Source organism: Sphaerodactylus townsendi, linkage group LG07, assembly GCF_021028975.2.
Source record: "Sphaerodactylus townsendi isolate TG3544 linkage group LG07, MPM_Stown_v2.3, whole genome shotgun sequence".
In the NCBI taxonomy this organism is placed as follows: domain Eukaryota; kingdom Metazoa; phylum Chordata; class Lepidosauria; order Squamata; family Sphaerodactylidae; genus Sphaerodactylus; species Sphaerodactylus townsendi.
In genome coordinates, this window is record NC_059431.1 from 111,548,659 (window position 1) to 111,837,016 (window position 288,358).

The following is a 288,358-nucleotide window of genomic DNA, read 5'->3' on the forward strand; positions in this document are numbered from 1 at the left end:
GATGATCATGTGGAATCTTTTGCATCCAAACTGTGGTGCTATAACATTTTTTGTTGTTGTTAATGTGAGCAAGGGCTTGTTAGCACTTGATTTGGAAGCCTTCTTGCAGCTGCTAAATCCTACAGAATTGTTATCTACTGACAGAGTTACTGCTTCTTTCACATCAAAACGTTTCCACACAGGTTTCTGATTAGTGGCAACTCCTGTTGTTTTGAAGCTACCGGTATTTGTTTGGTCCCTAGTACAACATCAACATTAACAACCTTTATTGGCATAACAGTGCACTTCCGTACACAATAGGTTCATTCAGGCCAGACAAAGGAGGAGAAAGAAAAAAGGAAACAAGAAAAATAAAAAGGAAGGAGAAGAAGGAGATGTCAGTCAAGTTTACTCTTAGGACTCTGAATTATAAATAAGTCAAGAAATGTGGCTACTGAATCAGTTACATCACTGCTGGTGTTGTCTAATAAGAACACGATCTTCTGCGAATTGGAAGCATGCTCTTTTTTAGCCAACGGTGATAGCAGTTTTGTTTTAAGTGCAGTATAAAGGGGGCATGGATATGTACTATGGTCCCTAGTAAAACACAACATAGTGAGCTGGTAAATTGTCCAAATGCTGTTGTTGCTAGACAAAATGACTATTCCTAGAAGCCTTTGTAAATCAGCCTTGAGGCATTTCATGTTGGGTACCTATTTAAATTGTATCAAGTCTGAACTCTTCTTTAAGAACATAAGAACAAGCCAGCTGGATCAGACCAGAGTCCATCTAGTCCAGCTCTCTGCTACTCGCAGTGGCCCACCAGGTGCCTTTGGGAGCTCACATGCAGGATGTGAAAGCAATGGCCTTCTGCGGCTGTTGCTCCCGAGCACCTGGTCTGCTAAGGCATTTGCCATCTCAGATCAAAGAGGATCAAGATTGGTAGCCATAAATCGACTTCTCCTCCATAAATCTGTCCAGCCCCTTTTAAAGCTATCCAGGTTAGTGGCCATCACCACCTCCTGTGGCAGCATATTCCAAACACCAAATCACAAGTTGCGTGAAGAAGTGTTTCCTTTTATTAGTCCTAATTCTTCCCCCCAGCATTTTCAATCTATGTCCCCTAGTTCTAGTATTGTGAGAAAGAGAGAAACATTTCTCTCTGTCAACATTTTCTACCCCATGCATAATTTTATAGACTTCAATCATATCTCCCCTCAGACATCTCCTCTCCAAACTAAAGAGTCCCAAATGCTGCAGCCTCTCATAAGGAAGGTGCTCCAGTCCCTCAATCATCCTCGTTGCCCTTCTCTGCACTTTTTCTGTTTCTTCAATATCCTTTTCGAGATGTGGCGACCAGAACTGAACACAGTACTCCAAGTGCGGTCGCTTTGGCTTAGGTACTTCTTAGGTCTTTTATTCATGTAATGCATTTTATGCCCGTTTCCTAACCAGGAATCTAAGGAAAGATGTCACCCCAAAACCATTCAGTATCATGGAAATGAATTAGAGGACTTTTATTTCTGACCCCGCATATTTACAATTTTGAATACATTTTACGGTTCTTTTATTGTCAGCTATGTAGAACTCGCAGACTTTCATCTTGAGTCCTTCCTTATCTTTATACCATCAGGATCCAAACGACAGCCTTTACTTTTTTTTAGCAATATTCAATATTACTAAGAAAATTAAAGGCTGTAGTTTGGGCTAATAATTCTCCTGCTTTCCCCAGACCTTTAGCTTGAGTTGCCGTTTGTTAAAAGCATGATTTGGACTTTGTAGAGCAAGGGAAAGGAGATGAGAATTGCTAAAATAAGGAACACGCTTGTTGTGTGGAATTATACGTTTGGCAGTTTGCTGGCAGCAAAAAAAAAAAAAAGCTTATCAGAGCGACCACTTGTCTGTGTTTTTCTCCAACGGTGACAGAACACAGATTAATGACATTTAAAGAAAGAATAGTTCAGAACTGAAACCCCCAAAGAGGCCCCAACGATTCTTGAGCCCTGCTAAAAGTCATTAACTCAAATTATTCTTATGACTATTTCTCTCCGGCTTCATGCTGTGTGTTTTCAGGAATATAGTAATTTTAAAACTGATTTCCATTCTTTAACTGCACTCTGCACTCTGCATGTGGAATATTATTTATTCATTTACGGTGAGGTAAAAAAAATTGACTCATTTAACTCTTCCTTCCCCCTTTCCGAATTACTCTGATCTTACTGCTATTAAGCCCAAAGGGGCAAAATGCAGATAGCAAACCACCTTTATTGTTTCTCCAGCAAGGGAACCACTGCAGCATCTTGGGAACGGGGTGCATCTGAAAGAACCATAGCAAAGGAACCAAGCAGGGCAAAAAGGTTAAACACCGACCCTTTCCGCACAAGTCGCCAAGAAACATTTCCAAAACATTTTCAATGTCTCCTTTGCAATGTATATCTGCCCTCACCCTCTCAAAATGATTCCTGGCTGCCATTATATGACCCCCCCCCCCACCTTAAGATCTGTGTTAAGTTGATGCTTCTATGCTTCACAGTCTCATACTGCATTTTACACTCCTTGTGTATGCAATACTTCAAAGACTGACCCCCCCCCCCAAAAAACCAACAGAACAAACAGAAATGTTGTAAAAAAACAGATGAGGGGGGAATTGAGTGAGCTCAGAAAATGGCTCTGAAGATGAAGTTCAGGGAAGCAGAGAAGTGGAAAACATAATCAATAGATCTCACAGCAACTGAGGGTGTTTTCAAAATGTTTCAGCTACCCCATTCACAATAAACACAAGCTACCATTGCAGCTACCCAACAATAAACACAAGATCAAATGTGAGATTCTACAGCAGTGTTTTCCAACCTTTTCGACATCATGGTACCCTTGACCTCACTCTTCATATCTCACGGTACCCCTGCCGCCACCCTCCACCTTCCCCTCCCAGTTCCCCCACTTGCCACCCCCCACCTTCCCCTCCCAGGGTGAAGGGAAGCACGGGGGTTGGGGGCATGGTAAGTGGCTGCTGACCTTGCGGCCCTGCCCCCTGGGCCAGCTCCATATCCTTGTTGGTGCCGGTAGCATTGCCGTGGTACCCCTGGGGACATGCTCACGGCACCCCAGGGTACCATGGAACCCTGGTTGGGAATCGCTGGTCTACAGTGTGATCCTCTGTCAATCTGATCTCCATAGGCTTCGGCTGAAGCAAGCCTGCATCGGTTTGCGCTGTAAGCAGTGGTGGGATTCAAATAATTTAACAACGGGTTGTTTACAAGCACCATTTTAACAACCGGTTCCGCCGAAATGGTGAGAACCGGCTGAATCCCACCACTGGCTGTAAGCAATCAATTAAGCGAAGCCAGGGGGCAAACAAGGCAAACAGCAGCTGAGACGGGTTGTAAAGGCTGATTTTAAAAGCTGATTTTAAATGTTGAAAGGCTGTTTGACATTCGTTAGACCAGGAAAGGGGGGCCCCGGGCTTGGCAGCCTGTGGGTCTTTACCCTTAGTGCGTAAGAGGTCTGTGAGTGGGAGAGTCAGTTCAGCGAATTGGGTCATCTAGCTGCCAACTGCCCGAAAAAACAGAAGCCAACCGCTCCGGCCGCACGCACCCCATCTGCCAAGCCACCACGCAAATCCGGGCGCTAGCGGCCTCGTCTAAGGCGGTTACCGAAGGCGACCCAGAGGAGGGGGAAGCAGCTGTTTGCCTCTCTTCAGCCCCCATGGATATGGGTTCGACTCCAGATGCGGTGAGTGAAGGCAGCGCTCCCATTACGATTCAGCGATTCTGGCCAACCCCGCTAAGCACACTCGTATTATAGCCTCAGCCCTTGTAGATTCTGGGTGCTCCCATTGTTTAATGCGGCCCCAGGTGGCGGAGGAACTTGGACTAGACCGAGTCCCCCTGGCTAAGCCCATACCGTTCACCCAAATGGGCGGCAGCCCTCTCGGGGGCGAAGGACCGGCCCAGTTCAAAACGCAACCGGTCCTCCTCCGCTGCGCTGACCATTGGGAGAAAATTAGTTTTATTCTGGCGCCGGTGGCCAAACACTCCATAGTCCTGGGCATGCCATGGTTGTTGTTGCATGAACCAAAATTCATTTTGGAAAGAAAGGATCCTTAGAATTCACTGACCCTCCTGCGGAGAACACATGAATTAATAGGTGGGGAAAAGCGCTCTTACCTCCTCATGACATACCCTGAAAGCTTCATCCAGCGATGCGACGCTCCTAATTGCTCTCCGATTCTACCCGGCATTCCACAGGAAACTTACAAAGATTTAGCCAGAGTATTTCAGGAGCAAGAATGCGATCAATTGCCACCCCATACGAGACACTGACTGCAAAATGGATTATTACAGCCAGGGGCTCAACTGCTAAGGGTAGAATCTACGCATGAGTCCCCAATGAGGAGAAGGAACTTCGTGCCTTCTTAAGACAAGAACTTCTTGCTTTCGCCCGGGTTCCATCACGACCCGGGCGCTACCAAAGAGAAACACCCACACACATGCTGCTCCTGTATTGTTTGTTAAAAAAAAAGGATGGGTCTTTAAAGGACTCTGCCTGCGGAGTTACGGCGAGGACTCAATCGCGGTTTCCCTGTCCAATAAATACCCTTTGCCCATTAATCAAAGGATAGCACTTTTAGATGCATTGGGCAAGGGACGCATTTTTTTACTAAGTTGGACTTAAGAGAAACTTACTACAGGGTCAGGATTAGCGAGGAAGGCTATGAACATTTGACTGCATTTAACACAAAATTTGGACAGTATGAATACTTAATAATGCCATTCGGGTTAAGTCGGGGCCCCGGGCTTTTATGGCCCACTTATCAGCAGAAAGTTCTCCATGATTTATTATACAAGGGAGTAGTGGTGTACTTAGATGATGTTTTAATTTATTCCACCAAACCATGGAGGACGCATGAAGCCTTGGTTTGGGAACATGGCAAGCAGCTGCTCAACAACTCCCTCTTTGCCAAACTTTCTAAATGTGTTGTTTCCACCAAACCTCCTACTCGACTAATTCCTTTGGGTTTACCGGATCTCTTCGAGGGGCTAAAAATGCGGATCCTGTAAGATTGAAGCAGTCCTCAATGGCCTGCCCTACCAATCCGGAAGAACTCCAATGCTTTCCTAGGGTTTGCTAATTTCCCTGCTCCGGGACTTTATACCCCAATTAAGCTGAACCTGACTCTCCCACTCCACAGACCTCTTACGCACTAAGGGTAAAGATCCACTGGCTGCCAAGCCGGGGGCCCCCTTTTCCTGGTCTAAAGAGAGTGTCAGACAGCCTTTCAACATTTAAAAATCAGCTTTTACTACCGAACCTATCCTAAAACACCCTGACCTGTTAGATCTTCCTTTTGTGGTTCCGTGGATGCCTCGGACAAAGCGCTTGGTGCAGCCCTGTGTTGCAGAGAAATAAAGATGATAGGCCTGGTTCCGTGTGCTTATTTATCAAAGAAATTCTCGGTGCTGAGCTCCCAACTGGACTGTAGGGGATAAAGAGACTGCGGCCATCAAAGTAGCACTCTCCACTTGAAGCCACTGGCTCGGAGGGGCTAAACTTACCCCTTTCAGGGATTTTGGTCGGATCACCAAGAACTTGGCCGCCCTTTCCACCCCCCCCTCAAGATGTCCGCCAAAACAACTCCGTTGCGGGCCGACGTTTCTTTTCTCGTTTCTCTTTCACTGTCCATTTTTTCCCGGAAAAACCAATAAACTGGCTGATGTGCTCTAGCGCCTGCCGAGGGGAGGGGTGGAGCTGCCTTACCGGGGATATCCAGCACTGTTCTCTCCACTTGCCCCCCCTCCCAATTAGGGCTGGCTGTCACTTTCGATCTCAGAGCGTCCACTCCTCCTTCTCCACCCATTCCCAGCCTGGTCTCTCCTCGCTTCCCTCACCGAGGAACTTCGAGGAGGCGGGGCTGCGTGAGCCACCAGCGCAGGAAGGTGGCTCCCAATTACGGCTGGAGGATGGTGTTTGGGGGCGGGGGGATTGTTGGTACGATGCCTCCCCCCCTCCGTAAAGCAGAGTTCTCGAGGCCTGTCATGATGCCCGCTCGGCTCGCGGACATTTTGGCTTCCTTAAGGCGCTGCATTTTGGCCATGGCCCGTCAATTTTGCAGTGGCGTAGCGATCGCGCAAAGACATTGAGACATATATCAAAGGTTGCTCTGTTTGTCGCGGGAAGCCAAATCCGTTCCGGGAAAACCCCATGGTCTGTTGGAAGGCCTCTCCGGTGGCCTCCGCCCCTGGGAAGTCATCTCCCATGGATTTTTATTCGCGGATTTTGCCAGAAAGTCACGGCAATGCGGTCTTGTGGAGTGGTGGTGGACTTATTTTTCGCTAAACAAGCCCATTTCATCCCATGTTGCTTCCATCCCCTCGGCTCCTGAAGTTGGCCCGGCGATCTGTTGTTCATTCAGCATATTTATACGTCCTACACTCCGCCCCACCCGTTAAGGTGGTCTCCGACCCAGCTTGGGCCCCAATTCATTTCAAAGTTCTGGAAAGCTTTTCCCTGGGCCGACTGTTGGGGGGGCCCGCACACCGGCAATTCACGCCCTACCCGCACGTTCAAAGCGGCCCGGTGAGTCGGGGAGAGAACCAACAGAACCCTGGAGCAGTATTTCACGTTTATTTGCACCAACTATCACCAAGAGACAACTGGAGTGCGGAGTTAATTTCCGTTTGCAGAATCGCCTATAATAATGCGGTTCATAGCAGTACAAAAAAAAAACCGCCATACGAAATTGTCTGACAGTGCGATCCTTCCCTCCGTTGCGCAACTACCTGCGGGCGGCCGTTGAATCCTCCGGAGTTCCAACTTAGTGGATTTCATCTCTGGCGAGGGGTGGAAGCGGTCCAGACACGCCATACCCACAGCAGGCTAAAGACTCCCAAAACTTCAAAGCGGATAAAGCGCGGCTTTCCGGATTTCCCTTTACGTGTGAAGCCTGGGTGTATTGTTGTCTACCAAAATCTCAGAGGCGATTACACATAAATTTTCAAAGGAAAACTGGGCAAAAGATTAGCATTGGGACCTTTTAAGATTACTAAAGTGATTAATGATGTCACCGCCCGATTGAGACTTGCCTAATTCTCTAAGTAATATCCCATCACTGTCTTTCATTCTAGTTTGCTCCAAAGGAGGCTCCCGTTTCCGATGCCTGCTTACGCGACCAGCCGGAGAGACCCCCGCCGACTATAATTGATGGCCACCAAAGCATTATTCTGAGAATTGGCCGCCATCCTGGACTCTCCGTTTGTCATAAGCGGCTTGCAATATTTAGTCCTCTTGGGTGGGATATTCCTCTGGGTATAATCAATGGGTCTATTCCGAAAATATTGACGCCCCTGCCCTCATTTCTGCTTTCCACCGCACCTTTCCGCACAAACCTGGGGGGGAGAGGTTTTTCTTAAGGGAGGCAGAGTGTAAAGGATTCAATGGTGTTGATGTTCAGGGCAGCCGCCTGGCCTTGACTGAATTCCATAACCCGGGCGATGGGGCCAGCATCTGCGGCGGAGACTCTGGCGGAGACCTTATCTCTGCAAGAGAGATGAGAACTCTCCGTTCCCATGGGAATCCGGGAGGGGGGATGGGATGGACAGAGTTATAACCTGTGCTTCTGGCGGGAGACTTTATTCCTGCCACGTCGTGTACGTGAGCTTTCTAGGATGTCTGAATAAACGGTCTTTTACACCAAAAAGCCTTTTATTTCTGCTTCTATGGAATTCCTTACACGGGTCTTCCAAACTGTAGGGGGAATGAGACTCGGGTACGGGGATGTCGCAAACTTGTTGGTGTTTGCAAGTGTGTGTCACAACTCAGTCACGCAAAGGTTTGTCATGTGCAAACAGGATGCTGAGATGATATTGTAATGAGCTGATCCATTGATTAGCTATTGATCAGTCAGATAGCCATTGCTTGCATGCCAGTGAGCACATAACATCAGATTTACTCTAAGAACATAAGAACAAGCCAGCTGGATCAGACCAGAGTCCATCTAGTCCAGCTCTCTGCTACTCGCAGTGGCCCACCAGGTGTCTTTGGGAGCTCACATGTAGGATGTGAACGCAATGGCCTTCTGCGGCTGTTGCTCCCGATCACCTGATCTGTTAAGGCATTTGCAATCTCAGATCAAAGAGGACCAAGATTGGTAGCCATAAATTGACTTCTCCTCCATAAATCTGTCCAAGCCCCTTTTAAAGCTATCCAGGTTAGTGGCCATCACCACCTCCTGTGGCAGCATATTCCAAACACCAATCACACGCTGTGTGAAGAAGTTCAAGTTTCCTTTTATTAGTCCTAATTCTTCCCCCCAGCATTTTCAATGGATGCCCCCTGGTTCTAGTATTGTGAGAAAGAGAGAAAAATTTCTCTCTGTCAACATTTTCTACCCCATGCATAATTTTATAGACTTCAATCATATCCCCTCAGGCGCCATTCTCCTCTCCAAACTAAAGAAGAGTCCCAAACGCATGCAGTTTTCTCCTCATAGGGAAGGTGCTCCAGTCCCTCAATCATCCACCGTTGCCCTTCTGCTACACTTTTCCACCTATCTCTTCAAAGCATCCTTTTTGAGATGTGGCGACCAGAACTGAACACAGCACTCCAAGTGCAGTTTGCACCGATTAGCTTTATATAAGGGCATGACAATCCTTTACCAGTTTTATTATCAATTCGCTTTCCTAATTATCCCAGCATAGGTTTGCCTTTTCACAGCTGCCATGCATTGAGTTGACATTCCCATGGAACTATCCAACTAAGAACGGCTAAATCCCTTTCCTGGTCTGTGACTGATAGCGCACTGACCCTTGCTTAGCATGTATGTAGAAGTTTGGATTTTTTGCCCCTATGTGCATCACTTTACATTTAGCTACATTGAACTGCATTTGGCATTTCTTAGCCCACTCACCCTAATTTATCAAGGTCCGCAGGGAGCTCTTTGCAAATGCCTTTGTGGTTCTCCTGCCACCCTACATAATTGAGTATCATCTGCAGAAGCTTGGCCCACCACACTCACCCACCCCTACTTCCAGGTCATTTTATGAATACCGGGTTAAAAGGCACTTGCTGGTCCCAAAACGGCAGTTCTTGGGGACACCACTCCTTACATCTCTCCATTGTGAGAACTTCCCATTTATACCCACCCTTTGTTTCCCTGTTCCTCAACCAGTTTTTAATCCATAGGAGGACTTCCCCTCTTATTCCTTCATTGCTGAGTTTTCTCAACAGTCTCTGGTGAGGAACTTTGTCAAAAGCCTTTTGGAAATCCAAGTAGACAATGTCCACCGGTTCACCCCTGTCCACATGCCTGTTTACACCCTCAAAGAACTCTAGTAAGTTTGTAAGACAGGACTTGCCTCTACAAAAGCCATGCTGACTCTTCCTCAGCAGGTCTTGCTTTTCTACATGTTTAATAATTTTATCTTTTATTTATTTATTTTATTTATTTATTGGTTCCACTTTTATACCGCCCTCCCCCAAAGGGCTCAGGGCGGTTTACATCACAATAAAAGCGGATAACAGGATAAAATACTAAAAATTCATAACAGTTAAAAGCAGCGTTCCTAATTCATACTCAGTTAAAACAGATGGCGTTCAGCCGTACTCACTCAGCTCCCTTAAGAGGGGAACCGGATCTTAGTTGTTAATGGGCACCACTATCAGCAGCCCGGCCTCCCCAAAAGGCCGGCCGGAATAACTTCAGTCTTACAGGCCCTGCCCGGAACTCATGTAGGTCCCGCAGAGTCTCGGACAGTTTGAGGGACTGAGCATTCCACCAGGCAGGGGCCAGGGGCCGTAAAAGCCCTGGCGTGGTGGAGGCCAACCGCATCATAAGGGAGGGGGCAGGGGATCTCCAGTAAAGGTCAGCCTCTGCCCGGTAGCCTTAGAGACCGGCGTGGGACATATGGGGCCATGGCGGTCCTGAGGTGCGAGGGTCCCAGACCGCGTAAAGACCTTAAAGAGTTAACACCAATACCTTGAAGAGCGATTGAGGAGATTCCAACCGGAAGCCAGTGCAGACGGTGCAGCACGGGCGTGATGTGATCTCTAGAGGCACCGCCCGTGAGCAAACAAGCCGCCGCATGCTGGACCAGTTTCAATTTCCGGATCAGCCTCAAGGGTAGGCCCGCGTAGAGCGAGTTGCAATAGTCTAATCTGGAGGTGACCGTTGCATGAATCACTGTGGCCAGGTCTGCCTGGGAGAGGAATAGATTCTACTAATTGATACTAATCTATCTACTAATGATAGATTCTACTAATTTACCAGGAACAGATGTCAAACTGACTGGCCTGTAATTTCCCGGGTCCCCCCTAGACCCTTTCTTAAAGATTGGTGTGACATTGGCCATCTTCCAGTCTTCAGGGATGGAGCCTGATTTCAGGGATAAGTTGCCTATTAAAGTGAGAACATCAGCAATTTCATGCTTGAGCTCTTTAATTTGGTATCATCTGCAAAATCGACTCTCATTTTACTGCTACGTTGTGGGTTTTCCGGGCTGCGTGGCCGTGGTCTGGTGAAAGCCGCCGGACAATACATATAACTTGCTTGGGTTCACAGAAGAGCGAACAGAGCAGAGCACATGGAGCAGAGAGAGCAGAGGGCTGTGCAGTCCAGCCGTGGCCTTAAGTGCACAGTTAGTTCTGGAAACATGTGACAGAGCAGTAGAGCATCTATTTGTTTTATTTTCCATGTCACCCTCCTCCCTTCCAAATTCAGTGCAACCTTTTGCATCAAGCCACTCCAAGCCTCTGTGGCTGCCCTCTTCTTCCACTGGACGCTGCTTCCGCCTCTCTGCTAAATAGTACCTCTTGGAACCGAAGACCTGCCCGAGAGCATCCCTGCTCCTTCCACCTGTAGGGATGCGGATCCCTTCCCCTTGAGGATGCATCTGCCTCCAGGTGGGCAGGGAGGAAGGGCGGCAGGGCCAGGGCGGGTGGGGGCCGAGGGGCGAAGGGGTGGCGCCCGAGTTCCTTCCTGCCCGCCCGGCAGCAGCCATGAGGTCCCTGCCTGGCCCGCGGCGCGCTCCTGGGCTGGCTGCAGCTCTCCTCCTGCTCTTGCTGGCGCCCCCTTTGCCCTCCCGCGCGCCGGAGGAGGAGAGGAAGGAGCGGGGTAAGCGCCGCGCGGGAGGCCCACCTCGCAGGGAGGGTTTGGCGCCGCTTTGAGGAGGCCGGTCGGTGGCAAGCGGGGCTCAGTCGCGCCATGACGCATAACGTGGGTTGGTGCTGCCTGCGGGGAGAGCCAGTTGGGACGGTTTGCCTGGAGCGCAAGGTCCCGCTCTGTGTGTGTGTGTGTGTGTGTGTGTGTGTGTGTTTGTGTGTGTGTGTGAAGTCATTATTGGACGTTGTGTTGCGTGGTTGCCCCGTAGTAAGCATTTGCAAATGGATTTCCCTGCTCTCTGCGTGTGGCCCCTGTGTGACGTTGTGCTGCGTGGTTGCCCTGTAGTAAACGCTTGCAAATGGATTTCCCTGCTCGCTCTCTCTCTCTCTCTCTCTCTCTCTCTGTAAAGTCACTGTTGGATGTTTTGCTGCATGTAGTAAATATTTGTAAATGGATTTTCCTGCTGTTTTTGTATGTGTGTGTGTGTGATCACTATTTGACGTTGTGGTGCGTGGTTTCCCCCGTAGTAAACGTTTGCAAATGGATTTCCCTGCTGTGTGTGTGTGAAGTCACTGTTGGAAGTTTTGCTGCATGGTTGGCCTGTAGTAAATATTTGTAAATGGATTTTCCTGCTGTGTGTGTGTGTGTGTGTGAGAGAGAGAGATCACTATTTGACGTTGTGGGGCATGGTTTCCCGTAGTAAACGTTTGCAAATGGGCTTCCCTGCTGTGTGTGTGTGTGTGAGTGTGTGTGTGTGTGAAGTCACTGTTGGAAGTTTTGCTGCATGGTTGGCCTGTAGTAAATATTTGTAAATGGATTTTCCTACTGTTTTTGTATCTGTGTGTGTGTGTAATCATTATTTGACGTTGTGGTGCGTGGTTTCCCGTAGTAATCGTTTGCAAATGGATTTCCCTGTTGTGTGTTTGTGTGTGAAGTCACTATTGGAAGTTTTGCTGTTTGGTTGGCCTGTAGTAAATATTTGTAAATGGATTTTCCTGCTGTGTGTGTGTAATCACTATTGGACGTTGTGGGGCATGGTTTCCCCGTGGTAAACGTTTGCAAATGGATTTCCCTGCTGTGTTTCTGTGAGTGTGTGTATGTGAAGTCACTATAGGACATCGTGCTGCCTGGTTGCCCTGTAGTAAATGTTTACAAATAGATTTTCCCTTGTGGACAAGACAATTCAGCTGGTGATCTAAGCGAGGCTGACACAATATCCAGCCTTCAGCCTTGGAAACGATGTTTAATACAAGTTTTAAGCCCTGGATCTGCTGAGATATTTATATTATAATGCCGCAATATTATAATAAAGGTGAAATATTAGGTAGCGTCTTTAGGCCTGGGCAGAGTGCGTGCCCCTAACGTGTGTACACCCTGCCTGCAACATTCGTCTGGTATGGGAGGGAAGGAGGAAGGGTCTCAACCAACAGAAGACCCCTTCCGCACATGCAGAATAATCCACTTTCAATCCACTTTCACAATTGTTTGCTAGTGAATCTTGCTATTCTGCACAGTAAAATCCAGCTGCAAAGTGTGTTGAAAGTGGATTGAAAGTGCATTATTCTGCATGTGCGGAAGGGGCTGTAAAGAGCCTGAAAACTGTTGTTTTGTCTACACTTTTGGAATAGGAAGGAAAATAACTTGGGGCCTGTTGCGAGCTCATAGGCCAGGGGTCGGGAACCTGCGGCTTGCGAGCCGCAAACGGCTCTTTAGAGCCTGTGGTGCGGCTCCACGCCCCTTCCTGGGCAGCGTGGGATTCCGCCCCCTTCCCCCGCGCAGAGACTGCCGCCGTGCCGCCGTCCCGACGGGGGGAGAGAAGAAAGCGGCCTCCCCGCCGCCGCCGCCGCCGCCCCCAGAGAAGAAAGCGGCCTCCGCGCCGCCGCCACCCCCCCAGAGAAGAAAGCGGCTCCGCGCCACCGCCCCCCCAAGAGAAAAAAGCGGCCTCCGTGCTGCCGCCCCCCGGGGAGAGAGAAGAAAGCGGCCTCCGCGCCGCCACCGCCCCCCCAGGGGGGAAGAGAAAAAAGCGGCCTCCGCGCCGCCCCCCCCCAGGGGGGAAGAGAAGAAAGTGGCCTCCGCGCCACCGCTGCCCCCCCCAAAGAGAAAAAAGCCAGCACCAGCCGTTCGCCGCCCAAAAATCCCGGAAACAGCTCAGCCCTGGAGTTGGCAACGCAGGGGATTTTTTGACAGGTCGAAGAAGGGAGGGGGAAGGAGCCGCAACAGCGGTGAAAGTGAAACCACAGCCGAAGCAGCAACAGAAGCAGCAGAGTCGAAACAACAGCCTCCGCTGCCTCCCCCCCAGAGAAAAAAGCGGCCTCCGCGCCTCCGTCCGCCCCCCCACAGAGGCGGGGGGGGAAAGAAGGAAGTGGAATCCCCCCCCCCCAGGGTGCGGCTCCATGAATTTTCTTTTCCGGGGAAAATGGGCCCAAATGGCTCTTTGAGTCAAAAAGGTTCCCGACCCCTGTCATAGGCAAACTACCTTAAGGGTTGCTGGGAGGATAAATCAGAGAATCTCCTTGGAAAAAGAGGTGGTGACCTCAAAATATTTTCTCTTGACAACAACCCTTTGAGGTAGGCTGAGCTGACAGGGAATGATTGACCCAAAGTCCCTCAGTAAGTGTCATGGCAAGGGGTGTTTTGTTTGATCCAGGGTCTCCTAATTTTGAACCCACTACACCATGCTGCCTTGGTTTTGTCATTTCTAGAGCCTAGGTACCTTATTGAAAGTTAGATCTACAACAATTGCTCCTTGCAGTTTCACAATTTACCAATGTTCTTTAACAGTTTTTAGGCAAGAAGGTGGGGGGCAGTTTTGTTTCCCTTTTTAGGTTACTGTGTTTCGCACGCTTTTAATGTTTGCTTTTAATATATCATTCTGAGTAGCAAAAGCTGGTTAAAGCACGCTAAGAAGTAAGCAAGCTGTGTTTTGTGTTATCTTGGCCACGTGCCTTGTAAGATCTGTTATGCAGCCATTTCGTAATATAGATTTCTCCTTCCCCTTTCACTCTTTTCTCTGTGCCGGTCTATTTCTTGATATAATTCTGCAGTTTTTCCCAAGAGGTACACATCTTTCTGTCTGCCATCATCTCTCTCAATATTGTGGACTCCTGGGAACATCTCCACAAGTTACCTTTGTTAAACAACGCTCTGTTGTTTTTATGTCTGAAAGTTCTATTAATTCATAAAATTCAGGCAGTTTGGCAGATAATCCACTTGCCAAAGAAATATAATTTGGCCATTTTCCAAGAGGGGGGGATGCAATTTTAAATGACTAATTCACAGTCTTTTGGGCACAGGCATACTTTTTATTATTTCATAGCTCTCGTTTAAACTGTATATCAAAAATTCAGAAATCTGTGCATTGTCATTTGTTGACAATCTGCGGCATATTAACAAAATCAAAGTTCCCAAATGTCATTATTGTGTTTTGAAGTACTGGCATGTTATATGAGCATGCACAATTAGTAAGAACAAGTCAACGGCTACATCTGTCTAATTCCGAAATTTACAAAGTGTGATTGTTAGACAAATAAAGGTTTGTCCAAACAGACAGTTGGTTTCATGAAGTACGGTAGCTTTTATTGCAATAAGAAGCAGAGGCGCTCCAATAAACATTGTGTGTCTCCAGGGAGAAAGAACAAAAGCAATCCTTCTTATACATTTTCCTACAACCTAGAAATTCGAGGCTCATACCGATTGGTTGCTCCATATAATGTGAAATAAGTTTCTAACTAAACAATTTATTGTAAATAGACAAAGAACACAGACCCGGTTCACTGCAAAGAGCTTATCTATTTTGGCTTGATAAACACCAGACGTTTGCAGCATGTACTTGCAAAGAAAGCATTTTTAACTACTAACTCTGGCCTTTGACCCTGGCTTTTCTGCCTTACAATCTAAAATAGATGCTGTTATTTCTTTGTCCAAACAGGCCATACTATTTGTCCCACAAATGTAGCAAACACTTGGGGAAGCAATACCTTAGAATTTCTACCTGGATCACAAAGTTGTTGCTGTGATGGGGGAATATGCTGCCTTTCATTAATGTATCATACAAAAAATCATCAGATGTCTATGTAACAAATATTTGAGAAATGTATGAGAAATACTGGAGAAAGCAGTACCAGTTGAAATTCTGCCTGAGTACATCAGAAAAGATCCAGGCAAAATGTAGCACTGTGGAACCCAACTTATAACTGAGTATAATAAGTCAGACATGTAGAGCTGATCTTAAGGCACGCCTTAATTTAGAATTTCTTCTCTTTTTAGAGCACACGAGAGTTTTTTTTAACCAACTCAGAAGCTTCAGTGAAGTTTTATGTGTCCTAACTCTTCATTTTAAACTGAAGATTTTTTGATCCAGTTTCAGTATACGGACACCTCTCTTTTAAACTTATTCAAAATATATTGATAGATGGATTTCCTCTGCTAACTACCTGGCATCATCTTAATTTATTAGGTTACATACATAGTCCAAATGTTAACATTTATTTAAAATACCAGATAATTTTCTTCAGTCAAGATCTCTTTCCAAACATCTTGAAACTTGCCCAGTATTTTGTAATATTCTTTGTTCATGCTGTTCCAAAAAGCTTGGTGTAGTGGTTAAGAGCAGGTGGATTCTAATCTGGAGAACCAGGTTTGATTCTCCACTCTTCCCACTGAGTGGCGGAGGCTTATCTGGTGAACCAGATTTGTTTCCGGACTCCTACATCCCTGCTGGGTGACCTTGGGCTAGTCACAGTTCTTCGGAACTCTCTCAGCCCCACCTAACTTACAAAGTGTCTGTTGTGGGGAGAGGAAGGGAAAGGAGCTTATAAGCTATTTTGAGTCTCCTCACAGGACAGAAAGGTGGGGTATAAATCCAAATCTTCTTCTTCTTCTTGTATTATTTTTATTTTTCAGTTGACAGAGGTTCTGTATCATTAACAGTTGCTTAAATAGACAGAAGTGCTGCAGGTGTGGCTTTTTCTAGCATGGAAATGTGATGAGGGAAGCCATCTTGCAATTTTGGCCAAATGTTCAAGTCTCAGGGTCTCTACTGCTGGAAAATCGGTGCCATCCAGAGGTGGGATCCAGCAGGTTCTCACAGGTTCCCGAGAGTAGGTTACTAATTATTTGTGTGTGCCGAGAGGGGGTTACTAATTGGTGATTTTGCCACGTGATTTTTGCCCTAGTTACACCCCTCCTCCGCTCCTCAGCAGTAGCGTGCAGAAGTTGAAGCAATCTAGCAGGAGGTGCACCAGTGTGCGTGGCAGCCTGCGACTGCGTGCATTCCTTTCCCACCCAAGGACCGGCGCAGCGGCTATGTCCTTGCCACAGCCCTGCTCAGCAATGCCCCGCCCCCAAAATGCCCGGCCATGCCCCCATCGTGCCCCACCCAGCCCAATTGGCGCTACGCCACTGTTTCAATCCCACCCCCATGGGAACCTGTTACTAAAATTTTTGGATCCCACCACTGGTGCCATCCCAGTGTCCATGGATGTATAAAAATATCCCTTTGCTTTAAAGAACCAGTGGGGCTTTGCTTTGTTCCTTCCATGTAACAGCTAGCTCTGAAATCAACAGTTCCTCTGATAATAGTACACATTTCCCTACGGAGGCCCATTTTGCACTTTGGGAACCGTAACTTAATTAGTCAAAATGCGCACTTTCAGTGTATCGTATAGTATACCTTTCACCTCAGATCAACTAATAGTAATCTATACATTTTCTTAAGCACCTATTTGAACATTCCTTGGTGTTTCACCCCCTGCTCTACGCCACTTCCTCTGTACGCCCCTGGCAAGTGTCAGTTGTATTTTGAAATCCGAGATATTGATCCTAATTATTATAAGCAGGGGACACACACGGACTTACTGAGGGCATCTCGTTTTCTTCTATCCCTTCTCTGAAAGCCTCCATACTCTCATCCCTTGTTATTACTTCCTTCTGTTCTTCTTATCCATCAGCTAACCAGTCTTGAACTGTACCCCCCGGTTCTCCAGCTTCCATCCTTTCCTCTCTGGCAGCCTGCTCCTCGGGAGAATCTGGCACAGTTGTGCGATGCCAGATGTTAGACTGGGTTGGGTTGTGTGGTGCCAGCCATACTGGATCCAGTTGCACGGTGAGGACCTGCAAGGCAAGTTAAGTGCTTTCTTTTGCATCCTCCTCCCCATGTTATTTCCTCATCCTTTCACCCCAGAAGCACCTGTTGTCAGGATGGTCCCTTTCCGGTGATCAGGGAAGGGGACTCATGCCTTTGCTATCAGGTGCCAGCCTGTCTTCCCCCCTTCTCCCGGATTGGGCCTGATAGCCAGGCTGGGCTGGCATTCGCCTAGGTGTGAAGTAGTTCCTGCCCTTTTTACTCCCATCGCTGTGTTGTAATGTTCCTACTCTCCCTTTTGTTATCTTGACGCAGCCGTGGTTCCTTCGGCCCGGCGGGGGGTCGTGGGCACCGCGGATTAAAGATCCAGCCCGAGCTATGTTCCGCAGAAATCGTCTATGTCTTGTTATGCTTTGGTTATCCAATAAAGTCTACAGTTTGAAAACTACAGTTGCTTTATTTTGGGACTGAAGGCTTACACCTGTATCCTCACCTTCCCTGCTCTCTTTCTGAAGCATGTAATTGTGTAGTGGCAAGTTGTTGAGTCATTGCCACCCGGCCTGGCACTGAGGAATCCTCCTTCTGAGGAGCTGTCCCTCAAAGGCCAAAGTAGCTCTGGAAAGGATCCTGTCTCTTCTGTGTTTTACTGACAGAAATGAACACTTGAATGCTGGCAGTAATGTTGCAATTGCTTAACAGATGCTGAGGAAACTCATTTCTTAAAGTAACAGATGCTCCTTTTATAATTTGAGTGGGTTGACCCTCAGTAAGTTTTTTTAATTTAAAGATTTCATATTTTTTGCAAATCCTTCTCTCAGGTTCATAGAAAGATATGTCTTGTCTAGCCATATCCCCAATCTCCAGATGTAAGTATCCACAGATGGAGCCATGCTGAGAATTGATGGTTACTTGCGAAGTGCCTGAAAGCTCTGATAGAAAGGAGAGGGATAGAGAGGCCCAGTCATTTTTCCAGCTCCAGTCCCTACCTTCCCTATTGCAATGTGGACCCCCAATGCTGGAATTAGCTTTCCCCATAGGAATGAATGCTCGGACTGCAGTCACGCAAGAGCACCCTTGGGATATAGTAGTTACAAAAAAGCAAAATAAACAAAGGCAGCAGAAATGTTTATTTTTCTGTGAGAAAACTTGGGCTTGTGGTAAAATGGAAAGTAATTTGATAAGTTATTTATGACACTCATATCTCATTTTTACTGTGATAGCGAAAGTCATCGGTTAATGACGTTCAGATAAAAATAAACATTTTGTCTCCTATGACAGCAAACCACAGAACAGGCCTAACATTTTTCCAGTAAAACATAAGTTTCTTGCTGTAAGTTTTTTTCTGCACAAATTTTATGGAAATGAATGGGCCTGGGTCTGCTATGATGAGGATGCTACTCATAGCTGGACCTTGCTGAATGTAAAAAAACTGGCATATCCCAAGAAGTTTCCCAAAGACTTTTGCCTGCTGTTCTGGTTTTCCATTTTCGGGAAGCAATTTTTAAAAATGTGTGGGTGCTTATAAAGTGTCATCAAATTGCAGTCAACTTATGGTAACCCCATAGGGCAGACCTGGGCATTATACGGCCCGTGGGCCACATCCGGCCCACTGGATGACCCTGACTGGCCCCCCTGCCTTGCTGGGGAGCAAGGCGCCTTTGAAAGCCCCACAGAAGCCGACAACCAAGGCAACCGGCTTCTGCGGGGCTTTTAAAAGCACCAGTCGATGAAAAAAGTAGGTCAAGGGACTTAAGTCTCCCCACTTGCTTGATTGTCACAGTGGACAACTATGCAGGTAGTGTTGTTTGCAGAACTGTTGCCACTGATTCCAAGTTGATCTGTGCACCTGTTTGTCACTTATCAGCCCCTATTTTGCAGAATTGAGTTCAGCCTTTTGGCCCGGGCCTCCACAATATTTTCTGTTTCTTATGCGGCCCCATGGAAAAAATAATTGCCCACCCCTGCCATAGGGTTTTCAAGGTAAGAGTCTAGCAGGGGTAGTTTGCCATTGCCTTCCTCTGCACAAAAAAACCCCTTACATTCTTTGGCTGTCTCCCATCTAGTTTCTAACCAGGCCCAATCCTGTTTAGCTTCTGATGAGATCAGGTTAGCCTTGGCCATCCAGGTGAGGGCTTTTTTTAAGCACAAGAGAGCATTAAAAATGTGATTTCTTCATCAGCAGTACGAAATGGTATAGTGTGTTCTGCCATCTTAGTTGACGATAGAATATAAAGACCAGGTTGAACATTTGCACAGAGTAAGTTCTTGGCAGCATGTACCTCACAGGAACAAATTGGCTGTTTAGCTGACAGGGAAAGTTCCCACAGGCCCATTGCGGCTGACAGCCAAGACCAAGCAAGAGAAAGCCTCCGTAACTTTGTGAGCTCTGCAGGGGCCACTCTGTGGCACCTACCCTAAATCCATGCTGACCAAGAAGATCTGGCTTATGGTTCTTTAAAGCAAACCCAAATTCCCTCTTCTCAAGAGCAGCAGCAGCAAGCCTTTGTTGGCATAGACAACAGTACAACAATAGTAAAAAAACTGATTAAAAAGACATACGATACAGGAAATAAATGTTAAGTGCAGGGAAAACTACTGGTATTTAGTAATTTCCAGGAGAAAGTCTGCCACTATCTTTGGGCCTTTCCCCACTCTCGTCGTTCCCCTCTATGCTGCGCGAGCAGCGTGCAGCATCCCAGGCGTGCGCCCGGCCGTCCCCATGACCCCGCGCTCTGCGCAGGGCCATCAAAAGGCGTCGTTAAGAAGAGCGGCTGGGATGCTGCGCGCTGAGGGGGGTGACAGCAGCAGCTTCGGGGGCGGCTGCGCTGTCGCCGCCCCTCTCAGTGGGGAGTGCCGAGGGACCCCGCACTACTCTCCTTGAGTAGCGCGGGGCTTAAGGTAAGTGGGGAAAGGCCCATACAAAGAGAAGGATTAGGATTGTCCAGCACGTAGTGTAATCTAAATAAATCAGGGAGATCGGGTAAATGTAAAACCCTCTTCTCAACTACGTTGGGGACACTGGTAGATATGCTACTACCACCTTCTCCCTTTCCCCCCCAACTTTGGTGCTCTTGGATCCTGGTTGCAGTTGAATGGTAGCAAGCACCAAGGCTAGTTGAGTCATTCAAGTTGGGTGGTATCAAGTCACCAAAGGTTGCTGCCAGGTCTAGGGTTGCCAGCCTCCAGGTGAGTCCTGGAGATCCCCTAGAATTGCAACTGAACTCTACATGACAGAGAAAATGGCTGCTTTGGAGGGTGGACTCTATGTAATCCTACCCAGCTGAGGCCTTTCCCCCCTCCCTAAACCCAGTGCTCCTCAGACTTCACCACAAAATCTCCAGGAATTTTCCATCCTGGAGCTGGCAAGTGAGTCCTGCCCCCATGATGTCTTCCTTCAGAGGCCAAAACTAGACCTTGAAAGGGCTCTTCCCTCTGTTCCCCTTGCTTTTACTGACAGATCCTAGCCTTCGAATGCTGTGATTGGCTAGAAACAGCCACAGATGGAATCTGTTGCTTAAAGCTACAGGCATTCCTTTTATCATTTTGGGGTTTTTTAAATACTGTCCAATGTATTTTTTTATTTTAGATTTCACATTTTTCTGAAAACCTAGGACTCTTTTCAGATTTATAGAAAGATCTGTCTTGCCCATTCACAGCTCCAGTCACCAGATTTAAGTATCCACAGATTTGTCTGGCTTTGCTGTCAGAATGTAAGGTTTGCTGAAGATGCTGAGGCAACGTCATCACAGGCTTAAAAAAAGAGAGGTTTTTTTGGTAACTGTAACTATTTATGGCTGAACTGTAGCTGAAAAGATAGCATATAGGCAATCAAAAAAGCTAATTACATTTCACAGATGCTTCGTGCTTTTTGTTCATTCATTGAGAAAATGCATTCAAAATATGCATAGAAAAGGATAAGAGCAAAACCCAGTGAGTTGTTTTATATGTGTCCAAGACAGGTTTTATTTGCATAGCAGACTCCTTGTGCTGTACACAATTTTTAAAAAGTCCCTTAACTTTAAAGCATAGGTTGCTCTGAATTTATTTTCATCATGCACGATAAAGGGAAATTGGGAGCTCCACAGTCATTTTTAGGACAGTAGGAGCCAACCTTTTTGTATTTCTTGTTCTTTGGGGTGGGTTTGCCTCTGATCATCCTCCTTCCAAAGGCCCATCATATATCATGTGGTATGTGTGATTATACATTTCCGTTATTAGTATGTCATGCCTTTTTCAAGGATTTTGAATTCTATTTTGGAGTAAATATTAATTCAGCAAAACAGTAATAAAATGCATTGCGTGTAATTGCAGCATAAATAAAACTGGAAAAAGTAACACTATTCTTTTTTTTTAACAACAACCTTTATTAGGCATTTAAAATAGACTCTAGAGCATTACCAGACATTTATGAAGTACAAATCAAGAGTACATTCAAAACGCAGACAGAAAGACTGTACATAGCAGTATACATTACTTAGAAAGTTCTGTCACTTGTAAAAGAAATTTTGCTACTTTTTCCAAGAGCATGACATCTGTATTGTTTAACACAGACCTGGGCATTATATGGCCCGTGGGCCACATCCGGCCCGCCGGATGACCCTGACTGGCCCGTATGAGTCACAAATAGTAAAGAATGTTAACATTTTGTCTACCATTGTTTTGAGAAATTTGTGTGAATAAATTACATTTTTTGGAAGGCAACCTCACTTTTTCATTGCATAACTTTAACATATACTAGTCTTGCCCGCTTGTCAAAACAATGCTATTTACTGCTTTTTTATATAAAGAAATACAATAAATATTATGCAGAATTGAGTTCAGCCTTTTGGCCCGGCCTCCACAATATTTTCTGTTTCTTATGCGGCCCCATGGAAAAAATAATTGCCCACCCCTGGTTTAACAGAAGCTCCACAACAGAACTGTAACTGTAATCTTTTGCCTTTAACACTACTCTTTATCCAGGTTTTTAATTTAAGTGTTCTATCTTTTTAACATTTTCATGTTCTGTTTCTAGCCCGAGAGTTCATCTGTAGATATAATGTTAAGTCTGCTTGATACGTGTGTACATGGCTTAGTTGATTTTTTAAAAAAATTATTGTTATGCGTTTTACTTTGTCAACCTCCACAAGCAGGCATCTGGAGAGGGAAACAGATACATTTTCTGAACGAATTTAATACATACAAAATGATGTGTTGGCTGGTTTTATTCAGCAAAGACTGGGCCTTGCAAATAATTTACATTAGTTATTAATCCACAAAGATACGGTACGGGTCACTTGTTCACAAGTGTCCATTTGTCATAGAGCAACAGCTTGGAAAAAGAAAAAAATCCAATTTCAATCCAATTTTCATACAAGATCAGAATGACCCAACTCATCATTGCTTCACTCCTATACAATCATTTAACTGATGCTCTTTGGATTCCTTTAATCTTAGATAACCTTGATCCTTACTTTTGTGAAAGCGTAGCAAAATATCTTTAAAAGATTATAGACGCAACTCTAGATGGATACTAAGCATTAGATTGCTATCATCATAACAACAACAATGTTGGTTACATCAACTATTTGCTACTGGTATACAGTGCCTACCTCTGCCAGTAACCTGTGGGTTCATGGTCATCCAAAGTCAAATAACCTGTGGGTGATTTATAGAGAGATGTCGTAGTTTTGTTATCGATTGCCAGATGGTGTGACAATTGAAGGCTGTGGCAACCTATTGGAGTCAGATCAATTGTTCACCCATTTTCTTGTCCCTATCCCTTGTTCTTGTGTTTGAGCTGCACCCCAACAAACTCTATGTGGTTTTATAGTGGAGTGTTGATACTGTATGTTGTTGTGATGCCTGGGTTCTGTTGGTGGGTCTTCAGTCTGGTCTGTGGAGAGGTGTATGGGAATGGCACTTTTGATGAGTTCATTTGGACTACACTATTGATAAGACTCTGAATGTTTGTTGTATTTATCTGTCTTTTATGGGCAATTGTTTTATTGTAATTTGGAATGCCAATAAAGGCTTGTCTATGTCTGTGTCAAAATAGGCAGACCTTATAGATTTTTGTCTAACACTTGGGACAGGCTGGTTAAAGAAAAAACACAGCTACACTATTGAAGGGAACCCCATTAATAGTAATACATTCTTAACAGTGCCATTCAAAAAGAATTATACTGTTCTAAGCTAGAGTTGCCAGCTTCAGGTTGGGAAGCACCTGGTGATTTTGGAGGCGGAGCCTGTGGGGGGCGGGGTTTGAGGAGGGGAGGGACTTCAGTCGGGTATAATGCCATAGAAGCTACCTTCCAAAGCTGTGTGTCCAGGTAAACGGATCTTTATCAGCTGGAGATCAGATTAAGCCGGTTGATTTCACAGGAGTTTGAAGCAAGCCACATTTAGTATTTGGAGAGGAGACCACCAAGGAAGTCCAGGATTGCAATGGCAAACCATCTTTGAATGTCTCTTGCCTTGAAAACCCTGTGACATAGGTGTCAAACTCATGGCCCTCCAGATGTTATGGACTACTATGCCCATCATCCATTGCCAGCATCATGCTGGCAGGGGATGATGGGAACTGTAGTCCATAACATCTGGAGGGCCGTGATTTTCACACCTGTGCCCTATGAGATCACCATGAGTTTGCTGGCTGGATTGTAGGTTGAATCTAGAATTCTTACTGTCCAATGCTAGCCAATTTCCACACTTTAATGTATAGTATGTTATACTGTATTTACACTATATTAAACTGCATTTTACAGGTGCCGCTGGTGATTTCCTTCCCAGCGTGTGTACCTCTTGCCATGCCGATGCCACGTGTCAGCAACAAGATGGCAAATATGCCTGCATCTGCAATTATGGATTTGTGGGTAACGGAAGGACCCATTGTCAAGGTCAGTGAAAACTCACAGACCAGTGTGTGCTTTGTAGTATTTGACCCAGCTAGACAGTAATTGACCTAAGTGATGAGTTTTCAATGTGTCACCAGATAAAGATGAATGCCAGATCGGGACCAGTGAGATTTGTGGAGAGCACGCTTCATGCCATAATACCCACGGAAGTTTTTACTGCATTTGCCTTGAAGGCTACAAAGCATCCAACAACAACAGTGTATTTATCCCTAATGATGGCACACATTGTGTAGGTAAGCAAAGCAAGTAGAATACATTAGTACTGTTTTCCTTGACATTTCTGGGTTGTTGTTTTTTTAAAAAAATGTAGAATACATGCCTAGTTTGGTTTCCATCTGTTTCTTACTTTATATTTTGGTCCCCAGTAGTAATAATCACTGGCCTCAATTTATCCATGTCCTTTGGGCCCATTGGTACACTTGTGCCTGATATTTTCTTAGCAAAAAAGATGGAAGCAGCAGTCAGGAAAAGATTGAAACCCTTCTTCCACTTATTTCTCCAGGAAGAAGAAGAAGAAGAGTTTGGATTTATATCCCCCCTTTCTCTCCTGTAGGAGACTCAAAGGGGCTTACAATCTCCTTGCCCTTCGCCCCTCACAACAAACACCCTGTGAGGTAGGTGGGGCTGAGAGAGCTCTGAGAAACTGTGGCTAGCCCAAGGTCACCCAGCTGGCAGGTGCAGGAGTGTACAGGCTAATCTGAATTCCCCAGATAAGCCTCCACAGCTCAGGCGGCAGAGCTGGGAATCAAACCCGGTTCCTCCACAAGCTCTTAACCTCCTACGCCACTAAAGCAATTTAAGAGCTTGTCGGCTGTTCTGAGTGCAGGCAAGCCCAACAGAAAAACAGGATTTGTGGTATATTCCTCATGGGGTGAACCCAATTTTATCCCAAAAGACACGCAGCATGTGCAAACTGGAACTCTAGTTCAACCATTAGCCTGGCTTTTTCTCACAGGCTTGATGTGGGCTGACCATATGAAAAATAAGTGCTTTATGAATGCAAAACGGATTTTTAAAAAGTGCAAATAGGTGTTGATGGATCATTTGGTGACATCACAAGTAGCCAAAGAGTCATCATTATGCATAGCCAGTTTTTTCCCTTAGCAGTCAGTTCTGAGAGACTGAACACAAAAAGATTACTTTCAGATTAGTGTGTCGCTATGTATAAACCTCCCTCAACTGCGGTGCGTTGTCCTCCATTATGTGCCTGTGTCTTGCAAAATGACCTTCACATGAACTATGTGTGTCTGTTCATTCGATGTATGCGAGAAGAAGAAGAAGAAGAAGAGTTTGGATTTATATCCCCCCTTTCTCTCCTGCAGGAGACTCAAAGGGGCTTACAATCTCCTTGCCCTTCCCCCCTCACAACAAACACCCTGTGAGGTAGGTGGGGCTGAGAGAACTCCGAGAAGCTGTGACTAGCCCAAGGTCACCCAGCTGGCGTGTGTGGGAGTGCACAGGCTAATCTGAATTCCCCAGATAAGCCTCCACAGCTCAAGCGGCAGAGCTGGGAATCAAACCCAGTTCCTCCAGATTAGATACACGAGCTCTTAACCTCCTACGCCACTGCTGCAATGACAGGAGTCTTTGGTAGACGTTGAATAGGAAGCTAATTTTTTTATTGATTGTGTGATGCCCTTCCACAGCCCTGTTCACTGGCTTGCCCTCGGCTTCCAAATGAAGAACAAATGCCTCTGTCCTTAACTTGAATGCTGAATTTGTGCTGCCCCTGTCTTTCTGCCTTTATTTCCTGCTGTGTCCCTGCATGTGATTTTCATTCCTCTATCATTACCATTAGCAGTTATCTGCTCCCTTTCTATGGGCCTTTCCCCACTTCAAAAATGGAAGGTCATCTAAACAGCGTCCGTTTGACTCCGCTGCTCTCGAGCACGGAAACTTGCTCCCCACAGCAGTTTGCTCTTACCTAAATAACGCGGCGTCAGAATTGCAGCATTCCCCATGACCCCGCGCATTTGGCAGCGATCGGGAGGGCGGGTCTCTGCTGGGATTGGCTCGCTCCTTGCGCGCTCGAAAATTTGCGGAACTTCCTGGTTGTTTGCTCGTACGGAATTGCTGAGAAGACATGCAGACAAGTTCAGTTTCACGCTCGCCTGCCGAAGTTCCCCACACCCCCGCGCTCGGCGTGTGGCTTTTCAAAAAGGTGCTCTTCTACCAGGACCTAAAATGATGCGCGCTGAGGGGGTGGGAGAGCGGCAGAATCGGGGTGGCTGCGTTGTCACCGCTGGTGCGGTGGGGAGCACTGCCGAACCCCGGGTCATTTGCCCTGAATAGCACGCAACAAATGGTGAGTGGGGAAAGGCCCTATTTTGCCATCCTTTTTGCCTGAAACTCCTGAAAACACCTAGGCAGTGCTCCTTTTATTTTTTTCAAAACTCAACTCTTATCGAGTCTTCGGCTTAATCCCATAGTTTTTGCTCACTTCCCTGTAGAAATGAAGTAGTTATAACTTCATTTGCTCCCCGACCTCTTACAATGACCGCTCTCATACCTCCCTTTGAGGTCTCTTTCACTGTTCAAATTTAGATTATGATCTTCTTAGGACAGTGACTTTCCTTTTTGGTGTATGTTAGTCTGTGAACATGGCTGCAACAAGTAGTAATAGTGTTAGAAATCGAGGGGAGGCCTCATACTGACTGTGTATAAGTACAATAATAATTATAATAGTGTCGCAAATATTCCTTCTTGTAAATACCATAGACTATGTAATATTTCATATAGTGCTTTTAGTACTCTTATTATAGATTATGGATTATGCAACATTTGAATAGTGCTTCTAGTACTCTTTTGTCTCTCTATATATATACTATGGTAATGGTACCTTGAAACTGATGTACCCTGATCTTGTACTACTGGTCGCTGACTGTAAATAAAATGACTTATGTACTAAAGTAATAATAGTAACCAATGCTCTATAGAAGGATAACCACAATTGTATTGGGCATTACAGATATTGATGAATGCGAGGCTTCGGACATCTGTGGCCTTGGAGGACTGTGTGTGAACATTGTGGGAAGCTATAAGTGCAGCTGTGCTGAAGGATACCGGACAAAAAATGGAGCCAAAACATTTCATCCACCTACAGATAGAATCTCATGTGAAGGTGAAAGATTGGAGTTTTGAATCAGTAAATCTCTTTCCTTTTACACAGAGATATCAGAAGAATGATACAGGACTCTTCTGCCCAGTTATTTTTTAAGTAATAAACTTATTCTTGATTTTCAGTGTTCTGGCTAATAAATGTAGCAAAGAGACTAGAGTTATTTTATTTTCGGATACTTCAATTTAAAAAGAGCAGGTATGAACCCCTGGGTTGCTGCTTCTGATTGAAGTAAAATAACATGGGGATTATGTGATACTAGCAGATGACTTTAACCTGTAGAACAGGATATGACTGTTCAAATCTTGTTCTAGGGGAAGGCAGGTGCTCTGCTTGAGGGAGAAGTGCTGTCGTTCATAGGTAGAAAAGATGCTTAGTTTGCACAGTCTTAATAGCTAAGCAATTCTCAACTGGCCCTTAAGTAGAGTCCCTGATGGAGGCGCCATTTGTGATCCAGGGCAATTAATACCTGTTTCTTGTCATTTCTAGGGTCTTGCTGCTTGAAATGGCAAACGGTTAATTGAAAGTGCCATTTGTGCCATTTTAAGTGGCGGGCTGGAGACCATCACGAGCGGATACAAGGGGGAGGGGGGGTATAGCAGACCTGTATCGTGTTTCCCCGAAAATAAGACAGTGTCTTATATTAATTTTTGCTCCCAAAGATGTGCTATGTCTTATTTTCAGGGGATGTCTTATTTTTCCGCTCCACAGCTGCATGCTCTGGTGTTCTGTTCGACGGGCATGCTTCCAAACAAAAACCTGGCTACGTCTTACTTTCGGGGGATGCCTTATATTTTGCACTTCAGCAAAACCTTGACTACGTCTTATTTTCAGGGGATGTCTTATATTCGGGGAAACAGGGTAGTACAGCCATAGCCTCTATTGTTCCTTGCTATGCTTCTTAAGCTGTCAGCTTTCATGTATGTGAAGCACCATCACAGGAACACAGCAAGATGAACAAAATACAATGAAGGGCTGGTAAAAATGATAACCAAAATAAAACAAGATGCGGGGCAGCGACTGCAACAGCATAATTCTGGCATGGTTATTTACAATGATTATTTACAGCTAAATAAGCAGTTGGGTTCATCTCCTTGTCTCATGTTAGGAACCAGGTGGGTTTTAATGACGCAGGCCAGGTAGAATCCCTTTTCAGAAGTGAATCGTAACATCCTTTTTCATCTTTAACCACAGGATCCTGGGAAGACTATTTTATTAAAACTGATGCATTTTGCAGAGTCAGACCTGCTTAGTTTTCATTTATTTATTTAATTTATACCCTACTCCTGTGGTGGCGAACCTTTGGCACTCCAGATGTTATGGATTCATATCAGTTTCGCCAGCAATTCCATTGGCCATGCTGGCAGGGGCTGATGGGAATTGTAGTCCATAACATCTGGAGTGCCAAAGGTTCGCCACCACTGCTACTCTCTTCACTGTAGTGGGCTCAGAGTTGCTATTCCATCATTAGAATACTTCATGGGTCTTCACACCATGAGGGCATGCTGACTACTTGTTTAATCCACTTCCCGTCCACTTTCAATACACGTGGCAGCTGGATTTTAGTGTACAGAATAGCAAAATCCACTTGCAAAAAATTGGGAAAGTGGATTGAAAGTGCATTACTCTGTAGGTGCGGAAGGGCCTTTGCAGTGGTGGGATTCAAATAATTAAACAACCGGTTCCGGTAGCGGGATTCAAATAATTTCACAACCGGTGGCTTACAAGCTCCATTTTAACCACCGGTTCTGCCAAAGGGGTGCGAACTTGCTGAATCCCACCACTGGGCCTTTGTGTTGCAGTGGTTTTCCAAAGAAGAGTATAAGTCAGTGATGGCGAACCTATGGCACGGGTGCCAGAGGTGGCACTCAGAGCCCTCTCTGTGGGCCTTAATGCGAGAGTACCCCCCCGACCCACATCTAGGCTGGCCACATTAGCCACTGGCCTCGGGATATTAGCATCGCAAACCTAAGACCTAGTTTTGGGAAAAGTAGATGCAGGTGACCCTGTTAAGCTGCTGGTTAAACTCCCACTGATTTTCATGCAAAGAACTAAAGCATGATCCTTTACCTGGGAGTAAGCTTCGGTTGCTGGGCAATGGGGCTTGCTTCTGAGATAAACCACCTCCCAGGGTCATGATTCACCCGTTGGAAGATACAGCACGGTTGTCAAAGCACAGTTAAGCTTCAAAGCAAAGCCATCGACGTATCCACTCAAAAGCTTTACTCCTGACACGAGATGCCAAATCATTTTTCTAAACGCAAACCTCAGTATTCAGGTTAAATTACCATGTTGGAACTTTGTGATGTCAAGTAGGTGGGGTTTTGGGTTTGCAGTTTAAAATTTTCGGTCCCCAAAAGGGATTCTCCTACTCAGGTAGTGCCAAGTTCACTAGCTTATAGATAACATGTAGAGGAGCTGTGGTTCAGTGGAAGAACCTCAGCTTAGCATGCGGAAGGTCCCAAGTGCTGAATGAACTGAGTCCTTTCTCTAAAAGAAAACAGGCTTGCCGTTGTAATGTCTTTTTGCCCGTTTCCCATTGCTGCAGTTCTGGATTGCGGAATTCCACCTTCTTTTCCAAACACATCTTTGGCCCTTGTGAACAAAACAACCTATGGAAACAAAGTCGAATATACTTGTCTGCCGGGGTACAGCATTGAAAGCGGAAACTGGACTTCAGTTTGTAACTCCAAAGGACGATGGGAAGGAAGCAACCTAGTGTGCAAAGGTAAAGAGAATACAGACGATGGGTGTTCATTTTCCTCCTGGTATAGATTTTGTGTTGGAGCTACTGGTATGTGGGGAGGGGCTTATATCATCTGTTTGACCAGTGGCAGCCGGGGGACTAAAGAAACATGAGTGTGTAACATTGGAAAAAGTGAAACCTTTCTCAAGCATCTCGAAAATAGTCCAATGTGATGCAGTGGTTAAGAGTGGCAGACTCTAATGTGGAGAACCAGGAGCAGCAGTGGCGTAGGAAGGCCAAGAGTCAGGTGTATCTAATCTGGAGGGAACTGGCCATTCCTCCGGGCTCTGTCAGCTTCTGAAGCTGTGGGAGAGAAACTTATCTGGGGAATTCAGATTAGCCTGTACTCTTCTACAAATGCCAGCTGGGTGACCTTGGGCTAGTCACAGCTTCTCGGAGCTCTCTCAGCCCCACCCTATTCAACGTCTACCAAAGACTCCTGTCATTGCAGCAGTGGCGTAGGAGGTTAAGAGCTCGTGTATCTAATCTTGGAGGAACTGGGTTTGGAATTCTCCGCTCTGTCAGCCTCTGAAACCGTGGAGGCTTATCTGGGAATTCAGATTAGCCTGTACACTCCCACACACGCCAGCTGGGTGTCCTTAGGCTAGTCACAGCTTCTCAAGAGTTCTCTCAGCCCCAACTCCACCTCACAGGGTGTTTGCTAGAGGCCAGGGGAAGGGCAAGGAGATTGTAAGCCCTTGCTGAGTCTCCTGCAGGAGAGAAAAGGGGGATATAAATCCAAACTCTTCTTCTTCTTCTTAATTCCTCACTCCTCCAGGTGAAGCCTGCTGTCTGACCTTGGCCAGTCACAATTCTCTCAAAACTCTCTCAGCCCCACCTACCTCATAAGGTGTCTGTTGTGAAGAGAGGAAGGGGAGGAGTATGCAGACTGCTCTGAGACTCCTTAAAGATAGAGAAAAACAGGGTATAAAATTCAACTCTTCTAATTCAAAGCTTATTTGAACTCTCACCCCCTCCAATCCAGGAGACATGTATTGCCTTGTGTGTGTCCTACTTCATAAGAACATAAGAGCAAGCCTGCTGGATCAGACCAGAGTCCATCTAGTCCAGCACTCTGCTACTCAAGAGGCCCACCAGGTGCCCTTTTGCCCCAGGAGCTCACATGCAGGATGTGAAAGCAATGGTCTTCTGCTGCTGCTTTTTTCGCTGCCTTCCGAAAGCACACTGGTCTGCTAAGGCATTTTCATAATCTGAGATCAAGGAGGATCAAGATTGGTAGCCAGAGATCGACTTCTCCTCCATAAATCTGTCCAAGCCCCTTTTAAAGCTATCCCAGGTTAGTGGCCATCACCACCTCCGGTGGCAGCATGTTCCAAACACCAATCACACGTTGCGTGAAGAAGTGTTTCAATATAATTATGATTCATTTGTATGAATTTATTACATTTTATCCTATTCCTTTCAAGAAGCTCAGTGAAGCATATGCAGCCCTGGCTCGGTCTCTTTTAAAATATATTATTTATATTTTATTACATATAAAATATGCAGTTTCCATACCACTCATACTACAATAACCAATGCTCATCTCTATAAATACCACATTTTCCTTCTGCTAAAATCCTCCCTATCCATAAACACTTTCCCCATCTCTTTATATAATTGGAAAAATAGGCATAAATAGGAATAAATGAATGTTGTGCAAGGAAAGGGAACTGAAAACGAGACAGCAGAAATGGGAAGAAAAGCAAAAAGACAGAGAGGAGAACCATTAAAGCCAGTGGTGTATTTGTGTTTGCAGTGGCGTAGTGGTTAAGAGCAGGTGTACTCTAATCTGGAGGAACCGGGTTTGATTCCCCGCTCTGCTGCTTGAGCTGTAGAGGCTTACCTGGGGAATTCAGATTAGCTTGTGCACTCCACACCACACACCAACTGACCCTTTGGCTAGATCACAGCCTCTTCCTGAGCTCTCTCAGGCCCCACCCACTTCTCCACAGGTAGAGCAAGTGAGGGAAGGGAAAGGGAGTTTGTAAGCTCCTTCGAAGTCTCCTGCAGGAGAGAAAGGGCGATATGAATCCAACTCTTCTTCTTTGCCTTATGGCGCACTCTTTGTAAATTTTGCGGAAGGGACAGTCCCTATGTACAATTGTTCCAGTCCAAGACTATTGTTCTCATAGGATTACTCTATTAGTTTTGTTGAAAGTCTTTAAGATGTGGTAATATTGTAAAATGGCAAGTTTTGGAGTTGTTATTTTTTAAATGGTTGAGGAGCCAACTGCACACTGATTCTTTTTTTTTAAAGCAAGTTGGACATGGATTTAGTGATAGTAAACCAATGAAATAAGAATGGTCATTTTTAGATTTCGCCTAATTTGGAGAAGGGATGAAGACAGTGACTTTAACTCCATATATATTTATAGATCACACTTCTCACTGAGACTCAAAGCAAATCACACAGTATATGTAAATATAATGAATAGGATCAGACATCTAATAAGTATGCTATTTTATCCCCACAGGAATGTGGGGTGTCTCGAAACTGTAATGATTGTGCTGTACAGAGCTAAAGATTTGGGGTGTGTCTAAAGGAAAGAATGTCCTTTTTATTCTTAAAGGGCCAAATGATTAATATCCATAAATTATATTTCCCTTTCAGTGAAGGATATAAAGCAATATTAAACTCTGTGCACTGCAAGTTACAGCCAAAGTAGAACACTGAACCGATTACAGAAGGGCTCCAGTATCTTGGAGTAGTTTTGCTTCATGTTTATTGATTTTAGGAACAGGCACAATGCAGAAGTTTTCTTGTAGTTCATGGGATGATCAACTCTGCCAAAAAAAAAATCTTGCTATTTGTGGTATCATTCCTCTGGCTATCCCTCTCCATTGTTAAACATTGAAGGTCCGTTCCAACATTTTCCATTTATTTTATGGGTATCTATTGTAATGGACATATTGGACTGGTTCCTAGCACTCTGTTCAGTTTTCTTGCATTCAAGAGCTTCTTCCACCAGTGGAAGAGTCTTTTGCATTGAAATAAGGCTCATTGGGCTGGCCACGCTGGCAGGGGCTGATGGGAATTGTAGTCCATGAACATCTGGAGAGCCGCAGGTTGCAGACCCCTGATGGAGGAATGTTATTGTGTACATAAATCCTATCCAGATTATTTAATATCCTCTTTGGTGGATCTGAACAGATTTAAATTTCAATATTTGAAAGGAGGTTGCTGCTTCAAATGTAGGAAGTGAATATGAGAAGGGACTTGATGAAAATTATTTTATCTCCTTATTAAAACTGGTGAAGTGACTTTGCTCATCCACACTGGTATCTTTCTGTCTTCCTCTAGAAATTGGTTGTGGAGAACCATTGCAGCTTCCAAATACAGACATTGTCTGGGATAACACGATGACTTTAGGCAGCATAGCATACTATAAATGCAAGAAAGGATTCCAATCTGTTGGAGAACGCAATTTTTCACAATGTACAGTATCTCGAAAGTGGGAAAACATTACTTTTGAATGCAAAGGTAAATATGTTATTTTTACATCTTCCATTGAAATATTTATTATTTATGCATTACCGTAGCCTATAAATAATGTTTCTTTCCTGAATATTCCAAAAATAATTATTTCTTGTCGTAAAAAATAATTGATTTCTGTTCTTAATTAAAAATCATATTTTTTAAAAAAATCATACTTAAAGTCACATTTTTAATGCACTCTTTCTCCAGAGAGCCCAAGACAGTATATATGGCTCTGTCATCTTCTGTTTTATCTTCATAACCATTGTTTAAGGCCGATTATGCTGAGAGATGATTAATCACCTACGGTTTCAGGGGAAGCTGGGATCTGAACTGAGGATTTCCTAGCCCTAATCTGAAACCATTATTCCTGCTGGTTCCACAGGATATGTGTTGTTGTAGGGCTGAGCACGCTGCACTTTGCCAGCTGGGTACTGGGTCCAGAAAATGGCGCTTTGACACTGCAAAACACTGGCTTCAGGCCGAGCCCCAGGGCTACCCTCATGAGTAAGCCCCCGCTGCTTACTCGCCAAGCAGCCCCTCCTCCTTTCCAGCAGCTGTCTCTGGATTCTTTACTCCAGGTTGTCTAGGTTACATTTCGTAGTTGAATTTATGACTTTCTAAGGGGCAATTCCTCCAAAGATTGCTCAAAGGGGAAAGCAATCTTTAAGCTAATGTTTGGAGAATTTTAATAAAAGTTTTCTTCATAGAGGCTGGCTGCTCAGGAAGTCGAGCCTCGTGGGCCTCGCCGAGGGAGGGCCGGACTGGAGTGGATGAGGGGGATGAAGCGGTGCAGGGTGGGGGGGGTAGACAGGAGCCTGCTAGGCGCCCCACAGGCATGCCCCCAGCATCATGGGTGGCCCACATCACCACAGGCCAGTGATGGTGAGCCTTTTAGAAAATGAGTGCCAGGAGAGAGCAAAGGGAAACTGCATCCGGGGCACGCGTGCACCCCCATCCCTGCCATGCCCCTGTCCCCCCCAGCCCTGGAATGCCCCCGGAAACCCCAAACATCACTACCACACCTCAAGCTTATACCGGTAGTTCAAAACAAACCTAGGTCCCAAAAATCTTAGGCGGCTGTGTGGATCCCCTCAGTAGGAAAAAAAGGCTTGTCACAATGGGTAAAGAGAACTAGCTTCTCTAACCAGGATTCTCCATGAGAGAATGGAAGGGGGAAATGCAAGCCAAGCTTGACCATGCTCAGCATTGTTGGTTAGAAGTGAACTCAGTGTCTGAATAGTTAATTAAGCTACACCTTCAAGAAGTTTAGTATCTCATCCATTCAAAGGACTGGTTCTCAATTACGTTTTCTATTTAGGTATGGAAACAGAGGATATAGCTGCAGAGGGCTCTTGGCAGACAAAAGTAGTTTTCAGTACATTCCTTTTGAGATCCTTGATGAGGAAGCCCAGTTCTTCTCATATTGCTGGCTCGACACACAAGCACATGAGGTTGCCTTATATCAGTGGAGTTGAGCACTCTTATATCTCCAGATGTTAGTGGACTGTTATTCTCATCAGCCCCCCCGCCAGCAAGGCCAATTGGCCATGCTGGCAGAGGCTGATGGGAATTGTAGTCCATAACATCTGGAGTGCCAAAGGTTCGCCACCATGGCCTTATATTGATTCAGGTCATTGTTCTCTCAAGATCAGTCTTGTCCAGGGGTGTAGCTGGGCCCCCACGTGACCCGCATCCATGCGCCCGGTGAGTCGCTCCCCCCGCCCCAGCCCCTTGGGAGCTTCGCCACTGGTCTTGCCCACCTAGTCTTGCCCTGTGTGGCTGTTTTGTGTGTATAAACAAAAAAATTGTAGACTGTTATGGTCCAGATAGATACTTCAGGCTTTCCCATGGGATTTGACTTAGCTGGATTTTTTTTGCCTTTACTCCCGTTCAGTCGTAGTTTGCTTTATAATTAACCACCTGTAATTACATTAATTTACTTTTTTGTAAATTATGATACCTTCCAGTACTGCTGCCCTCTGGTGAAATCTCTTCCTTCAATTTAGCTGTTGAGTACGGCCTTTATGGAGGATTAAAAGAACCAGGAGTGGATGAAGTGACAACATGGCCGCCCACGTCCTCCAAGGGTGAGTTACTCTTCCCCACCCCCAACAAATTTTAAGTAAAAAGATATTGAGATGCCACATGGTGGAAATGGCTGCAGCTCTTTCACTTTTTATCTGGCTCAGTTTCATATGGCTGTCAATTAGTGAAAGAATTATACAGCTGATTAATCACCCTCTTTTTAATCAATTTGATGAATTAAAATCTGCACAGCACCAGAATCTCAGTGTTAAGTACAATTTTGAGATAACTTGGAAATAATAAACAGAAGCAATCACTCATGCTTAGAACGAATACTTTAAATGCTTTAAATGTCTATATTATAGTACAGCACAGTCAAAATGTCTCAAAAATAACCAAGTGTTTCAGTTTCAAGAGTTAAAACCTTCTTCATGGATTCCAGTTAGCCCCTGCAGATTAATGATCTAGGAATTCTCATCCCACAGCTAATGTTTATAACGGTTTATAGCCCAGTTTATGATACTTATGGTTTCATATAATGGGTATTTTGGGGTGGGATTGTTTGCTTCTTTGGGATTCCAGTAAGAGGGGAAGTCAGGTTATAGTTGTTATGGAGCAAACAGTATAAATCACAAGCATTCCATTCCTGAAGGCATACATGCTGAGTGGTCCACACTAATCCACAATGTTGACTTATAACCAATGAAAAGGCAAAACGGCATTACGGAGTTGCTAGTGGAGCGTTGCTTAAGTTCTGGCTGTACTTTGCAAAATAACATAATGCTTATTTTGAAAGCACAGTTTTCAGCTCAGTACTCGATCCAACCGTCAGAATCACTTTCATTCTAAATCAATTGAGCATTAATGTATCTTACCAATCTTCTGAACCCGCGAGTATAGGATGAAAGCCCTCCTGCAGCACTACCTTGCTAACTCCGAGAGGGCTTCTTATAATCTTCCTATGGGAACCAGGCATAAAAGAGCCAAGAATAATGATTGGCCACTTGCCATGGGTGACAGGATGGGTGGCATGGTGTACAATCTGATGCTAACAAATGTATTTTTGAATAAAGTTTTTAAATCATGTTTTGAACTAGATTGTGGACACCCTCCTTTAATACCTAATTCTGAAGTGAAATGGGATAAGACCTCTCGGCTGGGAAGCGTTGTGGAATACAAATGCAGTAAAGGTTTTTATGCCTCCAATCCGAAAACCTTTTCTCACTGTACCCATAATGGATCGTGGGAAATCCTGGATCTAACATGTAAAAGTAAGCATATGATGAAATATGTAAAACAAAATAAGGGGTATGTTTTGTGCTTAGTCTGTGGTATTATTCACAGTTCTTCTCACTTTGGTTGATTTCCCACTGGAAAAATGAAAGTGGATTCAAACTGGTTTGGTTTGATTCGGGACCTTTTCAGCGCGGGTTCATGGTCCCCACTGCAGCCAAACGACCCCTGCTCCAGGCAACACAGCAGCCAGGTTGAATTCCCCACTGTTTGTGGATCTGCCGTGAGATCCACTCAGGGGCTTCCTGATTGGCTGCTGCGTTGTGCTGGGGCGGGATTTTTTAATTTTTTGCACTTCAATCCATCGCTGCATGGAGCATCGCCTTAGAAGAACTGGCATGCAATGCCCCGTTTCTGTGCTGCTTTGTCTCCTTGTATCCACGTGGATACAAGGTGTAGCGTTCCTTTATGTTGCAGAAAATCAGAAAATCATACTAAACACTGATTTTTGGGACTTTTCTATTTCTAGAATTACTAGAATTTCTAGAGTTACAGCTCAGTCAAGGGAGAGGGCCAAAAAGGCATTGGGGAGTGATGGGGGTTGCACCGATGTCTTTGCCCCCTTACTTGTTAGCAGAGAGGGCAAAGACTCTGGGGGCCACTGTAGAGCTACACGGGCATCCAAGTGGACGCTAGTGTGGGGGAAGGATGGGGAAGGGCATTCCCGGGGGTGGAGCCAACTTTAGTTGGCATCCACCCAGGCTTTAGAGCCAGGGATACCACAGGCCGGGGCTTGGACTTATCCTAAGACTTTCCAGATAGCCAGGGGTTTTCCCCTCTTTGCTGCCTCTCTGCACTTCCTGGCATTCCTCTGGAGGTGCTGCAGCCATACTGTCCCTGACCACTACAGCCCTGTGGATTGGGCTGCCCAGCTTCCCTTAGAATCATAGAGTTTGAAGAGACTCCAAGGGCCATCAAGTCCGACCCCCTGCAACGCAGAAACACATAATCAAAGCCCTTGTCGAGTGTGGAAAGTGTCGAGTTTTGTCCACAGTGCTTGTATAAGGATTTTAACAGATTTAACTTGCATTTTTGTCTCCAAATTGGCAGGCTGTTCATTCTCCTAAGTCTGCCTTTCCCGATGGAAAAGGGCCATCGTCGCAGTGTGGCAGTAAGGAATGATTACAGCATTTCCCCTAAGCTGCTCTCATAATTAGAAAGGCATTTTAAGGAAGAGTTCAATATTCTCATGTTTCATAGTTATGTTTGCAGTTCTCTTTAGTGGCCCCAGAGGTCCCGTTCACTGGACAAATGTTCAAGTTTCTGTATCTGTAATGGAAGGTTGCCTTTATATAAATACAGATTAATATAAAAGGTCTCGGTAATTCAGTTTTTGGAAAACTTATTATGCCTCACAGAACCAGTTGTGGCCATGAATCTAACATTTTTTTTTTCCTGATGAGATGAACATCAGACAAGAGGAAGTCTTAATTAAATTACTTCGCAAAAGAAAAAGTCAATAAAACCTCCCTGGGTGGAAGAATGTGACTAAGGAGCTAAAGAGAGTATTGAGTGTAGAGTCTTCTGTGAGGCTTCCTTTCCAAGTAATAACAATTTCTGGTGCGATACTATCAAGTAGCTTGAAGAATACTATCAGCTTGTGCTACATGAGATGTAAGGGAAAGGCAACACATGTACCTCATATTTAGATAAAATCAGCTCCTGTTAGCCATGATAGCTCTTCCTCCAAAACAGCCTGTTAATAAACATCACTGGAGCACCCTGTTGCCTGTGAGACCTGCTCATGGGTCTCCAGAAGCAGTTGTGTTACCCAGGGTGGAGACACAGTCTCTCAGTAATGTGGGGAATATTAGCTTAGAGCAGACCTGCTTATGTAATGCGCTGTGAGAGGCCTAGGTAAAAAAAAAAGCGAATCTTTGGAGTTTCCTCACTTTACCCTGATCTCCCTATGCCGGGCGCTGCTCTTATAAAAGCGACATCCCAGTGCTGCTTCATGTTCTCACATGACCCCGCCAGCTCTGTGCGCGGGTCATCATGCTTTGCAAGAGCTTGCATGGGGATGCTAATGCGTCACTGAGGGGTGCTTGACCAGCCACGGCAGCTGCTCGGGCGTTGCGCTTGTTGCCGCCCATTCAGGGGAGTGCGCCGGGACTGACATCCGGCTCCCCTCAAGTAGCCATGGCAGGGGCTGATGGGAATTGTAGTCCATAACATCTGGCGTGCCAAAGGTTCGCCACCACTACTTTAGGGGATGGCTGGGCAGGCTCTGAGAGGTGTCATAACAGCCTTTGGAAGGTCTCTGGGTGGATGTTTGAAAACAATGCAGTGCACTGTAAGGTGATCAAAATAACTTAGTTACAAAAGGGAGTGGCTGGGTTAAAATAGTCAGGGGAGGGAATGACACCAGGAGTCTTGTGTATGAAATGAGTATTCATTCGGCAGGGCTACAGCTTCATATTGAGAACACGTTCTTCCTTAGCTGTGAAGCTGAAAATATGCTGGCATGACAAGGAGGCTGAAAGCATGAGAGCCGGAAAAACAATTATTTTAGGCTGACCTGGCTATTAAATGAGCTTCCCATCTCTGCAACGCCAGCATCATTCTTTAGGCTGGCATGTGGGCAGGGGTACCTGTGTAAGCATTCCCCCCACCCACTATGCCAGGATGGTATGACAACAGCTGGTTGACCAGTCTTATCAAAAAGATGCTAGATTAGATGGACATTCAGTCTGACCCAGTAGGACTCTTGTTCTTACGTTCATTCTGCTCCTTGGATTCCAACCTACGTCCTTTGGTAACCTAATCCCATTTCCGCTCTGTGTTGCTTACTTTGATTTTCTGAAAGTCCCTTTATTTGCCCTTTCAGGTAGCTAGAAACACATTAGAAAGATGGGTAGTGGAATAATAATAATTGCATTTAAAAACTGTACCGTATAAAATAACGATGCATAGGAAAGTTCTAATTTTTCATGGACCATGAAAAATGGTAGAGCCAGTATCTTGCTTATCCGCAGCGGAAGGCACTGACGATTCGAGTCCCACGCCTCTTTATTTGCTGCAGCTCTTTCCAGCACCTCGAAAGATCGTTCATGCAAAATCCATGCAGAGGAACAGCAGGGTCAGGAAGGTGGAGGAAGGGTCAGGGAGGTGGAGAAAGGAGGAGCAAGGGGGAGAAAATGCCCCCTCCTCTGTGGAGCAGGAAGGAAGCACTGTTTCCTCTCCTTACCCCTCCTCGCTGCAGCCTCCTCAAACTGTGAGACTGTTCCTTGCTACAGGGCCCACAACTAGAGAAATTGTCTTTCTGGAGGTCAAAAAGAACAGCAGCCATGAAAAGACCATGGGACAACCACATCTTCTGTGCAAAGGGTGGTAGGAGACCTCCAGAGGTGGGATCCAGCAGGTTCTCACCAGTTCCCGAGAGTGGGTTACTAATTATTTGTGTGTGCCGAGAGGGGGTTACTAATTGGGTCCGCTTTTCCATCTCCATGCCCTCGCCTCCCCGAGAGGCAAACTGCCTTTGAACGTGAAGGTTCCATGTAGCAATTGCGACTAATAATGTAACTCCCTGAACTGGGTTAATCCCTTTCAGGTACTGCAATTCATTGATTCTCAGCCTTTCATATCTTTTTTTATCTCACCAGTCTCTATCAAAGAACCTGTGTGTTTCACCATTGCTGTGTTCAGATTTGTGAGTTGGGGCATTTTCTATAATGTGATGATGATTTAGAAATGACGTGGTTCAAAAAAAATTTTGGGGGGTCGTGGTGGGGTGGCTGCCCATGGGGGGGTATCCAACTCTGTGGTTTTGCCCAGGAGACTCCAGGCTTTGTTCTAGTTTTCGCCTCTGCCCCCTTTGCTGAGGGGGGGCTGGCGAGGGAACCTGTTACTAAAATTTTTGGATCCCACCACTGGAGACCTCCCCGGTGTAAATAAAACAAGTAAAAAACATAAAAGCAAGAAATTTTTTAAAAAAACACGTGCATGTCATTACACTCTGCAAACCCGAGAGAAATCAAACTTGCCAAACTGGCCTTGCATAACACGTTCTTTATCGTAGAACTCCCATGGTTTAAAAAACACACAGCCTTTGTCCCACCTTTGACTCTGGTGAAAGAGGTTTTGCAAGACTGCTGTGTCAAAATAAGCAGTAAGATGAGTAAGCAAGCCGGGAACAATGAAGCTTCTTTCTGAGTTCTCTCAGCACTGTGAGAGAAGAGGGGGGAAAATCCTCTGTTTGTAGCCTCAAAGCTGGCTTCGCTTCCCCTGCCTCTCTTATGCCAGAGACTGGTATCTGTCTGATGACCCCAGGCATTGAATTTAAGTGTTCTCAAATCCAGTAGGTCATGTTGTGTACCAGCGAGTAAATTCCTGTGCTGTTTTTGCGCACTGCTGCTGTCACAACCTGGAAGCCGATGGTGTGTCTTTTCAAAATATGAGGACGTGGAGAAAATTATCATCAGTGATTGTGTCATATGTTGCTTCACAGTAAAATGAGCAATGAGTAAAGGACAGTTTAGAAAATAGGTCGCTGAAGTATTGTCGAAGGCTTTCACAGCTGGAATCAGCTGGCTGCTGAGGGTTCTCCGGGCTGTGTGGTCATGGTCTTGTAGTTTTTGCTCCTGACGTTTTGCCCACTTCAGCCTTCAGAGGCATCTCATGGTGAGACACAGCCTGAAAAATCTACAGTAGCCATACCGCTGAAGTTCGGATTCGTAAGACTGGTGCAGCTGGGTAATTAGTCACCTCTGGAGATGAATGGGATTAGTTTGGGCCAGTTAATACCTTTAGTTTCAGTCTCCCTCTCCCTCTCCCTCCCCCCCCACTCTCTCTCTCTCTCTCTCACACACACACACACACACACCAATTCCTCAAGACCAGGGGTCCCCAAACTTTTAAACAGGGGGCCAGTTCACTGTCCCTCAGACTGTTGGAGGGCCGGACTAAAAAAACTATGAACAAATTCCTATGCACAAACGCATTGTAAAATGTTTGATTTCACCTTTCACGCCTTCTGTCATGTGGTCTATTTTGTTTTTTGAACAGTGACCAAAAGTATGTCAAAGTACAGGGTGGAGCTCCAACTCTTGTTGGGGAGGCTGTGGAATACCTTTCCCGGTAAAAAAAAAAAGCGGAACTTCCCCAAGGAAGCATTCCATCTAACCCAGGATCAGGTATCTTCCTGGGTTCTTTCCTCCCTAGCCAGCCATGAAATATTCGGTTGCCTATCCTGGCTGGATGCCAATGGGAGTGAGGCGGAACAGACAAGCCTGAGAGCAAACAACATGGAGTAGCCGAGAGGGAAGGGCTGAGCAGGGCGCTGCTTTCACATGTAAAGGGTTTTCCAACTCTGGGCCAGATTGAATTCACTTGGAGATTTGGGGGGTGCCATCATAGCAACTGCAAACAACAGCCAAGTAGCCAGTTCCTCCTGTCCCTGCAGCCCCCCACTGCACATGAATGAGCTTTCATCACAAGCCGCGCCATGCTCTGAAGGCCGGATAAATGCAGCTGCTTCAGGGGGCCCACATTTTGGACCTCCCCGGTCAGACGTGGACTTGGGGACCCCTGCTCAAGACTATAGAATAAACATCTGTTCATGATCTGGATTCAGCTGGATTCAGATTAGGTGTCAAAAGCCAACTTCTGCATGGGGTGTATGTGTGAAAAGTGTTTGCTGTTTACTGTCGCTGAAAATCTGGTGAACTGTGTGAGACCCACGTGTGGTTTACAGAACAGCATGGGGATGTGGAATGTTACAGTGAAGCCAAATCTCATCAGATTCTGGAAGCTACACAGAGATGGTCCTTGGATGGCAGAACCCCAAATATCACTTTATAGAGGAAGGCAAATGCTTAATCGCCTGCCTTGAAACCCAAGGAGTCACCTTTGGTTGCTGCTACTTGACCTCACTTTACTGCACACATTGGCCCTTTTCCCCACTTTCTCTCCCAGAATTGTAGATTGCAAATGCCTTAGCATACTCAGGTGCTCGGGAGCAGCAGAAGCCCAGAAGAGCCATTGCTTTCCACATCCTGTGGCATGGGAGACTCCCAAAGGCACCTGGTGTGGGCCACCATGCAGTAGCAGAGAGCTGGACTAGATGGACTCTGGTTTGATCCAGCAGGCTCTTTCTTATGTTGTATATTCAAAAACAAGTCCACTGAGTTTGGCGGCACCCTCTCCCAAGAAGATGTGCATAAGCTCCCATAGTAATACATAGGATTGTGTTGCGAGTCACTAGCTACAGATGTGATGAGAGACAAGGCCGCCCACAGCTAGCAGAGAACTTATGTACCGTGAAAAGAAGGGAGGCTTTTGATCTGGTCTCATTCAACCTCAAGTCATCTGATAATGTGTTTAATTGCTTGGAGAGAACCACAGGTTGGATGCCTGTCTTCAGAGAACCTTGCTTCTCCGATCAAAGAGACTTTGCTTCCACCATGATAAATGTGGGTCTAGATTTTTATCCATCTTTCTTGTTCAGCTTTGTGTGTATGTGTGTTTACAATATAAGTTAATAATTGTGGGATTTCTAACCTAAAATGTCAAACTTTCACAGAGGAAGAGTTTCCTCCCGCTGCATTGAAAGCCGCAGCAAATTTTAGTTTAGTTTAGACACACTTTTAAGAAGAAGGAGAAGAAGGAGGAGGAGGAGGAGGAGGAGACTCAAAGGGGCTTACAAATCCTTGCCCCTTCCCCCCCCCCCCCCCCCACAACAAAGCCACCTCTGTGAGTGTTAGGTGGAGGGCTAGAGGAGGCTCTCGAGAAGCTGTGGCTAGCCCAAGGTCACCTAGCTGAGCGCTTGTATGGGAGTGCACAGGCTAATCTGAATTCCCCAGACAAACGCTCTCCACAGCTCAGGGCGGTGAGCTGGGAATCAAACCCGGTTCCTCCAGATTAGATACACGAGCTCTTAACCTCCTACGCCACTGCTGCTCACCCTATGATTAATCTTTCTTTCTTTCTTTCTTTCTTTCTTTCTTTCTTTCTTTCTTTCTTTCTTTCTTTTCTTTCTTTCTTTCTTTTCTTTCTTTTCTCTTTCTTTTCTTTCTTTTCTTTCTTTCTTTCTTTCTTTCTTTCTTTCTTTCTTTCTTTCTTGCTTGCTTGCTTGCTTGCTTGCTTGCTTGCTTGCTTGCTTGCTTGCTTGCTTGCTTGCTTGCTTGCTTGCTTGCTTGCTTGCAGTGTTACTGTTGGAACTCCATTTTGGCCTGATAGCTTCCTGTTGGATTTTTTAGACCAAAAAAAAAAAAAAAAAGCAGTAAATCCTTGCCCTTCCCCCCCCCACAACAAACACCCTGTGAGGTAGGTGGGGCTGAGAGAGCTCCGAGAAGCTGTGGCTAGCCCAAGGTCACCCAGCTGGCGCTTGTGGGAGTGCACAGGCTAATCTGAATTCCCCAGAGACAAGAGCACTCCCACAGCTCGGAGAGGCGGACAGGAGCTGGGACCAAAACCCGGTTCCTCCAGATTAGATACACGAGCTCCTTAACCTTATCCAGCGCCTCATCACTGCTGCTTCACCCTATGATTATTAATCTTTTCTTCTTTTCTTTTCTTTCTTTTCTTTCTTTCTTTCTTTCTTTCTTTCTTTCTTTCTTTCTTTCTTTCTTTCTTTCTTTCTTTCTTTCTTTCTTTCTTTCTTTCTTTCTTTCTTTCTTTCTTTCTTTCTTTCTTTCTTTCTTTCTTTCTTGCTTGCTTGCTTGCTTGCTTGCTTGCTTGCTTGCTTGCTTGCTTGCTTGCTTGCTTGCTTGCTTGCTTGCTTGCAGTGTTACTGTTGGAACTCCATTTTGGCCTGATAGCTTCCTGTTGGATTTTTTAGGACCAAAAAAAAAAAGCAGTAAATCATTAGCTCAGTCCTTGTTTCTTCTTCTTGCACTGAGACTGTTTCTTGTAGAGAGAATTTTGAAGAAGGGGAGGTGGTTGGCAGGTTTAAACTGCTTCCTCTAGGTAACCGGACTGGGCTGTTCTGACTTTAATAGCTGCGTATAGAAAGAGTAACTCCAGTAAATAGCTCTCCTTCTGTAGCCGTGTTTCAGAGGAAGGCAGGGAGGCACCTGTCGAAATTCTCCCTTGGGTACAACTGTTGAAACCCTATTACTAACACCCAAGGTGAAGTTTTCAACTCTGAAACCACATTTACATCAGTAACAAAATAAGCATGTCTTTTCCCAAAGAAGAGGGATGAAAATGCTTGGAGAAGGAAGTCAGGCTTGCAAAATTAACGAAGTGGTGTCCTCCTGGATAAATGTTTGGTTTATTTGATGATTTTTAAAAATGTAAAAGATTCTTCTGGTTTGTTTAGACAAACATGGAATTACCAGTTAAACCCCCTTAAGTCGTGTTAGAAATGATGGGTTGGATGGGATGTTTCTAAACTAAATATAGATGTAAGCTGTCGAGCCAGGTGAAAAATGAAGGTGTTTGTTTTGAGGGTGTTTTCCTAGGTCAGATGAATTTCCAGGCTAGAATTCTGCATCCCTTTTGTAACAGCTGTTATTCTTTGTGTATCACTGTGCACTGTTTTGAAGTATTTCCTCAGCTGTCTTGGTATCTTACCACTTCTCCACATACTGTTCTCAGCTCTTTACCGTCTGTAGCTTTTTTCTTTCCGCTGTCCTGCTTTCTCCCTATTTGTCTTTCAGGGATCTTTGAGGGTTTTCTTTTCCAAAACAGTTTTGAGCTCAAAGTTTCGAACAGACAGACAGTGGCACCCAGTGGCTTTCTTTAATAACAGCATGCACGAGGAGAATATAATGGTGATGGCAGAAATCAATATAGGCGAAGAGAAATGAGGGAGGATTAGGAACTAGGAGCCATTGGCACAGCGGTGATGCAACTAGGTCATAGGTTCAGTTCCTGCCCCCCCCAGTTCAAAAGATCGGATGGTATGCTCTGCTTCACATAAACATGTCAGTTGTCAGTTAAGGTGCAGCAGTTGAGGAAATTGTATGCTTCCGCATTAGAATATAGTCCCAAATGAACATGAGAATTATCATTTATTTGTACGTGTTGCCTTTTGTCAAAACCATTATTTTGAGCACTGTTGAACATGGTACTTTGATACAGGTGCATTTATACCAAAAGGTATTTCTACTTTCAAACGGATGCAGGAAGCAGGGCGAGGGAGGCACTCGGAGACAATATGAAGTTAAGCATTTCCAGTGTTTGCAGTTAAGCATTTTCAGTGTTTCTCCATCTAGCCAACCAGATTGAATGATGCAAGATCATCTCCTTTTGACCTCTAGGGGGAGGGGGTGGGAGAGGTGGTGAAAGGAATTATGCGTTATCTATAGCCATCGGTTTATTATTTGTTAGGCATTGGAGTTTTATTGTTTTTAATATTTGTATTGCTATTTTAATGATTGTATATAATTTTATGTTGTGACCTGCCCTGAGCTTAGCGGGGATAGGGCGGGGCATTAAGGAAGGAAAGAAGGAAGGAAGGAGGGAAGGAGGGAAGGAAGGAAGGAAGGAAGGAAGGAAGGAAGGAAGGAAGGAAGGAAGGAAGGAAGGAAGGAAGGAAGGAAGGAAGGAAGGAAGGAAGGAAGGAATGGGACCCAGGTGAGGCATTCTACAACAAAGAAGGTCCAGCATACTTTGTTCTGTGGTGGAAGAATATACAATCTACTAACATCTTTATGTGAAACAGAGTATAGCTGATATGAAAGACCTCTAGCTGAGACCCTAGAGAGCCACTGTCAGTTAAGACTAGGCAATACAGGCTTCAGCTGGCCAAAGTCCTGACTCCACATAAGGCAGTTGGATGTGTGTTCATAAATGTACAAGCCACAAAGGTGGGGTTATATACATCACTGCAGAGCCCTGTAAAGCAGAGGCGTAGCTACAAGGGGGACAGGGGGGTGCGTGTTGCACTGGGCGCATGCCTGGGGAGCAGCAAAAATTTCAGGTTTGTTTTTTGTATTTTTTAGTGTTTTTCAGTTTTTGACCTGCAGGGGATGCAGTTTTAGGCTAGCAGCACCAAAAATTTCAAGGGAGCTTTCTCAGTGGGAACTCTCCTGATGATACCCATTCAAGTTAGGTGAGGTTTGTCCAGGGGGGTCCAACGTTATGGGACTCCCCAAAGGGAGTGCCCCTATCAAGCCCAATGGGGAGCTTTCAATAGGAGATGGGGGCTACACCTTTGAGAGGCCATAACTTTGGTCCCTTTGAACCAAACTTCATCAAACCTGGCTGGTGTCATCAGGGTAGTCTCCTAAAGATGCCCTGAAATTCTGATGCTGCTAGCCTAACAATCACCATGCTCCCTGAAGGGCGGTAAAACTGAAAACAACCAAAAATACTCTAAAAACACACAAACCTACTTTCAACGCAGCTCCCTGCATATAAGATTCCTTGTTAATTTCGCCAAATACACATGGTTGAAAACGGTTTTTGGTTGAAAAAAAGGACACCTTGTGTGCATAGCAGGGCTCCATGCAAGCGCTGAAGTCTGTGTGTCAAGAAGAGATTGTGGAATTGAGCCATTTTGTTTATGTCGCAATAGCAACAGGGAAGAGGTTGTATAATTGTTTTGGGAGGTGAAAGCTTTTTTTTTAAAGGGCAGGAGCGCCTTAAAGTTAAGCATTTCCAGTGTTCGCTTTGCAAAGTTTTGGTAATTTGCCTTTCTTGAATTCATTTACTCACAATGACCTTAGATGAAGAATAAAGTAAATCTGATCTTGACAATGTCTGGTTGCTGAGAAGGTGATTTTCAAGCTTTCCCAGTATTCAAGAAATCATCTTAACCATTTAAATGGTCTGCCACATTTTTTGAAGCACCGGTTTCTCTCTGTCTATAGCAACAATATGTACATTTAAGTCTGATCATGGGTTGTAGCAGAGCGCAGCTACGGGGACCAGGCACGTTGCACTGGCGATGCCTGGGGCAGCAAAATGTCAGGTTTTGACCTGGCAGGGTGCAGTTTTAGGCTAGCAGCACCAAAATTTCAGGGAGTTTTCGGGGGATGATACCACCCAAGTTAGGTGAGGTTTGGGATACTGAACAGCAAGAAGGAACCAACTCTCCTCTTTCAGAGCACCAAATGGCTAGAAATACGCTGGCCATGTATTGTTTGAAATAACGTTTTGTTTTGTTGCAGAAATGCTGCCATTTATTGATTTTGAAGTGAACGATTCCTGTTTGACATGGAGGAGGAATTATGGAAGTGAGGGTGTGAATGAAACCTACCGAGTGAGTAAGACCTGGGGTTTGGGCTGGGCTTACTGTACGTGTAAGAGATCGTTTGTAAAATGCTGTCAAATTCAAAGGAGTCTGTAGGCCTGCTTTCCAGATAAAATTAGGAATCCATACTCCCCATCAGTTCTACCAGCATGGCCAATTGGCCATGCTGACAGAGGCTGATGGGAATTGTAGTTCCTGAACATCTGGAGAGCCGCTGGTTCCCTACCCCTGGTCTAAATCCACTTGACTTGAATGGCCAAAGTTACTTAGAAATGGCACAAAACAAGCCCCAGTTAGGAACCTTTGCAGTAAACGTAGAGATTGATTATTATTTCTTGTGTACAGAAGATAGAGACTTCTGTTTAATTAGACTGGGGTAGAGCTCAGGAGACCAGTTCAAGTACGGTTTCCAACCTCCAAGTGAGGCCTGGAGATCTCTTGGAACCACAACCGATCTCCGGATGACACAGGTCAGTTCCCCAGCAGAAACAGGCTGCTTTGGAGGGGGGGCCTCTATGGCATTATACCTTTCTGAGTGCCCCCCCCCCCCAACCTTCCCCAGGCTCCTGGGATTTCCCAACATGGCATGACAACCTAACTTAGGCAGATCGTCTCTAAATCATATTTATACTGGAGTTAGCAAGCCTTTATTGGCATAGACAACAGTACAACAATAATAAAAAACGGATTAAAAAGCATATACAATACAGGAAATAAATGTTAGGTCGAAGGAAATCTACTGGCATTTAGTAATTTCCAGGAGAAAGTCTGCCACTATCATACAGAGAGAAGGATCAGGATTGTCCAACAAGTAGTGTAATCTAATTAAATCAGGGAGATGGGGTAAATGTAAAGGAGTAAGATTCACATACTTGGATCTGATTTCCTTGAATCTGAGACAGTGTAGTAATTAGTGGGCCAGAGATTCAACTGAGCCATTGTTACATGGGCACAATCTTTTAGCCTTCTCTTGCTTATTAAATCTGCCATGTAACAAGGCAGAAGGCATAACATTAAAATTATACTGGAGTTGATATATCTCCCATCTCAAATTATTCTGAGAGCGTATTCAGCCACAAACCTGTTTAGGCATATATTATCAGAGAGATATTCCAAACCTTAAAAAGCAAACTTTTAGAACAGGAATACCATATCTTATTGGGGCAAGCAAATAAATCATGAACCCCAACAGAGATGGATTATTACAAGGGTCAGATGCAATATTTTCCCATTTGCCATTACAAAGGGTCGCTATTATCTATCCCTCTCCAGGATCGGGTTTATCCACACAATAAAAACCAAGTGGGGACCCTTGCTTACATTATACTCAACTGTCCAAAATACGTGGGTATTAGAAATTTCTATCCTTGGCTGGCCCTAGACCAGTGGTGGCGAACCTTTGGCACTCCAGATGTTATGGACAAGAATTCCCATCAACTCCTGCCAGCATGGCCAATTGGCCAATTGGCCATGCTGGCGGGGGCTGATAGGAATTGTAGTCCATAACATCTGGAGTGCCAAAGGTTCGCCACCACGGCCCTAGACAAATCTGAAAGAGACTCTGACAATTCTGTTGTGAGGCTTCTGTTAAACAATGCAGATGTCATGCTCTTGGAAAAAGTAGTAAAATTTCTTTTACAAGTGACGGAACTTTCTAAGTATAGTTTTTTTTGTCTGGGTTTTGGTCATATTCTTGCTTTGTACATTACAAATGTCTGGCAATGATCTAGAGCTTATTTTATATGCCTAATAAAGGTGGTTGTTATATACTCCTTTAACTATGAATGTTCCTTCTATGAATTATAGGAGTTGTAGTTTGTTGACATTGCTATAAATTCTTTCTCATATCTTGCAAAGCTGGTCCTCAAAATTTCCTAGGGAAAAGGAAATAAACTGTTTAGTCTGTGTTGTAGCTCTGCCATGAACTCTTAGCACCAAAAGCTGACTTTTAATTTTGATTACAGCTTACCATGAGGGTTCTAGGGAGTGAATCTAAGAAAACGGCCAGTGATGTGAAGATTAACCTAACCACAGCTGAAGAGGCTGTAAAGATGTGTCTGCCATTTGAACCACATACAAACTACAGTATAAAAATCGAAGTGGACTCCAGCAATTTGGTTTCAAGGTTCTCGTTACTAAATCCAGTAACTGGTAAGTTCTGTAGATCTGGAAAATGTCACTATAAATGACTAATGATTTATGAGATTTAAATGGAATGTTTCTGGTTCTGAGAACACCTAACATAGAATCCCATTGGCTGGAATCACACTGTGTTTTCCAGAGAGAAGCTGCCCGGGGGAGGGAAGGAAGGAAACCCAAAGACAGAGGGGCAAATAAAGGTAGGTTGGTTCCAAAATTCCAGAGTGAACATGGCAGATTGCTTAAGGATCTGCCTGGAAGCCCAGCAAGAAAGTTCAGAACCCCCGTGGATGCAGAGCTCTCTTGCAGAGCAGGGGGCTGCCAGAAATACCAGGGGCCTTTCCCCACTTACCTTAATCCCCCCCTATGCCGCGTGCTACTCTCAGTGCGCGGCATCCCTGGCGCGCGCCCGGGCATCCTCACGACCCCACGCTCTGCGTGGGGTCATCGCAAGGCGGCGTTTAAAAGAGCTCCAGGGATGCCGCGCGCTGAGGGGGTGCGACAGCGGCAGCGGCGGGGCAGCTGCGCTGTCGCCGCCCCTGTCATGGGGAGTGCCGGGGGACCCTGCGCTACTTTCGGAGAGTAGCGTGGGGCTTAAGGTAAGTGGGGAAAGGCCCCAGGTCCCTGAAGGACTCAGACTTGGGCGTCTGTGTCCCACACTCCTGACTCCCAGGTGTGCGTGAGTGCGGGGGAGCGGGCACTAACGGCTGTTCAGTGTCCCTCTGTCAAGAAAATGGGATTGCTGTGTTCAGTTTTGGGAAATCTGCCCTGGATGAGCCACTTTGGGACATCTGTTGTCAGTATCATTAATTATTCATACCCCACAATGCCTTGCCTCGGGCTACAGATCTGATCTAGCCAGCGAGCCTGCTGCCGCTTTGTGGGCTGCCTGCAAGTCCCGGTGGCCCTTGCCAAGACTCCCGGGAGAAAGCCAAGTGGCTTCGGATTCCCTCAGCAATGTTCATGTCCTAGCACTGCAGATGGGGCTAAGGCTCTCCACGATCCTCATGAAGTTTCTCCTAGTCATGCAGAAGTTCATGAGCCATTCCTCATTGTCCCCAAAAGCCATGACACGGTTGTCGCGCTAGTCCCTGCTCCTGTGTGGATAAACTCAACAAAGAGGATGCTGGGGAGGGGGGTCGGGTCACCAGAGCTAACCATGCCTGCCTGAAATGTTCCCTCACTCCCATCTTTTCTTGGTAGTGGGCAAACAGGGCAAGGGCCCTGTGCATTAGGCTGAGGAGTCGCGCTGAGGAGTTGGATTAGGCCTGGAGAGACCCAAGTTTAAATCTGTGTGGCCGTGAAACTCAACGGGTAATCTTGAGCCAGTCACTCTCTGTCAGTCTAATCTAGGCTGACCAAACGTCTCGCTTTTGGCAGGACAGTCCCGCCTTAAAACAATTTGTCCCACGTCCCGCGGGTTTTTTCAAGTGTCCCGGTTTTTGGAAAGCTGCCGCACTGCCTTCTGGGGCGCAAGGGAGTGCGGCAGCCTCCTGCGTGCGGCCGCAGGAGCGCACTGCCTTCTGGGAAACGGGAGCGCCCCAGAAGTCAGTGCGCTCCTGCGGGAAACGGGAGCGGGCGGGAAACGGGAGCGCCCCAGAAGTCAGTGCGCTCCTGCGGCTGCACGCGCGGCTGCCCACCCGTCCCGGTTCACAAAGGTGACCATCTGGTCACCTTAGTCTAACAGGGATGTTGTGATAAATTGGAGGAGAAGCACACATGATGCCCAGTGTTTCTTTGAGGAAGGGTGGGATGAAAATATAATAAATTAAATAAAACGTGTAGAAGTCTTTTCGACATTGTGGACTATGAACAACCCTGGAGGCTGTGGCAGCCGTGCTGTTAAAGGTATGTATAGATCTGCTTTTTCTGCATTTGTTTTGTTGTGGTTGTACAGGTGACTGCTTACGAAGAAGACTTGAGTGTTTTAAGAATCTTGTAGCAATTTCGTGTGTCTGTATTTTTCTTGCAGCAATTATTATACAATCTACACTATTAATTATGTCAGTTTTTGTGTCCCTTATCACTGTTGTGACTTTTCTTAAATAATCCTGAGAACTGCACTCTGGGGAGGCAGAGAAATGTTTCTTAGAGATTGCTAACTCTTCTCTGAGAAAACTACACTTTCTCATGGAGGAGTGTTTGTTAAATCAGTTGACATCTTTAGTGTGGGTTTACTCTATAAAATTTCCCACAGGAATTATTTCCTGATGGCTGTCTTAAACATTCCCCATGACTAAAAATGGTAATAGATGACATGGGCTTGAGAAAACAATCTGTATTCTGGAGCTGTGTAAATGTCTTTCTTATACTGGAGCCAAACCTACAGTCTCTGTTGACAGAAAATATATACTGCAGGACTGAAATTGTTCTCCAGTTAAAACTACATGGGTTTAAATTTTCTTTAAAGATCAAGCATTGATTTGATCGAATGAGTTGTCTTCCTGCCAGCATTATTTACTACAGCTTCCGCTATTGAAAGTGTAAGCGACCCACTATGACACTCTCAGATAAAGGGAGGGAAAAAAAATCAAAAGGATTACTTGCAAAACAAAAAAGCCTGGAATAATTTTTTTGCCTGTTACTTAAAACTCAGTAAGTTTGACACCAGGCTAGTTTCTGTGGTCAAGGATGCCTTAGCAGAGAAATCCTTGCCTTCTAGTATTTATCCAACTAATTTTAGAAGGCAGAGTACACAGAGCAAGATTTCTGATCATTCTTGTAGTTATGGCTGTGAAGCTTCCAATACCAATAGACTGAGTTGGTGCAATGACTCAGAATGCTGCGCTGGTCAGGGAACTAAACAGTTTGCAGCCCCCTCCCCTCCCTTGCATGCCACCCTCTCCCTTCCCTCCCCTCCCCTTTCCTTGCATGCCACCCTCCCCTTCCCCTCCCTCTGCTAGGGTGGGTGGGTCATGTCCAGATGCCAGGGCCCCTCCCCCTCGCTTGCATGCCTCCCCTCCCTCTCCCTCTGCTAGGGTGGGTGGGCCATGGTTGGTGGTGATAAACACTTTGAAATTCAGGAAATTTTGGACTCTTGCTTGTATCGCAAACACTTGTAGTATTTGGTTTCATGGGAGGGATTTGAACCAGCATGAGGAGGCAGGCTAGGGTTACAATGCAGTCAACCGCACCTTTGCATGGCAAGTTCCACCCAAACCCTTACTGATGGTTCCCCACCCTGGGACATGGACACGAGGGAAGGCAAAGTTGTCAGTTTGTGTGGGATTGCAGATTTGTCTTTTCCCTTTTCGTTAGTACAGCCCCCTGACCAGCATGGCTGATGGGATTTGGCATGTGCCAGTCACACAATCCAGTAATGAAGGAGTTAATTGTTGCATGCTAATTAGTTAGTGAGGTCAGAAGTCAGTGACCAGGTAATTGATACCTATTGGTTGGGTCGGCTACATGCAGGTCTGCACGTAGGCTTTAGATATATCTTCTTTGTGTTGCACTCTGCACGTGGTCAGTTCAGGTCAGTTCACTCTATCCATAGCTTAGTAGCCATGTAATAGTCTAAGGCAGCAAGCTGGCTGTTGGTGCTAGCTAGTAAGAAAGATGTTTATTGTTTTTCTTCCAAGTTTCCCTTCCCTGTCGTAAGTAAACTTTATTTCAGTAAAGCAACTGGTCTCTGCCTCATTATTGCATTAACTCTGCTAATTAAGTATTTGTCCACACGACAATGGCTGTTGTGGAACTTGGCCCCATGACCCCAGGAATCTACTTTCACAGAGTCTGGAAAGACTTCTGGGGAGAGAGAAACATGATGGAGATCTGCAATTCTTGCATCTGCAGATCACTGGATCCAATCCAAGGATTGTTACTTGGACTCAGAAACAGTCTTTGCAATCATAGCATTAAAGAGATAATAAATTTTGATGCCACTATTAAGAATTATTGAGTTTCGTTTTACCGTCATTGAAAACATGAAGTTGTTCAACAGTGGTGTCACCATGTAAATGGTATGTCATACTGCAAACAAATTAAGCCCATAACATAAATTCTTGAAAATATGTTGTGTGTCTCCATGATATACATAGGAATAATCTTGTATACTAATAGTGGTCAGCCGAATTTGAGGATACTTAAAAACAGAGGGACAGATAAATGTAGCTTGGCTGCTGGCTGGGATGGAGAGAAGGAAGCAAGGAAAGAAAAGAGGCTATGGGGGCCTTCAGGAAAGGGAAAGAGGAAATAGTGGTGTTTCTCCCTCCTTTTTTTTCACTGCAAGGGGGGGGAGGGCGCTGCTTCACAGCGCCTGTCTGTTGGGGGAGGGGGGCAGAGTGGCGAGGTGGGAAAATTGGCCCCATTTATGCTCTGGATGAGTTTTGCAAGCCACTGGAAGCCTCCAGAGCAACAAAGGGGCATTTCAAAAGGACCTCAACCTTTGCGGTTCTGGAAATTTGTGGAGCAAAGCCATTGCCGTGGAGCGGCTCTGTGGCATAAACGTGGCAGCCACGCTGCAGCACTGGGAGCTGTGCAAAACTCCTGATTGCATTACCGTATATACCCGCGTATAAGCTGAGTTCTTCAGCCCTGTTTTAAGGCTGAAAAATGCCCCCTCGGCTTATACACGAGTCCTGGCTCTTCAGGCCTCTGCCGAGGCTGGGGGCGTGGCCTGGACGACCTGCCTGCAGCTGCACAAGCCACTTGTTGCTGCCTTCCTCAGTGGGTGAAGGGGAACCCTAGCTGGCTGGGCTTCCTCAACCCCGGGAGGCAGAGGTAGCTCCTTATTTGGGCAGTGACTCCCCCTGATGTCATTGCCCAAATAAGGAGCTCCCTCGACTTCCTGGTTGCCTGGACTTCCTCAAACCCAGCGGGGAGGTAGAGGGAGCTCCTTATTTGGGCAATGACATCAGGGGGAGTCACTGCCCAAATAAGGAGCTACCTCTGCCTCCGGCTTCCCACCTTCCGCTTATACATGAGTTTATACCATAGGGCATTCCCCATTCGGCATGCAAAATCAGCCATTATCACCAAGTACAAAAAATTGTAGACTGTTATGGTCCAGATAAATCAGGCTTTCTCATGGGATTTGACTTAGCGGGATTTTTTCGCTTTTACTCCTGTTCAGCCATAGTTTGTTTTATAACTAACCACCTGTGATTACATTAATGTACTTTTTAAATGAATTATGATACCTTCCAGGACTGCTTCCCTCTGGTAAAATTTATCTTCCTTCATTTTAGCTGTTGAGAGTCGGCCTTATGGAGGATTAAAAGAACCAGGAGTGGGTGAAGTGACAACAATGCCCCCCGCATCTTCCAAGGGTGAGTTACTGTTTCCCACCCCCAACAAATTTTAAGTAAATAGATATTGAGATGCCACATGGTAGTAATGGTGGCAGCTCTTGTACTTTTTATCTGGCTTGGTTTCATATGGCTGTCAATTAGTGAAAGAATTATACAGCTGATTAATCGAATACCTGGAAATACCTGGAAGTTTGGAGTAGTGGAGGTTGAGAAGGGGGGGAAGGGTATAATACCATAGACCCCAACTTCCAAAGCAGCTGTTTCCTCCAGGAGAACCAGGGTTGCCAACTTCCAGGTGGAGACTGCAGATCATCTAGAATTACAACTGCTTTCCAGGTGAAGGAGATCAGTTCTAGATTGTCATATAATAATCTTAATCTACACAGTTCAGAAAACATCTTCAGTGAGGAAAAAGAAAAGAAACTCACGAGTTGCTTTGAAGTTCTCTGTAATTTGCAGTGGGAAGAACTGTTTTGTTCCGGAATTTTTCCATGCCCTGTTTCTGATTTCTACCTCTTCAAGAGTAGCAGTGGCGTAGTGGCTAAGAGCAGTGGCTAAGAGCAGGTGCACTCTTATCTGGAGGAACCAGGTTTGATTCCCCGCTCTGCCGCTTGAGCTGTGGAGGCTTATCTGGGGAATTCAGATTAGCCTGTGCACTCCCACACACGTCAGCTGGGTGACCTTGGGCTAGTCACAGCTTCTTGGAGCTCTCTCAGCCCCACCCACCTCACAGGGTGTTTGTTGTGAGGGGGGAAGGGCAAGGAGATTGTAAGCCCCTTTGAGTCTCCTACAGGAGAGAAAGGGGGGATATAAATCCAAACTCCTCCTCCTCCTCCTCCTCCTCCTCCTCCTCCTCCTCCTCTTCTTCTTCTTCTTCTTCTTCTTGAGTGACTCTGAAAAGGAGCCCTTGGGGGAATAATGAGTGGTAAAGACATGGAAAAGGGGGCAGGGATGGTGCCCTTTGGCAGGAAGGAAGTGAGCAGGAAACGATATAGGCTGATTACCAAAGCTGGCTCTGCCTCGCCTTTTCCCACTCTGGTGCAAAAGTCACGCCAGAAGTGCTCTTACTTTCCATGGGGAAAGCAAGAAGCACAGGCAGGGCAAGAGGAAGCACATCAGGATGAGAAATCTTGCCCTGATGTGCTTCATCTCTTGGTACACTGTGAGGCCTCTTCCGTACGTGCAGAATAATCCACTCTCAATCCACTTTCACCATTGTTTGCAAGTGGATTTTGCTTTTCCGCACAGTAAAATCCAGCTGCGAAGTGGATTGAAAGTGCCTTATTCTGCAAGTGTGGAAAGGGCCTAAGAGAGGAAGCACATTGGGACAAGATTTTTTGCCTGCTGTGCTTGTGATCCTGGTGCATGCTAGGGAGAAAGCATGTTGGGACAAGATTTCTCGACACGCTGCCCTGTGGGTAATTGGCCATAGTCCTGATACTAGATTCCGACAGGAACTCTGGTATTGTGGCTTCTGCAGTTTTGTAAGGTAGCGGCCTGAAGGAGGCCAGAATCTTAGTGGTGGGCCTGAATTTCACATATTGATATGAACCAACCAATAGTTATTTGGCTGCCAATGTCTGTTTTGTATTTATTAGTGTTGTATAACTCACTTCAGTTAACAGCATCTCCACATTGAATAGTTAGTTAGTTAGTTAGTTAGTTAGTTAGTTAGTTAGTTAGTTAGTTATTAATTGATTGATTGATTGATTAATTAACTATATTTTTAGACCGCCCTCTCCAGTAGGCTCAGGGCGGTGTGCATCATAATTAAAACATACAATAAAATATAAAACAGTAGTTCCATCTGTAATTTAAAACAATCACATGGCGACAGTTCCCTCCCCCCAACCCCATCCACAGGGGGCCTGGATGACATGGCTATCCCGGCTGGCCAAAAGCCTGGCAGAACAGGTCCGTTTTACAGGCCCTGCGGAAACTTTGAAGGTCTCCTTAGGGAGCCTGTTCCACCAGGTAGGGGCCCTGGCCCTTGTAGAGGCCAGCCGGATCAGTTTTGGACCGGGGATTTCCAGCAGACGCTCCTCCGAGGAGCGGAGGGCCCTAGCTGGGCAATGTTGATATGCAGTCTGTGATTATTTTGCTCCGGTGTCTTCCCTCTGTTCTATTTTCCCAGAAAAACCAGCTGTATTTGGAAACATCTCCACATTTAATGTCACCTGTATTAAATGGCAGAGGAAATTAGGAAGAACACTGTCTGAGAAAACCTATGTGGTGAGTAAGAGTACCCTTTTGGAGTGCATGGAAAGTACTGGAATCAGCCTGTTTCTTTTTAATTGTTGATATTAGTAGAAGTATTGTTGCTTGTGACATGTTCATTCGTTCCGTTTTTGCACGTGGTGTGATGTTTCAATAACCCAAATGTACTCTACCCCTTCATACCCGATGGGATGAGAGAATATCACATTTATGGATGGCTCCTCTCTACCAGTCATTCTACAAATAGAAGACAAATGAAGCTTGCCATTGGTCAGAACTAGAACCTTGTCCCTGAATGTGTTAGTGTTTTGTTTGCAGACAACATTTTATGTGGAAGAGTATTGGAATCAGTTTTCCCTCTCCTGAAACCTGAAGTGGTTGAGTCCATTTTACCACCTCTTTCTAATTTCTGCTGCATGTATTCACTCAGCCTTAGAAGCCAGGACTTCAGTTCATTGTATGCCAGTGATGGCGAACCTATGGCACGGGTGCCAGAGGTGGAACTCGGAGCCCTTTCTGTGGGCACACACGCAGAGTTCGTCATGTGGGGGGCAGAAAATTACCCTCCCACACACACACACACATACACCTAGGCTGGCCTGGGCCATTGAGCACGACGTGTGCGCACCGTGATGAACAGGGAGGACTCGGCTGGCGGGCCTGGTGCCTGTGCTCTGGGTGGCTGCTGCCCAAGGGGGGGGGGGCGCAGAGGAGGCAGAGATGCTGGAGAGGCACAGAGCGGTGTGTGTAGGACTTGCCGGAGGCTAGAGCAGACTGGCCCTTGCTTGAGCAGGTGGGGTGGAGGAAGAGGGAGCCAACCAGTTTTCTCTAAACTAAAACCTCAGCATTCAGGTTAAATTGCCGGGTTGGCACTTTGCGATAAATATGTGGGGTTTGGGTTGCAATTTGGGCACTCGGTCTCAAAAAGGTTCGCCATCATTGTTGTATGCAGATACAGTAAAAGTCATGTACGCTGCTTTTGTTCGGTTTAAATGAAGAGAAGTTAAATGAGTGAATATGTGTGAAACAGTGAAAAATTTAAGTCACAGCCTTGTGCGTGCCTGATTGCAGCTCCGTGTGCGGGGTCACCGCTGGTATCAGAAGGAATTCCTTCATTCTGTGACTCTTGATTTTGCTGAGAATTCGGGAACTCCAGCGCTGTGCCTTAATTTACACCCAGGCAGCAATTATACCGTTAACATTTCCACAGCAAATTTGGATCATAATGTCACAGTCTACATAACGACCCCAATAACTGGTAAGCCATTTCTCTGTTTTTTTGTTTCCTCTCTTTCATAACAGAGCTAAAGTTCAGGGTGTAAGAAGCAATGAAGTGATTTAGGCTTTCTTTGCTGTTACGACTGTAGTTCATCGGTGTCCAACTCTGGTGCTTCAGATGTTCGTGGACTTCAGTTCCCATCAGCCCCTGCTGGCATGGCCAACTGGCCATGCCAACAGGAGCTGATGGGAATTGAAGTCCATGAACATCTGAAGCGCTGGAGTTGGACACCTCTGCTGTAGTCCATTGGGAAGCCCCTTCCTTCGGTATCACGTTATAACCCCAAATGATAGTTTATGGGAGGGAACTTAAAAACGTAACCCTGCCACCAGGGGCGTAATGCCCATTGGGCAAGGTGGGCATCTGCCCAGGGCACCACCTTGTGGGGGGCATCAAAACACAGGGTTCGTTTTTGGGTATTTTTAGTGGTTTTCCATTTTTGGCCTGCAGGGGGCGCAGTTTTTAGGCTAGTGGCACCAAAATTTCAGCGTATCATCAGGAGACTGTTCTTATGCTACCCCCCCAAGGTTGCTGAGGTTTGGTTCAGGGAGTCCAAAGTTATGGACTTCCAAAAGGGGTGCCCCATCCCCCATTGTTTCCAATGGGATCTAATAGGAGATGGGGGCTACAGTTTTGAGGGTCCATAACTTTGGCCCCCCTGAACCAAACTGCACCAAACCTGGGGTGTATCATTAGGGCAGTCTCCTGATGAGACCATGAAAGTTTTAAGACTGTGCCTTCAGAAATGTGCCCCTGTAGCCTGCAGAACCCTCTAATTGACAGCAATGCAGAAAACTCAATGCAGAACAAAGATTCTTGGGCAAATTTCTGGGATGTTCCTGCAGGGGGTGCATTTTTGGACGTATCAGCACCAAAATATCTGGAGACTGTCATGATGGCACCCCCCCCCCCCCCGTTGCTGTCAATGGGGGGGGGGGGAGGGCATCCAACTCAGGTTTTGCCCAAGGCTACAGTTTGCCTCGTTACGCCCCTGCCTGCCACTGTAAAAGCAAACTGACAAAACCTAGAATGTGAATGAATTTTATTGCAGTAGAGCCATTTATGGTTCGTACTGTAGTGAAATTAGAGGTAATACTGAATTTAGGCTTTATTCAAATACTTACCTTAACACTGACTTACAGAGTGGCCTTTGGCAAGTGACTTACTGCAGTTCTTTCAGCCCCACCTACCTCACAGGGTGTTTGTTGTGAGGGGGGAAGGGCAAGGAGATTGTAAGCCCCTTTGAGTCTCCTGCAGGAGAGAAAGGGGGGATATAAATCCAAACCTCCTCCTCCTCCTCCTCCTCCTCCTCCTCCTCCTCCTCCTCCTCCTCCTCCTCCTCCTCCTCCTTCTTCTTCTTCTTCTTCTTCTTCTTCTTCTTCTTCTTCTTCTTCTTCTTCTTCTTCTTCTTCTTCTTCTTCTTCTTCTTCTTCTTCTTCTTCTTCTTCAGTCCAAATACTTTAAAGTTCAGCAAACTGAATGAGGGCCATGAGATCTAATTGCTACAAACTCCAGTGAAATCGAAAGGAGCGAAGGAGAAAAATGATGCAAAACATTTGACATGGATCTTAAACCCCCTTCTGCTCGTAGAAGGTACTTCTGGTCCCAGAAGAGGGTCGTTAATGCCAATTTTGCCCCCTTTCACTATAGCCAATAGCACAGTTTATCCCCACAAAATTCCTGGAGGTTTTCTGACCCAAGGGGGCACAGTTGTGTGCGCGCTGGGGGTGAAAACAGAAGACAGCAAGGGTGGGTATATCAGCCATTACACAACACAGTTCCATTCATGCTGCATAGGATCCAAACAGGGCAAGTTATGAACTAGGGATAAATAACAAAAAAAAAATTCCCCTAACATGAAAAACCTCTACATATTTCACATTCACTGAAGGGAAAAGTGTGCTAGCTAAAGATGCCCTAATGTTAACCTAGTAGACTATTGAGGGAGCCCTTATTTTACATATTCCCTCCCCCAGTCTGTAATCATCCACTAGGTGAAGCTGTTGAACTTCAGCAAAGAAATTGTTTCAGTATCCTCAGCATTTTTCCTTAAGGAAGAAACAACATGATTTTTGCAGTCCCTTGAAAACGTAACCATTGTAGTACTTTTTCTCCTTCGCGGAACAGCTGAGGTGAAAACACTAAAAAACGTTGACTGATGGTTTGTGTTCTTGCCAGCTTTTGTTACTACAAAACACATTAAAATTCCTTTTGCAAAGATAACTCAACAAGGAGGTTGTGGTTATTTATTTTATTTAAAACATTTATATCGTGCCTTCTATGCAATCAGAAGCACCAAGACAATGAACAGTTAAAACAGCGTAATAACATATATCACAAAACCAATTAAAAAGCAGAACTAAAATAGAAGAGGAAGAAGAGGAAGAGGAAGAGGAGGAGGAGTTTGGATTTATATTCCCCATTTCTCCCCTCAGGAGACTCAAAGGGGCTGACAATCTCCTTGCCTCTCCCCCCTCACAACAAACACCCTGTGAGGTAGGTGGGGCTGAGAGAGCTCCGAGAAGCTGTGACTAGCCCAAGGTCACCCAGCTGGCGTATGTGGGAGTGCACAGGCTAATCTGAATTCCCCAGCTAAGCCTCCACAGCTCAAGCGGCAGAGCTGGGAATCAAACCCGGTTCCTCCAGATTAGATACATGAGCTCTTAACCTCCTTCGCCACTGCTGCTCCGTACGTAATACGTAAATAAGCAGTAGATAGCAAATTCAAACATGAGGCAGGGAAGAAGGGGTCATGATCAGAAGAGGGGATCACAAGAGGGCGTGATAGAAGGAGACAAATGGATTGTCCTGGGAAGGAAGTTCCATAATTTTGGCTTCATGATTGAGAAGGCCTTCTCTTGGGTTGCTAGTTCTATTGGTTCAGCCTCAGATACAGAAGGGTACTTAAAGCAGGACCTCAGAAGATAGCTGTTGCAGTTGGGTAGGTTCATATGAGAACAGGTATTCCTTAAAGTATGCTGGTCTCAAACCATCTAACAGCTTGAAATGGTCCTGGAAACTGACTGGGAGCCAGTGTAGATGGACCGAGATTGAAGTCATATGAATCCTATGACCATGCTCTTCTGTGTGCCAATTTTTGATCATGTAGAGCAGGGGTCGGGAACCCGCGGCTCGCGAGCCGCATGCGGCTCTTCCGCCGCTGTTCTGCGGCTCCATCAGCCGAGCTGTGGGGCCCCTCTTCTCCCGCCCTCCCCAGGAAAGCAGTGGCGGGCTATGATGTTCCCCGGGCGGCCGCAGCCCGGCCGAGTCAGCTTTCAGGCACCTCTTCACCCATGCCCTGTAAAGCGAGCAGGGCGGGCGATCACTCGCCGACGGCAGCCGGGCAAGCGCCTGAAAGCCGACCGAGCACCTCTACGCCTGCCCTGCAGGCGGGTGTGTGTGTGTGAGCGGCCGGAGGGGGGGCGCGAGCGAGCAAGTGGGCGGGGGAGCGGAGGGGGGGCGTGCCAGCGAGTGGGGGGGTGAGGGGGGGTGAGCCAAATGGCTCTTTGAGGGGAAAAGGTTCCCGACCCCTGATGTAGAGTGACCAACTAAACAATTCACCCACCTGTTACATTGTAGTACAAGCCTGCACCATTTCTGATGACATTTCTCCCTGTGAGCCGTACATTATAGCCTACAAAATTTATTATAATCTGCACCATTTTTGGAACCCCAGACTGGCAGCACAACCAACTGTGTGTTGAGTACCAAGGTACTCCGCAGGCTACATTTGATTTAATGAAGTGGCTCTCACACCACATCTAGGAGTGCCACGTTCATAATCATAATGACTAGTGGATGCCAACCAGTGGTGAGATCCAAAAATTTTAGTAACAGGTTCCCATGGTGGTGGGATTCAAACTGGCGTAGCGCCAATGGGGCAGGGCACGACGGGGGCATGGCCGGGCATTCTGGGGGCGGGGCATTCCTGGGCGGGGCTGTGGCAAGGACGCAGCCGCTGTGCTGGTCCTTGGGTGGGAAACGAATGCACGCAGGCGCAGGCTGCCACGCACGCCGGTGCACCTCCTGCTACACTGCCTCAAGTTCTGCACGCTACTGCTGAGAGGAGGGGCGTAACTAAGGCAAAAATCACGTGGCAAAATCACCAATTAGTAACCCCCTCTCAGCACACACAAATAATTAGTAACGTACTCTTGAGAACCTGTGAGAACCTGCTGGATCCCACCTCTGATGCCAACCCCTTTCTTCCCATCTCTGCTTCTTGTCTTCTTCCATTCACTGTCCTGTCTTCCCTCAGTCTCCCATATGTCCTCCCTTCCCTCAGTCTCCCAGATGTCCTCCCAAAATGTTTATTTCCTAAAATTAAAAGGTGCACAGTTGACATTTGAAAAAGCTATGTGTATCCCACAAAGCCATAGAGCGAGTACTGCTGGTTTAGTGAGTCTCAGTGAGAAAGGTAGACTGAATACAAAAAATAAATCAATAAACACTCTGCTGATTTTGCTTCCAAATGTATGGACTACCTCTTTGTGTTTCCCCTGTCCACTCCATACTTAAAGTACTGAATGCTTCACCAGTTTTTTAACCAGAATGAAATATTGTGTCGTGAAAAAGAAGAAGAGTTGGTTTTTATATCTTGCTTTTCTCAACCTTTAAGGAATCTCTAAGTGACTTACAATTCCCTTCCCTTCCTCTCCCCACAACAGATATGTTGTGAAGTAGATGGGCTGAGAGAGTTCTGAGAGAACTGTGACTGTGCAAGTTCACCCAGCAGGCTTCATATGTAGGAGTGGAGAAGCAAACCTGGTTAATCAGATTATAGGCCACCGCTTATGTGGAGGAATGGGGAATCAAACCCAGTTCTCCAGAGTTCACTGCTCTTAACCACTACACTGTGCTGGCAAATAACATGTCTAACTCCATGGGCGTTTTCCCACTTACCTTAAGCCGCGCGCTACTCTCCTCAAGTCGTGCAGGGTCCCCCAGCACTCCCCACTACAGGGGCGGCGACAACGCAGCTGCCCCAACGCTGCCGCTGTCCCGCCCCCTCAGCGCGCGTCATTCCTGGCGCCTTTTGAAACGTCGTGGGGAAGCCCGAGCGCCTGGCAGAAATGGCGCGCGCTGGGAGATATAAGTGCCATGAGCAAACCTTTGGACCAAGGTAAGTGGGGAAACGCCCAAAGTTAAAATAAATGCATGTTGTAAAGCTGCCATAGCCATTTTTTTTTGTAAAAAGTCACTTTGTAGTTAAAGCAACACTGTTCTTGTAGAAGGCAGTTTTTTGTGAAAAGCACCAAGAGGGAAGGGTTAAGCATGCACACACAAAAACATAGTCAGTCCTCAATTGAACCCTCCTACCCCCCTGTTTTTGCTTTCAAAAAAAATCCTCCCTCAGAAATCAGAGTTCTTAAAAAACATATATTTTGCCCTTAAGCACTGATTACACAGTGGCCTAAAAGATGTGAAAGAATTTCTGAAGTGGTACTTAATGGGAAGAAAAAAAAGCAATCCGTTGTGACTGGGATGTGTCTGATTCGTTTAGATCTCTTTAGATTCTGTGCACGCTTCCGAACATATTTCCTGTTTTGTAAGTGACCTCTGAGAAAAAGTCATATAAGTTGAAGTAGCGCTTTTATTTATTTTCTTTGAACATGAATATAAAATGGGCCTGTAAAGAGCTGCCAAATGGCTTCCGGCATGGAAAAATTGCCTTGAGGTAGTCGGGCAGGCAAGCTTCGGATGACAGGGAGATAATTTTTTTTACATCTTTATTTGGTATTTCATTGCGCAATAGATGACTAATAGAGAGCAAAGCAGGGCAAGTAAAACATTATAGGATAGAACATAAGAAGAAGAAGAGTTTGGATTTATATCCCCCCCTTTCTGTCCTGTAGGAGACTTAAAGGGGCTTACAATCTCCTTGCCCTTCCCCCCTCACAACAAACACCCTGTGAGGTGGGTGGGGCTGAGAGAGCTCCGAGAAGCTGTGACTAACCCAAGGTCACCCAGCTGGAGTGTGTTGGAGTGCACAGGCTAATCTGAATTCCCCAGATAAGCCTCCACAGCTCAAGCGGCACAGTGGGGAATCAAACCTGGTTCCTCCAGATTAGAATGCACCTGCTCTTAACCACTACGCCACTGCTGCTCCTCCATGCCACTAGCAGAAGGTACCATGCCACTAGTAGAAAATACCATGCTGCTCTTCCATGCCACTAGTAAGGTACCATGCCACTAGTAGAAGAGTTTTCCTCCAATACAGTGGTCCTTTCTCTGGGGTAAGAAGACTGCCTCCAGCAAAAGAGATTCAGAAGGCTGTAATGAGAGAAATGAGGTGAGGAATTTGACTTCCTCTAGCACAGTTTTTCCCACACTGCTCATGACCCTATAAGGCATTAAAAGTAATTTCTTATACAACAACAACAACAACAACAACGAACTACAAAGACTCTGGCACAAACCAGTAAAGGTGGTCCCAGTGGTGATCGGCACACTGGGTGCAGTGCCTAAAGACCTTGGACGGCACTTAAAAACAATCGGCGCTGACAAAATCACCATATGTCAGTTGCAAAAGGCCACGCTACTTGGATCTGCATGCATTATTCGTCGATACATCACACAGTCCTAGATGCTTGGGAAGTGTCCGACGTGTGATGTAATACAAAATCCAGCATATTGATCTTGTTTGCTTTGTATAACTGTTTTTGTATCAATAATAATAATGATGATGATGGTGATGATGATGATGATGATGATGATGATGATAGTGATGTCTGTCTTACCTTTTAGATCCACAGTCCCCAGAAGTGGAATTCATATCAGGAGAAGGTTCTTCACCAGTGTTCACCCTTAGGAAGGCAGAAGAAACGAATGGACCTATCAGGTCCCTGGATTTTCTGTTGCATATGATCGACATGTCAGGCATATCTGATATTTATACCTGGATGTTGGGGGGGGGGGGTTGTGCTTCCAAATTCCATGATAAATCAAGGGATTTAATTTCTAGCACATGTAGAAATTTGGGTTTGGGTTGCTTATTTACTCCTCAATCTTAAAAACCCAGTCATGTCCTAAGCTTGGTATTTTGTGTTACTTAGTCAAAACCTTGCTCCTAATTGGTTAACCCGGGAAGATACAAAAGGGAATCCTTCCTAGTTCCACACTTGCAATCATTAATCTGGATCGGAGTCTCCTTTCCTCCGTAAGCAAGCAATCTATCTGGTTGTGAATACAATAGGGTGGTTAAAAGGTATAAAGGAGCATTTAGCCTGCGGAATGCATCTTTGGCCTAGCGTCCACTAAAGCATGACAAAAAGACACTGGCTTAAAATATGCGTGGTATGCCAACTGTCATGCAATTTCATCAATCAGCTACCTGTTAATCATCTGAAATGCAGGGGAAGGAAACCTAGTGCCAAGATAATGCAGTCCGTTCATGGATGAGGCAAGCCAAAATTGGCACTCCCCTTAGAAACTAGGCCAAAGATGCATGACTAGGTTCAACCCCCCCATTACATGTCCAAAGCTCCGCCCCCCATTTGTGATTGGGAGGGGTATTTTTAAAGTGTTTTTTCGGTTTTTGGCCTGCAGGGGGCGCGGTTTTAGGCTAGCAGCACCAAAATTTCAAGGAGTTTTTGGGAGATGCTCCTGATGATACCACTCAAGTTTGGTGAGGTTTGGTTCAGGGGGTCCAAAGTTATGGACTCCCAAAGGGGGTACCCTCATCCCCCATTGTTTCCAATGGGAGCTAATAGGAGATGGGGGCTACACCTTTGAGGGTCCATAATTTTGGACCCCCTGAACCAAACTTCACCAAACCTGGGTGGTATCATCAGAAGAGTCTCCTAAAGATACCCTGAAAGTTTGGTGCTGCTAGCTTAACAATTGCACCCCTGACAGCAGGCACTCCCCAAATTTCCCCAGATTCTCCTTTTAAATCCACCCCCTTCGGCAATAATTTAAAGGGAGAATCTGAGGTTCCCAGTTTAAACATTGAAAGTGATGCTGTTTCAGGGTGGGGGATAATCCACCCCAAAACAGCATCATTTTCAATGTTGTTTTAACTGGGGACCGCAGATTCTCCCTATAAGGTGGATTTAAACTGAGATTCTGGGCTCCCTAGTTTAAACATCATTGAAAGTGATGCTGTTTGGGGGTGGATTCCAGCATGGGGCAGAGGGGTGCACGCAAAACTCAGATTTTGCTCTGGGCTCCATTTTCCCTAGCTACGCCTCTGCCCGGAGGGGAGGGCAGAAGGGACTGCCGGCTGCCTGTTGGGAGTCCAGCCGGTGGGGGGGTGGGGGGCGGAGCAGGGGAGTCTGCTGTTCCTGGCCTCGGAGAGCTGCTTTTATAAGCACTGAAGCCGGGGGAAGGGCTTGGGGAGGCGTGGCCACGCCCCCATGGGCAGGGGGTGGCGTGGCCCCGCCCACCAACCCCCGCCATAAAAAATCTATACCTATGTCAGTGGTACACAACAGGTTCAACCCGCTCAGTACAAAGTCTTCACATTTGTTGGGGTATAGCATAAAGTCTTTGTATCACTTTTGCAATGGGATTTTTTTTGTCTCCTAAATGTACAGTGGGTCTTTTCTGTTTGTGAGCACAACACACAAGGAGACGGGGCCGTAACATGGTCCATGGAGCTGCTGTTGTAAAAGTCATGTTCTGTGGCTATGCAGAACAGAGCCAGTAGTGACTTTGTGGGGTGGTTTTGAAGATGCAAAAACTGGAATCGGACACAGCCACTTCTCCCTTTGTGCTGTGCTCGCAAACAGGAAAGAACTGGTGTGCATCTGAGAGGCACGAACGTCCCATTGCCAGTGTGCTACAAAGTCCTCATGTTGCCCGCCAGCAAACACCCAGAGACTGATTGCATTTTCCTTGGGTTCCAATATATGCCTCTCTTCTAATATGTGGCATTTTTTTAATGTATGGCCTTCTTCTAATAGCAGTCGTTTTGGAAGTAATAATGAATGAAATAAAAACGAATGATGTTCTAACATCCCTGACTCTTTTGCAAATCACCCAATTCTAATTATCTAAGCAGCACAACTCCGCATCTAATGAGGTTAACGGTACAAATGCACAGTTAAGCTAGAGTTTCTGAATGTGGTTCAATAATTTGAGATTTCATGTTATTTTGTTTCATGGGCTGTAATATATAATTCGCTGAGGCCAGCAATGGGGAACTTTTAAACGCAACAACACTCTGAAGGGAATCAGTGCCAAACATCCAGCAGCAGTTGAATATAAATTATGTTTGACGCTGATGTTTTTCCGTCTCATTCTAGTTCTTACCAGGTGATCGTCGTTCCTTGGAGCCCACGATGCAACTTTAATTGTTATTCCTTGACTACCCTAACTTACTTCAGTAATGGGGTTGACTCTGATGGGTACGTGGCAGCTGAATTCCCAGCCAAGTTCCTTCCTGACAACGGATCTGTCTTTGCTCTTGGAGATAGATGTTACTATGGGAAATTTTACAATGCTCCCTTGAAACCAGGAAAAGATTACTGCATTATACTGATGACCATCAGTGAATGGGATGAGGTAGGACCTCTTTTTTTGTTTCTTGGCTTAAACAATGGTAATATATTAAAACACAATCTATATAGGCGTATTCTCAAATCAATATTATGTAGTGCCGTGGTGGCGAACCTTTGGCACTCCAGATGTTATGGACTACAATTCCCATCAGCCCCTTCCAGCATGGCCAATTGGCCATTCTGGCAGGGGCTGATGGGAATTGTAGTCCATAACATCTGGAGTGCCAAAGGTTCGCCACCACTTTGTAGTGCAAGAAGCTCTAAGCTTTCAGTCTGCATGAACCACTCTGGGTGAAAACTGATGTAATGTGATGAAGAAGGAAGGCAACTCTGAGGCCGCTTCCGCACATGCAGAATAATGCACTTTCAATTCACTTTCAATCCACTTTGCAGCTGGATTTTACTGTGCAGAATAGCAAAATCCACTTGCAAACAATTGTGAAGGTGGATTTGAAGTGCATTATTCTGCATGTGCGGAGAGAGCACCCATCCTTTTTGGTATTGAACTCTCAGAGACTAGCTTGGTATCTGAGATGTCACCCCAAACCGTTTTCTATTATACATGCTTGGAGAAGTTTGATCTTTTTAAAAAGGGGGTTAAACATTAACAAACTGGAGGTATACCGATGCAGTTTGCAAAGCTTTAAATTTTTTTTAAAGGTAGTCATCCTTCTTAGATCTTGGGAGATGTCTTACTCGGATTCCATTCATTCACCTGCATGTCTGTCATTCAAGCTGCAAAGTTAAGAGAAATCTGCTTCATTCAATGGTGGAGGAGACCTGTGTATTTTGTTTTTTGTATTCTGACTTCATATCTCAACTAAGACCCCTTCTGCATGTGCAGAATAATGCACTTTCAATCCACTTTCAATCTACTTTGCAGCTGGATTTTACTGTGTGAAAATGCAAAATCCACTTGCAAACAGTTGTGAAGGTGGATTGAAAGTGCATTGTTCTGCATGTGCGGAAGGGGACAAAGAGAAGCATAACTGTAAAATAATTTAAAAGCTGTCATTTACATTTTTGTGTGTTTTTAAAAGCTGCTATGCATTAAGAGTGTTAACCTGAACCTGAACTGTCTTTTTGAAATGAATACAGTAGGTAACTTTCACCTCACTGGAATGCTTTGGGTTTTCTGGGTTGTATGGCTGTGTTCCAGTAGTATTTTCTCCTGACGTTTTGCCTGCATCTGTGGCTGGCATCTTCAGAGGATCACGCCAGTCACAGATACAGGTGAATGTCAGGTAGTGATTCTGGCCGTGAAAGCCTTCGACACTACATTTTTACCTCATTGTTAATTCCAAAACCAGCCCAAGATTAATGGTTGGATCCAGAGGAAGAGGTGATTCCTGTCTCTTCTCCAGAGAGGCAGGAACTAGAATTCTTTTTCTTTCTGTTTCCTGTGGTGATTCGCCGATTCTCTCTCAGTTCTTTTCCTGCTTATAGGGGAGCAGACATCTTATGCCTGTGCTGGCTGGCCTTTTTTACTTTTATTCATCAATTTCACTTCTCATTTCTACCTCTCTACTTCTCAAAACCATACCCTGATTTTTCCCATTCTCCCCCCCCACCACCACCACCTTTTGCTCCTCCTGAGGGCACCTAGGAAAGGAAAAGAGAACGAGAGTTTTTCACTCAGATGGAGAGACAATTTCTGCATGAGCCACCCATCTCAAGACAGCTTCCTTTCAGAGGAGGACACGGACACACTGTTTGTCCTGGAGGGAACTGAGGCAGTAATTCTGGCAGGCACAATCCTCAGGGCTGCCCCAGTCAATGCTGCAGACTCCCAACCACTATCTCAGGGGATACTGGGGAAACGTGTGAAGACTGATTATGTTCCCCAAATGGCAGTTCTAGTTCTTTCCTTTGAATTTGCTTCCTTCACTCCAAGATGACTGTTGTTTCAGTTTTTCAAAGACTTCAGCCTGCATTTATTGCTGCAGATTCTGCGTTGGGGAAGGAAAGGCTACGAGATAGATAATTGACACAACAGATGGGCTCTGACTCCACTTGCCCCTCCCCCTGTATTGTTTGCCCCTAGTATCATCCTTGTAATGCCTCCTAACTCTCTTTTGGATTGCTCCTGAGATTCACTCTTGTATTTTGAATCCCTTGGTACTCTGTAGCCCTAGGGTGAAAATGTCCATGGTTTCACACTGTAAGTTGATAATTTGTTGTTTTTGAAAGCTCTGTTGGGGTACTGTGATGGGCTGGTTCACAAACAATATGTAGGTATCATCGTTTCCTTTCTGCTCCGCTTGTTGGTTTCAGTCAGAGAAATCCCAACATTAATTTTGAGACTGGTACGTGTACTCTTTTCTGTAGTTGCCAGTTCTTGTCTTTCTATTTGTTTTAAGTAGGTTACTGTTGTGTGCCAACACATTATTGCTTTAATTAACTAGCAGGGTGACAAACAAACTCTTAAAGTACCTATGTGATCATGTCTAATTTTTTCTTGATCTTTGATTCACGTTGCAGTCTTGAGAGTTGCACCCTCCTAACTCACTTGGAATCAGTGGGCTTAGAAAGGCTTAATGGTGTTTAGGATTACAAAAAAAAAGTTTGTATATGCTGGATGGCATGCATTAGTAATCTGTAAGGGGAAAATGACACAGATTGTAAACTGTGGCTAGTTGGACACATGTAGCAGTCTGAAAAGTGAAGAATAACAGTTCACTAAAGCATAGCTGTTGCTGCAGCATTAAGACCAGGTGACTGTAAATGTCAGAATTCAAGGAGAAGATACTAGTGGAGAACATACACATTCCTAATTGTTCAAGGAAGCATAAACAGGGAACAACTTGAGCTGCATGGGTGTTCAAAATGTGTTGTGTGAAGTCTGACCTGGCAGAGGCGTACCTGGGCCAAACTGCTCCCGGTGCGCATTCTATATTTTCCGCTTCATCGGCACTTCCCCTGAAGTGATTCTTCAAGACCCTTTAAAGATTCCTTTTCTCTTTTCTTGAAAGCCTTTTGATGCTGCAGTTGTAGTCTGTTCATTGCAAAAATGGCCTGATGGGAACTATACTTCCCAGGAGACCTTGTGAGCCCCAAGGTCTCCTGAGAACTGTAGTTCCTCAGGCCGTTTTTACTGCAAACAGGCCTTTTGCAGCCTGAAAAAGTTCAAGAAAAAGGAAAGGAACTAAGGTAAGTGTGGGAAGGGGGGTTGGGGGAGCGCCATGGGGGGACACCGCGGGGGGCGGAGGAAAGGGGGAGGGGTCTGGGGGCGATTTTCTGCACCCCAGGCATGTGCCCGGTGCACGGCACACACACCTGTCCCCTTGTAGCTCCGTCATTGCGACCTCGGTGTTTCATTGTACCCCAAATCATTGGATTCTCCAATTCATTCCTCTATTTAACTTGTTCCTTATTTTCTAAGTCTGGATCCAGAATGGTATGTGTCTAGTTCCATGTGTTCAAAATCCCTTGGTCTTGAACTCCAGTTCCACCATGCCACATGACAAACTTGAAAACAAGGGAAGTTCCAAAAACAACTTGTGATACGTCCTGGTGGTCTAGCATTCAAATCACAAACGGAAAAATTCTGTTGGACATACCAGACCTTTTTGCCTTTTGGTCCGGGGACTGAAATTCAGTCACAGTTCCTCTTTGTGGAAAAGAATAGATAGTGTGACTGTACACTTCCTCCCATCAAAAGACTTTTTCCAATTTAAGTGCCCCAAACAGTTTTTGAACAAGGAGCCCACTGTGTTCTTTATTTGCAATAGGCTGCATTAGTTCCCCAAATAAACATTTCAAAAACACGAGCCACGTTTTAGAATAGTAGCTGGCAAACAGAACAGTTTGTAAGATAAGAGTTCGCCCTCCACCCAAATATAACTCCTTCTGGCTGAACTACTTGTTTTCCAGATGATTCTGGGGGGTGAAATGCTTTCTGCAAATAAAACCAGTGATGCGTATGGTTTTTCTTTGCTACAGGGAGATTTCTTTAGATGTGTGGTCTAAATGCAGTGGTAGCGCATGTATTGCTGTGAGTTAAAACAGAATGTAGGCAATTGTAGTAGCTCAACATTTCTAGTGGTTTTATTTGTTCACTGACATGAGACGCTCCAAACTCTATTTTCTCCGAACGATATTAGCCAGTGTAGATGACATAAGAGACCCTAATTTTAATAATTTTGCACTGTCCTATTCAGAAGCTTATAGGAAATTAGAAGGTCAACTATTGCATAGAGAGTTCTCTACCCTAATCACTGCAGCCAAGAAAATGTGCTCCCCCCTGTATTTTTCTCTCCCATTTGAACGGGGCCACTTGGCACACTACCTGTATTGCTTAATAAACCCTGTTCAAAGGAGAGCCATAATTCTCGCCAGGTTTAATGTTATGCCTTCTGCCTTGTTACATGGCAGATTTAATAAGCAAGAAAAGTGCTGAAAAAAGGATTGTGCCCATGTGTGTAATCTAATGGCTCAGTTGGAATCTCTCTTGCCCACCACCACTTACTTCACTGTCTCAGGATTCAAGGAAATCAGATCCAAGTATGTGAATTTCACTCCTTTACATTTACCCCATCTCCCTGATTTAATTAGATTACACTACTTGTTGGACAACCCTGATCCTTCTCTCTGTATGATAGTGGCAGACTTTCTCCTGGAAATTACTAAATGCCAGTAGATTTCCTTCGTCCTAACATGTATATCCTGTATTGTATATGCTTTTTAATCCGTTCTTTATTATTGTTGTACTGCTGCCTATGCCAATAAAGGCTTGCTTCTGCTTCAGTGTAGATGACATAAGAGACCCTAATTTTAATAATTTTGCACTTTTTGATATTTTCAGAACCAGTGCACATTTATGCGAAGTGCGGCATAAGCTTCTTCCTCCCCTGTAGTTTTGCCAATGAAAAATTAACTTCCTCCGTGCTTCCTTCCCGTTTCCTGCATCTTATTTCCAGCTATGGTTAATTCTGCTGAAACCTTTTATTTCCTTTAAAGAAAACAAAATCAAGTCAAGTTACTAGCTGAAATGAAAATTTAAATATTTTTGCCAGGGTCAGGTTGGTTGGATCCCGAGTTTCCCAACTAGAAAGTGAGAAACTTCCTGTTCACCGAAGGACGATTCCCCGCTTAGCAGAAGGATAATTGCAATCATTTTGAAGTTCTTGAAAGAAGAAGAGGAGGAGTTTGGATTTATATCCCCCCTTTCTGTCCTGTAGGAGACTCAAAGGGGCTTACAATCCCCCCTTGCCCTTCCCCCCTCACAACAAACACCCTGTGAGGTGGGTGGGGCTGAGAGAGCTCCGAGAAGCTGTGACTAGCCCAAGGTCACCCAGCTGACGTGTGTGGGAGTGCACAGGCTAATCTGAATTCCTCAGATAGGCCTCCACAGCTCAAGCGGCAGAGCTGGGAATCAAACCCAGTTCCTCCAGATCAGAGTGCACCTGCTCTTAGCCACTACGCCACTGCTGCTCCTAGGAAGATCTTTTTGCTACCTTCCTGAAAAGTATGGATGTTTGCAATGATCTGGGTCCAAAGATTGGCATAATTATTTCTGGGGATCCACAGGAGTTTCTAAATGTGTTCTTTTTCAGTAGTTTTCTATGCATATCAAGTTCCCTTTGACAGTTAGGAAAATTCCCAGAACAATTGCTGATGTGCCAAGCAGTCTGACATTTCAAAGGAAACAACTTTGAGAAAGGAAAAAAATGGAACCTCTTGGGTGCAGGTGAAGTTAGCAGCTCTTTGGATCCTCTCACTATACTTAGCAATGTGTATCTTTGGCATTTTCAGGTCATACCAGTGGAAGCTGAGATCATGTACCTTCTAACAATTTTCATATGATTTTTTTTTCTCAAGAAAGGAAAGAGGAAGGGCACCTGTCTTTTTCTTTCTGTTGAAAGCAAATAACAGTGTAGTCATACCAGGAGAAACTGAGACCTTGAATCTTCTAACAATTTTAATATGAGCATTTAATATGAAGAAAGGAAAAAAAGATTGGCGCGTGTGTTTGTTTTTCTGTTGAGAGCAAATAACAGTGTAGTGGAGGATTGGTATTGATTGGAGAAACAGTGAAGCACAAAGAGTTAAGTTTACTTTGAAGCCCCAAGCCAAATCAGGTCTCCCTGCTGCTTCGAAGAACGTTCGCAAAACACTGGTACAATCTGGTCACGGATCTCTGTGTGTCTGTTTTAACCTTTGAATCAGCTGTGAAGGAGAAACAGGCTGTGGCTCAACCTGTTGAATAAATGGGATTTGAGCTGCTATTTAGAAGTTGCAACAAAATACAGATGGTCACAATAATATTTCCTGTGTGGAAACATTTCTCTGAGGACAAATTTACCTAGTGCGGAACTGTGATCTGATTTATTATTATTTTCATTTAAAGTAATGGAATGTGTATTTTGGCTTGAGGTGCTACGCTGTGTGGGCTGTACCACTTTTCATTTCAGGTTGGAAGCTTGCATGATGGAATGCCCCTTGACTCAAAAGTTCCCTCCACCGCAAAAAACCAAGTCGCAGGGATAAGGGTTCTAATCTAGCTTTCTCCCTGGCATACTGGTTTTCTGTGTGCAAGGATTTCTTTTGTATGATGGCATATTCAGTCTATTAGGAAAACAATGCTGCAAATTGTTTATTTTTTGTTTCTTAGGTCAGAAGACAATCCTGCATACCCTGGGCCCAAATTAAAGGTATGTGGATTCCCCGCCCTCCCAATTTATTGAAAAATTGACATTGCTAGCTATATCTTACTGTAAAATTAATAGAAAGTGTGGATTTTAATTGATTCTTATGTTGCATTGCAAAAGAGGCAGAAAATGTGATGAATGGGGAAAAAAACAAAGAATTCGGAAACTACAGCCATGCTTATGATGGCAATGTAGCTAATGTGTTTGGGTTACTTAAGCAGCACTTTTGGGGCCTTGCTGTATGGTAAATGTGATGCAAGCCCCAGCTGAATTTTCTGTCACATGTGCCATCGAGGGACTCACCCAACAAACTAGCCTATCACCTGGTACAACTCCAAGGACATTTCGCACATGCAGAATAATGCACTTTCAATCCACTTCCTCAATTGTTTGCAAGTGGATTTTGCTAATTTGCACAGTAAAATCCAGCTGCAAAGTGCTTTGAAAGTGGATTGAAAGTGCATTATTCTGCATGTGTGAAAGTGCCCCAAGTGTTGCAGAAAGGTAGAAGGGGATTCTTCCAGCCCACAGTTTTCCTAGCAGAACCAGCTGCCATGGGGCCATGTTTGCCTCAGTGGCGTACCTGAGCTGTGGAGGCTTATCTGGGGAATTCAGATTAGCCTGTACACTCCCACACACGCCAGCTGGGTGACCTTGGGCTAGTCACAGCTTCTTGGAGCTCTCTCAGCCTCACCTACCTCACAGGGTGTTTGTTGTGAGGGGGGAAGGGCAAGGAGATTGTTAGCCACCTTGAGTCTCCTGCAGGAGAGAAAGGGAGGATATAAATCCAAACTCTTCTTCTTCTTCTTCTTTCTTGGACTCTTTGGCCCCTTCCGCACACGCAAAATAATGCGTTTTCAAACCACTTTCACAACTGTTTGCAGGTGGATTTTGCTGTTCCGCACAGCTTCAAAGAGCACTGAAAGCAGTTTGAAAGTGCACTATTCTGCATGTGCGGAATGAGCCAAGTAGGCTGGGATCCCAAGAAAGGGAAAAACAGCACCCCCCCTTTGGCTGTTCTGCTAGGGAAAATGGCGTGCAAGAAACCCTTTCTCCCTACTCTCAGCATGTGGAGCCACACCAAATAATGGAGCAGTTTGTAAAGTCAGTTCCCTGATGGTGTGTGTGACTCCGAGTTGGGTCATGGGATTGCTGACTCGGCTTCTGTCACAACTGTCATATCACTATGTATTACAAAAGAGACTTTCGGTTGTTACAAAATGCTTAGTCATGCTCAGTGGGACTTTCTCTCATACAGCTACTTCCAACCTGATGCCTTATCACAAATGGCTTTTAAAACTTCCTTCATGTTCAGTAGCTGTTGTCCAAAGATAATTGCTGATTGAGAAACACAAGCCATAAACCTCCCCAAGTATGAAAATGCTTGTGTTGCTCTTTGGGTGTGTGGGGAAAAAAACCTTGATTTTATAGACCGGCATTTCTGAAGATCTAATTACACAATGCACGTCCCCATGGGTTAGGTTTATTTATCCTCACAATGGCCCTGTGATGTCCCAGTAGGCTAAGATGTGTGTGTGTGTAACTGTCCAAAGATCATCCAGCAAGATCCCATAAGCAGAGTGGGAATTTGAATCTACGGGCCTTTCCCCACTCACCGTTTGCTGTGCGCTACTCTTGCCATGTAGCGCGTGGTCCAGCGGCACTCCCCACTACAGGGGCGGCAACAACGCAGCTGCCCCAACTCTGCTGCTCTCGCGCCCCCTCAGTGCGCGTCATTTCTGGCGCTGCTGAAAACAGTGGGGAAGCCGGGGAACACAATCCCCGCGCTGAAAAGGTCCACGCCGGATGAAACCGATGTCATTTTTAAAAGTGGGGAAACGGCCTACGTCTCCCATATTCTAGTCCAACACTCTAATCATACCACCACAGTTGCCAAGTATGGGTCTGTTTCCAGCCACACAGTTGAAATATTGTAAGTGCCCTCAGATTTTCCTGAGATGGGCAGTAACCCACTGAGCTCACCTTTTTTGTCCTTCAGTTCAGTGGACCCTCAAGAAGAACCTAATTAGAGCCAGTAGCAAATGGGAGAAATTTAAAAAATTGTCACCCCCTTCTATGAAAAAGTTCGCCCCTTGAGCTTTCTTAATGTGGATGGATTTGGGCCATGGTCAAGGAATCCCGCGTTTGTCAAACACACAATGATCCAAGGAGAGGAGGCTTCAGTTTCTCCCCTGCACCATTTTCAGTACTTGAAACTGCGCCAACACATTATGGCCCTTTCTGCACTGGCCAATAACAGCGCCCTAGGGATGGCAAAAACGCCGTCCCTAGGGAGCTGTTTGCATGGGGGGCGCAGCTGCATCGCAGCCGCGCCGCCCTCACTCTCCCCCAACGGCGCGAAGCCGCTGTTTCCCAACCTTGCTCCCCAAGCGAGGTTTTTGGGAAACAGCGGCTTTCAACTGCTGCCGTGCGAACGGCAGCAGCTGGAAGGTGCCATTTCCCCCCCTTTCCCAAACGCCTTACCGTGTCCTCCGGCCTCTGGCGCATCGCACAGGCCAGGGGACACGCCCCCCCTGCCCTGCGACTTCCGAGCTGGGGACATGGTAAAGCGTTTGGGGAAGGCGCAGCCTGTGTGGAGGATGCGCCATCTTCCCCACCGCAACCGGGACTGTTTGTGCGAACGGTCCCGGGGGGGGTTGGGTCAGCGTCATGTACGCCGACCCAACCCCCAGCGTGGCCGTGCAGTGAGGCAAACAGTGGCTCCCCTGGGCTGCTTCAAGTGTGGAAAACTGCGGGGAGGGTTAACTGTGGCAGCACAGCCTTCTCTTTGCATGATGGTTCTGATAGAAATTTAGCCTCTATGTGTCTGGGAAGCATTGACCTCCCAGAACATATCTGTCAATCTGGCCCCATGATCTATCCAGAGAAAGTGTATTATGTCATTGGGTCGGGGGTCAAAGTGAGGTCCACATTTTTTTTAAAGCACGGAATGTAAAGCCTTCTCAACAAAACTTTATCAGTTTTCTGGGAATGGGGGCACGGACTGTAAACCTCGACAGAAGGAGGTGGAATCAGCTCTCCCCTCTTTGGAAGTTGCTGCCATTCTGGTGATTTCCTCACTGGCGATTAATCCTGAGTTAGTCACCCGAAATATCCAGGTTCCCTCAAGATCTCCCCACTGCCGAACCGCGGAACACAGATCAGTCCTGTTTCTGGCGCTCCCCCCTTATCACGGAATTTTCCTGGACCTGCTTGTATATGCACCTTTTGGGGGGGAAAACACTCCAATGGGAGCTAATAGGAGATGGGGGCTACACATTTGAGGGTCCATAACTTTGGCCCCCATGAACCAAACTTCACCAAACCTGGGCGGTATCACCACGAGAGTCTCTTACTAATACCACCCAGGTTTTGTGAAGTTTGGTCCAAGGAGTCCAAAGCTATGGACTCCCAAAGGGGGTGCCCCCATCCCCCATTGTTTCCAATGGGACCCAATAGGAGATGGGGGCTACACATTTGAGGGTCTATAACGTTGGCCCCCATGAATCAAACTTCAGCAAACCTGGGTGGTATCATCAGGAGGGTCTTCTAAAGATACTCTGAAATTTTGGTGCTGATAGCTTAATGATTGCACCCCTGACAGCAGGCACCGACCCCCCAAGGGGCAGGTCTAGATGTCTTCACTAGAAACATGCTGCAGTGAGGATGTTGGAACCTGGATGAAAAGGTGCCGATTCTTTTGAAACTTGGTTGTATCTAGATTGAATTTTCAGTGGGAATTCGGCCTCTCAGAGCCGAATGAAACATGACAGTGTCTGCAGGTTCGATCCCTTAAGATCTCGGAAGCTAAGCAGAGTCGGTATTTGGAAGGGAGACCGCGAAGGAAGAATCTGCAGAGGAAGGCAATGGCAGGCCCCCTCTGCTTCTCCCTTGCCTTGAATGCCCTTTGCTGGAGTTGCCATAAGTCCACTTTACGCATACTGACAGAGCCAAAGCATTTTAGGCAAGGCACTGAAAAGAGCGCTTATAATGTAGCATGTCCCCTGTTACTATTGCATGCAATCATTACTTCCTGACAAAGGCTTCTTCCTAGAGACACAGGCAGTGGAAAGAAAGCACACACTACATCAGTGTTTCCCAACCTTTTCAAGGTCAGGGTACCCTTGACCTCACTCTTTATATCTCACGGTACCCCTGCCGCCACCCTCCACCTTCCCCTCCCATTGCCCCTGCTTGCCACACACCCCACCTTCCCCTCCCAGGGTGAAGGGAAGCACTGGGGGTGGGGGTGGCTGCTGACCTTGTGGCAGGCCCTGCCCCATGGGCCAGCTCCATGTCCTTGCTGGCGCCGGTGGGAGACACCACAAAAATGAGGGGAGGTAGTGTTGCCGCGGTACCCCTGGGACATGCTCACGGCACCCCAGGGTACCAGGGAACCCTGGTTGAGAATGGCTGCACTACATCTATCTGCATTGCATCTTGCAGCTCTGCTTTTTGGGTGTTTGAGAAAAACCACAATTTCAGCCATCTTTTCATGTTATCATCTGTCATCCCTCATTACTGCAAATAGGCATCATCAGCAAGCTCAGCCTCACTTCCAAATCCGGGAGCTCAGTGCTTATGTTAAACTCTGGGTTCCACGCCGATAGCATTTGTTATTATTGTTCTTTTAAAATAAATAGTGCTATATTTTGCCTTGGGAGAGATTTGCACGTGTTTGTCCAGAAGTATATTGTAATTTTGTCCTGATTAGCTTTTTGCTTAGATTTCAGTCTGGATGTTTTATTACCAGTTTGTTTCTCTAACGTACATTATAGTGTTCGACAATACTAGCTGTCCATCTGTTGCAAGACAGAGAAGAAGAAGAAGAAGAGTTTGGATTTATATCCCCCCTTTCTCTCCTGTAGGAGACTCAAAGGGGCTCACAATCTCCTTGCCCTTCCCCCCTCACAACAAACACCCTGTGAGGTAGGTGGGGCTGAGAGAGCTCCGAGAAGCTGTGACTAGCCCAAGGTCACCCAGCTGGCATGTGTGGGAGTGCACAGGCTAATCTGAATTCCCCAGATAAGCCTCCACAGCTCAAGTGGCAGTGCTGGGAATCAAACCCGGTTCCTCCAGATTAGATACACGAGCTCTTAACCTCCTATGCCACAGAGCTATTTACTTACTGTGCCCCCCCGCCCCCCCCCCCCCACCACCACTCCATTAGACCACTCACTGTCAGTAACAAGTACTCTGGAAAGAATGCTGGGACTGTTTTCCTGTCTGGAGCAAATCTAGTATGAAGCCTGTCATTGGTGGATTATAATGTGGAATTTGCTGCCAGACGATGCAGTGATAGCGGCAGGCATAAATAGCTTTAAAAAGGGATTAGACAGATTTATGGATAGGTCCGTCAGTGGCTACTAGCCATGGTGACTGTAGGGAATCTCCATAGGCAGTAAGCCTCTGAACACAAGTGCCTGGAGGCAACACCACGAGAAGAGTCAGAGTAACTGGCTGGCCACTGTGTGAGAAAGGATGCTAGTATAGATGGGCCACTGGTCTGATCCAGCAAGATTCTTATGTTCTTAAAACCCTGTGGTCACCTCCTCCTCGTTCATCGGAGGAGGACCTCTGGGTGTTCTTTGGCCCTAAAGCTATCAGGCTGGCCTCTACAAGGGCCAGGGCTTTTACAGCCCTGGCCCCCACCTGGTGGAACAGGCTTCCGAGGGAGATCAGGGCCCTGCGGGACTTACAGAGTTTCTGCAGGGCCTGTAAGACTGACCTGTTCCCCCAGGCATTTGGCCAGCCTGGTTAAATACATCGCTGCCATTTCATCTGGCCTCCTGTGGACATAAAGGTGCGGAGGGGGAGGGATGAAACGCCATCTGACGATATATGGTTCCTGTTTTTATTATGGCTAATTAGTTGTTTTATGTTATGTTTTAAGCTGTTTTTATACTGTTGTTACTGTTTATTACTGTTGTCTACCCCCTGAGCCCCTAGGGGGAGGGCGGTTTAGAAATCCAATGAATGAATGAATGAATGAATGAATGAAATTCAAGTCCCCCCTCGCCATGGAGAGTGTTAAGGTTCTTCAGTTGGTTAAAAACTATGGGGTAGGGAGATTAATATCAACTCACCTTGCAGTTAAGGACATACCTACACATTAAAACAGCAAATATTTGTCCTAAATGCATATACCACATAGTATATGCACATATTGGGGTTTACCTGTGCTGATGGGGGTATACCTAGATGGCTCTAAAAGGGCAAATAGCTGAACACTGGGGCCATTTCAGATGCGGGGGAGGCATAAGCTCCCTGCTCCCTGTCTGTAGCAGTCCTGATCCAAATCAGGCCCATGCATGCTTGGGAATTAACTTCTCAGCATACATCTGATCGCACACACCTAGTGAAAATTAAGTTGTATCCTCACTGTGATCTCAGGAGTTGCTTTTGGGGGTCACATAGGGCTGTAACAGGAGGAGGGAGGCAGATCCAGCTCGTTAATTTCTTTAATAAGTCACTGGCTGTTTGTTGCCTGGTCAGTTCCACCCGCTGCCTGATGAAGCAATAAATCCACATTTTGAGTTTTGCCACAGTGTTTTAATTTCACATGTCTTCAGACAGTGAATCTCAAGGCTGAGTGAAATCATTTGGTAGCTGTCCACTTGAGTTATTCAGTTCTTATTCCTCTTTCAGATGTATCTTCCAAGCCACAACATGTGACGGCTGTTATGTTAGGGTCAGTTGCTGCTCTTTGCTCCATCCTGTTGCTATCCCTGTTCGCAGCACGGTACGTAATGCTGACTGTTAACTCCAGACATTTTCATCTTGTTGGGTCTTTACAAAAGAGGGAGCGGTATGATAAACTTGGCAGGCAGCTATGGAACTCAGGGCATTCACGAGTGCTTCACCTACAGCTTGAGTCCAGCTTGCCACTTCTGTTACAGACATGTCTACCCACAAGTTGAATGCTGCTTCATTGAACAGCATCCCATGATTTCTGCTGGCTCTCAATCTGGTCCCGCCCTTTGTCTCGCAAGAGAACAGTCCGTCTTCATTAAAGGAACAAAGATACATTTGCGTCATCCTCCACCTTAGTGAAAATGGTTGCAATCATTTTATAAAGGGGTGCTGGTGATTGGCAACGTGGTGGGGAGACACGTTGGTGACGTTATTGATGCTGTCCAGTAGCCACCCCTCAGAGGGGGTTCAAGTTGACTGTGCTGAACATGTCCAGAAGAATGGTTGCTGTCAAACAACATATGGTTGATAGCAATGGCACTCTTGAAAATTATTTATTTCTTCAACTTGGTGGGAGCTCCTGTTTGAGAGAGGTGAAAGAGAAGCAGTATTTTATTTTCATGGATAAGAATGTTTAAAGCGTTTCTGAAGACTTAAACATGTCTTCACATAACTCTGTTAATGTCCTCATTGTATCACAGTGATTCAAACCATGGAACATATATTGGTAGGGTGTTGTGTGGTTTCCGGGCTGTATGGCCGTGTTCTAGCAGCGTTCTCTCCTGACGTTTTGCCTGCATCTGTGGCCGGCATCTTCAGAGGATCATATACAACATCAAGTGGATCCTACCGTTTCTTCCCCTTTTGGGGTTAGAGGGAACTGATAGCAGATGCCATTCTTGTTTTAATGCTAATTTTAATGCTGCTTTAAGACGAGATAGGGTTTATATTTTAATTATTAGAGCCTGTATTTATTGAAATTGTGGTTTTAAATTGTTATTGTGCTCTATCTATATGTGTTCACCGCCCTGAGCCCTCCGGGGGAGGGTGGTCTATAAACCCAATCAATCAATCAATCAATCAATCAATCAATCAATCAATCAATCAATCAATCAATCAATCAATCAATCAATCAATCAATCAATCAATCAATGCTGCTAGAACACGGCCATACAGCCTGGAAACCACACAACACCCTAGTGATTCTGGCCGTGAAAGGCTTCGACAATACATTGAACATATATTGCTCGACTGCCCCAAATACGAGGGATCTAGGACCAGACTTTTTGCTCTTTGTCCTGTAATCTTTAATGAATACTCTGCTGTGGGGAAGATTACGTTTCTACTAAACAATTCCGCCTCTGAGATTTTAACTTTTGTGGCTAGGTTCCTTGTAGAAACTTTGGAATTATTACCTGTGATGGTTCTCATGTATGGGATACTTGTTTGGACAATGTTGGCTGTTATATGGATTCTATTCCTAATAAAGGTTGATATATATATATACATACACAAGTATGCAAAATCCCCTACCTGTGCCACATCTTTATATGTTCCCAAATGAGGAAATTGGTGGTTGCTGGCTCCATTTCCAATCTGTCCCTCACATCTTGCTTGAGAAGCAAATGCATTGATGTTGCTTGTAAATTATGGACAACTCGTCAGTTTATGCTGTTCATTGGTTTTTGAAATAGCGTAAGAGTGAGACAGCTTTGTTGAGACTGGGAAGAAAGAGGATTATTTGTTATTTTTGAAAAAATATTTTAATTAGATTCTCATGATCCAAATTCCAAAGCAGACTTTCCAATAGTGGCATTGTGCTTTTAATGTTAATTGGCCAGAACAGCAATCCCTGTTTCCTTCTGACAAGCAACGTAATTTAAAACCTCCAGGTGGGTTTTTGCTTGCATTAATACATTTTAAGGATTGTGTTCGTTTTTCTTTTAAAAGTGGTTTAGTTAACACTATCCCAGACAAATTTCAGAAGGTAGCCAGGTCAATCTGTTGTGTCCAAAACAATGAATAGTTGTGGTTTCCTAGATGAACCTATTTATTGTAGCATATACGCTTACCTCCTCAAAAGCTTCTTGGTAAAATAGTGGAATAAACATTTCCTAAACGAATTAAATTTTCAGGGCCAAAGCCTGCCTTACATATCATACATATTTGACATTCAGTGCAGTTGCTTCTGATCCACCAAACCTTATATTATAATAAACTAGTCAGTCTTTATGGCAGGGTTTAACAAATCCCAAGCATCAGGGTGCCGTGGTGTCTAGAAATTTCATTGTGGCATATAGTATTTCTGTCAGTAATTTATTGCAGTTGCTTCATGTTGACTCTTGATAGGAGTACTGAGGTTAGCTTACTGTTGTGTTAATAACCAAGGTTGCCCTGTGCACCACAACACTTTTATTGTACCTTTAAAAAATGACAAGTGGCTGTGAAGGGTTTAAGGCAGTGCTTTCCAACCTTTTTGACATCACGGTACCCTTGACCTCACTCTTCATATCTCACGGTACCCCCTACCATCCTCCCCCCACCTTCCCCTCCCAGTTCCCCTGCTTGCCACCCCCCCACCTTCCCCTCCCAGGGTGAAGAAGAACACGGGGGGGGGGGGAGTTGCTGCTGACCTTGTGGCAGGCCCTGCCCCCTGGACCAGCTCCATATCCTTGCTGGTGCCGGCGGGAGACACCGCAAAAATGAGGGGGGCCGGTAGCATTGCCGCGGTACCCCCAGGACATGCTCACGGTACACCAGGGTACCACGGAACCCTGGCTGGGAATCGCTGGTTTATACTCTGCTTCACACAAAGATAATAGTTCAGTCAGTTGAGGTGCAGCAGGTGAGAAAGTTGTATGCTTCCCCGTTAGAATATATGAGAAGCCTCATTCATTTTTATGCCCTGCCGTTGTCTGAACCACCATTTTGTGCATTATTAAACATGGTACTTTGATACAAGAGCATTTATGCCAAAATGCTTTTTTTTAACTTTCAAAATGATTGGGGGAGCAAGGCTAGGTAGGGACTAGGACCCAGGTGGAGCATTCTGCAACAAAGAAGATCCAGCATGCTTTGTTCTGTGGTGGAGAAATATACAATCCACGATAATCTTTATATGGAACAGAGTATAGGTTATGTCAGTGGTGGCGAACCTATGGCATGGGTGCTGGAGGTGGCACTCAGAGCTCTTTCTGTGGGCACACATGCACAGAGTTCGTCATGTGGGAGATCACCCCCCCACACACACACACATCTAGGCTGGCCTGGTCACGATCCTTTACCTGGGAGTAAGCTCAGTTGCTGGCAATAGGGCTTGCTTCTGAGTAGACCCTCCTAGGGTCATGATTCACCCATTTGAAGAGTTGCATGGTTGCTTCACCAAGCTTACTCCTGAGTAACACGCGCCTTGGAGCCAACCGTTTTTTCTAAATGAAAACCTCAGTATTCAGGTTAAATGGCCGTGTTGGCACTTTGCGACAAATAAGTGGGTTTTGGGTCGCAATTTGGGCACTCGGTCTCGAAAAGGTTCACCATCACTGGGTTATGTAGAAGCAATAATTAGAAAGGAAAGTCATTAAAATATAGAATATTACAATAGAAAAATCCCAAAGACTGAAAATTAAGGCCTGCTCTAAGGTACCAAAAGACTATTTGATGAATAAACATAACTGTGGTTCAAGGCAGGACAAGGTTTAGTAGAGAAGATAAACAGGTTTCTCCCAGGCTTCCATCCCTCATCCCTGCCCCCAACAGGCAGCTGGGCCGGGCCCACCCTGCAACCACCCCAATTATAGATATATGCTGAACCCTTGAAAGTCCATTCACAGGTTTTTTTTGGGGGGGGGGGGTCTCTTTTTCAATGGAATGATTTGTAAATATACCTTGTGTTTTTCTTATTTGATTCAAATTTTAGCAAGGCCTGTTGATGCCTATTTGCAGGAACCCTTTGCAACGACACTTTTATTGATGTGGTGTTATTTTATAGAATCTACCCCTAGACCAGTGATGACGAACCTTTTCAAGACCGAGTGCCCAAATTGCAACCCCAAACCCACTTATTTATCGCAAAGTGCCAACACGGCAATTTAACCTGAATACTGAGGTTTTCGTTTAGGAAAAACGGTTGGCTCCAAAGCATGCGTTACTCAGGAGTAAGCTTGGTGAAGCAACCGTGCAACGCTTCAAATGGGTGAATCACGATCCTAGGAGGGTTTACTCAGAAGCAAGCCCCATTGCCAGCAACCGAGCTTACTCCCAGGTAAAGGATCATGCCCAGGTCAGCCTAGGTGTGTGTGTGCAGGGGGGTTGATTTTCCACCCCCCTCCCACATGATGAACTCTGTGCGTGAGTGCCCATGGAGAGGTCTCTGAGTGCCACCTCTGGCACCCGTGCTATAGGTTCACCACCACTGCCCTAGAAGCAACTCTCCAATAAACTGTGGGGTTTATTCCGCTGCAGCCTCCTGAGCTCCTGAAATGTTGGTTCAGGAGGAGGGGTCAGCAGATCTTTGGTATAGCATGGCGGCAAAGGGCAGATCTGCAATGGATGGGAGGTATTAGCAGGTGGGCTTGCCCCCATCCCAGCATGCAGAAATGCCATTCTGTGGGAGGAACTGCACGGCTGCACGGCTGGAGGGTTTGAAATTGGGATTGCGGATGCCATCTTATACATTAATTTATCTATTATAGTCAGTTTCTATTTTACCACTGCTTTTAAAAGTTTTAGTTGTTTTTAACTGTACCTGATGGTCATTATAGCAGCGCCGGACAGAGTCGTCTAGGATTTTAGGGTAGGGAATTGCAGCTCTCCATACCAGGAATTATCAAAGTTTTATCAAGCCCCTACCAGCATGGCCAATTGGCCATGCTGGTAGGGGCTGATGGGAATTGTAGTTCCTGAACATCTGGAGAGCTGTAGGTTCCCTACCCCTGCCCTAGGGGATGGGGCGGTCTAGAAATCTGAAAATAAATAAATAAAAATAAATAAATAAATGTACCCCCATGGACACTGTCCACAGCTTTTGGGGCAGAGAGGTTATAGCTTTGCCTTTCAGCGTTATGGTATTTAAGTTGTAACTGGATTTCCCTCCTGTTTTCTACCACCTTCCCATAACTCTGTCTCTTATCTGTACAGCGCAGCGTCTCAGGCCGCCCTAGCTGAAAAGATGTTGTCTGACGAAGTGCGACTTTTATCTACCACCAGGCAGACTGTTAGGTTACCTTCTCCAGTGACTCAGACTTTCTCCCATGTCTGACGTATACATCGACCAGTCGCTTGGAAGACAGAGAAGACACGGGAGGTCTGGACTGTCCAAGTTCATCCAGGCTGCAGAGCGAGCAAGTCGATCCGGAAAATGTCAGCTACTTCCTTCATAGCTGGGAGGCGAATGATGTATTTTTATTTCCTCATTTCTCTTTCTTTCATTCCTAAACAGTCCTGGGTAAAACAGGTGGATACAGCAGGTTTTCCGTTAGAAATTCCATTAGGTCCAAAAATCAGAAAGTCCTGTTGTTTCCTATGTGGCTGGTTAGCGAAGGTAGAAAACGGGATAATTCTCCCAGTTCGGCTGTTTTAAAAACATGTTTTAGAAATATGGTAAAGTTCCTTGTTTAAGGAAAGTATCCTTCTTTTGATTTCTAGAAACAAAATTAAGTATTTGAAAGTACTAAGTATTTGACAATTAGAGGAGAAGTAGTTTCTGTTGGCAGTAGATGATCCAGCAGGGATCCAGCAGGTTCTCACAGGTTCCCGAGAGTAGGTTACTAATTATTTGCGTGTGCCAAGAGGGGGTTACTAATTGGTGATTTTGCCATTGGTTAGCGTGGATTTTTTTGCCTTCCAGTTCTAAAGCCCCTCCTCTCCAGCAGTAGCACGCCAAGAACTCTGAAGCTGTGTCTCGGAAGCAGGAGGTGCACCCGGCATCTGCGTGGCAGCCTGCGCCCGCGTGCATTACCGTTTCCCGCCTATGGATCTCGGCACAGTGAGTGGTTTGTCCTTGCCAGCCAGCCCCGCCCAGGAATGCTCCTGCCACTTGGAAATGCCCGGCCACGCCATGCCCCGCCCCAGCCTGTTCTGACATTAGGCTGCTACGCCACAGTTTGAATCCCACCACCATGGGAACCTGTTACTAAAATTTTTGGATCCCACCACTGGTCCCAAGGCTGGAGTAAGCAAGGTCTGGGTTATACCACAGCACTCATACAGCACTTCAGAACGCAGACCATGAGGGTAAATAGCCTTTCTGTCATACAGAGGACTATTTCACAGTCAAAATAATTGAGAATTTATTCTGATTGGCAAGAAAACATTCCATGTAATACCTTTTGCTAGGGCAGACCCAATGCCAATGTACAACATCTGGTCCAATGAAGACTTGTGGGGTACACAAAAGCTTGCACGCTATTATTGTTTATTTTTCTGATGTTGTATAATCCCAAGGCAATTGCATTATTTTAACTTTCTAGGAGTCTTTTGCTGTTATTCAACTGTTGCTATTACCTTTGAAACCTGCTGACTGTAATGATATTTTCTAATCCATTAATACAAAATGTACAAGTACACCCATAAACTGAATGTGATAATAGTGTGTACTACGCAGTGGCGTAGGAGGTTAAGAGCTCGTGTATCTAATCTGGAGGAACCGGGTTTGATTCCCAGCTTTGACACCTGAGCTGTGGAGGCTTATCTGGGGAATTCAGATTAGCCTGTACACTCCCACACATGCCAGCTGGGTGACCTTGGGCTAGTCACAGCTTCTCGGAGCTCTCTCAGCCTCACCTACCTCACAGGGTGTTTGTTGTGAGCGGGGAAGGGCAAGGAGATTGTAAGCCCCTTTGAGTCTCCTACAGGAGAGAAAGGGGGGATATAAATCCAAATTCTTCTTCTCTTCTACATGGATATTATGACTGTACTTTTGGATTGCCCATCTAAGGAACTGAACCTTGAGGTTATTTTTATGTAACTGTATATTTTATTGTATGTACTTGTGTAACAGCAGAAAGTACATCAGATCTGTATATAGGTATTTTGTGGACGAAATGTTGTAGAAACTTTTAAGTACTGGTCTTCGACTGCAATAATAAAATTCATTCATTCACCCATAAACTAGTATTCTTCAGCCCATGTAGCATCTATTTGCTTGCAAGCATAGGTCATTGGTGTCATGCAACAGGATGTGGGGGAACCAAAGTTATGGTGTCTCTGGTCACAAGACCAGGACAGTGGGCAGCAGATCAAGAGAATTGGGAAGAGGAGCCACAAGCTGAACAATGGCGGTGTACTTTTGTGAGGAACAAACCTGAGTCAGAGTCACAGAGGAATTCTCTCCAGTTCAGCCAGCTGTGGTGCCCTTGATTCCTCCACATACATAGCAGATAACAAAAAAAGCACAGCTCTAGAGGAGTCTATGACTCAACAGGTGTACCCATGGAACCATCTGATAGTCCTCACCTAGGAGCTGAAGACCACTGCCATAAATTGTTGTGTTTTGGAGCAGTTGGTCATGGAGCTGACTAAAGGGGAGGCATACCAAGACTTGGGCCCTTTCCGCACGGGCCGTATACAGCGCCCTAGGGACAGCAAAAACGCTGTCACTAGGGAGCTGTTCGCATGGGGGGGTGCAGCTGCTTTGCAACCGCACCGCCCTCGCTCCTCCCCAGTGGCGCGAAGCCGCCATTTTCCCACCTCGCTCCCCAAGCGAGGTTTTTGGAAAACGGCAGCTTCCAGCTGCAGCCGTGCGAATGGTAGCGGCTGGAAGGCGCCATCCATCCCCTCTTTCCCGATTGACGTATCTTCCCTGCGACCTTCCGGCGCGTCGCCGAGGCCTGGGAACACGTCCCCCTGCCCTTTGACTCCGGAGTGGTCGCGCAGGGCAGGGGGACGTGTCCCCTGGCCTTGGCGACGCGCCGGATGGTCGCAGGGAAGATACGTCGATCGGGCGACGGCGCTACGCGGCGCCATCTTTCTTGTCGTTACCGGGACTGTTCGCACAAACGGTCCCGGGGGGGGGGGGGGTTGGGTCGGCGTCATGTACACCGACCCAACCCCCAGCATGGCCATGCGGAAGTGGCCTTGGTCTCAAGTTCTGGTGGGAGTTGTGCTGTTGGACCAAATGGGAAGAGTGATCACAGTGCTATTCAGTTCAGCTTGTCTGTGAGCTGAAAGTTAACCCCCCTCCCCGCAAATCCCAGACCACTACAAAAGAGAAAGCTTCTTAAAAATTAAATTAGTTGAGAAGAAGGTGAATGTGCGGGTAAAGAGGGTCAAATTCCTTCGAGGAGCTTTGAGATTATTTCAGTCCATAATAACCAAAGGTCAGAGAGGAGGTATGCCACATCTAAGAGAATGCCAGTGTGGTTAACAAAAAAAATCAAGCAAGTCATGCAAAGCTAATTTTTTTTTAAGTAGAAGATTGGCCAGAAAAGGAAAACAAAGAGGCACAGATTCTGGAGAAAAGGAAATTAAGGAGACAATGAATGAGAATTATTTAAATCCATCACAAATTGATTAGAGAGGTCAGAATATCTTGTATGGGGAAGGAGAGCCCGGCAAGATATGACATCTATGATTCAGGTAGGGGTTCAAAAGCAGCTCCATCACATGAGAAGTAGGTTTAAGCACTTCATCTGCCAAATATTGTGACACTATGGCCCTTTCTGCACAATACAAATAAAATGTTTTGAGGCAGGAAAATAAAACATTCCCTGCAAGATTTCAGCATGGTTTCCCTCCAAAATGTTATGAAAACCCTTCCTTTCCACCTCAAAACATTTTATTTGGAAACGGTAGGCCCTTTCAGCACAACCCAAATAAAACGTGTTGAGGATGGGAAATAAAATATTTCCAGCAAGAGTTCAGCACAGATTTTCCCCAAAACGTTTTGAAGACCCTTTCTTTCACCTTCAAAATGTTTTATTTTGAGATGTTTCAGCCTCAAAACATTTTATTTGGAAATGGAAGGCCCTTTCTGCACAACACAAATAAAACGATTTGAGGCAGGAAAATTAAAAAAATTCATGCAAGAGTTCTGGAAGTTTTTTGTTTTCCACCCACAAAATGCTTAAATTGTATTGTGCAGAAACGGCCTACCATTTCCAAATGAAACGTTTTGAGGTTGAAAGAAAGGTTTTGAAAAGTTTTGTGTGGAACTCTTGCAGGAAATGTTTTTTACCTGCTTCAGAACCTTTTGTTTGTATTGTGCAGAGAGGGACTGTAGTTTCCAAATAAAATAATTCTGGGGCTGAAAAAAGGGTTTTCAAAACATTTTGGGGGGAAACCGTGTGGAACTCTTGCCAGAATTTTTTTTTATTTTCCTGCCTCAAAACATTCTATTTGGGTTGTACAGAAAGGGCCTACTATTTCCAAACAAACTTTCTTGAGGCTAAAAGAAAGCGCTATCAAAATTTTTTGTGGGGAAACTGGAACTCTTGCAGGAAAAAAATTATTTTTCTTCATCAAAAACTTGTATTTTTATTGCACAGAACGGGCCTACTGTTTCCAAATAAAACATTTTGAGACTTAAAGACATGGTTTTGAAAAAGTTTTGGGGAAACTGTGCAGAACTCTTACCAGAATTGTTTTATTTTCCTGCCTCAAAACATTTTATTTGGGTTTTGCAGAAATTGTCTACCATTTCCAAATATGACAATTTGAGGCTGAAAGAAGTATTTTCAAAATGTACTTGTCAGGAGACCTGTTATTATGGGGATTTTGCTATTGCTGCTGTATGCTGGGGGTGGTAGAATGGGTTAAATGCATTTCTAACTGACTTTCAACTGTCTTCTGTATGATGTTATACTGTACCAGGTGCTGCTCAAGGTCAGTGCCTGGTCATCTCTACTGTTATCTCTTTCACAGTTCCTTTTGGGCGCGCTTTCCCAGGATGGGAGGTGCAAGCTACTTTAACTACTGGGGTTTGCGCGGGCAAACCTCAGTTCTGGCATGAGCAGAGAAGATCCTTGATACTCAATAAATTACTGTTCTTATACATGAGTTTGTTTCAGTTTTTGGGATTCTGAAAACCATGTGGTCTGAAAACCAAGGGGAAAAAACATGTGGAACTCTTGCAGAAAATGTTTTATTTTCCTGCCTCAAAACATTTTATTTGTGTTGGGCAGAAAGGGCGTACTGTTCCCAAATAAAATAATTTGAGGCTGAAACATCTTGAAATAAATCTTTGTCTAAACAGGTTTAAAAAAAAATCCATTCGCAGCTATAAGCCAAAATGGTTGAGTCTGAAATGACACCCAAAAATCTGTTAGCAACCGGCTGCTTAAATTTATTATAAGGGCAGTTTGAAAGGAGCCCATGTGACATTTTCCATGCTGTGGGTTTACTGTTATATTGAAACTATTATTTGGACTAGTCAGAATGTATATGGAGCTCAGCATGACCTCTGTGTAAAACTGCTAACCTAATAACCCAAGAAATCCTCCACCTAATTGCTCGAAATTTTGATGCAGCCTTTTTATTATTACTTGACTGGCAGCATTATTTTTGGCATCCTAAAATATAACCTCGTAGCAAAAGCCAAGCTGCAATTGAAAGTGACATGAGAGAAGTCGTGTTCGCAGCTTCCGGCTATCAAAATGTCTTTCCCCAAAACTATAGATGAAAGAACCTGTCTTATGGAGAATCTCGAACATATTTCTTTTGAAAATTTGCCCTTGGTATAAAAGCAACGTCCTACTGCCAACTTCAAAATGAGAACTTCTTGCTGAAGCTTTGCTTATCAAGAACAGAACATCCTGCAACTTTTATAACAAGGTCACTCTTATTCTCAAAGGAATTTTCAGTTTCTGTTCTTAAGATATTTTCAGATATTAGAAAAGCTCCAGGGGCTTTCAGCTGTGCTTACCACAGAATATGTGTTAGCTTCTGTTTGGACCAGCTCAGTGTTTCTTAGCACCTCAGTTTGAAGATGGAATCACCCAACCAAGTTCAACCATCAAAGTATGGTTCTCTGCTGCCTCCTGTTGTGGAACCCATTCAGTACATTTAGACCAGTGTTTCCCAACCTTTTCGAGGTCAGGGTACCCTTGACATCACTCTTCATATCTCACGGTACCCCTGCCGCCACCCTCCACCTTCCCCTCCCATTGCCCCTGCTTCCCAGGGTGAAGGGAAGCACTGGGGGTGGGGGTGGTTGCTGACCTTGTGGCAGGCCCTGCCCCATGGGCCAGCTCCATGTCCTTGCTGGCGCCGGTGGGAGACACCACAAAAATGAGAGGGGGGCGGCGGTAGTGTTGCCGTGGTACCCCTGGGACATGCTCACAGCACCCCAGGGTACCAGGGAACCCTGGTTGAGAATGGCTGATTTAGACTATCACACCTGGAGGATGGGTGGAATCCAGTGCAGCATTACTGCTGGTACAAGCATTTTCACTCCTCAGGAGCATAAGTTTTATACCTCCTCCCACCCACATCAGTCTGAAATGCTCTCCAAAATCCTGCTCCTAGTTAGGAGGAGGCTATCAGGAACAGGGTTTGGGAGAAGCTCTGTGAACGTCGTGCACAATGGGTGGAATTCCTGTAGAAATGCTTCACTGGATCCAGTCTGTAGTGTCACGCTCAGAGAAAGCTGAAGTGAACTATACCAGCCTCATTGGGCAGAAAGCTTAAGAACATAAGAACTAGCCTGCTGGATCAGACCAGAGTCCATCTAGTCCAGCACTCTGCTACCCGCAGTGGCCTACCAGGTGCCTTTGGGAGGGAGCTCACATGCAGGAGGTGAAAGCAATGGCCTTCTGCTGCTGCTGCTGCTCCTGAGCACCTGGTCTGCATTTGCAACCTCAGATCAAGAAGGATTCAGATTTGGGTGCTGTGTGGTTTCCGGGCTGTATGGCCGTGTTCTAGCAGCATTCTCTCCTGACGTTTCGCCTGCATCTGTGGCTGGCATCTTCAGAGGATCTGATGTTGGAAAAGCAAGTGGAGTATATATCTGTCCAGGGTGTGTGGGGAGTGTCCAGGGTGGGTGGGGAAACCTTGTCTGTGAGTAACAAAGGCGGCAACCAGGTCAATAGTTGAGGGCATCTGAATAGAAGTTATGAGAAACAATGAAGACCTATAGCCTGGGGTAGCCCTGTAAAATTGTCCTACATATAGGGAGACCACTCAAACGCCAGTAGCGCACAGACACGATATCAAAGAACCACGAAAGGCACTCCGCAGACTATTTCAGCCAGAAAAAATCAGCCCAATAGCAGAACACATGATAAAACCAACCTGGACATAGAATATTATTTGAAAAAAAAAACAGAAATTCTGGACCACTCTGAAAGCCACTACGTCAGACTACACAGAGAAGCAATTGAAAATCCATAGCAAGCCATACATGGACAATTTTAACAGGGAAGGGAAGAGAAACTCTGAAAATGAAATAACAGAGCAGCTTGCCAGTGTTGCTTGAAAAAAATACTAGGGTCAAGACTGTGTCAAACCAGCTCCACACAAACACAGTGGGATGACCATAGACAAAAGAAACAGGAAGGCCAGGATACTTCTATTCAGATGCTCCCACCAGTGACCTTGCCTATCTACAGGGTTACTCCCAGGAGCTGCCTGAAAGTCTTCATTGTTTCTCATACTTCTATTCAGATGCCCTCAACTATTGACCTGGTTGCCGCCTTTGTTACTCACAGACAAGGTTTCCCCACCCACCCTGGACACTCCCCACACACCCTGGACAGATATATACTCCACTTGCTTTTCCAACATCAGATCCTCTGAAGATGCCAGCCACAGATGCAGGCGAAACGTCAGGAGAGAATGCTGCTAGAACACGGCCATACAGCCCGGAAACCACACAGCACCCAAGTGATTCCGGCCGTGAAAGCCTTCGACAATACAAGGATTCAGATTGGTAGCCATAGATCGACTTCCCCATAAATCTGTCCAAGCCCTTTTTAAAGCTATCCAGGTTAGTGGCCATCACCACCTCCTGTGGCAGCATATTCCAAACACCACGTTGCGTGAAGAAGTGTTTCCTTTTATTAGTCCTAATTCTTCCCCCCAGCATTTTCAATGAATGCCCCCTGGTTCTTAATTGAAGCAGTGGGAACAATGTCAAGCAGTACAGTTGTAGGCTCTGTCCTACCCTTCCATCAATTTGCTGATACCTTGAAACATCTATTTTCCAATGCCTTAATCAGAAGTACTTGTTGTGACCTGTAGTCATAAATAGCCAACGCATGTTAAGTTCTCCATATAATTGAGCTGCTGGTGGAGAGGCGGAGAAGATTTTAAATATTTAAATTGCAAAAGTGACGTGGTAATTCATTCTCTCAATCCAACCACAAAAGCTCAATTTCAGATGTAGTGCTGACTATCTGATTTTGGTGTGGGACAGAAGCGAGGTGGTTATGGAGGATTATGGTCAAGTTCTGGAGTTGATGACGAGTTGGCTTTCATAATCTGCATTTTTCTACCTTTAAGGAGTCTCAAAGCAGATTTAAATAGCCTTTCCATCACCTCTCCACAACAGACACTTTGTGAATTAGATGGGGCTGAGAGTGTTCTGAGAGAAGTGTGGCTTGCCCAAGGTCACCCAGGGCTTCTTGTGGACATGTAGGGGAAACAATCTGGTTTACCAGATTAGAGTCCACTGCTGACGTAGAGAAATACGGGATCAAACAGGGTCTCTAGATTAGAGTCCGCCACTGTTAACCACTCCATCACATTAGTTCTCAATGTCTGTTTCCGCACAGCCAAAATATCCCAAGGTGAGAAAGAAAAATATCCCCGTGCAGCCGAGACTTCCACACGGTTCCCGGTGCTAACGCGGGCCTGCCCCGATGTTGCCCTGCGATATTTACCTTAGCCCAGTTTTTTCAAAAATCGTCAGTTTGGAGGTTCTTTTAAAAAATCCCGGTGTGACCCTGCTTGTGCCTGCTACTGTGCAAAAACCCATTGGGGGCAGGACCGGTTTATTTTTCCCACCCAGCCACCTGATCTCCCCACCTGACGTTCATTCAAGCAGCCACTCAAAAACAACAGACAATCAGAACACAGGACACCAGGCACGCTCAGAGGTGCATGCAGCTGCCACTCAAAAGCAACAGCCAATCAGAATGCAGGACACTGGGCACTCTCAGATCTGCTTCCGAAGTAAATATAGAAGTCCTGACTAGTGCGGAGCAAACTAGAGCGTTTCCTCCCAGTCCTAACTCTGCTGCTGGGTAGAAGCGGGGAGCTGTGTGGAAGAAGAAACAGGGATAAATTAGATGCAGTATGTAAGACCCTGGTTCAAGCCCAGTATAACTGTGCCGTGCGGAAATGGCCAATGTCCCTGTTTCCATATGGAAGTTTTTTAAAAAGCGGATGTGGGTACTTCCACACAACTCAACATTACTTAAAAGATTATAAGAATGTTAAACTATGTTGATATTCTGCATTAGTTCAAAGTGCTTAAAACACAGTGTGGTTAGTTGTGAGAGGGGAAGGGCAAGGAGATTGTAAGCCCCTTTGAGTCTCCTGCAGGAGAGAAAGAGGGGATATAAATCCAAACTCCTCCTCCTCCTCCTCCTCCTCTTCCTCCTTCTTAAGAGCAGTTAAGTAGTGGCTAAGAGCAGTGGAGTCTAATCTGGAGAACCAGGTATGATTTCCCACTCCTCCACATGAGCAGCGGACTCTTATCTGATGAACCAGGTTTTTTCCCCACTCCCACATTCCTCTTGGGTGACCCTGGGCTAGTTACAGTTCTCTCAGAACTCTCTCAGCCCCACTTACCTCACAAGGTGTCTGTTATGGGGAGAGGAAGGGAAAGGAAATTGTAAGCCTCACAAGAGAAAAAAGGCAGGATATAAATCCAAACGTTCCTTCTTTATTATTAAATATCTTATGGCTCATCAGATAATTCTGAAATTTAAAGTTGCAGGTTTCATCACTGTGGGGAAATTGTAAGAACACATTAACAGCATTGCTGGTATATAAATATAACGATCTTAGAGGCTTCTTAAAGCACCCTTAATGCTTGGATTGCACAAAACTGGAATTAGTTGTTGCTCCTTTGTGTTTGATTTATAAGCTATAAACCACAAAAGCCAGATGCAAGTAAATATTAATTTCTTAAAATATGAAGAATAAAGAAATATCCTTTGAGATTACTTACTATAAATTGTATTGCACGATATATTTAAAAAATCAAGACAGCGCCATCCTGAACACATTTCAGACACCATAAAACTTTATCATATTTATTGTGCCCTACACATTTTTTGTATTACATAAAGAAGAAGAGTTTGGATTTATACCCCACCTTTCTCTCAAGGTGGCTTACAAGTTCCTTTCCTTTCCTCTCTCCACAACAGATACCTTGTGAGGTAGGTGGGGCTGAGAGAGTTCTGAGAAAATTGTGACTAGCCCAGCAGGAATGTAGGAGTGTGGAAACACATGTGGTTCATTAGATAAGCCTCTGCCACTCAGGTGAAGGAGTGGGGAATCAAACCCGATTCTCCAGATTAGAATCCACCTGCTCTTAACCACTACACCACGCTGGTTTCCAACAATTCTGGCCATCATTTTATGATTCCACGCTCTTCCTTTTTTGTTTGTAGAAGCAAGAATCCACTATGCAGAGAACAACTTGGGTGAAAATTAGCAACTATTAAATATATGTTTTACTTAGAGTTGGCAACATTAGTTGCTAAGCATTGCAGTAAGATTGGCTGCGCAGAGCCCACGTGACAAATGCCTTTTGTTTTCCAAAGACTACAAGATGGCATGTTTCACAGTAATGAACAATTGATCCCTCAGGAACTTGTGCACACAACTCCACTTGGCAGGTTGCTTTTACTAAGAGCTGCAGTAGCTTCTTTCGTAGCTGATTAAGCAGAAGGGCAGGAGGAGGAGGAGGCCTCTTTAAAAAAAAATTTTTTTTACAGCTTGTTATTCAGCACTGCTTCGCTCATACAACCAAACCATGATTCATCCACATTTTGGGGTTTTTGGGGGATACTTCCCAGTTTCTGTAGTAATAGCCTATGTCAGCTGCATGTGTAACCTCAGCTTGTGAGTTCTGTGGGGCAGTACTTGGAAGGAGTTGCAAAGAAACTAAACGTAAAACAAAATGGTTTACTTTCGTAACAAATAACACTTTTAACATTTAACACATTACAGTCCTGTTAAGTTGCCTTTTCAAGTCCGTATATTTACAATCTACTGATATTGCCAAGTCCAGTTCTTCTTTGCAAGTGGGTTGGCTCCTGAAGACTCTGGGCGATTCCGCACACGAGTAAAATAGGTTCGACCCAGTTCCCTGAGAAGGTACTGACCTAGGTCGAAGCCGTTGTTGTTCCCCACTGCAACCAGCTTGATCCCAGCTCGGAGGGCGGAATCATCCTGTGCCTCTTCGCCGCTCCATTCCAATTGGCTACTGTTCTACGGCCATGTTCCGTCTATCCCCACACACGTTATAAAAAAAAACTGCGACAGGAATGGAGGGACGAAGGTGGCATTTTTTGATCGGCCAGCTGTACGCATGCTCGAAACACTCCGCTGTGATTGGCTGAATGGGGGACTCCTGGCACCAGAGATTCCGCACGTTACTGGAATCGAGCTGAGTTCGAGCGTGGTTCCCTGAAAAAGTTCCCAACTGGAGTCGGAAATTTGACCGTTACACGGGGCGAAGCTGGTACAAAACCACGTTGATCCCAGTGGTTGTGCGGAGTACTTAGGTCGAACGCAGCTCGAACTTAGGTCGATGACGCAAGTGCGGAATCGACCTCCAAGGGCTTGATGAACAGGATTCAACATGATGAAGGTTTCCGGGAGAACTCTCACCCCTTACAACCACAAAAACCCTTAACAAGGTGTTAAAAGCTTATAGAAATCAAGGTCCGAGTCTGGTAGCCTTGTCTCCTCCAAACTACATGAGCTCTGCAGCCTCCTGCTGCTTTGAGTCTCCACCCCTTTCGGGTCAACCCATTCTGAGCATGGGGGTTACACATTCAATAGTTGATTTGGGGGAGATATAGGGACACTCATGCTGAGAGCCTGCGTGGCCTAGTGGTTAAGAGCAGGTGGTTTCTTATCTGGAGAACCAGGTTTGATTTCCTACTCCTCCACCTGAGTGGCAGAGACTTATCTGGTGAACCAGATATATTTCCGCACACGTATATCCCTGCTGGGTGACCTTGGGCTAGTCATAGTTCTTTGGAACTCTCTCAGCCCCACCTGCCTCATAAGGTGTCTGTTGTAGGGAGAGGAAGGGAAAGGAGCTTGTAAGCCACTCTGTCTCCTTGCAGGAGAGAAAGGTGAGGTATAAATCTAAACTCCTTCTCTTGGTGAGTGCAACTTAAGAAAATGCCTTGAAACAGGGCCATCTTAACACACAGGCATGCTGGGCAGTTGCCCAGGGACCCCACAAGTATAGGGGCCCCAGCAGTGGCATAAGAGGTTAAGAGCTCGTGTATCGAATCTGGAGGAACCGGGTTTGATTCCCAGCTCTGCTGCCTGAGCTGTGTAGGCTTATCTGGGGAATTCAGATTAGCCTGTGCACTCCCACATACGCCAGCTGGGTGACCTTGGGCTAGTCACAGCTTCTCGGAGTTCTCTCAGCCCCACCTACCTCACAGGGTGTTGGTTGTGAGGGGGGAAGGGCAAGGAAATTGTAAGCCCCTTTGAGTCTCCTGCAGGAGAGAAAGGGGGGATATAAATCCAAACTCCTCCTCCTCCTCCTCCTCCTCCTCCTCTTCTTCTTCTTCTTCTTCTTCTTCTTCTTCTTCTTCTTCTTCTTTGTATGTTGTGACTTGATGATAATAAATAAATACTATACTAAACTAAATATTTGTTATTGGAAAATGTATGAACATCTGGCTAATGTATATCACAAAAAAACCTTGATTATGGTGACCTTTTAAATAAATGTGAGCATTTCACGCACTGCATGATTCTTGATGAAAATTAGAAGACTCTCCCTGTATGTTTGTGTTGAACACTTAACTAATAATAAACAATCCATAGTAATTTTACATTGAGACGTCTCCATCCGCATGGTTTACCAATTGAGTGTCATTTATATGGTGAAGTTTTTGCATTTTTCAAGGCTCATGTTATAGTGTTCAAACATTTGTGTTGATCAATCTTTGCCATACAACATGTTTTTTAATGTTTACATACTGGTTTTGTTAGAAGTACCAATAAATATATGTTTAATTTTATTGACTGTTTAATTTTTTTATTCCTGTGAGTGGCTGTGTACATAAGCACATAAGAAAGCCTGCTGGATCAGACCAGAGTCCACCTAGTCCAGCACTCTGCTACTCGCAGTGGCCCACCAGGTGCCTTTGGGAGCTCACATGCAGGAGGTGACAGCAATGGCCTTCTGTTGCTGCTGCTCCCAAGCACCTGATCTACTAAGGTATAGGTGTCAAACTCGCGGCCCTCCAGATGTTATGGACTACAGCTCCCATCATCCCCTGCTGCATCATGCTGGCAGGGGATGGTGGGAACTGTAGTCCATAACATCTGGAGGGCCGCGAGTTTGACACCTGTGTGCTAAGGCATTTACAACCTCAGATCAAGAAGGATTAAGATTGATAGCCAGAGATCGACTTCTCCTCCATAAATCTGTCCAAGCCCCTTACAAGCCAAATTCTGGTAAGCTACGGCCATCACCACTCTCCTGTGGCAGCACATATTCAAAACTGTGACCAAGTCACACGCGTTAGCGTGAAGAAGTGTTTCCTTTGATTAGTCCCAATTCTCCCCAGCATCTTCAAGGCAGGCAGGCAGGTGGCAGGTAGGCATGCATGTCATGCAGGTAGGCAGGCAGGCACTTGGCAGGCAGTGGTAGGTAGGTAGGTAGGTAGGTAGGTAGGTAGGTAGGTAGGTAGGTAGGTAGTGTAGGGTTAGGGTTAGGGTTAGGGTTAGGGTTAGGGTTAGGGTTAGGGTTAGGGTTAGGGGTAGTGTAGGTAGGGGCCCCAGAGCTCTGTTTTGCCCAGGGCCTTATAATGCCTTTAAGATGGCCTTGCTTTTAAAACCCCTTGCTGGGGTTGCCGTAAATCAGATGTGACCTGGTAGCATTTTACGTACACAAGGTTAAGGGGAAGACTGACTGAACTAACAACTGCAATGTTTTAGACAGCTCAGCTGCCATTTCAAGTGTTGCCTCTCTTTACTGTTTTGGTAGACAGCCAGCAACATTTTTATAAAATGCTTACACACTGGAAGCAGGCAATTGAAGTTTGTCGAATAGCACAATATATTTGCTGATTGGTATAGTATTACATTGATCGACGACGGTTACTAATGAGCCAGAAGTACCAAATCATTATAAAGCTTTCTCCGTGCCAAATGTGACATTTGTGGGGGGTAGGGTTGGCTGGAAAAGTGTAGCGCACAGACACAAAAGCTGTACTTGTGATGCAAATGACCGGCTGTTTAGGGGAAATGTTCATCCGTGTTTTAGTACTTAACTCCAAAAGCTGGAAGTTTACAGAGATGTGCTTTTAGAGGGGAAGGAATCTGTGCTGTGTACTAGCCAGGAAGCCTTCATGCACCTAACTAGATTTTAAGGGTGTGTGCGTGTGTGTGTGTGTGTGTGTGTGTGACCTGCATGCCCCCCAACATTTATCCTGTAATCCTTAGTTAACCAAGATGATTGGCACGACAAGATTGCACACAACATTTCCTCCGTCTCTTCTTTCCCACTGAATCAGCAGCCACTGAAGCAGAGCAAGAAGAGGCAATCTTGAATTCAAGGATGTAATGTCACATGCTTTGTTCAGTGCAACGGTTATCAAGGAAACACAGGAGGGACATGTGTTTCCTTGATAATGCTTAACGCTTATAAAAGATATGCAAAGTTCTGTCAGCATCTGAGCATTCCCTGTAATTTATTGTTTGGTCCCTGCACGGGAAAGCATTCAAATAATACTGCTGCTTGTTTTTAATGTCTCTTCTTGCAAAACACCAAGAATGCAAATGTGCAAAAAGGTAACTGATCAACAAACACAATACATTGTTCGTTTATCTTGGGCCTGGGATGTTTTGGGATACAAATTTTGTGAGTTTGGATAAGGCTCTTGCTGGGTTTTTCTCTCAATAAATGGTAAAATACAGTAAAGAAGGTAACCTTGGCCACACCATTAAAATGAACAGTGTGATGTTGATACATATATAGTGTGACCAGACGTCCCACTTTTGGTGGGACAGTCCCTCTTTTAAGCAATTTGTCCCGCGTCCCGCTGGGTTTTTAAAATCTCCCGATTTTTGGAAGGCTACCGCACTGCCTTCTGGGGCGCTCCCCTTTTCCCACCCTGTCACGGGGCGGGAAACAGGGGAGTGCCCCAGAAGGCAGTGCGGCAGTCTCCCACGCTGCTGCACTGCCTTCTGGGGCGCTCCTGTTTCCCGCCCTGCCACAGGGCGAGAAAACAGGGAGCGCCCCAAAAGCCAGTGCGCTCCTGCGGCCGCATGTGTGTGTCCTGGTTTAAAAAGGTAAAAATCTGGTCGCATTATACATATACAACTAAGAAGCTGCAGCTTATACTTTTAAACTTAGTATAGTTTTCATGTTGATGGGGAGGGAGGGGGAATGAAAAGAGAACATGCTTGAGAATTTCCTGATTCATCACAGTCGTCTATTCTGTAGTTGGTGGTCTAACCTTGCCCCCTGTATTTGCTGGCCAGATCTTGAAGCAAGTTGACCAGAACTGAAGCACGCAATGTTGTTATGCCTGTCATTGGGAGATACCAAACGATAAGACCTTCCAAACAACAAGGACTTTAAGCAGATATGATTGTTATCTCAAAAAGATATTAGAACTTGCTGTGTCTTTATCTTGCTTGTTGTTGAAACGTGTTGGAATGTTTACTACAGGAAGAGAGTTTTTAAAAGTTGTATTAAGATGGTTTTATTCCACAAATAAAAAATACGAAGGAGAAATTCCACAAATAAAAAAATATAAGGAGGAAATATGTAACCATTCACCTTCACCCCTGAAATATTTTCTACTCCTAATCTTTAACCTAAACCAGAAAATTGTAACAGTCATCAAGTATTGGCAGCCGCCCTCCCCCGCCATGACCAAAGGCCACCCTCCCACTACAACCAAAGAACTATTTTTTTGCACCAGGTCATATCAAAGCCATCATTGCATTATAGAACATGTCCCAACTCACAAATCTGGTTGCTGATTGAGCTAAGGTTTTTGTACTTTTAAAGTTACTGTTGAGACCATGTTGTTTTTGTTGACCCTCTTTCCCACTTACAGAGCTAGTTTACTGTTTTTCTTTGAAATAAATATTCAAAAACATTTAATCTACTGAAGCCTCAATTAATGTAATTTTATTGGTATCTATTTTCATTTTTGAAATTTACCAGTAGCTGCTGCATTTCCCATCCTCAACTTATACGTAAGTCAATAAGTTTTCCCAGTTTTTTGTGGTAAAATATGGTCCCTCGACTTATATGCGGGTCGACTTATACATGAGTATATATGGTACTTTGAGAGACACGGAATTATAAAATTATATGCTAAAAGCTATACCAAATTAAAGACAGATCTTTTTCAAGTGGAATCAAGTATGCAACACTTACATCGCATATATGTATCTGCATAATTTTTTTTAACTATATGGCTTATGCATAATATATAAAAACTACTAATTAAAACTTTGCAGGTTCAACTGTTCAAGTTTCATGGCTGGATGTATTCTAGCATTTATGAGATTATTTTGTAAACTCTGCAGATTCTGAATCTCCAAAGTTTCTGCTGCCTGTGTGCTGTTTGCATAATACAGTTTTATAGTGCTAAACCGTTACCTAGAAAGGGATTATTTTCATATTCAATGCATTAAAGATCTTGTGGAAATGCAATTCACAGATATCATACCGTGCTTATGTTGGAAGATAACAGGTAAAATGTCTTCTGATTAGCCACAAAGCTCCGATTAGCCCCTTCGTGAGGCAAAAGCCTCTCTACAAAACTGAGTCATATTTTCTTTTCTTTTCAAACTTACCTGTGCAATTTTCAGATAGGCATGCATGATCTCTTCTGCACTCCCTAGCACAGTGATGGTGAACCTTTTTAAGACCGAGTGCCCAAATTGCAACCCAAACCCCAGTTATTTATCTCAAAGTGCCAACCCGGCAATTTAACCTGAATGCTGAGGTTTTAGTTTAGAGAAAACCGGTTGGCTCCCTCTTCCTCTGCCCCACCCACTCGAGCAGGGGCCAGCCTGCTCTAGCCTCCAGCAGGTCCTGCATACACTGCTCTGTGCCTCTCTAGCATCTCTGCCTCCTCTGCCCCCCCCCCCCCGGGCAGCAGCCATGTGGAACACAGGCACCAGGCCCGCCAGCCGAGTCCTCCCTGCTCACCGTGGTGCGCGCATGTCATGCTTAGTGGCCCAGACCAGCCTAGATGTGTGTGTGCATGGGGGGGGGGGGTGATTTTCCACCCCCCCCACGACGAACTCTGTGTGTGCGTGCCCACAGAGAGGGCTCTGAGTGCCACCTCTGGCACCCATGCCATAGGTTCGCCATCACTGCCCTAGCATGATCTCTTCTGCACTCCCCCCCCCCTTCATGAGGCAAAGCCAATGAGGAGAAGGCTCATTTGCATGCAGGCTCTGAGGATGCTGGGGGACAGTTTGCGGACAATATCTTTTTGGAGGGGCAGAAAGGGATGAGGGCAAATTACAAAATAGTGATTTGTAGATGCCCTGAGGATGCTGGGAAACTGGGTAAAATGAAATTGAGACTCACTTGAAAGATTTGCTGTGGAGACATAAATATCAAGCTGAGTGAGGTTTTTTATAGAGAGAGAGAGACAGAGGGAGCGAGGGCAGGCAGGGAGCGAGGGGAGGCAGGCGGGGAGAGGAGCGATTGAGTGATTTTGCGCCCCCCCCACATGACTCCCAAGTGGGCACCCAGGACATTTGTCCCCAGATGTCCCTGTGGGAGCTTTGCCACTGGTCAGATGTGTGATGGAAGATTCATGCCCTCCAGACACATGTTATTTATGTGGCTGCCTATAGTTTTTGGGATAGAGCCAATAGTGGCTTTGTGAGGTCATTAGAGAGGACAAAAATGGCATGAGAGGGAATGTAGAAACTGCTTTTCCCCCACATGCTGCAAATGCAAGCAGAAAGGGGCTGGTATTCACCTAGGCCAGGGGTAGGGAACCTTTAACACTCAAAGAGCCATTTGGACCCGTTTTCCACGGGAAAAGAAAACACTTGGAGCCGCAAATAATTTTTGACATTTAAAATAAAGATAACACTATATATATATGTATTGTCGAAGGCTTTCACGGCCGGAATCACTGGGGTGCTGTGTGGTTTCCGGGCTGTATGGCCGTGTTCTAGCAGCATTCTCTCCTGACGTTTTGCCTGCATCTGTGGCTGGCATGATCCTCTGAAGATGCCAGCCAGAGATGCAGGCGAAACGTCAGGAGAGAATGCTGCTAGAACACGGCCATACAGCCCGGAAACCACACAGCACCCCAACACTATATATATTGGGGTTTTTTTTACCTTTTACTCCGCTCATTCTGAGAAGTGCATGGATGCGCCCGCCCTGCTGCCTGCAGGGCGGGCAAGGATGAAGCCGGTGGCTTGGCCTCGCAGGCCGCCGGGAAAGCGCCCGCCCCGCTCCAACAGGGCGGGCGAGAGGGGAAGCCCGCGGCACGGCCCAGTCGACCGTGGACAGTTGGTGCGCCCGCCCTGATGCCTGCAGGGCGAGCAAGGATGGGGCCGGCAGCTCAGCTCGTGGAGCCACAGTGCAAGGGCAGAAGAGCCTATTGAACATCTGATAAAAATACTTTGTGTCAACCCTAGCAAATCTGAGGACTTTGTAGTGTGATGATTGGTCCTTAAGATTCATGTCCCCCCCGTTATTATTTCCATATTGAGTCTCTTCCTTGAAGAGAAAAGGAAGTTTTGTTTTCTCATGGAATTGAAAATGTAAAGAATAACATTTTTCTTCCTTCCGAAATCATGCCTCTCAGGTGGTGCCTTCAATTACCCAGTGAACAACATCTTTTGTTAACTGAGGAGGGCAGGAGTAGTGTGCGATGCTGGCCACCAGCTGGTCATGAGCTGGCAAATTGTTGTCTGAGTCATAATAATAAAGGATTTGTGGCTAAAAGCGCAGTAGGAAATATCAGGCTGCACCAGATGCATTTGCAATCCACTTGGAAACAAAAGGCTGTCCTAGTGATTTGTCGTCACATGGTTAACATCACAGGAAAGAGCCCATAGGAGAGAGAAAGAAGTATCTTGTCCCGTGGGCCAAGAGCTTTCCTCTTACCATCCTGGCTCATACCAAAGTGTGGAAGGGGCATTTCATTGAAAGAACGCAGCAGGCCTGTAACACCCCACAATTCAAACTGCTGAAGCTAATTCCGAGAAACATACACCCGCTCATTCTAAACAGTGTGAGAGCAGCATTGGCTCAGAGTCTTAGGAGCAGCAGAGTCTTAGGAGCAGCAGTGGCGTAGGAGGTTAAGAGCTCGTGTATCTAATCTGGAGGAACCGGGTTTGATTCCCCGCTCTGCCGCTTGAGCTGTGGAGGCTTATCTGGGGAATTCAGATTAGCCTGTACATTCCCACACACACCAGCTGGGTGACCTTGAGCTAGTCACAGCTTTTCGGAGCTCTCTCAGCCCCACCCACCTCACAGGGTGTTCGTTGTGAGGGGGGAAGGGCAAGGAGATTGTAAGCCCCTTTGAGTCTCCTGCAGGAGAGAAAGGGGGGATATAAATCCAAACTCTTCTTCTTCTTCTACCTCACAGGGTGTTTGTTGTGAGGGGGGGGGGAGGGAAAGGAGATTGTCAGCCCCTTTGAGTCTCCTTGCAGGTGAGAAAGGGGGGCTATAAATCCAAACTCCTCCTCTTCCTCTTCTTCTTCTTCTCCAAAAGGAGTGGTCAGTCAAGTATCCTTCCCCACTTGCTCTATCTTTATTCATTTTAATTTTTTACGTATTTACAAGTCATCAAAAGGCGCCGTTTTGAGGAGCGCCAGGAATGACGCGCGCTGAGGGGGCGCGAGAGCAGCAGCGTCGGGGCGGCTGCGTTGTCGCCGCCTCTGTAGTGGGGAGTGCCGTGGGACCCCGCACTACTTGGGGAGAGTAGCGTGCAGCAGATGGTAAGTGGGGAAACGACCTTACTTAGCTTGGCTGATCCCTCTCACTGAACATTCCTCTGAGAAGAAAGCAATTTATTCTGGAAGCTATTTCAAACAGATAGTCTTTAACAATGCTATTTGGTGCTTCCAAAGTGAGGGCATGTACTATCTGTGCATGGCTGATTGGTTTGTTTGTTCGTTCGTTTAATGTGCTGCCCCTCCCCTTTCAGGCTGAGGGTGGTGCCCAAGATCCATAAAAATATTCATATAAAACAATGCATTATAAACATCCAATAAAAGCATAGCTGCCAAGATTGCGTTTATGTTCCAGATCAGTTTCAGCAGTTCAGCAAGATCCCCATACCAAACTGAGGGAATCTTGATTAATGTTGGTGGAGGTGGCCTAGATTTTAAGCATAGCTACCCCAACCACATGCCTGGTAGAACAACTCCATCTTACAGGCCCTGCAGAACTGAATTAAGTTCTGCTGGCTCCTGGGCTCCTCAGACACAGCATTTCTCCAGGATGGGAATAGGGCCAAAAAAAATCCCCTGGCCTGGTTGAGGCAAGCTGGATTTCCTTGATCACCAGAAGATTGGAACATTCTTTGGGGGACATACAAGGGGCCTTTCCCCACTTACCTTAAGCCCCGCGCTACTCTCCTCAAGTAGCGCGGGGTCCCACTGCGCTCCCCATGACAGGGGCGGTGACAGCGCAGCCGCCCCGACGCTGCCACTGTCATGCCCCCTCAGCACGCGGCATCCGTGGCGCTGGAGAAAACGGCGCCTTTTGATGACCCCGCGCAGAGCACTGGGGCGTGGGGATGCCCGGGCGCGCGTGAGTGGGGAAACGCCTAAGGAGGTCTCTAGACCTCTTGGCAATCTCACCATTGTAAGTACAGTTAGCAAGCCATTCCGACACTCTACTGGCCAGAAGGGGTTATCTTAAAAGAGCATTATATATTTTTCTATCTTTTTTTTAATAGTTAATCTTTATTAGTTTTTATAACACTACAACATCTAACACAAGGGAAATCAAAAGTGAACCAGTCACTCTTACACATTCCACAAAGGAGTACACTACATAAGACTACACTGACTTCCTGGCCATTCCCACTGTTAATCTTATCTCAGGGCGTTTCCCCACTTACCTTTGCTGCCCTTTGCTGCGTGCTACTCTCAGCGTGCGGCATCTCTGGCGTGCGCCTGGGCGTCCCCACGACCCCGCACTCTGCGCGGGGTCATCAAAAGGCGCCGTTTCGAGGAGCGCCAGGAATGCCGCACGCTGAGGGGGCGTGAGAGCGGCAGCGTCGGGGCGGCTGTGTTGTCACCGCCCCTGTAGTGGGGAGTACCGGGGGACCCCGCGCTACTTGAGGAGAGTAGCGTGGGGCTTAAGGTAAGTGGGGAAAGGGCCTATAATTGTATTACCTTTTTAATCTACATCAACACCAACAAGCTGACATTCTATATTTTTTCTAATTAATTTCTCAATATCTCAGAAAAGTAAAAAGAAAACCCAAACTTATCTCCCTAACTTGATTCCCAAAACTGAAGGCTGCTTAAACTGTCATAATCCCTCACTGATCCTCCCCACAAGACTGACTGAACTCACTATCTACATTCTTTTTCAACTATTAAAAGAGGGTTACACACAGCGTCACAAGATCCCTCTGGCGCTGATAAGTGTGCCTCAGTGACTGAGGGAGATGGTTACAGTTCTACTGTTGAGACTCTTAGCTGTGTGTATTTGTTAACAATTTTGTCCAGCAATTGATGACTGAAATAAAAGATATTAAGAAAAAATTAACAATTCGGTCCCATTTTATTCCAACATTATGCCTTTGTGCAGAAATTTTCTGTTTGGCAAGCTTCGTGGTTTTTCAGGATTGATGAATCAAATAATGGCTGTTTGTTGTTGTGTTGTTCAATGATCAATTCTGTTTTTCCTCTGAGACACTTTAATTCCATTTTTGGCCCATTCTGGGGTATTGATGAAGGCATCAACTGAATCTGATTTAAATTCCATAGTCATTGGCCCCTTGGTAATATCATTTGATTTTTTAAAAAGGGATCACGTCATTCCATTAAAAATTTCTGCCATATCTAGAGTATATGCTATAGATCCTAAGTGTCAAACTCGTGGCCCTCCAGATGTTATGGACTACAGTTCCCATCATCCCCTGCCAGCATCATGCTGGCAGGGGATGATGGGAACTGTAGTCTATAACATCTGGAGGGCCGCGAGTTTGACACCTGTGCTATAGATTTTAACAGTGTGCAGATACACTATGTGCAATTTTGTAAAAAAAGTGAAGAGCAGAGTTCTTCTTTGATTACTTAATACATACCTAGAGTTGCCAGTTCAGGGTTGGAAAATCCCTGAAAATTTGGATTCTGGAATATCCCCAGGCTGCACCTGGAGAGTGGTAACCTTAAATCTACCACACTCTACTATAGAGACTGCAGATAGCCACTCAGTTCCAGCTGTTGGTTCCAACTTTAATAACTGTAGGAAGACTATTTTTTTTAATATGGCATAGTCAGGAGTTCCATTTTAAGCATCATTTAGCAGTCAAGTTGAATCTACAGATATCCTTTAGCAGTCAAGTTGAATCTACAGAAACTACAGATATCCTGTGAAATTAGCTGTGACCTGGGTAGTCCAAGCTAGCCTGATCTGATCAGATCTTGAAAGCTAAGTACAACAAGAAGAGAAGAGTTTGGATTTTATACCCCACTTTTCTCAACCAAAAGGAGTCTCAAAGTGGCTAACAAACTCCTTCCCTTCCTCTCCCCACAACAGACACCTTGTGAGGTAGGAGGGGCTTAGAGAGTTCTCGGAGAACTGTGACTAACCCAAGGTCACCCAGTGGGAATGCAGAAGTGGGGAAACAAATTTGGTCCACCAGATAAGAATGCACTGCTCATGTGGAGGAGTGGGGAATCAAACCTGGCTCTCCAGATTAGAGTCCTACACTACACTATGCAGAGATAGGCAATGGCAAAACACCTTCATTCGTCCCTTGCCTTGAACACTCTATGGGATCACCATGGCAACTTGACAGGGTTCCTACTGCACAGTGAAAACTGAAGGCTGAAGCCCTGGCCCCTTCTGCACATGCAGAATAATACGTTTTCAAACCACTTTCACAACTGTTTGCAAGTGGATTTTGCTATTCCGCACAGCTTCAAAGAGCATTGAAAGCAGTTTGAAAGTGCATTATTCTGCATGTGTGGAAGGAGCCCCTGACTCAAGGATTTAGGTCTTGAGGTAAGCAACTGGAATCCTCATTTAACTTTTTATACCACCTATTTAGATAACTTATTTCAAAATCAGTTTGAACTGGAACTGGCTAATCTCATTAACAAGACCTTTCTCCATTTGATTCCCATGGAGTCTATTGAAAAGATATGTTTTCATGATTCTAAAAACAGATAAAAGAAATTAGGTGTGTACTTTACAAAGACGAGAAGAAAAAAAATGGCACAGTGGGAAAATAACTTTTATTTCACCCGAAGATCATTATGCATTTTGCATGCAGCTTCACTAGGAGATCTGCAGCAGTATATATATATATATACACAGAAATAAAACTTTCAATACCAAGGATAACAATTGCACAAAATTAAAAATCAAGGACAAACAATTTCCTTAAAAATATGAACTGTGCAACGTTAATATTATTTTACATAAGCCATACAATGGGATCCAGATGGTTGTTTTTAGTTCCAAGATCTGACATTTTTTCTTCACATTCCTGGGGAAATTCCTGTGGCCCTTCTTTCTGCTCTGGCTATCATGAGAATGTAATGTTTTAACTTCAAAAGTTTTCAACAAAAGTCCCTTCTTTCTTGTCTGGATTTGTGTCAAACCATTGAAACGGCTCTCAACAATACTTAGTACAGTGGAGTGAGTTTTTCTGGGGTTTATTAGCATGTGACATACACACACACACGCATTCCTAGGTTTTAAAACATTACTTCGAAAGATTTGAAAGTCACACTGGGATATTTGGGACAGTCCCCCTCTTTAAAGGTCTCTTGACTGTGCTTAAAAGCATTCCAGTCAGAAGGAAATGCAGAGATTAAAGGGAAAGTATGAGGATAAAGGGGGGGAAAGGTTTTAAACAGATTCGTAGAAGGCCATATTGTATTTTTGCAGGTTTGATAATGTCTGCAGACAAGTTCACTAACAGTTCTTATTGGTAATCCATTCTGTGATAGGAATGCCTCCATTCTTTTCTAGTGAGGATCTTGTGCCTACTTTGACGTGGACACTTGAGGTCCCACATTCTTTGGTAAGGAGATGGGGGCTACCCTTTTGAGGGTCCATAACTTTGGACCCCCTGAACCAAACTGCACCAAACCTTGGTGGTGCCATCATGCCAGTCTCCAGATGATACCCTGAAATTTTGATGATGATATGTCCAAGAATGCACCCCCTACAAGAACATCCCGAAATTTGCCCAAGAATCTTTGTTCTGCATTGAGTTTTCTGCATTGCTGTCAATGGGGGTTGCAGGCTGGGGGGGGGGCACATTTTTGAAGGCACAGTCTCACAACTTTCAGGGTCTCATCAGGAGACTGCCCTAATGATTCCCCCCAGGTTTGGTGCAGTTTGGTTCAGGGGGGCCAAAGTTATGGATCCTCGAAACTGTAGCCCCCATCTCCTATTAGCTCCCATTGGAAACAATGGGGGATAGGGGCACCCCTTTTGGGAGTCCATAACTTTGGACTCCCTGAACCAAACATCACCAAACTTGGGGGGTAGCATAAGGACAGTCTCCTGATGATACGCTGAAATTTTGGTGTTGCTAGCACCCCTGCAGGCCAAAAATGGAAAACCACTAAAAATACCCAAAAACGAACCCAGCATTTTGATGCCCCCCACAAGGTGATGCCCTGGGCAGCTGCCCACCTTGCCCAATGGGCATTACGCCAGTGATAACACTCTTGCCACTGAGAACATTGCAAGAAAATAGAATTCATATATTTCACGTGTATCTTATCGTATTTAGGGAATACAAAAAGAGAGTGGTCAAGTGTTTCAACTGTAACCAAATTGCAAGAACAAACCTTTTTAGAGCATTCCATATTCTTAAATCTCCCATCCAAAAGAGCTGATGGCAACACATTATATCTTGCAGTAGCCCAAGCTGTCCTCTGGGTGGGATTAATCAGCAGACTAAGATATGCTGCCATAATTCCACGCTCGCATGGGATTAATAATGTAGTTGGGGAACAGGTTGTCTTGGCTGCAAGAGTCAAGTTATAAAAGTCAAGATCCAAGAGCCCGTTCCTAACTAGTCTGAAGGCTTCAGCATTTGTGAGCATAAAGAGCGATTCCAAGGGGAAACCAACAACTTCAACCTGATGAAACCAGTAGATGAGGGCCGGAATAAAAATTAGCCAGTTCAGTAGGATGAACAGGTGTGTTAGAAGAAGAAGAAGAAGAAGAAGAAGAAGAAGAAGAAGAAGAAGAAGAAGAGGAGGAGGAGGAGGAGGAGGAGGAGGAGGAGGAGGAGGAGTTTGGATTTATATCCCCCCTTTCTCTCCTGTAGGAGACTCAAGGGGGTTTACAATCTCCTTGCCCTTCCCCCCCTCACAAAAAACACCCTGTGAGGTAGGTGGGGCTGAGAGAGCTCCGAAAAGCTGTGACTAGCCTAAGGTCACCCAGCTGGCGCTTGTGGGAGTGCACAGGCTAATCTGAATTCCGCAGATAAGCCTCCACAGTTCAGGCGGCAGAGCGGGGAATCAAACCCGGTTCCTCCAGATTAGAATGCACCTGCTCTTAACCACTACACCACTGCTGCTCCTTAGAGCAAGTACCTAAATGCTGTTGAGCATGGTCATTTCCAGTGAGAGCATGCACAGAGCAGTCGCTCTGTCCTTGTATGTTTCTCATGGGAAGCACTATAGCAACAACAGAAAAAAAAACAATTCAGCAGCAACTACGGATGTACTTTCAGTGGTCCTATTGTTGTTACTTTTGGGGCCAAAAGGAACAGACTGTCAGACAAGAGGTGTTTATAACCCTCTGAGATAAACTCCCTTTCACTAGTCTCAGAAATCACAATGGAAAAGGAGTCAGAGAGAAGATGATAGGCTTTTGACCCTAAATACCGATGAAGGGATAACTGGAAGGGAGTCTCACTGAACAAAATTGGGCTTACATCTAATTCGTCCTGCTTAAGATTGTTCCATAAGTATTGTTCCAAGACACTGAATCCTACCTCCCCCAGTTTCAAGAAGAAGAAGAAGAAGAAGAAGAAGAAGAAGAAGAAGAAGAAGAAGAAGAAGAAGAAGAAGAAGAAGAAGAGGAGGAGGAGGAGGAGTTTGGATTTATATCCCCCCTTTCTCTGCTGCAGGAGACTCAAAGGGGCTTACAATCTCCTTGCTGTTCCCCCTTCACAACAAACACCGTGTGAGGTAGGTGGGGCTGAGAGAGCTCCGAGAAGCTGTGACTAGCCCAAGGTCACCCAAGGTTGAACTTTCTCCAATGAGGAAGGCATTATAACAGAGAGGGGAGAGCAACCCCACAGAACTGGGAGCTCAGCTCACCCCCCCTTGTCAAGAAGCTTCCCCAGCTGACAGAACTTCTGCTTGCCAATCTCCAGGTCTGCCCTGAAAGTTGGAACTCAGACCTACAAAGACACCAACCCTGTAAGGTAGGCTAGTGATAATTAGGGTAGCGTGGTACGGGGTCGTTAATGATTTATTTAACAGAGAGTGCAGCACAGGAACAGGTACTTTGTAAATCCAAATGATCTCAATAAGAGGAGTCTGTGAGGAAAGATCTATGAAGGGCATCGCTTAATAAGAGCATTTTATTTCATTCCACAAATGAAAACCTGCCGGAAATCTGCCATCCCCACCACTTATTGAATTCTTCAGATTTCTTTTAAAGTGCTACCTTTTAATTAAAATCTTCAAGATGACTCACAGTGACAGTACAACACCAATATAAACATCATCATGCCAATAAAACATAAGACAGTAGAAACTTAAACAGCAAAATATTGAAATCCAAGAAAAGATCCTAATTTTGAAACATCAATCTTCAATGGATGCTTAGAAGGCTTTTAAAAGAATTGGGGCGGGGGGGGGCAGGTATAATTTGGGGGAAGGGAGTTCCAAAGTCTGGGGGTGGAAGGTGCCCAAAATACCTTTGTGTCTCCACTAGACATACTCCTGCCCTTGTGAGCTCTCTCAGTAATATTGAACAGGGCTCTAAAAAGGTTGCATATACATTTTTTGAACAAAACAAAACAAGTAAATAATACCTCCCCATTGTCCCAGACAATCTCAGAGTTTAGAAAGATGTAGAGAGGTTGAGATAGTCCCTATTTTGGGCTCAAGTGGTTAAAGCATCTAAAAAGTTTTTAAAACTGTCTATTAAGCTGGAAACAAACTGCGAGGAATGCAGATAAGGGTTTTTTTTTCATACAACGGGGTGAATGAGAGAGAACTGTGGATCTTGGAGATCTGTATCTTCTGTTGGCTGAACTTTTGACCATCCAGTCCTATCTCTAAGCACATGGGTTCCACCTCTTGACTCAACTGATTCAGCTGTATTAGCACATATATATATATCCTGCCTCTCTCTCTCTATATATATCTCCTGCCTCTTTAATAGAGACTTAGTAGGATATTATTTACCAGGTAATTTTCTTTGCCTTCATGCCTTTTGTATACAATAGTCTTTTTCTATTGCGCCGTATGTTTCAGAGTTTGCAGTAAAGGTCAGCTCAGTCACGAGCTGAAACACGAGCAAACGCAGCCTTTCTACATTTGACTATTGTTCCCCGGGTATGCTTGCCCCCCTCAGAAAGTAAGAGTAAACTTACTGAACAAACGGGGAGGGGGAAGTCAGAAGAATGACAGCACTGAGCACATGAGCAATGAGTCATTGTGGTTCGTTGTGGAGTCATTCAAGACTCAGTTGCCTTGAAATGGTGATATAGTTCTGAAGTCCCATGTAATCTCTTACAAATTGCCCTTCTCAGACTTTGTACCACATTAGCCATAAAACAAATCTTCCTATGCCTTCTTATGGTGAAGGTCACTCGTGTCTGACGTAGACCTCTTTGTACTTCTGCTGACAATGCAGAGAGCATGGATTTGGGTATATGCTTAATGCTGGATGAATAATGTTTTCACATGTTGTGGTAGAATCTCTGGAGAAGAAAATGTCAACTGCAAATGCACGGCTTTATTCTGTGGATTTCGGCTTCTCTCGGAATAAACAATAGCCTCTCTTTTGTAAACATTTTATTATTCTGCTATGTGTGCCAAATGTAAAAGTTTTTTGTGTGGAAATATCAGCTACTGGCTATAAGAGCATTGTTTGTAGCTAAATATGCCAGCCATTCATAGTATGTAGTTTGGAATGAAATGTTGTTTTGATCTGAGTAAATGTTAGGAAACTAACAAGAATAATGCATAGGTAAAGTTTTACTCAGTGGTGGGATCCAAAAATTTTAGTAACAGATTCCCATGGTGGTGGGATTCAAACTGGCATAGCGCCAATGGGGCTGGGCGGGGCACGACAGGGGCGTGGCTGGGCATTCTGGGGGCGGGGCGTTCCTGGGAGGAGCTGTGGCAAGGACGCAGCAGCTGCACCGGTCCTTGGGCAGGAAACGAATGCACGCAGGCGCAGGCTGCCACGCACGCCGGTGCACCTCCTGCTAGACTGCTTCAAGTTCTGCGCGCTACTGCTGAGAGGAGGGGTGTAACTAAGGCAAAAATCACATGGCAAAATCACCCATTAGTAACCCCCTCTCGGCACACACAAATAATTAGTAACCCCCTCTCGGGAACCTGTGAGAACCTGCTGGATCCCACCTCTGGTTTTACTTTAACTTTTAGGTGCACTGGTTTTGATCCAGCTAGCAGTACTTTGGGCCTCTGTTGTAAAGATGTTTTCAAAGAAAACATCTGGCTAATGTAACAAAGCTGTTATGTTAGAGATGTTAGGAAAGACGGGCGTTAGGATTCACATTCAAGCCCTCCTGCGTAACTTACAGAGACATCTTGCCACCTGTGCCTTCCTCCCACGATACAATAATGCCAATGTCGCTTTGATCAGCACTTGAAGGACAAGGACCATATATTCTGTTGTCAAAACATCTCCCGGATTCTGGAAAAAACAAGCTGGCAGGCATCTGAATGACCTCATTTTAAAGAGCGGCCACGCCTGCTGCATGGCCGCCATTGCAGGAGGGAAGGGGTCTCTGCTGCCGGAAACTACAATCTTTTGGTCTCACCTGCTGGAGAGGCGGGTCTGAAAAGGGGCACGGGAGCCTCCTCGGGTGAATGGAGCCAGAGCATGGACTTGCCGGGCAGTGTCGTGTTTCATTCGGGGTTTGGGGGGATGGGAGGTGCCACATCGGGACATTTCTTTTAAGGAAGAAGCGTTGTACAGACCGGATGGTGTTCATTTGTCACCTTGAGGCACAGACCTATGGCTGCATAGCCTGAGAACATCTTTGTATGATTGGCTGAGGGCGCAGGAGACGGATGGCGGGAGCCGGGGGGGATCCACCCCGGCTCTGTGGCGGATTGCGCATAGGGGGGTGATCCACAGGGTAAGGGGAGCTGGGGGAGCTCCCCACCTCCTTAAGAGGTTGGGGTGAAGCAAGCCCAAGGTTGGAACGCCCCATGGGGGGGCTAAGGAGCTTGCGCCCCTAGGGGAGATTGGACGGGGCCTCCAGTCATGGGCACTTCACCAGTCTGGAGGTTCACCCCAATCCCCTCGCCTGTTAGATTCCTCCAGAAGATGGGCTGGGGGGGGGGGGAATAATCCGGGCTATACTCTGGGGACGGCACTCGGGCTGCCCGGAAGGATCGGATCACCCCCCGTGCTGCGCCATTTGCTCTCCTATTTTTTCTGTTAAACTCTCTGACTATGGCCTGTTTTCTCACCCACAAATACGTCTCATTCCTATTCCCTGAAAAATGAGTCAAAATGATGGATTCTCAGAAAAAAAGCTATTGTAAACTGTCGCCTGGAAAATGAACATTGTTATTCATATCGGGGAATGGGGAATTGAGCAAGGGGGGGCACCTCTGTCCGCAATGTAAAATCTCTACCCAGGAGAGGTACTAAGGTGTGTCTTTTATATCATGGTTTGTATGAAAAAGGGTTTTTCATTTATGCTGGCATGTATGGGGAGGGTCTATCTGACCTCACCATGATGCTGTGATGATGCTGACTTTTTTTTACTCTGTAAACTGCATAAAACCTGAACATAAGAACATAAGAACAAGCCAGCTGGATCAGACCAAAGTCCATCTAGTCCAGCTCTCTGCTACTCGCAGTGGCCCACCAGGTGCCTTTGGGAGCTCACAGGTAGGATGTGAACGCAATGGCCTTCTGCGGCTGTAGCTCCCGATCACCTGGTCTGTTAAGGCATTTGCAATCTCAGATCAAGGAGGATCAAGATTGGTAGCCATAAATCGACTTCTCCTCCATAAATCTGTCCAAGCCCCTTTTAAAGCTATCCAGGTTAGTGGCCATCACCTTCACCTCCCTGTGGCAGCATATTCCAAACACCAATCACACGCTAGTGAAGAAGTGTTTCCTCTTTATTAGTCCTAATTCTTCCCCAGCATTTTCAATGAATGCCCCTGGTTCTAGTATTGTGAGAGAAGAGAGAAAAATTTCTCTCTGTCAACATTTTCTACCCCATGCATAATTTTGTAGACTTCAATCATTATCCCCCTCAGCCGCCTCCTCTCCAAACTAAAGAGTCCCAAACACTGCAGCCTCTCCTCATAGGGAAGGTGCTCCAGTCCCTCAATCATCCTTGTTGCCCTTCTCTGCACTTCTTTTTCTATCTCCCTCAATATCCTTTTTTGAGATCACCGGCCAACCAGAACTGGACACAGGGGTACTCCAAGTCGCGGTCAGCATCTCACTGCTTTATATAAGGAACGCATGACAATCCTTTGCAGTTTTATTCTCAATTCCTCTTCCTCTTAATTATCCCCAGCATAGAGTTTGCCTTTTTTTGCAGCTGCCATGCATTGAGTTGACATTCCCATGGAACTATCCAACTAAGACGCCTCTAAATCCCTTTCCTCCTGGTCTGTGACTGATAGCACTTCGGATCCCTGTAGCGTGTATGTGAAGTTTGGATTTTTTGCCCCCTATGTGCATCACTCTTTTACATTTTGCTGTTACATTGAACTGCATTTTGCCATTTCTGAGCCCACTCACCTTAATCTTATCAAGGTCCGCTTGGGAGCTCTTCGCAATCCTTTATGCCGGTTCTCACCACCCTACATAATTTGGTATCATCTGCAAACTTGGCCACCACGCTTACTCCACCCCCTACTTCCAGGTCATCATTGTATGAATAAGTTCAAAGAGCACTGGTCCCCAAAGCAGGATCCTTGGGGGACACCACTCCACGACATCTCTCCATTGTGAGAACTTCCCATTTACACCCACTCTTTGTTTCCTGTTTCTCAACCTGTTTTAATCCCATAGGAGGACTTCCCCTCTTATTCCTTCCTTCATTGCTGGAGTTTTCTTTTCAACAGTCTCTGGTGAGGAACTCTTTGTCAAAAGCCTTTGAAAATCCAACTGGACAATGTCCACCTGGGTTCACCCTCCTCTGTCCACATGCCTGTTTTACACCCTCAAAAGAACTCCCCAGTAAGTTTGTAAGACAGGATTTGCACTTCTGCAAAAGCCATGCTGACTCTTTCTCAGCAGGTCTTGCTTTTCTACATGTTTTATAATTCTTTATCTTTTAATGATAGATTCTACTCAATTTACCAGGAACAGATGCTTCAAACTGACTGGCCTTGTAATTTCCCTCGGGTCCCTAGATCCTTTCTTAAAGATTTCTGTATTACATTGGCCATCTCTCCAGTCTCTTCAGGGATGGAGGCTGATTTCAGGGATAAACGTTGCATATTAAAGTGAGAAGATCAGCAATTTCATGCTTGAGCCTTTCTAAGAACCTTTTCTTGGGTGAATGCAATCTGGGCCAGGGGATTTTGGTAACATTTTAGTTTATTCCAATGGCTGCCAGAACTTCTTCCCCTTGTCTACCACTACTCGTCTTCGCTAGTTCCCTCGGATCTCGGCCTCCTAAGAAGCTTCTGGTTCAGGTGCAGGAATGTTCCTCACCTCCTCTCCCAGGGTGAAGCACAGATGCAAAGCAATTCATTCAGCTTCTCTGCAATCTCCTTGCCATCTTTTTAGCACAACACCCTTTGTTCCTTTGTCATCTAACGGGCCTACCACACTTGCTGGCTTCCTGCTTTTGATGTACTTGAAGAACTGTTTGTTGGGTTGGTCTTGATGTTCTCAGCCATGCGTTCCTCATAATCCTTTTTTTGCCTCCCCCCTTACAGCTAACTTGCTTCTCTTTTGCCACCATTACTCTGTGTTCCTCTCTCATATTCTTCTATCAGTCAAACTGGACTTCCATTTTCTAAAAGACATTTTCTTTTCTCTGATAATTTCCCTCAACCTCTCTTGTTAACCATGGTGGCTTTTCTTTTGGACTGGGTGCTGCCTTTTCTTAAACCTTGTGGAACACATTCCAGCTGAGCTTTATTACTGTGTTTTAAATAACCTCCAAGCATCCCTTGAACAGTTTTGACTCTCTTTGATTTTCCCTTTCAGCTTCCTTATGCACTCATCCCTCATCTTTGAGAGAATTTCCCTCTCTGAAGGCTTAATGTAACTACATTAGTAGCTGCCACTTGTCTCGCATGCTGAGATACTGAATCTGACAGCATTGTGGTCAAAATGGCTGTTCCCTATAATGGCTCAACAACACCTGACTTCTCCTGCACCTTCAGGTCCCAGTGGGTCCCACATAGAGCCTTTGATCTTAGGATCTCACCTCTCCCCTGGTTAAGGTTCCACAACCATCTGCTCTAAGCCATTATTGCAGTCATTTAGCATATCTCAGGACATGCTCTCTCCTTACTTCATGACCTGAACATGCATTTTTCCAGTAGCTTATATGGGGATAGTTAAAAATCACCCATTACCACTACATTTTTGTTTTGTTGGCCTCTCTAATACCCTTCTCTTTTTTCCATCTCCAGAATCCTTCTTTTTGTGCACTTTGGTCTGGGGACTATACAATATATTCCTTTAATATTAAACTGTTCCTTCACACCTGGTATTGGATAGTCCACAGTGATTCTTGTAGGGGAACCAGCTCCCCTTTGCATTGTTCTTTTATTTTTATGTGTGATACTATGCTCTCTTTTGATGTAAAGGGCAACTCCACCCCCAATGCGCCTTGTCCTATCCTTTCTATAGAGCCTCAGCCTTGGTATAACAGCATCCCACTGGTTCTCCTCACCCACCTCATGTCTCTGTAATGCCCACTATATCAAAGTCCTCCTTCAAAACTCTGTACTCTAGCTCCCCCATTTTAGGTCGAATGCTTCTACTATTAGCATAGAGACACCTTGCATAAATCTCCTGTCCTTGTCCTTAACCTGGGATTTATGTGCTTTTCACTCAAGTCTTTTGTAGAATACTATCCCTTGTCACATGCACATTGCTATGTTCCTCGCTTGTGCTGGTTGATTTTAGGAAAACTCCTCCCTCTCTTGGTCTTCAGGTCCCCATAGATACTGTATTCTAACCTAAGTCACTCCTCAGTTCCTGTCGGCTTTCCCCTAGTGATTTCCCAGTTTAAAAAAAAGCTGCCTTGCCACCTTTTGAAATGTTATCAGCCAGCAGCCTGGTTCCTCTTTGGTTAAGATGAAGCCCGTCCCGTTTGTACAGGCCTGCCTTGTCCCAAAAGGTTCCCCAGTTCCTGACAAATCTGAAACCCTCTGTCTTACACCACCTTCTCATCCATCCAACCTGGAAACCCATATTGTATTCTGTGCTTCTGTCTAACTGAAAATTGGTGCTGCAGCAACAATAAACAATTCTTTTATTTCACCCTACCTCTCGCCTCTTGAGTGCCAATTGGGGCAGGGCTCAGGAGAACATAGCGGGTGCAAAGTTCCCCAGACACATCAACGTTTCATCCATTAGATTTGTATAGCTTTGTAAAAACATTTATGAGCTTCATGGCAGAAGGGAACTTGCATGGCAGAATAATACAATGTTTACAAAAGAGAGGCTATTGTTTATTCCGAGAGAAGCTGAAATCCACAGAATAAAACCGTGCATTTTCCTGCCCCAACATCCTACCCAAACCACCTCACGTATTCTAATAAGGGAGAACACAACTTGACCCTAAAGTCTAGCTCAGTAATTCACAAGTCACCGATGCTGTCCCTCATCTCATAGTCCTAGTCGTAAATTGAGGAGTTCCCTCCTGTGTGTCATCTACTGCTTTTGAAAGATCAGCAGGTTAGCAGCCCTTAATAGTCCAAACTAGCCAAATCTCATCAGAGTTCAGAACAGGGGCGTACCTAGGTAAATTGGCGCCCAGGGACAAAACCTGAGTTTGCCCCCCCGCCCGGCGTATGGGCAGCCACCCTCCCCCACCATGACCAAACAATGATTTTTTGTACCAGCTCACAAAACACCTCCCACTCCCATCAAAACATACATGGCTCTCTCCCCACCAACACTTTTTTTCCTAATCCCTCCTAATCACAACAACCCTATATATGATTTAGGAGTTGTTAGCCTTGAGAAAACTTAACAATGCCAGTTGCAAGTGGATATTAAGCATATAAATCTCTCACAAATCAGCCCCAGCAAAACCATGTATCAAACAAATCACAACATCAACTGTCACAAAACACCTCGAGTGGAAACCACCCCCAAACAGCATGACTTTCAATGGGGTGTTTAAACTAGGGAGCTCAGATTCTTCTTTTAAATCTACCTTAAAGGGAGAATCTGGGGTCCCCGGTTAAGCTAAAAGAATTGAAAGTGATGCTACTGATGAGAATGAATTCTCCCCCACCCTGAAACAACATCACTTTTGAGGGCTGGAGATTCCAGATGAAACAAATACCAGATTCGGCTCGAATCTGGGCAAGTTGAGGCATATTCGGACAAAAGTTGTCCGAATATGTCCTACTTAAATATGAACAAATCACCGAATGCAAGACCATTTGGGTTTTTGGAGGGTATTTTTGGTGCTTTTTCGGCCTGCAGGGAGTGCATTTTTAAAGCTAGTGGCACCAAAATTTCAGGGCATCATTCAGAGACTGCCCTGATGATACCACCCGAGTTTGGCGATGTTTGGTTCAGGGTCAGCAGACCCCGAAAGGGGGTGCCCCCATCCCCATTGTTTTCAATGGGAGCTAACCTGAGATGGGGGGCTGCCAATTTGAGGGACCATGGCACAGTCCCCCTGAACATAACTTCGCCAAGCTTAGGTGCCATCATAAGAATAGTTAACAGATGATGCCCTGAAAATGTGGTGTCACTAATCTAAAAATACATCCCTTCCAGACACCCCAAGAAATTTGGCCGGAATTTGCTGTTTTGCGGTGGCTTTGCTTTCCATTAGCCAGCTAATGAGGAATTTCTGAGGCAGGCTGCACATTTTTTAAGATAGAGGCACCAGACTTTCAAGGTGGCTCCAAGAGGCCTTGATTAATAGCATCCAAGCTTGGTGAGCTTTGCTTCTGGAGGGGGGGGGGAGTTGAGAGAGTTCTGAGAGAACTCAGCCCACAGGCTTTCATGTGCAGGAGCGGAAGGAAGTAAAATAAGCGCACGGGGCCCATAAAATTGAACCCCCCAGAAGCAAAGGTCTCGAAGCGCAGGATGCTATTACCAGGGGGGGCCCTCCTGGAGCCACCCTGAAAGTCTGGTGCCTCTATCTTCAAACGTGGTAGCAGCCTGCCCTACACACTCAGAAATTCCCCATTGGCTACAATGGAGCAAAGTCACTGCAAAACAAAGAATCTTGGGCAAATTTCTTGGGGTGCCTGGAAGGGGTATGCCAGCTAGTGACACCACATTTTCAGGGTATCATCTGTTAACTATTCTTATGATGCCACCCAAGTTTGGTGAAGTTATGTTCAGGGGGACCAAAGCTATGGTCCCTCAAATAGGTAGCCCCCATCTCAGGTTAGCTCCCATTGAAAACAATGGGGATGGGGGCACCCCAGCACAGGGGGTTCATAACTTTGCTTCCCCTGAACCAAACATCACCGAATTTGGGTGGTATCATCAGGACAGTCTCTGGATAGTACTCTGAAATTTTGGTGCCACTAGCTTTAAAAATGCGCCCCCTGCAGGCCGGAATGTGAAAAAACACTTTAAAAATTAAAAAACACACAAACGCCCCTGAAGTGTTGGCGCCCCCCCCCCCACGTGACCAAATGGGGGGCGCCCGGGGACATAGGGTACCCCCTGTCCCTAGGCAGGAACGCCACTGGTTCAGAAGCAGTGTAGAGTCAACACTTGGATGGGAATCTACCAAGGCATAGTATGGCCCTTTCCCTACTTACCGTTTGCTGCGCACTACTCTCCCCAAATAGTGCATGGTCCAGCGGCACTCCCCACGAGTCCGGGCGGTGACAACGCAGTTGCCCCGACTCTGCCGCTCTCACGTCCCCTCAGCGCGCATCATTTCTGGCGCTGAAGAAACAGCACCTTCTGACTGCCCCGCGGCAGAAATCACTCTCGCTGAGAGTAGCACGCCGCAAACGGTAAGTGGGGAAAGGTCCTATGACTACTTTGTAGAGGAAGGCAATGGCAAACCACCTTATCTATGAAACTCCTCCTGTGATGGAGTTTTCAACTTCTTTGTGATGTGAAAGTGACCCGTGTCTTCTAATGTAACTTTGGGTCAGTTATCTGGGAAATGCTGATCCAGATGGATTATATTTGTTCATTTTCCAGGCGACAGCTTAAAATAGCTTTTTTTCTGAGAATCCATCATTTTGACTCATTTTCAGGGAATATACTTTTTCAGGAAGTGTGTTGGTAGCTGGAAAACATTTCCATCCTCACAGAAGGAAATGAAAAGGGAGATTTCTCATCAGGAAAAGAGAAATAAAGCTTTGTATCTCACGCAAAATGTTTAGGAAGTATTTCTCAGGGGTATTTGGGAGGACACCCCCCCCCATGCCCTTTTTGAGTGCTTTTAAAAAACCCAGTAATTGCAATAGTACTACATGTGCTATGTCACATCGTAACAATTCATTACCACAGTCTAGATTCTTCATCTCAGCTTTCATTATATTTTAAAAGCAAGTTGCGTGCAGATGGTATAGACCAGTGGTTCCAAAACTTATTTGGCCTACCGCCCCCTTTCCAGAAAAAATATTACTTAGCGCCCCCTGGAAATTAATTTTTTTTAAATTTTAATAGCAATTAAACAGAAAGATATATGTATTATTACTATTACTATTACTATTACTATTACTATTACTATTACTATTATTATTATTATTATTATTATTATTATTATTATTATTATTATTATTATTATTATTATTATTATTATTATTATTATTACAAAACAGTTATACACAGCAAACAAGATCAATATGCTGGATTTTGTATTACATCACACGTCGGATACTTCCCAAGCATCTAGGACTGTGTGATGTATCGACGAATAATGCGTGCAGGGCCCAGTAGGAATTGGCCTTTTGCAACTGACATATGGTGATTTTGTCAGCGCCAAGTGTTTTAGAATTAGTTCAAGATCTTTAGGCACTGCACCCAGTGTGTGATCACCACTTTGGGACCACCTGTACTAGTTTTGTTACTTAGAGTCTTTGTGGTTCAATCCTTAAATCCTCGTGTCGTGTAAGTTTTTTTCCAGTTGCTTCTCATCAATCCTGCTGTCACCCAGGAATTGCAGCATCAACTATCCACACTTTCTTTTTTCCCACAATTGGCGAGGTCAGGAGTATTGTGTTCCAAAACTTTGTCAGTCTGAATTTGGAAGTGCCAGAGTAGTTTTACGTGTTCATTTTCCAGTATACCTTTGGAGGTTTGTGATTCCTGAGTTCTTTGTCACAGGCAGATGGTAGTTGTGGCACAAGTTCGGTGAATCATCTGAGCAACGGTATTATGCCTCTGGCTTGTAGTCCGTCTGCGCGAATCTTCTTGCAGCAACTAAGTATGTGATCTATTGTTTAAGTCTGCTTCCTTGCAGAGTCTGCACTAAGGATCTGTAGTTGACTTTTCAATTCTGGCTTTGATGGCGTTTGTTCGGGTAGCGTGTTCTTGGGCTTAAGAATCAAAAGCTCTCAGTCTCCTTTTTCAAAGTTCCATTTGTGAGCCTGGCCAGGTTTTTTCCTTGTCGATTTTGTCCTCAATTTTTTCGAGGAACTGTCCATGGAGAGCGTTCTTTTGCCAGTTTGCTCTTCTGCGTTGCAGTGGATTTTTACGGGACTCACTCTGTGTCGTTTGCACTTTGAGCAATTTTCTGCTGTTGACTTCCATCAATGTTGGTTCTTCACTGTTTTTCACATAATCTGCCAGTGCATGTTTTCTCTTCTTCCACCGTTTGCTTTCACTTGCAGAAGCCCTCTACCTCCTGATTTTCTGGGTAGGTAAAGTCTGTCAACATCACTCTGTGAGTGTAATGAGTAGTGGATTGTCATCGGACTTCTTGTTTTTCTGTCAAGATCATCCAGCTCTGCTTGCGTCCAGTTCACAATTCCAGCGGTGTATCTGATGTGGTATGGCTTGAGTGTTGATAGCTTGTGATCGTGTTATGGATTTTAATTTGCTCTTCAAAATTTTTCTGACCCTTTGGACATATTCTCTGCTGACCGGTTTTCACATGTCCATGCTTGATGTTGTCCAGCTGTAGTATTCTGGTATTTATAGGATTCAGGTTGATTGCACTTTATGGTTTTTCCAGTAGGCATCTCTATGCCCTTACTGTCAGTAATTTTCCCTTTTCTTCAATGCCACTGTGAACGCATTTGTCCAAGCCGAACTCCATACTAATGTCATTGCTGAAGATTCTGACTGTGTTGGTCAGTGACTGAATTTCGGTTTTCTGATTTTTCCCGCCAAGAAGCTTTAGATCATCCATGTACAGCAAGTGGGAAATTTTTGGTGAATTCTTTGCAGTTTGATAGCCCAGGTTTGTTTTTTGTAGAATTGTTGACAGTGGGATCATTGCAATGATGGCAACAATGGTGACAGTGAGGCACCCTGGAAAATTCCTCGCTTGATGTTGACAGTTCAGTAGCGTTGGTTTGCCATAGACAACTCAGTTTTCCAGTGTTCCATTGCATTTTGAATTAAACTTGCTAATATTTTCACAAACCCCAATGACATCCAGGCATTTGATGAATCCAACTGTGTAGCAGTGAGTCGAATGCTTTTTTGAAAATCAATCCCACGTTGTATACAGGTTTGTTTTGCGGCTTTTGCAGTTCTCCAGTATCATTTTATCAAATCAGAGAAGCTGATCTTTGGTGCCCCTACTTCTTCTTTTTTATTACCTTTTTTTTGTTCTGCACAGCAGATGTTATTTGCCTCCAAGTAATCTTGGATTTGATCAGCAATTATACCTATCCTTGGTTTACACGAACATTGTAGGCGAACACGTTATTGGCCTGTAGATTTCTTGTATTGTCACTTTTGCTCAGTCTTTCTGTATCAATTATGTAACCAGTTACTATCCATTCACTGATGTTTCCGGTTTGCAGCATTTCGTTGAATTGTTCGGCCATTTTTGAGTGCAGGCTGGTCAGATATTTGAGGCAAAATCCATGCAACTGATCATTGCCAGGTGATGTCCAATTTTTGACTTTCTTCACTCTTTTACTGATTATTTCTGTTGTTATTTCCAGGTTTCTCATCTTGTTCTTTGAAAATTTCAGTGTTATTATTATTATCATTATTATTATCATTATTATTATTATTATTATTATTATTATTATTATTATTATTATTATTATTATTATTTATTCAATTTCTATACCGCCCGATCCCCAATTATTAATGTTTCTACCTGTGGTCATCACTGCCCCCCTGGTTCGCTGCAGCACCCACCAGGGGGCGGTGGCGCCCACTTTGGGAATCACTGGTGTAGACCCTTCCCCGGCAAATAAAACACAACAAGGACTTGGAAATAGATTGGGCCGCAGCCCAATTTACTAATTAACAAACATAACACTCAAGAAGCTGGGAGACAAACAGATCGCAACATCAGCAGGTCAGCACCGTTGCTGACCTGACCATGCTGTCTCCAATCCCTATTGGGGGACTGGCAGGAAACCGGGAGCCACCGGGGTGGATACCCTTGGTGTCAGCCAACTTCCTGCTGGAATTGGCGAATTTCCAGCTAAATACCGGCTTATTACCGACCCACCCCACCCCCAGGCCCGCTCCTTAAGGGCACCAATAACCATGGAGAAGACCGGCCGCCCGGCTTGGCTTCTCCCCACAGATGTTGCGATTCCGTTGCCAACCCGCCGGGCTGCGACAAAAGTACAAGTATAACAATAAAACCATTTGTAACCTGTCAACCATTAACAATTGTAACTAGGGAGGGTGGGTGGGTCACGTCGCTCTTGAGCCTCGGCTAGCCAAGAAGGCCGAACTCGGGTATTAGCACTTATAAAGCTCTGCTGTTCCCGCCTTAACTTCTTGTACCGAGATATCGTTGCAGCTCCCTGCAAATGCGCCCTCAGAGCTGGCAGTCCCATTCCTTTTGCCTCGTGCTGCTCACCTCTGCCGCAATGGCTGCCACCGGTGACTCGATGGCTGCTATTTCTCAAACATATCTTTAGAACCATGAGGACTAGAAACTTATTTATTTCTTAATGAAACAACAGGTTCTTAAAACTCAGGTTCTTAGGAAGCCTGTACACAGTTCAACTTCCTTCTCTTTCTAAGGCCGTTCAGAATGACTTCACCATCGTTGCTCTGCATGATTGATTTAACCTTAATATTTCAGATGTGTGGAAGCATGTTAGGAATGAACATATTAATTTTCAATTATGATTTTTTAAAAAATCAGCGTCTTTATGTTGCATCCTGGCTCCAGGGCATGGGGAAACGGGCTTTCTGATGTTTGGATTCCTAGGGTGTTGTTTTTTTCACCTTCTTATTTCCTCTCACAAAGAACTTTGTGCACTACTGTTATGATAGGGTTCCTTTGAATGGTCTGGCACTGAACTTCTGTCTACATATCCTGTTATTGTAGACTTATTGAACATCCTCTGGCAGAACTGTCTCTTCCTCCTCCACATTCCTTACTAACATCACATATTTCCTGTACAAGAGAAACTTATCCACTTCAACGGGAAATCACCTGGGAGCAACACAGGCTTTAGAAGCAGGGCTTTTCCACCTGATTAGACAGGTGTGTTTATATATCCCATTGGTACTGTTAACACACCTTTTGAGTTGTGGGATACAATTGGTTGGGCTGTCATGTGATATGCAAGAAGATGATGTCAGAGCTGCATGATATTGAACATACACAGCAAATGGGCAGGGGGGCAGAAGAGATAATACCAGTAGATGGTACTCAAGAACATAAGAACAAGCCAGCTGGATCAGACCAGAGTCCATCTAGTCCAGCTCTCTGCTGCTCGCAGTGGCCCACCAGGTGCCTTTGGGAGCTCACGTGCAGGAGGTGAACGCAATGGCCTTCTGCGGCTGTTGCTCCTGATCACCTGGTCTAAACATTCAGCATGGTTCGAAGGCAATAACTTCCTTTCCACTGCAAGCTCTTCCTGTCCCTCATACTCTCAAACATGCCAGCCAAGGAAAGCTGTGAGGGGTTGAAGCAGTTTATCAGGTCAAAGGAAGTTCAATGTGTTCTTTTGATGCAAAATGACTTATTTGAGAATAACAACCAATAGAGGGAAAGTGTGTGTTTTTTTAAAAAAATCTACAAACCTACTGACTCTTTATTTGGCAGTGAGCCATTTGAACTCTCCAAGGCTTACTTCTGAGTGAGCATGCAGAGTTTGGCTGCAAGGGATTTTTAGATTATTTCACGTGCCCTAATTCTCTGAGTGGTGACGCACCATTGACTATCAACAACAACTTTTAGTGCAGTCCAAAGACTCATTTAGGAAAGAGTTAAACAGAAATAAAATCGATTAACAAAAACTATAAAATTGTTTCCATACAGTACAGAATTGAAGTGAGCACTATAAAAACGTTACATTAATTAGCTAAAACTATACATTCATATCTTCATTAACTTAGCAGATCTAATTCTTAATGCTTCAGATAGGGATTTTGCCACAGCTAAGTTTAATTTAAAAACTCTATCCTCCAAGTGATATACCAAAAACTCTATCCTCCAAGAGATATTTACCAAAAGCAGTTTAGAACATAAAGATCTTTTGTTTATCCAAGGCAGTATCAATTTCTCACGAGGCAGATTATACCAAGGGCGTTTCAGCAAAATGTGAACGTTTCAATATCATTATTATGATGCCTGGGCTCTGTTGGTGGGTCTTCAGTCTGGTCTGTGGAGAGGTGTATGGGAATGGCACTTTTGATGAGTCCATTTGGACTAAACTATTGATAAGACTCTGAATGGTTGTTGTATCTATCTGTCTTTTATGGACAATTGTTTTATTGTATTTTGGAATGCCAATAAAGGCTTGTCTATCTATATCATTATTAATACATGGACATAATCTATATGCAAAGGGAATTCCCTTCAGCGGGCCACGCAACACTTCTGATTCCAGAACATTTAACCTTGCTCTGGAAAACAAGTTAGATTTTTAAATAGTTTGCAGCTTTAAATGGGTTGGGATACCACAACACAAATAATATCGGACAACAACTAGTAATGGCACATGACCTTAATTCTGCATGTGAAACATCTTTAAATCTTTGGTAGATTTTATGGCCATCTCATAACCTAAATCAGATTAAAAAGTGGGAATAAATAATAACTTTCTTTTCTATTGTTTTTCACCAATTGCTAGAGAAGACCTCCATTGCCATATATTGCAATAATTCTGTGAATTCTGGAAAAATAAAAATTCTTAGCCATAGTTTAATTGCAGATAACCAAGCTTTTATGGAAAGGGGATATTTCCCAGCTTCCAAAAAAAAAAAGAAAAAGAAAAAAGCACAGCATTGGAGATACAGTTTAGTACTTGAAAAAGGGCCTTCAAAAAGCTTGCATGTAATTTATCAAATTCTACTGTGAGCCCTTCTGTCCATATTGGCGCTGCATATAGAATTTGGGACCCCACTTTAATGTTGAAAACTCTCATTTCAAATGGAATGTGCTGTCCTCCCTTGGATTGGAAAAAATGAGTAACAGCATTCTTGTTTATGTTGGCTCTATCTTTAGTTACCTTTTTTGTGTATGGACCAGAGCACTGAGTGCTGAAATGTTAGTCCTAAATAGTAGTAGAAATAAATAGCAGATCTTGCCTTCGTATTTCAAAGCTGCAAAAGTTATTGTTAATGGGGAATGAAATCGTCACTTGTGCTACAGGCTGTGAGTAAAACTGCACTTCACGTGCAGCTGTGTGAATATAAAAGTATATGTGTGTGTGTGTGTGTGTGTGTAATGTATAATATATATTATAAATGTATAATATATATATAATACATTTATATATTATAAATGTGTGTGTGTATGTATATGTGTGTGTGTGTGTATATATATATATATCTTTGTGTGTGTATATATATGTGTGTGTGTATATACATATACACATATACATATATGTGTGTGTATATACATATACATATATATGTAAAGATACATATATGTGTGTGTGTAAAGATACATGTGTGTGTGTGTGTGTGTGTGTGTGTGTGTGTGTGTGTGTGTGTGTGTGTGTGTGTGTGTGTGTGTGTGTGTGTGTAGCGATTTTCAAAAAACCCAGTTTGGGGAAACTAACACAGGGCAGAGTCGTTTGGGGGCAAGAGATCCTCTGAGGATGCCAGCCACAGATGCAGGCGAAACATCAGGAGAGAATGCTGCTAGAACACGGCCATACAGCCTGGAAACCACACAGCACCCCATTGATTCCGGCCATGAAAGCCTTTGACAATACTTTTTAATTCTGCGGGCACATTTGGAGTTCAGACACAGCATGGTGGACTCAGCAACAAATGGCTGCCACAAAATGGCTGCTGCCATTTCCAAATGACCCAGATACAAATGATTGCCACAGTTTAACTGCAGTAACACAGTGCAGATCTTTGTGCTGCCATAGCAGATCTGGTCTTATGCATGCGTGACCCCATAAGGCTTTTCAAGGCAAGAGACAAACAGAGGTGGCTTGCCGTTGCCTCTCCGTAGTGACCCTGGACTTCCGTCTCCCCTCCAGATACAAACCAGGGCCTGCCCTACTGAGATCTGAGAGCATGCTAGCTTGGGCCAACCAGGTTGGTGTATAAAACATAATTGGAAGGGCAAGTGCTTTAAGAGCAACAGATATGCAGAATTCTGCTGACCGACGCACCTTACCCGCCAGCAGTCTGACCCTTAAATTTCTCCTTCCTCTGCCTCTGTCCTTTAGGGTCCAGTTCTGGAAGTGAACCCAGTGGAAAGAAAAGTACCTGCAGAAAATGTCTGGAGAAGTAAACCACAGAAGCAACTCTCCTCAACAGCACAGAAATCAGATACTTCACTTTAACAAGGTTTCAGATACTGTGGAGGGGCCTTTCCCCACTTACCTTTGGCCCCACGCTACTTGAGGAGAGTAGCGCGGGGTTCCTCGTCGCTCCCCACGACAGGGGCAGCAACAGCGCAGCCGCCTCGAGGCTGCCGCTGTCGCGCCCCCTCAGCGTGCGGCATCCCAGGCGCTCTTCTTAACGGCGCCTTTTGATGGCCCCACGTAGAGCGCGGGGTCGTGGGGACGGCCGGGCGCGCGCCTGGGGTGCTGCGCGCTGAGAACAGCGCGCGGCATAGAGGGAAACGACGAGAGTGGGGAAAGGCCCGATGTCAGCCAACGAGTCCACCTCAAGCTCATCTCATTCAAATCTTTGAATTCCTGCTTCAACTGTTTGCAAGGGATACTGTAGTACAGGAGAAGGAAGCCTTTTGCTGCTAAACACCAATATAAAATACTCTGTCATAGTGATTGAAGGTATTTTCTTAGGCTACGCCTTGTTCTTAAGGTTTTATGAAACTAGAGCAAACATGCCTTATTGAGAAAGGGGAGTCAATATTGTCCCAAAAGCTAGATCCTTGATAGGCTTGTGGTTTGCTTTAGTAGGTAGAGCTGTGTACTATTGCTCTTGGTTTGAAAGGGGCTGATGGCAGCTGACAGCACCATTAAAGATAAAACAGGTTGGGCCTGGAGATTTCCCAGAATTCCAACCGAACTTCACACTACAGAGAACAGTCCCCTTGGAGGGTGGATCTATGGCCGTGATGGCGAACCTATGGCACGCGTGCCACACATGGCACGCGGAGGCCTCTCGCCGGGCACGCGAGTGCCCGGATCTCCCCCTCCCCCGAGCAGGTCGCCGTCGCCATTCCCCCTCTGCCCAAGGGAAAAGGCAGCCACCTTCTCGCTCGGGCAGAGGGGGAATGGTGGCGGCGGTACCTGCTTCCAGCTGTCACTAACTAAGTGGCGCGGGGCGGCCGGCGGCGCGTAGCAGGGAACCCCCTCTGCCTGAGGGAGAAGGTGCTTGCCTTCTTCTTCCGGGCAGAGAGGGAAGCGGCGGCGTTGGCAGCCTGCTCGGGGCATACTGCTCTCTCCGTTTCGGGAACAGACGGGTCGAGCAGGGACTCCCCTCTGCCCGAAGAAAGAGGTGCTTGCCTTCTCCCTCGGGCAGAGCGAGAATAACGGCAGCGTTCCCCTGCCCGGGGCGCCCTGCTCTCCCATCGCGGGAGCAGGCGGCGTCGAGCAGGAACTCCCCTCTGCCCGAGGGAGAAGGTAGCTTGCCTTTCTCCCTCGGGCAGAAGGGAACTGGCAACAGCGTTGCCCTGCTTGGGACTGCCTGCTCTTTGTTCGCGGGGAACAGGCGGCCTCGAAAAGGGACTCCCCTCTGCCCGAGGGAGAAGGTGCTTGCGCTGTCCACCGGGCAGAGGGGAAATGGCAACAGCGTTGCCCTGCTTGCAGGGGCCGCCTGCTCTCCCGTTCGCCCGGGAGCAAGGCTGACCTCGAGCAGGGACTTCCCTCTGCCCGAGGGAGAAAGTGCTTGCCTTCTCCCTCGGACGGAGGGGGAACTAACAGCTTAGCGTTGCCCTGCTTGAGGCACGCCTGCTCTCCCGTTAGCGGGAGCAAATGACCTAGAGCAGGGACTCCCCTCTGCCCGAGGGAGAAAGTGCTACCTTCTCCCTCGAGCGGAAGGGGGAACTCTTAGCGTTGCCCTGCTTGGGACTGCCTGCTCTTGCGTTGCGGGAGCAGGCGGCCTCGAGCAGGGAAACCCCTCTGCCCGAGGGAGAAGGTGCTTGCCTTCTCCCTCGGGCAGAGGGGAAATGGCAGCAGCGTTTCCCTGCTTGGGGCCGCCTGCTCTCCCGTTGCGGGAGCAGGTGGCCTCGAGCAGGGACTCCCCTCTGCCCGAGGGAGAAGGTGCTTGCCTTCTCCTTCGGGCAGAGGGGGAATGGCAGCAGCGTTGCCCTGCTTGGGGCCGCCTGCTCTCCCGTTGCGGGAGCAGGCGGCCTCGAGCAGGGAAGCCCCTCTGCCCGAGGGAGAAGGTGCTTGCCTTCTCCCTCGAGCAGAGGGGGAATGGCAGCAGCGTTGCCCTGCTTGGGGCCGCCTGCTCTCCCGTTGCGGGAGCAGGCGGCCTCGGGCAGGGACTCCCCTCTGCCCGAGGGAGAAGGTGCTTGCCCAGCCTCCCTCCAGACAGAGGGGGAATAGCCTTGATGTTAGCCTGCTCGGGGCAGCCTGCTCTTGCGTTGCGGGAGTAGGCGGCCTCGGCCAAGAAAGCCCCTCTGCCCGAGGGAGATGGTGGCTGCCTTCTTCCTCGGGTAGAGGGCAGGAGAATGGCAGCAGCGACCTGCTCAGGGTCACCTGCTCTCCTGGCATGCAGGCGGTGCTGGTGAGGGAACCCCATCTGCCCCAGGAAGATGGTGGCTGCTTTCTCCCTCGGGCAGAGGGGGGAAGCGGCCCGGCGGCGACCTGTTAGGTGGCCTCAAAAAACTCCCAGCAGGTATTTTTTTTTTAAAAAATAGCCAAGAAAGGGACCACTTTCTCCGCATAAAAAAACCCCAAACAAATGCAGAAGCTGGAGTTCCCCTCTCTCTCTGAGAGAGAAAGCTGGAGCCCACTTTTCTCTGAGAGGCTACTTCTCCAGAGAGAGTGGCGCTCCAGACTCCTTTGATCCATCCACCCCACACCCCCATCAAGCTTTCTCTGCCCATGGGTCACAGGGGCCATTGGAGGCAGTGACAGCTTTCCCATCCCACCACCACCATCACCCCCCAATCCCCATCAAGCTTTCATGGATCACAGCATCCGCCCAGCCTGCATATGTGTGCAGCATCTTTAGAGGGTGTATCACAGAGGGAAGTCACTGAGGTGTATCACACTGTGTAACAGACTTCCCTCTGTGATACACTTCTGAAGGTGCCAGACACAGATGCAGGTGAAATGTTAGGAGTAAGGTCCACCAGACTATGGCCACACAGCCTGGAAAACCTACCAGAACCTTTAAAACCTCAGTATTCAGGTTAAATTGCCGTATTGGCACTTCGCGATAAATAAGTGGGTTTTGAGTTGCCGTTTGGGCACTCGGTCTCGAAAAGGTTCGCCATCACTGATCTATGGCATTACTCCCCACTGAGGCCCATTCCCTTCCCCAAAGTCTGCCCTTTCTAGGCTTCACACCCTAAATCCCCAGGAATTCCCTAGCCTATAGTTTACCAGTCTGGTGTTTTATAATCTGAACAGATCTGTTTATAATCTGAACAGTTCTGTTATTTTATGGACCACAGTCTCTTATAACAGGGCTCTTCACTGTGCAGTCGGCTTGTAGTGGGGTTTCCGCATGTTTCTCTGTTTACATGCGAGAAGGCAGCCTACAGCCTGCCACACAGTTTGTCTGCTGAACTCTGCTGGCTCTCAGTTCCTGGTTCTCTTAACTCACCCATCAAATCAGCCTTAAAGGCACAGACCTCTCTCCCTCCCCTCTCCATACTCTGTCTCTGTCTCTTTCTTGCTGCCACTGTTGCTGCAGCAAGAAACAGAGAGGCCATTTTTAAAAGAAAGACTGGTTTGAAATAAAGTTTTTAAAAGTCCTCCCGGGGGAAGTGGGGGGAAGCCAAAAAGAGACCCTGTTTGTACTATTCCTTGGACAAGCCCTCTCTGTTATTATCATATTGAGATATCAATATCTTGATATAAGCATTTAGAGAAACAGGAAGGAGCCAGCAACATGAAAGGGGTGAGGGGAAAATCATGGATGGCCGGGTGAAGCTAGGCAGACTGGCTGTGGACGGAGGGAAGACGTCCAGGGCAAAGCTGTGCCCACTGGCAAATCTGCCCCGCTCTAGCAGCAAAGCAACTTAAAGTCATGCTAAAAGTGGTCCCGCTTGCTGCTGAGAGAATGGAAAGTGAAAGCAGGGCTCCAGAAAATACATCCATGCAAGAAATCTTGCTGCGACAGACATTCACCCCATTGCACAGCGGACACGTTGTACATAATCAGCCTGTGACTCATCCGAATTTTGCAGGCTAAAGACCAGAACTCTGCTTGCTAGAGCTTACTGAATATTGAGTAGGCACCGAGTGCATTGTTACTGACTGAGTAGAATTCTGCTGACTTGGGATTTTTTTTTAAGAAAAGATTTCTATTACTTCCCCCCAGCTGTTCAGTAACCAACTTAATCAGCAGCCAACTAACATCTTTGAATAATGTCTCATTTCCGTCAAGCTTCCTCCCTGATTGCTGGAGGTCCCACAAGAACGATAATTGAAGTCATTAAACGGTTTCGAATGAGAACTCCAAAAAGGTGGGGTTTTGAAAGATTCAGCTGCCAGTTCAGAGGATTTTTTTCAGCGCTGCCACGTCATGCGGCAGACTCCAGCTGCGATAAGTCTCCGCATTACTCAGATCTTTTGAAGTGCTAGGAGCGAAAGTCTGCTCAGATAGAATTGCTGCTTTGCTTTTGTGAAAGAAGAAGAAGAAGAAGAGGAGGAGGAGGAGGAGGAGGAGGGGGGGGAGGAGGAGGAGGAGGAGGAAGAAGAAGAAGAAGAAGAAGAAGAAGAGGAGGAGGAGGAGGAGGAGGAGGAGGAGGAGGAGGAGGAGGAGGAGGAGTTTGGATTTATATCCCCCCCTTTCTCTCCTGCAGGCGACTCAAAGGGGCTTACAATCTCCTTGCCCTTCCCCCCTCACAACAAACACCCTGTGAGGTGGGTGGGGCTGAGAGAGCTTGGAAAAGCTGTGACTAGCCCAAGGTCACCCAGCTGGCGTGTGTTGGAGTGTACAGGCTAATCTGAATTCCCCAGATAAGCCTCCACAGCTCAGGCAGCAGAGCGGGGAATCAAACCCGGTTCCTCCAGATTAGAGTACACCTGCTCTTAACCACTACGGCACTGCTGCATAAACCCTTGGTTCAGGCCAAATGCTGAGATAGAGGTTTAGAGATGCCGGATTGTTCACGTGTTCTCTACTACCTCTCCTTTTGAATTCATTATCCTACCTACTTTCAGTATAATAACAATCGTCCTCAACAAGTCAGTCCGTGCAGACTTTAGGCTTGCATAAACTGGGATTTGAATAGAACGTATTGGGAGGATGTACCCAATACAGGAGATCCCAGTGTTGTGTGATTTGGGACAATTCTGGTTACATGAATTCAAGAATGCATCCCTTCCATTCGGATAAGCATCCTCCTGACAGCTCCACAGTACGAACAGTAGATTAATATCACCTGTTGGGTCCTCCTGAAAACTAGAAGAAGAAGAAGAAGAAGAAGAAGAAGAAGAAGAAGAAGAAGAAGAAGAAGAAGAAGAAGAAGAGGAGGAGGAGGAGGAGGAGGAGGAGGAGGAGGAGGAGTAGTTTGGATTTATATCCCCCTTTCTCTCCTGCAGGAGACTCAAAGGGGCTTATAATCTCCTTGCCCTTCCCCCCTCACAACAAACACCCTGTGAGGTGGGTGGGTCTGAGAGAGCTCCGAGAAGCTGTGATTAGCCCAAGGTCACCCAGCTGGCATGTGTGGGAGTGTACAGGCTAATCTGAATTCCCCAGATAAGCCTCCACAGCTCAGGCAGCAGAGCTGGGAATCAAACCTGGTTCCTCCAGATTAGATACACGAGCTCTTAACCTCCTACGCCACTGCTGCTCCAGCTGCTCCACACTGCACTAGCAGCTGTGTTCCACGCCATAAATGCATGGAAAATCCATGCCTTGCCTAATTCATATAATCAGAAACCATTAATGTCAGCTGCATTCTGGGGGCTGCACTCTCATGATACATGTAGTTCTCAAGTTCATACTTTGTATGAAAGTAACATGTGCATGAACTGCGGTTGATTAAACTCCATCTGGCTAGCCCTATGTGGTAAATAAAGTAGCCAGATCATAGTTGGGAAATATGTGGAGATTTTTGGAGGTAAAGGTGGGGTTTGGGGAGGAGAGGAGCCTCAGCGGGATATAATGCCATACAGTCCACCCTCCAAAGCACAGGTGTCAAACTCGCGGCCCTCCAGATGTTATGGACTACAGCTCCCATCATCCCCTGTCAGCATGATGCTGGCAGGGGATGATGGGAACTGTAGTCCATAACATCTGGAGGGCCGCGAGTTTGACACGTAGGCTCCAAAGCAACATTATCTCCAGGGGAACTGATATCTGAAGTCTGGAGATCATCTGCCACCTGGAGAGTGGCAGTCCTAGTGGTAAAATATGCATAATGCTAAAACTGGGGTAACAGAGAGCAGGAGGAATCTATCCAAGGGTGCAGGAACGAACTTGGAAGTGAAAATGCCCCTGGAGTGCCCTAAACTGAGTGGCGCTAGAAGTCAGCACCGTAGGGACCGCTCAGAACCTTAATCCAATAAATGGACTCCGAAATGATAATCAGCAGCATTTATTGATGAGGTATTCAAGCGCCATACTTGGCAAAGCCAGTTCTGATGAAGTGGACATCTTAGGTCCCATAGATTTCCCATGAATCCCTTCCCCCAAACTTCTGGAACTGAGACTGTCCCAAGGTCAGAAACAGGCAGCAGAGGAGCCACCTGGTCTCTGGCCCACAACAAGATAACAGTCGTAACTCTTTTCTCACAGGACAGGCGAGGCAGGGGAGGCCTAGTTCACTACAAAGTATGCAAAGCCATAAAGCAAAAGGTCAAGGAAAGAATGCACAGATGGCAATGGTTACATATAACAGAGCTGGTAACGTATATCAAAAGAGGCATTGAATTGTTACATATAGCTGGTTACATGAATTCAAGAATGCATCCCTTACTAGAATAAACTACTGATCTCTTGGTTGGAAATGTTTCAGTAATCAAGATAAATGTGTCACCTAGAATCCTTTTCTCTCTGTTCTGGGAGGCTAAAAATTGTGCTGCCTGTTTGGCTTGTTGAAGCTGTTGCTACAGGCTCTTCAACCTCTTGTTCCAAATCCTGATATTTATTGAGTGCCTCCTGCAATTTTTTTTCCAGCGGACGTGTAATTACTTCTGACCTCTATTAAATCAAATTTCTCCATTTGAAGGGTACCAATTTCCAGCATCAAAGCTTCATTCTTAGCGCTGGTTTCTTTGGAACCCCCCCGCCCCCCCCCCGGTGCATTCCTGCAGGGCAAGTCAAAGACCCCCACACAGCATCAGCATCCTCTTTGGACCTGCACAACTTCTTATTTTTGCATTGCGCCTGAAAGTTTGCAGAGAGTCGGGGCAGTGGAAGGACTTGATGTCTCAGGAATTAGAATCCTTTTTGACCACCCACTTTTCCATTTGTCAAAGTTGGATTCCTTGAGCAGTTTGGTGGCTCTTCTGCAAAAAGAAAATTATGCAGACAGGATAGAGCTGCTCCGGGCCAAGGAAGGTCCATTCTTTGGTGTAGCTGTTCAGCTTTGCAAAGCCCTTAACAGCAATATACCTTTCAGTCAGGACTCCCCATAACTATGAATCTGCACACAGGTTCAGGGACAGAACATTTAACACCCTAGCGCATAGGTGTCAAACTCACAGCCCTCCAGATGTTATGGACTACAGTTCCCATCATCCCCTGCCAGCATCATGCTGGCAGGGGATGATGGGAACTGTAGTCCATAAAATCTGGAGGGCCACGAGTTTAACACCTGTGCCCTAGCACCTACTATCAGGTAGGACTGGCTTAGGGGGGCAGATGAGCCCTCTGGAACTCACAGCTGTTGCCTGGGGGGTATTTCAGAGTAATGAGGGTTGAGGGTTGAGGAATCAATCTGAGTGGCAGAATCCTATTTAAAAGGCTGGATTTTCAGAGGGGAGGAGTACCCGGCTCTACAGTTCAAGTTTATTCACTAACCCTTAAATTGCGACATATCTATAATCATTCCTAATGTATAGATGGACCTTCTCAGGCAACTCTGTCCTGAGGAATCTAATGTGTGCACTCAAGGAGACCCTAACACCATGGTGGCGAATGTTTGGCACTCCAGATGTTATGGACTACAATTCCCATCAGCCCCTGCCAGCATGGCCAATTGGCCATGCTGGGAATTGTAGTCCATAATATCTGGAGTGCCAAACGTTCGCCACCACTGCCCTAACACCTAACAGGAGTCCCTATACTGATTTCTATCTACCAAATTCCCTCCCAATGGCAAAGATTGCCAGGGTATGGAACTGTAACCTGAAGGGGTGTGAGGTTCTCCCTTTTAGAGTGAGGAATTAGTGATAGCAGACTCTTGGTTCAGCAAAAGGTCGGGCAAGCTCGAGATCTTGTTTGCCTATGTTTTACAGAAGTCAACTTTTGCAAGAAATTCCGCCGGAAAGCGAACAAAGTTTAACAGTTTTATTTTGGGATTATAGGGGCACACAGGCACTCAATAATCAAAACAGCAGAACACACACACAGCCCTAGGATATAAGCAGTTGTGAGGGGATAGGTCTAGAATAGATGAGGGAATTTGGGGAGTAAAGGTTGTAGTCACCTGATCTTGGAGTGGATTAGTCTGATGAGCAGAGCTGAGTGACCCACACTTAGCTGTGGTAGAAGAACAATGCATTATGGAACAATACCACAGACAGAGAGGTATCCAGAGATATTGAACAAGGGCTACTGGGTGAGGGGGCTTCAGTTCTTAAAAGACAGTTGTCACTAGGTGCAAAACACACAGAATCACAATCATGCACTCACACATACACCTCAGTTTCTTTTGGAGACATTTCTCTTCCATGGAATTCCATGTGTCCATGTTATTCCAGAATACAGGGTAGTGCCCACATTCTCCACTAGTTTTGTTACCTGAAATGGTAGGTCTGTTCCTTTTAGGATGGGAAATTACCGAGGAACAGGCCTTGAGTTGCAAGAGGGGGTCGCTGGGTTCTTTGCCGCCTCTGTCAGCAGTTCAGAATGTAAGGTTTAACCATTTTTATTGAAGAAGAAGAGTTTGGAGTATATCCCCCCTTTCTCTCCTGCAGGAGACTCAAAGGGGCTTACAATCTCCTGGCCCTTCCCCCCTCACAACAAACACCCTGTGAGGTAGGTGGGGCTGAGAGAGCTCCGAGAAGCTGTGACTAGCCCAAGGTCACCCAGCTGGCATGTGTGGGAGTGCACAGGCTAATCTGAAGTCCCCAGATAAGCCTCCACAGCTCAGGCAGCAGAGCGGGGAATCAAACCTGGTTCCTCCAGATTAGATACACGAGCTCTTAACCTCCTACGCCACTGCTGCTCCCAGATTTACAGACACACAAATGGTTAAAATACAGTCACACAGATAGAGAGCCTAGGATTTAAAAAGAGAGGAAAGATGGGGTTGGAATATTGTAGGTTGGTGTGTGTTCTGCCCCCCAAGTGAAACAATCTAAAATTGCCCTGTTCTTGGGTGGGACAGAGTGGGAGAGTCACAAGCAACGTTTAACAGTTCAAATAAAAGGTTTATTGCTAAAATAATTGAGACCCTAACTCCTCCCAGGGTCTGCCTAAAATAAAGTAGTTGCTTGACTGGAACAAACTTGAAGCTGTATACTTTATTCTTTCTTGGCTGCTTTCAAGAAAGTCCACTTTGTCTTTGCTTTCTTTAGGTTCCTTGAGTCTTTTATCTGGATTCTACTGTCTGTTAACCTTAACTTAATGCTCTCTGTACACCTTACTACGTAACATATACTTCAGACTTCCAACTGCTTAGGAACCTTGAACTGACTGACTGAGCTGAACAGGGGGATTACTGGGTGATTACAGGAAGACTGCCTTTTGGGAGATTTCTTAAAGGGGCAGGGGCTAACTAAAATTCCCTCCTGTAGAAGACTATACAAAGAACTAAACCCATACCTGCTATAGGGAAACTTAAACAATAAAAAAATAACAAAAGCTTCTGTGGGGGCATGACAGTGTGTGTGTGGGAGGAGGGGAGACAGTTTCTTGTCTCGTAGAGAAATAGGGTCCAAAGGGCAGAGTAACACCTGGAAAATTTGGTCCTTCAGCAACGTTAAGAGAGTTAATCTTCCCAAACAAAGAAAGTTCCTGTCCTCCAAGAGAGGACAATGCTGTGAATGATGGCTTGATATATCAAAGCCAGGGAAAGTCCAGCAGTTGATGAGATTTAGGTTGGAATTTTATGAAATCACAGTTCTGGGATAATCCAGTTCAAAAAGGGGTTGAGTTGTTTCTGGAAGGGAGGCAGGAAGGGTGTGATAGGATTAGTTTCCATATTTTGTTTATGTCTTAAACTATGCTCTATCTGTTATATAATTGTTGTACACCGCCCAGAGTCCTTTGGGGTGAGGGTGGTATGTAATAATAATAATAATAATAATAATAATAATAATAATAATAATAATAATAATAATAATAATAATAATAATAATAATAATAATAATAATAATAGTGAGCTTGAATTGTAATGAAGGCCAACAACCAGCTAAAGATCTGGCAGCTGTGAAATCTTCTACAACAACAACAACAACAACAATAATAATAAAAATAAAAAAGTGAGGTAGGGATAGTTATCCAGAAACTTTGATTGTATTAGGCTGGCTGGCATTTAGCATATCTTTTGTGGGCAACAGAGCAGGTGTGCGGGCACTTCTGTGTCCTGCAAATTTTCGTGCTGCAGCACAACAGCCAATCAGAAACAATTTTTTTTTAAAAAAAGGGGAAAGGGCATTGGTTCAATTTGCGATGACGACTGTGCGTGTCGACGTTTCGTTGACGATTTCAGGTTTTTTAAAAACCAAGTTCCGCCCACAAACCGGCGCTCCAGCCAATCGGAACAGAGAAGCACCCTGCCAATGACCACTGAACGTGCAGTTGTGGGGAATGCTGCATGTCATGAAGCTCGCGGCTGCCGCGAGGTTGACTACAGGGACAAGCTGCGGTGGGGAGTCAGACCTCGCGCTCAAAAGCACCGATTCAAATGTTTGGCTCAACGTTATTTTTTAAAGTGGGGAAACGACCAACGACTAGTTCTCAAACAGATCAAAAAGTTTCCATGTGGATCAAAAAGTTGGTGTCAGGTGAACAGGAGTCCCTAGAACTGCAGCACTACCACTGAGAAGTCTGTTTCTTCAGAAGTGCCAACCACAAGGCAGGATGACTGGAAAAGATATTTTGCTGACGATCTAAATTCATATGACCTTTTTAATTAAAGGACTTTTAGTAAGGTTGCAACAAAGTCACTTAACTTTCAATCCTGCCTGTAATATGCTGGAATCTATTTTTGTGAGGCCTTTCTTCCCATAATCATTAACCCATGGTCTTTTAGAACACTTCCTCTAAAAGCATTGACCTTCACGGGTGCTCATATTCCGGTGGATCATGATTCTTGTTTTTACATATAATGGCAATGTGTTTAAAGATCAGGAGAAGGTCACTTATTTCTGAGAAATAAGGCTGGGGATAATATTGGTCTGTACGTGTCTTCCAAACAGACTTCAAATTCCTTGGGGAACAGTTACAATCTGAGAATGTACAGCCTTATTTCAGACGTTCCTCCAAGTATTGCTTGAATAATGGTGGCAATTCTAGAGAATGCATGCTTAGCTGTATGCAAACAGAGCAGTAAAATTACGACTATCATGTGTTCCCGTCCATGTTTCAAAGACCTCAGGTCAGTATTTTAACCTTCATTTTATCTTACAACTAGCCTGAGTGGTTAGTTGGGCTGAGACACAGTGGCTGATCCAGGCCACCCAGCAAGCTGAATTACTAAGAGGCTGACCCAAATCTCCCAAGCTCTGAACTTGGGAGATCAGGTCTCAGCAATCGGGAGATAAGGCCTCCCATTTTAGCAGATGACCTCCACCCACTGTGCCCATTGCCTCTTGGGTGGAAGGAGGTAAAAGTACTTGGAAAACTGACATCTCCCCAATGACACAACATCACTTTCAGATAATGCTCACCAATGATGCCAGTGTATGAGTCTAGGACAGTGTTTCCCAACCTTTTCGAGGTCAGGGTACCCTTGACCTCACTCTTCATATCTCACGGTACCCCTGCGGCCACCCTCCACCATCCCCTCCCATTGCCCCTGCTTGCCACACACCCCACCTTCCCCTCCCAGGGTGAAGGGAAGCACTGGGGGTGGTGGTGGCTGCTGACCTTGTGGCAGGCCCTGCCCCATGGGCCAGCTCCATGTCCTTGCTGGCACCGGTGGGAGACACCACAAAAATGAGGGGTGGTGGTAGTGTTGCCGCAGTACCCCTGGGACATGCTCACGGCACCCCAGGGTACCACGGAACCCTGGTTGAGAATGGCTGGTCTAGGATCTGATATGAATCTAGGCTTTACCATAGAGTCTGGGTGAACCTTAGAGTGCCACATCGGCACAACGATGTCTCTTCCAAATATCCACTGAAAGTCACATTGCAGTGTGGCTGTGAAATTATCCCTCCCGCCGTCTCAACTCCCTCCCTCTCCGGATGATCACCCGCTACTTTAACCGTTACATGACTGGTGGTCAAATGAGTTCATTGGGCCTTCCCAGAGGAAATTTTGGGTCCTGTGAGAAAATTTAGAAGGGGAAAACAATTTAGAATCTTCTTACGGATATCCGGCTGGCATCAACAGGGGCCAGAGCTTTTCTGGGCCTTGGCCCCAAGCTGGTGGAACACACTCCCCAACGATATCTGGGCCTCGTGTAATCTGTCTTAGTTCCCCAGGGCCTGTAAAACGGAGTTGTTCCGCCAGGCCTTCTCTGTTGGGCCTGCCGGGCACCCTTTTTGATATCATTTCTTGGTCCTGCCTGGGATATGACGCGCACGCCTGCTCCCTTATATTGCTAGGTTTTTATCCCATCTGGAAATTGTAATTTAACTGGTTTTATGCCGGTTTTAGAATTTGTATTTATATTTGTGATTTTGTACAGTTTTTATTATGTAATCCATGTAAAGCCACGATGAGTCCTTTGGGAGAGTGGGCGGGGCATCAGTGTAATAAACAATCAATCAAACATACAAATAAATATGCAATTCAATAAACTCTTAGGGACTTTACACTGCTAATTTACCTTTACCTCAGCTGTCTTATTTTATGCCTCTTGAAGCAGCTTCGTCATACCATTTTATAGGTGTTTCTTTTGCTTAATTTACAAAGCTACAGTTTTCTGCATACCTGTAAAATTACCTGAGTATAGTAGAAATCCTTTGTCACTGGTCTAGTTTTGATCATAATTGGGAGAGGGGCAGCCACCATACTATTAAGAGTGAGGGTGTAACTACACATTGCCTGTGACAGTGCCGGGTCATGGATGCATGTCCCAATTAGCAGCCACACAAACATCAGGGGAACTCCCCTTAAAAACTCTAGTTAGCCCAGTGTTGTATGGGAGGAGAAGAAACGTCCAGTTTTCCTCCCAACCCACTTTCACTAGCAAAGAGGGTGGCAGTGGTGGTGGAAGTCCCCTTGCAGTGCCAAGCAAATGAGCACTTTTTAAAGTAGGTTCCTCCAGTGGTGGAATCCAAAAATTTTAGTAACAGGTTCCCATGGTGGTGGGATTCAAACAGTGGCGTGGAGCCAATGGGGCTGGGCGGGGCAAGACGTGGGCGTGGCTGGGCATTCTGGGGGCAGGGCATTCCTGGGCGGGGCTGTGGCAAGGACACAGGGCACGCGCACCCCAAGTGCAGTTCCTTTTCACCCCGCCTCAGAGGAGGAGGGGCGTAACTAAGGCAAAAATCACATGGCAAAATCACCAATTAGTATCCCCCTTTCGGCACACACAAATAATTAGTAACCTACTCTTGGGAACCTGTGAGAACCGGCTGGATCCCACCTCTGGGTTCCTCCCATGTACGTCTGAGGCCCCTTCCGATGCAGAATAATGCACTTTCAATGCAGAACTTTGCAACTGTGCGGAATAGCAAAATCCACTTGCGAACAATTGTGAAAGTGGATTGAAAGCAGAGGTGGGATCTTGAATGTGGAAGGGGCTTGAATGTGAGTTTGGTAGCATATCTGTGATCCCACGCATTGGGCATTTTGTGTAAGTTATTATTATTATTATTATTATTATTTATTAAATTTGATAAACCGCCCACCAGTTTTACCCATAAAACCCTTACTTATTGTCTTTGGTTACATCAAGTTTATAGTGATGTCTGAAGTTAGAAATATTTTTTAAAAGCCCAGTGCCTAGACACAACTCTGGGGTACTTTCCATGGCCTGGTCTGAGGTGAAAACTGAGAAAAAGAGAGGTGCATTGGTTAGACGATCCAACAATTATATAAACCCCCAGATCTTCCAAGAAAGTTCACTGGGAGACTTCATACAAGTGGCTGGCTCTTTCTCAACCTAACGTACCTCATTTGGTTGTTGCTGGGAGGATAAAATGGACAATGATATTGTAAGTCACTTTGGATCCCCATTGGTGAGAAAAGCAGAGGGTCAATAGATAAATAAGGTGGTAACTGTTGAAATCTCATTCCTACCTTCTTGCTCTTTTAGTCTAGTCAAGATTTATTGGCACACCAGCATAAGGCAGGCAAGGAAAAAAGTCATACATAATATAACGGAGTTTAAGAATTGGCTGCAGTGCTTTAGAACTCCTACTCTAAGTTTGTTGACACATCTCGATAGCGAGACATAGAAATCTGGCTGTGGTCTCGGTTATATTAGCAACATCATTATTCAATAGGTATAATATTTTTTTGTCAGTCTGACAAACTATTTTTCTTCGCTGGGACCTATTGCAAAATATTTAATCTGGTTGTCTCGTAGAGAGGGCAGTACAAGCACATGTTGGAGCGATTGCAGTCCATGGTGATTATGCAAAGGAGCAGCAGTGGCATAGGAGGTTAAGAGCTCGTGTATCTAATCTGGAGGAACCGGGTTTGATTCCCCGCTCTGCCGCCCGAGCTGTGGAGGCTTATCTGGGGAATTCAGATTAGCCTGTACACTCCCACACACGCCAGCTGGGTGACCTTGGGCCAGTCACAGCTTCTCGGAGCTCTCTCAGCCCCACCCACCTCACAGGGTGTTTGTTGTGAGGGGGGAAGGACAAGGAGATTGTCAGCCCCTTTGAGTCTCCTACAGGAGAGAAAGGGGGGGATATAAACCCAAACTCTTCAAACTCTTCTTCTGTCACGATGGGGAATTTTCAACGGTCTGCCTTGCAACAAAGCTGATGGGAGTACATTACATCTTGAACAAGTAAAGGCTCAGGGCTGATTGGGCTCTGTTAGTTGGATAAAATACTTTGCTATACCAGCAGGGGTGGAGCGAGGGGGACTGCACCCAGAGCCTGTGTGTGCCCCGTGACCCTGCCACGCCCCTGCCCGCCTCCACCCCAGCACTCCCCTGGCACACCCGGCACACCCCGGCCATGCCCCAGCACAGGCGCGCATCCAGGGCGTCGCACCCCCCAGCTCCGTTGGTGCTCCGCCACTGCATACCAGCTACCTTGAGGTAGATTCCAAAGCAGACCGGGAAACAGAACTTACTGGCTTCTCTTTTACTGCTTGGAAGTAGTACAGGGAGGAAGAAGGTGATTTAGAGACCTACAGCCCAGGGGAAAAAATCCTATCCCTTCTGTACCTGTTGTCTTCAGGAATAGATTGGGACATTAAAGCAGCCCTGGAGCAAGCTGAGCCAAAGTGGCGCTGTTGTATTGGCAAACCACAGAGGCCATTTAACTTGGAACCACACCATGGTGATGGTAAGTGTAGGTTACTCAGACAGGCTGTTGATGATTGAGAACTTTCGCTGTAAGTTAAAGGGAGAGTCCACTAGTTGCTGCCTGCTGCCAACGGGTGGCAGAGGATATCATATGAGAGCTGGTAACTCTGTTTTGAACAACCTTAGAGTGTGTGTGTGTGTGTGTGTGTGTGTGTTTAATTACCTGTTAGCCAATACAGAGACCCATTTGAATGGGAAGGAGTGATCTAAGTGTTTGGAACAAATAATGAATGGTTGTTCAATCAACTAGATACAATCACCGGCACTATTTTTGTCGCAACTACATTGAGCTAGGAATGCATCTCAAACCACTAGGTATAATCCCTGACACCTAAATTGCACCTAAATGCACCTATTAAAATAAGCATTAAAATAAGAATTTAGGTGCAAGCGTCAGGGATTATTCCTAATTGATTGAGATGCATTTCTAGCTCAACGTAGTTGCTACAAAATATACTGCCAGCGATTGTATCTAGTTGATTGAGATGCATTCCTACCTCAACGTAATCACTACAAGATATATGCAACCAGCCTGCTATATGTGACCACTGCTATAATGGGACATTCTTCCCTTGATCGATCCTTTATGGTTTCACACACTTTGTAGATAACTAGATGTACCCCTGACACATTCTACTCCCATGGAAACCGGGATGTTTCTATTGCTGTGTGAGGGCAAGATGCCAGGTGGCTTTATCTCTATCTGTCGCCAACCTTGGGGTGCATCGACTCTGAAGTAACTCTTTCTCACATTCTTTGGGAAAATGGGAGGGGGGATTGTTTCTGAATAAAGGGGGTAGCAAAAGACAGGTTCACCCGAACTGGCTTTCTACAAGCTGGGTGCTTCGTTGCCTTCCAATAAACGCTGCTGATCAGCAATACAGAGTCCATTTATTGATCCAAGGTCCAAGACATAACAGTAGGTTAAGTATGACTTGGGATGCATCTTCAAAGCAGCCATTAAAGAATGAGCGACATATAGAGTAACGGTCTTGTCTTTACCAGATTGTTTTTACCAGACAGCAAATACATTAGGTAATAATTGTGTGAACATGCTGGAAAGTGTGAGATGAATGGAGTAATAAAAGAAAATCTTATGGAAGAATATAACCTACAGCTGAATAAAAATGGATAAGAGTTTCAATCTTCGCCTTTCCACATTGTGGAAAGCCAGCATGGTGTAGTGGTTAAGAGCAGGGGGACGTAAATCCCTCACCAGTGTAGGGGGCATTCCTGGGCCAAAGCCCTGTGGAAGTTTATTGAAGTTGGCTCCATTCCTGGAAATGCCTCTGGATTACCCCATCTGCATCAGCATGGGCTCCTGCGGCGCTGGCGTACACGGCATTTTCCAAGTTTGGGTGCCACGGTATGCAATGCCCCACCTTAGGCTGGCAAAATGGACATCTATGTTGTTGCAATCCGCTCCTAAGACTCCATTCATGCCCCCCCCCCCAAGACTGCATTTGAAAATGGAATGTACAATTTTTTATTGTAGAGATTCAATTTTAGAGGAAAGTTCCGGAAACTAGATCGGAGCTCCATAAAACTGAATGGCTCTGATCTTTGCCTTATAGTCCTCCAGAACAAAACGAATGAATTGCCCCCCAAAATGATAAAAGAATCTCCTAATTGCAGATAAATGTACTTTACTAGACACAAGAAGATGGAAATAATGGGATTTCCACTAACTGGTGTTCCTCAGGCATAGAGGGCTTTCCTGGTTTTCCACCAATGGGAGAACCTCAGCCTTGCAGCTCTACTCTTCCCTCTGGCCAGAGGGCAAGATTCAGTTTACCAGTTGCAAGGGAGAATGCGCATGCATGCATTTTCCCTCTTCGTTGCATAATCTTCTTTTTTATATAATCCTAAATTATTAAAATGATTTGGTAAGAGGAGGTGTTCAAGCAAAAATGTATTTAAACCCCCCCCCCCCCACAAATCTGGGTGTGTGCTTGACAGCCTCATACGCCTACACTTTGGGATTGCAGCCATGGTGTGAAATCTCTTTAGACAAACATCTCCTTTCTTTCCCTGTTACCAATAATCTCTTTTGACCCAAAGTCTTAAGTATAAATAAGCCAATACAATAAAATAGAATGAAATAGATTAAAATGTTACAATACACACCCAATTTCACGAACCACGTTAGCAGATTAAAATCCACCTTGTTAATTCCTCATGCCAAAAATTTGGCAACAGCTCTAGTTATTACTGGGTCAGGGTCTGCCGACAAAAAGAAACTACCCGGGATTTAGCAGAGTTGATCAAGATGGGCATGAATGATCTAGGCCAGGGGTAGGGAACCTGCGGCTCTCCAGATGTTCAGGAACTACAATTCCCATCAGCCCCTACCAGCATGGCCAGGCCATTGATCTACAGGCCATTGATCACAGAATAACATGGGATGATCTATAGTCTCCATTGTAAGAGCCAAAATAAATCTAAAAATGAGGTTTCAGAAAAGTGTCTCTCAATTCTGTGGCCAGCAAAATAAGATAAGCATTTCTTTCATTATAGCGAGAGCTGAATTGGGCCCATTCCACAGTTACCTTTAAACCATGAGGTCATACTCTCAGCCAGAACTATTTGTTTTCCTCTCATGGAAAAGAAAGTGGGGAGGGGGAAATGGAAGGTTACCCTAGTGGCGTAGCACCAAGGGGGTGTGGGGGGGCGTGAAGCACCGAGGGGCACCGGTGCGGGGGCATGGCGGGGCATTTTGGGGGCATTCCAAGGTGTGGCAGGGCAGGTGGGGTAGGGGTGTGGCAGGGGGGGCGCAGGGTGCACACGTGCCCCGGGCACAGTTCCCCCTGCTCCAGGTCTGGGTTACCCAAATTGGCTTCCCGTAGACCCAATGAATTTAAGCCTGATGTTTTGAAATGGAACCCAGCAGAAATAGCATTTTTAAAATTGTGCGGCTTCTTTCCAGTCACTCTTCTATTCACACAGGATCTGAAGAAGTATACCGGGACTCATAAAATCTCATACCCTGCCAGAAATGTTGCTAGTCTTTAATGTGCTACAGAACGCTGACTCTTTTTTTTTTTTACTGCTACAGACAGACTAACGCGGCTACTCATCAACCTCTATCTATATAGGATCTTTGTTGGTAATTTCTCAATAGGCTCATAGGCACTTCTTCACTTCATTATGTGCCTGTTTTGGACATGTGCCTGATCTAGGCTTCATTAACAAAGATTATCATTGTGAACCATGACTAATTTCTTCCTAAAGTGCTTTCTCTGACAACCATCATCCTTCCTGTACCCAAAGTTAAAAATAAATTGCAACTGCCCAACTTCACTGAAACTTCGGCAAAGTACAATGAGGAGCCTTATCAGGCCACTGAACTACAGCAGGTCACACGCTATTGCGCATGACAGACTGAAGGCAAAGTTAATATTTCAAGAGCAGTATAGCCAGTTAGAAAGAGCCCTCACTAGGTACAGTACGAACATACGCTTTTCTATACTAAGGTAAATAAATAAGTTCTTATTGTGAACTATGGAAAAACCTGTTATAGGGAGACCTTACTGGACAGTAACGTTAACAGTCCTCTTCTAATTCTTGTATTTGTATATATTTATCTATCTATCTATAAATCTATCAGTGCGTTTTTCTGCTGACAGGTAATCTCCCAAACTACTGGACCGATTGCTTTGACATTTTCACACAACGTCGCATTCGCTTGTGGCCAGGTTTCCATACTGTTTCCACACCTCCTGTTGTGTACATTTCACAACTGTGCCAGTTATTGTGTACATGCCATACCTGTGACAGTTGGAACCACAGGTCTGTTCCGCAACAGCACCATCTGCTGGCCGTCAAAGCAACACCCTCTGATACAAGGGAAACAACCATGCCTTCCTTGAAAACCACTGCCATCTGGAGTGAAAGGGATGGGGTCCACCATCTGGACATGGCCCACCCACCCTAGTGGAGGAAGGGGAATGTGAGGGAGGGTCCGGGGGTTTGTGGGACAAATGCTCTGAAATTTGAACACAACGTAGCTCATGCCTCCCAGAGTGTTTTACGCTAGGTAATTCGCCTGCAAGGGAAGGGAGTGAAAGAGACAGGACCAGCCCACCTGCACATGGCCCACCCACCCTAGCAGAGGAAGGGGAATGTTAGGGAAGGACCGGCCGGGTTGCCATGCAAGGGAACGGGAGAGAGAGAATGGAGCAAGGGGCCCCTTGCCCCTCCCCTCCCTTGCAATCATTGTGCAATGACACATGTTCGAACCGTTCGCTTCCCCTTTTCTTTCTTTTCCACTTCACCTGACTCAGCCACAGCAACGCATGGCCGGGCCTGCTAGTTTGTACATATTTATTTTTCTATTTTTTAAATATTTAAATACATTTTGAATTATACCTTTCCGATAAGGTGCTCAGGTCCATATACACATATCTCACAGACCCTACTACACTCCAGAACATTTATCATACAAGTTGTCTGCAAACCCAGCGGCACCAACGGGCACTGTGCTGGAGACCTTTGCCTTAGATTATGCAAATCCAGTCTACCAGAATAAGGTCAACTTTACTTACGGCTTAAACACAACATTGGAGTGATGCAATGGCCATTTAAAAAGTTGCTACATTCTTTTGAGTCATAGTTCTATTTAAGCATTTAGGATTCTTTGTTACAGAGGATCTAGAGGAATTATAGTAGGCAGATGAAATTAGTAGAAATGGCTAATTTAGGCTCCTTCCGCACACGCAAAATAATGCATTTTCAAACCACTTTCACAACTGTTTGCAAGTGGATTTTGCTATTCCACACAGCTTCAAAGAGCACTGAAAGCAGTTTGAAAGTGCATTATTCTGCATGTGCGGAATGAGCCTTAGTCAAGATCCGACCATTTGCTGGTATGGGCTGAAATAAAGCAAGTGGCCAAGATGGGATAACAACAGGTTTAAAGACCCACAGTCGCTTCTACACAGTCACCCTCAAATTCCATACTGATTTTGGGGGAGAGAGGGAAAGCTTTTTGTAAGCTAGTAGGACTTTATGCGAAAGGAAAACACCGACCATCTAAACATGTCTCCATGCATTGACTTGATTATGGAAACTTTCTGTGTTCTCGTAAAAAGCTCTCAAAGAGGGGATGGAGATAAACAATTATTACCTCAATTTGAGTGTGGCATGGAAAACTATAACTTACAAAGAGGTTTTTGTTTAGATAACTGCTTCTGGATAGAACACCGTTTGGGCGCCTAACATAAACCAGTCTAAATAAAGACCAGAATCAAAGATTGTCTCCCTCACTTTCCAAAAGATAGGCTCATTATTCATGGCTCAAATGTTATTTCAGAAACTGTCTGCATGCAAGAAAAGCTAAATTTGCCCACGATAGAACTCAAAAGCGGACTAGGTACAAGTGTTTTCAGTCTCATTGGATGGCAAATAGAAAGGTATATTCAGAGCAGTGTGCATAATACAAGGAGAGCACCGAAGAGTCACCAACATTTAAACTAGTTTCAGAATGCTAAGAATCTGAGTTGGTTTGTGTGGTTTGTTGTTGTTGTTTTTCAGATGAAAAAGGCAGGTTTGTAACTGTTGTAGTTGTGAAGATATGCTTGAAATTGGACAGGCAATGCTTGATGCATTCACAGAATGCAGAAGCTTGTCTGGATGAGAAATCTGTTGGTCAAAGTGCAAGCATTAGTTCCTGAAATCATTCCTTAATTCTTCATACAAATAGAGGAAATTATGCAAAATAGTAAACATGGCCATTAAATTAAGCTACACAAAATAAACTAGGCAAATTTGCTTGGTTTGTACAGGTTTTTATATGGAATTGTTTTATTTTTTTACATAGGTTTAAAAATTGGAGTCTTCTAAAAACCCAGCATGAGAATGTGTCATTGGTGACCAAAATCAAGTTAATTCATGCTACTGTATAGCCTATTACTACCATGTTTCCCTGAAAATAAGAAAGTGTCTTATATTAATTTTTGCTCCCAAAGATGCGCTATGTCTTATTTTCAGGGGATGTCTTATTTTTCTGTGTTCTGTTCGTCGGGCATGCTTCCAAACAAAAACTTCGCTACGTCTTACTTTCCGGGGATGTCTTATATTTTGCACTTCAGCAAAACCTCTACTACGTCTTATTTTCAGGGGATGTCTTATATTAGGGGGAAACAGGGTATACTTAAGGGTAAAAGTTGCACAGTGAAGACAGCTGGCAAGAAGAAAGTTGATTCCTTCGAAATGTGTTGGAAAAGAATTTTATGGACGCTGTAGGCCTCCAAAAAGACAAATCAGTGGGTTTTAGATCAACTCAAACCCTGAACGTTCCCTAGAACCTATAATGACTGAAGTGAGGCTGTCGGACTTTGGTCACATTGTGGGAAGACAAGAGTCACTAGCAAAGAAAATAATGTTAGGAAAAGGTGAAGGCAGCAGGAAAAGAGAAAGATCCAACATGAGATGGACTGACTTTATAAAGGAAGCCGTGGCCCTCAGTTTGAAAGACCTGAGCAAGACTGTTAATGATAGGATATTTTGAAAAAAACATTTATTCATAGGGTTGCCATGAGTCAGAAGTGGTTTGACGACACTTTACACAGGCACAAATTATCCTTAGGTTCATAACGTTACTATGATACCCTGCAATTTTGCTGCTGCTAGCTTAAAAATTGCGCCCGCAAAGGTTGACAACCAAAAAACACAAAAAACCCCTACAAATTCAAACAGACTCAAATGTTTTTGGATTTTTTTGGAAAATTCCAGTACAAATAATATCTCATAGGTTTTACCGAATCAGATATTTTGAGAAGCTTATCTCGAGCTTTAATGAAGTACACTTTTTTTTAAACCCTCACAATAGAGAGCGTCAATCCAAATTTTACCAAATTTTTCCAAATTTTACCAAATTACTCAAGCTTAAAATTTATTAAAAGGAAAATAATACATGTACAAGCACACAGAACACAGCAGAACACAAGCACAGTCCAAGGATATAAGCAGTATTGAGGGGAAAGATTTGGAGTAGACAAAGGAAATGGGGGAACACGTAGGGATACTATTGTACCAGATCCTGAAGTGGCTTTGGATTCGTGAAGGAGAGTCCAGCAACCTGCACTGGGTTCCAAGGAGACAGGGTAGAAAGCACACGGCATGCAGCAGCAACTGGACCTAAAGGAAGGCTCAGAAGTACTGGCCACTGAGCTTTGGGTGAGGGGCTATTTTCTAGGGAAGGTTGGACCTTCTGGCCATGCTAAGAGAGCTCAGTCTTCCTGGGCAAAGGAAAACCTGGCTTTTCAAGTGAGACAAGAGAGATACATAAAACCTAAGTATTAAGTCATTAATCTAATGATTTTACTTGACTTAAGTGGCTAAGCCGGGAGTCTCCATTGGTGGGCAGATGACTATAAAACAATGTAAATGTAAATAAGGTGGTCATTAGGGAGAGAGTAATTAGAGGACGAAGGTTTGAATTAATGCAGTACTGGCAGACCCATTTGTGGCAAATACATTAACAAGTCCTTTGTCTTCACAGGGTGGATAATCCTAACCCCTTTAGCAAGGGTGTGAGGCAAGTACTTTGCAGGGCAGAGACTGGGTGAGGGCAAGTCCAGACAAGCTCTCACTGTATCCTTGTGCAGAGAATGGGCTCCCCATTTTGGCACGCCACTGCTAGGCACCCCAAGGCAGAGGTGGGATCCAGCAGGTTCTCACAGGTTCCCGAGAGTAGGTTACTAATTATTTGTGTGTGACGAGAGGGGGTTACTAATTGGTGATTTTGCCATGTGATTTTTTGCCTTAGTTACGCTCCTCCTCTCAGCAGTAGCGCACAGAACTTGAAGCAGTCTAGCAGGAGATGCACCGGCGTGCGTGGCAGCCTGTGCCTGCGTGCATTCGTTTCCCACCCAAGGACCGGCGCAGCAGTTGCGTCCTTGCCACAGCCCCGCCCAGGAATGCCCGGCCACACCCCCAGTATGCCCGGCCACACCCCCGTCATTCCCCGCCCAGCCCCATTGGCGCTACACCACAGTTTGAATCCCACCACCATGGGAACCTGCTACTAAAAATTTTGGATCCCACCACTGCCCCAAGGGTTGGCAGGATGGGTAGAGGCACACTTGTCCTAAAACAGAGGCCCTCCGCCCTCCACCATGGGTTGGTCTGGTAACAGAACTGATCTTTGTAGTCTGGAGGTGAGCAGTAATTCCAGGAGATCCCCAGGTTCCATCTGGAGGCTGCCTTCCTTCTCTGATTTCCCTGTAACTTTGGATCATGTTACATTTCCCCCTTATGTTTAGAGGGCACCAAGAATCAATAAGTCACAGCTTGAACCAAGGCCTGTTAGCTGTGCTGACAGTAATACTGTTAACCGGTGAAACCTTTACATGGTTACGTTCCAGTCCCCGTGTCTCGCAACATCTGTTCTCCTACATTCATCTATGGGATAATGACAACTGTGAAGGGCTTCCACCTAACAGGCAATGCCTCGAAGAACGAACCAGTCTGTCAGGCTCCACAGTCCTGAAGCGCCCCGTGTCTGACAAAACAAGTCGAGAAGTAGGTAGAAGAGTTACAAGGGAGTTCCCTAGGCAACGGCAGACCTTGAGAGAAATCACATGCTGGATATCCATCTGCTGACACCATGCATGTATTTCCCATTCACAGCCTGCTCTGAGGGTCAGAGGAGTTATTATTAAGCAGGCAGACCTCCCAGGGCTGGCAAGGAAAATTAGAAGGAGCTATAAATTACACGACACTCAATTAGAGTTTCGACAGGTCTGCTCTCCTTTTTCCTTTATTCCTGTCGCGGTCACCTTTCTTTTTTAGCTGTATTGGAACAGGGAGTGAGGAATGCCTCAATTTCTCAATGGATGCAACGTTAACAACTCCACAAACAACAAACGCGCTGCATCCACCGCTGCTTTATCAATTGCGCTAAGCCCACATATAAAGTGCGATACATAAAGTGCAACCAGTGAAAAGTGCAAAGCGCATGTACATATTCCAGTCAGTAGAAGGAAGTCTATATGGCAATGCGAATCGGTCTGAGCCAAGTCCGTCAATTGAATATCCAATAATAAACGGGTTGCGCTACTGTAACTGTTTTCGATAGATTCTTCTTCAGATTACAATTCTTCAATCTTAATCGGGATAATTACTCAAGGTGACTTCCTCACATCCATTCCGTTTCCCTTGCCATATAGACTTACTTCTACTGACTGGAATGCAGTATACGCAGCTATTGATAAGGGATTGATTATCTTCAAAGAAGAGGTCCCGTCCAAGTACCTTTTCAGACGAAGACATAGGACCGAGTGAAGAAGACATCGTTTAGTCACCTTGACTATGTTGTAGGGTGATGTGATATGTGTAGTATTGTAAGAGTCTAGGCTCTGATGTTGTTTGCACTTTTCACTGGTTGCACTTTATGCATTGCACTTTATATGTGGGCTTAGCGCAATTGATAAAGCAGCGGTTGATGCAGCGCATTTGTTGTTTGTGGAGTGAGGAATGCCTCCTTAGTTTTATTCCAGCTTCTTTTATGATAGGCAGTCTGTTTGAGCACACTTACTAGGGATTTTATTTGCTCCTGTACACCTTTTACTTTCCCTCGCAAACATTCTTAAAAACAGAGAGTTGAAGCAGGGTGAGAATTCTTCTGAAATTACAACTGATGTCCAAACGGCAGAGATCAGCTCACCTAGAGGAAACTGCAGTTTCAAAGGGCAAACTCTATATCTGTGGTTCTCAAACATTTTTGAGCTATCGCCCCCTTGGCCCCCAAGCCACATCCCCAGTGCCTCCCCCACTCATCCACATATCTCTTTTTTGATATAAAGTCTACTGCAAATTCAAAACCACTTCAATTACTGTGAGCACACAAACGTATTCCACAAATAAAACACGACCTGGTAAAATTTTTCAGCAATATGAAAGGATACGTTTGCATCTCACTCGTTATGTCTTCACAGTTTTAATGGGGTGGATGTGGCTGGTGCAGAGGCGTACCGGGGGGAATGGTGCCCGGGGCAACACCTGCTGTGGGTGCCCCCTGCCCCTGATCCTGTGCCCCCCATGCCCCACTTACTTTAGCTGACAATGGTCCCAGGCATCCTGGTGGGGCAAGTCACTGGGTGTCAGGAGACCTGTATTTCGGGGTTCTGCTTATGCTGCTGTTTCATTGCACTGCGGGAGGATGGTAGGGGTTAACTGCATTTCTAACTGTCTTTTCACTGTTGCTGGTAGGGGCTGATGGGAATTGTAGTTCCTGAACATCTGGAGAGCCGCAGGTTCCCTACCCCTGCTGTAGAATGTGGAGTAGCACCAGGTGGTGTCCAAGGTCGTTGCTTGCCCATCTTATGTTATCTCCTTACACTTACTTTTAGGTGCGCTTTCTCAGGCTGGGGGGGGGGGGGCTGCCAGTTGTTTTAACTATTGGAGTTTGTGCGGGCTTTTCTCAGTCTTGGCTTTGGCCAGGGAAGATGCTAAACCATTAAAGCTGCTGTTCTTCAACAAGAGTTTGTGTGTGTTTTTGGGATTCTGACATTGGGCACCCCTACATGATCCAATGGGCTGCGCCTGGGGTCAATTGACCCCCCCATGTCCCTCTGGCAGATACGCCACTGCGCTGGTGCAGGGATGTCAGCTTCTCAACATCAGGCTACAAGGAACTAAAAAGAACCTTCAATGCCCACGTTCAGTAATGTTCAGTCTGGTTCTCTGTTTGGCAAGAAGCTAAGTGATTGCACTGAACCCTCGCTTTACTAAACATGATGTTGGGAAGGCAATAACGTACATCTTGACTTCGTCCCACAGTGCAGGGTAGTGGCCTCGAAGGTCTTTTTGTAGCCAAAATTCTTGATATGGTTTTTTGAACCTTGGCCTCAGCTCAATGTCATTTTTGGAGCGAAAGGAGTTCTTCCTCCGCCATTCCTGTTTTCCCACTGCTGATACCCTGTTTCCCCAAAAATAAGACATCCCCAGAGAATAAGACGTAGTAGAGGTTTTGCTGACGTGCTAAATATAAAGCATCCCCCGAAAGTAAGACATAGCAAAGTTTTTGTTTGGAAGCATGCCCGGTGAACAGAACACCAGAGCATGCAGCTGTGGAGCGGAAAAATAAGACATCTCCTGAAAATAACACATAGCGCATCGTTGGGAGCAAAAATGAATATAAGACACTGTCTTATTTTCGGGGAAACACGGTATCTATGAATAGATCAATCACCCAGCCTGGAATTTTAAGCAAAAAAAAGATCCTGAAATCTGTCAGACATGCCTCTATGCAGTTCATCCAAGTGTGCTCAAAACATTTGACAGTCATCATCTGGTATGTTCTTCTCTATGTCAAAGAGACTCATACTGGAAGAATTCACATGCCAACTGTGGCTCCATTTCCTTTCCACTCTTGACTTTATCACCGAGATACATTTTTAAAAAAATTCAGGGGCCTCACTTTCTTGTTCGATAGCCTGATGAGCAAAGGCAGGTTCTGCATTTTCCAGAATGCAAGAACTGAATCCCACAATTATATGTCAAGCAGGGCCTTTGGACACAAAAGTCGCAGAAGCTGAGTATGTGCAAAGTCCCTTTCCATTCCTAACAGCAAGTAACCACAGCCTTGAAGGCGGCAGAATCCAAGAAGCGCCTCACCTTTGAAACGTTCCATGCCTTCCACCATCCCAGGGCACCTGTGCACCCTCACCTCAATATGGGCACTGTGCCCAACGGTGCCCGTGGAAGCCCCCAGCTGGCTCTTGGGGTTGTGGCCATCTTTCAAGACCAGGAAACAAAGGGCCAAACTGTGTGTATGTGTAGAGTTTGCAGAGCAAGGCTCAGCCAGGTGCTTGAGAGAAAGCTAGGCTCTACTGAGCCTCGGCTACCTGCAGGGCCCCTCGACAGCATTCACCTCCCCGCCTCCCTCCAGCCCTGTCCCTACACCAGGTGCATTTGCAGCTCCTTAATGTTCTCCGTGGGCACAATGGGCTGTGGTTGCGGTCTCCATTACTGGCTTCCCCCCCGCTTCACTGCCTGTTTGCTGCAGTGGATGTGAGTTGCAGCAAGCAAACCAGACTCCTCGCCTCTCAACCATGCTGCACAAAATGGCGCAGTGTTGGAGGATCCAGGTGCAAACTTTTCAACTGCTTGCTGGCTCAGGAATCCGTGTGCCTTCTCCTCATTGCCCAAAATTTCTCTGCCACCATCCCCCATGTGCCCCGAAATTTCTCACTGCTCCTTTGATGTCTCCAGCGCCTCCAAGGGGGTGGTACCCCACACTTTGGGTGTTCCAACTCTATTGTATACAATGGGTTAGAAGAAGAAGAAGAAGAAGAAGAAGAAGAAGAAGAAGAAGAAGAAGAAGAAGAAGAAGAAGAAGAAGAAGAAGAAGAAGAAGAAGAAGAAGAAGAAGAAGAAGAAGAAGAGTTTGGATTTAGATCCCCCCTTTCTCTCCTGTAGGAGACTCAAAGGGGCTTACAATCTCCTTGCCCTTCCCCCCTCACAACAAACACCCTGTGAGGTAGGTGGGGCTGAGAGAGCTCCGAAGAACTGTGACTAGCCCAAGGTCACCCAGCATGTGTGGGAGTGTGGGAGTGCACAGGCTAATCTGAATTCCCCAGATCAGCCTCCACAGCTCAGGAGGCAGAGCTGGGAATCAAACCCGGTTCCTCCAGATGAGATACACGAGCTCTTAACCTCCTACGCCACTGCTGCTCCTTAAGAAAAATCTCCTTTAAGAAAAATCCCTCTCCAAAGCTCCAGGAATTTCTCAGGCTGGAGTTGGCAACTCCATGTTGGAGAGAGAGTCATCAGGATAAACAAATTTCTATCTTTTAATCACATGAGTTTTAAAAATATTTTTTACTTAAGATAAGAAGAGATAATTGTTAACAATAACCATGTGTGAAGGGAAATATATGACATGAAATTGCCCACAAATATTTGCTGATGGTTGAAGCCTGAATTATAATTAATGGGAGAGATCAAGCCAGTATAAAACTATTTTAATTGAATTCAGTGGTAGAGTTAATTACATGCTTAAGAGTGCAATCCAAAGCAATATTACACCCTTCTACGCCCATTGACTTCAACGGCCTTAGAAGGATGCAATCTTGCTTCCAGTTGCATTGTAGATTACTTCCATTGAAATTATTAGGACTTAAGCAGGGGTCTTCAAACTACGGCCCTCCAGATGTTCATGGACTACAATTCCCATCAGCCCTGCCATTGGGCCATGCTGGAAGGGGCTGATGGGAATTGTAGTCCGTGATCATCTGGAGGGCCGTAGTTTGAAGACCCCTGGACTTAAGGAACTAAACTTTTGCCACTGTATATTAGATTAGGCCATAGGCTTGTCTGTAATAGTCACTATTACGGTTGTCAGCTCTGAATTGGGAAACAACTGGAAATTGGGGGGGTTGGGCCTGAGGAGGACCAAGTTTGGGGGAGGGGAGGGAACTCAGCAGAATATAGAGCCACAGAGTCAGCATTAAAGACAATGGTGGGCTGCCTTGAACAACTGCCTTTCGAAGCCTGTGCAAATATCTTTGCTGTTTGACAATATTACCTCACCTCCCTGCTGAACATTACTTCACAGTATTACCTCATCTCCCTGTTGTAATTTTGACCTGTCTGAAAAACAAGGTTTCAATGTTGGCTTGTCAGTGTGGATTTTCAGGTAGTTACTGGGACATAAGGGAAAGAGTTATCAGATTTGACTAAAGCAAAGTGCCCAGATTTAGTAAAACGCCAGGGAGGGGTTGGGTCATTCTTTCTGTATGAAACACCCCCTCGGCACTTACAAAAATAGTCTGTTTTAAATGTTGAAGGCACCACAGAACTGATTATTTATATCGAAACAAGAAATGCAACAGAGAGAATGACTAGCTGTGGCCCTGGGCCCCTTCCCAGAGGTGGGATCCAGCAGGTTCTCACAGGTTCCCAAGAGTAGGTTACTAATTATTTGTGTGTGCCGAGAGAGGGTTACTAATTGGTGATGCTGCCACGTGATTTTTGCCTTAGTTACGCCCCTCCTCTCAGCAGTAGCGCGCAGAACTTGAAGCAGTCTAACAGGAGGTGCACCGGCGTGCGTGGCAGCCTGCGCCTGCGTGCGTTCATTTCCCGCCCAAGGACCGGCGCAGCGGCTGAGTCCTTGCCACAGCCCCACCCACGAATGCCCCGCCCCCAGAATGCCCGGCCACGCCCCTGCCTCCAGAGAGGAGGCAAAACTAAGCTTCACCTTCAAAATGGAAGGACTAAGTGCTCTATTTACTCCCCTTTTTGGTTCAGCTGGAAAAGCTGAATGGAGGAAGGAAGAAGAGGTTTTACTAAAGTGAACCAAAGACAGCTCAAAGCAGAGTACTCTGTTTTGATATTACCCATCAACTTTATTCGGCTGTTAATGAAAATTTTCAGATAAAAAACCCGAACCTGAAATTTTTTAGTTCTTCCCCCCTCCCATTGTTTTGTAAGCCCTCAAGGGAAGAACTGCCCCAACCAGTGTTTCCAAACCCCAAAAGGTTTGGAAAGCATTGGTAGGGGACAGAACTCTCTCTCCCTGCCCCACTCCCCTTGCTCCCAAGTTTGCATAGGCTTGGGAAATGGTGACTGGGGGTGAGGGAGAGATTTTAAAAGCCAAAAAAGCTCCATGTTGTTTGGCTTTTTCAGCCCCATGTGTATTTGATTTTTTTAAATCAGCAATTGAATCCCCTCCCCTGCCCCCCACCCAAAAGCTGACATGGCTTTTTTCCCCCCTGGTTTTCCTGTGAACCAAGTTTACTGAATCACCAACCCTAGTGGAAACAGATCATAATTCTGGTATTCTGGTGTGTTTCACTTTTTTAAAAACATACTTTCAATTGACAAAAGGAAAAAATTGAAGGTGTTTGGGGCTAACTAATGTCAGTCAGGGGTGGGCACCCTTAAAAAGTGCAGTTTCATTTTGGGTATTACACATGACATTTTTTTTATTGTGCCAACATTGGGGGGTGGGGGGAGTTAATCATTTTATCCCAGCACAATTTTTAGATTCCAAAATTCTGCCACGAGAAAAGCATGATAAGTAGAAAAGCCCACCACAAAATTAAAAAGAAGATCCCTTCTGTCCGATCGTCCTTTAACTTTTTAACAGAGGTCCATTATGCCTGAAATGCTTACCTCAGGACTCTTCTTTGTACAGTGGTTTGCAGTGGGCTCTCCTTGCATTTCTCTGTTTACATGAGAAGAGGCATTTTCTCCTGGGTGCACAGTTTTTCTGCAGCAAATTCTCCCAATTTGGTTCTCTTAACTTCACCCATCAACTTATTCTCATTGCACTCAGTCTTTAAGCTGCACTTTTATTGGTATTACTGTTCCAAAAATAATCCCCCCCACCCAATGAAAGAGCAAAGCAATTCCCTGGACCACACACTGCTAAAGAAGTGAACATTGTGCTATGGTCGACATTCTCTCTCCCCCTACCTCACTCCCTGCTGCTGCAGCCACAAGAGCACAGAGAGGCTTGTTATTTCCAAGCATTCTCTATGTTGATATCTTGATATATCAATAGAATGCTGAGGTTGGTATGTTTTGAGTAAGCCATGTGAGTGAGCTTCTTTCCTTTAACTTGAAGGAGTCAGCAACATGGAAGTGGGGCAAAGGGAAAGGCATGGATGGCAGTGGGAGGGAGTGGAAAGACTGGCTGTGGGAAAAGGGAAGATATCTGGAGCACAGCTGTGCTCACTGGCAAATGTTTTTTGCTTGCTTGTTTGTTTTGGATATACTTTTACCCCCACTGTCAAGTCAAAGCTGACTTATGGAAACCCCGTAGGGTTTTCATTGCCTGCCTCCTGTCATGACCCTGGTATTCCTTGGAAGTCTTCCACCCAAATACTAGCCAGGGTAAGGCTGAGAATGTGTGACTGGCCCAGCAAGCTTCCATGGTGCGAGTGAAGATATGAACCTGGATTTCTTATATCCAAGTCCTGCACATTAACCACTACATTATGCTAGCTCTCTGGATGTGCATGGCTGATTTGGGGCATATTTTCAGCGGTGGTTCATTCATTCATTCATTCATTCATTCATTCATTCATTCATTCATTCATTCATTCATTCATTCATTTATTTAGTTTTATATACCGCCCTACCCCCAGAAGGCTCTGGGTGGTGCACAACATAAATTCATCACAAAATACAACCAAAATAAGTGGAGCAAGTGACTAAATACAAATACCCGTATATATTTGTGTATAAGTCAACCCGCATATAAGTCGAGGCACCTAATTTTACCACAAAAAACTGGGAAAACTTATTGACTCGCGTATAAGTCGAGGGTGGGAAATGCAGCAACTACCGGTAAATTTCAAAAATAAAAATAGATACCAATAAAATTACATTAATTGAGGCATCAGCAGGTTAAATGTTTTTGAATATTTATTTCAAAGAAAAACAGTAAGTTAGCTCTGTGAGTGGAAAAGAGGGTCAACAAGAACAATATGGTCTCAACAATAACTTTAAAAGTACAAAAACCTTAGCTTTTTTTTATAAGGAAGGGTTTTAAACAATGGATCTTACAATAAAAACTAGAATGAACATGCCTGTTCACTGTGACTCAAAACTACCCTGCTTTTTTAAAAAATAGTTCATTATTTTTAGTGTACATATTTTTAAAATTGCACGTGGCAGGAGTCATTTTAGAAGGGACATTCACACAACCTGTCAGGGGAGGAATGCTTTTGTTAGCAGCACCAACGTTCCAGAGCATCTTCAGGAGACCCTCCTGATTATACCACCAACGTGCTTCTCCGTTGAGACTTTTTCATCAGATTTTTCTTAGAATTGACTAAATTATGCTTCTGTCCAGGTTTGTCTCTGTGCCCCATTTCAAGCTGCTGGGACAAGAAAAAGGGGAGGGGCTGGGGGTGATTTTCCGGCCCTCCCAGGCATGCATCTGGTGCACAATGCACCCCCCCCCCCGTCCCCTTTGCCACTTCGCCACTGGGAGTTTGTCAGCTAAAAAGCAAGTCATTCCCAACTGGTTGGCCTAATATTTAAAGTGTTATTTAATACCCATAACTAAAAAATTGACCCTGAAAGAGATTGGGACATGTGGGTACACTGTCAGAAATCCATGCACCAGAAGTTGGGAGTAAATGATTTAAAAAGGGGGGACATTACGACACCTAATTTTCTGTTCTTTCACCATTCATTTACTCCAGTTTCTGGTTTACGGATTATCTGATTGATAGCCAGGGGAATATCAAACACTGAAATCATCACTGGTCATTCCCATTGGCTGAAAAAAAAAAGCCCTTTTCTGCTCCGTCCCCATTGACAACAATCCATCTCCAATTGCTTATTACAAGCTTAAGAAAATGTCGGTGCTGGCTGTATTAGATGCCAGTCCAGCTAAATGCCAAAAAACTTGCAGAAGAAGAAGAAGAAGAAGAAGAAGAAGAAGAAGAAGAAGAAGAAGAAGAAGAAGAAGAAGAAGAAGAAGAAGAAGAAGAAGAAGAAGAAGAAGAAGAAGAAGAAGAAGAAGAAGAAGAAGAAGAAGAAGAGGAGTTTGGATTTTTATCCCCCCTTTCTCTCCTGCAGGAGACTCAAAGGGGCTTACAATCTCCTTGCCCTTCCCCCCTCACAACAAACACCCTGTGAGGTGGGTGGGGCTGAGAGAGCTCCGAAGAACTGTGACCAGCTAGCCTGCAAGGGTCACCCAGCTGGCATGTGTGGGAGTGTACAGGCTAATCTGAATTCCCCAGATAAGCCTCCACAGCTCAGGCGGCAGAGCTGGGAATCAAACCCGGTTCCTCCAGATTAGATACACGAGCTCTTAACCTCCTACGCCACTGCTGTGTTGTCTTTCCGGCCCAGTGAACCACTTGGGAAATAAAGCTCATTCGGAACTTCATACAAACTTGTTAAATGCAGCACGATTCTATCACCCTGTGAAGAGTGGATGATACGCACAGCAGCGAAACAGGTGACTAAAAACGGTCTGCCCTTAGGAGCTCCTTAACTTGCGTGGGTGTGTATTTTATTGGCAAGGAGGATAAGAGCGCTGAAAGTGACACGGAGTCTTCTGGAAACATTTAATTAACTCCTAAAGCTGACTGCAAAGAAAGTTGAAAGCAGCTCTCCGTGTTCCTTCATAAAGGCAGCTCAATAAAGTTCCCAAGGCAGGTCACTCAAAATTAATGGGCATTGCAATGAAAAACCAACGCTACTCACCAGCGTTATGCATACCACCCAGGATCTCCCGCTGTCACTAACTCTCTTAGAGCTATCCACCTGTGTTATAAGTAACAAAAATGGCTGCGTGCTTTAGATCAATTGGCTTCTCTACATACTATTAGTATAAATGTTTAAGATTAACAACAAAGTGAAGGCTGGTTGTCCCAGCAGCTTGAAATGTAGGGGCTAGAGTGTAGGGGCTAAAGTGTCAGATTAGGACTTGGAAAAAGCTATTTCAAAGTCTTACTCAGACATGAATCTCGTTCACTTCGGGTCAGCTACTCGCTTATTGCCAAACCCATTCCACAGGGCTGTTATGAGGATAAAATGCAAAATGGGAAAACTATGTATGTGGTCCTAAGGTTCTTTCCCCTCTCGCCCCCGCCCCCTTCCCACATTTACCTTAGTTCCTTTTCTTTTTCTAGTACTTTTTCAGGCTGAAAAAAGCGGCCTATTTACAGTTCAGGCTCAAAAGCGGCCTGAGGAACTACAGTTCCCAGGAGACCTTGGGGCTCACAAGTTCTCCAAGGAAGTTCAGTTCCTCAGGCAGTTTTTAGCCTGAACTGTGAAGAGGCCACTTTTTTCAGCCTGAAAAAGGACTAGAAAAAGAAAAGAAACTAAGGTAAGTGTGGGAAAGGGGATGGGGGTGCCGCGGGGGGGGGGCACAGGGGGACCATGGGGGCAGAAAAAACACACTGCACACCAGGCGCAGTTTGGCCCAGCTATGCCTCTGCAAACCGCAAAGTTTTATGTCATTTTTGCAGAGTAAGCCTGCCGATCTCCAGATAGGGCCTGGAATTTTCCCAGAATTATAATAGGATCAGACTGATCTCCAGATTATAAAGACCAGTTCCCCTGAAGGAAATGGCAGCTTCAAAGGGTGTCTCTGCTGAGATCTCTCCCCTCTTCAAACTCTATCCTCCCCAGTCTCTAGCATGGTGTAGGTTCAGAGCGGTGGACTTGAATCTGGAGCACCAGGTTTGATTGTCCACTCCTCTACATGAGTGGTGGATTATTATCTGGTGAACTGGATTTGTTTCCCCACTCCTACACAGTGGTGTAGCAAGGGGGTTGCAGGAGGCTGGAGCCCCGGGCACCACTTCCTTGGGGGCCTATTGCAGGGCTGCACCCCCCCCTCACAACTGCACCCCAGCTTCTAACTCCCCCTGAGTTTGGGGCAGGGGCAGCTGGCTCGCCTCACCCCCAATCTTCATGTGGAGATCAGGCCGGGTGGACCCGTTTGATGCCGGATGCAGCTCACCCAGCTTCGGCTTTAAATTGCAGGCTTCTAGTCTGCATTTTAAAGCTCAATCCAAGCCTTTCTAAGGGCCAGGATCAAACTAAGCATCGGGAGCTGACAAGCTCTAGCTTTATACTGTTGGCTTCACACCCCAAGGCCACCTGACTGGAGAGGGAGCTTGGGTGTGGCGCCAACAGTATAAAGCTAGAGCTGCTAAGCCCCAGAGCTTAGTCTGATCCTGGCCTCAGACAGGCTTGGATCGAGCTTTAAAATGCAGACTTAAAGTTGGACACAGGCAAGCTGAAGTCAGCATCAAACGGGCCCACCACAACCCATGTGGAAATCAAGGGGTGGGGTGAGCTGGCTGGCCCTGCTCCCACACTCTATGTGGAGCACAGGGACAAAGCAAGCCTTTCCCCCCTTCCTCTAAGGACCTTAGGACCACAGACATAGTTTTCCCATTTTGCATTTTATCCTTCTAACAGCCCTGTGGAGTGGGTTTGGCAATAAGCGAGTAGCTGACCCGAAGTGAACGAGAATCATGTCTGAGTAAGACTTTGAAATCGCTTTTTCCAAGTCCTAATCTGACACTCTAGCCCAGCCATTCTCAACCAGGGTTCCCTGGTACCCTGGGGTGCCGTGAGAATGTCCCAGGGGTACCGTGGCAACACTACCGCCCCCCCTCATTTTTGTGGTGTCTCCCACCAGCGCCAGCAAGGACATGGAGCTGGCCCATGGGGCAGGGCCTGCCACAAGGTCAGCAGCCACCACCACCCCCAGTGCTACCCTTCACCCTGGGAGGGGAAGGTGGGGTGTGTGGCAAGCAGGGGCAATGGGAGGGAAGGGGGAGAGTGGCAGCAGGGGTACCTTGAGATATTAAGAGTGAGGTCAGGGGTACCCTGACCTCGAAAAGGTTGGGAAACACTGCTCTAGCCTCTACACCACACTAGCTTTCTTATCTCACTGATCGAGGCAAGTGGCCTTGCATGATGCCTGGCTCTGATCCTCCCACGCAGCCACCTCCACTGCATACCACCATTACATACCACCAAAGCAGCCTCTCACCCAACTGCACATTTACAATAATCCATCCTGAAGTGACTTCAAAGGATGGCTGCTTGTAAACTTTACTGTAACAGCTTCTTTCTATTTTTATGGGCTTGAATATTTAATAGATTGTTTCATCTAAATTGGACTTGGTAATGCTTTTGATAAATTACAAAAAAACCCACACCCAACAACATGTTGCACATGCAGAATGATGCACTTTCGATCCACTTGGCAGCTGGATTTTACTGTGTGAAATAGCAAAATCCACTTGCAAACAATTGTGAAAGTGGATTGAAAGTGCATTATTCTGCATTTAGAGACGTTGAATCTCAGATTGGGTTCAGGTAGTAGAGAAATTTTCCAATCAGATGCATGTGCATCTGATACTGAGAGCTCCGGCTTGTGAATGCATATAAACATATTAGTCTTTAAGGCAATGATGAAGGGAGGGGGAACTGCACCTGGGGCATGAACTGCCCACGTGTCCCCTCCCGCCCCGCCCCACCCCACCCCACCTCGCCCTGCCCTGCCCCGCCCCGCCCCCGACACATGACTGCAATGGCAGCGTCCAGGGTGAGCTGCCCCAGATGTCCCCATTGCTGCAACGCCTCTGCTTTAAGGTGCCACCACCTTCTTTTGTGGATGCGCCCCTTTCTGCACCCATACACATTAGTGTCATCATCCACCTATTACTTCTCTCCCACCTTTTCAATACATTTAACATTTTCAATTTATTGTTAACAGTCTTTAACCAGCAAACTAAAATAACATATTGAACGAGCTGTACACACAGACCGCAAGAATATTACTATTAGACTTGAAACACACACACACACACACAAATTAAACTTGAATGGGGGAGCTGATACCCAAAGAAATCTGTATCACCGATGTTTCCATGTCCCAAGGGTGGGTGGGGCAAATCTGGAAAAGGGGCAGGGCCTAATCATGAACGAAAGGCCAACATTCAACAAAGGCTGATTCTGCCCGGACAATACGGGTTCATGTAACCCATTTCAGTTGCCTGTGCCACCATTTTCATCACTGGGATCCCAATGGCAGGAGGTCGGCATGGTTTGAACAGGAAAGATTGTGTTTCTGTGTGAACTGTGCAGCCAAGAATCCCCCACCTGAGAATCCACCTGCCCCTCAGAATACCCCAACACTTACTGGCACAACATGGCAGCCACCAATTAAAGAATCCACTGTAATGATGGCTGCCTGGGGAATCCACCATAATGGTGGACAGAAGGGGGTGGGAATAGAATGCTTCCTGCTTGCTGTGATTCACACAAGCAAGCAGGAAGCATTTGAAACCTGGGTTAAAGAAACAAAGTCGCTAATTTAGTGACTTTCATTTAACCTGGGTTCAGTCAAAGAGAACAGGTCAGAAGCGTTTAGGGGTGAATTCTGTGGGAACTTCCCCCTCAAAACACTTTTTTTAAGGGCCTGAGCCCATTCTATTTGGCCTGATAAGAATCACCAAAGAGACCTCACAAGTAAAAACAAAAACAAAACAAAAAAGTATTGCGTAAATTAAATTCGATTTTGCCATAGTGAGCCAGACAGAACAACCTGTGGGTCGCGACCCCTTTGGGGGTCAAATGACCCTTCCACACAGGTCGTCTAAGACTCTGCATCGGTGTTCTCCATCTGTAAAATGGATAAATGTTAGGGTTGGGGGTCACCACAACATGAGGAACTGTATTAAAAGGTTGCGGCATTAGGAAGGTTGAGAACCACTGAGTTAGAATAAGCAGAATCTACATACCCATTACTAGAATACTTCTACAATGAAAGTATTTGTTTTATTCAGTGCTCTTTTGACAAATTCATTGGCTATAATAAAATCCATTGCCTGAGATGTCTTCTCTATCCAGCTAGGACAGTGATGGCGAACCTTTTTGAGACCGAGTCCCCAAACTGCAACCCAAACCCCACTTATTTATCGCAAAGTGCCAACCCGGCAATTTAACCTGAATGATGAGGTTTTAGTTTAGGAAAAACCGGTTGGCTCCCTCTTCCTCTGCCCCACCCGCTCGAGCAGGGGCCAGCCTGCTCTAGCCTCCAGCAAGTCCCGCGCGCACCGCTCTGTGCCTCTCTAGCATCTCTGCCTCCTCTGCACCCCCCCCCCCCCAGGCAGCAGCCACGTGGAGCACAGGCAACAGACCCGCCAGCCGAGTCCTCCCTTCTCACTGCGGTGCGCGCACATCATGCTCAGTGGCCCAGGCCAGCCTAGATGTGTGTGTGTGGGTGTGTGTGATTTTTCGCCCCCCACATGACGAACTCTGTGTGCGCGTGCCCACAGAGAGGGCTCCGAATGCCACCTCTGGCACCCGTGCCGTAGGTTCGCCATCACTGATCTAGGAGGGCCCATGACAGAACCTGACTTGTCCCACACTTGACTGTAGAAAGGTGTGTATTCTACAAAGACATGAAAAAAGGCCTTTTGGAGAGGGTCTTTTGCACATGCGGCACTTACCCCATGTTTTAGGCATCGTCCATCCAATCGTTTTACAGTTTTTGTCTGCGTGCCTCCCTTTGAGACACTGTTTCCTGTTTATTTTTCATCGGTTTCATCTTGTCTGCACTGGAAGAGGTGGGGGAATCGTGTCATTCATGACATCGTGAATGATCGTGCTGGACGTCCCACCTTTGCCCTATTTTTGAATAGGTTTTTTTTACAGATGCGCTCTAGCGATGACACGATAAATCACTAAATCGCTAGCGTGCTTGTGTAACTGCTATTCAGTTCATCGATTGGGCATCGTGGCCATGATCCTGTTTTTGCAAACCTGCCCGCCTTGTGTCCCGAGATTCTCTGGTGTGGGCTTTCCGCCGAGTGACTTTATTGCGTTAGGAGAATATCCAGAAGTTGCAAGCTCTTGTGTTCGTATTTTCGCTGTTTTGTATTTTCGTTGTGTGGACACAAGGCACAATGTGTGCGCACAATGACATTAAAGTTATTCTATTCTATTCTATTGAAGTTCCCTCCCTCCGAAGCAAGTCCCACCCATTCCTTTGCATTTGGAAAAGTTTGCACTCAAAATGGATGCCGCAAACCGAGGTGCAATCCACCATTAGACACACCTGTGCACCCGCACAAAATTATCCAGAGGCCTGTCCATTTGTTCACTTTTCCTTGCACATATGCACTGTGGGACCATCAAACTGTGGCCCACTTGAGAAAGAAAGCAGCCCAAAGAATTTGCTTGCTTGAGAAAACAAAAGTGTGCAGACTGTTACTATTGTTGTACTGTTGTCTATTCCGATAAAGGCTTGCTTGAAAGTGTGCAGACTGGGGGAAATGCCAGAGTACATAGCCCTGCAACGTGCGGTGTGTGGAAGTTTACATGAACTTGCAACATTTTTGGCTGGGTTGTTCCTATTTTGGCTGGGTTGTTCCTATCAAAGCCATTCCTATCATGGCTTTGGTGTTTTTTAAAAATGTGAGATTAAAGCTGATTGGCAATGAGGTGGGTTCTAGAACCCAAGGGAAAGACCAGCGGCTTGTCATGAATCCCTAGTCATTTTCTGTGGCAGTGAGAGCCCGGCACTCACTTGGTCATTCACACCAGTGTTTTATCGATAACCTCGTGCTAATCTCATGAAAATTTTAAAAAATGTGAGGGGGTAAAAGGCTGATCTCCCTGGCCATCTAATTGGCTCACATTATATAACACCCAAGAGCCGCGTGGCGTAGTGGTTAAGTGCTTGCACTGCCACTCACACGGTCAGGAGTTCGAGCCCCCTATGGGTCAGATATCCTGGCAGCTGGCTCATGGTCAACTCAGCCATCCATCCATTTATTGGTCGGTAAATGAGTACCTAGCTCATCGCTAGGGGGTAAAGAATAGCTGGGGAAAGCAATGGCAAACTACCCCACAAAAGAGGCTTGCCTATGAAATCACTGCTCGCAGTGGTACCCCAGGGTCGGACATGACTGAAGGGGAAACTTTACTTTTACCTTTACATAACACCCTCCTCTTCCTCCTCCGCACCTGATATTTAAGGATTGTTTTGAATTACAGCCACAAAGAGTTAGTTGGCCAGGTTGTGGCAATTCTACCAAAGTGCAGAGAATCCATAGGGTCATGCATAAAGCTTTCTTAAATTGATGTCTCTCACAGCAGTTTTTATACCCACAAGACTGAAGAAGTTAAATTTGCCAGATGGGGGAAATGGTGGATGTTCCCAACAGAAGCAAGTCCCTCCATGAAAAGCATTGTTTTCAGTGTATTGTTGAAGGCTTTCACGGCCGGATTCAACTGGTTGTGGTGGGTTTTCCGAGCTGTGTGGCCTTGGTTGGGTGGAACAAGATCCACCAGACCACGGCCACACAGCCCGGAAAACCCACCACAACGAATTGTTTTCAGAGTTGCATGAAACACTGAACAAAGGAGAATTCCCAGTTCCTGGATAAAGATCTGTTTCCAACCTGAGAGCAAGTGGTTAGAGGGGAAGAAAGCAAGAACCGGAAAAACCAAAAAGGAAGTTTCTGGTAACATCATTAAAGAAGAAGAGTGGGATTTAAAAGATACGACATAAATATTTGAGTGCAGGTGTGCTTGAGAGATGGGGAAAAGGATAAGAAACCATTAACTAATCACATTCCTAAGAAAATTCTTGGTGAAGGCTGCAATGTCATAAATGAAACGCTTAATTATTTCACGCCGAGCTTCTCATGTCTACTGACAGCAAAAGAGAAAAGGAAGTCCAAACGCTGGGGGAGGAAAAGGCGGGGACAGAATTCTCCGGTGATCCTATCTGGGGTGCTCCAAGGTCACTCTAGTCAAGAGGCAGACTGAGACAGCCATCCTAGGAAAATCTGCTTGGAACCCCCATTTTATTCCGTGGGGTGTACTCCCAAGAAAGTGTTTTTAGAATGCATCCTAAGCCCTTGAATCTCCTTGTGTTGCTTCCTAGGAAGCCCAGGAGAGAGAACAGCATTTCCCCTTCTCTCCAATTATAAATAATTATAGAAACCTACCATGGACTGGTCATACAACACATTCTAAAGGCAGATCTGAGAATAAAACTACAGAATTAAAAAGGATCAGTCCTTTGCAATAGAAATGGTGGGAATGCTGGTATTGAAATGGGATTTCCTTTCTGCAGCATCTCCATGCTCAACCAGCAAGCTTTCGTTTTTTAAAAAAGTAAAGCTCTAGCTTCTTCCCTCATGAAGATATACCTTTTTTCCTTATACCTCTGTGAAGGAAGAAGCTAGATACTTCCTTTTTTTTCCTAAATGAAGGTTGAGAATTCAGAAGAACCGGGTTTGATTCCCTGCTCTGCTGCTTGAGCTGTGGAGGCTTGTTTGGGGAATTCAGATTAGCCTGTGCACTCCCACACACGCCAGCTGGGTGACCTTGGGCTAGTCACAGCTTCTCGGAGCTCTCTCAGCTCTGCCCACCTCACAGGGTGCAATGTGGTCCTCGGGCTACTGTACACCGCCCAGAGCCCTTTGGGGGTGGGCGGTTTAACAAATTTAATATATAAATCAATAAAATAAATAAACATTCTTGCTGGGTAAGCGACTGGGCTCATAACCAAGACTTATTATAGGCCTTCTCTCTAGAGCCCACATGTACAGATTTACTACTGCATCCTTCCAATGAAGGTGCCAGATAATGCTTTGGGTTAATCCAAGGGCTGATTAATTATTTAAAGGAAATACTTTATATTCAGATTTAAATTCAGATTGAATTCACCACGAACCCACTCAGCCTGCCCCAAAAGTCTGCATCACCCATTCCTTCACCACGGACACACTCAGCCTGCCCCAAAAGTCTGGATCAGCACCCTCATCACAACCCATTTGTCTTTGCCTGCATACCAAGAACGTGCAAATAGACGTTGTTGGTCAACATAATTCCTCTACGCAAATCAGCACAAGGGTACAAACGATGAACCTTCCCGCCGGGCAAATTCCCTTCCCAGGCCCATTGCCTGATTTGGTCCGTTCTTCTCACCCACAGATTTCTTGGTTTGCTTTCCAATCTGAATGGTTTGAAAATATCTAGCGTACACTACTGCTGCAAAGTGCATTGAAAGTGGATTGAAAGTGCATTATTCTGCATATGCGAAAGTGCCTTGCTTCTCCTTTGATATGGAATGGATATTTATTTATTTGTTTGTTTATCTATCATATTTATATACCGCCCTCCCCCAAAGGCTCAGGTTGTAATATGAAGTTGTAATTATAGAAAAAAAGATAAAACACGCAAGATAAATACTTTTGTTAAATAGTAGGTGTAATTTAATTTTAATTTTATAATCTATTATTTATTTGGGCAGTCTGCTCAGTGTAGACTCCACACAACTCACAATGCCACAAACAACAGGAAAACATCAAGTACAATAAATATTTTAGCACAAGTCACTTAACAGGACTTCATCTGAAATTAACAGACTAGGGGATAAGGTGTGTACAACGAGAACATGTTGTAAGAACTGAGTCTTCAATGGCAGGAGTTTCTCCCAAGGCCCTTCTAGGAAGAAGTTTCTCTTTAATTTTTTTCTCTTTTAAAGTACAAGGTGGAAACTGCACTTGCTTTGATGGAATGTTCTTGCTCTAGGCACATGAATAATGTTTGTCTTATTAATCAGCAGACAAGAATAACATTGCAAATGTACTCATTTTGCATACGGTGTTCATTTTGGGGTTTAACTTAGTCGTAACCAAATCAAGCAACAGAAATGATTTCACTGAAAAGGAACTTGTGAAACGAGTGGGGAAGATCTGTGAACAACGAACCCGCTGGCTTTCAAACTGTGTGCCAGGAAATCCCAGAGTCTCTTGGAACCTTACCAGTGCTTCCGAAATAAAGGCAGCACGGAAAATCAGACTTCCCTGCGAGATATTAGGCCTGCACTAGAAATCGCAGCATCCAATATTCAACTGCAAATAATTGCTGAATATGTTTTAGAGTAGGTTCTTTGATTTTCCTAGAAGGGTCTTGGGAGAAACTCATGCCATTGAAGGCACAGTTCTTACAACGTGTTCTCATTGTACCCGCCTTGCACCCTAGTCTGTTAATTTCAGGTGGAGTTGTTGTTAAGTGACTTGTGCTAAAATATTTGTGGTACTTGTGAAGCAAAGCCTTTATTGGCATACATACAACAACAGCAACAAAACACAACAAACATAAAAATTTTAAAAGGCAACAAGGATAACCTCAGATAAAAACATATTATTACTGGCTCTGAATTATTTCCATATCAAAGCTTGCAACCTCTTCACAAAAAACAGAATCAGAGTTATTCAACAAGAGAAATAATCTAATCTAATCTAATCAAACCTAATCTAATCAAACCTTCGGGGATTGGGCGGTATAGAAGCCGAAATAATAAATAAATAAATAAATAAATAAATAAATAAATAAATAAATAAATAAAAAGTTAACTCAGATTGGAAGAGAGGGTGTAGATTGACATATTTAGATCTAATTTTAGCAAATGTAGTGCAATGTAATAGCTGGTGAGCCAATGTTTCAACTACCTTAGAATTACAGCTACACAACCTTTTAGATTTTTCCAGGTTATTAAACCTGCCATGTAGTAAGGCAGATGGCATAACATTGAATCTAGCAATTGTGAAGGCTCTCCTTGAGCAGGGGTTAGTTAGAAAATATAAGTAGTGAGCCATGCGACCCTGCTCAAATGGAATTAAAAATTGTGTGGGAGAGCAAGTTCTTTTGGCTGCTAGATACAGTTCTGCAAATTCCCAATCTAAGAGTCGGTCTTTGAGTAGTTTGTACGCTTCTGAGCAGGAAAGAGAGTAGAGTGATTCAAGAGAAAAACCAATAGATACAATTTTATTTTCAATCAGAGAAAACCAGGGGTTAGCCTGTGTGTCTGGGAGTATTAAGGAAACAAGGGAATGTTCAGATGGAAGATAATGAAGACGCAGCCAAAATCTAAAAGCTCTAAGCCAGGCTTTAAGTTCCAAGGAACTTTGCCCAAGTTCCAAACATAGGTACTTGATATTTTCCTGTTGGTGCGAAAAAGTCAGTGAGAAGAACACTGAAAGATTTCAGAATCACTAGCCTAAAACAACATTCAAAAATGAGACATCAAAAGAGACGTAAACTGCTTGCTTATTCATAAATTAGGAATGGGAATCAAAAGTTCATTTCTAAATTATCAGGTGCGTGGAACTTTGGAACGTTCTCTGAAGGGAAAATTAGATAGGCATACTGATAAGAAAAAATAATTTTTAATCTTGATGGGGAAGATACTGAAGGCATGTTCCGAGGCCTTCCTGTGCTGTGATATTTGAGAAGGAATTTCCTGCTCAAGCTGGTTGGTACCACTGGTGGTTTTTCCAGTTTACTGGTTTTTCTCTTCCGCACATGGCACAGCTTGCCTGCACGTTTCTGAGCACATTCCTAAACACACCTCTTGTCTGAAAAAACACAGTTTATGTTGTCCTTTCTTGTTTTTCAGCGTGTGACCACATGGCGCTGTTTAGCAAATGAAATGGAAGGAACAAAAAGTTTACCGCAGGGGATTGGTTCACGTTTGCACACTCAATATTGCAATGCTTTACGGTTTGTAATCAAATTAGTAAATTGTCTCCAATGGAAAAAATCAAGTTTGAGCTGAGACAGAGTGATAATATGAAGATATAGGTCTGTCCAATGCTCACCAGGGACAGGGGAATTTCCTCCGCTGTTGCCCACTCTCAATCTATTGGAGGAAAAAAAATTCAGAGGGGGAGACAGCATCACCAAAGATTTGATGTTACTTCCACAAGTTACATTAGAGCCTGTTCCACAGTTCTCTAGGAATGGACTGAATCTCTATTTTATTACCATAGAGATTGGGGAGATTCCTAGAATATGTGATATCACTTCTGGGTAAAGACCTGGAAGTGATGTCAGAGCATCAACAACAATTGTCTTTGCTCCTAACCATCTCCTGGGGATTATTGGAGCAGTTCCCCTATGATAAGGTTTACGGGGGCCATAGCACCCCCTCCACTCCCAGCGTGACACTCACCACCTACCTGGTCCTGGATCTGTGTCTTGGGGGTGGGAGAGGTTGGGAAGGTGTGAGCTGGGGTAGGTGGGGAGGTCAGGATTGGGGGATGGTGGAAAGTAGCGGCTTGGGGTGGGAAGGGCAGAAAAGTGAGGCTTGTGTGCAGAAGGGTGAAGAGATGTGGCTTGTGGTGGGGGAGACTGGAAAGTTGAGATGGGGGGGTTGGAAGGTGTGATGGGGTTAGGAGAGGGTTGAAGGGTGAGGGTTGGGTGGAAAAGGGTTGGGAGGTGATGCTTGGGGGAGGGCGGAACGGGGAGACTTGGAGCGGGGTGGTTTGGAAAGTGTGGCTTTGGGTGGGGGGAGAGTTAGAAGGTGTGGCTTGGGATGGGGAGAATCGGAAGGTAAACATTAGGTGGGGGAGGGTGGAATGGAGAAACTTGGGTGGGGAGAATTGGAAGGTGTGGCTTGGAGTTGGGGGAAGAGTTGGAAAGTGCGACTTGGGGTGTTGGGAGGGTTTGAAAGTGATGGTTGAGGTTACGGGAGAGTTGGAAGGGGGAAGAAGAAGAAGAAGAAGAAGAAGAAGAAGAAGAAGAAGAAGAAGAAGAAGAAGAAGAAGAAGAAGAAGAAGAAGAAGAGTAGTTTTGGATTTATATCCCCCCTTTCTCTCCTGCGGGAGACTCAAAGGGGCTTACAATCTCCTTGCCCTTCCCTCCTCACAACAAACACCTTGTGAGGTGGGTGGGGCTGAGAGAGCTCCAAGAAGCTGTGACTAGCCCAAGGTGACCCAGCTGGCGTGTGTGGGAGTGTACAGGCTAATCTGAATTCCCCAGATAAGCCTCCACAACTCAGGCGGCAGAGCTGGGAATCAAACCCGGTTCCTCCAGATTAGATACACGAGCTCTTAACCTCCTACACCACTGCTGTTCCTGGAAAGGTGGAAAGGTGAGACTTGCTGCTCCTGGAAAGGGGGAAAGGTGAGACTTGAGTTGGGGGAGGGTGGAGTTGAGATGTCAGTGTTGGGGGAGAGTGAGGAGAGCTTCTCCTGGGCTGTGGAGCAGCAGGCAACAAGGCACAGCTGCTCTGGCAGTCTGGGTGCCCTGTTGGAGTGCGGGGAGGTGGGAAGGCTGCTACCGAAATGTGCTGACCTGGATGCCCTGTTGGGATGGGGAGAGGGGGTGGGGAGGGAGGTGGGAGGGCTCCTGCTGGAGCATGCAGCCAGGGTGCACTGTTGGGGTGAGGAGGTGGCGGGAGGACTTCTGTCAGGGCGCAGAGCAGCGGGCACCAAGGGGCTGCTGTTCCACTGGCCTGGGTACCCTGTTAGGGTGCAGGGGAGCCACAATGGCTTCTTCTGGCATGAAGAACAACGGGCGCCAAGGCACCGCTGCTTCCCCAGTGGGATGGGCTGCTGGGGCTTGCTGTTGGGTCAGGGGAAGGCTGGCAGGGGAGGGCATGGAATGTCGCCCACAAAAGGACGAGCAGGACATACTTTGTGAATCCTGCTTGCTAATTGGTGGAGGGTTTGTTAGAACATAAGAACATAAGAACAAGCCAGCTGGATCAGACCAGAGTCCATCTAGTCCAGCTCTCTGCTACTCGCAGTGGCCCACCAGGTGCCTTTGGGAGCTCACATGCAGGAGGTGAAAGCAATGGCCTTCTGCGGCCTTGTCGCAACTTTCCATGGCTTAGCCATTTATGAGTTAGGCAGTGGCAGACTACAAGGGGGAGGGGTGCGTTGCACCGGGCGCGCACCTGGGGGTGCAAAAATCACTCCCTGACCCTGACCTCCCTTCCCCGCTTCCCCGCTCACCCCACCCCACCCCACCAGGCCTGGCTCGTTTTCAGTCAGCAGAAAGCTGTTTCCTGCTGACTGGAAAAGGTAATTGGGGTGGGGGTCCATGGGAGGGGGGGAAAGGCCGCAGGGGGTGAAAAACACAAAGTGTGCTTCGGGCGCACTCCTGCCCTAGTACGCATCTGGAGTTAGGATATACAACTGAAGCCTAGAGGCCCCAACTCCAGTGGCAATCTTAATAACCAACAGTTTTTTCTTCCCAGACATCGCCACGAAGCATAAGCCCCTCCTTCAAACATTTTTAACTGTATCATTCTGGGTTACTCTTAACAACAAGCTATCCTCGCTTTGTTCCTTTACTAAAGAACTGCCCTCTTGATCCTAGCTGTTTGGCTCTACCTCTTCATTTGCTTCCCCTTGCAAGCCTTAATATGCCTTCTCTGCTCCTATCGTGTTTAGAATTTCCAACATGTATTTCATAAGGCAGAAAGATCTCTGAAAAGACCATAAATAGCTCAACCTCCCTCCTCCGCAAGTGTCCTACTGTGAAAGTAGACGGGGAATAGGAGAAAGCCGCATGTCGTTAAACTGTTTCTGTTGCAGTATCTTTTAAAAGAGTGAGTCGAATCAGAAGGTGTCTGAACATCCTTCCTGCAGACACCGTGTGATGCTGCCGTCAGTACAGTTAAGATTTTATATATGGCTCCGCCTAAGAAATGAAATGGGAATTTGGGGGGAGTTTTGTGGAAGCCGTAGACGACACGTGAAGGCCCGCAGATGACATAGAAAAAGTTTAGAAACTCAGAAATGCATAGAATATATGTATAGTATTGTATAATAACAACATATTTTATTTTTAAATACCATAAATATACACAATTTTGTTTCTTTAAATTAAAGTAAAAGCAAAAGAAAAAAAATTCAAACTTACTCTGTGGTATGAAGGGAGGGTCAATGTATTCAATAAATGTATTTATATATATTATTATAATTTTCTTACTTGTCTCTCAACAGAGCTAACACTCTGTTGTAAGAAAATTAACAAGAAAATTATTACTGCTAACATTTCTGACCATAATAACAATTAATGTTTTTGTAAAATCAATTTTATAAAATTGTTACTTAATATAAATGTTAAAAATGTTTTAAAAGGCTAGAAATACTTAAATGGTGTTAAATATTACTAGAATCTAATGTACAAATTATATTATGTTGTTTATTTATTTGTAGAAAGACCTGTGCATGGAAAATGAATGAATAATTTTTCCTGAAAGAATTGCTTCTCCTGAGGAAGACTACAGTGAAAACGAACTTTAAAACGTGCGAGTCGTTTGGGAAGTACTTTCTATATGGAATATAATTATCCTAAAGATATTGAAAAAATGAACCATTTTTGTTCAGTAGATATTGAAGATATGGATTATATATCTCAAAAATGAATTTTTGTTGTTGAAAAAATATTTTACTTGTTTTTTACCCCATATGTCCCTAGGCGGCCTCTTCGATCTGCGGAGGCCAATCTACTGGTGGTCCCTGGCCCCTCGACAATGCGGCTGGCCTCCACGCGGGCCAGGACTTTTACTGCCCTGGCCCCGGCCTGGTGGAACGCTCTTCCTCCAGCTGTCCGGGCCCTGCGGGACCTTAGGGAGCTGTTCCACCGGGCCTTTGGAGGACTCAGCCGCCAATAGTGCCCCGCCTTTGGCCCTCAACATCTGGGCCACAATTACATCTTTGAGACTCGCCATGCCCCCCTCCATCATGGGGAGGGAGGTTTTTTTTACATTATTGGAACGCTGGACGCTACTTTATATCTTGAATTTTAACCTAAATTTAATCTTGGGTTTTAATTTGTGAATGCATTGGGAGTTTTATCGCTGCTTTTAAATGTTATTTAATTACACTGTTTTAGATGTTGTACACCGCCCAGAGCCCCCCGGGGATGGGGCGGTATAAAAATCGAATTAAATAAATAAATAAATAAATAATTGAATTCAGTAACTGGACAATTATAATAATATATATAAATACATTTATTGAATACATTGATCCTCCATCTTCAGTGTGTGACGCGCTGTTTTGTTCCTCTATGAAGGGAGGGTTGAAATATTTTAGGAAGATTTCCAGATCATGGGCGATCCCGTGCCTATAACCCCCACAATGTGGAAGGGATAACTATAGATGACAAATTTTCACACAGGAAATTTTCACACAGCCCACATTACTCATGGCATTTGCTCTGTTGTGAATTCATTCGAACATGTAAATCACCACTTGAAATTGCACACACACTTGCAGTGCGGCACCCCAAGTTAGCAAGTGGGAGAAACACTTTCTTGCACCACTAAATGCTGCCCAAATTTCTTCAGTCTTGCTCCTGTGAGTCATTGCTAAATTACAACTGTGAGGTATCAGCAGAGGAAGCAAAGGCCCTTCCTTGTGCTGTTCGAAGATGTTTATCAAAGGCTGTCGTTTCTTTTCCATCTCAGTGCTAAACAAACAATGCCAAACCTTCAGATATTCCTCCTACCAACTTCATGCCAGCCTGTGTGAAAACATTCTCTGTTCTCTGGCTAAAAGCAATGGTCCTTGATCTATTTATGGATTTTTTTAAAAAAAAACAAACCAACACCAGCATGGAACATTTTGGGATGGTAGGGTCTTCCAACCTTCTATTTCATTACAATCAAATAGTTATCTATTTATCTATTTATCTATTTATCATTCATTCATTCATTCATTCATTCATTCATTCATTCATTCATTCATTCATTCATTCAGTTAGTTAGTTAGTTAGTTAGTTAGTTAGTTAGTTAGTTAGTTAGTTAGTTAGTTAGTTAGTTAGTTAGTTAGTATACCGCCCCATCCCCGAAGGGCTCTGGGCGGTGTACAACATAAAATAGTATATATAAAGTCAACATGTATACAATTTCCATAAAAACGCTTAAAACAATAATTGTTTCCAAAATGGCATCACACGAAAGCCTTACTTGAACATAAACTTAAACTTAACCCTCCTATAAAGGGGGGGGGGAGGTAATGGGTCCTGATGACATTGAGGATCCAGAGAATAATGGGGGGGCACACTCAGCGGCTGGTCTCTCCAAAGGCCCGGTGGAACAACTCAGTCTTACAGGCCCTGCGGAAGTCACCAAGGTCCCGCAGGGCCCGGACAGCTGGAGGGTCAAATAGTCAAAAAGGAATCAGCCATAATGGCAGCTCTGACTCTGTAAGGAATTGTGTGGAGGTGGAAAGTACCACCAAGTTGCGGCCAAATTATGGAGATCCTGTTGGGTTTTCAAGGCAACAGATGACCAGAGGTGGTTTGCCATTGCCTATCTCTGTGGAACAACCATGGATTTCCTTGGTGGTCTGCATTCCAAGCAGAGACATAAACTACAGGGCTCAAGTTGCCAGGGTGTGTACTTGTGTAGTGGTTAAGCGTGGTGGACTGTAATCTGGAGAACCGGGTTTGATTCCCCACCTGTCCACAAGAGCAGCAGACTCTTATCTGATGAACTGGACTTGTTTCCCCACTCCTACACATGAAGCCTGCTGGGTGACCTTGCAAAAAGATTGCTAGTTTAGAAATTTTGGTAAAACCCTGGTTGAAATAAATATAACAGGCTGAGCTCATTTGGGCTCTTCCCCCAAACAGGACATTTTCCTTCCTCAGACCGTTACATTCGTGCTGCGCGGAACCCACCACTCTTTCTTGTTGAGATGAACTGAGACTGCTTAGAAGTTCTTCGTTTTTTCCCTTGATCAGTCCTGGTAAAAATAGCCAGACACAAACACAGAGCAGAATAAATGGAAGCCAAATCAACCTGTCATCCGCAAAACGCACAGAATTCAAAGACTGGACATAGTGGATTGGCCTAGTTGGCAGATTGCATGTTCCAGGTGCACTATAAATTATCAAAGCAGATGGGCAACTTGGGCTGGTTTCCAATATCCTGAATGCTCCTTTGAACTAGACCTGGCATTTTTGGAAGTGCTGAGCTAAACATACTTCTTGAACACACAACAAGTGGCCCGCATCTCTCAAAAAAAAGGGGACAGAACCAGATGTCACTGCGTGGCGTGGGCCAAGATCATGGGGAAAGCTTCATAGGTCGAATCCCCACTTGAAATTTGCACGCAGATCCAAACCTGTTTGTTGTGAAACTGTGTCCTCTTCATCGGAGTTTCTCCCTCCCCACCACAGCGAGCACACAGCAGACACACCTGGTTTCAGAACTCTTAGCAATCCCCACTACCAAGCGAGCTTGCTTCGCCGGTCTCCCCTGATTGGCTGGCATGCCTTGATGGGGCGGGACCTTTTCCCACTGCGAAAACGTACATTGTAGGGGCGTGATAAAAAAAAACAGCGTGTAAAAGTTTAACGTTTAACTGTTTAACTGTGCAAACAGTCAATCGTTACCTGTGTAAACCCTATTAACGCATTCAAACGCATACACGCTTTGACTGTTTAACGCTTTGCTTCCCCTTCTGCTGGCTGATCGCGAAAAAAAGTGGGAAATGAAACCAAGAAAAGGTATTGGAGCGCCAAGACGCGAGTGCTAAAGCGATTGGTTGCCCAAATTCCGTGTCACACTCCTGGGCGGGAAACAAGTCAGGGGTTCAACCCTCATCCCTCCCCTCGGATCAGCTCTGAACCGTGTTAATGGGGTCTGTCCACTTGCAACCAGGTCCTGCCGGAACGCGGATTAACGGGGAGAACGAGCGCCAGAAACGGAATCTGTCATGCAAGCCATGGAAGGTCGTTCTCAAACCTGTTTAGTTTGTGTCCTGAAACCTGGCTAAGACGGCAGTGGGGATTCGACCATAACCACTCATCTTCCTTTCCTGTTGGGGCTATGATGAATGTGGTAGACTTCCTATGAACCCGAATTCAGTTTGTCTCGATCAGCAGTGTGACTTTACTGAACAAGCTACTCTGCCTCGTTATTTACTGTATTACAACAGCTGCTCTGCTCTCCTGGGCTGATTCCGCACGGGCCAAAAGCAGCGGTGTGAAAACAGTGTGAAAACAGTATAAACCCTTATACACCGTTTTAAACTCTTTTACACCGTTTTCACACCGTTTTCACACTGCTGTTTTTGGCCCATGCGGAATCAGCCCTAGTTTGTACCTCAGATACTTCTAATTTTTTTTTTTTTTTGCAGCAATGAAAATTATTGCTGATTACCCATCAGACGAGATGGGTAACAACATCAGTTTCCGCATTATATGTTATTGGATTTTCCAGTCGTACTTGACATGGAGATATCACAGAAGTCCTCGTGCTCCTAGAGGTCTTCATGTTGCATCTCCGCATGTCACCCTTGGTTGCATCTCCGCATGTCCCGATTGGTGAGACATCAAAAATAAATACAGGAACTCAGTACCTAAAACCAGTAGTTCTTGTTTGAAATGTCAACCTTCTTAGGTTTGAGAATAAAGCCTCCCTCCCATTTTTAATCCCTAAAAAATGTTACCTAGTTGTGAGCTGTTTGGGAAATGTAAGGAAGATCTAAAGGCATGATACCAACTTCTTACTTGGTTCTGTTTGGGTCCCATGAAATAAAACCCGATTCACTCAGGCCCTTCCCGCACAGCAAATGTATAGCGGGTTGCAGTCGAGATAAAGTAACCCACTTTCCTGATTTTGGGTTTGCGATTCAAATAACCTGCGGGTGATTCATAAAGAGATGTTGTAGTTTTGTTAACGATTGCCAGATGGTGTGACAATTGAAGGCTGTGGCAACCTATTGGAGCCAGATCCATTGTCCACCCATTTCCTTGTCCCCTATCCCTTGTTCTGTGTTTGGCGCCACCCCAACAAACTCTGTGTTTTATAGTGGAGTGTTGATACTGTATGTTGTTGTGATGCCTGGGTTCTGTTGGTGGATCTTCAGTCTGGTCTATGGAGAGGTGTATGGGAATGGCACTTTTGATGAGTTCATTTGGACTTATTGATAAGACTCTGAATGTTTGTTGTATTTATCTGTCTTTTATGGACAATTGTTTTATTGTAATTTGGTATGCCAATAAAGGCTTGTCTATGTCCATTTTGTGTTTGCATACATCTGTGCAGGGAGCTATTGGAGCCCACGGAAACAATGCATGTTGCTGTTGTGCCTTCGCACTGAGGCACGTCCAGTGGTGGGATTCAGCCGGTTCGCACCACTTTGGCAGAAATGGTTGTTAAAAATGTGCTTGCATAAAATGGTGCTTGCACTGGAACTGGTTGTTAAATTATTTGAATCCCACCACTGGGCCCGTCTGTTATTTTTATTGACCTCCCACCGATGCATAGTACACAGGCATGCATAAATGAGCCCCCACAGCCATGCTGACGTCTCACGATACCACGATATGACCATTTCCACCTGTGTGGCTACGCAGATGTAAGCCGGGAAATTTTTTTAAAAGGAAAGCTCCGCCAAATAAAGCTCCGCCTGCTCAGCCGTTTGCTCACAAGCAGCTGCAACGCAGGATTTTTCAAAAGACACACGAACGGTGCGATTCTTGAAAAAACCAGTTGGTGGAAAATAACATGTGGCAGACTTGCTTTTGGCTCGGGATCCCTGCAAAGTCCCCCCCCCCAACGGGCTTTTTACCACCCTTAACCCGTGTTTATTGACCTGTGCAGAAGGGGCCTTAGTTTTCATACAAAGAAAAGCATCGTTTGCTAAATCTCTGCATGTCCTAACATACCTAAAGGCCCAGATACAGCACCAGGTTTTTATAAGTGGCACTCTTATTAACTGTGCACCACAAGCAAATTTTAGTTCCACAGTGAATATGCCATGTTTATCTTACTTAATGTTTTCGTTGGTGTGCTTTACTGCAGGACGCTTGGAGCCATGACTGCTGTCTTCGAGCAGCTTGATGGTTATATTGTTCAGAACTGCGGGTCAACCAGAGTTAAAACATTTTCAGGCAGTTATTATCTCTACTACGGAACTCCAAGAATAAGCAAAACCCAAAGATCAGATAATTTTTTTGCTCCAATCTAATTTGTGTCCTAGATCTTCCAGGTAGTTATTATTTAAGCACAGATCATGCTGTTCCCACAACATAAAATACTACTCTGCTGAAAATGCTTATTGTCAAAGAACAGACACCTGTTATTTAGGTTGCTGAAGACGAGAGTTAGAAAAACTGGAAAATTCATTTTGTGCTATACAGCTGTTGGGCATGACTGCCTCGTGGCTCACCTATGAGATGAGTTAGATCAGAATAATTGAACCTGAGGCAAAAAGCTAAATAGTTCAGAAGCAATTTTATATTCCATTTTCCCCTCCTCTGTAATTGTTTCACGACATGGCATCTTTTCCCTTTCTCAGTGTCACTCTGTGGAATTTGTGGACCTGGTGTTACCCTAAGTAGGCAGGTCTTCACTTTAATATGTTATTGCAGTCTACATTTTACTTGAGGGAATTAGCTAAAGACACAGTCACTCTTCCCCACTTATGTCGCTTGCTGCACGCTTACTTCCTCCCCCAAATAGGCTGGGTCCAGCGGCGCTTCCCCCATCGAAGTCCAGGGAGCGTATGGCGCATTGCCGCGAGCCGCCCCGACTTCCAGCTGCTAAGACGCTCGTCTCCCCTCAGCTGCCATTTCTGGCTTGAAAAAAATGGCACCTTTTGATGACCCTGCGGGGCAGTGGGGAACACGACCCCGTGCCAGAAATGACTCGCGCATGACAATCTTTGCAGTTTTATTATCAATTCCTTTCCTAATGATCCCCAGCATAGAGTTTGCCTTTTTCACAGCTGCCATGCATTGAGATGACATTCCCATGGAACTATCAACTGAGACGCCCAAATCCCTTTCCTGGTCTGTGACTGATAGCACTGACCCCTGTAGCGTGTATGTAAAGTTTGGATTTTTTGCCCCTATGTGCATCACTTTGCATTTTGCTACATTGAACTGCATTTGCCATTTCTTAGCCCACTCACCTAATTTATCAAGGTCCGCTTGGAGCTCTTCGCAATCCTTTGCGGTTCTCACCACCCTACATAATTTGGTATCATCCGCAAACTTGGCCACCACGCTACCCACCCTTACTTCCATACTTCCACTTCCTTACTTCCTTACCTCCCCACTCCACTGAAGACCTTGATGTCTATCAAGGATTCAAGCAATGTAACACTCCCCACAAACACACAATCTGCTCTGTGGGCGTGTTCTTCCTCATCCTGATTGGCTGTCGCGTTGTGTTGGGGTGGGGCCTTTTTTGATTGAAAATGCATATTCTTATTTTTGTTTTTATGTTGCTATGTAGGCACATATGAACAATTTTTACAAATTGTCGTCTCGTAGCAATGTTATTTCGTTGCTACGTAGCCACGCCCACCGCACAGCAAAAAAAGGCTGCATGCACTCGGCACACAGCCCACTGTGCTCTGATTGGCTGGAAGGCTCCAAGGGCGGGAACAATAAGACGTGTCTGTCCCCGGTTTTTCCCCACCGAACTGGCTTTGGCTTTTGATTGGCTAAAAGGTGCACTTCAATGCAGGTTCTGAAAAAATGCATGATGGGGGGGGGGGAACACGCACCAGAACCTTGATGAAGCCGTGTTTGGCACTTGAGCAGTGGGGAGTTCTGATTAAAAGCGTGATTTATCACGTGAGTATCACGCAATTAATCGCCTGTGGGGAATCGCCCTCAGTGTCCTTGGTTAAAAGCCTCAGGAACACTCTGTTCCATTTAAAGATGATAGTAGATTGTATATTCTTCCACCACAGAACAAAGCACACCGGACCATCTTTGTTCTGGAATGCTCCGCCTGGGTCCTAGTGCCTACCTAGCTATGCTGCCCCCTTCTGCTTGAAAGTGAAAATACATTTTGGCACAAATGCTCTTGCATCGAAGTACCATATTCCATAGTGCGCAAAATAATGGATTGACAAAGGCAGTGTGTAAAAATGAATGATAATTCTCAATATTCATTTGGGACTATAGTCTAATGCAGAAGCATACAGCTTTCTCAACCACTGCACCTCAACTGACCGAACTATAACCTGCGTGTGTGGAACAGAGTATAACAGGTGATGTCAAAAAACCCTGCTTGAGACCCTATAGAATCACAGTTGGTCACAACTGGCAACTTTTGACCAATGTTCTTAGTTGGTATAAGGCACCTTCATGTGCTTGTGTATTTATTTATTTATTTATTTATTTATTTATTTATTTATTTATTTATGTTTTAGGATAAGAGTTTCTGTTATTTATTTATTTCTGTTTATTTATTTATTTCTGTTTATTTATTTCTGTTTTATAGACAAGAGCTCATATTTCATTTTATTCTGCTCTTAGGACAAGAGTTTCTGTTATTTACGGCTCTTTGGTTTTAGGACAAGAGCTCTGCTATTTACTATTTCGTTTATTTCATTTATTTCCCTGGGTTTCATTTTACTATTTCCTGCTTTATTTATTTCTGTTTTAGGATAAGAGTTTCTGTTTTAGGATAAGAGTTTCTGTTATTTATTTATTTCTGTTTGTTTGTTTGTTTGTTTGTTTATTTCTGTTTCAGGATCAGAGTTTCTGTTTTAGGATGAGAGTTTCTGTTATTTATTTCTGTTTGTTTGTTTGTTTGTTTGTTTCTGTTTTAGGATAAGAGTTTCTGTTATTTATTTATTTCTGTTTATTTATTTATTTCTGTTTATTTATTTCTGTTTTAGGATAAGAGTTTCTGTTTTAGGATAAGAGGCCAATTGGCCATGCTGACAGGGGCTGATGGGAATTGTAGTCCAAATTGCTATGAAAAATTCAAAGACAGACAACTATGTTGGCACTCCGCTTACAACCATGTCTGCTAGGAAGAAGAAGAAGAAGAAGAAGAAGAAGAAGAAGAAGAAGAAGAAGAAGAAGAAGAAGAAGAAGAAGAAGAAGAAGAAGAAGAAGAAGAAGAGTTGGATTTATATCCCCCCCTTCTCTCCTATAGGAGACTCAAAGGGGCTTACAATCTCCTTGCCCTCCCCCCCTCACAACAAACACCCTGTGAGGTGGGTGGGGCTGAGAGAGCTCCGAGAAGCTGTGACTAGCCCACACTGTTGGCTGTCAGACTTTAATAGTTCCTAAATCACACGATCTTCATAAAGTAATTGCAGTTGCATACCTGGACTCAGGCAGGAATTTGAGGCAACTGTTTTTCCACATTCAACTCAGGCAGATAAGCATGTCCGTGAACTGAAAACAACCTCATAAAGTGGCAGCACAGATTAGTTCTTCGGGGATGCAAATGGACATAGTGTCAGTGCCAGCGGTGCCGTCAGCGTTTATATCAAACCTGTCTCTGTCCCTTTATCTGGCGTCTGAGTTCTTAGTTTTTCTTGCGTCAGCCACAAATAACCCTTAATCAAAAGCGTGCCCTCCTTGCCTTCTGTTTTGAGCTCTTGTTTACTAAAACAAACACATAATGGAGGAAGACATCACGCAGCTTCAACTGGGAGTTTTAAATAACACGGAAAGCTTATCGCAAAGCGACTGAGGTTCAGGGTGAGCTAAACAAGCACTGGAGGAAGATAATGAAACATGCTTTCTAGCAGCTTATTTCCTTTCTCCTTTATTATGAGTTTCTGTTTTAGGATAAGAGGAGAATTAAGTTTCTATAATGCAGAATGACTGTGATCTAGAATCCTTTTCAGACATTGCAACCATGTCTGCTAGGAGGAAGCAGAAGCAGAAGCAGAAGCAGAAGGAGGAGGAGGAGGAGGAGGAGGAGGAGGAGGAGGAGAAGGAGAAGGAGAAGAAGAAGAAGAAGAAGAAGAAGAAGAAGAAGAAGAAGAAGAAGAAGAAGAAGAAGAAGAAGAAGAAGAAGAAGAAGAAGAGGAGGAGGAGGAGGAGGAGGAGGAGGAGGAGGAGGAGGAGGAGGAGGAGGAGGAGGAGGAGGAGGATTGTGGCTTTATATCCCCCCTTTCTCTCCTGGAGACTCAAAGGGGCTTACAATCTCCTTGCCCTTCCCCCCTCACAACAAACACCCTGTGAGGTGGGTGGGGCTGAGAGAGCTCCGAGAAGCTGTGACTAGCCCAAGGTCACCCAGCTGGCGTGTGTGGGAGTGCACAGGCTAATCTGAATTCCCCAGATAAGCCTCCACAGCTCAGGTGGCAGAGCGGAGAATCAAACCCAGTTCTTCCAGATTAGATACACGAGCTCTTAACCTCCTACGCCACTGCTGCTCCTAGGAGTCTACCAACCATACATAATAGGAGCAAATGCATCTGCGATCTACACGGTCTCTATGTTGTGTGAACAATGGTAATGCATGCATCTCTTGTACATACCCAGTGTCAGTACGTGTGAACTGGCTAGTGGATTCTGCAAAATTTGTGTTTATGTATGCTCATGGTGTATATCCACATTTCCCCTTTCACACAACATGGTGTCCACGCATATCACAGAGGTCCGTATCACAGAAGTCCTCCTTTGGTAGCCTTCCAACACATTGGCTCTTGAACATATATTGCTTTCAAACTTCTTCCATTTTCTATCTCACATGAGCACCATTCACAGGTGATGATTATTGTGTGCATGTGTGTGCACACACAATCTGTCTCTGTGTTTAACGGGTATGGAAATGCATTCCACCTATTCATTCTCCCCCACCTCTGTGCACACATACACACTAGAAGTCCTTCCAATATACAGCCTCCCTCTCAGAACTGCTGAGACTCATTTCTCTGTGCAGGTTCAGCTACACAAACAATGGGAAGTGAAATAAAAACACTGCCTGGATGTTTTTGGCAACACTTGATGGGCATTATACTGATATACAAAACAGGGAACTGGAACATAAGCCATGTGAACCTGTACAGACTGTTCGGGGTGTGACTATAAATCCTGACTGCTTCGTTGTTTTGATTGGGATGCAGCTCCGTTGTATCAACAAATCCAAGGTATTCCCCACAGAAATCATGTAAAGGGGAGGGAAATATGAAGGCTTGCCTTTGTAAGCACTAGTTCTGTCAATCATTGCTGAATAAGCAGTACAAAATAACCAGATGACCATAAACATATGAGAGTCCCTGCAATCTTCTCTCTCTCTCTCTCTCTCTCTCTGTGTGTGTGTGTGTGTGCGTGCATGTGCGTGTGCGTGTGAGTGTGAGTGTGTGTGTGTCATCAAGTTACAGCTAACTTATAGTAGTCCCATAGCGGATTTAAGCAGTGGTGGGATTCAAAAATTTTAGTAACAGGTTCCCATGGTGGTGGGATTCAAACTATGGCGTAGCGCCAATGGGGCTGGGCGGGGCATGATGGGGCGTGGGCAGGCATTCTGGGTGCGGGGCATTCATGGGCGGGGCTGTGGCAAGGACGCAAGCCTTCGACGCCACTGGGTCTCCAAGGGAAACAAATGCACGAGCACAGGGCTGCCACGCAGTTACTGCCGGTACCTCCAGAACTGCTTCAAGTTCTGCGCGCTACTGCTGAGAGGAGGGGCGTAACTAAGGCAAAAATCACGTGGCAAAATCACCAATTAGTAACCCCCTCTCGGCACACACAAATAATTAGTAACCTACTCTCGGGAACCTGTGAGAACCTGCGGATCCCACCTCTGGATTTAAGGCAAGAGACATTCAGGCAAGAGACATTCAGAGGTGGTTTGCCATTGCCTGCCTCTGTGTGGGCTGAGAGAGTTCTGAGAGAACTGTGACTGGCCCAAGGTCACCCAGCAGGCTTCATGTAATAAAGTGGAGAATCACACCTGGTTCTCCAGATTAGAGTCTGCCACTCTTAACCACTACACCAGGGGTCTGCAACCTGCGGCTCTCCAGATGTTCATGAACTACAATTACCATCAGATGGGAATTGTAGTTCATGATGGGAATTGTAGTTCATGAACATCTGGAGAGCCGCAGGTTGCAGACCCCTGCACTACACCAATCTGGCTCTCTCGGCAAATATCTTTATGCATATTTGGGGTCGATTGAGTACACCACTAAATGGAAAGCTAGTATAATGCAATGATTGGTCTAGGATAGGGGTGGACAATCTATGGTGCTCCTGATGTTTATGGACTACAATTCCCATCAGCCCCTGCCAGCATGGCGATGCTGGCAGGGGCTGACGGGAATTGTAGTCTATGAACATCTGGAGCACCATAGGTTGGCCACCCCTGGTCTAGGATCTGAGACACATAGGTTCAAACTGCAGGTCTGCTGGGTGCTTGGTGGGTGATCCTGGGCCACTAACACACTTGCGGCCAAACCTCTCTCAAATGATTGTTGTGACTATAAAAGAGAGGAAGAAGAAGAAGAAGAGTTTGGATTTATATCCCCCCTTTCTCTCCTGCAGGAGACTCAAAAGGGGCTTACAATCTCCTTGCCCTTCCCCCCTCACAACAAACACCCTGTGAGGTAGGTGGGGCTGAGAGAGCTCCGAGAAGCTGTGACTAGCCCAAGGTGACCCAGCTGGCGTGTGTGGGAGTGTACAGGCTAATCTGAATTCCCCAGATAAGCCTCCACAGCTCAGGTGTCAGAGCTGGGAATCAAAACCGGTTCCTCCAGATTGGATACACGAGCTCTTAACCTCCTACGCCAAACTGATGTCAGCCAGTTTGGGTCCGCACTGGGCAGAAGTAAATGAATAAATAGTTCTGTTTGCTAACCAGTTGTCCATTTTGGGATCCTAATAGGGCTGCTTCCACAAAGAGGGTTTTTTTTCCACCTTACATTCCAGGCAAGAGTGTTTTTTGTTTTGCATCCACATGACACTGGGCTTAAATAATCCTCTTCCAAGGTTTTCCCCGTCCTCAATAAGCACCTTCCCAAACCTGCATGGCTCTGATCTTGAAGGAAATAACACAGTCCCGTGCTCATTATCATGCAGTTTGGAAAGCCTTGCCAACTTTAGCACCACGGTCAGCCCCTTAAAGCTGCAGGAGAGACCCATTGGAGGGATTTACTGATATTTGCTATTTGGCTATAATACAATAGCATTATAATATTATAGTGCCACAGCAATTACTGATTTTTAAGCAGACCCCCCCCACCCAATATCTGTGTGGGCATGGCAGGGAAAAAAGAATCCACAAGTAAGTGACAGCAGAAAAATGTGCAGAAAACCCCCTTGTGGGAGCATGATTGCCAATTCAGATTCCTCTACGCTGGCAGCACTGGTTAAAACAACATGGAGAATCCTCGCAGCAGTGGCGTAGGAAGTTAAGAGCTCGTGTATCTAATCTGGAGGAACCGGGTTTGATTCCCTGCTCAGCCGCTTGAGCTGTGGAGGCTTATCACCAGAATTCCCAGCCTGTCCACTCCCACACATGTCCGTTGGATGACTTCTGCCTAGTCACGGCTTCTCGGGGCTCTCGTTCATTCCAGCCTATTCTGGGGTGTTTGTTGTGAGGGGGGAAGGGCAAGGAGATTGTAAGCCCCTTTTGAGTCTCCTGCAGGAGAGAAAGGGGGGATATAAATCCAAACTCCTCCTCCTCCTCCTCCTCCTCTTCTTCTTCTTCTTCTTCTTCTTCTTCTCCTTCTCCTTCTCCTTCTCCTTCTCCTTCTCCTCCTCCTCCTCCTCCTCCTCCTCCTCCTCCTCCTCCTCCTTCTTCTTCTTCTTCTTGCCACATGGCGTTTGGAAAGAAGACCCTTTGTTCTATAACACTCACTATAACCCCGTTGGATGACGTTTCTACGACTGTGGACGAATACATTTCAATTCCTCTCCCTCTTCTTCACTAATTCAAACCCAAGCGTCTTCCATTAATTCTGAAATACACATCTGATTTACACCATTAAATGTGTACTGAAAACATGGAATGAGTGGATGTTGGGAAAATATTTGTAATAATGGGTGGTATGCAAGTTCTCCAACAGGGCAAAAGGTGAGCCCCTGGAGCCATTTCAGGCTGGACAAATTGTGTATGCCATGGTTCTACTCTGAATCAGGCACCCACACACCTGAAACTTAAGTTTCAACAAGAAACTCACACTGTACAACTGGTTTGACATGCCTCAGGATAGACCTAGAAACAGTACAGGTTGTAGTTAAGTGCGGAGTTCCTGAATATTTCCCCTTCTCCTCACTGTGTGGAATTTCTAAAACTGAGATTCCCATCATCCCCAATGTTTATGCTCTATATTTTTATGAGTAAGAATTGTTGCAGAAGCCAAGTGAAGTAAACTATGCCATTGCATAAAAAGTTCCTCAACCGGCTGGCCGGTGACCATATTTCTCTCCTTGTACTTTTCTGCATTTCCTTTTCTTCCACAGATACGCTGCATTTGCTGAAGCAAGGGCAAATCTCCTATCCTCCACACCTTCCATCTTCTTCCCTGGAATCATAGCTCTCCTTCTTCCTCATGTTTTCCTTGTGATCCGAATATGTGCTATGGGCAGGGTTACCAACCTCCATGTGGAGCCTGGATTTCCCCTCTGTTACAACCAAGACTAGTTTCCCTAGAGAAAATGGCGGCCTTGGAAAGAGTGGACTCTATATTATTGTACCCTGCTGAAGTCCCCCCTCCAACCCCACTCTCCACAGGCTCCACCCAGTGGTGGGATCCAAAAATTTTAGTAACAGGTTCCCATGGTGGTGGGATTCAAACTGTGGCGTAGCACCAATGGGGCTGGGCGGGGCATGATGGGGGCGTGGCCGGGCATTCTGGGGGCGGGGCATTCCTGGGTGGGGCAGTGGCAAGGATGGGAAATGAATGCACGCAGGCGCAGGCTGCCACGCACGCCGGTGCACCTCTTGCTAGACTGCTTCAAGTTCTGCGCGCTACTGCTGAGAGGAGGGGCGTAACTAAGGCCAAAATCATGTGGCAAAATCACCAATTAGTAACCCCCTCTCGGCACACACAAATAATTAGTAACCTACACTCGGGAACCTGTGAGAACCTGCTGGATCCCACCTCTGGTTCCACCTCCAAAATCTCCATGTATTTCCCAATCTAGAACCCTAATTTTGGTGCATGGCATGGCAGAGATGGCAGAGATGGCAGAGATAAGCGCAACCACAGAAGGCTCGGAGGGGCATAGTTCAGAAAGCCGTTCTCAGAGCATCGTGCAAAATATACACACAGTTGCGGGCAAGTTTCACTAACCTGCCCTCATATCTCTGGTATAGACAACTGGAAGTAAGACGGAGCTTGTTGTGAAAATTATTTTTTTCATATTACTTTCGACCCACCTTTCTCCTCAAAGACTCACGGTGTTAATTAGAACCATGATACATCGAACCTCAGCCAAATATAATAAACCACTTGATAACATTTCTGACAAATGAGAGATGATCCCAGACCCATTCTCAACCCTATTCTTAACTCTCAACCCACGACACCAGCAGTTTGTAGCCTCCTGCTTCATACACAAAAACACTTGTCTTAAATGATTTGGCTTTAAGAAGTCTCCTAAAAACCGAAGATGCAGAGGCCTTCCTAAAATCATCAAAAATGGTATTCTACCTCGTGTGGGCCATGAGACAAATTGCTCTGGCGCAAGCGAGGTACCATTTTAATCTCTTTATACACACCGGCTGACAAGTTGCTGGTGGTCCCCTCCATGATGCGGCTGGCCTCCACTTGGGCCAGGGCCTTTTCAGCCCTGGCCCCGGCCTGGTGGAATGCTCTCCCTCCAGCTGTCCACCCTGCGGGATCTTGGTGAATTCCGCAGGGCCTGTAAGTTGTTCCGCCGGGCCTTTGGAGTAACCAGCCGCTGAGTATGGCACCCCTGCTCGATTACATCTAGATTACCCTCCTATGGAGGAGTCCCGGCCGCTCCCTAGGGAGGTGGCTTCTTAAGGAAAAGGGTTGCAATGCCTTCTTACTATGGGCATACTCTGTTTTTAATGAAACTTAGTATATTTTAACGATGGAGCTGCTATGGGTTGCTGTTGTTTTAATTGTATAGTTTGCTCCCAAACTTGTTTTGTATTAGTTTTGTTGTTCACCGCCTGGAGCCCCTCGGGGATAGGGCGGTATAAAAATCTAAATAATAAACAAATAAACAAACAAACGAACGAACGAACGAACAAACAAACAAACAAACAAACAAACAAACAAACAAACAAATAAATAAATAAAAAATCCAGCAAGAAGTTCTAGTTTCCAGGGCCTTCTTTGCCAGAGTCTTCCTTGGCGGTGGTCCCTTCTATGTACTGACCCTGCTTGGCTTCTGAGGTATGATAAGATTAGGCAAAACTATACCAGCTTGCCTCCCTTTCCTCTTTTCACAAGATGTAGTTTTCAAAAGGTCTCTCAGGCAAGCAGATTTGCCACAGTGGAGCATATCTGAAGAGGCTGCCCTGCAGGCATCTGGATTCCCGGTCAGAAATTGAAGTTAAGAAGCTATTCACACAGAACCGCCATGTTAGCAGCACTTTTTTGGGGTAGTTTTCACACCCACTCTAACTCAATCCTACATGACATAGGGCAGTGATGGCGAACCTATGGCACGGGTGCCAGAGGTGGCACTCAGAGCCCTCTCTGTGGGCACGCACAGAGTTCATCATGTGGGGGGAAATCGCTTCCCCCCCACACACACACACATCTAGGCTGGCCTGGGCTGCTGGGCTCTATTATTAGCATTTAACCAAAGACCTAGTTTTGGGGAAGCAGTGTAGGTAACCCTGTTAATCACTGTTAAACCCCACTGATTTTCATGCAAAGAACTAAAGCATAATCCTTTACCTGGGAGTAAGCTGACAATGTGCTGGCAATGTGGCTTGCTTCTGAGTAAACTCTCCTAGGGTCGTGATTCACCTGTTCGAAGAATTGCATGGTTGCTTCAAAGCAAAGCCAACAACTACCACCAAGTTTACTCCCGAGTAACACACGCCTCAGCCAACCATTTTTTCTTAACTAAAACCTCAGTATTCAGGTTAAATTGCCGGGTTGGCACTTTGCGATAAATAAGTGGGTTTTGGGTTGCAGTTTGGGCACTCGGTCTCAAAAAGGTTCGACATCACTGACATAGGGCAGCAAAATTGGGAAGGGGGAAACTGTGTATACTCTTTGGAAAATACTGTGAGGAATGAGGAATAGACAGATAGAGACAGATAGAGGTCGAATCCCCACTACCGTCTTAGCCAGGTTTCAGAACACAAACTAACCAGGTTTGAGGGACGACCTCCCCGGTTGAATCCCCACTACCGTCTTAGCCAGGTTTCAGAACACAAACGACCTCAAACCTGGTTAGTTTGTGTTCTGAAACCTGGCTAAGACGGTAGTGGGGATTCGACCAGAGACAGAGGTGGGCAGAATTCTTTAAGTGGAAGATACAAATGTTCAGGGTATGAATAAAAGTGACATTTTTGTGTATTGTCCATATTATTGGAACATGTGAACCGTTTGCTGGAAGGACAGATCTAGGCACAAAATTAGATGTAATCGTGGCAGGTCCATACAGACCTAGGTTGCCACTGGACGTTTTGTAAACGAAGGATCCATTTCAAGCAACAAAAATGGCCGAATGTCTGCCCCACAGTTTCTCCTCTCAGGTACTTTTCTTGTCACTGGCCTCCAATCCTCCAAGAAAACTGGCAGTGGAGGGGATGGGGTTGTGTAGAGAAACCAGTGGGTCAGCACAGACACTCCTTCCCTCAGCTTTTCTGCTCAAAAGCACTTTTGTCCCCATACCCAAGCCCAGGGGTGTCCAACTCTGGTGCCCCAGATGTTCATGGACTATGATTCCCATCAATCCCTGACAGCATGGCTAATTGGGGCGCCAGAGTTGGACACCCCTCCCCTAGCCAATCAACCAGTATCCATGTTTGAAGAGACAGGCTTGCTGACATCCAGGTTAGTTCCAACTTTAACCTTGTTCCTCATGAGAAACAGAGGCTACGTTTACCTGGATGACAGCTTGACAGAAAAAGGAGGTGGTAGGGAGGACCGAATAAGGATTAGCTGTTTCAGTCTGTATATAGATTTCCTGTCAAGCAGATGAACAGCAGCTCACCCCACAAGTAACCTCATCAGTTCTGGTTGGCCGCACTAGCTCTGGCTGGGGCACATCGAGGAACCTGAGAAGTTCCCACGGATGAAATTGGACGCATCAAACAACCAGCCTTTCTGCTTCTCTGTCTATAGCTCAGGCAGCAGCTGACTTCTCAGAGCTACAGCTCCCAGAAGGCTTGGGTTTGTGCCATGCTGCTGGCATCGTTGTAGGATGTTTCCTTGTCCAATAAAAAAAAATAACCCCAGAAGATTCAGTAGGAGGCAGGTTGGCCAAACACTTGAAAAACAGGTTTGCCATCTGCGGCAGAAAAAAGAGTCACCCGTGCCAAACAATGAAGAGAATGTGATGTTTGTTTTGCTATTTTTTTGTATGCTATCCAGTGTCTGTTCTTTGTCTCCTGTGGTGTTCTGCACCTCTTCTGTTTCTGCTTCCCTTGCCATCTGCTTCTCAGCTATGTCTTCCTGAAGGAAAAACATTTCTTCTAATGCCTGCTGAAGAAACAACAACATTTTGCCCAACCAAACTTCCTGTTAGGTCTTGAACCTTGAATCAATAAATGGACTCGGTATTGTTGATTAGGGGCTTATCATCCGCGACACGTAGTAAAAATAGGTCTCGACTCCAGTTCCCTGAGAAGGGGTACTCAACCCAGGGTCGGGCCATTGTTGTTTCCCCACTGCAACCAGCTTGATCCCAGCCTCGGAGGGAAGGAATCGCCCCTGCGCCTCTTTGCTGCTCCGTTCTGATTGGCTACTGTTCTACCGACCATGTTCCGTCTCATCCCCACACGCGTTATAAAAGCATTTTACCGCCACAGAAATGGAGGGACGGCGGTGGCGCTTTTTTTAATTGGCCAGCTGCACGCATGCCCTCAAACATCTCCAGCTGTGATTATTGAATGGGGGGACTCTTGGCACCAGAAGACTCCGCGACTTTACTGGGAATCGAAGCTGAAGGTTCGAAATGGTTCCCTGAAAAAGTAGTAGTTCCCAACTGGAGTTGGAAATTTGACCGTTACATGGGGCGAAGCTGGTACAAAACCACATCGATCCCAGTGGTTGTGCAGAGCACTTAGGTCGAACGCAGCTCGAACTTAGGTCGATAACGCAAGTGCGGAATCGACCTAGCAGTGTTTATTGGAAGGCAATGAAGCACCCAGCTTGTAAAAAGCCAGTTCTGGTGAACCTGTCTTTTGCTACCCCCTTTATTCAGAAATAACCCCCCCCCCCCGTTTTCCCAAAGAATGTGAGAAAGAGTTACTTCGGAGCCGAGGTGCCCCAAGGTTGGCAACAGATAGAGATAAAGCCACCTGGCCTCCTGCCCACACAGAGCAACAGGAACTTCCTGTTTCCCATGGGAGCAGAAGGTATCAGAGGTAAGCCTAGTTATCTACAAAGCATGTGAAGTCATAAAGAAGAGATCAAGGGAAGGATGTCCCATTACAGCAATGGTAACATAAAGCAGCCTGGTTACACATATCTTGTAGCGATTACATTGAGGTAGGAATGCATTTCAATCAACTAGATACAATCAACGCTCATATATTTTGTAACAACTACATTGAGTTAGGAATGCATCTCAATCAATTAGGTGCAACATCTGACACTTCCCTATGTAATACCAAGTATCAGAGGCAATTTTATATTCAGTGGTAATTCTAGAGATCTATTTATGAGATCGGTTAGTTTTTAAAAAAACAACCACAACCACCAACCACAACCGCAACCAGAAATTGAGAGTGGGAAACTATCTCTGTTCAGTCATGACAATTTTGGTAATCCAACCACGCATAAGGAGACCAATGTATTTTCCAGCTTTGGTATGAACAATCAAAGACTCAGATTTTGGTGGCTATGACTTCCTGCATAGCAAAGATAGAAATATGGTCCTTGCCCTGTTCACACAAAATGGCAGCTGAGCATCCTGGGAAGTTCTTGGCAGCATGCTGTCCTATTAAGCAAGATTGGAGCACCAAATTTGTAACTGAGCAGGGTTTTTATGAGGGTATATATACAGCACTAATCAAAAATGACCAGCATGCTGGAGCCCTTCAAAGTTATCTTCTCAATCAGCTACAATAATCACTGGCTAAATTCCAAGACTGGGGTCCTAAGCAGCTGTTAAATTGGCATAACCACAGTTCTCTGACAGAGCATAATTTCAGTCAGTGGAGTAAGGGAGGGTGATATCGCCCCTGTCCCGCCACAGACTCCATTTTGTCTTCTCTGTTGTTTTTGAGGTTCACTGAACCACATAAGCGCAGTGGAGGATAGATAGAAGGCGACATTAGAAAAGAGAGACAGAGAAATAGCCATAAAATGTGACTCCACTTCAGTTACTTAGAAACCAAGCGCAAGTGAACTATTTTTCTCCAAACCTTGCTTGAACACGTTGTTCGTGCCCAATAACAGCCATCAGTCAGCAGATACCATTCAAGCTCATTTAAGCAATATAATTCCAATTATGCATATGTACATAAGAACATAAGAACATAAGAACAAGCCAGCTGGATCAGACCAGAGTCCATCTAGTCCAGCTCTCTGCTACTCCCAGTGGCCCACCAGGTGACTTTGGGAGCTCACATGCAGGATGTGAAAGCAATGGCCTTCTGCGGCTGTTGCTCCCGAGCACCTGGACTGTTAAGGCATTTGAAATCTCAAATCAAAGAGGATCAAGATTGGTAGCCATAAATCGACTTCTCCTCCATAAATCTGTCCAGGCCCCTTTTAAAGCTATCGAGGTTAGTGGCCATCACCACCTCCTGTGGCAGCATATTCCAAACACCAATCACACGTTGCGTGAAGAAGTGTTTCCTTTTATTAGTCCTAATTCTTTCCCTCAGCATTTTCAATGTATGCCCCCTGGTTCTAGTATTGTGAGAAAGAGAGAAAAATGTCTCTCTGTCAACATTTTCTACCCCATGCATAATTTTATAGACTTCAATCATATCCCCCCCTCAGACGTCTCCTCTCCAAACTAAAGGAGTCCCAAACGGCTGCAGCCTCTCCTCATAAGGAAGGTGCTCCAGTCCTCACAATCATCCCTCGCTAGTTCCTTCTCAATGCTCTTTTTCTATCTCTTCTGCTAATATCCTTTTTTGAGATGTGGCTTACCAAGAACTGGACACAGTACTCCAAGTCTTGGGCACGCGACCACGGCTTTATATAAGGGCATGACAATCTTTGCAGTTTTATTCTCAATTCCTTTCCTAATTATCCCCAGCATAGAGTTTGCCTTTTTCACAGCTGCCATGCATTGAGTTGACATTCCCATGGAACTATCAACTAAGAATATGTACTGAAGAATCTCTCCTTCAGCGACAGCCATAACCATTTCCCTGATATGTTTTCGGTGAGAGAATTGCAGTATACTCCACCAAAGAAAATCCCAGTCTCCCTTGGTGGTTTGTCTCAATGGCAGAATGGGTTTCAGAGTCTGGAGTGTTCTCTTAAGATTAAGCAACTAAAGTTTAATTTGGATTTGCCTTCTTATCATTTGAATTCATTCACCTGGACAAAAGATACAAAATACACCAGTGGCTAAAAATGTACAGGAATGCAGGAGTTAAATTACAATACAATACAACAACCTTTATTAGGCATATTAAAATTGGCTCCAGAGTTAAATTATAGGACAAGATGTGGGTATGTCCAGTGGTGGGATCCAAAAATTTTAGTAACAGGTTCCCTCGCCAGCCCCCCCTCAGCAAAGGGGGCAGAGGCGTACCTAGGCAAACCTGAGTCCTGGGCAAAACCTGAGTTGGATGCCCCCCCCCCCATGGGCAGCCACCCCACCACGACCCCCCCAAATTTTTTTGCACCAGGTCATTTCTAAATCATCATCCCATTATAGAAAATGTCCCAACTCACAAATCTGAACACAGCAATGGTGAAACACACAGGTTCTTTGATAGAGACTGGTGAGATAAAAGGTACGAAAAGCTGAGAATCAATGAATTGCAGTACCTGAAAGGGATTAACCCAGTTCAGGGAGTTACATTATTAGTCGCAATTGCTATATGGAACCTTCACGCTCAAAGGCAGTATGCCTCTCGGGGAGGCGAGGGCGTGGAGACGGAAAAGCGGACCCAATTAGTAACCCCCTCTCGGCACACACAAATAATTAGTAACCCACTCTCAGGAACTGGTGAGAACCTGCTGGATCCCACCTCTGGGTATGTCTGAACCAAAACGTAGCTTTGTTCTAAACCACTTCCCCATGCAAGCAAGGAGGTATGCCTCAGTACACTTTGCAGTGATGCAGTGTCCGAGGGCTCATCTGCAAGATTCATTCTGATTCATTGGAACCTCTAAAAATATGACTGCCTCAGGCAACAGATGGGAAACCACAATACAAGAGGCACGTGACTGATGTCGAAAACAGCAGCTCCGTAGCTCTCCCCTCTCATCAATTACAAGCCATTGAGCATTGAGTTTTCCTGCTCTTTCAAATCTCTGCCGGTGAAGCAGACTGGCAATGGGGGAAACTAACTGCAGCGATATCTCGTGCACTTTTACACAGGGTCCATTAACAGGCAAGAACGAGGTCCAAATCTTGAAATGTCTATTTCCACCCTGCCTGTGTGGCTGACTCCGGTCTGTGTGTAAGGGGTTAAAATTAATCTGAATCCAGAAGAGGAACCTTAAAACAGGTCACATAAAACGTCCACTCAGGAAATTAACTAGATCAGTCCTTGAATCGCTAGTGCTGAATTGGAGGCATTCACGCAATCCCTAAATATGGCCCATCACTTCACTCTTGAGGCCTGATCTTTGTAGCTGTTTTATGGGTGTTTCTTAAATAACTGCACAGTAACTTACTGGCAGTTCCACACTCATAATGTTGGTAGTACCTAATCCCAGTGGAGTTCTTCTTCAAAAACTTGGCTCCTTCTTCTTCAAAAACTTGGGACTCTTTAGTTTGGAGAGGAGACGTCTGAGGGGGGATATGATTGAAGTCTATAAAATTATGCATGGGGTAGAAAATGTCGACAAAGAGAATTTTTTCTCTCTTTCTCACAATACTAGAACCAGGGGGCATACATTGAAAATGCTGGGGGGAAGAATTAGGACTAATAAAAGGAAACACTTCTTCATGCAACATGTGCTTGGTGTTTGGAATATGCTGTCACAGGAGGTGGTGATGGCCACTAACCTTGATAGCTTTAAAAGGGGCTTGGACAGATTTATGGAGGAGAAGCCGATCTATGGCTACCTTGATCTGAGATTGCAAATGCCTTAGCAGACCAGGTGCTCGGGAGCAGCAGCAGCAGCAGCAGGCCATTGCTTTCACATCCTGCATGTGAGCTCCCAAAGGCACCTGGTGGGCCACTGCGAGTAGCAGAGTGCTGGACTAGATGGACTCTGGTCTGATCCAGCAGGCTAGTTCTTATGTTCTTATGTTCTCCTGTTGTGCATGTCCTTGCTCCTGGCTGGCTGCCTGCCATACTTTGCAACAGAACAGAAAGTCCAAAAGGGGCAGCAATAATTTGGCCATGGGAGGCGGAAGTGCCCAACCCTTTTATTCCCACCATGGCATCTGATTTGTAGATATTGTTTTTTCTTTGGTGCTCCCTCCTCTGATGCATCATCTGTGTTTGTAGCATTAAACTGATTGGGCGTCAATTGGAATTTATACATTTTTAAAATTGATAATATTTCGAATTGTATTTTTATATTATGTACTTATTTGATTGCATTTGTTAGCTGCCCAGAGCTAGAAAATTGTCAGGAAAAGGAGCAATACCAATCTAATAAAATTATATAAAAACCTGGGACTCTCTGATTCTAACTTGAAAGTCCAACCTCTACCCCATACCTGTGTTTCCCCGAAAATAAGACAGTGTCTTCTATTAATTTTTGCTCCCAAAGATGCGCTATGTCTTATTTTCAGGGGATGTCTTATTTTTCTGTGTTCTGTTCGTCGGGCATGCTTCCAAATAAAAACTTCGCTACATCTTACTTTCGGGGGTTGCCTTATATTTCGCGCTTCAGCAAAACCTATACTATGTCTTATTTTCTGGGGATGTCTTATATTTGGGAAAACAGGGTATTAACTTGCTTCTCTGTTGGTTCTTGTCTGTATGGGGGGGCGGGCAGGGCTAGCTGGAATAGTCTTTTAATCTGAAAACATTGTTTTGGTGACTCTACAAAAGAGCAGCCGTGAATCACCACAGCTGCAGTTGCTGTCCAGGAAGGGCAAGAGGAAACCCCCAGCTTCTGCCCTAAGGAGGCCGGAAGTCAGGCTGGCGGCCATGCCTGTTAAGGGCAAGACATCAAAGAGGGATGTCCGGGGCCTATAATAGGCTGGCCCAGCCTTTGTTCCCCCTCTCTTCTGAAGAGACAGCCAGCAAGGTGCCCACCTTTGGTGCTGTTGTTAATGCATGTGTTCTCTATCATAGCCATCCTGGCTGGCTGCGCACGGGAACTGATCTGAGGGGGGGGGGAGCTGGGGAGCTATCCCCGCTTCGGGAGTATCGCCTTAGAGGTTGGGGTGGAGCAAGGCAAGAGTCAGGATGCCCAGGGGGGCTACTGAGGCTTGCGCCATTTAGCAACAAAGGGGCCCTTCAGCAAGAGGCCCAGCCCTGCGACCGTGATGCGCAGAACAGAGCTCCAGTAAGAACCAAACCTCCCAGCAGAGCTCCACCAAGGCATCCGTTCAACCGGCAAGGTGACTGAAGGAACAGCTTTCTCTGGGGGCTGCCCAGTGTTCAGATCAGTTTAGGCCCCATGCTGCGCCTCACGCTTCTTACCGCAAGGTAAAAAAAATGGTTGGCTATGGCCAGAGGTGGGATCCAACAGGTTCTCACAGGTTCCCAAGAGTAGGTTACTAATTATTTGTGTATGCCAAGAGGGGATTACTAATTGGTGATTTTGCCACGTGATTTTTGCCTTAGTTACGCCCCTCCTCTCAGCAGTAGCGCGCAGAACTTGAAGCAGTCTAGCAGGAGGTGCACCGGCGTGCGTGGCAGCCTGTGCCTGCGTGCATTTGTTTCCCGCCCAAGGACCGGCGCAGCGGCTGTGTCCTTGGACAGCCCCGCCCAGGAATGCCCCACCCCCGGAATGCCCGGCCATGCCCCCATCGTGCCCCACCCAGCCCCATTGGCGCTGTGCCACAGTTTGAATCCCACCACCATGGGAACCTGTTACTAAAATTTTTGGATCCCACCACTGGCTATGGCCAAAATATTTTACCCACAGACATGAGTGTGGTGTGGTTATTGGGATACTGAGGCTCTGAGCATTGTTGGTCACGCCCCCAGTGGCAACAGAAACCATTATAAAGAGCTAATGATTCATTTATGAATATTTGATCCTTACCTTAGAAAGATTATATTTGAAGACATTTTCTTTATCAGCTGGGAAAGGACTTTATGGCCTCATAAATACCACAACCTTTGATTTACTTGTACCTTGAAAGCATCTTGGACACGGCTTAATGTCGCTTCTCTCACACAGCTGGTAGCGCAATAGCAGGGACAAAACATAATACATCCACACAACTTTTAATAAAATAACGGTGGCACGGAGCAACGGAATGTACAACAAACCATCTCAGTTTTTGTTTTTGAAACTGTACCAGAAAAAAAGACCTTGTGCCACATTTGGTGCGTACCAAAAAAAGATAGTGGATATACGGTCAGTTTCACTTGGCAGAGCAGACAGCAAGGAATAATTTCAGCACTCTCGTTGGTGCAAAGGATTGTTATGTGCATGGAAATTTAATATGGGATCCGCCCCTCTGCTTTGAAATTCCCTGTGCCCTACAGGGATAGCGCTCTGAGTAAATTTAATTCTGACTTTTGGTTATTCTAGAGCTGTATCTCCATACTAATGCTAAAGAGACATGCAATAAGCCTGCCCAAAGTGAGAACTTTGCATTCCAATTTATTCATGTCCGAAAGGTAAGCAGGATTTGCAGGATCCCTGAGCTCTTGTACGCTTTTGCTTCAAGTCTCTAACCTAGGAAACAAGCATCAGTTAGGTTAGCCCCCAGCCTATTATATTACAGCGCTCACAAATCCCATATACAGGAGAGCCTATATGCTGGCTAGATTTAACATCATGCCACCTCCGCTACATAGAGGAAGACTTAAAGGTCTTCCAAGCGATAAGAGGTTCTGTACCTGTAGCATAGGACAGCTGGATTCCATCCCACACATTCTCCTGAACTGCATAGTATACCAAGAACTCCGATCCAGCCTGCTATCCCAAGCTATAGACCCTATGATTGATTATACTGAATCAGATAAAGTAGTTACGCTTTTAAATTGTCAGGATTTTCATTGTTGCCTTATAGCGGCAAAGTTTTTGTATGCCGCTTATAGCGGCAAAGTTTTTGTATGACAAACGCGGAGTTTTTTACTATTCACTTTTTAACTGGAACTGTATTTTTTAACTGAAACTATATTTTAACTGGAACTATATTTTAACTGGAACTATCGTGTATATGCCAATAAAGGCTTATTAAAAAGAAAGAAAGAAAGCTTTCAGTGAGGAGTATCTGAAAACGAACGAATCTCAACAGCTGGCAGGCATCAGCCAGATGTGATGTTCAGTGTCACACTATCCAGAAAGGGAGGACGTCAGCAAGAAGTCATTTAAGGTTACTCAGCAAACCTACAGTACAAAAAACTGCTCAGAAAAGCACTTTTAAAAAACCCCCTCAATAACAGAAGTATCTGGCTTCATTTCAGAGCTCAAGGGAAACATTTCTTCTGACAGTTCTCCCCCATTAAGCTTATTCAGCTTGTAGGGTAGCAGTGGACACCGGACCTCTGTGATTCATTTAATTACATGATGCGAAAAAATGATTGAAGAAGATCCTTCCTTCACAACTGCTAGATTGGAGGATATGTAAAGGGGCCTTAAGAACTTTTGTTGCTGCTATAGACAATGGTCCCCTGATATCCCCCCCCCCCCCCGCCGCCCCCATCCCGATACTGCAGGTAAGCATTTGCTACCAAAGTCATAAAGCAGTGATGGCGAACCTTTTTGAGACTGAGTGCCCAAATTGCAACCCAAACCCCACTTATTTATTGCAAAGTGCCAACCCGGCAATTTAACCTGACTGCTGAGTTTTAGTTTAGAAAAAACTGGTTGGCTCCCTCTTCCTCCGCCCCACACGTTCGAGCAGGGGCCAGTCTGTTCTAGCCTCCAGCAAGTCCCGCGCGCACCACTCTGTGCCTCTCTAGCATCTCTGCCTCCTCTGCGCCCCTACCCCTTGGGCAGCGGCCACACAGAGCACAGGCAGCAGGCCCGGCTTGTGCCGAAGTCCTCCCCTTCACCGCGGTGCATTAATGCCGTGTTCAGTGACCCAGGCCAGCCTAGATGCATGTGTGTGTGTGTGGGGGGGGGGGGGGATTTTCCGCCCACATGATGAACTCTGTGTGCGCGTGCCCACAGAGAGGGCTCTGAGTGCCACCTCTGGCACCGGTGCCATAGGTTCGCTGTCACTGTCATAAAGCGTTCAGGACTAGCAGCGGATGCAATAAGTCTCCCTTGCCAGGGAAGAAGAAATTTGCTGGGGAAGACGAATACACATTCAACATCCCAGTAAGACTGATGAAGATCTCGCCAAGCTGCTTCTCCAGTCTCTTTTCAGCGATGTGGGAAGACGTTCTCCTGAGCATTGATGCTGATTTTATTGGTTGTTGTGTCCAGTGTGTAACAGACTTCCCTCTGTGATACACCTCTGAAGATGCCAGCCACAGATGCAGGGGAAACGTTAGGAACAAGATCCACCAGACCACGGCCACACAGCCCAGAAAACCCACCACAACCAGTTGAGTCCGGCCGTGAAAGCCTTCAACAACATGCTGATTTTATTGTTCATTGGATTTTATTGTTCATTGGATTCCTATTCAGTGTCATCCATAGATGTAATTAATATTACGAAGACTTGCTTTAAATATTCTACAAAGACCTTTGCACTCTTCAGTCCTTTTCTGTTCTGTTTGTGATTATTTTTATATTGATGTGGCTGTTCTGTTTTTATGAATGGACAGTTTTACGGCCCTCGGTGCGGCTCTTCGAAGTAGGCTGCAGAGGGACTATTGTAAAAAAAATATTCACCAACCTCCTCTATATGCATAATAAGGGAAATTCTTTCCCCTTGCTCTGAACAATTAGGAATTTAAATAGTCTATATCCCACTATTCTCCCCACAAGAGGATTCAGAGCAGCTTATATAGATATAATGTTCACAAGGAAAAAACAACACAACTCCAACTCCTGAGCCAATCCTGGATCTTTTGGGTTGGCTCATTCAGGGCCACAGACTGCAGTCATGAGCCAAGAACCCATTAGCTCTTTGCCTGTCTGCCCATTCCACTACAAGAGACTTCTGGCCCTATCCAGGCTAAAATAACCACCACAGGGGAGAAGCAGAAATTCAGCCAAGGCCCCATTCAGCCGGCCTGGCAACAAAAGATTTTCCCACTTTCGCCCCTGCCCTGTTCCTAAATGGGTTACAAGACTTAAAAAAATTAATCCCTTGCTTTTCTCCCCAATGGGACCCAAAGGAGTCCGAACGACAGGGACAGATCAGAAGAGTGGCTCCGAGTCCTCCATGCCTTCACGGAAGCAACTTTCCAGCTTCAGTTTCTCAGCTAGAAAATGAGCCAAACGGCAACAAAGCTCTGAAAATCACTTCGGATATGACACATGTAACACAGAGGCATTAATGATAAGCCTAACACCAAAACTCTGCCATCCACACAGTGGCCAGTCACCCTGTCCCAGAACAGGAACCTGGAAATTCCCACTCCAATCACTACTAGTGTCTCCTGTGGTGCGTAGCAACCTAAAAAAGATCAGACCGCCTCTCAAGGAGCGCCCCCCCCCCATTTTACTTCACAAATTTTACTTCTTCACTGAGATGCAGAAGAGGCACTGCTTTGAGGTTACTGCTGATGACATAACAGATTTGAGCTTATTTTACTACCATGAAGGTTTACAGCAGACCAATTAAAAAGAAGAGGATTTATACCCACCTTTCCCTCCTGCAAGGAGACTTAAGGGAGCAACAGTGGCGTAGTGGTTAAGAGCACGTGCATTCTAATCTGGAGGAACCAGGTTTGATTCCCAGCTCTGCCGCCTGAGCTGTGGAGGCTTATCTGGGGAATTCAGATTAGCCTGTACACTCCCACACCCGCCAGCTGGGTGACCTTGGGCTAGTCACAGCTTCTCGGAGCTCTCTCAGCCCCACCCACCTCACAGGGTGTTTGTTGTGAGGGGGGAAGGGCAAGGAGATTGTAAGCCCCTTTGAGTCTCCTACAGGAGAGAAAGGGGGGATATAAATCCAAACTCTTCTTCTTCTCTTCTTAAGGTGGCTTACAAGCTCCTTTCCCCTCCTCTCCCCACAACAGACACCTTGTGAAGTAGGTGGAGCTGAGAGAGTTCTGAGAGAATTGTGACTAGCCCAAGGTGACCCAGCAAGAGTGTAGGAGTATGGAAACACAACTGGTTCACCAGTGAAGCCTCTGCCACTCAGGTGGAGGAGTGGGGAATCAAACCTGGTTCTCCAGATTAGAATCCATCTGCTCTTAACCACTACACCACACTGGCTCTCAAAAGTTATCAATAAGCTAAGCAAAAATTATTTGTGATGGCTTGAGTAGCCAATGTTGGCAGTCAACACACAGCATTTGTTTTATGAAGACAGAACACAAGGAAACTTTTCCATTGAACTTATACAAAACTAGCAGTACCCAGCCACGCGTTGCTGTGGGTTATTGTGGTGAAATGGGAAAGGAACAGATGCTGACCCTTCCCTCTCACTCCACTAGGGTGGGTGGGTGGGTCATATCCAGATGCTGGGCCCCCTCCCTCTCCTCCCTTGCATGTCACCCCTCACTCTCTCCCCTCCCTCACTTCTCTTCCCTTGCATGCCACGCCTCCCTCTCCCTCCCTTCCCTCTCCCACGTGTGTATATATGTATATGTGTTTCACTTCCACACCAGTTATTGCCTATGTACTGTTTTCACTGCTCATATCTGGCCATCTGAGCGAACATTCTAAGCAGCACGAACATTCTAAGGGTGACAGTTACACACAGGCAGCTGCATGTCCTTCACCATGGAGCGCCAGGAAAAAGGTGTTTTACCTGGGCCAGGTGTGAAATTTCAGGTATGTGAACACGTAAAAACACTCTCACCTGGCTGACTACAGTGGCTGGGAATTTTCAGAGGAATTGGCCCCGCAGTTACTGAGTTATACTATCACTAGCAAATACACGGTTTGCTTTTTATATATATAGACTAGGTTGAACAAAGGGGATATAGTCACTAGTATGGAAGTCCCTCCCATAGTTTGGCCAAGACTTCTTATAAGCACAGTAGCTTTGAAAAGTAATTAACTACTCCCGTGCACTTAAAGAGTTAAAATACAGAAGGGAGAGCAGATGCAAAGTTGATCTGACAGTGAAAAGCTACTACAATGTGCAGTTCATTTCACGGTCTTTCTACTTCAAATATGCCCATAATTATTCAAAACCCCACTGAACCACAGCACCCATTGGGTGGCTTTAGGCAAGTCAAGGTGAGAAAAATCACTGTACAGTCACTACAGTGTCACACTAGGAAATCTGAAGACATCCAGATTCAACACACACCCCAGCAAGATTTTTCAGTTGTAGTGAACAGGAGTAGCACTGAGGTTGTAAGAGGCCCTATTTATAAGAGGCTAAGATAACCACCTAATTCTCTTCAGCCTTTAGTCAATAGCCTGTACTTTTAAAACTAACTTTGGTTTTGTTCCTTGGGATTTCAGGGGAGGTCTATTCAGACTACAGGCATTCTAGACTATGGAATTATGACAGCAAAGTATACAAAAATACTACCACGTTGGGACTTGAATGATGTTAAGGATACAATTGTGAAAAAAACACTCAGCTTTCATCCCAGTGTATGCAGGCATACATTTACATCCACTAGACTGGGTATCACTAGGACAGTGGTGGTGAACCTATGGCATGGGTGCCAGAGGTGGCACTCAGAGCCCTCTCTGTGGGCACGCACGCACGCACAGAGTTCGTCATGGGGGTGTGGAAAATCCCCCCCCACACACACACACACATCTAGGCTGACCTGGGCCACTGTAGGAAACCCTGGTAAGTGCTATTAAACCCCACTGATTTTCATGGGAAGAACTAAAGCGCAATCCTTTACCTGGGAGTAAGCTCAGTTGCTGGCAATGGGACTTGCTTCTAAACCCTCCTAGGGTCATGATTCACCCATTTGAAGCGTTGCATGGTTGCTTCAAAGCAGAGCCACTGACTACCACCAAGCTTACTCCCAAGTAAAGCGCACCTTGGAGCCAACTGTTTTTTCTAAATTAAAACCTCAGTATTCAGGTTAAATTGCCGTGTTGGCACTTTGCGATAAATAAGTGGGTTTGGGGTGGCAGTTTGAGCACTCAGTCTCGAAAAGGTTCGCCATCACTGCACTAGGACAACTATATATTTCTGCATCAGGCCATCCACTCTAGAGATATAATAAGCTGCCAGGTTCAAAGAAATATAATACCGTGAGTCCTATTTGTGGATAAAATGTTTAGAAGCATCTAACTTTTTGGGAGACGTTTCATGACTATAGGGACATATATGTGGGGTGAAAAGGGCAGTGAATGTGCAGAGTCCCTACAGGGTTTTCAAGGCAAGAGACGTTCAGAGGTGATTGGCTGCTGCCTGCCTCTGTGTCGCGACCCCATCACGACTCTGGACTTCCTTGGTGTTTGCCCATTTAAACATCAGCTGGAGTGCAGAACTGGAACTTAACAGAAATCGGAACAATGCAACTGATGAGATGAAAAACATTGTGACTGGCTTTCCAGTGAGACAAGGTCGTGGAGACGGCAATAGAAAGATCAATCCTCTCACAACATTTGATTGTATTCAAAATTTATTTTTAAACAAAAACAAGACAATGATTTTAAATAAACATGGTATATCTGACATACCGATAAAGACAATTTTTAAGTTAGTCATTTCGAGCCTTCACTCTGTTCTGCCACAGTGCCCTCCTACAATATTTCTGAAGTATTTATTTCCATTTCATAATCAACCCAGATTTCTTACATTAAGAAATCAAGTTGCTGGCTTAAGTGAAGCATCAGTTTCCTTTATCATTAAAGGCTTCACTAATGCGCAAAGAAAACAAAAAAACCCAAGTAATTCTTCATACCTACAAAACATTTTTTAAAAAACGCACACGCACTCAGACACAATGAAGTCTGTCCTGCCTTTTTGGTTTCCTGTTCCACTGCCCTTACGGGGTGATCAGCATCAAGCTACACCAGCCAAGCTTCACTTCAGCAGTGCAACGAACGGCATCAATCAAACTTCACAGAACACAAAACAATCAGCAAAAATTAAGCTGGATAACAGTGTCGACAATGATGAACACGGTCATAAGAAAAGTCAAGTGGGTCATAACCAGACTAGTCTGTAATGTGCGGCTTTCCTCGGGAAGCGGGTTCTTCCCAATTCACATATAAAGACTGGCTTGTGCATCAAAGCCTTGTTTGTAGAGAAAGATGCCCTTCAAAACAAGTTCTGTAATGTCATAAGGCAAACAAGGAAAATACAGGAATGAAGAAATTTGGGCACGGGTTAACATTCATAGGACGTCTGCACGTATGCATGCACATGGCCACACACAACCACACACACACACACGCGTGTGCACGCATGCACACACACACACAAATTACACCATGTGTATACCAGACAGTTAATGGACTGGCTCAGTAAATCAGAAAAAAAATGTCTTTTTCTATAAATACTCAGTTATTGCTAATATGCTACACATTATGCTTTTTGTCACAGAAGTGTCATAACTCAGGAATTAAAGCTGCCATACTGGCAATATGCACTTAGCAATAGACTTTTTATGGTGATAACATGCCATGCCCATTTGGAAGAGAAAGCAGCATAAATACAGTTATAGATATAGATATATATATTTAAAAGGCTTATGCAGTGCCCCCTCTAAGCTTCGCTTTCTGTTTTGAGTCTGTTTTTAAATGTATTTCAAACAAGTCCAGCTCACCACAAGTTAAGAGCAGCCCCACACAAGGGGCCGGAAAACAAGCTAATAGGAATAGAAAAGGTAAGACATCATGCATTTACAACTTGGTTTACGATCTAGTCTTGCAGCCATCACAACTCGAATATAAAAACCAAATTGAAAGACCAGATTTACTGGAGTAGGGGGGGGGGAGCTAAGAGTAGGCCTATCTGGATGGTTAAAGCTTACAACTGAACCTCAGTAACAGCGAACTCATCTATTGCAATTTGCTATTTAAGGGTGACTAGTGAAGAGAGAAAGAGAGACCTATGCCCACTTAAAAAAAAGATATTAGATACCTGCATCATGAAATTACATTCTTAAGAAGACATAGTGTACAAGAAAATAGCTTGTGTGAAATGTTTCTGAAATGCATTCCCCCTGCCCTATAGCAATCAAACGTTCATTCGCACAGAACAAAAAGAACACCCTTTTAAAAAGTCGAGATGGGAATGACAGAGGAGATTAGCAAGACTAACTACAGCACAGTGATTAAGAAATGGCTTGAGACAGACGCAATTGGAATTGGCTAAAAGATGCCCTCTAGGCACAGCTAACCATTAATTCTTCCCACCTGCCACACCAAGCACTCTCCATTATTGGCTCACTGCAGTGAGACCCCAAATAATAATATGCTACTATATATACACATAGTCACACATACACACACACACACACACACATAAATACAAATTTCCAGCTTTTGCTTTTTTGTTTAATAAGGCCTAAGTTACCTATTAGTTCAAATTTTCTTTGCAGCAATTACAAGAGGTAGGCATAGATCATCTAAAACGCTTCTCTCCTTGTTCCCTGCCACCTGCGCTTTCCAAAACCCACCTGTGTTATCTTTTCATAACATGTACAACCAGTTGTATTCTTGCAACATCCAATCACTTCTAACAGATCTGTATAGAAGATGTTCCTACTGGATGATGTCCTTTGATCAACAGCTCACAGGACACCATATGACAGAGAGAAAGAGCTTTTTGCTATACTGAAAGAGACTGTCTTTAGAGTTTGCTGCAGAACACTCCTAAGGAAAATAAATCCTGGAACCAATTCTCTTGATTTGATTTTGTACATTTAAAAAGGTACTATTTGGCCAAGACTACAGATGTACTTTTTTTTCACAGATGCAAGTGCCATGCAAAATAAATTAAAGAACAGATACGAAAACGTACAGGTAATAAAACTATTGAAGGTAGATCTTTTAAAAGCATTTATATAAACATAATTTATAATACTTTCTTTTTTTTCTCCTTTTTTCTCTTTTCTTGAAAGACAGTCACAAAGCTGTGGCTATACATCAAGGATCTCCTCTGCAGTGCCTCCACAGCGTAACCTGTAGCGTCCTGTCCTCCAGCTAATAGTAGGATCCCACAAGGCTGAGAGGAAAATGTATATCGTCATAGACTCTCTGATGAACCACGCCACTGCATAGTCAAGTTTCGAAAAACACAGAGAGCCGCCCTGGTGATTGGACAAAACAGATGCTCACATTTAGTGACAACGTTAATGACTGAATTAAATGTTTGACAGGTACATCCTAACCAGATGGGACACTATTTTAAGCTACACACTGGTACTCTTTAAGATACACAGCACTATACTATCAATATTCCATGCCAAAAAAAAAAAAAAAGGAAAGAGGAGGGAGGGGGATTGACAAGACTCAAAACTATTGCAGGTACATATCATGATCCAATCATTATAGCCTACAAAAAGTTTGTGCTGATCCCACAAGAATGAAAGAAAGCTGCCTTTGTAATGGCCTGATCGAAATGGAAGGTGTAAGTCCAGTAAGCTCTACGGTGAGTTTTCTGATGTCTTTTCTTTTCATCTTTTTATCCCTCCCTGGGCTGCCAGAAAACAGTGGGAAAGTGCCACAGCGGCGCCATTCCTGGCTGCTGGGGTCTCTGGATTGGGCTGCCCATCTATTGGTCAACCTAATCCAGTAACTGCCGACTGATAGTACGTTTCCCTAGCAGGACTCAAAAGAGGGAGGAAATAGCACATTTTACCAGGCTGTACTGTTAGCCCTGAAATTTATTGCCATAACAATCTACTGAGGAAATTCTGAAAATAACATTTTCATTTTCTCTTTCATGCAACAAGATGGTGCAGGTTTCTCTACGTATGCATTAAGGTTGGGAGGGAGTTGTTATGTATAGGCCGGGGTCTGCAACCTGTGGCTCTCCAATTGGCCATGCTGGCAGGGGCTGATAAGAATTGTAGTCCATGAACATCTGGAGAGCCACAGGTTGCAGACCCCTGGTATAGGCCCTGTTCCCAAGTCCCGCCACATGAGATCTTTATAACCAGAAGTGTGGGATTCAGCCTGGTAGTCTGAAACCTTGACGATGTGCTTTAGCTATGGCCCCTCTCGAAGCAGCCAATCTTTCTCCCGTTAGCTGAAAAAACAAACAGATGACTGGTTCTGAGGCTACTTATTCACCCCTTTAGATAGCAAAAAAATAACCTATAGGAGAAAGCAGCTCTGAAGACATCAGCTTTTATAGCTTGTGTGTCCACCTCAGGTCTGGCTCTTCTGAAAAAGACTTCCCAGAGTTGAGCATCCAAGAGCACCTGGCTGGATAATTATTTAGCCACATACCCTCTTCATTGTCTTCACACAAATTATCTCTAAATAATTTCTCAATTTCAACTAATGCCAGCCGGTATCTGCTAACTTAAAACAGAACACGTGAAACAGGATGTAATAAAATCCAACCCACCTGGACGCCCCTGAGTTGAATGTAGTCAAATATAAACCATGCCAGACAGTGACACATGAAAAACACCATTATGTCCCATCTGAACACATGGTGCACTGCCCATCCAATAATTAAGCTTGCAACAAAGCACTCGGAGATAGGCTCACAGATGATGGTTGCTGGAAGCATGTTGATCCGTAGCTTGGCCCATCTAGAATGAGAGAAAAAAGTCACTTAAAACCAGAAAAAGGTCACTTAAAGCCAGACAATATTTGGATCCAAAGTGCTGCAGGCAGAGCTTGTGGAACACACATACCACAGCCCTCAAATTCTGTTGCGGGGACCGAAAGGTCCCCAGACCATACGGCAAAAGTCTCAACCATCTGTACACAGCAGTCCCATCATGTATTTAATGGCTCTAAAATTTGTAACACTGTTTTAATTGTAAGTCGCCACAACTGACCTCTGGTGAGGCAGCATACAAAACATTATAAATAATTACAGACAGGTATATCAAGTCTGAACTAGAACTGCTGCTTCCCTAGGATATTATAATTTTTTTTTTAATCTGTAGTTCTTGACCTAGAGGTAAAAGTTACCCAAATTTTACCAGTGGGCCTACGGAATTAATTAACAGCATGCAAATATTTGCAATTAGTGAGATTCTTCACGGACTGTAATCTTGACATGCTTGAAACTATTTTTAGCACATTTTTTATCATTCCTTTCATTTTGCCATCAAGCAATGTTGTTCAGCTGAGTGAAAAAGTGGATGAATTTGCAACATACAACAGTTCAGGAATCCGTGATTAAGGGTTATATCGCTGGAGACATATAGATCAATAGTAGTACACTTCCACCATCACTACGGAAAACACAACCTTCCCTGGGTTCTTGATAATACAAAGTTTGATATTTAAATGGAGAATGCTATTCGTGGGCTATCACAAAAAGATGGGCAACCCCATCAAAGAGCCAGGCACCTGGCCACTGCCCCCAAAGAGGCTTTCTGGCAGAGTGGGGAGGCTCAACAAATCAAAAAGCCTCCCCACTGATGAGAAGCCTCTATGGCCCCCAATGGACTTTCACCATGCAAAAGGATGGTTTAAGTCCACAGTATGGGCAGCCAGTGAAATGCCAGCGAAAGCCAGGAGGGAGCCACAACAGTTGGCTCCTCCCCTGACCCCTGGTGGCAGTGGCAAGGGTCCTGGCATAGCATCCTGTGTCACATTCCAGCATTGGGCGGGGGGGGGGGGGGGCTGCAACAGCATGCAGGCAGGATTGCCCCTCCGCCAGGTTAAGTGCCCCAAGGAGGGCAAATCTACCGGCACGGTGGCACGCCGCTCCCATGAAAGGATTCAGCCCCCTCCCCTTTGGATAGGGCTCTCAAAGGCTGAAAACACAGGTTCACAGTCAGTCTTTAAAAAGGCACACAGTGTGGCAAAACATCCAGCTGTGATTAATTTGTCAAAATTCCCTCCATGGTTCAAGTAGGGAACAATGGTACTCTAATCTTGCCTTTTTAAGACTTCAAATACTCAGCCATGGCTCCAAAGGTGCTTCGGGGTGTTAATTATGGATATAAGTTATACATGTGGCTCCTCAGTGGTCAAGGATCTGCCATATTATTTGCTATTATTACTCCTGTACATTGATAATAAAACTGAAAAGGTTGTCATGCAGCTAAGCAGTGGTGCGACTGTACTTGGGGGACTGTGTTCAGTTCTGGTCACCACATCTCAAAAAGGATATCAAAGAGACAGAAAAAGTGAAGAGAAGGGCAACGAGGATGATTAAAGGATTGGAGCACCTTCCTTATGAGGAGAGGCTGCAGCATTTGGGACTCTTTAGTTTGGAGAGGAGACGTCTGAGGGGGGATATGGTTGAAGTCTATAAAATTATGCATGGGGTAGAAAATGTTGACAGAGAGAAATTTTTCTCTCTTTCTCACAATACTAGAACCAGGGGGCATACAATGCTGGGGGGAAGAATTAACACTAATAAAATAAAACATTTCTTCATGCAATGTGTGATTGGTGTTTCGAATATGCTGCCACAGGAGGTGGTGATGGCCACTAACCTGGGTAGCTTTAAAAGGGGCTTGGACAGATTTATGGAGAAGTCGATCTATGGCTACCAATCTTGATCCTCCTTGATCTGAGATTGCAAATGCCATAACAGACCAGGTGCTCAGGAGCAGCAGCAGTAGCAGAAGGCCATTGCTTTCACCTCCTGCATGTGAGCTCCCAAAGGCATCTGGGGGGCCACTGCGAATAGCAGCGTGCTGGACTAGATGGACTCTGGTCTGATCCAGCAGACTCTTTCTTGTGTTCTTATGCACCTGTCTGCTATTCTAAGGTTTTTTCATCAAGATGTCAGCCAATATATTCCTACGGCTCTTGAAGTACATTGCACGAAGATCTTGTCTCTTCTGCTCTATGAAGCTCCTTTATGGGCATCCACAGTTTCTGGTCAAGTAGAATCTGATCAGGCTTTCTTTCAGCCCTACTGTGGATCCCAAAATGTATTTCAAATTCCAACTTGTGTTTGGAAGCTGGTTGTAGTTCCGTTGCATTGAAGGCTTGGACTGCTGCAGGGAAATTTAGATTTTCTGTTTGACCATGATTCTTTGCCAGTTTTATTACTGTGGTCACAGCAGGATTCCAAACTGTCATCTTGCAGTATCCTATTAGATAAGAATTTAAGCAGCATTGGAACAGTTTCACCATCCTCTTCTTTTGAATTGTTAAAGAAGTATGATCGGGATAGAATCAACAATGAGACTCAAAGAGTCTGTTCTGTACTTTATTGGGGCTTTTCAACCCCAATTTCCTGTTCAACAACAATACTTTAAACTTTCATACAGTCCCAATATATTGGAAGTTTTTCTTTTTAGCCCAGGTAAATGCACTCTCTTTGGCGGAATGAGTGGGCTGTTGTACTGGAGCACCTCTAACCTAGAGAACCTGTCCATGAGGAACAGAAAAAAACTGAATCATTAGCTCATTTCTTCTGTAATTGTGGTTTATATTCCATTCAAAGGGCTTGTTTTGTAATACCTCTTGTTGACAAGTTTCCTGTCTGCTCACATGATTTTCACCATTTATTTTTCTTGGCTGGTAGAGATATGAGAGTTACACTCCTGAGAGTTATTCTTTCTGCTCTTACCATTAGGAGCCTGTATGCATCATGTAAACTCAGGGATTGAATGTCTTTATATATTTAATATTGTATTTAATAACTTGGGACTTTAAAAAAATTGCCTTATGCTTTGTCACACAAACAAAAGGGTAGTCTCAGGATGCTATCATAATATATATTACATCTTTTGCCAGTATACAAAACAAAATAATGGTCAAAAGCTGCAGAATACCCATAAATATATATTGCATTTGTATATTATTTCAAAATATATTTTGAGTCAATAAATGGCTATTATTCCTATAAAATATACAGAAAATACTTCATGTGCTAATAAAAATCTGAATATGCATTTATGAGAGAAAAACTGGACACCAGCTGAAAAACTATAACTGAAATGGTTACAAATATCATCATTCAGACTGGTAGGTTTATCCATTTTTAGTCACATGCATTCTCAATCTCTCATTTTTCTTTAAATACAGTTTCTCCAAGAAAGTTGTGTGTGACACTGAACAAGCATTTTAGCGATTCTAGCCCAATGGGACACATCTGTATGACTTGAAAACCGTATGCAACTCTGAAAGACATTACGCAGCGTGAGAAGAAGAGAGTCAAGTTAGAACTTTCACCTGATCATTCTGGATTGAAACTGGGAAATGGAATAGGAGCCAGAGTTCTGCATTGCAACTTGTGGGGCCATTGCAAATTTCCAGCCTCTGAAAATGAATAAATGTAATTAATAACCAAGATACATGACAGAAAGCAACTGTTTTCAACTCCATAAACAATTGTGAGTCATTAATTTTTCTGCACACACATCAAGGACAGCTGCTAGAATGCTTTTATTACGCACCTCTCTCAGAAGGTTATCAAAATACTTAGCAGCGCCTTGAAATGTAAATGTTACCCAAAGAGCCAAACACAATCAGAAACATTTTGTGGTTCAATTCTAGCTGGACAGTTTTAGTTCTGCCTGCTGGTGCAAGCCTGCATTTCCACAGTGGCTTTATCCCTGAGGACAGGTAGCGTTTCGAGAAGATTAGATTAGGGTGGAATCCAAATTCCACACATCTCTTTTCTATATGTTTAGAAAAGGATGGCACTGACTATGGTAACACCCATCTCTAGTCTGAAACGGCATGTAAAGCAGAGAGTTCTGCTCTGCAAGATTCCTCAGTTGAGACAACTTGGCTAGGCCCTTGAAGTTCTTGAAGGGAAAGAGCTGGGTTTTCTTCTCACATTATGCTTGATGGTTACCCCTAATCTTCAGTTTTAAAAAGCCAGTTAAACAGGATTTTGAAGAACAGAAGTGCTGAGATATAACAGAAGCCAGCTATTCTAGTGTGCTACTGCAAGCTTTAGAAATCAACAGAAATGAACCACTGTCCCGAAGAGTAGGGAAACTGGAAGGGTGATTGCTTATGGATTATGTTTTATGTACAAAATAAATCGAGCTTCCAAAAATATTCTCCAAGGAGGATTTTTCCTGAATTTTACCTGTCAGCTATTGCTTTGGCCATAAAGTAATCCTCTGCAATGTACTGTGCAAAGGCTATGAGTCCGCCAGCTTGGTCCAATACATCTTTTCTCATCAAGCAAGACATTCCTGTTACACATTTGAAGCCAGTTACATGGGCAGAAATATATGATCGCGGGTGAGAAGTGCCGAAGTATACCTGTTCAGGAAAAAAGGTAGGGCAATTATCCTACCGCCTCTCACATTACCATATGCATTTCTTAAAAAACAAATCAACTCACATACTATACCTAACACCTGCTTAATGAATCAGAAGATACTGTCAGCATCATTTCCATACTTGCCATCTGGGAATTATGGAGACACTGTCTACTGTGTAAAAGCAGACAAGAAGCTTTTGACCCTTTGCAGAGAGCACGGCCTGCCTGTTTGTTAGCCAGGTTAAAAATATATATGCATCTGTGTAGGCCTCCAAACAGTCTAAATGTGAATTCCCTTCTACAGTCCATGAAACAGGAACATCAAATCACACTTTGGCTGTTTCTGCACAGCCAAGGGAGAGAGCCTGCATCGGCATTAATCATGCCGATGCAGGCTCTGGGGACGTTTGCACGAACGGCCCCATGGGATGCACAGCTGTTGGAGCCAGAGCAATGGCTGAAGCACCAGAGGCCAGGGGGCGTGTCCCCTTCCCTCCTCAGAGTGATGACAGAGTGACGGCTGCCAGCAGAAGGTAAGGAGGTGTTTGGGGCTGGGGAGGGGAAAACGCCGGCTTCCACCGCTGCCATTCGCATGGCAGCGGATGGAAGCCGGCGTTTGCAGGAAAACTCGCTCCCCAAGTGAGTTTCGAAAACACCGTTTTGGCGGGCACAGAGCACTGCTGCATTGATTTGGCAGCGGCGCCTGTGCGAAGGGTCCCCGCCAAAACGGTGTTTTACCAGGCTGAAGCCGTTGCTTTCAGCCTGTGCAGAAACCGCCTTTGACAGGGATTTGAATCAGAGCCTCTACAGCATTATGTTGCATTGGCTTTCTTTTAGACAAATACTAGAAATTGACTGCACGCCACACACAATAAAAAATTCTAAGAGCGCATCCACATTGCCTCTTTGGGGGCATTTAAACCTATATAGATTTTAACCTGCACAGATCCTAATGAGTCTGAGCAGCTCTACATTTAGATATGGTCTGAGCTGTGAGCACTGCAATACTCTAAGGAAAGGTTCCAATAAAGATAGTTATCCAGAAGGAAAAGGGGAAAAATGGCAGGAAGAAACTGAGGCAAAGTCAATTGGTTAGGAAATAATGAGGAAAAGGAAGGTGTCAACCAAAATTCCTCTACAGAGCAACTCTTCTAATGTAGTAATATTCATTATTCAGTATCTCCAGTTGCAGTTTACATAAGTAATTTGAAGCGTCAAAGCACTGAATTTCAGTGGCAAAAGCTCCACTCAGCGTTAAAGCATCAGTAAGGACGGCAGGACAACAAAGCAGCAAGAATGTCAAAGCTTGCAGCACCTGTCCCATGACCAGCTGGCGCAAGAGACTTCTGTTCCTTTACTACCTCGTCCCTGCACACATGAATTTTAAAAACAGACCGCGACAAAACAGTACAGGTTTTGCAACACCAGAATTACGTTCAACTGCAGAAGCTCAGAAGCTACAGATTAAATGAGCAACAGAGGCCTTTCTGAACTTGAAAGCAAAGTGCAGGAACTCCCACCAAAAACTCAAACTCCATTCTGTCCACTTGCTAGTGCCAATAGTGGAAAATTCAAATGTGTTCCGCACTAAACCCCTTTTTTACACCTCACTCTTGTCCCCAATGGGGCCCCCAAGCGGCTTGCACGGTTCTCGTTGCCTCCACTTTAACCCCGCAATATAAAATGAGAGGTGGGCTGGGCTGGCCAGCCCAAGATCAAGCAGCAAATTTCCATGGCACAGTGGTAAGCCAAACCTGGATTTCCCATATTCTATTCTCTTGCTCTAACCCACTTTACCACAGTGCCTCTATGGAAGTCCAGAAGAGAAGGCTGCTCCATATGACTGGAAAATCTTAGTGACATACAGAACTGACTATAGCTGCTCTAAATTCAGAGCTGTTATCATACAGAATAGTCAGAAAATACTCTTCATTCTACATTATGAAAGATGTGAAAAAATGGGTGCTGTGTGGTTTCCGGGCTGTATGGCCGTGTTCTAGCAGCATTCTCTCCTGATGTTTCGCCTGCATCTGTGGCTGGCATCTTCAGAGGATCTGAAGATCCTTTACTACCTTTACTACCTTCAGAGGATCAGATCCTCTGAAGATGCCAGCCACAGATGCAGGCGAAACGTCAGGAGAGAATGCTGCTAGAACATGGCCATATAGCCCGGAAACCACACAGCACCCAAGTGATTCCGGCCGTGAAAGCCTTCGACAATACAGATGTGAAAAAATATTTTAGGTTATTTTAGAAGGGCAAAAAAAGTTCTGATTCTTAAAATGGCAGTTCATCTTCTATGCTTTTTAAAGCTTTAGAATGTCACCGATTTCGAAGAATGTAAGTTTACAAAGCAAAGGGCAATTTCACTGAGGAAAAAAGGAAGACAGCAAAACAGCACCCACCTGTTCTAGAGTGGCAGCAAAGCCCTGTCTATCTGCCACATAGGGCAGGCCGTGAACCAATCCGACTTTTTCTGTCATCTGATTGGCCATGTCAGTTAGTGTATCTGGCGTTACTAAAAATAAAAAGTGGACTGTGGTTAACATGGATTGACAGTTTAAACTGATGGAGAAATGTGATTTCTCAATTATACCCACACTTTCAAACAAAAAAAGGGGCTATTTTGCATTAACAGGAAAACGAGCATTTTTACACAGAGGTCTGAAATATTCTAAGTTAGAGCTTTGGTTTGAACACACCAGGAACAGTCTAAAAAGACAAGCACTTCCCATTTAAAAGGTACGAAGCAAAGTACAAAAGGCAACAACATAACTGTCATTCATACAGAGTACACCATGAAACTTCTACGTTCAAGTGAGAAAGGTGTGAAATGTTAACACCTAGAACACTGTGAATCTAGTCAAGTGAGTACTGGATCTCCTAATGTCATGACCAAAGTGAGGAGGGTAAGCTATTTGGAGTTAGAGTTCTACCACTGCAGTAGCAACAGCAGCAGAAGGGAAAGAGGATGTTTGTCCTATTGTCCTGTTGCAAACTTTTATCTCATTCCTTCTATTTAAAAAAGCAATCAGGCTTGTACTGCACTTACTGCTATATCATACATGATGTTTTTTAAAAAACCTAAGTCTCCTTTACCAATGCCTAATCATTTACCATCTACAACACCAGGAACAGCAAACATAAGGTGAATGTCCTTGCTTAACAGCTGAAACAACTAAGCAGTAATGCAAGAAAATCCAGTTTCTTTACCCAAGCTTCATCTAAGTGTGACACACCAGCAGAACAGGTAGCATAGTTAAACAGGTAGCATATAAACTCCAGTAAATGTTTGACTTTGCATTTGGGAAGGGCTGCCGTCTTTTTATATTGCTTTGTGAAGAGCTTTGTTAGTGACAGTAAGAATGATATCATAATACTAATCCCATTACATTTCTTTAAAAAAAGGTCTCTGATCATAAACACGTTCTTACCTCTAATGCCGCTATCACAGATCCATATTAAATCATATTTGGCAACTTCATATGCTGGCATTAAGTTGTTGATCTTTGGATTTATCCCAACCTTTTTACCACCTTAATGAAAAAAAAAATGTTAAAACCACACATTTGTTTTCGAAGCATACTATTTCAAAGCTAAAGCTGAATTAAGGTGAAGGGAAGCTTCTACACTCTCAAGTTTTCCTAACATGTAGGTGTTTAACTACTGCCACAGGAGGTAGTGATGGCCACTAACCTGGGTAGCTTTAAAAAGGGCTTGGACAGATTTATGGAGGAGAAGTCCATCTATGGCTACCAATCTTGATCCTCCTTGATCTGAGATTTCACCTCCTGCATGTGAGCTCCCAAAGGCACCTGGTGGGCCACTGCGAGTAGCAGAGTGCTGGACTAGATGGACTCTGGTCTGATCCAGCAGGCTTGTTCTTATGTTCTTACTTAGTGGAATTTCGAACTCATATTTCAACACTTTAATCAAGGATTCATAGAATCATAGAGTTGGAAGGGCCATACAGACCATCTAGTTCACAGGTGTCAAACTCGTGGCCCTCCAGATGTTATGGACTACAGTTCCCATCATCCCCTGCCAGAGCCCCCAGGGGATGGGGCGGTTTATAAATCGAAACAATAAATAAAAAATAAAAATAAATCATGCTGGCAGGGAATGATGTGAGCTGTAGTCCATAACATTTGGAGGGCCACGAGTTTGACACCTATGATCTAGTTCAATGCAGGATCAGCCTAGAGCATCTCTGACAAGTGTTTGTCCAGCCACTGTTTAGGATTGTTAGTGAGGGGGAGCTCAGTTCTTGACCTCTAATGAACTCAGCTCAAGAACAGCAACTGTGAGTCCAGTGGAGCTCTTAGATACTGTTATGAGATGCATATGGCAAAGGGCTGCCTGCAGCAAGCAGCTGAGACAGGGATGTACAGACAACATAGCATCTTGAAGTTCTTGCCACATATTCCTGGAAGGCAACATCTAGTGAAACTTTTATACAGCCTACCCTGGGAGGTAAATACTGAATTTTCAATTATCTATCCAGCTCACTGCAATCTGATGGAGCAGGCACAGGTAGACACATCAAGTTCATATACATTTTTAACAAGCAACAACATCTGCCCTAGGTACCTGCGGTTACTTTGCACACTAGTTTGGTATCCCAGCATTAGACAAACCTATGCTCAAACAGATGCAACTAATGCCTACTTTGCAAGTGTACTGTCAGAATACCTGCACTGACACACAGCATCATATGCGTACTCTCCATATTAATAAGCACATGTAAATATGTTCTATGGGCACACAACAGAAGTCTGGCAAATAAAAGACAAAGATCAAGCTTTATATTCTCTCCATGGCATTTTAGAAACAACACCATACAAGAAGGCAAAGCAGGAATAGTCAATGCTGAGAGACTTCCAATAAATATTTGAGGACCTCATTTCACCAGAACAGCTGCATAGATATTCTTCCGAGAAGGGGGAAAAACACCACACCCAATTCAGGCTGTTTTCATTTGGAATCATTTATGTTTGAAATATACTTTAAACTGTAAGACTAGAATTATCAGATTTCTACAGGCCAAGGTGAATGGAGACACTTGCATAGAGAAGAAACTGTTCCGTACACTCAAAAAGCAAGTATACTTTATCCCAGTGATGGCGAACCTTTTCAAGACCGAGTGCCCAAATTGCAACCCAAAACCCACTTATTTATCGCAAAATGCCAACATGGCAATTTAACCTGAATACTCAGGTTTTAGTTTAGAAAAAACGGTTGGCTCCAAGGCATGCGTTACTAAGGAGTAAGCTTGGTGGTAGTCGGTGGCTTTGCTTTGAAGCAACCATGCAACTCTTCCAACAGGTGAATTACAACTCTAGGAGGGTTTAATCAGAAGCAAGCCCCAATGTCAGCAACCGAGCTTACTCCCAGGTAAAGGATCGTGCTTTAGTTCAGCGCATGAAAATCAGCGTTTAACAGGGTTACCTACACTGCTTCCCCAAAACTAGGTTTTAGGTTTAATGCTAATAATTGAGCCCAGTGGCCCAGGCCAGCCTAGATGTGTGGGGAGGGGCACTCTGTACGTGCCCACAGAGAGGGCTCTGAGTGCCACCTCTGGCACCCGTGCCATAGGTTCTCCACCACTGCTTTATCCAGATGAATCTTGTGACCACTAACAATTTGCATTTCAATACAGTACCCAGACGGATTCTTTAAAATCTGACAACAGAAATAATAAAAGCTGTTTTTCACTCACCTATAAATAGTCTTGCATCAACATTGGGATATTTGCCAAGGAGCTTTTTACACACATCAATGGCAGGATCATCGTGGTCTTGTACACAAAGAAGCACTTCAAACTGAAAAAAAGATTTGCAGTGCAAGTTATTATACAGTTTATAACAGAGATCAACTTTAACCCAGGTTTGATTTTCAAAATAAAGATGCAAGCTATTATTTATAAAACACCTGGATAATAATTGGTAATAGTTTCCCTACAACAGGGGGTGAGTTTGCTCTAAGAAGAACTCTTTTGATAACACAATTGGAACTCAGCAAATGATTAATCAATATTTTAGGCCCCCTTCCAAGGTGTGCCATGATAATCTGTCTGGTCCTTTCTTTTTTGAGACTTAATTGGGGTATGTAGTTAAAGAGCAGTCATAAATATCTGGAGTATGTAGATAAAGAACAGTCAAAAATATCAAATCAGTTCTCTGTTAGTTTTCTCTTGTGGGGATGACTATCAGGGCAATCTCTGTATTTATTTACATATAACACTACTGTTCAAAATTATGAGAAACTAGGATTAGGTTTTATGATAGTAATAGCTAGAAATTATGGTCATTCATACACGAAAACTGAGTAAGTCTGGCTCCTAAATGTTTGGTCTGGCTCATAGAGTCAAAGAAAATTTGTGAAGGGCCGGGTTATACATAGTTGAAGTAGTTCAAAGAAACAAAACGCCAGGATGGTTAGAATATGAGCCAGATGCGCTAGCGTAACAGAAGCGCTGCCTCTCCCAGCATGAATCTGTTCCATCAGATCAGCTCAGAGCAATCTTCTATTGGAGCCCCATCTGTCAGAGTCTGGCTACTACGCAGCTTTTATCTTTTATTGAAGCATCCGGGCTCTCTGAAATGGCTTGCCACAAAAGGTGAGGAGGGTTTTTACTTTGAGTTCTGCAGCCTTCAATAAAAGTTCTGCATGCTTCAATAAAAGATAAAAGCTGCGTAGTAAAGTTGCTTGGCATTTTGTGAAACTTTTGATTTTCATGCGTTGTTATTTACTTTGCATGAGTTGCTTTTATGACAAGACATGTGGGACAGAAATGTTTTCAACTAAGTAAATACCTCGCCTACTTGTAAGAACGGGGTTGGATCCAGAACAAAATTTCAATTTGCGCTGCAGCAAGTGGAAATGAAAGAGAAAACATTGTGGCAGCTGTTTAGACTAAACCAAACTTACTGCATCCCCACCGGTTTTTCTCCTTTGCGCAAGATATGGTGCAACAAACTTTCAGGCCATATTATAATATATAAGGAGGAAAGCACTAGGCGTTGCACAAGATATTGGGCAAGCAGAACTGTGCTAAGTCCATTTGTTTCCACTTCCACTCTGCTGGATCCAAGCCATAACATTGAAAATTAAAACCAACCAACCAAACAAAAACCCCTTGTTTCTTTAACCTTGCTACCAAACCAAACGTGCAGATGTCCATTTAGTGCAGAGGTGTCCAACTCTGGCACTTCAGATGTTCATGGACTACAATTCCCATCAGCCCTTGCAGGAGATCTCCAAGTGCTACTTGAAGATTGGCAAATCTATTAGCAAATCAATGATAGCTTCACATGGAAGTAAACCTGCAACCCAGGCATTTTCTGTGTCCCAAAATGTTGAAAGGATGATTAAAACAGCAATTTACACATACTAGCACACCACTGTAAGATACATAGTTCTTTTGCTATTGAGCAGAACTCAAAAATTGCTCTCGAAAAGAATGATTTGTTCTCAGTTTGGTAGGCGGCAGTATGAATTTCATTCTCAAATGTAGTTCAGCAAAATACATTTCTTATGCCCCACTTTACATTCCAAATTTCGGACTTGCAGTTTGCCACATCAGACATTTACGGAAGATGCATATGCAATGCTTACGAGCAATTGTTGCCAGTTTGCCCTCTTCCACGTTTGTTTAGCCTAAACTTCAGTGAGACAATTTAGCCTGCAGTAAAACTAAGCAACCTGTGCAAGAAGCTGCCAAATAGGCAGCTCCCAGACTGAATGTGTTTTTAAGGCCACTAAAAGATTCTCCTTTCTCACCTCCCTGCTCCTGCTGCAGTCCCAAATGTTCCTGAGATGTCCCACAGGAGAAGCTTTACAGGGGCATTTGTGGCTGCAGCAGAGAAGGGAGGAGAGAGTCACGCTTCATAAGTGGAAGTGCTTCTTTTACTTCCTCCATTGTGCGGTGAGTGGATGAGATGGCTATTCAGCTCATCTGCTATCCCTCCATCCACGGTATAATGAGGTATTACAATATCCTGCTGGGCAAGATACCCATTCAAGAGGCTTGCTTTGGTTAAAAATTAAAGTTTCATACATACTTTTGGATAATCCAACTCAAAAAAAGTTTCCAGGTTGTTGATGAGGTTTGGATCAACACCCTTCAATGGTTTTAGAAGTGAAACTCCTGGAAGTTTGCTGTATGGCTGTTTGTCTGTTGCTTTCTTGTTGAGGTGCAGACGCCTAAAAAACAAAATATCTTTTATTAGGAACATATCGTCAACCTGGTCTGTTTTATGCAAGGCAACTTAATAAAAAAGTCCTTCATCTGGTTCTAACACAGGTGACAAGCATGCAGGAACAGTTTTCTCCAATCCAGTCAGGACACAATGAAACAAGCTATTGCATGACAGTGAGCCAGCATGGTGTAGTGCAGTGGTGGCAAACCTTTGGCATTCCAGTGGGGGGGGGGGGGGTTGGGGGGTGGGGGCTGCCGGGTTAGGGGGGGGGGGGGTGGGGGGGGGGGGGGGTGGGGGGGGGGGGGGGTGGGGGGGGGGGGGGGTGGGGGGGGGGGGGGGTGGGGGGGGGGGGGGGTGGGGGGGGGGGGGGGTGGGGGGGGGGGGGGGTGGGGGGGGGGGGGGGTGGGGGGGGGGGGGGGTGGGGGGGGGGGGGGGTGGGGGGGGGGGGGGGTGGGGGGGGGGGGGGGTGGGGGGGGGGGGGGGTGGGGGGGGGGGGGGGTGGGGGGGGGGGGGGGTGGGGGGGGGGGGGGGTGGGGGGGGGGGGGGGTGGGGGGGGGGGGGGGTGGGGGGGGGGGGGGGTGGGGGGGGGGGGGGGTGGGGGGGGGGGGGGGTGGGGGGGGGGGGGGGTGGGGGGGGGGGGGGGTGGGGGGGGGGGGGGGTGGGGGGGGGGGGGGGTGGGGGGGGGGGGGGGTGGGGGGGGGGGGGGGTGGGGGGGGGGGGGGGTGGGGGGGGGGGGGGGTGGGGGGGGGGGGGGGTGGGGGGGGGGGGGGGTGGGGGGGGGGGGGGGTGGGGGGGGGGGGGGGTGGGGGGGGGGGGGGGTGGGGGGGGGGGGGGGTGGGGGGGGGGGGGGGTGGGGGGGGGGGGGGGTGGGGGGGGGGGGGGGTGGGGGGGGGGGGGGGTGGGGGGGGGGGGGGGTGGGGGGGGGGGGGGGTGGGGGGGGGGGGGGGTGGGGGGGGGGGGGGGTGGGGGGGGGGGGGGGTGGGGGGGGGGGGGGGTGGGGGGGGGGGGGGGTGGGGGGGGGGGGGGGTGGGGGGGGGGGGGGGTGGGGGGGGGGGGGGGTGGGGGGGGGGGGGGGTGGGGGGGGGGGGGGGTGGGGGGGGGGGGGGGTGGGGGGGGGGGGGGGTGGGGGGGGGGGGGGGTGGGGGGGGGGGGGGGTGGGGGGGGGGGGGGGTGGGGGGGGGGGGGGGTGGGGGGGGGGGGGGGTGGGGGGGGGGGGGGGTGGGGGGGGGGGGGGGTGGGGGGGGGGGGGGGTGGGGGGGGGGGGGGGTGGGGGGGGGGGGGGGTGGGGGGGGGGGGGGGTGGGGGGGGGGGGGGGTGGGGGGGGGGGGGGGTGGGGGGGGGGGGGGGTGGGGGGGGGGGGGGGTGGGGGGGGGGGGGGGTGGGGGGGGGGGGGGGTGGGGGGGGGGGGGGGTGGGGGGGGGGGGGGGTGGGGGGGGGGGGGGGTGGGGGGGGGGGGGGGTGGGGGGGGGGGGGGGTGGGGGGGGGGGGGGGTGGGGGGGGGGGGGGGTGGGGGGGGGGGGGGGTGGGGGGGGGGGGGGGTGGGGGGGGGGGGGGGTGGGGGGGGGGGGGGGTGGGGGGGGGGGGGGGTGGGGGGGGGGGGGGGTGGGGGGGGGGGGGGGTGGGGGGGGGGGGGGGTGGGGGGGGGGGGGGGTGGGGGGGGGGGGGGGTGGGGGGGGGGGGGGGTGGGGGGGGGGGGGGGTGGGGGGGGGGGGGGGTGGGGGGGGGGGGGGGTGGGGGGGGGGGGGGGTGGGGGGGGGGGGGGGTGGGGGGGGGGGGGGGTGGGGGGGGGGGGGGGTGGGGGGGGGGGGGGGTGGGGGGGGGGGGGGGTGGGGGGGGGGGGGGGTGGGGGGGGGGGGGGGTGGGGGGGGGGGGGGGTGGGGGGGGGGGGGGGTGGGGGGGGGGGGGGGTGGGGGGGGGGGGGGGTGGGGGGGGGGGGGGGTGGGGGGGGGGGGGGGTGGGGGGGGGGGGGGGTGGGGGGGGGGGGGGGTGGGGGGGGGGGGGGGTGGGGGGGGGGGGGGGTGGGGGGGGGGGGGGGTGGGGGGGGGGGGGGGTGGGGGGGGGGGGGGGTGGGGGGGGGGGGGGGTGGGGGGGGGGGGGGGTGGGGGGGGGGGGGGGTGGGGGGGGGGGGGGGTGGGGGGGGGGGGGGGTGGGGGGGGGGGGGGGTGGGGGGGGGGGGGGGTGGGGGGGGGGGGGGGTGGGGGGGGGGGGGGGTGGGGGGGGGGGGGGGTGGGGGGGGGGGGGGGTGGGGGGGGGGGGGGGTGGGGGGGGGGGGGGGTGGGGGGGGGGGGGGGTGGGGGGGGGGGGGGGTGGGGGGGGGGGGGGGTGGGGGGGGGGGGGGGTGGGGGGGGGGGGGGGTGGGGGGGGGGGGGGGTGGGGGGGGGGGGGGGTGGGGGGGGGGGGGGGTGGGGGGGGGGGGGGGTGGGGGGGGGGGGGGGTGGGGGGGGGGGGGGGTGGGGGGGGGGGGGGGTGGGGGGGGGGGGGGGTGGGGGGGGGGGGGGGTGGGGGGGGGGGGGGGTGGGGGGGGGGGGGGGTGGGGGGGGGGGGGGGTGGGGGGGGGGGGGGGTGGGGGGGGGGGGGGGTGGGGGGGGGGGGGGGTGGGGGGGGGGGGGGGTGGGGGGGGGGGGGGGTGGGGGGGGGGGGGGGTGGGGGGGGGGGGGGGTGGGGGGGGGGGGGGGTGGGGGGGGGGGGGGGTGGGGGGGGGGGGGGGTGGGGGGGGGGGGGGGTGGGGGGGGGGGGGGGTGGGGGGGGGGGGGGGTGGGGGGGGGGGGGGGTGGGGGGGGGGGGGGGTGGGGGGGGGGGGGGGTGGGGGGGGGGGGGGGTGGGGGGGGGGGGGGGTGGGGGGGGGGGGGGGTGGGGGGGGGGGGGGGTGGGGGGGGGGGGGGGTGGGGGGGGGGGGGGGTGGGGGGGGGGGGGGGTGGGGGGGGGGGGGGGTGGGGGGGGGGGGGGGTGGGGGGGGGGGGGGGTGGGGGGGGGGGGGGGTGGGGGGGGGGGGGGGTGGGGGGGGGGGGGGGTGGGGGGGGGGGGGGGTGGGGGGGGGGGGGGGTGGGGGGGGGGGGGGGTGGGGGGGGGGGGGGGTGGGGGGGGGGGGGGGTGGGGGGGGGGGGGGGTGGGGGGGGGGGGGGGTGGGGGGGGGGGGGGGTGGGGGGGGGGGGGGGTGGGGGGGGGGGGGGGTGGGGGGGGGGGGGGGTGGGGGGGGGGGGGGGTGGGGGGGGGGGGGGGTGGGGGGGGGGGGGGGTGGGGGGGGGGGGGGGTGGGGGGGGGGGGGGGTGGGGGGGGGGGGGGGTGGGGGGGGGGGGGGGTGGGGGGGGGGGGGGGTGGGGGGGGGGGGGGGTGGGGGGGGGGGGGGGTGGGGGGGGGGGGGGGTGGGGGGGGGGGGGGGTGGGGGGGGGGGGGGGTGGGGGGGGGGGGGGGTGGGGGGGGGGGGGGGTGGGGGGGGGGGGGGGTGGGGGGGGGGGGGGGTGGGGGGGGGGGGGGGTGGGGGGGGGGGGGGGTGGGGGGGGGGGGGGGTGGGGGGGGGGGGGGGTGGGGGGGGGGGGGGGTGGGGGGGGGGGGGGGTGGGGGGGGGGGGGGGTGGGGGGGGGGGGGGGTGGGGGGGGGGGGGGGTGGGGGGGGGGGGGGGTGGGGGGGGGGGGGGGTGGGGGGGGGGGGGGGTGGGGGGGGGGGGGGGTGGGGGGGGGGGGGGGTGGGGGGGGGGGGGGGTGGGGGGGGGGGGGGGTGGGGGGGGGGGGGGGTGGGGGGGGGGGGGGGTGGGGGGGGGGGGGGGTGGGGGGGGGGGGGGGTGGGGGGGGGGGGGGGTGGGGGGGGGGGGGGGTGGGGGGGGGGGGGGGTGGGGGGGGGGGGGGGTGGGGGGGGGGGGGGGTGGGGGGGGGGGGGGGTGGGGGGGGGGGGGGGTGGGGGGGGGGGGGGGTGGGGGGGGGGGGGGGTGGGGGGGGGGGGGGGTGGGGGGGGGGGGGGGTGGGGGGGGGGGGGGGTGGGGGGGGGGGGGGGTGGGGGGGGGGGGGGGTGGGGGGGGGGGGGGGTGGGGGGGGGGGGGGGTGGGGGGGGGGGGGGGTGGGGGGGGGGGGGGGTGGGGGGGGGGGGGGGTGGGGGGGGGGGGGGGTGGGGGGGGGGGGGGGTGGGGGGGGGGGGGGGTGGGGGGGGGGGGGGGTGGGGGGGGGGGGGGGTGGGGGGGGGGGGGGGTGGGGGGGGGGGGGGGTGGGGGGGGGGGGGGGTGGGGGGGGGGGGGGGTGGGGGGGGGGGGGGGTGGGGGGGGGGGGGGGTGGGGGGGGGGGGGGGTGGGGGGGGGGGGGGGTGGGGGGGGGGGGGGGTGGGGGGGGGGGGGGGTGGGGGGGGGGGGGGGTGGGGGGGGGGGGGGGTGGGGGGGGGGGGGGGTGGGGGGGGGGGGGGGTGGGGGGGGGGGGGGGTGGGGGGGGGGGGGGGTGGGGGGGGGGGGGGGTGGGGGGGGGGGGGGGTGGGGGGGGGGGGGGGTGGGGGGGGGGGGGGGTGGGGGGGGGGGGGGGTGGGGGGGGGGGGGGGTGGGGGGGGGGGGGGGTGGGGGGGGGGGGGGGTGGGGGGGGGGGGGGGTGGGGGGGGGGGGGGGTGGGGGGGGGGGGGGGTGGGGGGGGGGGGGGGTGGGGGGGGGGGGGGGTGGGGGGGGGGGGGGGTGGGGGGGGGGGGGGGTGGGGGGGGGGGGGGGTGGGGGGGGGGGGGGGTGGGGGGGGGGGGGGGTGGGGGGGGGGGGGGGTGGGGGGGGGGGGGGGTGGGGGGGGGGGGGGGTGGGGGGGGGGGGGGGTGGGGGGGGGGGGGGGTGGGGGGGGGGGGGGGTGGGGGGGGGGGGGGGTGGGGGGGGGGGGGGGTGGGGGGGGGGGGGGGTGGGGGGGGGGGGGGGTGGGGGGGGGGGGGGGTGGGGGGGGGGGGGGGTGGGGGGGGGGGGGGGTGGGGGGGGGGGGGGGTGGGGGGGGGGGGGGGTGGGGGGGGGGGGGGGTGGGGGGGGGGGGGGGTGGGGGGGGGGGGGGGTGGGGGGGGGGGGGGGTGGGGGGGGGGGGGGGTGGGGGGGGGGGGGGGTGGGGGGGGGGGGGGGTGGGGGGGGGGGGGGGTGGGGGGGGGGGGGGGTGGGGGGGGGGGGGGGTGGGGGGGGGGGGGGGTGGGGGGGGGGGGGGGTGGGGGGGGGGGGGGGTGGGGGGGGGGGGGGGTGGGGGGGGGGGGGGGTGGGGGGGGGGGGGGGTGGGGGGGGGGGGGGGTGGGGGGGGTGGGAATTGCAGTCCATGAACATCTGGAGTGCCATAGGTTGGCCACCCCTGGGCTAGATTGTGCTAGCAATCACTTTTGGTCTAAGTTTCACCTCAGCCTACTTCCCCAAATTGCTATATATCCTACCACTTGGTTTAACACAGCGTGAATGCTTCCTCCGGTCTAAAGAGCCTTCTTCTAATGCAAGCAACTCTTCTACCTGAATGGCTGGAAAAAGGCTTCTAACTTGGCTGAAAGGAGGAGTAAGACACATGCCAGCAGGAGACTACTTCTATTAAGAGGGCAGTGATGAGGGCCAGTAACAATTATGAACTCCCTTTTAAAGCTGACTGTACATTAAATAATGAAGAGGTGTGAGAAGCAGGAGAAAAATATATCTTAGTACAAGTAGGAACATTTCATAGCCTTAAATTTGCTGACAGTAAGCCCCATTAAATTCCCACACAGCAGCAGGCTTCAAAACAAACTCCAAGACTGGCAGTCGGATGCTATGCAGTTGCTCCAATCTAGCCCCATAGAAATAATGGGCTTAGATTGAAGTAAAACTGCACAAGATTACACTGTTAAGTGTACATGAATATATATAAAGATGCCTTATAACCGTGGTGGCGAATCTTTGGCACTCCAGATGTTATGGACTACAGTTCCCATCAGCCCTGCCAGCATGGTCAATTGGCCATGCTGGCAGGGGCTGATGGGAATTGTAGTCCATAACATCTGGAGTGCCAAAGGTTCGCCACCACTGCCTTATAACAAATCGGATCACTGGTCTATCAAGGCCACCTTTAACTGGCAGCAGCTCTCTAGGGTGTCAGAAAGAGATCTCTCACATTACCTACTACCTGATCCTCAACTGGAGTTTGCTGGCGACTGAACCCCAGACTTTCTGAATGCCAAGCATAGGCCTAACCGCTGAGATGCCACTTCTCCCAGAAGTGTGGTGCTAGTGATGCATTCTTTTATGATTTTATTAACTTAAGTTTGGATAAGCAAGTTTTGGAAGGCATAATTAAGGCTTTGGAGAGATCTGCACATTTGACACATTTTTAAAGAACTGTCGTTAACACGGTTGATCTGATGATCACATTGTTAACGTGTGTCTGGTGCAGATAAAGTTGTAAATATTTAAGGTACGACTTATAGCACAATCCACAAGGGGTGGAAGTGCTCAGGAGGTGGCATGGCCTCAGAGCTACTTGCACGGGCGGAAGGGGCATTTATGCCAGCACCGCGGTACTTATGGCAGTGCGGGGGAGCCGCAGTGCGACACCCAGGCGCCAGCTCATGCTGATGCCGAAGGAGTTTTTTCTGGGATCGGCATTAGTCAACTTCCTAAGTCCTTATGGCCCAGGAACATCCCCATTTGCTGGCATGAACTTATGCTGGCAAAAATGGTGGCGCAGCCCACTGTGCTTACAGTGCGCATTCATGACGGCAGAGGAACGATGCTGTCCAGTTGATGGCTGTGGCACAGGAAGTCTCTTAGGCGGTGGCATGGCTGCACCAACGCTGTGCTGTTCCCAGCCACAGGGTGCTTCTAGTTAGGAGTTTCTGCAGAATCCCTTGAAGTCAACTAATTCTATTAGAGGGCCAGTCTGAGAAGTCAGACAGGAAAGATTTCAACCCTTAAAAGCTTGCAGAGCAAAATGTGTTTGAAAAAACCTACCACTCCTTAATCTTGGGCCAAGAATTTAAAGGTGAACAAGCAGGGCACATTTAAAATATTTAAAACATCCATCCCACTTTCTTATCCAGAAGAATCCCGAAGTATGAAAACTGCACAATTAAGCGTAGCAATCTCGCCCAGTTCTCTTCCAACTCTTTATGACTGCTTCCAGTGCCTTCGATCCAACCTCACTCTTAACTGCTGCCAACTAAAAATGCTCAGAATCACACTGTAAAAACAGCTCCACTTGGCACCTGATACTCAGGGATAGCCAGAAAGTGACAATAAACATATAACCACGGATGCATCAGTAATCTGCATCAGTTGGTACAAGCTAATATTAATACATGCCAGCATCTCTTTACGCACAGTGTTTCTTCCTAGAATTTTCAGCCATTCTTCTCACACTGGGCTCATAAAATGTTGAGTGAGCACATCTCATACAGACAGGTGGGCTTTCACTGTTTGGAATTTGATGGGATGTATTTATCCGTTGCTTAATTAACTTAAATGTCTCTGACTGAACCATGAGGCCTGACTCTATGGCCCCTTCCGCACACGCAAAATAATGCATTTTCAAACCACTTTCACAACTGTTTACAAGTGGATTTTGCTATTCCACACAGCTTCAAAGAGCACTGAAAGCAGTTTGAAAGTGCATTATTCTGCATGTGTGGAATGAGCCTATGCTTTGGAGGAAGAAGAAGAGTTTGGATTTATATCCCCCCCTTTCTCTCCTGTAGGAGACTCAAAGGGGCTTACAATCTCCTTGCCCTTCCCCCCTCACAACAAACACCCTGTGAGCAAGGCGGGGCTGAGAGAGCTCAGAAGAACTGTGACTAGCCCAAAGTCACCCAGCTGGCATTTGTTGGAGTGGACAGGCTAATCCGAATTCCCCAGATAAGCCTCCACAGCTCAGGTGGCAGAGCGGGGAATCAAACCCAGTTCCTCCAGATTAGAGTACACCTGCTCTTCACCACTACACCACTGCTGCTAGCAGGTGACAGGTGCTCCCACGATACATACTGACATCTAGCCATGCATGCTACACAGACAGTAACCATAAGGGAGAATGCAGCTGACAAATGGAGTTTTCTACCCACAGTATCCCCAGTTCTCCTGCCCTCGGTCAGCAGGATTTTCTTTTTGTGCATTTTTAGAAACTGGTGCCTCTACCACAATTGAATTTATTACAGGATGTACATAAAGGAACTGACAGTCTTCCTATTGTAATCTATACACGCTCCCCAACTGTTGTGCCATAGGAGGTGCCAATACTGGCTTGTTCCGTGCACCCTTAGTCACTCTTGGTAATGCTGGAAGCACTGGCAACGTCACTGGAACATGAGATTGGAGTACCCCAATTGAAATAATGGATCAGGAACTGCCGGCTACGGTTGTCTGCAGGACTTTGCCCTTTACACACCAAGTCAGTTCTACAAAGCGCAACTTGTTCTGAGGGGAATTTTGCTTCGGTGGCAGCACTTCCACATTTTTAGCTTGCCTTGTTTCAGATGCCTTGTACAAACTTTGCCCTAATAGAACACCCTTAACAAAATTCTTCTGTTGATCATGACTTTAGGCACCTCCTTAAGGCCGATGAGTAGAGCTGTTTTGCCTCTTCATCCCCGGAACAAGACTCCCTGCAACCTCATAATCAACCCTTTGGGCTGTCGCCTTTGTAGCTCTTTGATCTTTGAGGCCTCGTGAATATCTCTCTGCGTGAACTGGCTCTTATCAAAGCTGTGATGACTGCACATCTCAGACTGCTGAGTCAACTCGGAGCATGCCCGATACTGAAAGGAGACGCAGCTACTGCCTCATTGCATGTCCTGGTTTCTATTACTTCTCTGATACGGTGAGTTGGCTTTCTCCCACCTCTGAGACTGATGTTTTGCATCCTGGCCTGCAGGCACACCTAACAGATGTGTCCTCAATCTGCCCCTCTGAAAGAAACACTGTTGGTAATGTTAATTTCTCCAGTAACTGACCCCTCAGTTCCCAATTCTTTCGGAAAACTTCCTGGACTGATCTGATGACTTCTGTGCCTTGTACTAGCACTTATTTTTGAGGTTCCACTGAAATGCCAGTGGGTGCAAGTTTTGTTCATTCCTTTTTTTCCTTTTTGTGGTCACTTGCTAACTTCACTGAAGCATGACGTTCAGTAGCCTTTGATTTCTGCTTCCGCAGACATTGCTTCTGCTGATTAGACTGTGATTCGTTAGATGATTTTGGATTGCTGCATACCCACACCATGGAATCCGATGTTGTCAGAACTGGCCAATTTGGGACAATGGGCAAGGATGTAGCCATTTGTCTGGGGTAAGAGCTTTCTCCCACAACAATCTGTATTTTTTTTATCACAGTTATATCTAGCTTATTTTGTATACTTCAGGCAATGCTGGCAACAGTCTCCTTTGTGCTCTTCCTCAAAACATAAAAAGCAAAGGCTACACCCATTTGTGGATGGGTTCTTTTCCCAGCAGGCAGAACAATTTATAAACGTCGTGTGCTGGGCTGGGCCCCAAGCAAGCAGCCCACACCTAAACAAAACTTTTCTTCACTCCTTTATTTCACAGTATTTAAATACTCAGTTTCAAGAAATGACAACAAGAAGGTTAATTCAGAAGCACCTGTTACTGCAGCAGTTATGAACTGAAGTGTGGCTCCACCCACTCCGAGTGCTCCTGATGAGCAGCTGTTTTGGGTGAGGAAGCTCATGCTGCAAGTTTTATAGCTTTTTATAGATTCTGAGGTAGGCTCTTTGTATGCTTGGCATCCTATGTGTCATTCTCACGAACACATGTCACACCAGTGGAACAACCTCCCAGGTTCCATACCCGCCATCTCCAGTTTGAAGGTTCTCTAAAGTGAAAGGCCTCTGCCGGAAATGCATGCCACCTTTGCATGCCACCCCTCTCCTCCCTCTGCGAGGGTGGGTGGGGGGCCATGTCCAGATGCCAGGCCCCCTCCCCCTCCCTTGCATACCATCCCTCACTCCCTGCCCTGCCCTCCCTCACTCTGACTCAGGTCTGACTCAGTATGGCAGCTTCATGTATATCCTCACAGTCCTCACAAAGACATATGGAGGAAAATTTCTCCCTGGAGGTCTGAACGGAACCTTTTAACCTTTTTCCTCTGGGCGGGAGGAAGGGGTGAGTCAGCTCAACTGCTTTCCAGTTTCACCTGTGTCACCTTTTAGGAAATACTAATAGAGGTAGTAAGAGACAGTGAGGTAGGTCAAGCTCCTCCCTCCCCCACACTTCTTCAAGCAAGGATCAGAGGTTTGGAGGTTCCAAAACACTAGAAACGACTTCAGGAAGAAAACTCCTGGAGGCTTCATGAAATGCTTCTTTGACTCAGGCTGACCTGGTCAGTAGATGGAGAAAGGGGCTGATTAAAACCTTTAGGAGCAAGGAAGAAGGTCTCTTTTGGCTGGGTCTCTCAGGGGAGGCAGAGTTCTCATCAGAAGTCTGGAGAAGGCAGTCATTTTGACCATATGCTATCCCAGGGTGCTGGAGCAGATTCCAAGATCCACGTGTAAGACTCCTGCCCTCCTTGGCAATGCAGAAGCAAACAATTACCACCCACCCACCCCCGCCTCCCCATCAAACAGCCCCGACGAGTGCAATCTTGCAGGGCTGCAGGTAACAACTCCTTTAAAACCTGACATCGTCTTTCTCACTTGGACTCAGCAGGCTGCCATCCGCCAGGAAAACCCCTGGAGCTCAGTGGGGCTGCTGGTGGTCTGCAACCCAAGGTGGAGCTGCTGGGGTCCCCCATGTGGTCCCGTCCCCCAAGAAGGACCCGGGGAGGGGGAAATGAGGCCACCCAAAGCAGGGTCAACCCCAAACCTCCATTCAAGGGGGGTGGGGGGTGGACTGAGGTTAAGACTGCGCTGAAAATCTGCGCTCATGCAACTCCCTCCCGTTTCCCACCCTTCGCCGCTCACTTGTTCAAGTGCTCCACCCCCGGCCCATGCTGTCATCACTGGCATCAGCCAACCAGGAAGCTGAGACAGGGAAGTTGGAAGTGGCTTGGGATAGCCGTCTCGGGCTGTGCCTCTCTAGGAACGGGGACTCTTTCCCATTAACCCTTAGGGCGACTCTCTGAAGGAGGCTGAGAGGACCCAAGCTACGTGGAGCTGCAGTACAAGGACAAAAGAGCCGCATGCGGCTCCTGAGCCGTGGGTGGCAGACCCCTGATTTAGACTAACCGGTTACTATATCAAGAAGGCTGGGAACCACTGCCTTACAGTAATATATAATCTACCTTCTTCTAATTTACAGACTTGGAAGGCCCAAAGCCTGGATACCACACAACTGCTGCTGATTCCCACCCTTCAGATGCTGCTGTCCAAAAAGCAAACTACCTACTGATATTCTCATGAATCACTCATCCTTGTAGTAGGTATGTTTAAAACATTTTTTCCAGCCCAAGCAGATTTCTGCAGAAAATACGTCACAACAGTATTAATAAAGTGGCTGGCTGTGGGGGGGAAAAGAACAGCAGAAAACTCAGTTCACACAAGAATGTTTTAAATACCTTAGGAAACTTTCCTTTTAAAAAGACATATTGTGGAAGGACGGGCATGTTACTAAAATTTACCATGATTCATGAATACCCTGGCCGATTGCATACGGTGATGTTCCCATGACTTCAAAGAGAATTGGCCAGGGAATCTTTGCTCCAGGACATGTTCAGCGTTACTACCCACCGTCCTGTTTGCAGCAGGACAGGCATTACCCATCAGCTGGCCTTTTGCTTGTATCGGGGGTGTGTGTGTGTGTGCAATGTTTCACAGGTTCTCTATCACGCATGCATGCTTCAGTTATTAACATGTTCTTTAATATTATCGATATATCAATCCATCAATAGACTGATATATTGACATTAAAAGGTGAATTTTTTTTAAAAAAAGTCTAGAATGTGGCATTTGTACACTTTGCCCAAACACTGATGGTCTTTTATTGCAGGAAAGGGGTGAGGGAGGGAGTAATGGTGATGTGAAAACTGCAAAACCACAAAAGGACAACATGAACTGCTGTTTGCCAAGCTCCCCGGGTTCATAAATGTCTGTCTCCCAATGTACTGTAAACGCAAGTGTCAAGACTGACAGGCGCGTGGGTCTGGAATAACTGATAGCTCCTGAATAAAACTACAAGGTTGGAGATGTCCAAGTTTGTTGATCAAATGCAGGGGTAAATCGGGTGTTTGGACTGATAAACTAGTCTTAGTATTTTTACTTTTTTAGTGTTAGTATCAATTTAAGGATCTATCGATATGGGTTTTTTTTAAATCTAAAGATATGCAGGAGCAGGGAGGCCATGGGCACTAGAAATGATACAGCAGGACAAGCAGGAAGTAGCCGGCAACAGGGAACAGGACAAGGGGGAAGCGTACAAAGCAGTGCGAGGGGGGGGGGGTTAAGACTAGGCGGGGCTGGCTGTGGGCACAGGGAAGAGGTCCAGAGCAAAGCTGGACCCACTGGCAAATATGTCCCGCTCTGGCAGCAAAGCAAAATTAAAATTGTGCCAAAAGTAGATTTGCTTGCCATGGAGAGAGTGGAAAATGAAAGTAGGGCTTGAGGAAATAAGCCTGTACAAGAAATGTTACTATGGAGGGCGCAAGCAAGCACCTTTTGAGTCATTGGCCCAGGAATAGAAGTCAAAACTAAACAATGCATAAAATTGAAGGTACCACTCCAGAGCTTATTTATCAAGTATGTTCAACAAAAAAGCAGCCTAAGGCAGACTGACATACTTAAAGACAGTCTATGGCTCAGTGATCGAGCATCTAGTTCACAAGCAGAATATTCCCAGCATCTCCTGTTAAAAGGATAAGGTGATGTGAAAGACAGCTGTGGAGTGCCGTCCGCCAAGGCCCTGGAGTGCCACTGCCAATCAAAGCAGACCTAGATAGATCAATGGTCAGTACATGGTAGCTTCTTGAGCACTAAGAGCAGCTGGTCAACTGAAAAGAACGAAGGAAGTTCAACTCTTTTGTGCCAACTCCATTCCAACTTTCAGAAAACTCCAATGGGATTTAAGTGACTGATCATAAAATAAGGAATTGTTAGAGATCAGGAAAATGTGAATGCATTCAAGTCCCAACCACAGGACACCACAAGTCAAAAGGTTCTCAAGGAAAACCCAACATTGTGTCCCTTAAGAAGGAGGGATCAGTTGGATAAGTAATGCAAGTAATTTCAAGTAATGCAAGTAATTTCAAGTGTTCAAGTAATGCAAATTCATATACCTTTCCCAGTACTTTCATAGGTATAAAAGTCAAGTCAGTGGTAACATAATCAAAAATTTTCAATGAAGAACAAGGTATTTTATCTAAAGGAAGAAATCGATTTGATATGCTTTGAACCAAAGAGCAACTCAGTATATGGGCATGAAATTCAGCAAGGCTTTAAAAAAATTTTTAGCTGCACATGACAGCCTCGTAACAAAGCTTGGAAAACACAGACTAAAAAAATTAATGTGAGAGGGATCTATTATTGTTAAGGTGGGTTCAACAGATTTTTCACCAACAACTCCATAAAGTACCGGAGAATGCATCTGCCAGTTTGAAGAACTGAAAGTTTATCCTTTCAAATAACTACAGAAAAAACATGAAGTATGTCACCCCCATAAAAAGCACAGGTGTATCTGAAACTGAGAACAGTTGACAGCCTCAACCTCACTGGAAATTGCTCTATCAAATAAACACAGAGATCGCATCTACAGTTTACACAGAGATCACAATGGATAGATATCTGAACAGCAAATAATGTGATCCTATGACATGAGAGATGAGCATGTGTTCAGGTTACATTATTCAGCTTCCAATCAGTAAAAGGTAACATCACTGCAGCCTTGAAGTGAACTGGGCATGTTTGCCCAATCCATGATCCACTCATATGACTCTCCTCCTGTACTCTCTTCTTCTCTCCACTCCTACATGGAGCTAGAATCCTACTACCCCCCAATTACATTGGAAGAGCTGGCTTAGACATTTTTCATTAGCTTTAAAGAGATGTCTACCTCTTGAACCAAGCCAAGGGGATCAAGGAGGGAAAGGCAGCCGCAGTGAGTGAGTAATATTGCTATGGAGACTGAAGAGAAGCTTTCAAATTCTCTTTCGGAGACAGGCAGAAAGCAAACCCCAATCAGGGTTCTTTTTTGTTCCTCTGAATATAGCAGATGAGAAACAAAACCAGAATTGCAGTAGCCAACTTTGCAGCATTTGCCAGCCAGATTAATGTAATTAGGGTAGCAGGCTTATGTCTTCTTTCTGTTCCTATTGCTGGGATAGAAAGAAATGACAAGTTCAACCAGCTGACACACTGTTCTTAACAGATCCCTATGTAAGCTAGGACTCTAGTGTGAAAAATTCACGTGGGGCTATTCTGCTTGCCCCAGAACTAAGAAAACCCCAGCTCAGAATGGAGCCTTCAGAACTGAGCTGTTTCTCTTACGCTTGCAAGAAAGAATAGACACACATGCTAACGACAGGACACAACTCTTACAAGGCTCTTTAAGTGTCTGTGTATAGGATTCCATGATGGGCCATTTCACCTTGTCTGAAAAAGGATTACTAAGAGCCTTTCTACAGGAAGCTTTACATAACTGTCTCTCCTGCGGCACTTTTTACTCACCCCAGGAGATTAAATGATCTTTCCCACATTCATTTCCCTCCTCTACAGACATTTACTTTTCTTAATAGCAATAATTACATTACAACACTGCATGCAAGAGATAATTGAAAGAGCAATCCATGCAACAGCATTACAGCTAGACCAAATTACATCTAACTGAATGCAATTATTACTGTCAAATTTTGCAGGCCACAGACTTGGGTGCAAGTGAAGAGGAAGGTTGTTAAAACTTTGTCTCTAGGTCAAAATAATTTCCATCATGCTTCCCCACCAGCAACACTCACAGGGCATGTGCCTTCTTTCCTGAAGACAAGGTGGCAATTTTGCGCAGAAAATTGCTGGAAGGGGTTCTGCCCTTATTTTACTCAATAAAGTCTCCAAAAGCTATTTTTGAAAGAAAAGTCAAGGGTGTGCTCAAGGATTCTCAGTGGATCACATAATAATTCATACATATTAAAGGCTGGAACCACAGTATAGCCATAAGAATCAATCTGGCATAAACTGAATGACTGAAAGATTTTTTTTTCCCCTGAAGAAAACACTGATCTGTTGTCTGCATCTCTAAGGGTCAATTCTAAAATCACCATAAAACAGATCTTTTAAATTTTTTTTAAAAATTGGCTTATTGACCTTCATCAAATTTATAATTTAGAAACAACTGCTTTCTAAATTATTCAGAACAGAAAGCACCTAAGGGATGCTCGAGTGCCTCTGTTTAAACAAGACACTGTGTGAATGCATAGTCCCTCGGGGAACTGCATTTGATTTGCCAGCATCACATTTAAACCAAGCCTCAGCCACTGCGGGGATATGGAGTAGTCAGCTGCTGCTGCCACGATCTCCTTAACTCTCCTGGGAGTAAAAGTGTCAGACACAAGCCATGTGGGGAAGTCACAGAGCTACCAGCTCTTTCTTTCCCAGTCTTGGATACCAGATATTCCTAGGGCTTGGCTCCTCTATGCTTCTATGTACTGCACTTGCCTGGGATGAACTTGGTAAGGGGACAATCTGAAATATCCCGTTTTTCCTGTTCCATTCAAGCCTCCTTAAATTTTACCCTCAAGAATTAAGCAGCAAGCGGGTACTGGGAGACACACTGGCCAATGACACCATTTGTACACAATGGTGAACAAAAGCTGACATAGCACACATCGCAATAAGGAAAGCTGATCAAATCCAGGTTAGTGAGGATGTCTGAATTCAGGCAGCCCAACAAATGAAGGTTTCTGGGTGGTCAAACTGAGGTTTCAAAAATGGTTTTGTTAACTACAGCTTCTATTAATTATGATGTGCTGTAGAGTCTTAATTCATAAATCACAGTTTGTTTTTATGATTTGCTGTAGAGTCTTAATTCATAAATCACAGTTTGTTGAGTTGCATTGTCCCTTGCAGTCACTTGGTTACAAAGACGACAGTACAGGGATGATGATCCATCTGCTAGGACAGGAGACAAGAAGCAGACAAACCAAGTTCTTCATATAAACCAGGGTTTGCCTTTTGTATCTGACTGTACAGTCTGAGTTGGAGGCACAAACTACAGTGTCTAAATGCAGTCACCAGCAGCTTTAGAACAAATGGAGAAAACGAAGGCTGAAACAGTTTTTCAAGACCACACTTCCAGATTAGCATTATATCAGCTCCAAATACAGCCTCCTGTCATATTCTTTAAAGTAACCATTGATGCACAGCTTCTAGTATTATAACTAAAAGGACTCCAAACTGTGGTGCCACTCGCAAAATGTAGCATCAAACTCATAAAATAAGGCTACTGTGTATAGCTTATAAGATCATAATGACTGGCAACTTTCTAGCTTGGCCACAAAATAAAGGGATAAGCAAAAAAATTAGAAAACAATTTTTAAAAACTCCACACAATATCGACCTACTTTATTAAAGTGGCCCATGTGAACTGGAGAACAACCATGTCCATTTTACAGCACAGAGTCGTTAAACTTTAAAGAAATTCACCTCCTAATTAAAGGATGCAGCCCAAGAATTATCCTGAACCCTGCAAATTACATATGAGATATAGCCCTGTTTTGCAGGGCAAAAAACTAGTGTACTGTAAGAATTGTTGCAATAAGCATTGTATCTAGATTGAAACACTATGCCCACAAGTTTCTTCCTTGTGGATTTTAAACACACAAGAGTGGTTTTTTGTTTTTAAAGCCAGATAATAAACACCCCAATAAAATATTAACAGGAACTTAGCAGGATATTTTTGAATGTATTAGTGGCAAGAATTCACAATCTATACTCAGGTATAAGAGCATACATATTCTTGTGCTTATTTTTCAGACTTTACAACCAAGAGGGACAGCTCCACCTATCCTGATAGCAGCTTCTAATCCTCATATGATATCCAAGCATGGATTAAGTTGCTGTATAGACAAAGCGCTTAATGAAACTTCCAAGCAGGCAGTTATTCTGCAAGAACTAAAAGCTGCACATTCCCACAATGCAATGTTGGATGGTGACATACCTTGTGGACTACTGAATTCACCCAAAATGATTTGTTTTGTTCTGAGTACTACAATTGTTGGAGAACCAATTAGTTCTTCTCTTCTGAATCTTTTTTTAAGGGATTAGCAAATCCACTTGATAACATCTTATAGTCGTTTAGCAGTTTCAAGAATTTCAAGATTTTAGTGTGCCTGAATGCTTTCATGGGATGTTTACTGAATGGTGTGAAGTATTCTACTACCACATGATATTTAGATGATACGTAGAGTGGCACACCTCTTTGAAAAGTTCAAGGGGGGAGGGGGAGTTGTTACATCATTAAGCATCAATCAAATTATTAAAACTTACAAAGTTACGCACATGGACGTAGTCATGGCAATATTCCTATTCCAAATTCATTATCAGTTTGACTACATGAAAAGCCATTATCTCAGCCCCCAAAACTGGTATGCACAGGCAAGTAATTGTTTTCCAGGACTGAGGTTGCAAAGTGTCAAAGTAATTTTCTTCTTTCATCCTCCCTGTTCTCAGATTGAGATCTTGAACAATAAAACCACAAAACCTAAATGAGACCCTTATCTAAAAACACCTCCCTTACACGCTTCTCTGCGGTCTCTAAAAAGCAAGCAACCAAATATGCACATTGAGAGTCAGAGGGTGATTCCCCACAGTCAATTTATCACATTATACTCATGCAAAAAAATCACAGTTTAAGCAAGAATTCCCCACAGCTTAAGCGCTGAACACGGCTTCATCCCGGTTCTGGCATGCGCCCCCCCCCCCCCCGCATTTTTTCCAGAACCTGCATTGAAGTGCACCTTTTTTTTTCAATCACCTGCTGAACCCAGTACGGTAGGGAGAAACAGGGGACAGAAGCGGCTTATTGTTCCCGCCCTTTGAACCTTCCAGCCAATCAGAGTGCAGTGGGCTGTGCACAGAGCGCACGCAGCCTTTTTTGTGCCACACTGGGCATGGCTACAAAGGAATGTAAATAGAAAGCTACCGTACAATGATTCTGATAAATTGGTTACATGTGGCTCTGTTTGAGCATAAAAACAAGAATAAGAATAACATGAATTTTCAATTGGGGTGGAGTAGTGTTCCCGCTCCAGCACAATAGCCAATCAGAGGCGGGGGAATTCTGCTTACGTGTAGGTGACATAGCTGCATTTTAAAAAAGTTTTTAAAAAGTTCCTGTGCCAACACAACAGCCAATCAAGATGAAGAAGAACAGACCTATCAAGCAGATCGCGTGTTCATTGGGAGTGTTACATTGCTTGAATCCACGATAAACATCGAGGTCTTCACTAGACACACGCTGCAGTGGGGAGGGAGAAACTGCGATGAAAAGGTGCTGTTTCTTTTGAAACCTGGTTGTATCTGGCTTTAATTTCTCAGTGGGGAATTGGCCAGAGTCCTCTAAGAGGAACTGAACCTTTTGCACTAAAGTTACTCAAGAAAATGAGGACCATTTAACAAAATGTGGCCAATTTTTTTTAAGTGACACTGAATTCATTTTATAACATGTTGCTTAGTATCCTTTGTCAAACAGGAAAGTAATGAGAAATGTGAACAGTAACTCAACAAGGAAAAGGTTAACACTGCACCAGCGACACATTCCCTTTTCAAATCTCTTTTTCTGGGGATTTACTCCTTTCCACAAACACACAATCCACTGTCTCAAGGTGGAAGACATGTCTTTCCAAAAACTTTCCAAGGCAAACTACCTTCCTCAGGAGTTCAATGTTACTGCTTAGGAATATTTCAACAAACATTTGCTTTCTTTTTCATTGTATTGCACCTATGTGCAGAAATGTTCAACTTCTTTTAAAAGCTGACTGTTATATCCTACTTTAAGTCACACTTAATATAGTCTGAAACAAAAACAATAGGACAATATACGGCTGTATTTCTGAATGATCCTTAAAAAAACTCATAAACTGACTCACATGACATAGCCTTGGCAATATTCTTATTCCAAATTCATTATCAGTTTCACTAGCTAAAAAGCCATTTTAAAAAAGCAATTAAAAGCAAATCACATTGAATCTACTCAAGGTTATACTTGATATTTATGCATAAGCAACCAAAGCAATTGATTTCCAGGATTGGGGCTGGCTGGAAAGTAATTATAAGAATGGTGATGAATTTGTTTCAACTAAATACTTTAAAAATAGTAACTCTGTAGTCTTGCTACAGAGTAGCTCTGTAGTAAATGCTGTGATGTGACGTCACCCCATGGTGCTTGCAGAGGGGACCTAGAGCTTGACAAGGGACTACCTTAACTTTTACTGCAACTCAGAACAGTACATACATAATAAGCACTAACCAACCAATTAATAGCAAGCTCATAAATTGATATTGTATAGTGATATCACTTAACTACACAATATGCATAACTACACAGTAGAACACTAAAGCAAGACTTGTCCTTCTGTTAATGTTTGTTTACAGGGTGTAGACTATCTATTTTATTTATAACATTTATAATCAGCCTTTCCGCAATGACCAAGAGTCTACAGAGTGGCCACTGGCCCAAAGTACATACATAAGGCAGGTGTATGAAGATTTCAAACCCATTCAGGATTTATGTATGGTTCTCTCACGGGCTATGGCTGCATCCTGGTCTGCAATCTGCATGCAGACACACACCACTTCTCCAGAAAACAAACACACACACACACACACGAATGTTCACAGAGTTGAAAATCATGGGGGACAGGTTCAAAAACAACTGTACATTGTGATATCAAAAGCAACTCTCAGGGAAGGGGGGGGGTTATCACTATCACCAGCAATTCGACAGCACTTGTCAAGTATACAAACGATTCACAGAAAGCTCCAGAGGTTCACGAGTTCAAGTACAATAGGCACTCACAGATATTTGAAACACTGTCATTGTAAAAAGCGAGCAGAAATGTTCAGAAGTTAACAGATTGTCCATAATGGCAGAGAACTGTATTTTAGAAGTATTTGTTTCATCATTTTGTGGGGGGAGGGGGGAGTATAGCTCTATTGCAATAGAGAGGAGGCGACATAAAACCAAACTACCAACACTAAGATTACTAATAAACAAGCTACACAGTGCAGTCTGCAGTCTGGGGAAGGGGATGGAAGGGGGGAGGGGTGGGGGAAACGCCTATTTTACATTTTACAGGTAGAAGTGGTTTATTTATTGCAGTCACAGACCATCCATAAAACTTAGAAGAAGCCAATACAAATTCCAGCATATAACAAATAATTAGCGTATAATATGGGACTTAAAGTTTGTATCTTACAGGTATTTCTGTTTCATCATTTTTAGGGGTGGGGAGCTACAGCTCTATTCCACTAGGGAGGAGAGAACATAAAACCAAGCTACCAACACTGACTAATACATAAGCTGTAGAGACTCTGCAGTTTGAGGATGGGGGGGGGGGGGGGGGGGGCAAGACTGGGGAGGTGGGTGGCGGGGGGGGGACGCCTACGTCAGCGCCCTGGTGGGATGCCGAGCCTTCGTGCTTCCTGGGTGATGTGGAAGGGCAGGGCACGACAGGTGCCTCACCTACGCGAGCAAAGGGGGGGGGGAGGAAGCGGGTGAAGGAGACAAGAAGCATATTAAGGGGGGGGGGGCGCATCTCCGTGGAAAGAGCAGGGAAACGGGGGGGGGCGCAGCAATGAGGCCTCACTTACGTGTAAACGATGGACATGAAGTGCATGAGCCACAGCACCACGAAGAGGACGAGCCCGAAGATGGCGAGCCCTTCCAGGGCCAGGTCCAGCACCGCCATCCCCGCCGGGCCGAGGAGGAAGGAAGGAGGGAGCGAGGAAAGCGGGCCGGGGGGCTTCTCACGGCGGCGGCGGCGGCGCCTCCACAGCCAGGCGCAGGCGAAGCCCCGCCCACTCGCCGAGTTGCCCTCACGTAGCCCCTCACGCGGGCGCCCGCCCCTCACCTCCTCGCCCCCTCCCTTCCTTCCCTTCCTCTCCTCAGACGCCCCGCCCCTTTGGACTCCGACCTCGCCCTCTCGCTCTCTGGGGGTCTCTTCGCGCTGCCGTTCGGTTATGCAGCCGCCTCACGCGCAGCTCCCCTCAGTGCTCAGCCAACCGACGCTCCTCGTGCTGACAACCCCCTGGCCGCCCCGCCCCGTCGCTGTCACTTGCCGAAGCCACGCCCCCTACCCCCTTTCTCTCCTCCCTCCCTGTCGTTGCTCTTCGGTGCCAGCCGCGTCTTCTTCTTCTGGTAGGAAGCCCCGCCCCTGTGGTGGCAGCAAAAAAAAAAAAAAAAAAAGCCCCCGCCTTTGGTTGGAGGGCAGCGAGGGCAGTCAGCTACTGTGGGCGGGGAAAGGAGCAGAGGCGATGACATCATTGTTACGGGAAGGGGGGAAGTTGTGCGGAGGCCGCGCCCCCGTCTTTGGGCGAGATGGCGGGAAACAGCTGATCGTTGCCCAGGAGGGGAACTTTATTCACACCTCTCCAAAGCTGTTGGCCGACTTGTGCCATGGAACTGGTCTAATGTAACCCCACTGGGCATTTTCTGCTACAATTGCTGGGTTGAAAACCTTCGAGTGCAGACAGTTCCCAAACTCACATTAACCCTCATAATTCAATCAGTTGCTTGCTCAAAAAGGGTCCGATGGACAGATATACATTTCCCAGTAACAGAAATCTAATTAATTCACAGCACTGGGCATTGAAGTAGAAACTCTGCAACGCCAATTATAAAGAGGTGGATCCAACCAGTGGTCCATCTAGACTCACCTAGTGGCTACATAGTTGCCCTGGAGGAACTACTGGTAGTTAGGGCATAGAGTCTTCCCACTGAGGTTGCCTCCTAGGCTAGCACTGGTGTTCAGAAGTGTACTGTCTATGGACAAGGTTCCTTTTATTTGTATGTATTACAAATTATTTCATTTATGTAACCTGCTTTCTTCCCCAGCGGGCACCCAGAACAATGTATGCTGCTCCCCAGTGGTGTGATTCAAATAATTTAACAACCGGTTCCGGTGGTGGGATTTAAATAATTTAACAACTGGAGACTCTAAGACTCTCTGCATCAGTGTTCTCTATCTGTAAAATGGATAAATGTTAGGATTGGGGGTCACCACAACATGAGGAACTGTATTAAAGGGCCGTGGCATTAGGAAGGTTGAGAACCACTGGTCTAATCTTTTACAGCAGGGTTGCCAACCATCAGTCCAAGAGGCAGGGACATTACATCGAGTTTTCCCATATGTGATGTAATACTGTTGCCTGATGGTGATTTCTTTTCCTCCCACCATCTTCCAGAGTACAGGCAAAAAAACAAGATCTGGGAGCAGGAGTCCCAGTGGCCAGATAGCTAGCCTGCTTTTGAAGCCATCTGTGATAATGGCCATCACTGTGGTGCCCAATATTTCTTTACCAAATATCAAGCCAACAGAAGAGAGTTTTAAGTAGCTTTATTTGCAAAGAAAGCGGAGTCATCCCCACAAGGGCAGACTCTGCCGAAACAGTATATCCACAGCCTGTTTATCCCTTCTCCCGGATTTGCCACACTCTTTCTGTTCCCCCACTTGCTAAGGGTACTTAGAGCACTGGCGTAATGCCCATTGGGTAAGGTGGGCAGCTGCCCAGGGCATCACCTTGCGGGGGGCATAAAAATGCTGGGTTCGTTTTTGGGTATTTCAGTGGTTTTCCATTTTTGGCCTGCAGGGGGCGCAGTTTGTAGGCTAGCGGCACCAAAATTTCAGCGTATCATCAGGAGACTGTCCTTATGCTACCCCCCAGGTTTGGTGAAGTTTGGTTCAGGGGGTCCAAAGTTATGGGAAGTTCCCCAAAGGGGGTGCCCCCATCCCCATTCCTTCCAATGGAAGCTAATAGGAGATGTGGGCTGACAGTTTTGAGGGTCCATAACTTTGGCCCCCCTGAACCAAACTGCACCAAACCTGGGGGGTATCATTAGGGCAGTCTCCTGACGAGACCCTGAAAGTTTTGAGACTGTGCCTTCAGAAATGTGTCCCCCACAGCCTGCAACCCCCATTGACAGCAATGCAGAAAAACTCAATGCAGAACAAAAGATTCTTAGGGCAGAATTTCAGGGATAGTTGTTCCTGCAGGGGGGTGCATTTTGAATCGTATCCGGGCACCAAAATTTCAGGGTATCATCATGGAGATGATGGCGCTTACGCCCCAAGTTTGGTGCAGTTTGGTTCAGGGGGGGGCAAAGTTATGGACCCTCAAAACTGTAGCCCCCATCTCCTATTAGCTCCCATTGGAAACAATGGGGGATGGGGCACCCCCTTTGGGAGTCCATAACTTTGGACTCCATGAACCAAACCTCACCAAACATGGGGACTAGCATAAGGACAGTCTCCTGATGATATGCTGAAATTCTGGTGCTGATATGTCTAAAAATGCGCCCCCTGCAGGCACCAATGTCCTGGTGCAAAAAAAATTTGGTCGTGGTGGAGTGGCCGCCTATGAGGGGGGGGCATCCAACTCAGGTTTTGCCCAGGGCTACAGTTTGCCCAGGGCTGCCTTGTTACGCCCCTGAGTGCATTACAGTAATAGTTAATCAGAGCATGGATCACCACAGCCAGATAATGATTTTCAATGATTTTTAATCAACCAAAGCTGTTAAAAAGCAATACATGCCATAGTGGCAGAGGCGTTCCTCCCATTGGGCAAAGTAGACAGTTGCCCAGGGCACCCCCTTGTGGGGGGCATAGGTTCGTTTGTGGGATTTTTTGTATTTTCAGTGTTTGTTCCATTTTTGGCCTGCAGGGGGTGCAGTATTTAGGCTAGCAGCACCAAAATTTCAGGGATTCTTCAGAAGACTCTCCTGATGATATCACCCAGGTTTGGTGAGGTTTGGTTTAGGGAGTCCAAAGTTATGGACTCCCAAAGGGAGTGCCCCATCCCCCATTGTTTCCAATGGGAGCTAATAGGAGATGGAGGCTACACCTTTTATGGTCCATAACTTTGAACCCCCTGAACCAAACTTCACCAAACCTGGGTGGTATCATCAGTAGGGTATCATGAAGATACTCTGAAATTTTGGTGCTGCTACCTTAATAATTGCACCCCTGACAGCAGGCACCCCTTAAATTTCCCCAGATCCTCCTTTTAAATCCACCCCCTTCCTGCCAATGCTTGTTTTCTTTCTTTGTTTTATTCTCTCAATGCCTAATAAAGGTTATTATTATTATTATTATTAAATCCATCCCCTTTGGCATGGATTTAAAGGGAGAATCTGATGTTCCCGGTTTAAACATTGAAAGTGATGCTGTTTCAGGGTGGGGGAGAATCCACCCCAAAATAGCATCACTTTCAATGTTGTTTAAACTGGGGACCCCAGATTCTCCCGTTAAGGTGGATTTAAAAGAAGAATCTGGGCTCCCTAGTTTAAACACCATTGAAAACAATGCTGTTTGGGGGTGGATTCCAGCATCACTTGTTTAAACTAGGGAGCCCAGATTCTCCTTTTAAATCCATCTTAAAGGGAGAATCTGGGGTCCCCTATTTAAATAACATTGAAAGTGATGCTGTTTCCCCCAATTGGGGGATTGGATACAACACTATAAAATGTTTTCATAGCAGTAATAAAACATTTCGAAAGCATTTTGAAAATGTTTTCAAAAAATATTTTTGCTGTGTTCAGATTTGTGAGTTGGGGCATGTTCTATAATGTGATGGTGACTTTGAAACAACCTGGTGGAAAAAATCATTGTTTAGTTACCGTGGGAGAGGTTGACCGCCCATTGGGGGGGGGGGGGTGGTATCAAACTCAGATTTTGCCCAGGGCTCCAGTTTGCCTAGGTACGCCCCTGCACAGTGGAGCTCTGGGCCTCCAACTATAAATCTGGATCCAGCAGCTCCCCAAAACTATGAATCTACTTCTTCAAGGGAGGATGCAACCTTCTGAAGGACTGGTTGACTTCTCAGTCCTCGAGCAATCCCACCATAGACCAGTAGCAACTCAATCTTGTCTGGACGGAGAAATAGTTTATTGGCCCTCATTCATCTCTATATCTTTTCTAGGCATCTGTTCAGAACTTCCACAAACCCCCATGTAAAAGAGAAATAGAGCTGGGTGTCATATGCATGTTAGGAGCACCTGTGATGATTTATCCCAGCAGCTTCATGCTTAGTTTAGCAGTCCTAAAAACATAAGAACATAAGAAAGAGCCTGCTGGATCAGAGCAGAGTCCATCTAGTCCAGCACTCTCCTACTCGCAGTGGCCCACCGGGTGCCTTTGGGATGTGAAAGCAATGGCCTTCTGCTGCTGCTGCTGCTCCCAAGCACCTGGTATGCTAAGGCATTTGCAATCTCAGATCAAAGAGGATCAAGATTGGTAGCCGTAGATCAACTTCTCCATAAATCTGTCCAAACTCTTTTTAAAGCTATCCAGGTTAGCGGCCATCACCACCTCCTGTGGCAGCATATTCCAAACACCAATCACACGTTGTGTGAAGAAGTGTTTCCTTTTATTAGTCCTTATTCTTCCCCCCAGCATTTTCAATGGATGCCCCCTGGATCTAGTATTGTGAGAAAGAGAGAAAAATTTCTCTCTGTCAACATTTTCTACCCCATGCATAATTTTATAGACTTCAATCATATCCCCCCTCAGATGTCTCCTCTCCAAACTAAAGAGTCCCAAACGCTGCAGCCTTTCCTCATAAGGAAGGTGCTCCAATCCCGCATTCATCCTTGTTGCCCTTCTCTGCACTTTTTCTATCTTTTTGATATCCTTTTTGAGATGTGGCGACTCAGAACTGAAATACAGTAATCTGCGCGGGGTCAGCACTTCACTGCTTTATATAAGGGCATGACAATCTTTGCAGCTTTATTATCAATTCCTTTCCTAATTATCCCCAGCATAGAGTTTGCCTTTTTCACAGCTGCCATGCATTGAGATGACATTCCCATGGAACAATCAACTAAGACGCCCAAATCCCTTTCCTGGTCTGTGACTGATAGCACTGACCCCTGTAGCACGTATGTGAAGTTTGGATTTTTTGCCCCTATGTGCATCACTTTACATTTTGATACATTGAACTGCATTTGCCATTTCTTAGCCCACTCATCTATTTTATCAAGGTCCGCTTGGAGCTCTTCGCAATCCTTGGGGTTCTCACCACCCTACATAATTTGGTATCATCCACAAACTTGGCCACCACGCTACCCACCCCTACTTCCAGGTCATTTATGTATAGGTTAAAGAGCACTGGTCCCAAAACGGATCCTTGGGGGACACCACTCCCGACATCTCTCCATTGTGAGAACTTCCCATTTACACCCACTCTTTGCTTCCTGTTTCTCAACCAGTTTTTAATCCATAGGAGGACTTCCCCTCTTATTCCTTCATTGCTGAGTTTCTCAATCGTCTCTGGTGAGGAACTTTGTCAAAACCTAAAATTCTGAATGGTGCTATGTGTTATGAAGTGTCTAATATTTTATAACCTTTAAACAGGACCCACAGGATAGTAGCGTAATAACATAAAAACATGTGCTTGACTTGGAAATTATTTTCATATATATGTATTTTCCTCTTTGCTTCATAGGAATAACAACATAAACAAAAATTTCTTTGTACCAAAGTTGTACAAACCTATTGCTTCATAGAAGAATTATATACAGAAAAATCATTTCATAATGAACAACAAACGTTAGATAACAAACAATATTTTAGTCACAATGTAACACAGCAGTTTTCAGGTCTCATTCAAAGTATTTTACTGTGGTGTAATACACAGCTAAATTCCCATTCATAATACTTTAGTCCAAGTCAAAATAGGCACTTCATTCATAATAGGCAACAACTCTTTGTAGACTCAGTCCATTCATGAAATTGGCTCTCCAGCTGACGCTATCCAAGAAGTCGCTCATAGAAAGTCAGTTCAAGGACAACCTTGTAAGGTAGGACGTATATTACAAGCAAGCATCAAACAGAACGCATCGCGCTTGATATTGTGTTTTCGGCTTAAAAAAGCCTTCTTCAGTAAAATTGTTGTATACTTATTCTAGCCGTCTTTGGGATTCATTTGTCTCTTCTTAATAATATGTATAAGAGCTCTTAACATCCCATGGCTTCTAGAAGTAGAAGTAGAAGTAAAACTTCATATAAAACAGCGGGTAATAATTAAATAGATAAATAAACAAGAGGCGTCCAGAAAACCCCAATTGAAACCTACCCCAAGAAGGGGGGATGGCGGGCCCCTCAATATGAGGGGGACCCTGGTGTAACAGCACAGAGAGCAGAGAGAGGGGGCACCACATCAGCGACTGGACGCTCCAAAGGCCCGGTGGAACAACACGGGCTCACAGGCCCTGTGGAATTCACCAAGATCCCGCCGGGCCCAGACAGCTGGAGGAAGAGTGTTCCACCAGGCCGGGGCCAGAGCTGTAAAGGTCCTGGCCCGCGTGGAGGCCAGCCGCACCATTGAGGGGCCGGGGACCACCAGCAAATTGGCCTCTACTGAACGCAGAGACCGAGTAGGAACATATGGGGTAATGGATTTACCACAAAAACCTGGCTGCGCTGTATCCTGGGACATCTGTTGGCTAAGCAGCTCCATTAGGCTGATTTCTTTTCCCAGTTCAATTTTACTATTCACTTTTTTCCTGGGCAAATCCAATCGTTTGGTAGACGCCCTTTCCTGCCTGCTGGAGGGGGTGGCGGAGGGGGTGGAGCTGCGAGCTCCTCAAACCATTCTGTCCCCCACTCACCTAGGCATGACCGTCACTACCAGAGGCGTTCCTCCCATTGGGCAAAGTGGGCAGTTGCCCAGGGCACCCCCTTGTGGTGAGCACCAAAGATGCAAATTCGTTTGTGGGATTTTTTGTATTTTCAATGTTTTTTCTGTTTTTGGCCTGCAGGGGGTGAAGTTTTTAGGCTAGCAGCTCCACAAATTTCAGGGATGCTTTGGGAGACTCTCCTTATGCTATCACCCAGGTTTGGTTTGGTTTGGTTCAGGGAGTCCAAAGTTATGGACTCCCAAAGGGGGTTCCCCATCCCCCATTGTTTCCAATGGGAGCTAATAGGAGATGGGGCTACACCTTTGAGGGTCCATAACTTTGGAGCCCCTGAACCAAACTTCACCAAACCTGGGAGGGATCATCAGGAGAGTCTCTTACTGATACCACCCAGGCTTTGTCAAGTTTGGTCCAGGGGGTCCAAAGCTATGGACTCCCAAAGGGGGTGCCCCATCACCCATTGTTTCCAATGGGAGCTAATAGAAGATAGGGGCTACACATTTGAGGGTCCATAACTTTGGCCCCCACGAACCAAACTTCAACAAATCTGGGTGGCATAATTAGGAGAGTCTCCTAAAGATACCTGGAAAGTTTGGTGCCGCTAGTTTAATAATTGTACCCCTGACAGCAAATTTCCCCAGATTTTCCTTTTAAATCCCCCCCCCCCCCCGGCATGGCTTTAAAGGGAGAATCTGAGGTCCCCAGTTTAAACATCGAAAGTGGTGCTGTTTCAGGGTGGGAGAGAATCAACCCCAAAATAGCATCACTTTCAATGTTGTTTAAACTGGGGACCCCAGATTCTCCCTTTAAGGTGGATTTAAAAGGAGAATCTGGGCTCCCTAGTTTAAACACCATTGAAAATGATGCTGTTTGGGGGTGGATTCCAGCATCACTTGTTTAAACTAGGGAGCCCAGATTCTCCATTTAAATCGACCTTAAAGGTGGGTTTCCCGGTTTAAATAACATTGAAAGTGATGCTGTTTCCCCCAATTGGGGGGACTGGATACAACAGGACTTTGAAAAAATATACCAAATCCAATAGATTACAGTTAATTCAAGAGAGAACGTTTTTCAGTTATAACATCATATCAGTCAAAAGCAAGTGAATCAATTACAGAGTTAATCAGTGACAGAATTAATCAGGGAGTAGAGAAAAACTATTCAACCACATAGTTCATTAATTACAAAAGAGACCGATTACAGAGTTTCTCTGTTACAGGGTCCACTGATTACCTAACAGACCTGTTCAGGTTAAGCAGCATCTTTCTGAAGCGCAGGATGTGAATCGGCACCAGTTTTCTCAGATCAAAAGCAGGGATATTTGTTTAGCAATTAGATGTAACATGCAGGATAAAAGAACCACCACATTGTGACAATAACACATAACAAGCCCTCAGAGAAAGATTAGAAAAGGCATAATATGGTTCAAGTATATGTCTTGTTAAACAGGGTACCCCTGTGTGGAAATCATGGGCACCAAGCCCATGTGCTTCAGGAAAGTAGGCAGGGTCTTTGTACAGGCAAAAGCAGTGACTAGATGTCATTAGAGTTGCCACTGGCCACTGGCAGGGCATGGAGGGGGGGAATAGGGATGCCAGATCCAGCTTGGGAAACTCCTAAATATATGAGGATGCAGCCTAGGGACAACAGGGGGTGTAATACCACAGAATCCACATACTAAACAAGCGACACCCCATAGTCTGTGGGGTGCCGCAGAGGGCAATCTTCTCCCCAATGCTTTTTAACATCTACATGCCCCCCTTGGCGAGGTTGGTCCAGAGTTTTGGGCTGCAGTGCCATCAATATTCGGATGACACAAAGCACGATGGAGGGCCACCCGTCTTCGGCCCCTGATGCTCTCCAGCGTTGCTTAGATGCTGTGGCTGGTTGGTTGAGAGTGAGTCGACTGAAGTTAAATCCTGCAAAGACGGAAGTTCTGTGGCCTGGTCGGGGGGAGAGGCCGGGGTCCTTTAACCTGTCTACGCTGCATAGTGAGACTCTCCAACCAGCCTCATCCGCCAAAAGCCTTGGGGGTGATTCTGTATCCAGTATTATCAATGGAAGTCCAGGTCACCCGAACGGCACAGACGGCGTTTTATCATCTGCGGCAGGCACGGAAATTGGTCCTGTATCTCTCCCGTCGAGATCTGGCCACTGTGATTCGTGCAACGGTCACCTCCAGGCTAGACTACTGTAACTCGCTCTATGCAGACTTACCTTTGGCCATGATCCGGAAATTGAAACTTGTACAGAATGCGGCAGCCAGGCTCCTTACGGGCACTTTGAGCAGGAACTGGATAACGCCGGTCTTGTACCATCTGCACTGGCTGCCAATCGAATACTGGGTCATGTTTAAAGTGCTGGTCTTGGCCTTTAAGACCATTCACGGCCTTGGACCTGTATACCTGAGGGACCGTCTCTCCCCATATTGCCCTGCCAGGCCCCTCCGTTCTTCAGAGGAGGACCTACTGGTGATCCCTGGCCCAAAAGCAATCAGGCTGGCCTCTACAAGGGCCAGGGCTTTTATAGCCCTGGCCCCTACCTGGTGAAACATGCTCCCAAGGGAGACCAGGGCCCTGCAAAGTTTTCACAGGGCCTGTAAGACGGACCTGTTCCGCCAGCCTGGTTGAGTACATCATTACCTTTCCATCTGGCCTCCCGTGGTTATGAAGGGGGAGGGTTTATGACGCCGTCGGATGTTTTATGGTTCCTGTTTTACAGAAGGTGCATGGAGTCATTTCATACTGTGTTTTAAACTTATGTTTTAAGATGTATATTCTATTTCCTGTTGTTTACCGCCCTGAGCCCTTTGGGGAATGGCGGTCTATTTTCTCCACGGGAAGTGATTTCTGAGATCTGGAGATGAGCTATAATTCTAGGGCAGTGATGGCGAACCTATGGCACGGGTGCCAGAGGTGGCACTCAGAGCCCTCTCTGTGGGCATGCGCAAACAGAGTCCCCCCCCCCCCAATCTAGACTGGCCTGGGCCGCTGGGCTCGATTATTAGCATTAAACCTAAGACCTAGTTTTGGGGAAGCAGTGTAGGTGATCCTGTTAAACGCTGTTAAACCCCACTGATTTTCATGCGAAGAACTAAAGCGCAATCCTTTACCTGGGAGTAAGCTCAGTTGCTGGCAATGGGGCTTGCTTCTGAGTAAACCCTCCTAGGGTCGTGATTCACCATTGGAAGAGTTGCACGGTTGCTTCAAAGCAAAGCCACCGTCTACCACCAAGCTTACTCCTGAATAACGCATGCCTCGGAGCCAACCGTTTTTTCTAAACTAAAACCTCAGTATTCAGGTTATAGTGTCGTGTTGGCACTTTGCAATAAATAAGTGGGTTTTGGGTTGCAATTTGGGCACTCGGTCTCGAAAAGGTTCGCCACCACTGTTCTAGGGGATCCACAGCCCCCACCCCCCAAAGGCTGGTATTTCTAAGGTGCCTTCATATAAATAAATGAACTTTTCATTTTTTTTATCCTCACTTCTCCGCATAGTAATAACCGGTTATATCCGTTATTTTTTTATTTTTTATTCTGCTTTTGTCATTTGCATGGGTGCCCATTTTTTGTGAAGGAAACAATCCATTTTCTTTCTGCCCCTTCAAACCCGCTTTTTTTTTTACAATGCAAATGCGCAGGTGCAAACATCTATTTTTCCTGTGTTCCGATTGGCTGTTCCATCATCACAGTCCCCCTTCCACCCACTTCCACCTTCTGCTAAGGAAACACTTCTGATTGGTGGAGAATGTACAGCAACCTCGGGCGCCCAAGCAGCATCTCCCCCTCCCATTTCTCCAGCATGGAAAAAAAGTTTTGGGCTTTGAAACTACAACACATGTAAACAAGAAGTATGCAAAAAAAACAACAACACCCCATGTTGTGATTTATCTGTCCAAAAAGGGAACAAAGCAATATGTCCCATCCACATCTAAAGGTGTGCATCTGCCTAGCTACATGCTCTGAGCAACCAAAAAGGAAAAGGAAATGGGGCCATTGTGAACATTTGTTGTGAATCTGCTGCTGTATACATTTGGGTGAAATGGGACTCGCAGTCGCTGCCAGAAGGAGAAAACATGCTACGGGGGCATTCATGAAATCGCGGGCGGTCACACGGGTCAGAAACAAAACTAACATGACGCAAGGTGGGAGAATAGGCAGGAAAAACAAAGGAAGCCTGTTCAACCCGGGATTTTTCAAATAGATCGCAATGTTGGTGTGTTTTTTTTTAAACCAGGGTTGAAGGAAATATAAGTGGTCAATGCCACCTTGAGGAAGGGAACCAAGCAAAGTTCTTGCCCAAACCAGGATATTTCCCTTCGTCAACCCATTCTATTTCTACCGTGAGGAATCAACCCAGGAAACTACATATCAGTTGTGAGTTGTTGGGAGCAGCAAAGCACCCATTCCCCATCCCTTTGGTCTTCCTCTCCCTGTATGAATTTTATCTTCCTTTTCTGCCATTGGTTGTCTGTGTTCGTATATTCTTCATCCTCCTCCCGCTTATTTGTGTTAGTTTGGCTCCACCTCCTTTGGCAACCATTTTGTGCTAGACTCTACCTCCTGTGGTGCCTATCACCCTGCCTCAACATTTCCAAGGTGCCAATGCAACCCCCATGCCCAGAATGGGTTGACCCAGAAAGGGGTGGAGACTCAAAGCAGCAGAAGGCTGCAGAGCTCATGTAGTTTGGAGGAGACAAGGCTACCAGACTCGGACCTTGGTTTGTATAAGCCCTTAACACCTTGTTAAGGGTTTTTTAATGTTTGTAATGGGTGAGAGTTCTCCTGGAAACCTTCATCATGTTGAATCCTGTTCATCAAGCCCTTGGAGTCTTCAGGAGCCAACCCACTTGCAAAGAAGAATTGGACTTGGCAGTATCAGTAGACTGTAAATTTAAGGACTTGAAAATGCAACCTGAACAGGACCTTGAAGTGTGATGTTAAATGTTGATGTTTGATGTTATATGTTAAGAAAGTAAACCATTTTGTTTTGTTTTTTAAATTTGTTGTTGCAAACTCATTCCAAGTTCTGCCCCACAGAACCCACAGATAGAGGTTACACCAACATGCTAAAAAATGCTGGTGACCCCTCATATACAATATGTTATTTTAGATAAGCTGCATATGTAGGAGCAGGAGGAGTTTGTAATCATATGTTAACAGAACTTTAAACAGGGCAGATCTCTGACCCCAGGGCCTTTGAGTCTAGAACTTGACAAACAACAAAGAGTAGGGGAGACAGGGATAATGGAAAGAACACTGCATGAAAATTAATGTATTTCTTTTGTCATGTGTTTAAATAAAAATTCAAATCAGAATAGACTATCAAAGGCGTGAAGCAGAAATAAAGTCCAATCAAAACATCACCTCCTGCACGCTGGCGTGGCAGAGATTTGCAGCAGCATCCTGAGCAGATTTATTTGGGCTATTAACCATTGAAACAACGGCCCCTTCTGCACATGCAAAATAATGCATTTTCAAACCATTTTCACAACTGTTTTGCAAGTGGATTTTGCTATTCCACACAGCTTCAAAGAACACTGAAAGCAGTTTGAAAGTGCATTATTCTGCATGTGCGGAATGAGCCAACGACTGTGTTGAATTGTAGCCATTGTCTAACGAAATTCGCAGAGAAATAGATTCTTTAGGAATATTTCTTCTGTTTAACAAGGTTTCTCTTTTTCACTATTTTCACTAGTTATGTTTGGGGTGGGGGGTTAGAAGAAGAGATCAGGATAGAAGGACAGCAGCTGATGGAAGATGAGTGGGCAAGGTAGTTCACAAAAATGTTCCAAAATAGAAAATAATTTTGATTGGGAAGAAAAGTCCCGAGAAGAAGAGAGGATTCCAAGTGAGGGTAAAACAGAAAGCAAACAAGTAAGAGACTAGGGTCGTTTCCCCAATTACCATCGACCACCCTTTGCTGTGCGCTACTCTCAGCGCACGTCATTTCTGGCGCGCTCCTGGGCTTCTCCACGACCCCATGCGGGGTCATTAAAAGGCGCCGTTTTGAGGAGCACCAGGAATGATGCACGCTGAGGGGGCGCGAGAGCGGCAGCGTCGGGGTGGCTGCGTTGTCACTGCCCCTGTAGTGGGGAGTGCCGCGGGACCCTGCGCTACTTGGCGAGAGTAGCCCGCAGCAGATGGTAAGTGGGGAAACGACCTAGGAGAGCAAGGATCACCAAAACAGATGAACACACACCAAATGAGGGAAGTTAGAAAATGGAGTTACTATCAGGGGAGCCAAGAGAATAGAAACTGTCATAGTGGCAATGGTTTCAACTTGGCTCATTTTAGATGAGGAAATCTCAACATTTTTGAGAAGCTGACCTGGCATGCTCCAGTTGCACAACTTACATACCATTTTTGTAACCACGCTGAATGCCTCAAGTTGCTGGTGGCTCACCTGTTAAAATAGAAAATCCTGTTTTAGTAGCAACTTTTTCACAACCAGACTTTTTTTTCCATCATAAAGTTGGGAAGCCATCAGGATTTATCGGTCTATTTATCAGGGAAGAGCCATCTACCCATGAATTTCTTATAGAGTGGGTCTTAGGGTGCCAAAAGAGACACCATGGAGAACATTGCATTCTGGATGACTAAAGGGAGCTAATAAATTCGGCTGCATGAAAGCGAACATCCCACCTTTTTAACCTTCAGTAATAAAGGATTTCATCTGGGGGTTTTCCATCCTCATTCACAAACATGGTAATCAACCAATTTCCTGACTTGGGCCAAAGCTCATCCAGCACTGAACAGGAATCTTGAAGGCACTTTAATTACTAACCATTTTTATTCGAATAGAAATTGTATGTGTTTATAAAAAAGGAAGGGTGTGAAATACAAGAAATTCAAATATCACTAAAAATGTACAGAGACCATTCATAACAGCAGTGATTGGCATTCTCCCGTGTTTAGCTAACTATGTGATGCACTGGCGTAATGCCCATTGGGCAAGGCGGGCAGCTGCCCAGGGCATCACCTTGTGGGGGGCATCAAAATGCTGGGTTCGTTTTTGGGTTTTTTAGTGGTTTTCCATTTTTGGCCTGCAGCCTGCAGAGGCGCAGAAGCTTGTAAGTTAGCTTGGCAATAAAAATTTTTCAGCAACTATCATCAGGGAGACTGTCCCATGCTACCCCCCAAGTTTGGCGAGATTTGGTTCAGGTAGTTCAATGTTATGGACTCCCAAAGGGGGTGCCCCTATCCCCCATTGTTTCCAATGGGAGCTAATAGGAGATGGGGGCTACAGTTTTGAGGGTCCATAACTTTGGCCCCACTGAACCAAACTGCACCAAACTTGGGTGGTATCATTAGGGCAGGTCTCCCCGATGAGCATCCTGAAAGTTGGAGACTGTGCCTTCATAAATGCCCCCCACAGGCCTGCAACCCCCTCTATTGACAGCAATGCAGAAAACTCAATGCAGAACAAAGATTCTTGGGCAAATTTCTAGGATGTTCCTGCAGGGGGGTGCATTTTTGGATGTATCGGCACCAAAATTTCAGGGTATCATCTGGAGATGATGGCACCCCCCAAGCTTGGTGCAGTTTGGTTCAGGGGGGCCAAAGTTATGGACCTCAAAACTGTAGCCCCCATCTCCTATTAGCTCCCGTTAGAAACAATGGGGGATGGGGCACCCCCTTTGGGAGTCCATAACTTTGGACTCCTTGAACCAAACCCCACCAAACTTGGGGAGTAGCATAAGGACAGTCTCCTGATGATATGCTGAAATTTTGGTGCTGATATGTCTAAAAATGCACCCCCTGCAGGCACCAATGTCCTGGTGCAAAAAAAATTTGGTCGTGGTGGAGTGGCCGCCCATGGGGGGGGGGGGCATCCAACTCAGGTTGTGCCCAGGGCTACAGTTTGCCCAGGGCTGCCTCGTTACGCCCCTGATGTGATGTCTGCAATGCATGAGGAATCCCAAATATTCATTATATCTTTGGAATTAATTCTAATCCAGCAGTTTCACGATGGAGATTTCCTTTGTGGGGGAAGGGGCTACACCATTTTATACATCTGAGAGGAAGAAGAAGAGTTTGGATTTATATCCCCCCTTTCTCTCCTGCAGGAGACTCAAAGGGGCTTACAATCTCCTTGCCCTTCCCCCCCTCACAACAAACACCCTGTGAGGTAGGTGGGGCTGAGAGAGCTCCGAGAAGCTGTGACTAGCCTAAGGTCATCCAGCTGGCATATGTGGGGAGCGTACAAAGGCTGTATAATCCCTGAATTTCCTGGGATAAGCCTCCACAGTTCAGGCCCGGCAGAGCTGGGGGGATCAAACCGGTTCCTCCAGATTAGCCACACGAGCTCTTAACCCTCCTACCACTGTTGCCCCTGAGGGCTGAATAAAAAATGTATGTGCAATATCGATCACAGATGTCAGGCTTCGCCCAGAACCCTCCAGATGTCATGGACTACAGTTCCCATCATCCACAAGCCAGCATCATGCTGGCAGGGGATGGGGTAGCCCAGAATCATGCAACATCTGGAGGTCACTTATTTGAGACGCCTGTGCAATAGATAGACCCAAGCAGTGGTGGGATCCAAAAATTTTAATAACAGGTTCCGATGGTGGTGGGATTCAAACAGTGGGGCCGTCGCACACACGCACCTCCAGTCCCTATTGGGCAGGGAGGTTGCTTTAGTGACCCCTTCTCGGCACTCAGAAAAAATGAGTAACCACTTCTAGAGAAGTGGTGAGAACTGGTTGGATCCCACCTCTGGACCCAAGGCCAAAGTGATGCCTTTTCTTTGTTAGTTTCTTTTGCAGAAGAATGAGGTTTCCCACATCCTCATTGCACTCCTCTGGCTGTTTTCGAAACGTTTTCTTCCTTTTTTTTTTACATATAAAAGGATATATAAAAGGATATATGAACATATAAAAAGATGTATGTACACGCTGCACTCTTTTAAAAGGGAAGGAAGCAAACAGCTGGTCCCAACTAGGGAAGGAAGTACAAGATGACTGACAGGAACTGAAGAAACTCATTGAGATGAGGTTATGTCACATGTGTTATAGATTACAAGGAACAGAGAGAAGAGACGTAGGGTAACAGCAGCCTTGTGTTCCTTACTGAGACTGTTTTGCTCCTGACTAAGCTGTTTGAAACCTCATAAGCCGAAATGGTCCATGACAGAACTTCCTTGGATGATGCTATATGAGCTGTTCAGTGACAGTGTATGCACAATCTCTTCTAGGAAGACCATTTCATCATGTTTTAGTTCTGTCTGGACGTCAGCTGAGGGAGCAGGGGATCCTTTTTCATTCTGATCACGTTTCTTTGAAATGGCTTTTGCAATAGTCACCGGTAAGGCATGACTTTGACCTTGGGTCTATCTAACGCATACATTTTTAATTCAGCCCTTCCTCTAAGATGTATAAGATGGTGTAGCCCCTTCCCCCACAAATGATATTGCATTCTGATGAAATTTTAAAAGGCTGATCTATGATAAAATCCAGAGGAAATTAATTTTTAAAATAAAATTCAAAATCTACCTGTGATTCTTAGACCATTTTTGCACGGTCATAATGTCCCGGGGATCTTACAAGCCACGGTGCTTTTTCCTGGTTCTTTACTCCACACGGCTCCCCAGTTCTTCCCGGGAGTCGAAGCAAAGCCGGTACATAATGCCCCTGCTGTTTCCGCACGACCCCAGGGCGTGAGGGAGAAACCGTGGATTTTAGATGGGGGGGGGGGGGCTGAAACTGCCCTGAATGGGAGGGGGCAATTTTCTCAAACACACATGGATTTTAGATGGGGGTGTGTGTTTGAAAGTGCCCCAAATGGGAGGGGAATGATTCTCTCAAACGCAAATGGATTTTAGACAGGGGAAGGGCACTGATTCTGTCAAATATGAAGCGCAGGTTGATTGCTGGGACAGAGCGGCAAGGTGGGGAAAATGGCCCTGGTTCTGCTGCTGTGGTGTTTTCATGGCAGCGGAAGCACACAGAAGCAAGCAGAGTCACATAGGGGCATTTCAAAAGAACCTCCAACTCATTCCCCTCTGTCTATCTTCAAGGTCGTTTCCTTAACATCCCACAAAGTGAGTGTTGTTGTCGGTACTGTCCCAACACTATGGACTCAGTCCTTCATATCCTGCTTTACTGTTCGAGGTATAATGCTACTAGAACCGATCTGGGAGCTTTACTACCTCTTGAATTTATGTTTCTCTCAGACAAACTAAAAATGTCTAAGCTATTGAACAGCCCTAATGTAGAAATTTCTAAAGCAGTTACTACATTTTTAATCCATGTTCTACATGATATATAACCATGATCCTGTTCTTGTACTTGGAATGTATGGTACTTCTGGTTTATGCCTAATAAAGGTTTTTGGATTGGATTAGAAGAACCTCCAGTTTGGCGGTTTTTGAAAGCCACGGGGAAAGGGGGAAATGGCGGTGCAACGCAGGGGCAAACCCAGTGCAGCTTCAAGGACCGTGAAGAATTCCAGGCTGCACTGGGATATTCCCTGTGCTAACAATGGTACAGTTTCGCTGTGAAAAAAACAACCTTAGTCTCAACAGACAGGACATTTTTCTATTGCTTCGGTTTAATTTTTTTAATGAACTAGCATGGCCTATAAAGTCTAATTTTTACATTCTGAATGTGAACACCATGCAATCACATTCTTTTCCATGTTGTAACAAAACACTGTCTAGTAATTACCAGCCGTTGCACTGATTGTAGGTAATTGAAAATGGGTTAGAGGAATTGAAAAGTGATTAGTGAGAATCATTTGATGATAGTGTTAGACATGGACTTTTAAGACTAGGCCCTTTCCGCATGGGCCAAATACAGCGCCCTGGGGACGGCAAAAACGGCGTCCACAGGGAGCTGTTTGCATGGGGGGGTGCAGCTGCTTCGCAGCGGCGCGAAACCACTGTTTCCCAACCTCGCTCCCCGAGCGAGGTTTTTGGGAAACAGCGGCTTCCAACTGCTGCCGTGCGAACTGCAGTGGCTGGAAGGTGCCATCCCTCCCCCCTTTCCCAATCAACTTACCTTCCCTGCGACCGTCCGGCACGTCGCTGAGGCCGGGGGACACGCCCCCCTGCCCTGTGACTCCGGAGCGGTTGCGCAGGGCAGGGGGTGTGTCCCCTGGCCTTGGCAATGCGCTGGACTGTCACAAGGAAGGTGAATCGATCGGGCAACGGCACAGCACAGCACCATCTTCCCAATAGTTTCCGGGACCGTTCGTGCGAATGGACCCGGGGGGGTTGGGTCAGCGTCATGTACGCCGACCCAACCCAGAGCATGGCCATGCGGAAACGGCCTAGGTTAAAAAATTTTCCTCACTCAGCCTTAATATAAACTCACTGTATAAGCATGATTGAATCACTCTAGCTTTTTCTAATCTTCCTTGCAGGGTTCTTTTGAGATGTTTGTTTCATTTGTACCTTGCCTTTCTTCCCGATAGGGACTAACTGTGAGAAAGGGGCCTCAGTTATAGACTCTCCCAGAGCCTACAAAAACGCAGAATTGGACCTGCGACTAAGTTTTAGCCCAACATTCTTATTGATGATCCACAACTGTCAGATTCCCCATTCAGACAATAACTCACTTGATGGGTTCAAGGATTTTATTGAAGACATGAGGAAACACATCAAAAGGCTGTTCTGGCAAATTGGTGGCAGAACAGCTGATAATATAATGTAGCACTCCCCCAAACCCCCACATGTGAATCAATGCAGCAAAACAGTCTACCCTGAATTCTCATCTAAGCTCAGTACTTCAAGGCCAGAGAAACAGATAAGCAGCACCTGCAAGTGCTAAAGCTCTCCCCAGCTATTCCCCCCTCCTAGCAAAGACATCCTGACATTTCTGCTCCCTTTACGGCCCTCCCCTCAGTTTTCTTGGACAGGCACGATGGAACGCGTTAATGAGTAGAGGGGCTCTGATGTCATTGGCATTCACCCATTCATTCTGTCCAGGTGCATAGCCTTTCCGGGACACCAAGTATTGCAAGCGGTTATGATAGATGCGAGAGTCCAGCACTTCCTGTAGCTCAACATGTTTGGCACCATCAATCAGAACTGGAGGAGGAGGAGGAGAGGATGCTGGATGCCAGGCGTCCGGGGAAGTGGCTTTCTTGAGCAAGCGGCAATGAAAAACAGGGTGGATTTTATGAAGCTTTAGGGAACTCAAGCTGTGCAGTCACCTCATTAATCATATGAGAGACTCTGAAAAGTCCTATGTATTTATGTCCCAGTTTAGTGTACTTGTGCATATCTCTGAGATTCTTGGTGGAAGAATCCCCCACTGCCAATGTAATAGGGCGACGATGTTCATCAGCCTGTCTCTTCTGAGAGTCTTTGGCTTTCTGAAGGGCTCACAGGATAGGGTCCCAACCATCCACTATCTGTTGGATTCATTTCTGCAATTCAGAAGGATTGACAGGAGGCTGTCCCAGAAGCGGTAGGGGCTTCCCTGATCATCCTATAACCACTTCATAAGGTGCTTTTCCAGTACTACGATGCATTGCATTATTATAAGCATACTCAGCATATGGCAACAGGTCCACCCAGTTTTTCTGGTGATAATTACTGTAGCACCTGAGATACTGTTCCAATGTCTGATTGGTAGGTTCGGACTGACCGTCAGATTGGGTATGATAAGCTGAAGATAAAGCTTGCTCCACCCTCAAAAGCCATAAAAACGCCCTCCCGAATTTTGAAACAAAATTTGCCTCTGTCCAAAATTGTCTTAGCGGGAGCAGAATGCAAGTGATAACTATGCTAGATAAACATTTTCACCAGCTTAGGGGCTCTTGGAATGGAACAGCAGGGAGTAAAATGTGCTTGTTTGGAAAACAAATCCACTACCATCGAAATCACAGTCTTGCCATCACTAACAGGCAGATCAGTAATAAGGTCCATCGAAATAACCTTCCAGGGGTCATCAGTCCTAGGGGCTTACCCATATTGTTCTTAGCCATGTTGAGCAGCCCCTGATATATGCATCAATATCTTTACACATCAAGCGCCACCAAAACTACCGTCTTAAGAAGATGGTGTGTTTTTACAAAGCCAAAATGTCCTGCAGTTTTGGAATCATGCCCCTGCTGGATTACCATTGCATGGAGAGCGGGCGGCACAAACAACAGATCATCCCACCTCTATAGACCATCAAGTAAGCTCAACAGGCCACTCTCATCAGGGGAAATGGTCTGCTTGCCTGCCTCCAAAAAGGAGGAGAGCAGTTTAGATGGTAGGGGCGTGAACGGGGCGACAGCCAGCATGCTCTGGAGGCGGGTTTGTGACTGGGTAGTGACAGTCATGCCCAGCTGGGTGGGGGGCAGAATGTTTTGTGGAGCCTGTAGCTCCACCCCCTCCACTGCCCCCTCCAGAAGGCAGGACAGCACATCCGCCAAACAGCTGGATTTACCCAGGAAAAAGGTGGATGGTGAAATTGAAATGGGAAAAGAAATCAGCCCAGCAGAGCTGCTTAGCCGACAGGCACCCAGACTCAGCACAGTCAGGTTTTTATGGTCGGTCCACACCTCAAATGGACCAACCAATGCCTCCACATAGCGAGAGCCTGCTTGATACCCCAGTCTCGTTGTTACCTACAGTTCAGTTTAGCTCAGAGCCAGTAAACCTTTTTGAAAGGTAAGCACAGGAGTACAATATGCCATCCACTCCTCTTTGGAGGAGGGCTGCCCTGAGAGCCTTGTCGGAGGCATCTACATGAACGACAAAAGGCAGCGCAGAATCAGCATGTTCCAACATGGACTCCAAGGTGAATGCTCATTTAAGGGCATCGAATGTTGGCAGGCATCAGACCATTCTAGGGGCCCACTGGGATGCGAGGTGGAGGACCCCTTTCCTTTGATGCGGAGTAAGTCTGTGAGGGGTAAGGCAAGTTCAGCAAAATTGGGATAAAGTAACGATAAAAGTTTGCAAACCCCAAAAACGATTGCAGTTGTTTGTGGGTGGTGGCCATTTTAGGATGTCTTGAACTTTGGAAGGGTCCATTTCAGTTCCCATAGCCGAGACCCGATAACCCAAAAAAATGTATCCTGGTGATAGGCACATTTAGACAGTTTAACAAATAAGGAGTTGTCCAGAAGTCTCTTCAACACCTCTCGCACTAAACGCACATCAGACTCCTCATCCTCGGAGTAAATAAGCACATCGTCCAAATACACTACCATCCCCTTAAACAGTAAGTCTTGTAGGATATTATTAATGAGGGTCATAGAACCCCCGGGGGCTCCACTTAGTCCAAATGGCATCACTTGATATTCAAATTGGCCATAGCACGTGTTAAAAAAGCAGTTAAATGTTCAAATCCATCTGCAAGGTGCACCCAGTAATAAGCTTCCCATAGATCCAGTTTTGTAAACAAACTCCCCTTTCCCAGACTGGCCAATAAAGTCCTTGATGAGTGGGAGGGGGTATTTGTTGGAGTTAGGAATGGTGTTGAGACCTCAATAGTTCATACATAAATGGAGAGATCGGTCTTTCTTCTTAACAAAAAGTACGAGGGCCGCAAAACTGCTGGTGGCCTTCTGAATAAAATTCTGAGCCAAGTTTTTCTCCAAAAACTCCCGAAGCGTGGCATCCTCCACCGGGCTCATGGGGTAGAGGCGTCCCTTGGGAAGTTTGGCACCAGGGACCAATTCAATTTTACAATCAGTTTTATGGTGTTTGCTGACACCCACTTTATTCTTCATCAGAGCAAAAAGCCAACCATGCTTCCGTCCACCTCACTGGGACAGAAGATGTTTCAGAAGAAGAAGCATCTTGTGTGTCTGAACAAAATACCCATTTGGAAACAGCTGCTTCCATCATAGACAAACACTTGGCATAGAACCTCCCAGCATTTTGTGATATCCAGGTTGGTACCTGGAGTGCCATGGTTCCACACAATGTGTTTGTTGGTGCCCACTTTCTTCTCCAAAGCAAGAAGCCAAATCTGACTTTCCATCACCTTGCTGGAGCAAAAGATGCCCAGGAGGCACTGCTTTTGTGTTTACAGGAAGTGGTTATCTGGAAACACCTGCCTCCATCATATGAGGGTGTTTGGCTCAGATCCTTTCAACATTTTATGTAACCTACCAACGTTTTGATATTGGCCTCTCCCTAGATAGCAGCCATTTTGTGACTGGTTTGGCCCTTTATGTTGGTAGCCATTTTGTTGTGGTGCCATTTGTTGGCAGCCATTTTGTTGGTGCCATTTTGTTGTGGTGCCATTTTGTTGGCAGTCATTTTGTTGTGGTGCCAGCGATCGGGTCTCAGATTTCCATAAGGTTTCTAACAAGGCTGGGGACCTGTGGTTAAGGGATGAAAAAAATGGGATGTAGGAGTTTCATGAGGCTGCACATTGGTATTATAAGTTGATTTTTTAAAATCCTCTCTCAAGATATAAATCATTAACTTGGAGACTACCTAATAGCAGTTGTGGAAAACAACAATCTGATTTACAAATATGAGGCACAAGTTTAATCCCTGACACGTCTAATTAAAGGATTTTAGGTTAGCCTTCCTGGGAAGATCCCCGCAATACTGGTTTGAGGATTGATGCAGAAAAGCACTGTTCAGGAACATTTTGGCAAGGGGGCCTGTTTGAATATATTTGTATGTCACAGATATATATCAAGATCCACGGTGGAATTAATTCATGATGCCAACTGGGCTGCAGTGAGAGGAAGATAGCAAAAACCACTCTTAGGCTCATTCTGCACATGCAGAATAATGCACTTTCAAACTGCTTTCAGTGCTCTTTGAAGCTGTGCGGAATAGCAAGATCAAACAGTTGTGAAAGTGGTTTGAAAACACATTATTTTGCGTGTGCGGAAGGGGCCTTACTCTTTCATGAATGAAAGTGCCTTCTGCTGCCCCTCCACCCCCACCTCGCTTTCTGGATCAAATGTCAGCTCGCATCTGCTTTGCCCTGGATAAATGCCTTTGTGGCTCTACCTGTGCTGTATTTGTACGATTGTAAATAACTCAAAGGCTGCAAAGAATGTCCTATTCCCCTCCTTCTAAAGGAACCAACCCAGATAAGCACAGAACCATGGAACTTCCTGCTACTCAGAGAAGAGGGGAAGTTGTAACAGTGGCAAAACAACCATATCATTTCTAAATGTGTTCTTTGCAGCGGGGGGGGGGGGGGGGGGGGGGATCCTGTACACTTTGTCAAATAAGATTTGGATTTTTCTGTCTTTACATTTCAATGCTCAACACACTGATTTGGCAAAACGTCCAGTTGGCATCCATAGAACTGACTTCTAAAGAAAGGCCAAACGAGAAATACTAGATACCCCAAGACTCCTTTTGAAACTAGCAAACCAACTTCTGGAGTTACAATGGGGATTAGGAAAGTGATATTGGAAGGAGGCACGTCACCTTTCCCATGCCTGCTGTTTTCCCACTCCAAAAGGTCTCAATTTTGTCCTCTGCAGTGGTTTAAATGTTCCCCCTATGTGGGAGAAATTCTTGGAGTGAGGAAATGGAGGGTAGGGAAAGGATCAGTGTCCCCTTTCCTTGTTGCATATTATCCAGTCCTGGTCTCTACACCAGAAAGAGCTATTCCAGTTTCAAAAAGAGCATCAAGATAGTGTGGCATGCATCTCGTTTTGACCTAAACATGGTTGGTATAGTGACATGCTCATAAAAGAAACCACTAAACAGAAGCAAATTTCAGTCCATGTCCCCTTGAAGCCAATGGCAAAACTCCCATTGATTTCAGTGGATCTGGCTCGTTTCCAAGACTGTGTGCTCTGCATAGTTTGATCTGAACACAGCCTACCTGTATTTTCGCCCAAACAAACTAGATGGCTGAACCTAATCCAGAGGTGGGATCCAGCAGGTTCTCACAGGTTCCCGAGAGCAGGTTACTAATTATTTGTGTGTGCCGAGAGGGGGTTACTAATTGGTGATTTTGCCACGTGATTTTTGCCTTAGTTACGCCCCTCCTCTCAGCAGTAGCGCGCAGAACTTGAACCCGGTCTAGCCACGAGGCACACCGGCGTCCATGGCAGCCTGCGCCTGCGTGCATTCGTTTCCCACCCAAGGACCGGCGCAGCGGCTGCGTCCTTGCCACAGCCCCGTCCAGGAATGCCCTGCCCCCCAGAATGCCCGGCCATGCCCCCGTCATGCCCCACCCAGCCCCATTGGCGCTATGCCACAGTTTGAATCCCACCGCCATGGGAACCTGTTACTAAAATTTTTGGATCCCACCACTGACCTAATCCATTATATTTTATTGTTATGGGCCAACTATAAGAATGGATTGTACCTAATGACAGTTCACAGACACAAGGATCACATACTTTCCAATGTTCCATCAATGGAATGGCACTAATGCCCCTTCCACACATCCAGAATAATTCTCTTTCAATCCACTTTCACAATTGTTTGCAAGTAGATGTTGCTATTCCGCACTGCAAAATCCAGCTGCAAAGGGCATTGAAAGTGCATTGAAAGTGGATTATTCTGCATGCGTGGAAGGGGCCCTAATAGAAAAGAAACAGCAATTTTGCTCCTACCCTCTTCCCACTGCAATCTCCCAACCCATGTGGCTATTAGACCACATGGGTCCCAGGGTCTCTAGGAATAAACTTTCCATGGTTCAGAAAAGGATGCTGGAGGAGAATGAAGGAAAGATTCATGATCTATGATTACTTTCCATGGGTGGATCACTGGATCAAACCCTTTTCAACTTACTAGCCTTTTCATCTACTCACTATAGCTGTCATTTTAATATAAGGTGCTATTTTTCTCGTGTCTTCCTTAATACTATATGTGAAACTTCTTTTCTAATTTACATCACTGGAAATGACTAAATTCCTTCCTTTTACAATAGATTTACCCAACATATAAGATCACAACAAATTCTCTTGTTATTCTTCCATGACTGTAGCACGCCAACTGAGTCAACTTTGGGAGAAAAAAACAAAGATTTAATCATATTTCAAAAGAACCACAAAACATGAACAATGGGGATTACTGGTGAAAATAGAATTGCAGTGGTGTTGTTTTGCCCCTTGTGCTCCATGATGTGTAGTAGCACTGGCCTGTACTGTGATGACATAACATCAGGGCTGGAGCAAGGCGGAATTGCGCCCGAGGCACATGCGCTCCCTGCCCCAATACCACATACACTCTGTCCCCTTGGCACCACGCCACTGCTTAACATCGTAGATTTCCTCGTCCATTCTAAATAATGATGCGAACCGGAGGGAAGTACACACTCAACGCTGCTATTAGTACAACAACTGCTAATAGCACACATACCAGAAGAGATGGGGAAAACAAGACGCAGAGATACCACTTTGGGTGGTAACTTCATGTCTTCTGTCATATGGAGTTTCCACTTTATTGGAGTGTAAAGTTAGACATTTGGCACGCTTTCAAACAAAACGTGGTCAGGTGTTTTGTTTTGTTTTGAAGAACCCTTTAATCATTTTGTCTTTCTCTAGATCTGCTGCTAAAACAACTTTTCACACACACATAGAAGGTCGTTTGAGCTCACTACTTCCCTTTGCTCTTTTTCAGGACCAAACTATGTAATGAATCCCTTAATTAAGACGTCCTGATTATTACTCCTTAATTAAACTGCGATATTACCATTTTTAAAAATTCCTTTGTTCATGCGTGCATGTTCTAATGCGACGTTAACATTTCACGGCATTAAACATTAATTGCAATGTACAATATATGGGGGGGATCTCAACCATCAGCCAGATAAGCAGCAGATAGCATAATTCCCCCTTTCCTATCAGAAGAAACTGCACCCATTGGCAGTTGCTATGAAGCTACAGCAGTAGAGGGAAAGGGGGGGGGGAGTTCTGTCGCCAACCTAGGAATAGGGGCTGTAGGGCAGTTATGCCATTTTTATCCAAGTAAGTTGACCTGTAAAGGAAAATCAGTCCAGCCAATCATTATACCTAGAAATAGCAATATAATTTCAAATCTAGTATCCCCAAAACTTGGCCCCTGTCCCAGTAACAAAATTAGCACATTGGGAAAAGAGGTTTTTGTATGTCTGGAGAAGCCCTCAAGTTAGCAGAAAAATGAATTCCTTCTAAACGAAGGCTTCAAGAAGCCAAAAAGAGGTTCTTGATCAAGTCAGTGCCTTTAGCTGCGGCCACAGATACTCCCAGGTCATTTACTAGGTCCACAAGGAACAGATTTGATTCTCAATGGATTAAGTTCACATGGGTGAACTTAATCCATTGAGAAGGTTTCACGTCCACTCCTGTGGTGGTCTAAGTGTAGCACCTCACTGTCGCCTTCATGAGGGAATGGCTGCAATTCATTTCTGTGAGAAACAGTAAAGTTGGGGACACTGTTGAAATGAAGGATACATCCTAGTGATGCAAGGCCAGAGAGGCTGCTAGAGAATTCAAGCTCTCTGGCCAACCACCACTAATATAAATATTTCACAATTTTCTGTTTTCAAAATGTAAAAAAAATGGAGGAGGAGGAGGAGGAGGAGGAGGAAGAAGAAGAAGAAAAAGAAGAAGAAGAAGAAGAAGAAGAAGAAGAAGAAGAAGAAGAAGAAGAAGAAGAAGAAGAAGAGGAGGAGGAGGAGGAGGAGGAGGAGGAGTTTGGATTTATATCCCCCCTTTCTCTCCTGTAAGGAGACTCAAAGGGGCTTACAATCTCCTTTCCCTTCCCCCCTCACAACAAACACCCTGTGAGGTGGGTGGGGCTGAGAGAGCTCCGAAGAACTGTGACTAACCCAAGGTCACCCAGCTGGCATGTGTAGGAGTGCACAAGCTAATATGGTTCACCAGATAAGCCTCCACAGCTCAAGTAGCAGAGCAGGGAATCAAACCCAGTTCTCCAGATTAGAGTGCACCCAGTGGTGGGATTTAAATAATTTAACAACCGGTTCTGGTGGTGGGAATCAAATAATTTAACAACTGGTTGTTTACAAGCACCATTTTAACAACCGGTTCTGCCGAAGCGGTGCAAACCTGCTGAATCCCACCACTGAGTTAACCTGCTCTTAACCACTACTCCACACTGGAACCCTCTGCCATTCCCATTATGGTCAAACAGACCCTCAGAAGTGAGTGTCGATAAGTCTCCAGTGACCTTTGGAACAAGATTTTCAATTTTACCTCAGTTTGTGCATCATAGTGTAGATTCCTATGGGTGGGAGTAAACTGGTTGTTTTAATGGATTCTTCCTTCCTATTGCAGATCCCTCTCAGTTGTTCCTCAGGGTTCTCAATACTTCAGATGTAGCATTGAGTTAAGATTAGTGGACTGGTGTGGGAGGCGGGAGGCAGGAATGTTCTCCTTCACAGATGGAAAATTTAGCCCGGATCCAACCCTATGGTTATGTTTAGGAAATGGAAGTGTGGGTGGTGGATCCACTATTAAGTAAAAATGAAAAAAACTCTGACAGAGGATAAAGCAAAGGCAGAAAGACTTACTACATATTTTGCCTCAGTCTTCGTTCTGAAGAACAGTAGAGGCCTACTTGACAGCAGGATTCAGACTTGTAGGTGGATATAAATACAGAGGTTGTTCAGAAATATTTGGATGCTTCAGATGGGTATAACACCCTAGCCAAATGATGCCCACTTGGAACTGCTTAAAGAACTAGCCGGCAAGCTGGCAAAGCCACTATCCGTTATCTTCAAGGCCTCTTGGAGGACAGGTGATGTACCAAACGACTGGAGAAAGGTGAATGTTGGCCTGTTTTTGTAGGAAGGGGTGACTTGTCTGGGGAAATATAGGTCAGTCAGTTTAACCTCTGTCTCAGCTAAAATCTTGAGTGGGTTTTAAAAGGGCTCAGTTGTAGAGGACAACTTGGTGATAAGAAGCAGTCAGCATGGATTTGTCTTTACTAGATCTTGTCAGACTAATCTCATTTCCTTCTTTTGATCAGTTAACAGGTTTGGTAGATCATGGGGATGCCAAACGTATTGCACGTTTGGATTTTAGTGAAGCATTTGTTAAGGTTCTCCTTGGTGTTTTGATTAGTAAGCTGGAGGACTGTGGATTGCATCTAAGAGGTAAACATTTTGTGCACATATATCATGTTAGATATGCTGTAGGGTAGTAGCGTGTGTGATTACTTTGGGGTTTTGGTGGACCGCAAATTATAAGTAGCCAGTATGATGTGCCAGCAAAAAAAGCAAATTCAGTCTTATGAAATATCAACAGATGCATAGTGTGTAGGACACAAGGTACAATTGTACCACTGTTTACTGCATGGTCAGACCTGTTTGGAGTATTGTGTCCAGTTCTGGAGACCTTTTTAGAGGAACGACATAGAAACTTTAGATCAGGTACAGAGGAGAACGACAAAGATGATTAGGAGCTTGGAGACTTGCAGCCCCATTGGGGGTGAGGCTGAATCTGCCGGAGGGAGTGGCACAGGACCGTGCCGGCAGATTCAGAGGTGGGATCCAGCAGGTTCTCACAGGTTCCCGAGAGTAGGTTACTAATTATTTGTGTGTGCCGAGAGGGGGTTACTAATTGGTGATTTTGCCACGTGATTTTTGCCTTAGTTACGCCCCTCCTCTCAGCAGTAACGCGCAGAACTTGAAGCAGTCTAGCAGGAGGTGCACCGGCGTGCGTGGCAGCCTGCGCCTGCGTGCATTTGTTTCCTGCCCAAGGACCGGCACAGCGGCTGCATCCTTGCCACAGCCCCGCCCAGGAATGCCCGGCCACGCCCCCGTCATGCCCCGCCCAGTCCCATTGGCGTTACGCCACAGTTTGAATCCCACCACCATGGGAACCCGTTACTAAAATTTTTGGATCCCCCCACTGGGCAGATTGTCTTCTTCAGGATGCTTGTCCGGGCAGAGGGGCACATCCACCAGCTGCCACAGCCCTCCCCAGCAGTGGAACGCAGTGCCGGACATGGCACCAGTGTCCCTGTGCCCCCATCACCACAGGCAAAATGGGGTGGTCCAGTGAGATGGCCAAGGGAGAAGCCCTGTTGTGGCACAAGTCCACTAAGGCCACTGGGGGCTTCCCGGTGACAGGAAAGGGAGAGGCCTTTTGCAGTTCAAGGCTCCCTGTACCTCCAGGAAGTCTCCTTGGGGGCAGTGGGCCAGTGCAGGTATGGCGCCACGGCCGGGTGCCCAGCCTATAGAATGGGACTGCCCGCCTTACAGAAGGCTGCAGGAGCTGGGAATGCTTAGCCTGGAGAAGCTGAGATTAAAGTTTTTGAAGAGCTGTCATTTATAGGCAGTGGTGGGATCCAAACATTTTAGTAACAGGTTCCCTCGCCAGCTCCCCCTCAGCAAAGGGGGCAGAGGCGTACCCAGGCAAACCTGAGCCCTGGGCAAAACCTGAGTTGGATGCCCCCCCCCATGGGCAGCCACCCCACCACGACCCCCCAAAATTTTTTTGCACCAGGTCATTTCTAAATCATCATCATCACATTATAGAAAATGCCCCAACTCACAAATCTGAACACAGCAATGGTGAAACACACAGGTTCTTTGATAGAGACTGGTGAGATAAAAGGTACGAAAGGCTGAGAATCCATGAATTGCAGTACCTGAAAGGGATTAACCCAGTTCAGGGAGTTACATTATTAGTCGCAATTGCTATATGGAACCTTCACGTTCAAAGGCAGTATGCCTCTCGGGGAGGCGAGGGCGTGGAGACGGAAAAGCAGACTCAATTGGTAACCCCCTCTCGGCACACACAAATAATTAGTAACCCACTCTCAGGAACTGGTGAGAACCTGCTGGATCCCACCTCTGTTTATAGGGAGATAGAACTTGTAATAACGGGATTAAGTTACTGGTGGGGAAATATTGAAAAAACTTTTAAATAGTCAGAGCTGGTGGAATTGTTTATCCAGGGGTGTTGCGTGGGTTCTTCCTCTGTGGAAATGTTTAAACAGAAATTGGATGATTACTTGTCAGGGGTGCTTTAGATCACCCTCTGCGTGCCTCTGGGGTTGGACTGGGGGGGGGGGGGGGGACTGGATGGTCCAACTTTTTTAATTCTGTGACTTCTCTGAGTTCTGTGCCATATTCCTTATGTATAACTTTGTCACAACATATTGGAAATCAGTGGCATCCGCAGAGGAAATCACTGTGATAAATGCAGATATTTCATTGTGTTGTCTCATCTATATGTATTTTCAGTTTTGAGTCGATGGTATCCAGAATTATTAAGCTTCTGTTTTGCAAACTTAGCCTTAAATGACCCGGAGTAATTCAAAGGCATCTCTAGACCTGACAACTCCTATTCAATTTCATGGGGTTTCTGCAAGAATGGTTTCCACTGATCTGTGACTGATCACTATTCTTTACCCTGGAAATACATACTGGAAATACATACCCTGGAAATAAGACTAGTACAAAGGCTATCACAAATCCCTTTTTGTTTGTTTCACTTTCCCCTCCCTTTCTCTGCAAAAAAATTTCCTCATAAAACTCCTTCACTATAATCAAGTTGTAAGTTCATCCAATCCTATGCAATATAATCTGCCAAGCCCAACCTAGTGTTTACAAAACAAAACACAGTCTGTTTTTTTCAGTCTCAAATAGGAGAGTTGTCAGACTCCTGGAAGGCTGCAATATATGATTGGTAGATTCCAGCCGGACTGATGTGTCACAAGTTGTGTAGACCTGGGTGAGTAGGACGAGGCTAAACTGAACACCACCAATTGCTTTTATGCCCTTGAAACTGAGCCTCTGCCTCACTTCCAGAGGTGGGATCCAGCAGGTTCTCACCAGTTCCCGAGAGTGGGTTACTAATTATTTGTGTGTGCCGAGAGGGGGTTACTAATCGGGTCCGCTTCTCCGTTAGAAATTCCATTAGGTCCAAAAATCACGAAGTCCTGTTGTTTCCTATGTGGCTGGTTAGCGAAGGTAGACAACGGGATAATTCTCCCTGTTGGGCTGTTTTAAAAACATGATTTAGAAATATGGTAAAGTTCCTTGTTTAAGGAAAGTATCCTTCTTTTGATTCCAAGAAACAAAATTAAATATTTGAAAGTATTAAGTATTTGACAGGCAGTCAATTAGAGGAGAAGTAGTTGTTTCTGTTGGCAGTAGACGATAGGACTTGCTATAATGAGTTTAAATTATGGACAGAAAGATACCAGCTGGAAATTAGAAACTTTTTTTTTACAGTAGGAGTTTTTTACAGTAACAGAGAAATTATTAATGCCACGCTCACAAAAAGCCCGGCCACGCCCCAGTCGTGCCCCGCCCAGCCCCATTGGCGCTACGCCACTGTTTGAATCCCACCACCATGGGAACCTGTTACTAAAATTTTTGGATCCCACCACTGCGTCACGTCTCTCTTGCAGATAACCTTTGAAAGCCTGAGTTGGTCCAGAAGCACAAGCACCAAAGGCAGTGGTGGGATTCAAATAATGTAACAACCGGTTCTGGTGGTGGGATTCAAATAATTTAACAATTGGTTGTTTATAAGCACTATTTAACAACCGGTTCTGCCAAAGTGGTGCGAACCGGCTGAATCCCACCACTGACCAAAGGACATGTGTCAAAGGGCTGTTCACCTTCAGGTCATGCAGAGCCTGCAGCTAGAAGAAAGGAAGATCTGATGGCAGAGAGAAAACACTTAGGCCCCTTCCGCTCATGCAGAATAATCCACTTTCAATCCACTTTCCATGCACTTTGCAGCTGGATTTTACTGTACAAAGTAGCAAAGTCCACTTGCAAACAATTGTGAAAGTGGATTGAAAGTGCATTATTCTGCACGTGCAGAAGGGGCCTCAGAAACCTATTTTCCCTTTTTCCTTGTTTGTCCGCATTGTAATTTTGTACTGCAGATCACTTTGGATCCCCAGTGGGGAGGAAAGTGGCAGACAAATGCTTTTAAAAAGTAAATATTTTTTCAGACTATACTGCAAAGATGATAAGCATCCATCTGAAATCAGTGGCATAGTGGCTAAGAGCAGGTGCACTCTGATCTGGAGGAACCGGGTTTGATTCCCAGCTCTGCCGCCTGAGCTGTGGAGGCTTCTCTGGGGAATTCAGATTAGCCTGTACACTCCCACACACGCCAGCTGGGTGACCTTGGGCTAGTCACAGCTTTCCGGAGCTCTCTCAGCCCCACCTACCTCACACGGTGTTTGTTGTGAGGGGGGAAGGGCAAGGAGATTGTCAGCCCCTTTGAGTCTCCTATAGGAGAGAAAGGGGGGATATAAATCCAAAACTCTTCTTCTTCTATGCACACTGGTGCTGTCCTCTCTTTAGAGTGTTATAGGATAGGACTTCCTTGGCTTTACCTCCTTGCCAGAAAAGGTGGGAATGATTACAGCCACCGCCAGAGCAACTTGCTAAATGACAGGCCAGTTAGTTCTAAGCAGACAAAAAGGTAAACAGCGAGTTAGACAGAATGATTTCAGCCCTGCACTTATATCCCATTGGAGTCAAATTTAAAGCATGCTGTGAGCAGGACGGCAGCCCAGATTACCAGAGAAAGAGAAATAGGCCGGATTTCTGTTTGACACCTTGATCCAAATCTCATTGCATGAGACTAGCAGCCCCATTCAATGGGCTGGCTGGCTACAGCCCCCCAGCTATGCTGGCCTGCTGCTCCCACAGAGGCTTCCTGGAGGCATGGGGTGGGGCTTAAAATGCAAAAAAGCCTCCCCGCTACCAGGAAGCCCCATGGGCCTAACAGGTCGTATGTCACCAAAAGGGCGGCATAAGTCTGAGGGACAGGGCACTGCATTCTCGGCACTCAATCCCAGGAAGAAGCTCACAAAAGTCACCTCCACCCCAGGAATGCCCCAGCCTGGTCCCCATGATGGTGACCGAGTGGGACGCCAGCGCAGCTCCAGTGCAGCTCAGACCTCTGTGTTCTGAGGCGGTGGGGCTGCGGGATGGGTGGCCGCCGGCATATCTGCCCCTCCACAAGGGTAAGTACCCCGGGGGGGGGGGGAAACATGCCAGCACAAGGCCGCCCCGCCCCCTAGGCCCCCTTTGGCCCCTACCTCTGGATGGAGATATGAGTCTCATTGTGTTCCTTGGAATTTTCAGATGAACATGGTTAGGTTCACTGCGTTGTATTGTTGACACTGGAGTAATGTCAGTGTCAGCAAGCCAGTGAGGGTAGGATGTAAATGCAATTCCGTTGTGTAAACTTTGCTACAATATAAGCTGGAGGTGGGATCCTCTACTGCCGTGGGTTTCCCCATGAGTGTTGCAAGCTTATTCCTTATTCCACATCCAGGGACAAATAGAAAACCTACAGTACAGAAAGCGCAGATCACAAATCCAGACAGCCTTCTGTCCTGTAGTCCCGAAGGGATCAAATTCCCCCCTCATTTCCCACTGGGTTATCCAACTGCCTCTATATTGCCGAGGTTGAAATTGGATTCTCATGTTGCAACCTAGGCAAATTAAACCATAGTTCCTGTTCCCAGCTGTGTTTTGCACATGTGCCTGCCGGGGAGAGCTTGTCCAGAACAGAAAATCCTCTGTCAAAGGAGCATACGAAACAGTAATGACTATAGCTTATTTGTCGGCGATTGCTTAAGCGAGGGAGGTTGTGCAGCATCCTTCCCTGCCTCGTGGTACACACCCTGATGCCTCACAGTCCTTTGCAAAAGAGCTGTCGCAAGCTTTTGAAGTCACCTGGCATATCTAAGGGAGAGCTGTAGGAACATGTACGAAAAATACCACAGTTACACATCAGGAGATGGGGACATGTTTGTCCTGTTCCTTGTAATAAACAAGGCCCGGTAGTAGCTGTTGTTTTGCGACACAGAGGCATTGATTCAGCCTAGCAGGCCAGGGTGAAACTAATGGAATAATAATGCATTCCATCCAAAGGAGCAACGTGGGGTCAGGAGATAGGTGGCCCGGTGTCCAAATTCAGCTCTAACTTCTTCTGATTTGGTGGATTTGCTTTTGTGTCCCTATGGAGAAGAAAGCTGCTTAGAGGGAAATTTGGAATGGAGAAAGCTGCTGGAATGGCTCCGGTTCTTTTAATCAGATGCAAAAATGAGGGTTGAATCAGATGCAGAAATGAGGGTTGAATCAGATGCAGAAATGAGGGTTGAATCAGATGCAGAAATGAGGGCTGAATCATCCGTTGGGAGCTGACATGAAGGGGGAGGGGCGTCCACAAGGCTTTGTATTATCTGTCATATTCCTTAATATCTATGTGGACCCCCTCTATGAGATCATCCAAAGTTCTGGAGTGAGATGCTATCAATATGCTGATGTCATAAATATCCAGATGACACCCAGCTGTAGATTACTTCGAATAAGCCTCCATCGGCTGCTGTCTCTCCCTTGGCCTGATTCCTGAGGAGAGCAAACTGAACTCGAATCCCAGATAAGACAGATATGATATCATACCTAGAAGGAAGCGGTGAGTGGAATTGTCCTCCCTACAACCGACAGCATGAAGCATTTTCGAAAAACTCTCCTAAGAGCTCGAATTCTTGCTGGATCCTGATCTCCTGTTCGAGAAACCAGTGACCGTGAAAAATACTTTCTTTTAGCTTCATTTAGTTAAGAAGAAGAAGAAGAAGAAGAAGAAGAAGAAGAAGAAGAAGAAGAAGAAGAAGAAGAAGAAGAAGAAGAAGAAGAAGAAGAAGAAGAAGAAGAAGAAGAAGAAGAAGAAGAAGAAGAAGAAGAAGAAGAGGAGGAGGAGGAGGAGGAGGAGGAGGAGGAGGAGTTTGGATTTATATCCCCTTTTCTCTCCTGAAGGAGACTCAAAGGGGCTTACAATCTCCTTGCCCTTCCCCCCTCACAACAAACACCCTGTGAGGTGGGTGGGGCTGAGAGAGCTCCGAAAAGCTGTGACTAGCCCAAGGTCACCCAGCTGGCGTGTGTGGGAATGTACAGGCTAACCTGAATTCCCCAGATAAGCCTCCACAGCTCAGGCGGCAGAGCTGGGAATCAAACCCGGTTCCTCCAGATTAGATACACGAGCTCTTAACCTCCTACGCTACTGCTGCTCCTTTGGATCCCAGCCTGCAGATGCTCCGTCTGGCCACGGTGATCCATTATTCAGTTACCACAAGTCTGAATTACTGTCACGTGCCCTTCGTGGGGCTGCTGTTGAAGATGAGGCAGAGATTTCAACTTGTGCAAAATGTAGCAACCTATTTATTATCGGTGGCTACCATTCGACTCCGATTCTGAGATCACTTCACTGGCTGTGTATTTATGTCTGGGTCAGTACAGCGCACCGGTGCTTACTTTTAATGTTCTTCATGTCCTGAGGTTCACAGATTTGAAGGAACACCTCTCCCTGCCTGTTCCTAGGAGACAGATTTGTTCTTCCCAGCCAGCTTAATGGTCAGTACTCTCTTGAACCCTTTCCACAAAGCAAATGTATAACAGGTTGCAATCGGGATAAAGGAACCCATTTTCCTGTTTTCGCGTTCACATGAATCTGTGCAGGCAGCGATTGGAGTCCACAGAAACAATCCAGCCCAGCGATTGGAGTCCACAGAAACGCCTTTGGCACGGAGATGCGTCTATTTTTTAAAAAAATTTACTTCCCACCAATGCTTAGCTATGCGAGCATGCACAAATGAACCCTCACAGCCATGCGGATGTCTCACGAAATGACCATCTGCACCTGCAGATGTAAGTTGCAAATTTTTTTTTAAAAAGGGAAAGGAGGCAAATAAAGCGCCTCCTGTCTGGCCGTTTGCTCGTGAGCGTCTGCAACCCAGGATTTTTTGAAAAGACTCACTAGTTTAGCGATTTTTTAAAAACCCGGGTTGGGCAAAATAACATGGGGCAGACTTTGGGACTCTTTAGTTTGGAGAGGAGACGTCTGAGGGGGGATATGATTGAAGTGTATAAAATTATGCATGGGGTAGAAAATGTTGACAGAGAGAAATTTTTCTCTCTTTCTCACAATACTAGAACCCGGGGGGGGGGGCATACATTGAAAATGCTGGGGGGAAGAATTAGGACTAATAAAAGGAAACACTTCTTCATGCAACGTGTAACTGGTGTTTGGAATATGCTGCCACAGGAGGTGGCCACTAACCTGGATAGCTTTAAAAGGGGCTTGGACAGATTTATGGAGGAGAAGTCGATATATGGCTACCAATCTTGATCCTCTTTGATCTGAGATTGCAAATGCCTTAACAGACCAGGTGCTCAGGAGCAGCAGCAGCAGCAGAAGGCCATTGCTTTCACCTCCTGCATGTGAGCTCCCAAAGGCACCTGGTGGGCCACTGCGAGTAGCAGAGAGCTGGACTAGATGGACTCTGGTCTGATCCAGCAGGCTAGTTCTTATGTTCTTATGTTCTTACTTGTTTTAGGGGTGAGCTCTGTGTGAAGTTCCACCCCCACCCCCCAAAACGGGATTTTTTCCGCATCCTACACCCATGTTTACTGACCTGTGCAGAATGGGCCTTGGTCTGAAGCACATTCTGCCATGACCTGGGATTGCGTGGGGTTTTTTTCAGTGGTTGCCCCTTGCTTGAGCAATACCACCCCAAAGAGATTAGGGGCCTTCTGTCTTCCTGGCTTTCTGACCAAACTGTAAAACAGAGCTATTCTGGAGAGCATTGGGTCCAGTTTGAGTCTGACCGAAAGGAGATGTCTTCTAGCTCTTCATAAGGGATTTCTAGATTGATTTTAATGCATCATGTATTTATTGTGCTGTCGTTTGTTTTAACTCTGTGATTGTTAAAAAGGGTTACTGTATTTCTATATCATTATTGTATTCCCCCTTGATGCTTGAGTTGGTCGAGGGAAAGACAGGTATATAAGAAGAAGAGTTTGGATTTATATCCCCCCTTTCTCTCCTATAGGAGACTCAAAGGGGCTTACAATCTCCTTGCCCTTCTCCCCTCACAACAAACACCCTGTGAGGTAGGTGGGGCTGAGAGAGCTCCGAGAAGCTGTGACTAGCCCAAGGTCACCCAGCTGGCATGTGTGGGAGTGTACAGGCTAATCTGAAGTCCCCAGATAAGCCTCCACAGCTCAGGCGGCAGAGCTGGGAATCAAACCCGGTTCCTCCAGATTAGATACACGAGCTCTTAACCTCCTATGCCACTGCTGCTCCTGGACTGGTTGTTGACTGGACTGGTCGTTGACTGTAAATAAGCATTTCCAATGAAGATAGAACAGTAGGATTAAGTGTACCCTCCTGAAAAAAATGTTTGCATGTACTAGGTCGGTAGGTCTGTGTCTCAGCACAAGCTGAAGTCACACAGCACAACGGAAGGCAACGCTGATGGCTGCCAACTTGCTCAGTTCAAAAGGTGGGCCCTGTCGAAACTGAATTGCCAACCACAACAGCAACACCATCAATTTGTTCCACGATCCTATAAGGTGTCACAGTGGCAATGCAAAATACGTATCACTGTGAATCATTCAACGTGCAGTTCAATTATGTGGATGAAGTAATAGAGAGTTATCTATGGAGGAAATACATTATGTTAGCATCCTATGGCAAGTTCAGGATTCTAATTGAAGAGTGACCTACCTTCTTCTTCTAGAGACATTTCCTTCACTTGGTTTAGAACTTCATGGAGACAAATGAAAGCTCAAGAAGCTTTCATGCAGCTGTGGCCTAAGGCATAGTTGGGCATGTTCAGGGCCTAGGGTCAGAGTGAGGGGAAACTGTGCACAAAGTGCAGATTATATTCATCTTTCATCTGTGCTTTTAGTGTTTTTTTGGTACACATACAGTTTATGCTAATGGCAACTGTGGATTTGATGTATATTTGTTTTGTTGTACTGGTCGTTGACTGTAAATAAATGATGATGATAATGAATATGCTTGCTGTGTGATGGGGGCAAATGTTAGTCACAGCAAGATTTCTTGTATGGACCTGTTTCCTCAAGCCCCTCTTTCACTTTCCATTCTCTCCGCAGTAAGCAAGACCACTTTTAGCATGACTTTTAATTTGCTCCTCAGCCAGAGCAGGGCAATTTGCCAGTGAGTACAACTTTGTCCCAGAGATTTTCCCTCCACCCACAACCAGCCTTCTCTGTTCCCCACCACCACTTTGTATACCTTCCCCCTTGCCCCCCCCACATGTTGCCAGCTACCTCAAGCTCTCACACAACACTGAACTCTAATTCTCTTGATATTTCGAAATATCGATATAAAGAGAACTTGGAAACAACAAACCTCTGTCCTCTAGAGGCAGCAGCGGGAAGTGTCGTGTGGAGGGGTGGGGGAGAGAATATCTGCTCCCTTCTTTAGTAGCCTGTGGCCCAGAGAACTGCTTTGCCTCTTTTAATTGGGGGTCGGGGGGAGGATTACAGTAATATTGACATGTACAGCTTAAAGGGCTAAGCCAGCAGTTTTGATTACCAGGTGTAATGAAATCTATGCCTTTAAGAATCACTTGATGGGCAGATAAACTCCAGGGAAAAGAGGAAGTGGCTTCTCACATGTAAACAGAGAAATGTAAAGAGAGCCCTCTGCAAGCCCACTGCGCACAGAAGAGGCCAGGCCAGGGATCGGCAACCTTTAACACCCAAAGAACCATTTGGAACCATTTTCCATGGAAAAGAAAACACTTGAAGTCGCAAATACTTTTTGATATTCAAAATGAAGATAACACTGTATATATTGGGTTTTTTTAACCTTTACCTGATCCCGGCCTTCCTCCCTTCCACGATCTACAAGCTTACCCTCCACTGGTTTACTCTGAAGTAAATCTTCCACAATCCATGTGCTCCTGCCCTCCTTGCGCTCCTGCCCTCCTTGTGTGCTCCTTTCCCCATGCGTTCCTGTTCTCCTTGGCAATGCAGAAGCAAACAATTCCCACTCACCCCCGCCTCCCCATCAAACAGCCTGACGAGTGCAACCTTGCAGGGCTGCAGGCAACAACTCCTTTAAAACCTGACCGTCTTTCTCACCTGGACTCAGCCAGGCTGCCATCAGTCAGGAAAGACCCTGGAGCTCAGCGGGGCTGCTGGGGGGTCTGCAACCCAAGGTGGCACTGCTGGGGTCCCCCATGTGGTCCTGCCCCCCAAGAAGGACCCGGGGAGGGGGAAATGAGGCCACCCAAAGCAGGGTCGACCCCTGACCCCCCATTCAAGGGGGGTGGACTGAGATTAGGATTGCGTTGAAAATCTGCACTCCTGCAACTCCCTCCCGTTTCCTGCCCTTCGCCGCTCACCTGTTCAAGAGGATCCACCAGCAGTGCTCCACCCCCACCCCACGCTGTCATCACAGGCATCAACCAACCAGGCAGCTGGGACAGGGAAGCCAGAAGTGGCTTAGGATAGCCTTCTCAGGCTGTGCCTCTCTAGGAACAGGGACTCTTTCCCATTAACCGTCTCCGAAGGAGGCTGAGAGGACCCAAGCCATGCGGAGCTGCAGTACAAGGATGAAAGAGACGCATGCGGCTCTGGAGCTGCGGGTTGCAGACCCCTGATCCAGGTTAACTTGATCTCATCAGAATGCCAGGCTAACCTGATCTCATCAGATCTCAGCTGCTAAGTGGTTGGGCCTGTTAGTATTGGGATAGGAGATAACTACGCAGAGCCCGTAACCGAACATCTCTTTCCTTGAAAACTCTGCATGGTCACCAAATGTTGACTGCAACTTGATGGCATTTTACAAAGCCACCATGATTTAGGAGGCTGGGATTTGCTTTCCAGTTCTGGAACCTTCTATGTGTTTTTGTGGGCACACGGATGTGTAATGCAAGTTGTGGTACTTCTAGAATTTTGGAGTGCATCAAAAGTGCCCACATGCTGGGAACTCTTCTTACACAACACATATATAGAAAATAACACTTTGCAAAGTGCAAAAAGGGAGCTAGCCTGAGCATGCCTACCCAGAATTAAGTTCCATGTTATTCAATGAGGCCTAAACTCAGGAAAATGCCTCTAGGACTGCAATCTTATTGTAGCAGAATTCAATTACACTTAACTCACTATAGAAGGCTCATTCCACACATGCAGAATAATGCACTTTCAAACTGCTTTCAGTGCTCTTTGAAGCTGTGCAGAAAAGCAAATCCACTTGCAAACAGTTGTGAAAGTGGTTTGAAAACACATTATTTTGCGTGTGCGGAAGGGGCTGAAGTCAAATTTTCTAGAACCCTA

The 288,358-nt window shown here is 46.1% G+C and overlaps 2 protein-coding genes across 4 annotated transcripts; one reads left to right on the plus strand and one right to left on the minus strand.

Annotated features, from left to right (window-relative positions):
• The first annotated feature begins 10,956 nt into the window (after positions 1–10,956).
• Positions 10,957–131,167, plus strand: SUSD1 (sushi domain containing 1). Of its 3 annotated transcripts, XM_048502616.1 has the most exons (18): positions 10,957–11,086; positions 23,903–24,034; positions 24,130–24,285; positions 27,021–27,173; positions 29,719–29,898; positions 33,221–33,400; positions 35,404–35,484; positions 36,520–36,693; positions 47,773–47,864; positions 49,820–50,006; positions 55,184–55,264; positions 57,381–57,478; positions 58,535–58,721; positions 65,490–65,583; positions 67,991–68,249; positions 74,859–74,898; positions 81,544–81,637; positions 86,725–87,168. In XM_048502616.1, exons 1-18 carry the CDS (start codon positions 10,972–10,974, stop codon positions 86,843–86,845), a joined length of 2,424 nt encoding a protein of 807 aa, XP_048358573.1. In that variant the 5' UTR covers positions 10,957–10,971; the 3' UTR covers positions 86,846–87,168. The 3 variants fall into 3 exon arrangements, with proteins under 3 accessions (XP_048358573.1, XP_048358574.1, XP_048358575.1); XM_048502617.1 differs by lacking the exons at positions 81,544–81,637; positions 86,725–87,168 and adding an exon at positions 131,050–131,167; XM_048502618.1 differs by lacking the exon at positions 81,544–81,637.
• Positions 131,168–210,759: 79,592 nt separating this feature from the next.
• Positions 210,760–248,761, minus strand: UGCG (UDP-glucose ceramide glucosyltransferase). Its single transcript, XM_048504117.1, has 9 exons — positions 248,356–248,761; positions 227,543–227,684; positions 225,199–225,301; positions 222,914–223,015; positions 221,885–221,997; positions 219,300–219,478; positions 218,432–218,518; positions 214,680–214,869; positions 210,760–213,414 (listed from the first exon to the last, which is right to left on the minus strand). Exons 1-9 carry the CDS (start codon positions 248,451–248,453, stop codon positions 213,244–213,246), a joined length of 1,185 nt encoding a protein of 394 aa, XP_048360074.1. The 5' UTR covers positions 248,454–248,761; the 3' UTR covers positions 210,760–213,243.
• Positions 248,762–288,358: the final 39,597 nt, after the last annotated feature.

Coding starts and splice junctions, on each gene's coding strand:
- SUSD1 (XM_048502616.1), top strand. CDS start 10,972: ATGAGGTCCCTGCCTGGCCCGCGGCGCGCTCCTGGGCTGGCTGCAGCT. Junction 47,865..49,819: donor GTGTGAATGAAACCTACCGA/GTGAGTAAGACC, acceptor TTTTGATTACAG/CTTACCATGAGGGTTCTAGG. Junction 65,584..67,990: donor GAAACGAATGGACCTATCAG/GTCCCTGGATTT, acceptor GTCTCATTCTAG/TTCTTACCAGGTGATCGTCG.
- UGCG (XM_048504117.1), bottom strand. CDS start 248,453: ATGGCGGTGCTGGACCTGGCCCTGGAAGGGCTCGCCATCTTCGGGCTC. Junction 225,302..227,542: donor TTGAGTTGGATTATCCAAAA/GTATGTATGAAA, acceptor TCTTTTTTTCAG/TTTGAAGTGCTTCTTTGTGT. Junction 214,870..218,431: donor TTTCAATCCAGAATGATCAG/GTGAAAGTTCTA, acceptor CTCTCATTCTAG/ATGGGCCAAGCTACGGATCA.